Here is a 288358-nt window from a genome sequence, read left to right as displayed (position 1 = left end):
GCGGGAAGTTCCACACGCGATTGGCCTGGGTACGTGTATTCTGAGGTGTGCGGGAAGATTCACACGCGATTTCAGCAGGGTACGTGTATTTCGGTGGTGCCGGGGAATGCTACACGTGATTTGGCCATGTGGGTCCTCCCAGGTGTTACCTCTACACCCTCCACGGCCCCTGCAGGCAGCCCACACCATAGGGGACTACCCTGCACTCCTGCTCATGTCCCACAGGAAACCCATCCACCATGGCCATGCCCACCAGCCAACCCACATGTCACCTTGCACTACTGATCACCAACACATGTCTCCCATTACCCCAACCCCCCAGCCACCAGGGGCACCCTCCACCAGGCCCCCACTCATGTCTCCCACCACCCCCACCTCCCAGCCACGAGGGGCAGCCTCCACCAGGCCCCCACTCATGTCTCCCACCACCCCCACCCCCCAGCCACCAGGGGCAGCCTCCACCAGGCCCCCACTCATGTTTCCCATTACCCAGCCACCAGGGGCAGCCTCCACAAGGCCCCCACTCATGTCTCCCAACACCCCCACCCCCCAGCCACCAGGGGCAGCCTCCACCAGGCCCCCACTCATGTCTCCCACCACCCCCACCCCCCAGCCACCAGGGGCAGCCTCTGCCAGGCCCCCACACATGTCTCCCATCACCCCCACCCCCCAGAAGTGCAGGGGCAGCCTCCACCAGGCCCCCACCCATGTCTCCCTGCACCCCCACCCCCCAGCAGTGCAGGGGCAGCCTCCACCAGGCCCCCACTCATGTCTCCCACCCCCCACCCCCCAGCCACCAGGGGCAGCCTCCACCAGGCCCCCACCCATGTCTCCCTGCACCCCCACCCCCCAGGGGCAGCCTCCACCAGGCCCCCACCCATGTCTCCCATCGCCCCCACTCCCCAGCCACCAGGAACAGCCTCCACCAGGCCCCCACTCATGTCTCCCTGCACCTCCACCCCCCAGCCACCAGGGGGAGCCTCCACCAGGCCCCCACTCATGTCTGCCACCACCCGCACCCCCCAGCCACCAGGGGCAGCCTCCACCAGGCCCCCACTCATGTCTCCCTGCACCCCCACCCCCCAGCAGTGCAGGGGCAGCCTCCACCAGGCCCCCACCCATGTCTCCCACCACCCCCACCCCCCAGCCACCAGGGCCAGCCTCCACCAGGCCCCCACCCATGTCTCCCATCACCCCCACCCCCCAGCCACCAGGGGCAGCCTCTACCAGGCCCCCACACATGTCTCCCATCACCCCCACCCCCCAGCAGTGCAGGGGCACCCTCCACCAGGCCCCCACTCATCTCCCCCTGCACCCCCACCCCCCAGCCACCAGGGGCAGCCTCCACCAGGTGCCAACACCTGTCTCCCATCACCCCCACCCCCCAGCAGTGCAGGGGAAGCCTCCACCAGGCCCCCACCCATGTCTCCCTGCACCCCCACCCCCAGCCACCAGGGGCAGCCTCCACCAGGCCCCCACCCATGTCTCCCACCACCCCCACCCCCCAGCCACCATGGGCAGCCTCCACCAGGCCCCCACCCATGTCTCCCACCACCCCCACCCCCCATCCCCAAAGGGGCCGCCTCCACCAGGCCCCCACCGATGTCTCCCATCACCCCCACCCCCCAGCCACCAGAGGCAGCCTCCACCAGGCCCCCACTCATGTCTCCCTGCACCCCCACCCCCCAGGGGCAGCCTCCACCAGGCCCCCACTCCTGTCTCCCACCACCCCCGCCCCCCAGCCACCAGGGGCAGCCTCCACCAGGCCCCCACTCATGTCTCCCTGCACCCCCACCCCCCAGCCACCAGGGGCAGCCTCCACCAGGCCCCCACTCTTGTCTCCCACCACCCCCACCCCCCAGCAGTGCAGGGGCAGCCTCCACCAGGCCCCCACACATGTCTACCACCACCCCCACCCCCCACCCCCCAGGGGGCACCCTCCACCAGGCCCCCACACATGTCTCCCATCACCCCCCAGCAGTGCAGGGGCAGCCTCCACCAGGCCCCCACTCATGTCTCCCATCACCCCCACCCTCCAGCCGTGCGATTTGCCTGGGTATGTGTACTTTGGGGTGCGCGGGAAGTTCCACACGCGATTAGCCTGGGTACGTGTACTTCGGGGAGCGCGGGAAGTTCCAAACGCGATTGGCCTGGGTACATGTACTACGGAGTGCGTGGGAAGTTCAACACGCGATTGGTGGAAATCCACGTGTGCTCTGTCATCACGTGTAATGAGGGAAACACCCGCGCGCGTCACGTCACGTCACAGACGCGTTAAGGGCCTTTGGTCCAATGAAATCGCGTATGCGTGCAGACGTGCTTACGCGTTAAGGGCCTTTCCTCGAATTACACGCAGACGTGCAGGACTTTTCACGTGCCAAATCACTCCGTATCAAGCTGGCCACGCGTAAGCACACGGAAGACCACGCTCCTACCCAGAAAGCCGGTTTACTGCCCCCCAGAGCCCCGAGCACGGTCCCACCTGCCATCTGCTGCTGCCTGACTGCCTGCTGCCCCCGTGCCCTGCCATTTGCTGCCTGCACATCAGCCAGGGGTGCTGTTGCTGTGACCACCCCTGCTGGAACCGAGGACTCCCAACTGGGATTCCATCGCTCCACAGCCCAGCCCCAGGACCCAGTTGCCCACCCACCACTCCTGCCTCTGGGGTTGTCATGTCGGGCACTGCAACATCTGGCACCACTGACAACCCCCGGCCAGAGAGGCAGAGGGGCACCAGCTTCAGTGCCAGGGAAGTTGGTGTCCTGGTGGAGCAAGTCCTGGGGCAGTATGATGCCCTCTACGGAAGGTTGCGCGCCGACAAGGAAGGACGGACTCCGATCTGGATGGACATTGTGTATGCCATCAACGCGGACGGGGTGGCAGTTCGCGACTTCCAACATGTCAAGAAGCGCTGGGAGGACTTCGGGTCCAGGACCCTGAACAAGGCCCAGCACCTATTGAAGGCAGCGGATGCTAAGGGGTGCCGGGGCTACTTGTCGGAAGATCAGATGAGGGTCCTGGAACGCATATCCCCAGCGCTCCACGTCCAGGTCCTTGAGAGGCAGACCCGTCTGGAGTCGAGCGGTAAGTGTACATGCATCATGATTGTAAGCTGTGCGTGTGGTGATGTGCCAGTAGTGCGCTGGTTGCACATCTGTTTGTATGGGGCCGAGTATGGGTGGGGGTATACAGGACTGTCAGGCTAACACATGTGAGTGCCGTCATGTGTGAGACATGGATGGTGCTTGTGTGTGTAGGCTTTCATGCCAAATGCAGTTGTGTGGGCACACATGTTTGGATGAATGTGTATGTAAGTAGGCATGTTCATGATGTCACGCATGTATGTTGTTTTCAGCTGCATGTATCAGCACTGTGTACATGTGCATGTGTGTGTATTTGACAAGGGTGCAATAGTGATGCAACATGGATGCATGTGACAGCGGGATGTGGAAGCCTGATTGGCAGATGTGACATGGATGCCCATCGGAACACTGCGACAGTTGGCTGAGGTGCACACATGCATTCAAGTGTGGTGGTGTGCGTGCATGTGTAGTGCACTCCCTGTGTTGCATGTGATGTCTGGCTCACCTTTGCCCGCTCACGCTGTTGTATGTGTATGGATGGTGCTGGCAGTTGCGATGTGGCTGTGGTATGGCTCATGTGTGCATGTAGAAATGGCATGTGTGTTGCCAATTGTGGTGCCATGTCTGAGGTTTGCCAATGCCACTCATGTGCAACTGTCATGTGTGTATGTGTCCATTGTGCAGTGCCCTGATGCCTGTGTTTTATTTCTCCCTGTCTGCAGCGTATACTGATGAAGAGGGCGGAGAAGGTGCTGTGGAGCACAGCGGCAGGGATGGCACCGCCAGCCGGAGACGCAAGGCCCGGCTCCCCTCCCAGGTTGTGATCTCGTCGGGGGGTGAGGAGTCCGGTGCCGCATCCCAGGCCGCAGCTGCCGGGGGGAGGTCCAAGAGGCGGAGGTCAGAGTTGGACTCCTCGGCAGCAGAAGGGGCAGCTGGGACCCCACAGGGCCCAACGGGGGAAGATGGCACGGAGTCATCCAGGTTGGTGGAGGGTTTGGTGGAGGAGGAGGCCATGCAAGCAACAGAGACGGGGTCTGGAGGTGGGGATTCCACTGGTGCTAGTGGTGCAGTGCAGGACCAGGGACAGGAGGCAGCACAGGTCGCCGCGGAGGTGCCTGTGTGCAATCCTGTCCCTGATCCTGCAGTGGGGGCCTGGTGGAGGCACCAGCAGGGATGCCTACGTCCAGACCCGTTTTCAGGCAGGGGATGAGCTCAGGACAACTGGCCTTCCTCTGCCTGCGGACGTGGCTATCCGGGTCCGGGTTGAGCCAGTCCTGACTGGTGTGGCGTTGCGTCAACGGGCCATGCGAGGTGACCTGCAGTCTTTTCATGAGGAGACTGCACGTCATCTCAAATGGCTCGTTGACCGCGTCAGCCTACTGGGACAGGTCACCCAGGCCGGATTCCTCCGTTTGATGGGGCTTGCTATGACCCCCTCCTCAACTGAACCCCCTATGCGCCAGTCGTCCTCCGTGCCATCTTCCCACCCATCAGTCACCTGGGTGCCCTGTGGAGCTGCCTCTGACGGTGCAGCCAGGCTGGTGGAGGAGGCATCCCTGCCACAGTCGGGAGTCGGACGTCCAGCAGGGGTGGCCACATCAACGACTGCACCCCAGCCGGCGGAGGATGTGCAGGCAGCAGGAGGCAGTGCACGGGCAGAGGAGCAGCAGCAGCAGCATGGTGGGAGCCATGATGGCTCGGGGCCTTCGACATCGGAGGGGCAGTCATCGGCCGGAGGGCAGGAGGACCCAGAACGGGAAGTGTCTTCCGTGTGGCAGCGGTTGGGCCACGCCATAGATGCGGAGCGGCAGCGGGCGGAAGAGGCATGGCTCACGATGGTCAGGGTGGAGAACTCCATGCGGAGGGCCCTGAGGCGGGCCGAGTGCCTCGAGGCAATCCGCAGGGAGTTTGGGGGGAACGTGTGGACGGCCCTGCGGACCCTCGGGGCGATGGAGGAGGACCGCCTCCGGGACATTGAGCAGGAGTTCGATGATGCCCTGGCCTGGAACATCCCGAAGTGAGCCGTCGGACTAGCACGCTGCCCTTGTAAATAGTTATGTAGTTAGTGATCGGTTTCCTTTGGTTTTGCATTTTTTTTGGACCTTTTGGACAATGGGCCACATTTTTGTACATAGTTATTTTTAGAGGTAGTGTTATTAGATAGGTTTCATTTCTTCGGTTGGGATCATGGACCGTGGATTGTTTATCTGTATATAGTTGACTTTTGGATTTTAATTTTTTTTTATGATTTCACCATGGAGCAATGGTTTTCGAATTTAATTTTCCATTGGATTTACTTTTGTGGACTGTGACTTTGGACACCTTTCGTTTGCATTATGATTTGTGGTTTTGCATTATTTCACGTACCTGCTTTTTCTTTTTTTTAGAAATTTCCATTATTGTTTGTTTATTTTTGATTCAATTTATGTTGCGTTTAATACATATGTTTTCTTCAAACTTCAATGTGTAGTATCATCTCATTGGTTTCATGCATATCATGATATAGTTTTTGACATTCTCTGACAACCATTGGGTGTATGTGAGGGACATGTGTTCATTTCCAAACTTGCAATTGGGGTTATATCATGTTTTTACCATTTCTAAGTGGGTGGATGCAATACTCAGGTGGGTGTTTGCAATTTGGAGGCTGACCATAAGGGCCAGGGATCTAGATTGTGGTGACATGTTGGCTGGGGGACATGAGTGGGGGCCTGGTGGAGGCTGGCCCTGCACTGCTGGGGGGTGGGGTGATGGGAGACATGGGTGGGGGCCTGGTGGAGGCTGCCCCTGGGGGGTGGGGGGTAGGGGTGGTGGGAGACATGAGTGGGGGCCTGGTGGAGGCTGCCCCTGCACTGCTGGGGGGTGGGGGTGCAGGGAGACATGGGTGGGGGCCTGGTGGAGGCTGCCCCTGCACTGCTGGGGGGTGGGGGTGATGGGAGACATGGGTAGGGGCCTGGTGGAGGCTGCCCCTGGGGGGTGGGGAGTGGGGGTGGTGGGAGACATGAGTGGGGGCCTGGTGGAGGCTACCCCTGCACTGCTGGGGGGTGGGGGTGCAGGGAGACATGGGTGGGGGCCTGGTGGAGGCTGCCCCTGCACTGCTGGGTGGTGGGGGTGATGGGAGACATGTGTGGGGGCCTGGTGGAGGCTGCCCCTGGTGGCTGGGGGTGGGGGTGGTGGGAGACATGAGTGGGGGCCTGGTGGAGGCTGCCCCTGGTGGCTGGGGGGTGGGGGTGGTGGGAGACATGAGTGGGGGCCTGGTGGAGGCTGCCCCTGGTGGCTGGAGGGTGGGGTTGCAGGGGGACATAAGTAGGGGCCTGGTGGAGGGTGCCCCTGCACTGCTGGGGGGTGGGGGTGATGGGAGACATGTGTGGGGGCCTGCTGGAGGCTGCCCCTGGTGGCTGGGGGGTGGGGGTGATGGGAGACATGGGTGGGGGCCTGGTGGAGGCTGGCCCTGGTGGCTGGGGGATGGGGTAGTGGGAGACATGGGTGGGGGCCTGGTGGAGGCTGGCCCTGCACTGCTGGGGGGTGGGGGTGATGGGAGACATGGGTGGGGGCCTGGTGGAGGCTGCCCCTGGGGGGTGGGGGGTGAGGGTGGTGGGAGACATGGGTGGGGGCCTGGTGGAGGCTGTCCCTGCCTTGCTGGGGGGTGGGGGTGATGGGAGACATGGGTGGCGGCCTGGTGGAGGCTTCCCCTGGGGGGTGGGGGGTGGGGGTGGTGGGAGACATGGGTGGGGTCCTGGTGGAGGCTGCCCCTGGGGGGTGGGGGGTGAGGGTGGTGGGAGACATGGGTGGGGGCCTGGTGGAGGCTGCCCATGGTGGCTGGGGGGTGGGGGTGCAGGGAGACATGGGTGGGGGCCTGGTGGAGGCTGTCCCTGGGGGTGGGGGGTGGGGTGGTGGGAGACATGGGTGGGGGCCTGGTGGAGGCTGGCCCTGCCTTGCTGGGGGGTGGGGGTGATGGGAGACATGGGTGGCGGCCTGGTGGAGGCTTCCCCTCGGGGGTGGGGGGTGGGGGTGGTGGGAGACATGGGTGGGGTCCTGGTGGAGGCTGCCCATGGTGGCTGGGGGTGGGGGTGCAGGGAGACATTGGTGGGGGCCTGGTGGAGGATGCCCCTGGGGGGTGGGGGGTGGGGGTGGTTGGAGACATGGGTGGGGGCCTGGTGGAGGCTGGCCATGCACTGCTGGGGGGTGGGGGTGATGGGAGACATGGGTGGGGGCCTGGTGGAAGCGGCCGCTGCACTGCTGGGGGGTGGGGGTGCAGGGAGACATGGGTGGGGGCCTGGTGGAGGCTGCCCCTGCACTGCTGGGGGGTGGGGGTGGTGGGAGACATGGGTGGGGGCCTGGTGGAGGCTGCCCATGTTGGCTGGGGGTGGGGGTGCAGGGAGACATGGGTGGGGCCTGGTGGAGGCTGCCCCTGGGGGGTGGGGGTGGGGGTGGTGGGAGACATGGGTGGGGGCCTGGTGGAGGCTGGCCCTGCACTGCTGGGGGGTGGGGGTGATGGGAGACATGGGTGGGGGCCTGGTGGAGGCTGCCCCTGGGGGTGGGGGGTGGGGGTGGTGGGAGACTTGGGTGGGGGCCTGGTGGAGGCTGCCCCTGGTGGCTGGGGGGTGGGGGTGCAGGGAGACATGGATGGGGGCCTGGTGGAGGCTGCCCCTGCACTGCTGGGGGGTGGGGGTGCAGGGAGACATGAGTGGGGGCCTGTTGGAGGCTGCCCCTCCATTGCTGGGGGGTGGGGGTGCAGGGAGACATGGGTTGGGCCTGGTGGAGGCTGCCCCTGGTGGCTGGGGGTGCAGAGGGACATGCGTTGGTGGGCAGTAGTGCAAGGTGACATGTGGGTTGGCTGGGGGGCATGGCCATGGTGGATGGGGTGCCTGCAGGACATGTGCAGGGTAGGCCCCTGTGGTGTGGGCCACCTGCAGGGGCCATGGAGGGTGTAGAGGGAACACCTGGGAGGACCCACACGTGCAATTCACATGTGGTGCTCCACGCGCACCCCTGTAATACACGTACCCTGATGGAATCGCGTGTGATACTTCCTGCGCACCCCTGAAATACACGTACCCTGCTGCTTTTGCGTGTGATACTTCCCGCGCACCTCTGGAATACACGTACCCTGATGGAATCGCCTGTGATACTTCTCGTGCACCCCTGTAATACACGTACCCTGCTGATTTTGCGTGTGATACTTCCCGCGCACACCTGAAATACATGTACCCTGCTGCTCTGGCGTGTGATACTTCCCGTACACCCCTGGAATACACATACCCTGCTGCTTTTGCGTGTGATACTTCCAGCGCACCCCGGAAATACACGTACCCTGCTGCTTTTGCGTGTGTTACTTCCCACGCACCCCTGATGCACACATACACAGGACAATTGCGTGTGGAACTTCTCGCGAACCACTGAAATACACGTTCCACGCTTGGCGTTTGCTGTTTGCCAGCCCTGTGAACTGGTCCAGGGTAAGCGCAGCCCTTTGCAATGATTTGGGGACTTTGAAGGCTTTTCCTTGCGCGAGGGCGTTCTTGGGGGCGTAACTGGCGCTACTTCAGGGTCGCTGTGCCACTCTGCGCCACGGCTGCTTTCGGAGCCTAGAATCCATGAATACGCTGTGCGATGAAAAGGATTTTTCCGCACGCGGCTGGCGCAGTGTATCGCACGGGGACACTGTGCGCCAGCCACGTGCGCCATTTTTGTGCGAATTTCTATGAATTACCCTGAAAGTGTCAAATGGCAACTAGATGCAGAGAGCCTAGTGCAATGTGCATACATGTGTGCAAAGGAAAAACAGTCCTATAGAATTGAAATTCTAACGTTCACAAAGCGTTATAGGAGCAATGTGCAACTATGCAGTATAAAAGAACCATATACAGAAATGCCCTGCCAACAAATTGCAAAACGAAACACAATTTGCAAACGCCCACACCGGGAGCAATCGACTAAAGCTGAGTTTCTAATGAGGGTCTAATATTCATAAAGTGCTGAAGATACAATGTGCAAAAATGCCATGTTGAAAAATTATCTGACTACTAGTTTTCAAATAAATTAATGTCAATTAATTTGGACACACCAGGTCCAATAATCAAGCTTTTAGAAGGTAGCTAGACAGGTACATCCTTGGCTTAACACCAACTGCCTTCCCTAGTTCGAATGCTGCAACATTTAAACCCAGCATGCTCTTAAACCCTTTTAATACATGGAATTCTGGAGGGTGATGTAAAATAGAGAGACTCTATAACAGCAAAGGACCATTAAAAGGGGAATAGCCAGGTCCACCTGAGAGCAACAGGAAGTAACGGAGAAAAGCGGGAGCAGAACGCTCCCGAGTCCTGCTCCTCTTATGAGGAGCACGGGCTCTTCCGTGTATTTGTAGGTCATGCAGTGCCCAGCGTCCTCCCTACATGCTGCTAAGAGTCTTGCTGTCTCCTGGTGTTCAACTGGTATTTGCATGCTGCAAACAGTGGGATCAGTTCACACCCAAACGTTTGGAGGAACAAGGGCCAGTGCACAATATGTTTCATACTATGACAGTCTGCCCCACTGAATATCCTCCGTATGCTTGATGGTATTGATGGTTCAAGTATAATGGTTGATTATAATAATAATTCTATTATGTTTATAGCTCAATGAGCTTCAGCATGATATAAAAATACAAATGTATAATCAGTTAATCAATTCACCGCCATATACAACATTCCGTACATTACTTACATATTCTTGCATTGTGTTGCTAATTTAAACTAATAAACCCTGGCATGACACACACCAAACACCTATAAACAGATACAAATTAAACATATACCATAAATGGTTGATTATAGAGCTAGAAAAACACCGGTGGCATAGAGTACACTAATCTAAATGCATGCACCATGCTCCCCATCCCAAAAGGACAGCTATACACTAAAGAAAAGCTATGCACCTACAGTACTTTTGATTCCACAGTACACACTGTCCCTCGGTGTTGCAAAATGAAGGCATTGTTAATTAGAATTAGTTCAGTGTGCAAGGAAATGCATGCTTGTGTTCTATCATTAAAATGACCAATGAGTATCTCATAAGTAGAAGCACTAATAATATGAGTCTGTACTTGCTATCGGCTGGGATTTACATTTTTCAACTTAGACTAACAATGCTTATCCATGGTAAAAAAACAAGATACAACTTGCATTCCTGTTGTGTACAGTACGACCGTTCCTTATATCGACCCATAATGCATTAAATCAAAAACGTCATCACAGGATGGCTAAAATAAAGGATTTACGATGTTTCCCCACAGGCTGAATGCATTGAATTCCGGTTGTCTGGGCCCAAATTTTGCACTGCGGGAAAACATCTTTCTGTTTCTGCTGCCCCCTCCCTGTACTTTCTCGATGGTGGAGACACCCCAACAAACCCCTGTTCTCTCCCTGCCCTCCGCCCCATCCAGCCCAATTCCAGGCATACATTCTGTGAGGGACACCCACTCCACCCCTACCCCGACATGCTCTCGATTAAAAAAAAAACACACACACACACTGGTGCAAGCTGGCGCAAGCAGGGTCAAGCGTGAAAAAGGAAGCGCACGCTTACGATTCATGGAAGTCTCTGCGCGTGTTTTTTCTCGGGATGTGCACCAAACCCGTGTGTGACGCACACGGGCGCACACGTCATTGCAACATCCGAACGCTGTGCGCGACGTGCACAGGGAAAACGCACAATGTCCACGCATATACCAAAAAGGGGGCAGGACACACGGCGTAACGCACGGAATGGGGAACAACGTGTGAAAAAGAAGGTGTAACTGGGGAAGTACTGCAGGGAAATACACAGAACGCCCACACGCACACGAACAACTCGTATTCATGGATTTGAATACAGGAAACAAGCGCTCGCTAGAAGACGCGCACAGGCGTCAACACATCCACCACAGGGAGGCAGGCGGAAGCGTCCCAGCGCACAGTATAAAAGCGCGCACAAACAACAAACATGTACATACCACTACATTGAATGCCCCATTTGTCGAAGCACTGATCGTGGGACACCGCAAGAGGAGGAGAATAGCCAGGGCCTGCATTCCCCCCCCCCCGGACAAGCCTTTTTGGGATGCCTGACGACCAGGTCTACGGCAGGTATAGGTTTCCACCTCGTATCATCCTAGACCTGGTCAGGGAGTGGGAAGATGACCTTACATCACCCACCCTCTGCTCCCAAGCATTGAGCCCCTTGGAGAAGGTGCTCAATGTCCTACATTTTCTGGCCACTGGGTCATTTCAGCAGACTACTGCCATAGTGGGGGGGGTCTCACAGGCAAAGCAGTCACGCTGCCTACACCAGGTGTTTGCAATCATCACTGCGTGCCTCTCAGTCCGCAGGCACATATATATGCCCAGAACACCCACAGAAAGGCAGGCCGTTGTCCAGGACTTTTACAGGGTGGCACACTTCCCCAAAGTGCTTGGTGCCATAGATTGCACCCATGTGGCCCTACGTCCACCTAGGGCCACTTAGCACATCTACCGAAACCGCAAGCACTGGCATTCCATCAATGTGCAAGTGGTATGCGATGCCAAGGGAATCATCATCTCTATCTATGCAAACTACCCTGGCTCCACCCATGACAGTTTCATATACAGAATGTCTGCCCTGAGCCGGGCCCTGGAAGCTGGGCAGCATGGCGACACATGGCTCCTAGGTGAGTACAAATGCCCGTGCACATGCATCCATGTCACACACAGACAAATACACAAACCCCAATAATCACAACCATTATCACCTCTCCAGTGGACAGTGCCTACCCTCTGAGCAACTACATGATGCCGCCAATCCGGAACCCCACCACACCACCCCAGGTAAGATACAACACTGCCCATATTGCAACCAGGGCCATAGTGGAGCGCACATTCGGAGTGCTCAAGTCACGCTTCCGCTCCCTTGACCGCTCTGGCGGGCAGCTACTCTATGCACCCCTAGTAGTGTGCAGGATCATTGTGGCAGCATGTGTCCTGCACAATGTTGCAACACATCAGGGCATACCGGTGGACATGGTGGTGCCCCCACATCCCCAACCACAGGCACAGGCGCTGCCAGGGGAGTAGACAGGGCAAGTGGCGAGGCAGCCCGGACCCAGCTTGTGGCCACATTTTTCACCTAAACTCCCACCCCTGTGGAGTGCACACAGGCCTGGCACATACCAGGTGACAATCGATGATGACAAAGAGACATTCAACTGTCACAACCTTACCACCCTGAGAATGTTGCCATGGAAGTGCCACATTGTGTGCATCCCTAGCTACTTAAACCTAACCAATCCTGTGTGACCAAAAGGTACACATGCAAGGTGTGTATCACACAGACTTGCAAAACAGGCCATGACAATCACTGGTATGTCACACAAAGCCACCAAAACCACAACATGACATGGCAAGCAATAGCAAAACACCAACTCCATAACAATAATGTACACATTGACATGTGAAAAATACAAAGTGGCGTCAGACAATGATGCCTGACATGGAATCAGATGAAATGACTGACCAACAACCTTCCACACAAAGCAAGTCATACCCAAATGCATAACAACATTTGTAGCTTGAACATAACAATGAATGGCTGTTCACATGCACATTGTGCACGGCAAAATAAACACTGCATAACACGTGTGCTGTGTCCATCTCCTGCAACACACTGCTCAGCACAAAGCATAGTGACCAGTCATTGTGTGTGATGCACACCCTGAGGATCACATGAAAATGACAAACTAAATAAAAAAACAAATCACGCATGTACCTGATCCACAAATGGTCATAGATCATGTGCTGCAGGGACACAGTGTCCTCAGAAGGCTAACTGTGTGCACATGTGGACATGGAAGGGTGGTTGTACATGTTGTGGATCATAGTGCGAGTGTGTGTGTCAGTAGGGACATGCACTCAATACATGCATGTGCAATCAAGTGACCACCAGTGTCCTCATCACATGTGAACATTGCCCATGTGACCACCCCAGCATGTCAAACCACAACTATACCCTCACACCTGAAAGGTAAACACAACACATGAACAGCCATTGATCAGCAGAATACATCATGTACATAGGATACCACAATTACAATGTCAGGGTGCCCATCACACTGTGGGACAAGGCAACTGTCCAACAACAAAACACCCCCCTCCCTCACATATCACCATGACCCACTGAACAACTGCGCATGGGGTATGTAGCCTTCATCCTTGAAGTTCACCTGGCCACAGGATCACCCTTCCCCTTTGTCTCCATCTTCCACCTTGCGTGTAAAAAGTGTCCAGCACCCTCAGAGGCCACCTTGACTTGCAAAAACAACAAATCAAAGAGATCTCAAAGCAGGCCAACACATAAGCCAAGCAAAAAGCCTGCAGGCAGCAAAACAAACCAGAAGATCCTCCAGTAGATGACTTGAAGTAGCAGTACATCACAAAGCCCAAGTACTAGCACAATGATGGAACAACCAAGGTAGCACATTAAAACAATGTCACAACATGATGTGTACCATGTGTGGTACATAATATCGAATGATGCACCACAAACTCATGTGTACTGTCACAGCTCCCGTGTACAGGTGCAGGAGTGGCACGAACAAACCACCCCCACCGTGGTCTGGGTGCCTGCAAGGTCAAACTCACACAGGCCTCTGAGACCCTGTTGGGGAAGGAGGGTCAGGGATATGCAGTCGGGACAGGCATTGGTATACTGGATAACCGGACTGAGGGGCAGGAGAGGGGAGTAGGATTGACAAGGGAAAGTAGGGAATGTACAAAAACATAATAATCACATTAACACATACACAATCAGCCCAAACGTGTACATCATGCACATAGTCCCAAATTACTCAAATTGAAGATCAAAGAGAAACTTATCTCTGGGGTGAGTACTGGCCTCCTGCTTGCGCACTCTCAGGTCCGGTAACATGACCAGTTCAATGCTGCAAAGAGAGCCAGAGTCACTAATCTGTGCGTGCCCATAACACACACACACACCACCATGCATGCCCCAAAATAACAAGATACTCTACAAACTATCTGGTGTGGTGCTTCGTACCCATACGTAAGATTCCCCCGTGATGGTACATACACAGTCAATGCAGTAAGTAAAGAACTTATGGGTGCGTGGCAAATGTAAGACCAATGTGTCAAGATTCACACAACATCCAATGTACCCTGGGTAAGCATCCAGACGCATTTAGCAAGGTACGACTTCAGTACAAGTCGTGTTCCAGCATAACCTAAATAAAGTAGGTAGTGCATGTGGCAATTGAAACCTGTAAATGAAATGCACTGAACACAAGCCTGTCCCTCGCTGTCTGTCCCTGTGAGCTGCTTCTTTCCCTGTCTTGGAATGCTATGGCTAATACAACTGCCTCAATGGACCATGTTGGACGGGAGGATATGTGCCATTGCCCCTCCATGTGCCCCTGACAACTTTCCCATCAACTACCCTTTACTCCACCAACGCATCTTAGCTGTACTGTGCGCTTCAACACGAATATCTGTCCAAGCTCACCGTCAGTGGTGCTACTTAGCATGCATGTGCAACTGTCCTGGTGGACAGTTGGCTGCGGTGTGGCCCCCTTGTGCTGCTCACCTTTCCTGGAGTTCCTTGAAACACATCAGCTTCTGTATGATGCATGAGTGCAATCCCTGTGGCTCTGCCTGCGCACACATGTGCATGTCTGCACCACCAAAGGTGGCCAGCTTCCAGACATCCAATGGGCCATGTCTGCTGGGAAAGGTGGTCTAGAGGCTCATCCCCCTGCAGAAAGGGCAGAAAACACATGATTAATGCATGAAATTTCCCTGTGTGTGTCTCCTCAGGCATGTCATGAGTGGACATGTCAGAGACGCACATCTGAAATCACTCCATCAGTGCAACTTTCCCAGCCAAAGTGTGTCAGCCACTGTCTACAGCATGAATTGCATGAAGCACATGTACAGCAAAGATAAGAAACACACTACACAATGTATAGCAATTAATGCACACATGAATCATGAAACCACCCATCTAGCATAGGAAGAACTGTGGTCAAAATCACCCCTATCATCCCCACTAGGGGTGTCAACACAAGTAGTACAGCAGCAGACATGCCACAGATATGACAGTCCAAAGCCCTTGTGTAATAGGCTGCTACACCGAAGCATCCTTGCGAGCCCATGGATAAGGGAAGCAGGAGTGGCATATGTGAGTCAGGACCCCAAGCTGCAAACACATACACAAGCCAAGCTTGAAGGGCCCAGCTGGAACAGACAGTGGATACTTTCAAAACCCACAAAGCACCACACCGTCACATGAAAGCACAACAGACATGCAATTTTAAACTATATTAACTAATTACACTATCAAAAACCTACATTACCTAATTAAACTAACTATCAAATAGAAACTTAACTAACTAAACTAAAAGAAAAATCAAAAATGGCCACATACGACCCGGAGGGGCACCCAGGAGGGAGGAGGTACAGGGTGCTGCTCAACACCCACATGCAATAATGTTGAGGGAAAAAAAAACTCCATGGGCTCAAAGCCTGCACAGCCCGACCTATGTGGGAGATACCTCGTCGTCCGAGTCTGGCTCTTCCTGGAAAGGAGGACGTGTCACAGGAGCCTGACCACAGCTTGCTCCTCGTCAGCAGCAAGTCTGCCGGACGGGTGAGCCTGGTTCTGTGTGGTGATGACACATAGGTCTGCATGCAGAACCTCACGTGATACCCTTGCTTCCTCTTGCAAGGTAACACGTGTAACACGGAGTTCCTCCTGCAAGGCCTGGCTGGACAACTGATGCACCTCCTGGTAAGCATGTAGCTCAGCCGAGATGGTACGCTCAAGCTGCGCAAACCTCTCCTCTGACCGCTCCCTCTGGGACATCAGAAGGACACCCAGATTGGATCTGAGGGAAGCATACACCTCCCTCAGGGCCTCCATGTGTGCCTCTGCATGAGCAGCAATTGCTTCTCGCAGAGACAACATTTCAGCCTGGCGTGCCCTGTCTGAGGTTGCCATGCCAAGTCTGAACGAGCAGGCCGTGGACCGTGCTGCCTGCTGCTGGAGAAGCACCTGCCTAGCAGGGAGGAGCACGGATTGGGCCACCCGCTCCATGCTCACAGCGATGTTCTCCATTGCTTCCCCCTGGTGTTTAGAATTGGCAGTCATGTCTTGCTCCCACACAGTATACAGCGGTTGCGCACGGCGACCGCGTTGCTGGGCTTGACACCTGCGGGACCCAAGGACCGGGTGTCCTCGTTGTGTTGGCACCGCCCGCGGCTGCACAACTACATAACTACATGCCCCCGTCAACGTGATGGCCCAGGTACATCAGTGACTCGTGTGGAGGGTGACCCTGCGTCCCGTTCCACCACAGGCACAGGTTCCAAGACTGTCTGACCCCTCAGTGCAGGTGTCATGGACAGAGGAGTGCCTACATCAGAATCACTCACCCCTGACATATGGACCTTATGCACATCCAACTCGACATGGACGTCAGAGTGGTCATCAGGGCTGGACTCATTGCCAGCCAAAGACAAGATGGACTGTAGCACATGTGGGTTTTCGTGGCCTACCACCCCACTACCCCCACTTGTGCCGGGTTGCTGTAGTGATAACAACCCTGTGCCTGGCATGACAACACCATCCTCTGGCTCCGAAAAGTATAGAGTTAAAAGGTCACTACACATGTTAGAAGCACACAAAACACACACACATAGACATCACACAGACACCAAACACATGAAGCAGACATGTCACACACAAAAGAGAACCTGCCATGCATGCAGGGTCAACTTGACATTGCTTCTGTGATTAGGCATATAGAAGGGTGTTATATCGCTCTGAAATGGGTCTATGCAGTGCAGCACATTTGTACGTTACTCACTATCCACATGTACAAGTACTTCATGATGTGTATCAGAAAATGTGAAGGCAGTGCAAGGTCAACTTCAGCCATCACGTGAAATGTGCATGCAATGGGTAGCATGGCTACAAGCAAACCACCCCTCCCCCCAAGTGCAAATACAGGGATGCCTTGCATGGCATCAAAAGGATTACCATAGACCTATGTATTGACAGACAGTGTTGACTGGCATCAATTGCATCATTTGAGTTAAGTGACAACACAGCAGATGATGATGGGACAGTAAGCAGGACACATGATGAAACCTCAGGAGAACACCCCCAGTGTGAAGAAGACACTACACCAGTTGGACAGAGTCATTGGCCATGAAACAGGCTGAGGCCTGTGACCCACACAGACTATCACACCTTAAAAATGTGTGCGACGCAGGACTGAGCCACAGTGGCCATGGGAAGGCTGATGAAATGCCATGCAATGTAGGTCAGCCTGGACACATACTACAATGATCATCCAGTCAAGGACACATAGGGGCATGCATGGAATCCACATGGAGCATGAACGGGCACTCATGTCCCTACGGGGCCTCTGACCTGTGCACAGTCCAAGTGAGACACCCTGCATCAAGTACAAAGGATGTACCCCACAGCATATGTCTGGCAGATTGGCTGGTGGAAGTTAGCATGTACACAGGACGCATGAACAGGCAAGTACTCAATGGCAAAATTGAAGGAGACCAGTGCAAAGTTGAAATTGGGGGTGCAGAGGGGGGTTGGAGGGGCAAGGGAGCATGCCTACGTGGAGTACCCGCATGCAGGCAGAGGACACATGCACATCAGTCATGCTATGACATAGTCCCAGGGCTGAGAGGAAGGTCACCCCAGGCTATATGCAGAAGGGCCAGTGAGCTGGAACATGGACCGGAGGGGCATCCTGGTGACCAGCATGTGAGTAGGGTGCAATAGTGGTGATGCGGACAGCCCCCGTCCACTCCACATGTCCACCATCCTGCAGAGCAGCCATGCTTCAGTGAAGCATTGCATTACTTGCACATCAGAACCATGTACACATGACATGTAGTGGCAGTCATGCACAATACATCACACAAGTAAAACACACATGTCCTCAACAAACATGCAGAAACACTCACTGGACTGGGTATCAAAGTCTGGCATCTCTCCCACTCCTTTGACCGATTCTGGTGGTATGAACTCCGTAACAAGTGAATAGTGCGGAGTGAGGTCTTCCACCTCAGGTGCAGGCCCACTGCCAGTCACCAGAGTCAAGTTGTAATTTGAGGCACGCTTAGCCTTAGCGCTGCGTTTGAGGTCATTCCAACGCTTTTTGCACTCTTGTGCCGTGCGCACCTCATGGCCGAATGCACTCACATGTTCCGCAACTTGCTTCCAGTGGGTATCACGGTGGGTAGCCGTAGTCTGACAATTAGCCCCACTAGCATGTTACGGCTGTGGTACCGCAGGTAGTCCAGGAGGAAGTCCAGTTCCTGGTTGCAGAAAGGCTTCTTCCTCGACATGCAAGAGGTCGAGGCTGTGTGTGGGGTCCCAGCCTGTGCTGCAGGTGCAACCTTCCTCCTCTTGGATTGTGGCGCAGTCCCTGGCTGGCAAATACCGCCCTGATCAATATGGCCAGTGGCACCGGTAGATTGAGCCAAGGGAGTGGCAGGTGGAGGGATGTCCAAAGGCCTGACTTGCGTCAGTGGCAGCTGTGTGCCCTCTAATGGACCCTGCGCAGCAACATCCGCTGTGGTAGGGTCATTGACCGCGACTGTCCTGGTTGGCAGACTCACAACTGAGGTGTTATTGGCTGCATCTGCCCCTGCTCTTGCCAACACCTGGCTGGTCGGGGCAGCAGATGACATTACTGCCCCAGGAACACGTGTCTCGGTCAGGGCAGCCCTGCGTGCACCTACGGTTTCCCTCCTGCCCTGTTGGAAATCTTCCAAGACTTCCAAGAACTCCTCAAGTGCCAACGCAGCCTGCGCTGGCAGACCCTGAGTCTGGGTGGTGGTGTCCACAGCTGAACCTGCAGCTACCACTACCCTTGGTCCCATGGCAGTCGATGAAACGGACTGCCGGGTCACACATGCGCCAGTGCCAGATGCAGAAGCTGCATCTCCTGGAACCACAGAGGGTGGTGGCATGACTGCACCGACACATGGCACAACATTGTGCACAAGTGGTGCACCCCTGCCTCTTCCCCCTCTGTGGCCACCCTGGACACCCTGGAGTCCCCCTACTCCCTGGTCACCCCGGCCATGTCCCTGACCATGCCCGCCACTAGGAGGACGCCCAGCTGAGGCAGTCCTCACCTTTGGTGGCCTCCCAACCATGGCACAGATGGAGTAGTGCCGGCACAGATGGAGGAGTGCCAATGGGAGTTGTACACCACAATTGTCCTGGGCAATTGGGGTGAAGGGGGTGGGATGCAAGATGTTAACAGCACCCCTGCACCTGCAAGGCTGTATGTGACCCCGGTGATGTAGTGACGGGTCACGCAACGCTCAGGCACCCCAAAACTGCAGTAAAACCGTGCACGCAACCCCTGCAGCCTATGTGCGTGGAATTAACCTCCCGCAGTACGCAGTGGCACCCAGTAACATGAAAAACGCGTACACGCGGGACACGCAGGCTACTATGACCTTGTAAATGGGTACGCGGTACACAGGGGCACCTGCAGTGGGAAAAATAGCGTGTGCGACTCACCGTCAGATTAGCGTGATGATGAAAAACACGCGTAGCCAAAACCCCCACCAAAAGAAGAGATACGTCCTTGATCCACTGTGAAGTTGTGATGGCGCGCAAAACAACACGAAGTACCAACACACACGTCGGTCTCCATGAAAGGCATGTACAGCGAACCTCTGGCCCCGCTCACCTTTAACCCGTGCTGAGGGAAACGTCCGCGTGCGTCACATCACTTACACGCGTAGGCCCTTTCCTCGGATTACACGCATTCACACACGGACATGCAGTTTTTTCACGCACTGAACCGCTATGCACACGTCACGAGGGAAACGCCCACGCGCGTAACGTCACAGATGCACTTACACGCTAAGGGACTTTCCTCGGATTTCACGCTAACGTGCACTTTTTTCACGTGCCAAATCACTCCGTATCAAGCTGGCCACTCAAAAACACACGGAAGACCAAGCTCCTGCCCAGAAGGCTATATTCCTGCCCCCAGAACCCCGAGCACACTCCCACCTGCCATCTGCATTTGGTGCCATCACGTCAGCCAGGGGTGCAGTTGCTGTGACCACCCCTGCTGGAACTGAAGACTCCCGACTGGGATACCATCGCTCCTCAGCCCAGCCCCAGGACCCAGTTGCCCATCCACACCTGCCTCTGGGGTTGCCATGTCAGACACTACACCATCTGGCACCACTGGAAACCCCCAGGCAGAGAGGCAGAGGGCCACCAGCTTGAGTGCCAGTGAAGTTGATGTCCTGGAGGAGCAAGTCCTGGGGCAGTATGATGCCCTCTTTGGAAGTTCGCGCACCGACAATGAAGGACGGAAGAGGATCTGGATGGACATCATGACTGCCATCAACGAGGAGGGGGTGGCAGTCCGCGAGATCAAATATGTCCGGAAGCGCTGGGAGGACTTCAGGTCCAGGACCCTCAACAAGTCCCGGCACCTCTTGAAGGCAGCGGATGCCAAGGGGTGCCGGGTCCACCTGACCGACAACCAGATGAGGGTCCTTGAACGCATACGCCCAGTGCTCCACGTCCAGGTCCTTGAGGAGCAGACCCGTCTGGAGTTGAGCGGTAAGTGTACATGCATACTGATCGGACGCTATGCGTGTTGTGGTGTGCCAGGAGTGTGCAGGTTGCACATATGTCTTTGTAGGGACATGTATGGCTGCGTATGTACAGGGATGTGAACCTGCCACATGTGATTCCTATCAAGTGTGAGACACATCAATGGTCTATGTGTTGGTAAGCATGCTGTGCAAATGTATGTGTGGGTGCACACATGTAATGAATTATGAGTATGTACTGGCATGGTTGTGGTGTCACACATGGATGCTGGTTTCTGCTGCATGTATCTGCACTATGCACATGTGCATGTGGGTGTATTTGACAAGTGTGCAACTGTGATGCAACATGGATGCATGTGATACTGACCTGTAGAAGGCTGAATGCGAGATGTGACACGGATGGTGATCTCATCACTGCGACAGTTGTTGGAGATGTACACATGCATGTAAGTCTGGTGGCGTGTGTGCATGTGACGTCAGGCTCACCTTCGGCTGCTCGTGCGGTTGTTTGTGTATGGACGGTGCTGCCTGGTGCAAGATTCCTGTTGATTTGCTCATGTGTGTGAGTTGAAATGACATGTGTGTTGGGGAGTGTGATGCCATGTCCGTAGTTTTACACTGCCACTCATGTGCAACTGTTATGTGTGTATCAGTCCATTTTACAGTGCCTTGATGCCTGTGTTCTATCTCTGCCTATCTGCAGCGTCAACTGATGAAGAGGGCGGAGAGGGTGCTGTGGAGCAAAGCAGCAGGGATTGCACCACCAGCCGGAGACGCAAGGCCCGGCTCCCCTCCCTGTTGTCATCTCGTCGGGGAGTGAGGAGTCTGGTGCCGTGTCCCAGGCCACAGCTGCTGAGGGTATGTCCAAGAGGTGGAGGTCATAGGTGGACTCCTCGGCAGCAGAAGGGGCAGCTGAGATCCCACAGGGTCAGAGGAAGATGGCATGGAGTCATCCAGGTTGGTGGGGGGTTTGGTGGAGGAGGAGGCCGTGGAAGGGACACACACGGGGTCTGGAGGTGGGGATTCCACTGGTGCTAGTGGTGCAGTGCAGGGGCAGGGACAGGAGGCAGCACAGGCCGCCGCAGAGGTGCCTGTGTGTAATCCTGTCCCCGATCCTGTGAATGCATCATCCTACACCAGCAGCGATGCCTACGTCCAGACCCGTTTTTCAGGGAGACGATGAGCGCATAACAACTGGCCTTCCTCTCCCTGCGGACGTGGCAATCCGGGACCAGGTTGAGCCTGTCCTGGCTGGGATGGCATTGCGTCAACCGGGAATGCCAGGTGACCTGCAGTGTTTTCATGAAGACACTGCACTTCATCTCGGAAGCCTCGTTGACCGCGTTGACCTACTGGGACGGGTCACCAGGGCTGGATTCCTCCATATGCTGGACCTTATTCCGACCCCCTCCTAACCTGAACCCCCTATGCACCAGTCGTCCTCCATGCCATCTTCCCACACATGTATCACCTGGGTACCCTGTGGAGCTGCCTCTGACCCAGCGGCCAGGTTGGTGGAGGACACATCCCTGCCACAGTCGGGAGTCGGACGTCCAGCAGGGGTGGCCACAATGACAACTGTACCCCAGCCAGAGGAGGACGTGCAGGCAGCAAGAGCCAGGGCACAGGCACAGCAGCAGCAGCAGCAACAAGGTGGGAGTGATGATGGCTCGGGGCCATCAACATCGGAGGGGCAGGCATTGGCCACAGGGCAGGAGGACCCAGGATTGGAACTGTCTTCCGTGTGGCAGCGGTTGGGTCAGGCCATAGATGCGGAGCGGCGGCGGGCGGAATAGGCACGGCTCACAATGGTCAGGGTGGAGAACTCCATGCGGAGTGCACTGAGGCGGGCCGAGTGCCTCGAGGCAATTCGCAGGGAGTTGGAGGTCAACATGGCATCGTCCCTGCGAACTTTCGGGGCCATGGAAGAGGACCGCCTCCAGGACATTGAGCAGGAGTTCGATGATGCCTTGGCCCGGGAAATCGGAAAGTGAGCCGTCGGACTAGCCCACCGCCATTCTACATAGTTTTTAGTGTTAGGTTTCATTTTCGTTTTCCTTTGATTTGGGGTGTTTGGACTATGCCCCACACATTTGTAGATAGTTCTTTTCTTAGGTAGTTTTTTGGATAGGTTTAATTTCTTTCGTTGGGCTCAAGGACCCTGGATGAACTCTGTGTACATAGTTGAACATTGGATCATGTGAGGATTTTATTTTATTTTATCACCATGGATCAATGGATTTTTCAATTTACGTTTCCTTTGGATTTCATTTGGTGGACCGTGAGATTGGACACATGTTTATTTTTTATCACTTTGGATTGGTTCTTCATATGTTTTTTTCTTCTGTTCGGACATACATTTCATTTCATTGTGTGAAATATGTTTTATGCTTTCATTTCATTTCATTCATTTTGTTCACAATACATTTTTGTTTCTTACTTCCATGTGTGGTATTCGCTCGTTGGGTTACTGCATGTGAAAAAGTAGATTTAGACAATCACTTGCACCCAGTCTGTGCATGTGAGGGACATGTTTTGATGTACATAGTTGACTTTTGGTTTGTGTCATGGAATAGCCATTTCAGTGTGGGGTGGATTGGGGACTTGATTGCCTCTCAAGACTGGGGTGGGGTGCTGTGGGATTTTGGTGCACATGAGGCCCATGATTGTGCATCTTTATGACGTGTTGGGGGGGGACATGAGTCAGGGCCTGCTGGCAGGTGCCCCTCAATGCTGGGTGGGTGGGGGTGCTGAGGGACATGAGTCGGGGCCTGCTGGCAGGTGCCCCTCAATGCTGTGTGGGTGGGGGTGCTGAGGGACATGAATCGGTGATCACTAGTGCAAGGTGACATGTGGGCTGGCTGGGGGGCATGCCCATGGTGGATGGGCTGCCTGCGGGACATGACCAGGGGTGCAGGGTAGTCCCCTGTGGTGTGGGCTGCCTGCACGGGCTGGGGAGGGGGTCGAGGGCACACCTGGGAGGATCCATACTGGCAATTCACGTGTGTAACACCCCGCGCACCCCACTGGATACACGTACCCCGCTCTGCAAGCGAATTCACGTGTGAAAGTTCCCGCGCACCCCTCAGAATACAAGTACCCCGCTCAGACAGCAAAACCCCATGTGAAAGTTCCCGCGCACCCCAGGAATACACATACCCCGCTCACCCAAGGCCTATCGCGTGTGAAACTCCCTGCGCACCCCTCAGAATACACGTACCCCACTCTCCCAAGGCCAATCGTGTGTAGAACTTCCCTTGCACCCCTCAGAATACACATACCCTGCTCAGACAGTGAAATCACGTGTGAAAGTTCCTGCACACCCCAGGAATACACGTATCCCGCTCGCCCAAGGCCTATCGCGTGTGAAACTCCCCGCACACCCCTCAGAATACACGTACCCCACTTGCCCAAGGCCAATTGCATGTAGAACTTCCCGAGTACCCCCGAAATACACGTACCCTGCTCGCACAGGGCCAATCGCGTTTAGAACTTCCCGCGCACCCCAGTAATACACGTACCCCGCTCGCACAGGGCCAATCGCGTGTAAAACTTCCTGGGCACCCCAGAAATACACGTACCCCGCTCGCACAGGCCCAATTGCATGTAAAACTTCCCGCGCACCCCAGAAATACACGCACCCCAGAAATACACGTACCCCACTCGCAAACTTCCCGCGCACCCCAAAATACACGTAACCCGCTCGCACAGGGCCAATCGCGTGTAAAACTTCCCGTGCACCCCAGAAATACACATACCCCGATCGCAAACTTCCCGCACAGACCCAAAATACACGTAGCCCGCTCGCACAGGGCCAATCTCGTGTAAAACGTCCCACGCACCCCAGAAATACATGTACCCCGCTCGCAAACTTCATGCGCACCAGAGAAATACACGTACCCCGCTCGCAAACTCCCTGCACACCCCCAAAATACACGTACCCCGCTCACACAGGGCCAATCGCGTGTAACACTTCCCACGTAGCGTGGGACGTGTATTTCAGAGGGGTGCGCAGGGATTTTTACGGACGTTTTCGTGGTTGGGGGGCTGTATGCTGTTCCACTGGCCTGTGCACCATGTACGGGATTAGTGCAATGTTTATGGTGCACGGGCAGGGGTTGGGGGCGTAACTGGCGCAGCTACAGGTTAGCTGCGCCACGGCTATTTATGGATGTTAACATCCATGAATACGATGTGCGCAGACATGGATTTTGGCGCACGCAGCTCACGCAGGCCGCCGCACGCGCACACTGTGCGCCAGCTGCGTGCGCCAATTGTGCGCTGAATTCTATGAATTACCCCCATTGATTTTGCGTCACACATTTTTGCAAAATGTAGTCTCAAAAAGTATAAACAAAAAACCAGTATAAACAGAGAGTTTCTTCACCCATGATTCGCTAAGGAAGTACAGATGAAACAAAACCATGGAGGTTTAGTATACAGCAAATGATGGTCCAGGTAAAGCTATCCTACGAGTTTCTGGACTAAGGTCCTATCTTCAGTGGTACAACCTCAATAGCATTCTGAAAAGGTATACATAAAATACAGTTAGAATATAACATGCTGAGTAACAGGTATGCACCATTAAGCGTATTACACCGAGAAGCAATCACTCAAGCCCCAGCCTGTATTGATCTTCTAAACAAACCCAATTACCAGGAAACGCCACGAAAACAACAAATCACCAACCTAAAGTAACATTTCAGAAACCAGTCATCTGAAAGACATAAGGAAAAGAAAGACACGTGAAAACCCCACAGACATCCATGGTTAACACACATGTCATTATGTAACTTACTGAGATTGAAAAAAAAGAGAAACTTCAAGTCAATGTGCGGGTCGTCTGAACGCTTTAATTGTAAACAGAAAAGTCATAAGGACAGGCCAAAGGCATATATCACAGAGCACAACACCACAGGTAGTGAGAGACAATCTTACTGAAGGGACAGAGCGAGCCTGTGTCTGAGCCAGATGCGAGCAATCAAGCGGGCGCCCGGCCCTACAAGTAGAGGCGGGCGTCCAGCTATGAAGCAAGCATCAAGCACATAAAGCAGGAAATGGTAAATCAAGGTATAAAGAAGCGCCATATTGGAATGACTATGCATGTGTGTACGTGGCTTGAGAAGAATTGTGTCACATAAGCTTCATAACCAGAGAATTTAGGATGCACAAAATGCAAGAATTAGGATTTCACACAGGTGAAAATAGCCAAGCTTAATTTCCTTTTTGACGAAACAACAAAATTTAAGTTGAAATTCATGAATTTCACTTCACTGAGTTGATTTCATCCACCCCTTTTGGGGATTACGAGGCACTACAAAGTCTGCATTTTGTTTGCTTCCTTCGGCAGAGGGTTGGATACAGAAATTAAATCTTGGATCATCTATAACAGGGACACATTTGTTTTTCCTCCCAGTAGACAGCAATTACCCATAGGAAACTTTTAAATTCACGACTTAAAAGAAGCAAGTAGAAAGAGGCCACACAATCTCATAGAATTGGCATGCTTTTTGCAGGAGGGTGAAATAAATATTCGATATGTGCTTGGTGCCTGAGACAATAGAGTGCTTGAATTACATCAACAAAAAGCAACCTATCCCTAAAATTACACATAACGCTGACCAATCACACAAGACATGGGGCCCATACTTATGAAAACTACACAAGGTTGATATTTGGTGGAGAGGCTTGAACGCAGCTCAAAGCTGCTCCCTGGCAGCACTTTCCCATATTAAGTCCCTTATTAATTTCCATTCGATTTTACTCGGCCAATTTACAAGAAAATAGGGCAGATTTCAATTGAACAGTGTGTTTTAATTGCAGCTCTTTTTAGTTTGTTTTCAAAGGCACTGGCGATTCCTCTATACTAACACTCTGGTTATTAAGCTTGCATGACCGCATGTAAGATTAAAAGCAGTAGTGAACATCCCGAAGCATAGAGCTCCATCTTGCCAATGTCATCCACTGCCAACACTACAGGACAGTACTGTAGATAATGGAACATGATGGGTATCAGGGCCATTTTAAGCACTTTTGGGGTCTGGGGCAAAGATACCTTTGGGGGGCCCCTCCACCGAACCAAAGGAATGAATGAATACAGAATATCTGGTCGTGCCATGCTAATCGCAATCATAACACATCTTGATAGGCTGTTTTGCAGTGATCAAAATAGGCATGGGGACTCCCTTTAAGTACCCTTACCCTCTTCATTATTGCTGTAATCAGAATGTTGAACAAGTAGCATTTTAAGGCCAACAGTAACAGTCCATGAGTTGTGTTCTAGCATCAGTAGGAGCCACGAGGAAGGTATACTGCCATAGCATGAAGTATGCAGGAAAACAGGGCACATAATCCAGAATAGACATTACTAATTGGCTGTCTCGCTAAATGCAAAAATGCTCAATCAAGGATACAGGAGACCAATTGAAAGCAAGGCGAAATAAAACTTCCCATACCACAGCATAGATAGTGGATGACGAATAGAAGCTACCAGGAAGGTGTCCATGTCCTGACAGATTGAGATTACAAGAGGGACATTGTTTTCACATAGTGTTGCTATTAGAGAGCAAAGAAACAAGTTGCTGTAGTGTGCTATAGATCAATGCTCACTATTATTATAGAGAAAGCAAAACTATAGCCAGTGAACCCATGAGTGAGGCGTTTTTGAAGATCATACATTGATAAAGAAATTACTCTGAAGCGTGACAATTTTGTAAGGTTTAGTGACTGGCAATTATGCCAGGTTAGGCAATACCAGATTACATAATATGCCCAGGATCTCACCGGTTGAGCAGTGAAGCTGAGATGTGTGCCCTCTCAGCAATTTATGCACGTTACCACTTTCCTTTCCAGTTCTTACCATGAATTTAAATAATCCCATTTTATAGAATTGATTTTGAAAGTACACAAATCACATAACCCAATATTGTTATAGTTATTTGACATTTATATGGCGCTCTATATATCATTGTTATGACCTCAAAGTGCTTGTGGGCTGAACACCCTTGGGGACTGTAGTCCAGGTTAGTCGAGAGAGTAGGGAAGTATAGGGTGCTTGGGTACACTCAGTATGAGTTCAGCTAGTGTGAATTGCCTGATGGTAGCTGCATCCTAACATTAGGTGCAGTGGTAGTGAGAGATCAGTTGAATGTGTGCAGTCAGGTGGTTGGTTTCCGAGACTGCATTCTGGCGGTATTAGGCTTGTGTGGGACAAATTGTCAATTTTAAATACAAACCATTATAAGCATATCATGCAAAATGGGAAGGATTCTAGTTTTAATGTCTCCATCATCAAGGGGAGTAATTACCACCATATTTATTGATGTGAGCTTGAAAGATTTCATTTGTGTTTTAATTTTGTGTTTTGAAGCTTTACATACACCCACAAGACTTAGGTAATTGTTATTTATACATTTGTAGACAAACCTTTGAATTCTACAAAAGGAAAAACGTTTTTTTGCGTCAATGGAGCAGACCTTATAATATGCTTGTCAGAGGCCTGTGATATCTGGTGTGCTCTTTTCTGAGTAGAACCATTTCCACTCAAATGGCCTACATAAAAAGAAAGATCAGGTAATGGGCTGGAACAATACCGCCAGCATGCGAGAAGGCAAATCTTTCCACAGAATACAGAACAGTAATGTGAGTGATATCAAATTTGCCAGGATCACTGTGTCGTCTGCTGGCAAAACCAGGATACAAGTATGAACGCTGTAGTTCCACAGTCTTAAGTTTGGCTACCCAATAACCTCTCAGACTAATACTTATGCTCCTCATTAGAGGTGGTGCCTAATGTTTACACCTGCCTATCTGAACAAACCAATTTCTAGACCTTCACTACACTGATGCTATGTTTTATAGCAGCCACTATCTGATACATGCACATTGCTGATAATAGCACCTGCTGTGCTACAAAACAAAGTACATACACATGCAGGTTTATTAACTTCAGACATAGGAAAGGTTGGGTCGACCTTGCTGTAATTTGGTATTTATAATTTGCTTATAAACACTGCTTTCTGAAATGAGTTCTTAACACTGAGCTATCTTCTGATCCATCGCAGTACTTACACTTATTAATATACATTTCAACTTTGGTTATTGCACATGATCAATATAATCCCCACAAAAAGGTAAGAAGGCTACAATAGTTGTGCCGTAGTGAACGCAGAACCTATGTATACTAAAGTGAACACAGAAAGCATTACAGGATGAATTGATCAGGGCAAAATGTACTTGTCAACAACAAAGAGGCAATAGTTTGTATTTAGAGCCTCAACAGCATGCCATAAACAGCATACCATAAAATATCCTGATGTATGCTATTAACTTTAGTAAACAATGTGAATTTGACTTAAGAGCAGACAGCATTGTGGGGTCCCCTCCAAGGTGGGGGCCCGGGGCAAGTTCCCCTTTTGCCTTCCCATAAAGACGTTTCTGATGGGTATAGCTAAGCTTCTTGCCTATTTTGGATGAAATACAATTGCAAAGTTGGGTTTGCGTCAAGCGCCACTATGGAGAGAGTAGAGATGTACAGTTAGTTTTCTTTTAGGCACATCAAAAAGTAGGAAAAATGTGTAAGATGTTGCCCGCTGAGATCCAAACAACATGTACATCGCATGCAGGCTGATATTGCAAATGTTTATAACACATACTGTGTGGGTGTTGAACATGACACCGTGGATTAGCACCTTGTTTACTTGGAATGCAAGACGGTCACTAAGTACCCGCCGACTCTTGACCTACTTCCTAACTCAACTAGTCCAGACAACCTTATACATGCCTATAATGATGTCATGACAAAAGCCCAGGATACAATTGCACCACTTAAGTTACGGAAAAGCAAACCTAAAGCCCATTTGAACTCTTGGTTTACGCCCCATCTAAAAACTTTGAGAAAGGAAAAAAGGAAGCTTGAAGCCCTATGGAATGTCAGCCCCACTGATGAAAATAAAACCAACTTGAAAATCTAAAATCCCTTTACAAAAAAAGAAATTATACACGCCAAACAAGAATCCTACAATGAGAGGGTCAATAAAGCCAGCTCAAACACTAGGGAATGATTTACCATCCTTAGAGAATTGGAGGCTCCCATCCCACAGCTAGATGACTGTCTCAAGGACACGCTACCCTTTGTGCACAAGTGTACAGAATGTCCCACAAAATAAAATATCCTTACTCCAAAGCAAAATTGCTGATAAAAAAGCTATTCTTCCTAGTATAGACAAACCTAGCATTGCTACATTAGCCACCAATAAACCTCCTAACCAGTTTACATTTTCCTGAGGTTGAAAAAGTCATTCTTTCGATCAAACCACCTAATTGTCAAGGAGAGAGCTGTCCTGCACAGATCATCAAAGACGCAGCTAGAGACCTCTCCCCTTTCATAACTAAACTTATCAACTCCTCATTTACTTCTGGCACCATCTCCTGCAGCTTAAAAGAATCTTGGGTGCTACCCCTCCTGAAAAAACAGACCTTAGACCCCTCTATTCCGACAAATTACAGGCCCATCACCACTGTGCCTTTTCTACTCAAGATCCTTGATAAAGTGGCCTATATTCAAATTCCAGATTACTTAGAGTCAAATCACCCCCTCGGAGTCCAACAATCGGGCTTCAGACCCCAGCACGACACCAAAATAGCATTAATAGACCTAATTAATTAGATTAATGTCACATCCAAATAAATCAGAATTTTGAGTTCATATGGTATGACTATATTGATTGCTTTCAGAATAAGGGATGGCCCAAATTAATTTTTGAATAATCATAAACAATTTTAAGCTAAGTCTATAGCAGTGTGGACCCCAATGTTACTTCTTCAGTTTAATGTCCCAATCCACTGCTGCTTCTGGGACTCTCCTCACTCTTTTGTGCATGACTCAATACCTATAACCTGCGCGGTTCCACAAGGCTTGTGTGTTTCCCCCACACTGTATAATATATTCACAAAGCCACTGTTCGATGACCTTGATAATCTGGGTGTCACCTACACTAACTATGCAGATGACGCGCAGATCCTTATACCCCTATCGGGCGAGTATGAAAGGGACCTGGATTTGGTGAACAAAATATACCTCATCATTCAGGCATGGATGGCCACACACGGACTAAGCCTGAATGATGACAAGACCAAGTTGCTAGTACTTGGCTCCATGTCCAATCTCAATAAACTAGGCCAGAACTACACCACCTTCAACATTGATATCAACTACATTAATGTGGCAAAAGTAGTAAAAACCTTAGGCTTTTACCTATACTCGGGTCTCACACTCAATAAACAAGTCAGCTCACTGGCATCTGCCACAGCCTACACATGTAAGCTGATCAGAGCATGTAGACCATTCTTATCAAAGGGAAGTTGCACTACCTCAGCGATAGCACTTGTTTTACCCAAGCTGGATTATTCTAATGCTCTCTATTTGGGGGCCAACAAATACCTCATCAATAAAATCCAAACCCTGAAAAACAATGCCTTAAGAGCCGCTCTTGGTATACCCAAGAAAGAACACATTTCACATCTGAGGAGACAGACCAAATGGCTCAACACCACAGATAAAATCATACTCAAAACCTTATCCCTCACGCATAAATGCCTCAACCATGCAGCCGCTACAAACCTCTCTAAGAGAATTAACAAACACTCCACGACCTGCCCTACTAGGACCATTAATTCAGCACGTCTAGTGGTACCTAGAATGGGCAGGGGGAACTAGCTTCCCGGTCATGGCAGCCCAGGCCTGGAAGGCCTTACCCTCTCCTCTGAGAGCAGACCAACCCCTTCTATATATTCAAGCACAACCTAATAAACTGACTCATCTCTAACAACACCTGTGGCCAGCCCTAGTCATGTATAGAACATATAGGAATCTAGAATGCTCTACTCTGATCCCTAGGCTACCTATGAAGCTTCTCCTTCATTTTGTATATCTGTATTTATATTCTGGCATAAGTGTTTATTGTATTTCATCTGTACTTTTCACTTTTTTGGCACTACTATTATCACTCCCATTCTATGTAATGCTGTAATTTAAGTTGGCATTATTATGTACTCTTTGCTCTGCTACTATCACTTCATTTTTTGTAATGTTGTAACCAAACTGAAAGTATTCCTATAACTTACCATGTAAAGGCACCCAGATACCTCTGGGTCGGGTGCGCCATATAAATAAGTGCCTCTGGTGTGAGGGATTGAAGGGTGGTAGGTAACAATGAGCGCAACACTTACTAAAGATGATGTTAAGCTGTCATTCTGCAAGACGCCTGTCATCTTACTTGGCTGTGGCAGAAATCAGCACCTTGGCAGATCCGTTTTTTTAAATTCATAATATATGTTCAACAAATCTTGGCTGCTTTTCACAAAAGAAACTGTACAATTGAAAATAATCAATATGATATAATTTAACAGCCTATGTTACAACCATGTGTATACGCCAAGAACAACTCTTTACAATTTATTTGTATGGTGCTTCTATCTAGAAAGAAGGAGCAGAAGTCATTTTGGTTATAATGTGTCATTTTTACTGGAACAAGTCATACTTGAATGCATAGATTAACACATTTCAGGGCACCCATTCCTACCTATATTGGATGAAATCCAATTACAAATTACCTATCTTCTATGGGGCAAGGTTGGGGGAGCAGTTACTGCTAGAGAGCACTGGAGTGGAAGGTGGCAGAGATAACAATAGAAATAAAACCAAGGGACTGGTGAAGTTAATGTACAGGAGCCAGTAGAAATGACATTCCATCATTTAGGGAAAAATAAATGCAACCATGTCCCCTTCTATTCCGGAAATGCTTGTACAGCAACAAATACAGTAGTATTCATGAATTCCCCATTATATTCACAGTACTACAAGTCCCAGCCAGCATGCAATTAAACACATGGCTACCATCTAAACAAAGTGATTTGGACGCAGAGAATAAAGCAAACAGATATTTTGATTGCACTAAGAATTGTAATAATGTATAATTAATAATACGAATTGTGGTGACGGTTGTACCCACAAGTACTGTGGATGCTGTCTTCCCACACCATTGTTCTAAATACGGGTCCACCAATGTTCTCTGCCTGAGCACACATTAACCTACTTTCAGCCCAAAATAGCTTATTTATTTATTTATTTATTTACTTATTTATTTATTTATTGATTAGTTTTGACATTTATAAAGCACACCAAACCCAGGGCATTTGTGCGCTGGTTACATAATGGCAATGGCTGCACTTGGGTACACCAGGGTTACAGACATCGGTAGTACATTAGTTACCAGTAATGGTTATAAGTAAGTAGTTACAGGTAATGGTTACAATGTTATAAGGCAATGGTTACAGGTAATTAGTTGACAGTAATGGTTACACTGTTATACGCATATGTGGTACATACAATTTTATGAACAGGGCAGAGGTGGCGGTGCCACGAGTTGACGGGTTGGGCGGGTTCAGTTAAATTTGGGGGTCTTATGAAAAGAGCCAGGTTTTGAGTGGTTTGCAGAAGGATCATAAGGAGTCATCAGATCTTAAGGCTAGAGGGAGGGCATTCCAGAGTTTTGCCGCGATCACCAGGAAGTGGCTTCCCCTTGCTTTCTGGTGCCTGAATCTAGGAATGTCAAGTAAATGCGAGTAGGCAGGACAGGTAGGTCTGGACGATTGGGCCAAGGACGTCTTTCTGGGTGGTTGAGATACATTTGTGCGTCAATGCTAGCATTTTGAACATGATGCGTTCTTGGACCGGTAGCCAGTCGATGTTTAATCGGATCTACGTTATCTGAACGTGGCTGATTTTCCCACGGCCGGAAAGATCACATGTGAAATGTACGAACCACAAAAGATTTGTACATTTCCCATGCGAACACAGATTCAAAACCTCCACATTGCCACACCCCCACCCACAACACACCCATGACACACCCACACCCAAACCCTCAACACACCACCACACACACCCCCAACATAAACAAACACTACTTACCTTCTCTTCATGTTGTGTCCCTGCAGCGCCAGTTCCCTTTCACTTCCATGATAGGGAACCGGCGCTGCAGGGTCCTTTTCATTTTTTTTATTTTGGGGAACTGCAGGGGTTTCACCCACAACCCCCGCTCACCATACTGTGTGGTATAGTGATCAGGGTGTCACGGGGACACCCCCACAACCCCTGCAGTCTTTTTTATTTTAATACTTACCCAAAATGCTACCACCAAAGGTTCAAACTTTTGGTGCTCGAACCTTTGGTTGTAGCATTTTTCTGACTTTTTGTACAGTCAGTTCTTTTTTCTTTCGGTCCGATTGTACAATTCAGTTTAATCTGGCTGTGGAAATGTGGTCTTTTTTAGAGATGTTTAGGGCTGTTCTTACAGCATTATTCTAAATTACCTGAAATTTCTTTTATATTGCAGGCATTGGTGCCTGCAAAGAGGGAGTTACAATAGTGGATCCAGGATAGTAAGAGGGCTCTAGCAAATGTAATGCAGCTGGCAATGGATAGGAAGGGCCTGCAGGCATTGATCAATTTTGCAATGTATGCTGCCGCTGATGCAATAGCATATACCTGTCTAGTGAGCGATAAGGTGGAGTCAAGGTATACTCCCAAGGTCTTTAACTCTTTGGCAACAGTTATGATGTTTCCGTGGATGGAAAAGGATTTGTAAGAGTCATTGAGAGTTTTAAGGTGAGATTGTGTGCCAATAAGGAGTAGCTTGGTTTTTTCATTGTTTAGGCATAATCCGTGTTGTGCCATCCAGGCTTGAATGGTTTGGTATCATTTGCTAAGTGCACTGGAGTCAGTGTCATAGTTGCCTGAGATGGGTAGGAGGATTTGGGTATCGTCAACATAGTTTGTGTAGGGGACACCCAGGGACATTAAGGAGGTCAAAGAGGGGTTTGGTGAAGATATTATACAGGGTTGGTGAGACACATGCACCTTGAGGCACTCCAGAGGTGACTGGGGCAGGGGAGGCTGCTGCTGAGGTGGATAATACTCTCATTGTGCGGTTAGATAGGAGGACTTTATCCAGACCATGGCTTTGGCCGAGAAGTGGGCAGCTGAGGAGAGGTGTTGGCAAAGGAGTTTATGATTGACTAAGTCAAAGGCTGCAGAAAGGTCAAGTATGAGGAGGATGTCCATGTTTCCATTGTCTTAGGTATTGTTCATTTGGATTTTTAAGTCTAGGAGGGTGGATTCCGTTCCGTGACCAGGGAGGAATCCTAATTGCCGGAGATTGTAGGTTTCCAGACAGTTTTGGATTTGCGCGTAGGCTGCTCTGGTGAGTATTTTGTGGAGAAAGGGTACGTCATGATGGGGCAGTAGTTTGTGGGAATGTTGGCATCAAGTGTGGGCTTCTTGATGAGGGGGAGAACCCAGACTTCTTTTTAGATTCTCTGGGACATTTCCAGTTGAGAAGGAGTTATTGATTAACGCTGTGATGAAAGGGGCAGGCTCTTCAGCACACTCCTTTATGAAGATAGCCAGACAAATGTCTCCTCTGCATTTTGATGGTTTCAGAGATTTAATGATCTTGATAGTTTCAGAGGTTGTGATTGGGGTGAATTCATACCAGGGAAAGGGCGGAGGGGTGGGAGAACGCTGGTCTGGGGGCTGGTCAGTTGTTGGGAGTTTTTTCCATTGATTTTAGTTTGGAGTAGAGAAGTATTGTCTAGGAGAGCGTTTTGGATATTCTTGCAGCAGCTGATATCTTTGGCAGCATTATCAGGAGGGGGCCTGGTGTTTCAAGCTCATGTAAGATAGCAAAGAGCTCTCGTGTGCCCGAGCTTATATCTTCATACATTATGGACAGATCAGGCATGTGCATGCACAGTCAATCCTCTCGAATGAACGCTGTTGAATGTCAAGGGGGCACCTATTTGTGAAATGATAGACATTTGGACACAAATAAAGGACAATATATCCAAAGGTCATTCTGAAATCCAGTGCAATGTATTCATGCTTTATAGAAGCTAAAGGGTAATATAAGTGTGTGTGATCGATTAAGAAATGTGATGATTGTAGTCAACTGTTCTCCTTTCAGACAGCAAAGCATGATGAGGCTTGTAATCAATGTGCAGATGAAAGATTTGTCTGGTAAAATCTTGGGAGAGGTAGCAGTGTAGTGTGCCCATTTCCATTGACTTTTTGAATGAAGATGAGATAAACAGCAATTATTTGGAAATGGAAATGTGACTAACTGAGGTGTGATTGCCAACTACCTGCTGTATGATAGTCAGCTTGGTGATGCTTAATCTTTATTTTGCTGTGACCTCCCGTGTTATTATTGCATAATCTATTAAGAAAAATTCTATTGAAAAGGAGGTTGATTCCTGACACACTCCGCAAATGCTTAGTTGATTGACCTCCCCACATCCCTGAGGAATGAGCCAATTCACATGAGGTTTAGGAAACTCCCTCCTTAACACTTGACTCTCTGAACAAATCTTTTATACTTAATATGAGGTGTTAGAACTATGGTAGCTGTTGCCACAATCGTGCGCTCACTACCTCTCAAATTCCCTCATGATAGACACCTGACCATCTGAAGCACTTCGTGGTTCTCACATCTCTGGAAGTGGCTGTCCTCATTATTGTGCCTCACAACACTTAATGGATGTCGCCTCTCATTCTTTTACAGTGCCAGCTACAGTACCACCACCTCTCTGCTCCTGCAGGTCTGGCTGGTCCCGGCCACACTTCCACATTTTACTTTGGTTGCCTAGGTGAAGAAGGTCTCTGATATTTCTCCATGACCTAAGAAAGATGGCTCTCTTACATTCTCTATACACTTTATGGTTGAGGGATCTTCAAACAATGCCTCCGTTTTTGTTCAAGAGCCCTCTGCCTTGTACTCTACCCATTGCCACATCTGAATCACCAGGGACTGTGAACAATGCACTTCTGTCCTCACCCTGTTTACTTGGAGCATGTCAAAGTGAGCATGTTTTCAGTGGAGTCCTTACAAATGAGCAATAGTAAATAAGCAATCAATAGACAATTCCAAGAATGATGAATTATTTAGATTATGTAGACGTTTTGCAAGACGATCTGATTGTTTGGAAGCATAGAAGGTTGTTTTTCTAGAAAAGAAGACAGGATGCCAGAGTTCTGTGTTTTTATTGCACCATTTATTTCTTTATCTCGAACAGTAATATGTTTTCCAATGAATTATAAGTTAGACTGGGGTGTTTTTTTTTAATTCCACACCTTGCTTGTGAGGAATACCAGTGTTGAAATACATCAGCTTGGTTGAGGGAGAATTTACCTCTGTTTGTTTGGCACTCATATCCCTTAACGCCTCGGTCCCCTTAACATCTATTCCCCTTCTTATTACCCTCTTGAATGGTTGATAAATGGAAAGGCCATGAATGGAATGTTTGTTGCTGAAAGATTTCAATGGCAAAAAGACGAGTCACGCTAACTTGTTTGTCATGGTCTTAATGTGGCAACAAGCAGCTGCGCAACTGCACCCAATTGCACACAGACATGCATGTCTGTCATGATGTAAACGCTTTAATAGTGGGAATGTTTTTATCTTTGCCAACTTCTGTGCCAGACTATTATGCAAGTCTATGTAAAAAGGACGAGCATACTCGTCCTTGTCAATGAATCTTCCACCTACCTTCATGCATGTGACTAGTGCATAATTCACCCAGGAGTTATCGAAGTCCCTCGGAAGTCACTACGAAGGAGAAGACATGGTTCTTCTTGTTCTCTATGTAGGGAGATGTGTTACTGTATTAAAATCGTGAACTGTCCATTTCAAATTCTGAAGTATAATTCCATAATTCCATAAAAACTTCAAAGCTGTAACATTCTCATATGACTGGCTGGGTATTTGTGGGTGGCAGTTTTTAACCTAATAATGTGTAATGGCCCACCGACTGGTTTATTTGACCAACAAGAAGACTATATTTTGAGTATCCTGCAGCCCTGCCTGTTTGACTCATATACGTTTTCCAGTGGCCTTATGTTCTATGCATGGCTAATTGAATGGGGACTGCCTTCTATCAATGGTTGATTTCCAAAGGACATTCCTGGGAAGTTTACCTTAAGATGGCATAACAGGAAATAGTCCATTAATTACTTGTGTTCAACTGCTGCTAAATGGCCTTTTAAGAAGATATTTTTATGTAGGATCTTTGTATTGATCATCATGCTATTGCCTAAATGACAGATAGATTTGCTCATTTGGCAGGTGTGGGATCAACACAATTGCGTAAAAGAATAAAATGGTCAAATATGAACCCATTTTGAACTTATCAAACAATTCTTGCATCCATCAAAACAAAGTTTAAAACTTTATTCGATTTAGACACCAGGTTTATTGTTGTTCATGAGATTTTTGTTCCTATTGATGAATGAAATTTCAACTGTCTTTCATAAGATTTTCTCCCCTCTCGGGCCAAAGCATTATAGGTTTGCCCCAGAGAGGAACCCTGGCTTTAAACAATTCTCTAACTGAAAGCAAGGGAATTTAGAGTTACACGGGCTGCTTAAAAGAATGCCATTTGCTTGCATAATTCCAAATTGGATAGTATATCCTGGTGTGATCTAGTTGAGGCATATTCTGGCAATAATATGGACATTTGGAAATTGGTAATGAATGGTCCCAATTTACAGCCGAGATGTTAAAATATTAGAAACTCATGTTGAGGGCCATGTGTTATTGAACATTTTTTATTGTTAAATAAGGCCTCTGTGAGGGAAGCTAATCTGAATGTGTTTTTACTTCACACACAGTGTCAACCTCCAGGTTATGTAGGAAAATCATGTATGATTCAAACTGTATATTTGATGAAAGATGTTTTAAATACACTAGAAAGCCAGGCTCTTAATCATTACCCCTGCTCTCCAATAGGATATGTCTAGAGATATGGCAGATCTTCAAGCACCTGTATTGACAATTTGATTTAAAGCTTTGATGAAAACTTGTAAAGTACCCACTTCATTGAACAGGCGGCCATTTTACTAATCTTTGAGAAGTTAAGCATGATAATCCAGTTGACTGTAGACCTATTTCCCTTTTGGCCTCTCACTTCAAGATATATGGCAGGGCTCTTCTCCCAGAATTGGAAGAATGGTTGCTCAGTGATGATAATGTGGCTAAAATATAGCAGGGATTTTGAGTGGTGCTGGGAACAAACAAACAGGCATCTGTCTTTGGCCAATTCTCAGTACACAAAAAAGGAGCTTGTTTTGTTGGACTTTTTAGACCTAAGTTTGGAAAATTACAAAATAAACAAATATAAAGGTTGGCAAATATTACAAATTGTCTGTGAGAGATACAGTGAATTTTTGAATCCAAGATCAGTGTAATACTAAGGCCTGTCTTAGGAGTGGTAGTAAAGGAAGTTGTACAAAATATTTTCAGTGGTTTCTGACATTCACCAGGGTTGCGTTCTAGACCCATTCATATTTTCCATACATATTAATGGTCTTTATGAAATGTTTTAATTGCCAGATCTACTGATGCCCTTGAGAAGTTTGACTGATGTTTACATAGTGTTTTTGAATACTAAAACTGGTAGATGTTACAAGCTTAGTGAGGTTTTTTCCATAAACTATATTGATAAATGTGAACATTTGTTGGTTGGTGACAGGGTTTGTGGTAATTAGTTGTTCATTATACAATTCCACACCTTTTCACCAATCTGCACCAAATTATGCATGGTTACTTGTTAGGACCCTCCAGACATTACTGGCTACATGCCATTTGGACACACCACCACTTTCCATGGATTTCAGCTCAAGTCTAAATGTGTTGGTGGGTTTGTGGCATAGCAAATTGTTGTTCCTTATATAATTCCACAGCGTTTCAAGAATCTGCACCACACATTTCATAGTTATCTATTAGGACCCTCCTGACATTAATGGCTACATGACATTTGGATACCCCACCCCTTTTCCCAGATTTCAGCACCTTCACACATGAAACGTTTGGCTGGCATCGGCGAAACATCAATGTAGTCGTAGAATCACCGGTTCTGACACGAAGAACAAAATTCATGGTCCCATACCAAATGTCAAGACCTTAGAATGTATGGTTTCTGAGATATTTGCACCATCTGCAAAATCCTGTGTTTTCTTATGTTATTTGGGAAAAACCATACTAAGCTTTTAAAATTTCAGAGCAATAATGAGGTAATTCATAGGCCGAATGCGTGGGGCTATTTCGGCATCCAAATTTCATCTTCTTTGACAGGGGATTGCCACATTTAAAAGAAACAAGTGACAAGGCTGAAACAAACCTGAGTGTACATTATTATTCTACAAAAAGGTTTAAAGCTCAGTCCATGGACATTATTTGAGAAATCAACAATATGAAATCAAAAGCTTTGTCAAATATTGGGCTACTCTCTGGGGCTTTTTAGACTCTTGAAAATTATTTTCAGAAGAATGTATTGGTGCTTCCTAGATCTGCCTCCAATTATGCAGTGCACCTCTTTTGGCCCTATTTCTACTATGTTTCCCTTGGCCAAGAATCTTGGTTTGATCTTTGACAAATCTACATCTTTTTCCCTCAAATCCTCAAGCTCTCTAAGAAGTCTCATTTACAACTTCATCTCCTCAAGCATATTCGGCCTTTTTTTAAATTTCCCTAAGAAAATAGCGAGAGTTGGCCATCTCAAGGCTCGAAAACTGCAATAGACTTTACTTGGGCTTCCTCAATTACTTTCGCTATCTCATCCAACTCATCCAAAAAAAGGCTGCTTGTTCACAGTGCACCTAAAACCTCATGAACATGTCACTCCAGCTCTGATATTTCTTCACTGACTCCCAGTTTAGGCCCAAGCCTCCTTCAGGGCCCTTTGTGTCATCCTTGGAGCTTTTTGGTATGAGGTCCTAGATGCAGCAAATGGATGGTGACTACATACTGCCCATCCACTGTGCTGACAATTTCCTCTTCCAGATCTTATGTGGTCTTGCACTAGCACTCACTCCTAGCCCATCTCAGAGACTAAGAAGCCAACATCCCTCTTCAGAAAGAGACAAACACGTTTTCAAGGAACTACATATACAAACATGGCAGCAGACATTGCTAGGGGTCTGTATGTCCTCCGCCTACTTTTTTCTGGTGTAGCAAAGCAGAAAGAATTCATAGAGACCAAGCCTCTCTTCTTACTTTCAAATCTGTCATTGGTTGAAATTATGCTTGTGTCCCTGCCCCGGGCAAATAAATTGCCATCGTTGGTTTCCGTCTCTGTGCTCCATTGTATCTGGGGAAACAACTCAAAATGCTTAATGCAGAGAAACTCATTGAAAGTTTGTCCATGCATGTTTCTCCACCTCTACACCATCTTCAGTCTCTTGAAAAAGGACAGCTTAGTTGTTAATTAGGTCATTTTACACTTGACCCAAGTTAAACACACGGTACCCTGAAGAACGATATTACTGCACAAAATGCATTTGCAAAGATTCCGACACTTCACATAGTTGCCACATTTTTAAAGAAGAACTTGCTAGTCCTAAATTGTACTAAGGTTATTGAAACTGTTTTATCAGCTTGTAGTGCTTAACTTTTTTGGAATAACAATCACCTCCCCTCCATTTAATTAAATGGTGTTCTGGTTGCTAGATTGTAAATCCCAGCAAATTTAAACATGAATGTCCAACACAAAGCTCTACTACTCCTAAAGTTTGATGCACAAGTTTCAAGGAGAGGGTTTTAATTTGGGATCATTTAATATGTTTGTTTATTAAGCACTTAGGCCTAAATACTGTACAATAGCATAACAGCAGTACAACAACAATTGAACAGTGACTGTAAGACACATGTTTACATTAGGCTGGAGAGGAAATGAGACAAGATGTTAGATGGGAGTGACAAAGGGGAAGAGAGGATGGGGATTAATTAGAGAGAGAGGGAGGGAGGTTCACTGTTTGGGAGCCAGGAGTGCAAAGGAGTGGAACTGAGATTGAGCACATAGCGGACACAGAAAGGAGAAAGCAAGATTGACATTAAGGAGACCAAGTGGTGGAGTAGAAGGACATTGGTGGAGACAAATAAGATGGGGCAAGACCATGCATACCTTTGAAGCTTAGGCAGAGAAAGTGAAATAGATGCTGGGATTCGAAGGAAAGCCAGGAAAGAGAGTGCAGAGCAGAAGAGATTGAATATCGAGAGGGAAGAGAGATAGAATGACACAGGTATAGTGGTTGTAAATATTACGGGAAAGGGGCCAGATGGTATGCTTAAAGGTCAATCAAAAGGAAGAGCAATAAACAATAAAAGAAAACACAAGAACAGAGACAAGTATTTTTGCAGCAAATAAAGAAAGAACAGGTCTGATTTTGCAAAATGTAAGACATTGATTGCAGCAGCTCTGAGAAATATTGGAGCTATGAGCAGAAAAGGTAGAGAGGAGTCAAAGTTCATGCAGAGGTTGCATGCAGTATCAGAAAAATAAAGATGAATGGGAGGAAAGGAAAGAGGAGAGATAGAGGGGAGGGTGAAATAAAAGAAGATGGAAAGAATTGACCTTCAGTTTTAGAGGATTTAGGCGAAAGTAACGTGAGTGCATCCACTGTGGAATATATTTTATGAAGCTAGAAAGGGAAGAACATATATTATCATATATTATCAGAGAAGGTGGAGAATGATGAAAGATTTGTGAGTCATCTGCATATAAATGACCTGAGAGACCACATTTGGTGATGATGGTGTGATAAGGGGGGAAGTACAAAGGGAAAAGAGAAGAGGTCCGAGGACTTATTCTCGTGGGACACCAACTTGCAGAGAAACCGGAGTTAAGCTTGTGCCAGGCCAAGAAACAGAGAACACGCAGTCAAATAGTTAAGAGGAAAACCAGAACAGAGCAGTGCCAGAGAAACCCAAGGAAGAGAGTGTGGTAAAGAGAGAGGGGTTAGCTAGAGTCAAAAGCCACATAAAGGTCAACAAGAACAAGGATAGAAGAATGTTTGAGATGGCATGCAAAGAGCAAGGAGTTAGATACGTAAAGCTTGCAGCAAATAATGAACTTCTTTTTTGATATTTTTTTTCCAACTATTTTGCACAGTCTGTTTTAACCTTTCTTTTCTCATTATACTCATTTAAAATTATGTTTTACAAATATGATAAGCATCATGGGGAGAGTCACTGCAAAATGCTACTAGCTGGAGCGCCGACCACCTGAACTGGAATGTGGATTGCTGGTGCATCTCCCTAGTCTGACATTTTTCATTCTGGCCCCCTCTGCTTCCGAACCTTAGTTCTATGCCCTTCGTTTTGACATTCCCACTAGCCCTCTGACTCCCCACAACCCCATGTCACCCCACTTACCTATGGCGCTGCCACATTCCCATACCACGCGGTCTGTGCTCACAACAGGGCCACCACAGACATAGAAAAGAGGCCTACTTCCTTTACTACATCACGTGGCAGCCATCTTGATTTGTGTTTTTTTAAGGCAATTGGGCAAGCGCTGTAAGCATGGAAACAATTTCCTCTAACATTAATAAGAATATGAGCACCAGAGAGGAAGATTTTCTAATGGGCAAAATGATTTTCATCATGTTCTTGTGGAATGACAAGCAGAATGTTTTTCTATTGTGTCAGCCATACCTGTTATGGCAACAGGCTATCTATGTATACATTATGTCATTGCCTGGTGATCTTCATGGGGGTGTGGTATGTGCTTTGTTGTTATGAGTGAACAAGATACTGAAGTGCCTACTTATTAGTCAAATTTGATATTCAGTAGTACTCAGTACTCTGTCATTGCAGAAGATGCAATGGGTGATAATTGCTCTGGTGAAGGTTTTATTATGCTGTTTTTTGTCATGCACCTTTCTGGTACTCTCCACATCAGATGATGAATACATTCATCTACTGCCTATTCATGCAGAGTGTCATTGCACACATATGCATATGTGTGTGGAAAAACACCCAAGATTCCTTGACCTTTTCAGGATCCAGTAAGGCTGGTAGAGTTATGATGGTAGATATTTGTTAATTCTTTTAGTTCGTTCCTTTACAAGAGGTCGTGCCGTAGTGTGTGGTTCTGTCTTCTATGTTGCTGTACTCTGTTTCACCCGCTCAACGTTCTGTGACCCAGAACCTATGAATGGTACTGACAAATGCTTTAGGAAACTGGCATGTAGAATTTCATGAGACAGCATACAATTTTCAAATTACCAGCATTGGTGGAGTAAAAACAATTAACTATGGAACATTCTTTGTTTGCAATTTTGTTGTAGCCCAAAGTAACCACACACAGACTGTGGTTGGGAATTATGGCTTTAGTAATGCAAACATAGCACAACATCACAGTTGATTTACTGTGCAAGAACCCAACCCATAATGTTCATCTGGTGAAAGCTTTTTACACCAGTGTCTGAGGAGGTATTCCAGATTGTGATGGTGCTAACCATAGTGGCGCCAGAATATGTGGTGTGTCCAGTTGCAGGACGGTACTCTCACTGCCTCTCTCTCACTATGGCTGTGTTACTGGCATTGCTCCCGCCTCTTGCATAGCTCCTACTCTTATGAGAGGTTGGGCTGCTGACGCTCGCAAGTCTAGATCTCTACATATCTCCTTTTGTTGAGTAACATGGTGCTATTCCAAAACAAAATGTGCAAAAGATACAGGTCTTTTCCTTGTTCTTTGGGGCCGGATCCCTCTGGACTCCCCAACATGCTGCAGGTCCCCAGTCGACTCAATCTGCAGCTCATGTCCTGTCTGACTGGTATCTCCTTGTACATTGGGGTCAACTGCCATCACACTTCCAGGGCATTGCTGCGCCTCACTGATCGACCTGTCATCTTCTGTCTCTTTCTCCTTGCACATTGGCTCACAACTCACTGGGTCCTGTGATTTATTGGCCCGTCTTTTGAATAGTGCTACTCATTCCAAGTTCCATCTTCTCCCATCCTCAGTACGCACATGGTTGGTGCCTCTCTGACACACTCTGAGGAGTCTGCTGAACTTGGACCATGTCACTGGGTCCTTATGGGATCATTTTAATTTAACCAGATCACCTTCTTGTACTCCATTGTTCTGGGGGCTCTCCTTTTGTTGTTTCAAAGTTTCATGTGTGCCTTGCCTTTCCTCAACCTCCATACTAACTCGTCCATGTCTAAGGTGCCATCCTCCCTTACCCTTGACAACTAGGGCGGCACTAGGTTGGATACTGCTCTATACCCTCTTAGCAGGTAAAATGTGAAAATATGTGTGGTCCGGTTGTGGCTCAGGCAATGGCCCGCAACTGCCTCCTTGACCATGCTGTACGAGTCCATGCTGGATGCACAAGCCAGATGCATTACCCCTTTGATTAATCTGTGTCCGTTCCACCAGCCCGTTGGCCTGGGGATGATACAGCACTGCCTTTATCTGATGTATATTATTGTCCTTCAGGAACTTTTCCATCTCTCTGGAAACAAGTTGGATTCCATTGTCTGTGACAAGTTCTTTGGGGAATACTTCTCTTTGAAAGATTTCTTTTAGAATCCCAGTAATGGTGGACATTGTTATGTTAGGGTCAAACTCTACTTCTACCCACTTAGATAGGTAGTCAACTACCACAATGCCATGCCTGTGTTCTAGCCTCATTAACTCCAACCGGCCTATGAAGTCCAGCCCCAGTTTCTACCACACCCCTTCCGGTATTTCTGTGGGGTGCAATTGAGATTGTCTGACCTTCAGCCTTTTATCGCTGCTGAGGTACTTGTGACACCTTTCTGTCATTATTATTATATCTTGGTCCATGCCACGCCACCAATATTACTCTCTCACTCGCCTCCTCATCATGTTTCTCTCCAAATGTCCTGCATGGGCCGTGCACATGATGGTCTTCCTCATTGCAACTGGTGGGATGGCTTGATCGCCTCTCATCAACATGCTCTTGCATTCAAAGATTTCTTCTTACACGTTCCAGTAAGGGCACAGACCTTCAGCGATTGCCCTCTTGTCCGACCCGCCATTCCTGACCCATTCAGTGAGAATTTTCGTTGTCACATCTTTCACTGACTCTTCTTTCCAATGGTTTTCACTCATCTCAAGGAAGTCCTTGCTTCTGAGATCTCCCAATGATGCTGCCACGCACTTGTCCTTGAGGAATCTGCACTGTATCTCTTTGTTCCGGGAGCTTAGACATGCAGTCTGCCTGGGCATTTTGCAAACCTGCAATATGTACTATCTCATAGGTATACTCCTGTAATTTAGGTGCAATGTGGGCAAGGTGAGGCATGGATGTTCTTATGCCACCAGGACTCAGCATTTACACAATGGCATATGGTCTGTCACTAAATGAAATTTTGTGCCCCAGCCACATGTTCAGAAATAGTCTGCCGCCCATGCACATGCCAGCATTTCTTTCTCCGCAGTAGAGTAATTCCTTTCTGCCTGGGAAAGTGCTTAGGACGCAAAGGCTATGGTGTCCTCAACGTTGCCCTTCCTCTGGGGTAGCGTTGCCCCTAATCCATACGAGATGGCATCAGTGGTAATCACCTTTATCCACTGCGGATTGAACAGCTGCAAGCAGGGAGTGTTCGTAATACACCCTTTGATTTTCTCAACCCCCATTGGTACTCAGCACCTTTTTTTAGTAGCTCCCTCATCGGGGCGGTGGCCACTGAGAAGTTTGGTATGCATTTTGCATAATATTCAGCCAGTCCCAGGAACAACCTCTTTGCTGGTCGGAGCTGATGCCTTCAAAATGGCCTGTAGCAGGTTCCTATTCAGGCTGATCTCTGCTCTGAAAATCTTGTAGCCCATGTATTCTACCTTCATCAGCTTTTATCACACACTTGTTGAAGTGCGACCTGATGCATGCTTCCTGTAGCTTTGCTAACACTTTCTGAAGCACCCTGTCATGAGTCTCCATGTCCTCAGCGTATATATCAAGATATCATCCTGAAAGTATGATACATTGCCTATATTTTGCAAAAGGAGGTCCATCATGCGCTGAGAAGCTGACATGGCCAAAGGCAGGTCGAAAGGCATGCAAGGGTACTAATAGGTGCCAAAAGGGGTTATGAATGCCGTCAAGGATCTTGAATCTCTGTGCAAGCTGATGATCTACGTCTCTCATGTCGAGCTTCTAGAACATTTGTGCCTCTTTCAATAACAAGATTGATTAACTTGTTCATGCTGGTTAGTGGGTAGCTGTGTGCCACTACTTCGAGATTCAGGCTGCGCAAGTCGATGAAGATTCGCATATCCTCTGAGTGTTGCTTTTTTTTATTAGGACTGCTGGGCTCAGCTGATTCGGATGGCTCAACTCTTTCTATTGTCTATCCTTAAGCATTTTCTCAAGTTCCTCTTTCAACTCATCCCTTGTTGTCACCGCCACGGGTCTAACTTTGTCTTTGACTGGGACTGCCCCTTGCTGAAGTTTAATTTTGTGCACATAGTTCTTGATTGTTCCTGGTGTGTCAGAGAATAAGTATGGACATTCAACTCTGGACACTGATGCTCCTCCTGCGGTGATGGATAGCACTTGCCCATCTACACTGGGATACAATCTGATCTGTAGCTTAGCTTGGTCATCCCAAGCTAACACAGCTGGGCCCTTTTCAGAAAGGTAGACATTGGTCTTTGCAATTCGTCCCTTGAATTCGACTGTGCTCAGGATGTAGCCAAAGGGTTCACTGTGGCACCTCTCAAATCTTTGGGTTTGTGTTTGATCATGCGTATCTCCACCTGATCCTTTCTGACCATTTCGTTGTACATGCAGAGGGGTAAAATGGTGAGGTCTGAGCCTGGATCCACCATCACTCGTGTTTCATTCCCATCAATCTTGAAGATACAGTGGGGCTTTTCTCTTCTAGCCGTGACACTGTTAAACATGATGACTGTAGAACACCCTTCTTCTGACGAGGTCTTATTCCGAACTTCATCACTCTGATCTGAAGTCGCCTCTTTCTTCCCACTCCACGTGCATGCAATGGCAATATGTCTGAACCTCCTTCACTTTCCGAACCTCTTGTTCCTTGCTGGACATTCCCTACTGTTGACTGGTGATGGTGCACCTGTGACATTTAAGTGATTCTCGTCTCCCTGTTCTTTCATCTTTGGCATCATGCTGCCACTTGTCTTGCCTCCCCCTGAACTGCACATCCTGCAATTCTGGCTCTGGGAGAGTTCCCGCCAACTCCTTGTGCCAGCACAAGGTTTCTTCTACTGCCCTAGCTATTTGGATATCTTTGTCCAGTTGCAGCTCCTTTTCAAGAATGAACTTGTCTTGTATTTTCTGACTGTTGGTGTGCACGATCAACATGTCGCATATCCTGTCTTCCGATATCTCTCCAAACGCACACAGTTCTGCCATTTCCCTCAACTTGAAGACAGAGTCGTCCACTGGTTCGGCTGGCTTCTGCTTTCTGCTGTAAAACCTGATCCTATGTAGGGTGAAATTTTTCTTGGATGAAACTATTTACGATCCTCCTCATAGGCTTCTTTGTACACATCATCTTCTTCCTCTTCCACCACCTCAGGCTTCAATCCTGTGAAGCTATGTGACTACACAGGGTGACTTACCAGAATCATTGGATTCTAAGCCTAAACAAATCTTTAAAGTTTAGTCTGTGTACCCTTATGATTCAAGTGAAATAGTGTACTATCATCAAGATGATTCGAATTAAATGAATATAAAAGAGAAAAACAGCATATTGAAATGGAGGTCAATATTCCAAAATAGAGTATTGCGAACCTCCAAAGAGACACTGCCACATGATTAGAGAAGAGTGCAGAGGTTCCTCCTTTGGAGTACTTCCCAGATTTTTGTAAAATGGTAGAGGAGCAAATTCAAGCTGCAGATGTTTGCCCAAGTGAGGAAGAAAAAGACCAATTGGGAAAAATATGTATGGAGTTTAAACAGGTTTTTTCCAAAGATGCCTATGACTGTGGGATGACAGATTTGCATGCTTCCACACTACCAGAAGGAGAATGTAGGGAGCCAGTATGTTAGTGACAATATAGGTTACCCCTTTTATGTTTGGAATCACTACCTAAAATAATCAAAAATCGAGAATATAGAGGAATCATTAGGCCTATTCATAGTATGGCAAATACTCCTATATTAGGTGTGGTAAAACCCAATCACGCGTGTATGCAGATCAACGGGAATTAAACAAAAAGGTACCTGTTTCAAGGTGGCCCCTTCCATTTATTGATCAGGGTCTTGCTCTGGTTTGTGGTTCAAAGGTGTTTACCAAATTCGACCTTACAGCTGGATACTGGCATGTGTCACTAGCTGAAGAAGTTCAAGATTTTTGTGCATTTTATTTTACAAATCACAGTATGCGTGGTCCCGGACACTTTTTGGGTATGTCAATAGTGGGAGTGAATTTGGGATATTCCTGAGCAAGACACTCCCAGATGCAGCTGAAAGCAGGATAATAGTCTATCTGAATGATGTGCTAATCAAAAATGAAGACCTGAAAAGCCACTTCAATGAGATTAGACATGTACTCAGTTAGCCACAGAAGGCTGGGTCAAAAGTATCTTTATAGAAAGCAGAGTTGTGCAGAAAAAAGGTAAACTTCCTAGGTCATGGAGTGACAGAACATGGATTAAACCCACAAAAGAAATAAAATGGAGGTGATTCATAAACTAAAACATTCCACTAATTTGAAAAGTTTAAAGAGTTTGTTAGAAATAGGATTTACAGATCAATGCATGATGCAAATAACAAAATCATTGCATGTGCTAGCAAAGCATTGTCACAGGTAGAGACCAAATTTAGTGAATGTGAAAAAGTGCTTTTGACCACTGTCTGTGCGTTACAACATTTCCACTCTGGGTATTTGGCCCAGTCAAGAATGTCTTCCTGAACAATAGCACTTCAGGGATTTTCTGTAGAAGTGGAATATGGACAAAATAAAAAGAACCCAGTTGCAAAAGGACTAGCCGAGTTGCATGATTGTGAAGCTGTCTATTCGCCTGATGACACAGAGCTAGAGACAAGTTTAAATTAGTTTGAGCAATCCCCACACAAGCTATTAAATGAAGAAGCATGTAAGGATTTACCAATTGTTTATGTAAATGGATGTGCATACCATATATAACATGATACTCATAGCAGGAATAGGAAACATATGGTTTAAATGTGACAACATTCCAAGAGTACGCATGAGGATAGGCCCCAAAAGCAGTCAAGTGGCAGAACTGGCCAATATTTATAAGGCAATATCTACAGCAGCAGAAAATGGACTCAAGGAAATAGTTCTAGTAAGTGATTCTAATCATGCGCAAAATTGTATTGTGGAGTATTTACCTGGCTTGAAAGTGAAAGGTATGCTCACCTATAACAAGAAGCCGCTTAAAGATGGCAAGATGATTCAAGCTATAGACAAGCTTGCATCAAAAAATGACTGGATAATCCATTGTAGGAAAATACGTGGTCATTTAAACACACCAGGTGAGGATAAGGAGGGAAATGATAAGGCAGATCAATAAGCCAAAACTGGAGCTATAATGGCAGAGTTAAGTCCTATTTAACACCCACTTGGTGAAACACAAGTAGATGCGATAACACGTTCCAAAACTCCAAAAGCGGTAGAACAGCCTGTAGAAGAATGGAGTTTTGATACTCCAGATCAGGACTTGATCAAAACGCAAAAGGAAGATCTCATTCTAAGTCTATTTTATAACGATTTGCTAGATGCAGAACATAATCCTCTGACTGAAGAGGACTGCAAAGGGAAAGAAGAATTGAGAGTGCTTTTAAAAAACAAAAAGAGAATTAGGGTACAGGATGCACTGATGATTAGAGAATCTGTGACAGGCCAAATCCAGTGGGTAGTGCCTTTGTCATTTTGGGGGGCTGATGTCACATCATACCCACAATGCCATAAATGCAGAACACAGAAGGCCACAGAAAACTGTGGACATTTTAAAAGATCACGCCTATTGGCCACACACGGCCCAAGATGTTGAGCAATACACCAAAGGGTGTTTAGTGTGTGCAATGTTTCAACCTGCATCACTGGTTTATAGAGGACCATTAATGAAAATGGGCTTGACACTCCCATTGTCTGATTTACAAGTCAACTATGTTTGGGCTGTGAGGAGATCACCGAGGGGATACAGGCGAATGTTGACAGTAACTTGTCTAATGTCCAAATGGGTGGAGTGCATTCCAGCTCCAGACTGCAGTGCACAAACAGTGGCCCCTTTGCTTGTAAATCATAGTTTTCAAGATTTGGTTTACCTTGAAGAATAGAGTAAGACCGTGAAATTAATTTCACTAGTATTGTATTGTTTATTTATATGGCGCCTATACACAGGCAAGTGTTCCAAAGCGCTCAAGGAGGGTGGGAACACAGGGAAAAAACAACAGTCGCTCAGAGCCCTTGAAACTCTGAGACTATAATAGTCTGCACAGGCAGAGTAAGGGCATAAAATATGTTTAACAGTGTGGAATACATCAAATAGACCTGACGGCAATTCTGCAAGTTTTTAACAGTACAATTGGGTGGAGACAGACAAGAATCTCTTCAGGTGTGGTGCAAATGGAATGAGAAGTGCACAGAGGGTAACAGGGAGGGGAGGGTCAAGTACACCCGGTCAGTTGATATAGGGGTAAGTGCAGAGAGAGCCACTCTCTTGGGTACATTTCTCAGATTGTTGAGTGAGGGTGGGGTGTAGAGCCCTGAGACAAGTGCGAGAGAGGACCGGCAGGGGTGCTGGGTACCAGTCAGACTCTGAGGTACACAAGGCAGCCAATCAGCATTCTGTAAGGAAAAGGAGTGAGAGACGGAAAGGAGAGAGAGCTAGGGTAGCAGGAAAGAGGGATAGAGAAGGAAGAGAAGAATAAAGTCTTGAGGAGTTTCCGGAATTTCAGGAGATGTGGCTCAAGATGTAGGGCGGCAGGGAGGCTATTCCAGAGGGAGGCACCTGCTGAGGATAAGGATCTCCTGCCACATCCCTTTTTGGAGAACTGGCTCACTCACCGAAGGTTGGAGGTAGATGAGCAGAGGGCTTGTGAGGGACAGTATTTAGGCAGGCAGCGTTATAGTAGGTAGGTCCCAGGCCCCAGAAAGCCTTTTGGACAATGCAAAGGGTCTTGAATTTTATCCTTGCATCCCCAGGGAACCAGTGGAGGGATTTCAGTGCCAGAGAGATGTGGTCCCTGGGCTTGAGGCCAAGAATAAGTCTCAGGGTTCTGTTCTTGATGAGTTGCAAAGGGTGCAGGGCAGAGGAAGAGAGATTGAAGAAGAGGCTATTGCAATAGTCCAGCCTAGAGTGAACCAGGGAGACAGTAAGCCTCTGGGGGAAAATGAGAAAGGGTAGAATACCTCTGAGAAGGTGTAGTTGATATTTAGATTTTTTAGAGTTGTCTGAAATGTGATAAGCGAAGGAGAGAGGGGAATCAAAGATGACCCCAAGGTTTCTTGCTTCGCAGGTGGGTGCAGGTGCAGGGCCAAGGGAGAACGGCTAGAGTGAAAGTGGGAAAGCGGGAGCACTACTCAATCTTAGTGGCGTTGAGGGAGAGGTTGTTTGCAGCACACCATGACTGAATGGCGGACAGACAGTCAGATATGAGTGAGGAGGTGGAGGCGGCTGAAGGTAGCCAGTGCATTTTTGACAGAAAAATACCAAATTTTCGGTGTGAAGAGGAAGCACACATTTGATTGATACTTATGGCTGTCAGGTCGATGCCCTCTAAAACAACAAATCTCAATCCTAATGATATATTGACATGAACAAAAATGGTTCTGCTTCAACACTTACTTTACAGGACAAATGAACAGGTGCTTATGAATGCATCCACAATTCATGAATATGTGGAAGAATTGAGAAAGCACGTGCAATATGCATTTGCATTTGCGCAGTGGAATTTGGAAAAGGCTGCTGATGGTGCAAAGACATATTATGATAGGAAGGCCACTATATGAGAATATGAAATAGGAGACCAGGTATGCAAGTTTAATTTCTGCAAGAAGAAATATAAAAACTCAACAGGATTGTAGATAAGGTTTCACCTGTGGTCTATAGAATTGCTAAAAAGGTGGGAGAATTAACAGTGGAACAGTGTGTCCATGTTAATCAAATCAAGCCCTTTCACCCAAAACATGAAGTGAAAAGACTAGAGCAAGTTGAGACTAGCAGGCAATGAAAAAGTGTAGTGTTTATCTATTAAATGGGATTGCCATAGCAGGTGGATAGGTGCAAATAGTACGAAGAAGTCAAAAGGAGATTTAAATAGGTTAAAAGATATATATATATATCAAATAAGTGAACACAAATACAAGTAAACAAATAAGAGAAAGAGTGTTGTGTTTGAGACTGTTATCTGAAAAATACCATGTGATATTTTAGTGTGCTTAATTCATGTTGTTTTCACTTAATAATTGGCTGAATGGCAGGTTATTTGGTATAATCTGCATTAGTGTGCATAACTGAATTTGATGTCGGATATCCCAGCGAGAAAGTAAAAGTAAAAGGTTTGATGTGCTAAATACTTTAGTTGTCTTTTCTTTTTACTTTAGACAATGTATTGTTTTCCCCATCAGCGCTGGATCCTTGGAGCGGTGGATCCCTGGAGGAGACCAGCAGAATGAAGTCCCCTGGAAACCACCTTGGACCGAAGAAGGGGGTGAAGATGATGACCCAAAGGATGTGTAGATGATGACCCTGAAAGAAGTCCCATGAAGCCCTGGAATGGAGGAGTTCCACCAAGAACAGTTTCCTGTGTGATTTTATTTAAATTTATTAATAAAGACTATTTTTATCACAGACTATTTTTATCACAAACTATTTGTGTCCCAAACTATCTGTACTATTATCATGAACTGATTTTACCTGGTGTTTATATCTGACCGAGGACTGAGGCCATTGGGACTGTTTTATGACTTATGTTTTCTGGAAATGATAATGCTTTTCTTTAATGTTTTTTTTTTAAGTTCCCGAAAAAGAGCCACATTCTAAAATAAAATACTGATTTTCTTTTTGTTTAATTAAAGATGTTGTCTCTTTACATTGCTCAAGACTCATTATTCTTTTGCTCAAGACTGGAGATCTATACATAATGTTTCTCGGGTATGAATATTACCATTTGCATGTTATTTATGTTCAACTATTAAGATGTGGTTTATTGGGATTTGAGCATATATGTGTTTGTTTTTCCTGCAGTGATTTAGGGTTATATCTCAGCAAAAAAAAGGAGGGAGTGTAGATGTATGGGCTCTTACACTTTAGCTAGGGCTAGGGCTCTAGTGTTAGCTAGGGCCAAGGGTAAAAAACGCATTGCTGGACCCAAGAGTGTGAGATGCAGGCAGAATTAAATAGATGCCAATGCACAGAGCACATGCTAGAAATTGGAGTTTGCTTCAGGATGCCATTTCAATGAGCGCAACTGCACTCCATTTAATGCTAACCTAAATCTAACATACTAATTAACCCAACCCCATTTAACATGTAATAGATTCCCATAATAACATTTAGGCAAATTAGCTCATGAAATAAACTGGATGCAGGTTGAGCCAATGGATAATGCTCTGGAAACGGGTAAAGAAAATGGGCTTTAAGTGTGCATGATGAATCTGTGCTGTGTGGTAGCTGAAAAATGTGAAGATCCTTTTCTGCTAAAAAACATGGCTTTGTTTCGGAGCAGGAAGCGCAAGATAACCTTTTGATTTGAATGCCGTCAGCACCATAAGGAAAGCACAGAGAGAAATTGCATGATCGGGATAGGTCTGGACAAGGGGAGGTGCTTGTGATTAACAGTGGGTGTCATAAAAAGGGGTTTTGAGGCAGAGTAATGAGGCACTGATGGACGAAGGCTGGCAGAAGTGCTGGTTGCTGGTTGCTGAGCAGACTGAGTCTGGTGCTTGCAAGCTGACGGTCTGCTGGGCTAAGGCTGACTCAAGCTGAAGCTGTCTCTCCTTGGTTGACAATCCTTAGAGAAACTGTTGTGGAAGTCAAGAAAAAGACCAAATGTTGAAGACTGGTTGCTAGATGTGCACACTCTGCCCAATTATGAAAAAAAATACTTTTAAGAAGCAGAAACGGGAGGAACATTATCTTGAGGTTTGGGGAATGTTTAATGAGAGGTACAGCTAATGTAAACTTGCGAGGTGTATGGTAGGCGAACCATAATAGAGACAGCTACTGGAATTGTCAGTCATGTGTTGCATGTTTATGTTTGTCAGTGATGTATTGTTTGATGTTGATAGTTGTTTTCAAGCGTAACTGAAAATAGAGGTTTGTTATTGTAAGATAGATGTAGATTTTGATTATTACTTCCACTGTACCTAAAAGCTTGGAGACAGTATATATTGTATTGGTCAAATGTGTGCCTATGATATTATGAATATGTTTATTTTCCTTTTTCAAATTTCAAATAAAGAGATAAAAAAGAAAAACTGCAGTTTCGAGAATCCTTATCTGGGTTGTCCCTGTGCAGGCAGGCGGAGAGGCTGGGGATGATTTCACCACCAAGCTGAGTCTGGAATATCAGTAACAACTTTAGTTAAATATGAGGTTAATTGAGGTGCTGGTGATGTGAATGATACTATGTAGCACAGGTTAAATAGTTCTGTTAATTTTAGGTGTAGCATTAGATATTCGAATTTAAATGTACATGTCATTCTGTGCTCATATTCCTTGCCAAGCTTTACGAGGCCAAGGTCAATTGGCAGAGTTTTGCCCAGATAGAGCGCTGAAAGCCATTGTAAAAAAAAAAAAAATTACTTGCACAGTGAAGTACAATGTTGGCATAAGTCTCACTCTGTGTAAATCGCATAATTCTATTTTACGATAAAGAACACATTCAAAATAGTAATTTAGTCTCATTATGTTTATTCTGCATTCAGTCCCTTTGATTTGACACGCATGGAGAGATACAGACGTGCAGTAAGAAATATCTCAAAGCAAAGTAGCTGAACAAATGTGCTATATTTCAATTGCATGCTTTACATTTGTTGAAACTCAACCAAAAGGGCATATTGTGGTATTGTACGTAAGATACCACAGGAGGACATGAGCCATCTATTCATAGTGTATTAAGTCCAGTATTTGTTTGTTGTTAGTGACCCTAGTAAAAATAATGATTACGCAGTATTCTGAAATCAGTCTTACCACTATAAAAAATACCCCAATAAGTTTACCACAATATATTGCCATGGATTAGAAAATACCACCAAATACCACAACAAAGAAAATATCACAAAGTAATAGATGCAACCCCAAAATATATCTAACACTCCTGCTTTCTGCTGTAAAAGCTCATCCTATGTACGACAACATTTTCCTATGATGAAACATCTTTACAATCCTCCTCATATGCTTCTTTGTAAACATCATCTTCTTCCTCTTCCACCACCTCGGGCTTCAATCCCGTGAAAGTTCTTTGCCCTTCTATGCCCAGTGCGTTCAGCAGCATGGCCCTTTTCCTTGTTGCCACGTAGCCTGCTAGAACTGCAGTCACCAAGTAAGTCTTGGACAGCGGTTCCCACTGAGGCCATGGTATGTTTGGCCTGCCTGGGGACTGTAGAAATGACGGTGGTGGTGTTACCCCTTGCATCATTGTGGTGGTGGGCTGCTTTCCAAATCCTCATCGCCAAATATGTTGTGGCCCACAATAACCGTGCACAATGTGGGGTTGGGAATTATGGCTTTATTAATGCCTGCCAACATAACACAACAACACAGTTGATTTACTTTGCAAGAACCCAACACATATCGTTCATCTGTTAAGGACTGTTTACACCAGTGTCTGCGGAGGTGTTCAGGACTGTGATGGTGGCAACCTGAGGCACGCAGAGGCTTTGGTTTGTTCAGCTGCAGGTCCTGCACTCTCACTGCCTCTCTCGCACCATGACCGTGTTTCCAGTGTTGCTCCTGCCTCTCGCGTAGCTCCTAGTCTCATGAGAGGTCGGGCTGCCGACTCTTGCGAGTCTGGATCTCTACAAAACTCTTCAAAAAATTCACCTGACGGCACGCTGTTGATGTCTGTGCCACCACTACCTGCAATGCTATCCTCATTATTTAAGGGGAGTGCATGCTCTTAGAGTGGCGTTAAAGGATAACTCAGAGGTGATCCGTACTTCCTAACACCTTGTCACAGACACTTTTTCAAAGGTTATGCCACTGCTTGTTTTCAAATCATCTATATCCCCTTTGATGGCAGCAGCAGCATTAACCTCCTATGTTTCCCTTTGCATGGCTTTTTTACCTGTAGTGATGTACGATTTGCCTTAGCACCAAGATATTGTCTCTTATGATTTACCACTTCCCTGGCAAGAATGCCCAGCTACCTTTCTGTACGTGTGGATTTCTGATTTTCACACTCCAGTGCAAGTTTCGGTCCAGACCTACCAGTTCTCATTAAGTTCACGTTCAGACCTAGAAATCAAGGTACACTCAGTCCAATAAATTCAAGCAGAAGTCTAAATCAGGGATACCACTACAGGTAACGTTACTGTGCAAACAAGCACGTGGTAGCACTCTCTTAAATGTTAAATTGTATTTGAAACCTAGTGTAGGGCCAGGGCAGTGCCACACACATGATGCAGGGTCGATGTGTGATGGAGAAAGTGCACACCAGCATGGCAAACAGCACATCACGCATTTATGCATTTCGCTCAGGCCATCACAGTCACAGAAATGTATTTTGTGTTGGCACTGCACGCTGGTGTTCTATATTCTGCATATTGCACCTCTTTCTGTGAGCCACACATGCATCAAATACATCAAATACAGCTCACGATATCATCAGAATAGGCACTTCACACATCACTGCCAAAACAATGTGCTGCTTCATGTTCATGATGAGCACCTGAGAAGCAACGTCCCCTCCCTGACTGTTGTCCTCTATAAGGCAAAGTGGCCCTTGCAGTGGCGTTGTCTAAAATAAACTAAGCAAATACGCTTAGACCTGGGACTCTCCTTTTCCACCTCATGAAAGGGCTGCATGCAGGGATGTGTATGCTCTTGCATGCACCTCAAACATACAGACCACCTCACCACCGCCCTTCATCCCCTTGACTGACATGCAACCAGTTCCTCGCAGAGGCAAATTCACGTGTCTGTGCATGACAGATCATGCCTTTTATTATAAACGCCCTATCTTCACACAAAAAAGCAACAACACTCTATTCCACTCCACTTCATTTTTGAGGAGATATATTGCGGGTTGAAAAGTTGCAAAGATGCTGGTTTGTGCTCTACCAAAATGCCTGAATAGAACATGGGTTATAATGCTGTGAAATGCGAGGGTAGAATGCGAGGGACACTGTGACCCTGATACCTGCTGTCATGTTTATTTGTGAGTGTGGTATAATCGCATAGCAAGTCTTGTAAATGAAAGGATTGCCCTATCTCCTGCTACTTTCTCTATGGGCGTTGTTTGTCACCTTAGAATGAGAAACTGAGTCAGTATGAAGGTGACGTGTCTTACTCCCCTTCTTTTGAGTTGTATACAGTACTTGTCTTCGGTTTTGATGTACAGGGTACTAATGCGATGTTTGAATTGATCATACACATATTTCATTGGCTTTGAGCTCTTCCCTTTGTTCACTTTTATTATATCTGTACATGCATCTCAGCGTTTTTCAGAGTAAAGGGCAGTTTAGGTGCTTCCTTTCTTGCACTTTTGTGGCCATGCCTTTCAAAAATTGACAGCGAGATGAAAGTCGTGCCGGCCCAGAGATAGATGGATCAGGTAATTTGTTGCTCATTCAGGAGCTCCTGAAGTCCTGCTCCAAAGGCTCAACAATGAATCTGATCTGTATCTAGCTTAAGAGCACAGAAACCATTGCTCCACAGGCCTGAACCAAAGCCTCGCATCTTTTACCGGGGCTCTTTTTCCCCCAACTGAATAAAATTAACACTTTCAGCAAGTTTGATTTTTCCGTTGCAGTATGTACTTTGATTTACACTATAGAAAACGCTGTTGTAGTAGTTACAATGGTGTAATAATTTTTCATGAAGTGCAAGCGCTAATGCAGTCATTTGAATGACGAAAAAATAAATATTATGGGCCTCATTAGAAGGTTGGAGGTAACCATGCCGCTGAAACCGCAATCCGGGCCCGGGTTCCTCGAATGAGGAATTACCGGGCAATCGCAACCTTGGTGGACCCGGTAATTCCCCGTCCGAGGAACCTGGAACCGGTCATCCCCATTACCATTCGAGCCCCCAATAGGGCTCAATGGGAATGGAGCTAACAACAGGCCCGTTAATGACGGGCCCGTTGTTAGCTCCCTGGTCCTCTCGCGGGACCCGGTAAGGATGTCTGGTTTTTCCAGGTGCCCATTGCGGGTCCCGCGAGGAGACCTCGTAATAGGTCGGAACGGGTTTACCGGCACCGGCACCTTTACCGGTGCCGGTAAACCCATTCCGCCAACCTTATAGTGAGGGCCAATGTCTGTCCCTTTGTCTTGCGACAAAAAACTGTAAACATTCTAATAGCGGTCGACCAGAAAGGTCACAAGTCTGGGAAGGGATCACAGTGCATTGGCTTTTTAAGAATCACTAAGGGTCTGCTAAAAATGTGTCTTTAGCTCTTGCTCGCACAAAGGTGTACACTGATAATGACATCAGAACAAGTGGGTGGCAGCAAGTGTGCAAAACTGAGGGCCTCCCAAAGCAAAAAACATGAGGTCCATGTTGACATCTTAAGCTTGTTCATTTAAACATTCTACAAAAGGCTGCTGCCGATCAAAACCAGCATTTGCAAAGTCAACCGTTTTGACATTTGAGAAAGGATGAACCTACACAGATACACCAACTCGAACCCCAAAACAGAAACACCAGTTGGTCGACACTTCACACAGGATGAGCACTTATTGCAGGATCTAACAGTGATGGTTTTTAAAGGTGGTCTCCCGAATACCACACACAGAGAAGGACGTGGGAGCTCAAGTACCTGAAGAAGCTTAATCTAAAAGACAGCTGTTTGAACATAGATATATGCTTTATGATACACTATGCCAATTTTGAGCCCAGATCCAGCAATGCCTTCACATCAATAAAGTGAGACGACAACCCTCCATTAACATTTCTCACCATCAGCTGTTGGACACTACTGCTCAGGACGGCTAAGGAGCGAGTAGCACAGGACAACGTTAACAGGAATCTTGGTAGTCTGAGCTAAAATGGGTGGCACCCATTACAGATCATGAGACAAAATGAGAAAACAGCAGACACTGCACCATTCAAAGCTGGGTAATGTATTTCACATCTGCCACACTGTATGCAAGCAAGGATACCATTCTCAGGCTTGAGGCACACTGAGGCAACATTGTAAACTGCACTAGTTAAACCTCAACGGCATATTTCGCAGGGTCACATTGTATGCTAGCCATAGAACATTAGCAACTGTATTGGAATCACTACAATCTCCTGAAACTACATAGAGGCTGCAGAACACATTTTTAGACACTGCGTGAGGAAAATTAAATGACTGCCCTGTTTCTTAATTGTGTGCTTTTAAACCTCACATTTCAATAAGCCTTTTAAAAAAAAAATGTCAATAATTATAGGAAACTACTGGTGCCCACTTTAAATCTGCCTGGGTCTAAGTTAACAGTTACACCTGGAAAGGATGTGATGTTCCTTTTGTTTAAATCTAGTGCCTTCCTGGTTGCCGCTCTTTTTCCCTACTTAAGGAGCCCTTCAGTCTCTTTTCAATTGCACTTGGGGATCTGGTGTAAGTGGATTTTGGTCACCTGGCCTAAGCCCCGGCCACCTGGTGCCTTCCTGGTTGCTGTTCTTTTTCCCTACTTATGGAGCCCTCCAGCCTCTTTCCTTTGCAGATGGGGAGCAGGTGCAAGTGGATCTTGGTCACCTGGCCTAAGCCCCGCCCACCTCATGCTTTTCTGGTTGCCGCTCTTTTTCCCCCTAAGCAAGCCCCACCCACCTGGTGCCTTCCTGGTCACCACTCTTTTTTCCTACTTAAGGAGCTCTCCAGCCTCTTTTCCTTTGCAGATGGGGAGCAGGTGCAAGTGGATCTTGGTCTCCTAGGCCTAAGCACCACCCACCTTCTGAGCCCTGCCTCTTGTTTCCTGCTCTTAACTCTTAGATAAAGGTAGTCTCTCACCTGGGTGTCTGAAACTAAGGCAGACAAAGAAAAGGGCAATTCCTGTTTGGACCTATTCAGAACAGGAGGATTCAGGGCCGAACCCCTGCTCAGACAGCAGGTAAGCATGAACCAACATGTGTTTACTCCCTCTGTCCCCACAGGCCATCCCCACCCCTCAAGTCCCCACGTGATGTTCCCCTGTGCCCCCCTTCTTGCACACAAGTGTTGTCTGTTTTGCTTGATTCTTCTACCCTGCTCCCCTCTCACCATCCTCCACCCTACTTCTGCAGGAGTCTGTCCTGATACATTCTGATTTCACCATCACTGTCTTGTGGCCAATACTGGATTTGACTTTTATGGAGTTCATTGATTCACGGTGCGTCACTCTTTCTCATGGTGGCCTTGAATCATGCTGTTCCCATCTTCATCTTGTATCCAGACTTCCAACATTATGTGTTACTACTGACTTCTGCAATTAAATTCACTCTCCCCTCTTGTTTCTCCACTCTTTTTGGCTGCTTACTCTCTGTGCTCTCCTCCTCTCGTTTTCTCCCTTTTCCTATCCCTTCCCTGCCTCCCCTTACTTTCTTCTATGCACTTACTCTATCAGAATTGTCCCTGGACCTAGTATGATAGCAACCTCGCCTTTTTCCTCCCGCTCCCCTTACTTGTCCCCCCCACTCCAGCACTATCTGAAATGTTGTCAGGCCTAGTATGATAGTCGTTTGTTTTGTTCCTCCCCTCCCTTTCTGCACCCCTTTCCCTCTCTATTTGTTTTCTCTGGCTCTACCAGAAATGTCATCAGGCCTAGTGTGGTAGTCACCTGTCTGTTTCCATTTCCTTCCCACTCTCCCCCTTCCTTCCTTATCTATGGGCCTCATTACGAGTTTGGAGGCAGCATGGTGCTGCTAGCGCCATGCTGCCTCCAAAGTCGTGTCCGGGTAGTCGGAATGAGGACTTACTGAGACATTCCAACCTTGGAGTACCCAGTAAGTCCCCATTCTGAAAACCGTTCCGCATTCCCATTCGAGCCCCCATAAGGCTCAATGGGAATGGGGAAGGAGCTAATAACGGGCCCGCAAATATCGGGCCCATTATTAGCTCCCCTGTCCCTTAGCGGCTCCCGCTAAAGGTGGCTGGGAAAACCAGCCAGCCGCAGTGGGACCCACTAAGGGACCTCAGAATGCGGCGGTAAGGGGTTAACGGCACTGCCATCCTTACCGGTGCCATTAACCCTTTACCGCCAGACTCATAATGAGGCCCGATGTCTTAACTCTTGCACTATCTGAAATGTCGTCAGACCGAGTACGATAGTAGTTTAGCCTATGCGCTGCACTTAGATAGAATTGTTTAGAGTAGCGTATGCATCACACTTAGAATTGTGAAACTAGCCTGGGCATTGCACCTAGATAGAATTGTGTAGATTAGCCTATGCGTCACAACTAGACAGAATTGTGTAGATTAGTGCATGCGGCACACCTAGAAAGAATTGTGGAGTGTGAAACTGGAGTATGCGTTGCACTTAGATAGAATTGTGGAAACTATCCTATGCACAGCACTTAGATATAATTGTGTAGATTTGCCTATATGTCACACTTAGAAATAATTGTCTAGATTAGTGTATGCGTCACACCTAGAAAGACATGTGGAGATTTGTGTATGTGTAACACTTAGATAGAATTGTGGAACTAGCGTATGGGTTACACTTAGAAAGAATTGTGTGGATTAGTGAATGCATCACACCTTGAAAGAATTGTGTAGTTTAGCTTATGTTTTATACATTTGTATTGATTGCAAAGGCTGGCCACTGTATTGCTCTTAGAAGATTTGTGAAGCTTAACCTACTTTTTGCACTTAGAAGAAACTGTTATGGTTAGCCTATGTACTGCACCTAGAAGCATTGTGAAGGTTTACCTATGGATTACACTTTAGGGTATTGTACAGGCTAGCCGATGTATTGCTCCTAGAAGATTTGTGAAGGTTAGACAATGTATCTCACTGAGGAGAACTACCAAGGTTAGCCTATGTACAGCAATTAGAATATGGTGAAGGTTATCCAACGAACTGCTCCTAGAATAATCTTGAAGGTTAGCCCACATATTGCACTCAGAAGAATTGAGGAGCTTAGCCAATGTTTTGCACATTGAAGAGTTGTGAAAATTAGTCTATTAATGTTCTTAGAAGAATTGGGAAGGTTAGCCAAAGTATTGTACTTAGAGAAATTGCAGGGGTAGCCATCCATTGCACTTAGATGATTCTTCAAGTGTAGCCAGTGTATCACACCTGTATCATAGTATTGATTGAATGTAGGCTATTGTAGAATGTAGCCCCACACGGTAATCGAAGTGAAGGCAGAATGTAGCCTGGTTTTGGAATATAGTTGGATGTAAAATGTAGCCATTGTATAGAATCTAGGTGGGCGTTAATTGTCACCTTTGCATTAATCTAGGTAATCGTTAGAATGTTGCGAATGTATTGAACCTTCAACACTCGAGCAGCCTGAATGAAAAGAGCAGGAATTGGATGAGAGATAAATAAGAAGCTCACTGCCAAAAACTGATGAAGAAATACAAAATTGCAAGGAGAGCAGACAGATGCAGATCTGGGGAACAGTACTCTCTCCAGATGGCTGGGAAGAAGGCATAGTCGTATGCAAAACTGTGGCAGTAACAGGACATAACACATCAGTTATAGATTGTGTGGAAAAAGAATGCAAACCTCTATGGGCAAAGCTTGCAAAGTTGCTGACATGGGTCGAAGACAAAGGAGGCCTGTTGCAGATAGTGCCCCTGGCTAGTGCAGAGCTATGCTTCAGACACAATGGCACAAGAAAAGTTGGAGAGAATCAGCAGTGCGGTCAAATCTTTGAAGTACCAGGAATGAAGGATGGAACAGTAGTGATAATGGACCACTACTGGGCCTGTGGATCCAGAGCATATATGAAGCTGCCCAGAGATTGGGGAGGAGTAGGTTCAATAGTGATTGTTCATGTTCCAGCATTAGTGATACCGAAGAGTGACCTGCATATTGAAGAATTTCTAAAAGCAGATGCTCACCTGAGAAAGAGTTCAGTTGGATGTCTAAATCGGATAGAGAGAGAGAACTACTTCTCAGCTAAATCAATAGAAGCTTTCAATGATATTTTGAATGAACACAGGTTGTTCAGCCAGACTTCAGCGATATTCACAGCAATCTTCATGCCAGGGATCCAGGTGATGGTGAATGCCAGATGGTTACAGATAACCAGATGGGAGCTCCTGAAGACGATCAACACTACAATAAAGGGATTCAATTCTATCAAAGAAGGGCTGAGAGACATAAGACTGATTACTCTTTGGAACAGATGTGTCTTGGAATCATATGATTACAGCTATGGATGGTGGTGTTTGTGCCAAAATCAGAGAATCATGTTGCACATTCCTGCCATCTTACGATGAAGAGAATGGAACCTTGACAGAGGCCATAACGATGCTGATGAACTTATATGCCAAGATGGAAGATGAAGTAGAATACATTGCTGATGACAGCTGCTTTGCATCAATCTTCTCATGGGTTCCACAATGGATGGCAAACATCTTCAAGTTTCTTGGAGCCTTGTTGGTGATGATCATGTGTGGATTCTGCGTGATCAGAATAATAATCACACAGTACAAGAAGACAGCAAAGAAAGCAACAGGAATGAGGATCATGATTGATGTTGAGTCTGGGTTTGGACTCAAAGAGCGGAGAGATGAAGAAATCAGAGACTATGTAAAGGCCAGTATACATGCACCTGAGGGAATGAAATTCCTGTATCCAAGAGACCACCATAGGTATGTGGGAAGATGGATCTACTGCAACCCGAATAGGCAATGTAGTCTCATGACCTGGAGTGATGATGAACTTGTGAAATCAGCAGGATTTCTGAAGGGAGTAATACAGATATTGGGCCTCATTACGACCCTGGCGTTAACCATGGCGCTATTAGCGCCATGGTTGACGCCAGTATTTTACCAACTCTGCCATGGTGAATAGTGGAATTACCGCCCCATAGGGCTCAATGGGAATGAGGAAGGTGGTAATTACGGTACTGCAAATTGCGGTACCGTAATTACCTCAAAAGTCCCTTTGCGGGTTCCTTCTTAACGGCTGGTAAAACCAGCCGTTAAGGTCGGGACCCGCAAAGGGACCTCGTAATTAGGCGGTAAGGGTTTAACGGCGCCGACACCTTCTATGGCGCTGTTAACCCCTTACCGCCTCGGTCGTAATGAGGCCCATAGACTCCAAAGAAGCACTTCTTCAGAGAGGATGTCTAGATGTAAAGACTGATGGGAGAGTGGTTGATTAATCAACCAGAGGGGGGAGTGTAGAGAAGGAGCCAAGTGCCTATAACAGAAGTCCCGCCGCAATTATGCCTACATTTTGAGAGCCGGAAATTGTGACATGCGCAAAGCCAATAATGGTACCTATACCACGAAGAGTCCTTGAAACAAGGTATCCATTGAGAAAACCTGATTTGTATCCATGAAGAAATGACGGTCTCCTGAAGGAAGTTCTGGAAGAAGTGTGAAAATGAATGAAAGAGAAGACTGGTGACATCAAATGGAGCAAAAATGACACTCCCAGAAGAGGTACCAATGAAGAAGGTATATAGACCTTACAGAAGCTGATTGCGAACTAGCGAATTAAGCAACATTTCGGGAGCAAAATGAAGATTGCACATGCAGAGAAGCACTGAAGAAAATGCAAAGCCATTTTACAAATGTACAGATGCAGTAACGCAAGTAGACAAAGTAATAAGCTTGCTATGTAATGAATAGACAGCAGGCGGTGAAGCCAATATATATATATATTCCTATATAGGAATGAATAGAATCCGCAATGCATTTTTTAGCAAACTTGGACCCCGTGAATGAAAGGCCTAGAAGTGTGGCACAGCAGAATATAGCAGGCTGAAGGTGAAGGAAGATTTCAAGAAAGTTTGCCTGCCTCAGTGTCAAGAGTCGGTGCCGCCAAGAGCCTGGTTATCTACTCGAGAAGATACAATGAACATGAGAAGCAAGCTGAGCTCCGGTTTGAGGTGTAATGTAAAACACTAAGACTGCCAGGTTTTCTTAATTTAATAATATTAAATGCAATGAAGGAGCTCCAAACGTGATCTTCAGTCACATGGTCAGATGAAAATAGACTTTGGGTCGAGCTACACAGAGACCAGAAGATAAGGCCATTACTTCACTCCCATTTATTCTCAGGCAGAGTGAGCCTTTGCAAGGCCAAGTTGAAATGCATTAATTGAATGGCAGACCACAGGAGTGATGATGGATATTGGGCTAATTTGATGGGGAGGCATGACCAGGCCAACTCCCCAGCACTTGGGGTACCAGCCTGCGAGCCACAAGCAAGAGGAATATTCCAGAAGGATACAAGTGTGGCAACCAGTTGTAGAGGGCCATGAAGCAATGAGCCCTATAGTTTGAGACGCCAATAGAACATTGTGTATTAGTCTAACACGGAAGATAACTTGCACTTGGTGTGGGCTTAGTTGTCCACCTAACCTTAGAGACCGTATCACGATCCCCACCCTTATAGAAAGTATACTTAGATGTTCCCTTTAAGCCTATTACATCCCCTAATAGGTTTTTTCATTTTGCCATATATTATAATGTCATTTATGACAAGTTTTTGTTATAAAAGTATAATTTTTTATGAAATGTATTGGGAGACTTGAGCGAATGTCCATTGATGTCCATTGTACTCCGTGTTTTAGATCATTGTTAATAAAACTAAAAATAAATGCCAAACTTCCTGAGTCGGTCTGATTATTGTGGTATGAGTAAGATCTGCATCCCCATCCATCTCAGATACTGTTATCTCGTCTGAAAGTGCCTATGGGTTCAATAGAGTGACCATGCCCACTGTCTTTGGCTAAAGGCCTTGGCTAGTGATGTGGTAGTGTTCTAAAATAGACAGTGGGCAGGGTCAAAGGCCATGGCTAGTGGTCTGGTAGTGATTTAAAATATTCAATATTCAGTGGGCACGGCAATAGGGCATGGCCAGTGGCCATGTGCCAAAATAAATAGATGTAATTACAAAAACCTTGAAATTCAAGGAAAAAACATTAGTTGCAGGGATGTTAAGGTGAGAACCTAACGCAATGAAACCCCTGAAATTCAGCAAAAGCCACCTGAACTTCAGACCACTTGTTGCACCGCCTATGACCACATTGAGGACACCACAGATGGCACAACTGATGACATCACTGGTGACATCAATAGGAACATAATTTATGACATCACTGATGGCATCACTGGTGACATTGATAATAATATAATATATTAAATCAATGATTATTTAACTAATGACATCAGACATAAGATTACTATAGGTATTTTCCCATAGACCACCCTTACATTTCTACATATGTGGTATTAGCATTTTAGCATAGTTCATACCAATGAGTAAATTGTTTAAAACAGTAAACAGCTACACATGCATCATATCACTGTTGTGAAGCTTTCCTTTGTAGTACTTTGGTAAAAGATGATATCTAAATTCTAAATAGTACATTGCTTAGAATGCACCTGTTTGTGACAAAGATATCTAACACATGTTCACAATAATATAATCTATATATACATTTAAAAAATAAATTAGTAGAAATAAATAGAAAGAGACACATCTTGAACCCTCTTTATTTACTGTTTTAAAAAGAAACATATGAAAATAATCAATTGTTTTGTTGTAAGAAAAATGCATACACATATCATTTTCTAAATGAAATGAGAAGTGCTTTAAAACAATGAACAACTATGTATTACAATATATTTTAAGATTTCCATACGTGGATATTGAACAAAAAGTGATCATTACTTTAAATGTATGTTTGTTTAGAAAAGAAATTACATTTTAAAATTCAACATTTGCATGAAAACATGTACATAGACATATATGTCTTTCTCTGTGTCTTTTGTAAGTGATTAACATGTTAAAATTGAAATAAAACACATGCTGTACAAAGTGTATGCAATTTCGTAATACATTGGGCCTCATTACAAGTTTGGAGGTAGCCATGACTGCAATACAGGCATGGCTACCTCCAAACTTGCGAAAAAAATCTGGCACCCGCGAATGGGCAATTACCAGGTCATGAGTATTGCGGACCCAGTAATTGCCCATTCGCGGGTGCCGGTAATAAGGGACTCCCCATCCACATTCGGCCCCATAGGGCTCAATGGGAATGGGGAGGGTGGTATCACCGGTGCCGTTAATAGCGGTACCTGTGCTTCCATCATTTTCTGCTCACTGGTGCTGGTACGGCCACCAGGTGCAAGGACACCCACGAGCAGAACTCATAGTATGGCGGTACGGTAGCAATGGTGCCGGTAGCGATACCGACACAGTTGTTGCCTTACCGCCATACTTGCAATGAGGCCCATTGACTTTTATGTATGTCATAGATGATGGCAATAGTGATGTCATCTGTGATGTCGTCATTGTGGTCATAGGCTGCGCAACAGAGGGCACAAAGTTATGGTGGCTTTAACTGAATTTCAGGGCTTTTGTTGCATTATGTTCTTACCTTAACATCCCTTACAACTAAAGTTTTTTCCTTGAATATGTATATTACACGGCCTGCGGTAGCAGCCATGTAGTTATGGTTACGTTGCTCATCTCATAGGAAGAGCACTTTCTCAGCGGCTTATAATTTTGCTACCTCTGGATGAATCCTTGCCAAACTTTGCAAAAAAGGAATATGGCCGCCAATGAAATTTTCTAGTAAATTTGGTGAGGTTTCATCAAGGGGGGGCAAATTCATAGGGGGGTTCCAAAAATGTTTTTTTTTTCCAGAGACGCAATGGGAAAAAAATTTGCTCACGCCTACAGCCCAAACCGCTGGATGGATTTTCAATAAATTTGTGGCAGGAGTGGTGGCTTGGTCACGAAAGTGTGCTTTTGTAAATTTGGTGTAAACCCGTCCAGTAGTTTTTTTTAAAACAGGCAAAATGTAGTTGCCAAAAAAATAGTGATGTCTGGGTTCACTCTGTGGACCCATCTCCTTGTTCGCTCTGTGAACAGGACACTGATTGGCCCGGAGGGCCATTTGATGTACGCGGACAACCAATGCACCAGCTGATTGGCTGGAGAGAAGTGTGATGTGCATCACATTTTCCCGAAACGCCCACCATGTTGTATCTGCAGATATCCACAGCGCAATGGCGAACAGGGCTGGAAAACGTGTTTTGCAGCTTTTGGTGTTGGGAAGGGAGGCTGGAAAGGGTGGGGGAGTGAAAGATGGTTCAAATGATGTATTTGTTTAGGTGACAGAAGACCCGTGTTGTGTCCGCGGCAGTTCATGAACACCGTGGCAGTTCGCTGATAGGTCCTCAGGTGAGCAGCTCATCTGGTGACTGCAGGCAGGCTTCATTAGGGTAGGGGAGTGGAATATAGATGATATGAGGATGTTTGTATTGGCTGTATTATCCTGTAGTGGTTGTGGCAAGCCCCAAGACTCCATGCACCCAAAAGTCTGTCCACTGGTTGCAAAGTACTGTAATAGTATGTGTACAGAAGTGGACCGGGCCTCAGGCGGCTGGCTTATATGTGTGGGTTGTGGCCACTGGGCAGATTCTTGGGTGCATGTCTGTATTATGTTGCAGTGGTTGTGGCCAGCCACTAGATTTGTGTACCCAAGAGTCGGACCACTGGCTGTAAGTACTGTAATAGTATCGGTAGAGACGTGCAGAGGGCCTTCAGTGGTTGGTTTATGTGTGTGGGTTGTAGCCACTGGCCAAAGTCGTGGCTGCATGACTGTATTATGCTGTGGTGGTTATGGCCAGCCTCTAGACACTTGGGTGCATGGTCATGCACCCAAGAGCCTGCCCACTGGTTGTAAGTACTGCAATAGTATGTGTACAGAAGTGGACAGGGCATGTGGCAGCTGCCCCGAGATTATTGGGTGTATGAGAATCTGCCCACTGGGTGCAAGAATTGTAATAGTATGTGTACAGAAGTGGACAGGCCCTCGGGCGCCTGCCTTATGTTTGTGGGTTGTGGGCACTGGCCAGATTCTTGGGTGCATGGGTACATTATGCTGCGATGGTTGTGGCCTGCTCCTAGAGTCTTGGGTTCATGGCTGTATAATTCAGTGATGCTTTTGGGCTCTTCCTAGACTTTAGGGTGCATGACAGTGTGCCCTATGGTTGCAAGAAGAGTAATTGCATGTGTACAGAAGTAGATAGGAACTCGGGCGTCTGGATTATGTGTGTGGGTTGTGGCCTCTGGCCAGATTCTTGGGTGCATGGCCATATTATGCTGTGGTGGTTGTGGCCAGGCCCTACACTCTTGGGGGCATGGCCGGGATGTGCTTTTAAACTTTGCTATTTATTTTTTGTACATGTGTAATAGAAGGTTGGCATTTGCAAGGTTGTTGCTACTCTTTTCTAAAGTTACCTGATTTTGTAAGTGTTATTCACTTCCAAAATATTTGCTTTGGATATGGTCTATTTCTTCCAGGAGCCCTTTGACTGTGCCATGTAGGAGAATGTGATTGCACTGTCTGTGAGAGCTTCCAGCATCAGTATTCTGCAGTAAGTTTTAAGGGTTGAGCGTGATTTGATTTCTCCCTGTTTTTATACAGTTCTGAAGGACTCTATGGTGGAACATGTTTTGTCAAATGTATCTTTTGGAATTTTTAGTTATGGCTACATTAACATTGGTGGATGCAGTGTTAGCACTACTGGTAGTTTCATTCTTCTTAATACATTTATTTTTAGTTTTACATTTTGGAAGAGGGCTCACACTTTTTTCCTGTTACCTGGTTCTGTTTTGCTCAGTGACTGTATTAGCTGTTTTGTTTGAACTTTTCGTACAAACTCTGCTAGAGGCGGGTAGCCATTTTGCATGTTTTGAGTTTTATCTGCTCTCTTTCTGCGTTGTTTTCTACAGAGTTGCTTTTTGGTAAGCATACTCTTATGTCTGTTGAAAAAAGGAAAGTGTTGGTTTGGAAGCTGTACGATGTATTTGTGGGCATTTAGCATGCGTGTCTCAATATGAGGGTAGGCATACATAGAGGGGTTGTGTGATTGTGGAAAGGGTTGTTACCTTTGTTTGGGAAGGTTGTACTGGTATGTGTCGTGTGTTCATGTGTGAATGGTTTGCTTCAGTGTGTATGACAGTGTACTGTGCCTGAAGAAGTAAGGAAATGATGTTTTCACAAAACTAGTGGGTGTTACCATACTGGTGTTCAGATGACAATACAAACAGTGGACCTGCTAAGGTGCAATGAGTAAGAGTGAAGCAAGTGCTGTTGGGTTGGATAGAATTTTCTGGGCTACAATACAACAACACTGCACTGTCTAAGTAACAGGCAGAACGCTACTACAGTATTGCACTTACTTTGTTGGATGTGAAGAGTAGGTTTCTTCTGGTTTTTATCTTACAGTAGAGACGTCACTGGCTTTTAGGAGGCTGTTCTTCACTGCAATTATGAAAGAAGGAAGTTAGTCAGTATGTGTGTAAATGGCACAGTAATAGCACTAGGAGAACACATTATTACAGAATGTAGGAGGATTTGATGGCAGGAAGAGTTAGTGTGTGTGTTTCCAATTGTACAGCACTGCATAGGAGTGGGGACTTGGGAGCATCAGCATCATTGCTATGGGGGCCAGTTCTGTAGTGATATCTGTGCCCTATTGCACTGCACTTTTGCAAGTGTGTGAGATGATTTTGCACTACTTGCTTTGGGAATGGAATAGTGCAAGTCCTAGAAGGGTGAGAAAAAGGGCAGAAAGATGTACAGATTGGAAAGGAGAATGGTACTGTGTGTGGAATTTTTTACGTGTCCGACACATAGATGCTTGCTACATGACTGCAGAAATCCTTTCCTGTACTTGCATTTAATTATTCAAATTAACAGATAGCACTTTTGTTTCAGTGATTTCAATCCGGCACACACCCAAGTCAAAGCCCAGCATGTAGTGCACAACTGAAACCCTTATTTATTTTTGTCTGTAAGTTCAATATTCTGAACGATATACCACTCATATCACACTCTTCTCCTGAGACCCCCGGTCACACCGAACCAGTAATCAGACTAGCTTTAAAAGGTAAATATTTATTTATGTAATGAACATTTAATCGCAACATTTTTTAATAAACAACAATCACCAATTGGGTGACAGAACACAGAATAATATCTTTAATACACTAGGAATAAGTTAGGAGCACCAAAAACATATGTAGCACAGCAAAAAATACTTTTGTGTTGGTTTCGATCAGATAGCACTATGGTTAGAGGTTCCCCCTGCAACACCCCTGAACCTCCAATAGGCAATGTAAAGAGATAGGGGGAGAGAGCAGGTAATCAGGAATAGCACAAATCAAACGGAATATAAGTCCCACCTTCCCCCCCTAAAACACAAGAGAAAAACGGAATTGACTTTTCAGCTGTCAGACGGGCTTTTACAATTGTCTTTAAAACTTACTGTGCAAAAACACCAAATGTGGTCAAAAATGCTTAAATTGTTCTAAATTCTTATGGGAGCTGCTTTGAACAGTTGCACACAATCACAAGCAATGATTTAGTCCAAAGAAAACATTTGAAATCTTAAGATCCAAGTCGGAAGAAGTTTAAAGCTCTTTTACATTTCTCAGACTGGAAAATCGCTGCAAACCTTTCCGTGCGAGATATTCGCAATAACGTGAGAATCACACTGTTCTGTGGTGTTGAGTTAGCTATGGATGTTAGGTTCAGGTAGGAGTTGAAATTATGTTTCTATCTCAAAAACTGAGGGAGGTTTTAGTAAAGGTTGTTTTTGCGAGATAGGCACGAGAATGGAAAACAGAAATGCACTTTTGAAAATGACAAATGGGTTTGCTTACACTAGAGGATGACTATGAAAAAGCAAATACCACACAGGGATCTTACAGTCACTTGATCACAGTGACCCGCCTGCTAAGGAAATTCGACTTCTTCAGATGAGAAAAGGGTCAGCGCAAAGATGGTTCCAACAATAATGGTTCTGAAGGAAAGATAGGATGGGTTTGAGAAAGGGATAAGACAATGCAAAGATACTCCTAACAATACTGGTTCTGAATGAAAGATAGGACAGGTTTGAAATAGGGATAAGACAATGCGAATATACTATGTGCCACAGTTGTTCCTATTACTACTCACAGGATAAGTTTTTTAAATGGACCGTCAGCTCTGGTCATAGGATTGGTCTGGTCTAGGAAAGACAGCACCTCAGGCACGGTATTGGATCAGCTATGCCGGTCACCGGATTTGCACAGGATCTGCCCTCCTAGTCTATGGGTGTTTGAATCAGCTGGATGGCGAGTTCCTCAGGCAAGCCTAGTGGTGGCAAGCCAGAGAATTTCAGGATACTGGTTCAAAAGGCCTTCTCACACCACCCAGCGCTTTACTGGGTAGAGAGAATACATTTGAGGATTTGGGCCTTGCTGCAAATCAATAGTCTATATTGCTGGCAAGAGATTTGGCATCTGGAAGAATATTAAAGCTGGATGTAGAATGCTGGATCAGAGTGCTTAGCTGGAATCAGGAAAGTGGCTGGATCTGTGAGTCCCTATGTGTTGTCAGCTGTCTCTATTTATGCTATAAAATGACATCAAAAAGGGGGTGTATGGGCCGGCTTAGCTAAGCCTGTCCCTGAAATCTGGGATAGGACCCCATTTCATCTCTGCCTTGCAATTTGAGTGATTGCATCAAGGCCGGATGATGTCACATTTTATGATTTGCTTTACAACCCTCAGAGACCTTCCTTTAGCCACTGGTTTCAAAATTAGATTTGATACTAAATGTACATTTCTACACTGGTCACCTTTATACAAATCACACATAAAGATGCCATATTTTACGTAGCAGCTATTCCTCAAAACCCTGTAGCGGTGGGATCTTGTCTCAACTTTCTACAGCATTTTGCCCTCTTCGCTATGAACACAATTTCCAAATGTTATGCAAATTTCCACAAATGTGCATGTTTAACTTAGGCATATGCGTTTACATTTTCACCATTCTAATAGTAATACATTTTGCATAAAACCACATATATTTCCATTCCTGTCCAGAACATGTCACACAGTTCTACCACCTCTTCACACGTACAGCCAGAAATGAAATTAACAACTCTGTCCTTTTTATATTTTTCACCATTTTGAATACCAAGGTATGAGTCCTTTTAAAAATTGGTTCTTTGTTCATGTTTAGCAACAGATGGTCTGCCCCTTTTTATCTCCCTACAGTCTTTTCAGTTCTTTTCAGCGCCATCACAATAGGGGAAATCTCCTACCCTGGGTTAAATTTCTCTCCGCACCCCCTTGATTTGTTCCGATTAATCTGCAGACACTGCGGTAGTTCGCGGATCGTACTTGCCAGATCCACGACTTTTAAGGATGGCAGGCATGGAAATGGGGATTGTGGAGGCCAGGAGATTGGACAATAAGGTTTACTGGGTGTGGTGCGGAAGGAGAGAGTGTGGCAGAAGCTCTGTTTGCTGAGAGGAGTGCATATGGCTATGGTTATGGCTGTGTGTTTTAGGAAGCAGAGTGTCTGGATTTTGGGGGACTCTTGGATACATTGGTTGTATGTGTTTTCAGAGCACTGTGGTGTGGCTGCACATCTTGGATTCCCTCATGTGGATGTGCACTGGTATGGAGTGCGTGGCATGAAGTGGCTGGATTTGCTTTCCCTTTGCGCCACTTTGGTGGCGCAGCATCATCCAGCCATTATTACTGTTCATTGTGGAGGGAACAGTTTAGGCCACAGGACTGGAATATCTCTGCAATTTGTGATGAAGGCGGTACTTGGGAAAGTCATGGATATGTTTCCAAACTCCCAAGTAATTTTTTCAAGCGTTGCCCTGAGACAGATGTGGCTGCACTCTTCTTCATTTGGTCTGGAAATGGAGAAAGCCAGGCACAATGTCAACAAGGCTGTTTGCAAGATGTTGGTATGTCTTCCTTTCACACCGAAAACATTACATTTTGTGAAATCAACATTTTCCGCAGAGATGGCGTCCATCTTACTGATGCCCACAATCACCTTTTATCAGCTCTTTGCAAGTATAGCAAGCATTTGTGCAATAGGTTTTGGGCACTTCAAATCTTCCAAAAAAAGGCTATTTTCAGAGCCACCACTTTCTCCCAGAAAAGAATGCAATGGTTTACATGCCACCTGCACCTGCATGCTTTGGAAGTCTGCGGACTACTGCACTGTCCGATGACTTTGCGGCCTGCATAGGGGCCTGCACCATTTCATTAGCACTTCTATTTATAAACTGTGAAAGGTGGCTCTGAAAAGAGTTGTTATTTTGTGTGTTTTCTTGTTTTATAATTTTTTGTTATTTTTTAACATGACACACAAGGTAGGGAAGGGAAGGTAGGGAATGGGGCACCAACCACAGGGACAAAGGGGCAGCTGAAGAGAGGAAGATGTTGGACGGGCCTCACTTAGGTAGGGGGCAGTCTTTGTCATGCTCCCGGAATGTAGCCTCGAAAGCACTACGAAATTGGTCCCCCCTGCAGAGTACTGCATCGCAGTACATGTACAATGCAGTGACCTTTGGAAGGTAAGGGTCAGCTGTGGTGCATATGGCCTGCAAAGCTAGCTCAGGGATCCGTTGCCCCACAGGAGTATCCCTTGTGGTGACAGGAGCAGATGCTGTGGATGCTACAGAGGAATTCAACCTACTACCCTGTTCGAAGGGGACGACCATCCAAACTGCTAACTTGTGGCTTGACCTCACGTGTCCCTGCATGGAAGTGGTGCCATAGCTGCACAGCCCAGTTTGCCACAACTGAGTACATTGCACTGAACCTTGGCCACACGAGCCTTGGCTACCCCCCAAGACTCACGTTGGCAGCTGGTAGCGGGGACTTCCACTACCTCATCCTCTTCCTCGTTCCCCCTCTGCATCACCATGCCTGTTCCCCTCCCCTTGCCCTCCAGAAGATGCTGGTGGTAGTGGGGTGATCATGAGGAGCCAGCAGCAGCACAAGCAGCAATGGATGCCATTCTTCAAGAAAATGTGCCTTGCAGCAAACCAGGAAGCAGCAATCTGGCTCAGTGCTCTGTCCTGGGTAACCAAAAACAGAATGAGGAGCAGCACTGGGGTGTGGCCTTTTATAAGGGTGATGGGGAGCGCTCCGCGAACAGTCGCTCACTCCGTGAACACTTGGAACCCCAAACTGGGCTCAAAAAGTTGTAAAAAGTCTCTAGATCACCAGGGGCATGGTGTAGAACGTTGCAAGGGTGAAGCATCACCGCAAACCACCTTGGATTGCTTACAAAACACCTTTTAGGTGTCAGGGGGGCCCGGACAATGTTCACGAATAAGGAACAATGCTCAGCACGGGTGTGGTCACATGGTGACATTGCAAACGGGACAGCTGTCCAGAGGACACCTATTGCGCGGGATGTGATGTGCATATACAACTATGTGTCTGCAGGACAGGGCCGGGATCCCCAAACTAATTAAAAGTACACCACAACTTTACGGACCTTGCGGACAAGCGTGGTGTTTGGAGAGCACAGGGGATCAGATGTGCATGCGCCCAGGTGTCCGTAGGACAACGGTGGAACCCCCAAATGAAATAAAATTGTGACGCAACTTTACTGACTTTGCAGACAGGCGCGGTGTTGGGAGGGCACTGGGTATGGGATGGGCATGCGCCCTTGTGTCCCCAGGACAAGGCCTGGGCCCCAGAATCACATAAATGTGCATCATGATTTTTCAGACATGTCTGGACAGGCACGCTGTCCATAGGACACTTCCATTTTGATTGCGGACAGCTCGGACAGGTGCAGTGTCCGTAGGACACCTCCATTTTGATTACTGACAGCCCGGAGAGTTGCACGCTCCGCGGACTCCTAACATGGCTTTTTAAAAAACAAAACACACACACAGCAACAGTAAACACATACAATGTATTAAGCCACATTAAAAACATTCTGTTAACAAAGGGAAGGGGGAGCAGAATGGGAAACACACATAGGGGAAGTTGTTTTCCAGAGGCTGGTTATCAGGGGAGGAAGGGTAGGAGATCTCATCATAGCGTTTCTGAGTGCAGGACATTTGTGGGGATGCTTGGCTGGGGCAGGAGGAAGGGGTACAGATGCAAGCGGGGCAGTGGTACTTTACATTTCCCACTATATGTCTCTCTACAAACAATTTCAAGTCAGCAAAACTGTTGTTTAATTGGTCATTTTTTTCCACCAGTATCACTATTTCATTTCTCACAGTGGCAGTTTGGGTTTGTATGTGCCCATTCACTGGTGGAGCAGCTGGTGAATCTGGGCCATTCTCTTCATGTGTAGTGTCTACTGTGTAAAAGAAAAGAAAATGTGTATGTTTATGTTGAAGCGATGTGCAATAATGTTCCTGCTTTTTAAATTGCACTGTGTACCATTACAGTTACTATCTTCACTCATTTCATCAAGAGGGATAGTCTCCTCAAGCCACTCCAGAGTTCTTGACATGTCTGTGTAAAACATAAATATATGTATTTCACAAGGCATGTACACAGAACAACCTGCACAGTTACAGGAAGAAATGTAGCGTACTTACCACTTTCTCGTATGCTTCTGATGTTGCTATGTTGTACTTCTCCTGTTGCCAGTTGATTCTCAGTGTATATGCAAAGCAGTACTGAGGTAATACTGTTGGATGCACAGGTTATTTTCCTGCTTGGTGCATTCCATTATGTTGCACATCCTATGTAATTGCACTGCTGCTTCTATGAGTACAGCATTTGTAGACCTACGTCATTTTTCCTTATAACACACATATGTTTTCCTCTTTACACATGTTAAGTTTCTTTGAAGCATGTGACAACAATGTAAGACAACCCCTGAGCGGTAGTGTGCCGAAGTCCAGGGACATTATGGTTAAGTTGTGCTAATAAAAAGCTATCAAATTCAGCGAAAAAACTTTGTTAAAGGGATGTCATGGTTAAGTTGCACTAATAAAAACCTATCAAATTCAGTCAGAAAACTTTGTTAAAGAGACGTTATGGTTACATTGCACTAATAAAAACCTACTGAAAACAGTGGAAAAAGTGTGTTAAAAGGATATTATGGTTACAAGTAAAATAAAAAAACAGAAATTCGCCAGTTATAGTAAGTTAAGCAACCATAACTCGCGCCACCACAGTGCACTGCTAAGACTAACACCCAGGGCATCAAAGATGACATCACAAATGTCATTGATGACATAACCGATGACATCACATGTGCATTTACTTTTCATGAAAAGTCCCTACACAGGGTTGCGATTATCATGTTTCATGTTGGCAAAAAATTGTCAGGGGTGATTGGTAGACGTATCATGAACTACATACTTCAATAAGGAATGCACTGCTATAAAGAACAGTAGAGCAACCTACTGATACAGAAACATAGGCATTGGCTGCTGCATGCACCATAGAGGTGCAACATTTATAATGTTGCAATGTTCCATAGTAAAATGGTGAATGCTTCTGTATCAGACTTTTGCATACTGTGCAACATGTAAGAAGTAGCTAATAATGCATCACTCATTTCATACTTGTACTTCTACAAACAAAACATAAAGAGACGACACTGCATATAAATTTGGGGCATATAGAAGGAACATAAAGTAACCCAAACAGAAGCAGTATCATCAGAAACTGTTCATAACCTAAATGGTTATCTTGATTTACTGAAATGATAGCTGTGTTTCAGGCCTGTGTCTTCCCCTATGTATATGCATCACAAGATGCGACTGAACCCTAAGGAAAGTACTGTAAGAACATATGTGAAGGGTAAGGTCTGCAAATACAGTACCTTTTGAATTTTAAGTTTTTGACTGTCAGTAAACAAAACCACCTGGCCTAGATATGGCAGTGCACAAAAAACAAAGGGCGAGACATGTGATGTCATCAGTGATGTCATCTTTGATCTCCTGGGTGTTAGTCTTAGCACTGCATGGTGGTGCACTTTATGGTTACATTTATATTCTGTATTCACAATACTATTTTTAAATGGTGTAACTCAGTCACATCTGGTTTATATGCACATTGATTTTTCTAGGCTTTAAGCGTGTTCAAATTAATGCAGTAACCTTAAATTGCATTGCTTCTATGCTTTTCGCTCTCATTGAGTGTCTGTCTATGTCTAAATAGATGTAATTTACCATGTCTGACAAGTATTCTTTAAGCAGTGTGCATTTTATGATATATTGAGTATATTTACACATATTGAAACATGCATGAAACATGTATTCCAAAATTGCCGAAACAAAATAGACAGAGCATACGGAGTCATCTTCAGCAAAGTAGGACTATTGCATTCACTGCACCATACAGTTGTCATTGTGCATTTATGGGTCATTATCACATGGTTCCCTTGTACGTAAACAAGCAGTTGGATTATTGCAAAATGTGCTGTACAGCATTTTTAATCTGTCCACCCGACATGAAATAAAGCAATTTTTGCATAGCATTATATGTGGTTGAGTGATTCTTGCAGACAGGCTATTCCTGCCTTGATCTGCTGCTCCGGGAGTGCAATCCCATGTGTGCTCCAGCAGGCCCATTCGAACATTCATACATGCCGAGGTGAAAGGTGTTTGATTTTGCACCCATTGTCCATGTGAGCCGCTCAGTGACTTTTTTTCTTCATCATCGGATTCCCTGATCAGCGCTCTGGGTGACTTGAATTGACTGCAGGTTGAGGGTGTAACTGGTGTGCAGACGAGTCGCGAGGACCGAGAAAGAAGGCATCCCCTGACTTTGGAGGGTGGACGGGTGGAGTGTGGATTTCATAGCTCAATTGTGAACTATCTTTCTCCACGGTCACCCGTAATAGCATAACTCACCTCATTTACTGGTGAAGTCTTTTTTCGGACACATTTTCAACATAATGTTGCAAGTTGTCCAAGAAAATGCAATAAGAGAACAAGCATTTACTCTTTTTTGTGAAACACAGCCGGTGAGCAAATCCACCAGTCAGAATGCAGCTCACCCAGAAGGCATACCCAACAATGAAGTTGTAATGCTTAGAAAATTGGAGAAACTTCAGAAGAGGGAAATAAGAAAATGGTGGGAGGAACATGATTTGGGCAGGATCCCGAGGAGGTTGTGCATTTTCACCACACCATCTTTTGAAGATCAAGACCCCGCCATGTTACAGGAGTGGTGGAATTCAACAAATACATGTTCAGTGACATTTCTCAATATTCGGATCAAATATGCCCGCACAGATAGGCATAACATTTTGCTAACAATTCAGGGAATTGAAGATCAACTGCTCTAATTCCAGTGAAGAAGGCAAACAAATGTATGCCAGCATGGAGAGAGGGCTAACATCTTTTGAAGATGGCATCAAACTCAGAAAACAAAGGAAATTCATCAGGGATAAAGAAGATTACGAAAAAGAACATGTGTATACTTTTGCATGACGATTTAGTTCTGTTAGGGAGAATTCTCTGTTTAGGCTGAATTTCCTTACCTAGTGAGTCCCCCAGCAGCTTTGCTGGATTTCGGGAGTTTGTTTTTTCCATCCTGCCAAGAGTGAGACTCTTTTTCTCCCACTCTTGGACATGTATGTGTGTAATTCCTTTGAATGTCAATGTGTTCTATAGGCTATGGGGTCTTTTACTCCATAGGGTCTCATATGTTTTTCTATGTGTGTTACACCGCACCCTACGTGCCGTAACACTGGGGCATCCTAGCGGACCTCCACCATAGACTCCATACCCGGAGACTGACTACTGTCTCCCCGGGCATGTAAAGTCACCATTGGCTTTACTAGACCTAAATTTACTAACAGAACTAGTACAAACCATCTTATTGTGGACGTCCTAGTAGGGGTAATTCGATTACTCCTGGATCTGTTATTCGAGGGGGCACTGTCCCGTCCCCCCTCGTCGAGTTTTGGCTGGTGGCAGTGGAAACTACTTGTTATGTTCGACCCGGAACATAACCCTATGGGATTCGTCCCATTGTTGGAGATTGATACTTTTTCTCGTTAATCTCTAACATAACACCAGTCTACTTATCTTAAATAAGTTTATCGGATGGTATTTTCTGCCAGAACTCGGTTTGTAAAATGGCGTCTGTGTTCGTCTCTGTGACTCCTAAACCAAAGGTCGAGCCCTTTGTTCCACTTTTGGCGGGCTCTGTACAGAGACCCTCCAAAGTGGTGCCATTCTGTCTGGGTTACCACAGGGGTGTGGGAGGGGGTTTAGGCACCCTGGACCGAGTTGCCTTGCCAACTACGGTCGCACTCTGGAGTGATTGGCCCAAGTGGTGAGCCTTCCCGCTCACCATTTAGCATATGTTGATTGACAGCAAGGCTGAATCAATGGGGGTTTTCTGCATAAAAGCAGGGCTTTTGGGACTGGATCTTCAGAAGTCGCCACAGGACCTAAGAATCCGACGAGGGTAACGCTGAGCTGACCTGCACGACGACACCTCCGGTGGAGCCCTGCGGAACCGACTCACCCCTTCCCGACGACAGAGGAGATCTCCCTGCCGGAGAGTCTCTTCCCCTGACTGGTGGGAACAACCAGTCCCATTTGCTTTTTATTCGCCTCAGGAAGCAGTGGTCGAATTCCCCGTGCAGAGCACCCCGGCAACCGGATAGCCACTACCCCTGTAATGCGACCAAAAGGTGGTGCCTTGTGACGGAGCACTCCGCGGCTGGTCTCTTCCCTGGTGGTGCACCGGACTTCACTTTTCTTCGACGAGAACATCTCTACTCTTGGCAAAGACCCGACGTGCATCCACCACCAGGAACAACTGCCCCCACCGGAGCTGCCCTCCACAACAAGGTACCGTGTCTGCCTGGCTTCCCTTTCGATCGGTTCGAGTGAGGTGTCTTAATCCTCTCCTTTCCGTTGGGTCGCCTCCAAGCTTTCTCACGTATTGTTCTGAATTGGTTCAATCTGCCGATAACAATTTGCTACAAAGACTCAAAAGCATTTCTACTAGAGACTTTTGGGACATATGGCCTTGCCTCTCTCCGAGTGGGCCTGGCCTCTGAACTTTATGATCTATTGTGGTTCTTGCCTTCTTGCCTTGCATTTTTCCCGCGAAGTATTGAACTGTGTTGATTTCGTAAACTGCCTATTTTTCTCTCCCGTCCTAATTAATATTAGAGTGCCATCTAGGTTGAGGCATACACCTCTGTCTGTAAATAAGTGGTGCCGGTAAAACCTAGATTGTCGAAATATTGCTAGGGGGATTGATCGTTTCTGCTTCGTAGAGTAATTGTGATTGATTTGTTTGCCGTGATAGTGCCATAGTGTTTTTGATAGATGTTTTGTTATAAATAAATACCTTAATATCTTTACACTGAGCCTCGTTGCGTGTTTGCTTGTCTTACTGTGAAGAATTGCCCTATCTTGTATACTCCACATACTGCTTAACTCTTCTTGAGGGAAGTCTTACTGCTCAGCCATAGCTACCAACAATGAATCTGTGTGGTACAGACTGCTACCAAGTGGGTTTACTGCCAAACGCCTGTAGTCCTAAATCTTTTGCAGTGGTCCCAGAGGGAACTGCACAGGTTTCTGCCTAACAGGTTCCTTGAGGGAAAAATGTCCATGTAATTCTAATCCCAATGCTGGTGGCAATGTAGCTCTAATTACAGCAGTATCTTCTTCGGAATTGGAAACAACAAGCAGAGAAAAGGAGCAACCATCACGTAAACAGAATTCTTTAGAGGCAATTAGACTTTTAGGCATTAATGGGATATGATATGATATTTTATTTGTATTGCGCTTGAATGCAAGTGTTTCAGAGCGTGACAAGGCAAGGGAGGGGAACAGGGGAGAACAAACAACGATCCTACTAGGCCCAGTGACATTGAGAACGTGCAAGTGCATGGTAAAGGGGAAAAGTGGATGGAAGGGGGGAGTGGAAAGTGCGGAGCAGAGTAGAACAAATACATAATAATAAATAGATAATAGAGGCAATAAACAGTGGTAGTGCAGCCATCAAGTTGGGAGAACAAAACCAGAGGAAGAGCCTGTGGAAAAACCACAGGGCGAAGAGGCAAAAGAAAATCAGACAGGCACAATGATTAAAACACCTCCGACATCGACAAGTCATAGAGGTCGAAACACTCTGGAAAAAAGACACGATGCAATAATGAACAAAATCTTCACTCCAGCACAAATTAAAGTCTTGAAATTTGGCCTCAACTTCTGTCCAACGGCACAATACAACTCTGCACAGACCAGAATAGATTTCGACAAATATATGCAGAAAATTCAACTCAACTTTATATGTGCCTTCAATTTGCATAAATTACAATAAGAGGCACTTCACATAGGGCACACTGAAGTGGCCATTGAAGATATGCACACCTTGTCAGACCTCTTGCATCTGGAGTCCGGTTTTATGACTAGGGAAGAGATTCCTGAAACTGAGTGGGAAAAATTGAACATCCATACAGATTGGGCCAAAAAGCATAAACTTAAATCCAAGTTCAATCCTACTTTCCAACCTGGAGGACATATTGAAGCATTTCAGGACCATGTCATACATGATTATAAAAATAATATGCAAGAGAGGAGGCTGGTTCAATTGCAATCTTTCTACATGAGAAAGAATACTACTGACTTCAAACCCTGGTCTCTTTTGTAACTTCGCTACCCTCATATCTAAGAGACATTAAGGCTTTCCTTAAAATCAATGTGATCCCATCAGAATCATCTATTAGCCACCTTAGATGTCGTCTCTCTGTATACTTCTATCAAACACAAGGATTGCATCAAAGCATTAATTCTTTCTCAACACCAGATCAGTGAATTTCCTTCTGCATGGCAGAATGATCATCAAGATGATTCATCTTTGTCTTACTAACAACATTTTCCTATTCAATGACAAATGTTACATTCAATTCCAAGGGATGGAAATGGGCACCACCTTCGCCCTTGCATAGGCAAACCTTACCATGGGCTGGTGGGAAATGTTTGTGGTCTGGAATGGAGATTACAATCAATACACAGATAAGATTGTGTTTGTCTGCGCTATATTGATGACTTGTTCATCATATGATAAGGGAGTACAGAGGAATGGCTGGCTTTTGTTAACATTCTCACAGGCTAAATCTCAGATTTACAGAAAACCACAGTTGGAAGTTGTAATTTGATTGTGTTTCTGGATGCGTTGATCGAAGAAGACCAAGGGGAATTGGTCACTGAATTGTTTAGGAAACTTACCAGTTCTAATACATCACTCCACACCACCAGCAACCATCCACCTTCACCCAAATGGAGAATACCATACAGAGAGTTCATATGGATGCGCTGGAACTGCTCCTAGATTGAAACATTTGACGAGTGTGCCATCGTACCACAATGCTTTTAAAATTGTAGATACCCTAAGAAGGTGTTTGAACGGGTGTACATCAAGACCCGTAATCTAGATCAAGACTCTTTGTTACTTTTAAACCAGTTCATGCCACTGCTTATGATGATAAAGCGATTTGTTTGATTCTCACATATGGAGAAGGTTCAGTGAAAATGTGAAAAATTATACATCGACAGTGGCATGTTCTTAAACGTGATGAACATCTTAGCAGTGCCATTGGGGATAGAGTCAACATCACACTTTGGAAATCCCCTTCTGTTAGGCAGAATCATATGCAGTACCCTTTGGGAACACCACACACAATTAAGACTGCAAGTGACAGTACAAATTCACCTTTGGTACAAGCCTATACTACACAGTAAAGTGGTAGCGATGGCTGAGCAGCCAGACTTATCTCAAGAGTAAAGTGAGCAATATCAATAGTTATACAAATTACAGCAATTACTATGGTTCAACCAAACACTGACTCAGGGTTTCTGAGTAAAAGAATATACATTCATTTACACATCAGTTGAAAAACATTTCACTATTATCAAGCAGTTGAAAAATCACAATCTGAATACACTACACCACACCCAATAGATTCTGGACAAGTTAAGCTCAAAATGAAGCGTGAGGAAAATGGCACTCCAGTAATTTAAAAGGGAGGGAAAGCTAAAGTTAGAAAAAAGTTGAGCAGCACCAACAAGTAAGTAAGCAGTGCAATCTAGAAAAAGTAGCATCAGTGAGGAAATCAAATCAAGAGGCCTGGGCCAAAGTCAATGGACCAAAGTCTTTGCAGAGGATCACACAGTTCAGAGTAGTTTGCGTTTAAGTCTTTGCCAAAAGTTCAGAACAAAGTTGGTCGGATGAAAAGTTACTTAAAAGAATAGGGAAGGACAAGCCCTCAGATTTGCAAAAGATTTGGAGCACTTTTACCACAGTTGGATGGAACGAACGACTAGATTTTAACAGTACCTTAACTGGAGAAGGAGGCTGTAGCTGAGGTGGACGTTCCTGGCAGGTCCTGCAGGCTCACGGTTCCTGAAGTGACTGTCGGACTGACATGAAGTAGGAAGACTGGAGAGTCCTGGACATTTGAACAATCTATTGGTGTATGGTGCTTTACCAGGTTTAAGGCATCTTTATTCTGAATGGATGTCATCAATGACATTTGTGATGTCATCTTTGATGTCCTGGGTGTTAGTATTAGCAGTGCACGGTGTTGGCACAAGTTATGGGTAGTTAGCTGACCATAATTAGCAAATTTCTGAGGTTCTTTGGTTTTACTTGTAATCATAACATCCCTTTAAGAAAGTTTTTTCAATGAATTTCATAGGTTTTTATTAGTGCAACTTAACCATAACGTACCTTTAACAAAGTATTTTCACTGAATTTTATGGGTTTTTACCAGTGCATGCTATTTTCCTACAACTTACTAATATCATACTTACTCCAATATAGAACAAACTTCTGTCCAATTTACAATGTTTCACCTTAAAGCTGTGCTGTTTCCCGCCTTCTAGCATTATTTGTAACACTCCTATATACTTTCTGCAACTTATTACACTGTTTTTTTCATCCATCGACGTCCGTGAACATCTGATGTCATCACAGACCTTCTGGACAGTGCCATGTGAACATGCGCTCGCACGCAGCATGATGATGTGTCCACAAAGGTGTCGGCATTTCGCAATCGGGTCCATTCTTCGAGGACTGTTTGGAATTGCATTTTTCAACTGATCTAGGAACCTTCAAGCTCAAAATGTACCCTTGCACAGCTCCTACACATATACTTACTCATTATCCATTAACAATCTAGTACAAAGCACATACTTGGTAGAATATTAGCAAAACTACTATTTATCTTAAAAATGGCATCAGCTATTGCCATGCCTCCTCCCCAAGTGCCACCACCACCACCAGCTGGAGAACCTACACAACACGAATAAAGCACAGTACTTCCAAAGACAAGGGCCTCATTCCGAGATTGGAGGCAGCCATGGCACTAATAGTGCCATGGCTGCCTCCAATAACAGTACTGAGTCCGCCCTCATTCAATGGGGACTTACCGGTCTAGTGGGACCTTTGCGGGACCAGTAAGTCCCCATTGAAAATACCATTCCCCATTCCCATTTGAGCCCTTATAGGGCTCAATGGGAATGGGGAAGGTGCAAATAATGGTACCGCAATTTGGGGTACGGTTATTTGCTCCCTGGACCCTTTGCGGCTGCCGCTAAGGCCGCCTGGTAAAACCAGGCAGCCTTAGCGGGACCCGCAAAGGGACCTCGGAATAGGGCGCAAAGGGATTACCGGCACCAGTGTTCCTACTACTGCCCGGTATCCCTTTGCGCCCAACTCGTAATGAGGCCCAATGAAGAGGACGAAGAAGATGAGGTAGAGGAAGTGCCTACCTCTAGCACCCTGAGAAAATCATGGCTGTGGCAGTTATTTACCACTGTTGGGTGTGTATCAAAGGCTACAGCTATCAAAGTGAAATGTACTGAGCGCGACTTTGTACTCAGTCACAGACTACCTGGACAGTACTCCTACGGGACCACCTCCATGCACCGCCACACCAAATCCAACCACTGCAATTTTCTCAGAAAGGTTGTTCCTTTCTTAGCAAGTAGTAGGCTGTCTTCCTCCACCTCGTCTTCCTCAGCCAATACTGTAACCACACAGAATCCCACCAGCCACCTTGCAAGCAATAAAAGAGGCTGTTGATACATATCTTTCGAAGACAACAGTCCTCTGTATATACTGCAACACACCAGTCTGCAGGGGGAAGCAATTTATAAGTGCGTTTAAAGCTGTAATCAAGGAGCATGAGAAATACTGCCCGCTACCATAGAAGTAACACACGCGCAACATCTTCCCCTGTCCACCTGCCCCTCCATATTAGTGTTTGGTGCCTCTTCACACCTTTCCCTCCCCACCTTACGTTCTAACCTCTCCTGCAGAAAAAAAACAACACAAGAAAGGTTCCTTTAGGAACAACCATTCACATTTAAAAAATAGAACTACTTTACATTACTCAGTAAAGTACATAGACTCAAAAAGAATTTCAAAAATTTCCATTAGCATTTTGTGTTATACTAATGAGAATAATGTGGCGTTCATCCCCTGTTGCAATTGAAGAGAGGGTGGACAATGAGGGCTCCGGAACTTTATTCCCCTGTTCCAGCCCTTGCAATGGGGGATGAAGGCCATTAGCACCCCAGGTTCCCAAAGCGGGAACTTGGGGTGCTAAAAAAAAAATCCTTTTCCAAGATGGCCACCATTGAAAGGGAAGGCGGGGCTCCGTACAGAACCCCTCTTCCCTTTCAATGACAGCCTGCAGAAGGTGAAGTGAGAACCCTATGTTCATATTACCATGCACAATTGTTTTTTTCCATTTCAGACCTATCCCACTTTTGAATAACTTTACCACATAGCAGGTCCCAGGTGGCCATGGCCACTTTAACCCCATTTGTCGCCCCTCGTGCTCATGGCCAGTAGCCAGATTGTCCGGTCATGACCTTATACCATGACCCGGACAATCTGGCCACTGCCCATGGCCGCAGGCTATACCTCAGTCACCAAAGGTCTATCACTATTTTTTAGCCCTACAGTATGAGACTTGTCAAAAAATAATGCACAGGCCCATTTGAAAAACCATGCTTTAAGGTCCTTGCTAATGCTCCTTACATGAGTTTGTGGAAATCCGCCCATGTTTTATTTTTCAAAAGTGTCAAAATGTACATACAATAGTCATATAACAGCCCCCACTTGACAAAATCCATTCAGACTTTATACAAACATTCAAGGTTGGGTCTATAATCTTTTCTGAAAACTTTTGTTCACATTCGGCAAATGGCAACAAAGTTATAAACCATCTAAAAATGTTGAGACCCCCTCTAATGTGGCCCCCTCTTGACAAAATCCCACCACACTTTAGAAAAACATGTATATCTCGATCTAAAACCTTTTTGCAAACTTTTGTGTAGATTCTCCAAATGGCACCACATTTATAAGCCTTTACATTATTTTGGGACCCAGGCAGGCACTCCTGCTGCAAATTTGGTAAAAATCCTTCCAGCGGTTTGGGCTGTAGGTGTTTGCAAAGTGTTTTTTTCCATTATGTCTTTGGAAAAAAAAATGTGGGACCCCCTATAACTTTGCCCCCCCCTTGACAAAACCACACCAAACTTGCCAAATAAATTCAGAGCGGTCCTTATACCTTTTTTGCAAAGTTTGTTAAGGATTCATCCAGGGAGAGCTATATCAATGTTTTATTTTTTTATTTTTTTTCGGTGAAAAAGCTTTGTTAAAGGGACGTTATGGTTAATTATCAGTGAACGAAAACAAGTGGTATAGATATGTGATGTCATCAGTGATGACATCAATGACATTTGTGATATCATCTTGCATGTCCTTGGTTTTAGTGTTAACAGTGCACAGTGGTGGCTTGAGTTATGGTTGCTTAATTTACAATAACTGGTGATTTATTTTTTTTTCTTCAGTTTTACTTATAACCATAGCGTTCCTTTAACAAAGTATTTTCACTTAATTTCATAGGTTTTTATTAGTGCAACTTAACCATACCGTCCTTTAACAACACTTGTTCATTGAATTTCATGGGTTTTTACCAGTGCATGCTAATTTATTAAAATCTCCTAATATCATACTTATCCCCAATATATCAGCATTTTCAGCCAATCTAGAAAGTTGCAACTTAATACTGTGCCATTCCCCACCTCCTAGCAACATTTGTAACCAGGGGCATTGCTGGGAGGGGGGGCTAAGGGGGCTATAGCCCCTGATCTTTTGGTTGTAGCCCCGGATAGAATCTCAGGAGCTACAGCCAAAAGACGAGCTAGCCCCCAGTCCCAACAGTTCCGACATCAGCATAGCCCCGGGTACTTTCCAGACCTAGCAACTCCCCTGTTTTTAACACTTCTATGACATTTTTACTGTGTTTTCTGTTCACCGATGTTCGTGAACGGTTGATGTCATCCCAAAGAGTGTCATATGACCACATTGCATCATGGCGTGTTTGCGAACAGGTCTGCACTTCGCGAACAGGTTTGTGCTTTGCGAACAGTTCAAAACTGCATTTTCAGCTGATGAAGGAAGTTTCAAGCTGAAAATTTACTGTAGCACAGCTCCTAGACCTATCCTTACAGATTTTCCATCTGCAATTCCTGAAAGAGCACATGCTTGGATGAATATTAGCACAACTGCTATTTAACCGCAAAAATGGAATCACCCAGGGCATTTCCTCCTCCCCAGGAGCCACCACCACCACCACCTGGAGGGCCTGGACAACAGAAAAAAAGCAATGGTGCAGAACAGAATCAACAGGACCAGGAAGATGAGATAGAGGAAATGTCATTTCCAGCACCCAGAGAAATCATGATTGGGACAGTTCTTTATCACTGTTGGGGGTGCACCAAAGGCTAAGGCTACTAAAGTAAAATGCACTGAGTTCAACATTGTACTCAGTTGCGGAAAACCTGGGCAGTACTCCTACGGGACCACCTCCATGTGCTCCCACACCAAATCCAACCACTGAGGTGCTCTGAGAAGGGTGTTCCTTTCTCAGGAAGTAGTAGGGCGTCTTCCTCTACCTCACCTTCCTCAAACAATACTGCCACTGGACAGACTAGCTACTCCTGTGGGGCACACAATCCCACCAGATACTTTGCAAGCTATAACAAGGGTGCTGATTCATATATTTCCAAGACAACAGTACTCTCTATATACTGAAACACACTACCCTGCAGGGGGAGCAGTTTTTAAGTGTTTTTGAGGCTGTAATCGAGGAACATGAGAAACACTTCCCCTACCTTAAATTGAACACATGACCAATGTATTCCATTGTCCACCTTCCCCTCCATATCTGTGGTTGGTGCCCCGTCCCTCATTTGCTTCCCAACCTTACTTTCTAGCCTCTCCTACAAAATAAACACCACAAAAGAAAGGTTCCTTTAGGAGTCACCTTTCACAGTTAAAAAACAACATTAAAAAACTAAGCTTAGAGACTCCATCTACTTTACATTTTTCAGTAAAGTAGTTAGACTCAATAAGATTGTCCAACATTCCCATTAGCGTGTTCTACTGTGCTAATAAACATAATGGACAATTTTATACTAGAGAAAAAAAAGCACAGCCATTTTTTTATGTCCCAAATACTTTTCTCTAGCATAATATAATGACCATACTTCATGCACCTTTATGACTATCCAAGGTCTCCGCAGCCCCTCTCCAGGCCATGCATCATTAAAAAACCCTGGTCGCATGTGTACACCATCACAAAAGACAGCCTTTCTACCCTTTTTACTATTATGTTTGTAACACTCCCTCATTACCTGCTTTCAAACAGTCACACATCTAATCAACAATCAGTTAGTAAACTCTACACATAACCCTATCAACATATTAAACTTCCACACACCAACTGCCACTTAAGAATTTTCTAGAAATCTTTTTCGTCTGCATTTCTCTTGCTTATCCAAAGAAATTGTACACACTAATAATATAAATGCACATATGCATTGTGCAGTAAGAGAAGTGCATGAATGGGAGCAGGGATTGCCAAGTGCTTATAAGAGCCCAGAAGGAAAGTACCAAGAGATGCCAAGGTCGGAAGGCACTGGCTAACTGATGGGCCAGAGGAGTCCAAAGGGTGGGGTACACAGCTGACAGGCGGTAGCCCTACAAGGGCAGTGCTGAAGGGGGGCACTGGTGTTACTAGATATAGGGCCTGGAACCTGTGAGGTTCATGAGGAACCAGTCCACCAGTCTCAGTGGCAGTGGTATGAGTTAGTAGGGAAGGGATTAAGTAAAAAAAGGAAGAGGAAAGCATAGCTTTCAGAAGTTTCCAGAACTTCAGCAAGTCCAACTGAAGTATAAGAGGAGCAGGAAGGCTTTTCCAAAGGGAGGCACTGGCTGAAGAGAGAGACATGCCCCCCGCTCTCTGTTTTAAAAAGAGTTTGACAAGCAGAGAATTGGAGTTAGGAGGGCTATAGTATTTAGGGAGACATAGATGGATATGTTGTAATCCCAGGGCCAAGAAAGCCTTGTCAATGATACAGGGGATCTTGAATTGCATCCTTGCAACCACAAGGAGCCAATGTAAACATGTTACGGCTGCAGCGCTACTATCCTTGGGCTTGAGGCCAAGGATTAGTTTTGCAGCTCTATTCTAAATTAGCCGAAGGAGGCGTACACAACAAAGGGGGAAGTTAAGAAAGAGGCTGTTGCAGTAGACCAGTCTACAGAGGACCAAGGCTCTAGAGACGTTGAACTTCTGGGGGAAGGTGAGGAACGGTAGAATGTCTGAAATGAGGTGAAACTGAAAGTGGGCTTTCCTTACAACCTCCAAAATGTAAGGAGGAAAGGAGAGAGAGGACTTAAAGATGACCTCAAGGTTTTTGGCCTCATAGGATGGTGAGGGTAGAGAGCCCAAAGAGGGCAGCCAGAGGCTAGGAGAAACACAGGGTGCAGAACACTAAGAAAGATTTCCCTCTTACTGGCATTGAGACAGAGATTTTTAGCCACACACAATGCCTCGATGGAGGTAAAACAATATGGGATAAAAAAAAGGAGAAGAAATTAGTTCAGAGAGGTTTAAGGAAAGCTGTGTTTCATTAACATAACACTGGAAATGGGAAAAGAAGAAGGACATCAGGTGAGCCAAAATGACGAAATAGTGATTGAAGAGCCACAATATGATAGGATAGACCCCTGGGGTACTCTGCTGGTAGACAGTGAGATGGTGGAGTAGAAATGGCCCAGTTGCAGCTGGTAAGGCTAGTTAGTGAGAAAAACAGGTCAACCAGTCCAGTGCCCGGTCCATGATGCTAACGTATCTTGTAACCATTTAATGAGGATAGAATGGTTGACTGTGTAAAGGCAGAGGAGACCTCAAGGAGCACTATCCTCAATTCTCCTACTATCATAAATACCATACCATTTCAATGATATCATTCCACCATATTAAAAATACTCTATATTCCCCCTACAGTACCTACAATTACTATACTCATATTACTATGTGGTGGAGTCAGCTGCAGAGTCAAGCTGCAGTTGTTGGCGGTTTGTGGTCAGAAGTGATTGAGTGGCGAGTCGAATCCCAGTAAGACTCCATAAGTCTCTGCATGGGGATCTTTGCGGCATGGAACTGCACAAAATTCTAAGCGGACTCACTCTGCGCCCCTACGCCCTACTGCAGGGAGTGTTCTGTCACTTGAGATGCTGGCGACCGAGTCCTGAGTCATTGTAGTTAAAATCAAATAATCACAAATACACCCTGTGATTTTTCCTAGGATGGAACAAGTGGAGCAGATGGGCACCCGCACTTGGCAGCAACTGAAACTGCAAGCACTACATCTACACCGCTGACATCTGAAGAGGACTCTGACTCTGAAGTCAGACTGTCCACCCTTTCCCTGCACTTACATGTTAAACGCATACTGTTTAAAAAGCCAAAGCAGGGCCATCTACCTGTCCTTGATGTGACCGATGGAGAAATGCTAGAGGTGGGAGATGAGGCGTCCCAGTTGTCCTCTGAGATTCTTGGTCCGGGGGTACTCTTGGAGTTTTGAAAAACTTGAAGGGGGCCAGTCATCAGGATAGTCTGGGGAGAGTGGGTGAGCCCATTGGTGAAGAGGATTGAGATTGTATGGCCCGCCCCTTCATTAGTACTGTTGTCAGGGAGGAAGGGATGGACAATACCACACTGATTACAACACAGGGAAACGTCCCTGATGCTGCATTCTTGGAAAAAGATGATCCAGCAGGGCAGATTTGGGGCACCAATATGCTGTCTGAAAACTCATACCAGAAGAAAGTTGATGCTAGCCTGAAGTCAACTTCTATATTGGTGTGGAGAGTTTTGCGTGATATTGCAGACATCCAAGCTACCCCAGATCAAAAAGCCTTGCTTTGGATTATTTCAGTCTTCTGCTCTCTACTCAACTTTGTCCTCAATGTCAACTACTTCCAGTTTAAATGAGTCTGTTTTTTTCCAAATTCGTCCCTCTAAAACACTCAGAGTCCAACCACTTCTCCAGCTCAAATTCAAAGCTTGATAATGTCAGCTCTTACTAGCTGGCTGGCCCATTTCATCAAGTTACAGGCATCAATTAATGAGACTTATAAAGACCACGTCACTCTCTTGGCAATGGCCCACTCTAAGTTGATTTACCTTGAGTCATTCACAGCGACGGTTCAGATCAGACTAGATAGGGAAGCTGAGCAATCTAGTCAATGGCAAAACCTATTGTGTGACATAGCAAGTAAAGAACTAACTGATAAAAGTGCTATGATGGAGGCTATTCTAGAATCGCAGAAATGATTGCGAGTGATTTATAACTCGGACAAAGAAGCTATGAAATCCAACAGTAAGATCAGTGACCTTGCGTTGGCAGAACCTGAAACTGTGTCGAAAGATTGCACATGGATCTCCAATGAGGCCGTCGCTTGACCACAAGGTAAACCAAAAAAGAATGCAGTCCCTGGGAAAACAAAGCTAAATAAAATGCAAAAGAGAGGCATTGCCAAAGCTCCCTGAATGGATAAGGTGGCTAGTGTAGGCAATTCTATAGAGAACATTGAGGCAAGAGATATAGACCAGTTAGATACAGAAAATGATCTTGTCTTGGATCCTTCTGTGGGTCAAGTCACAATGTGTGGTAACATCTATCCATCTGATCATAAGGGAAAAACACCTTTGCCACTCCCAAACTGTTCAGCAGAGATCCAAGGGAAAGTTACTCAGGGTACCTGAAATGAAAGTAATACCCCTAAATCGAAGTGCAGAAAATGACGTTGAGCAAGAGGAGCAGAAACCAATCCTTCAAATTGAAGAAAACACAATGGTATCCCTCTTGGACCTTTCAGCGTATTCTATTGAATCTAATAATGAAACGTTAGAAAGAAATCAGGGGACCCCAAGTGGGAACTCACAGTTGAGCATAGAACACACCATGCCCACAACAACAATGAGTAAGGCCTCCAGCTCCTGGAGAGTTTGAGAAGGGGCTTTTCAAACCTTGGCCCAAAGTTGAGAGTTGGCAGAGATAAAATTCCGACGAATTGAGGACTTGGATAAGCATTCACTGGCTCTGCAAACATCTCCTTGGAAAAATCAGCAAGACAAGCGAAAGTCATATAAAAAGGAGTTAATAACATTAACCTTGGATAGGCTCTTTCATTCCAATGATGGCCTCATTCTGAATTGTAGGAATGTAATCACTTTATTACACCACATTTCTAATCTACGTCTAATGAACTCGGACGATATTTTATTGGTCAAGTTTGTGAGGGAATCCAGAATGAATTGCGTGATTCTACATCTGAAAACAAACCTAATAAAAAAGACCTTGTTGGAAGCTGCCTCCTTGTTCTTGCCTTTAGGCTATGAACTAAAATAGGAGATAGGAACTCCAACTTCTCCTTCAGAGAACCATGTGACCTAAACCAACGTTAAATGTGATCATAAGAAGCTACCAAGGAAACCTCATCAGCAAAGTATATTGAGCTCTGACCCACACACTGATACACAGGCATGATCTTTGTAGACAAAGGGTTGTTATCACTCTCCCCCAAAATGCAGACCCTTGAAATGAACCTTCTCTCACACAAAAGTGGATGAAAAGAGGGTAGAAGGAACGCATCCCCATGCTGCTTATGACTACAAATTGGAAGAATGGGAATGGCTTCCAAAGGCACTCTTAAACTCTCAAGACCAATAGCTTGACATAAATGACCCCCCGGAGACTATGCATATATGCTGTTGGAATACAATTGGGTTTCTCCACCTTTTTAATAATGAGGAACAGGACTTGAAAACCTTTGACATTCTATGCTTCCTGGAATCCTGGTTGAGGCAAGCGCCTTCATTTGAGGGATATACAACTTTCCTAAATCCAGCAAAAAAAAGCCCGACTGGTAGACCATTCTCTGGTGTCTTAACCTTATATAAAATGGGCCAAGGAATCACTACGCTAAAACACTATACTCCCAACCCATGGACACAAGTGCTTATGCTAGAATTGGATCAAAATTAAATGCTCCTAAACTAATTTTGTATTTTCTGAATTTATATTGGAATTGGGCCAAAGTAAAGGCAGGAGATTCGGTGATAGACCGGACAGACCAGGCGTGCATATATTTTGTGAATCCCCATGTCATACTTTGTGGAGACTTGAACTTCAGGTTTATTGATAATAGCAGGCCACCGTAAAAGCAACTGAAGCCATATCAGCGTCTTTGAGAACCAGAGTTCAAAGATGGTTGCAAGAGATGATCTTGAGAACACCAAATGCTTAATGGCCAAACAAGGGAGACTATCCCGGCTCACACCAGCTGGCTGTGTGCCCAACTTAAGACTGCATTGGATTAATTTTTTGTTTCAAGATACGTTCTTCGAGGGATCACGTCCTTGGAGATACTACAAAGGGAACATAGTGATCATGTCTCCTGAAGCTGATATTGAAAGGAATAACCTTGAAGAAGACAAATCTTAAACCCCAAATAACGTTGAAATCCATGAAACCCCATAACATGTTGGAGGTTGTAACGAAATTCAGAGACTGTATTGATGAGGACAATTCAACCCTGTACTATGTCCCTTTACTTTCAAAGTCCTGTCTACAGAGGGAAAATCAGAGTTTCTTCGGAAACATAGATATAGTTCCAAATTGGTAGAGGAGAGGATGAGATTAGATCTGAAATGAGAGCGCTAAATAATGCTCCCAGGTTCATACAAGGCTTGAATAAGAAAACGCAAAGGCAACAATATGAAAACTGTCTTTTGTAATTCAAAGCTGAAAGATCCCAGTGTGCAGCAGAAAACATGTTAAAAGTGCTATGCAAGAAAAATTCCATCCTAACATGGGAATGAATAAACGAAGTGGGCAACCCCCAAGAAGCGCTACAGGTGTCAGCAGTTTTGGAACAACAGTGGGTCAATCACTTTGGATCCCTCTTTGCCCCCACTCGACTATGTGAGCAAAACCAGTAGACCCTGACCCTACACTGTGGTCATGGCAATTGGACAAAGAGGATGTCCTGAAGTTGATTATGAAACTAAGTACTTCAAGAGCCTCTGGCCCCAATGGCATGACACATTACATCTTAAAGCAAGCTCCAGTTCTGCAGCCGGTATTTGCGTTCCTATTATTCCTTCAGATAATGAAAAAGAAAAGGGTTCCTTTTCATGGAAAAAGGCTGTTATAATACCCATTTTTAGGAATGGGGGCATATCTAACCCTAAACACTATTGACAAATGGATTGCTCTGTTGGACATTTTGGAAAGGTTTTTGTGTCCCTTATATTACAACATCTGATGAAGTGGGCCAATGCATTGTGTCGTCTAGACCTTCGCCAGACAGGGTTTGTTAAGGGGATAGGAACTTCCCTGAACTTTCTTCTGTTAAATTTGCTTAAACTCCAGGTGACCAGAGAGAAAACAAAACTCTATATTGGATTTATAGACCTGGATCAGGCATTTGACAGTGTTAACAGGGAAAGAATGTGGGGCAAATTAAATAACTGGTACTGCCCTCTACATCTGACCCAGGCTATGAGAGATTTGTGCTCAGGAACATCAATTCAGGTCATAATGAAAGGCAGGGCCTGCTATCTAAGAACATTGAGACATATTGGGGATTGAAGCAGGGCTGTGCATTGGCGCCAGCCCTGTTTTATCTTTATTTATCAGATCTGGCTACGAACCAAAGCAAAGTTAATGATTTTCCACCTAAGATCAATTGAACCCTTATTCCTTGGATCCTGTATGCAGATGATCTGACTTTATTAGATAAAACCCCCATTGGTCTCCAGCGTAGATTAAATTCCCTTCAGGAATATCTGATCGCTAATGAACTGAGAATTAATGTAAATAAATTTTAAAAACATGGTATTTGGTGCTAACAAAGGCAGTCGAAAGTTACAATTAAAATGGTTTGTTGGCACAGAGTTCTTGGAGTACCTTGGGGTGGATATTAATCAAAGTCTGGTTCAAATCCTGTGGGCATTAAGACTAAGAGCAAAAGTAAAAAATTTGGCCTTGCAAGGTGTGATTATCCATCAGAGGTTTGGCAAGTTTTCACTGATCCCTCTTCTTACTTTCTATAGTGAGAAAGTAAGTCCAATTCTTTCTTATGGAGCAGAGCTGGGACTGAACCTCCCTTGGCAAATTTGTGAGATCCTTGAAGGAGCGTTCTGGTAGAGGGTGCTTAGCCTCCTGAGAAGCCTTACCATTGCCTGCATTAGATTTGAATTGGGGCTGTAATCTCCATTTTCAATATCTTTATGGAAGTCGATAGCCCTGTTCCGGAAATCTCTTATAGCCCCATCACCTCATCCACTGAAAATTCTTGATAAGAGATTGACTAAGAGGGTGGAATGGCCTTTAGATTATGGAAGGTGAAATGCACGGCTCAACCTGTGAGCTGTTAGTGACCATTCCAATGGCGGTTAAACTGAAACTACAATGCCATGATGGGATATTGACCCACGAGAAAAGAAATTAATACTCTTTGATGAAGGACTATTCTGGGGAGTCTAAAGCTTTGAAAGTGATCCATAAATACCTGATGAAATTCCCTTGCCCAACATATAGTGGGCAATTTATGAGAGTTTGATTTAATCTATTCTCAATTAAAGAGCTCTTAGGTGCCTGTAAAAAAATTGGAAATCAGACCCTGACCTGTAGGTTCTGCAAACAACAGGGCGTGGTTGAAACGTTGACACATCTAATAGTCTCACATGTGGGACTAACTTCCCTAAGAACCTACTAGTTGGGAACCTTTATTGACAGAGTCTACACACTATCTCCGGACGAATGGTGGAAGATGCTGCTATTAGCGGAGGACCCGATTGTGATAATTTCTGTGGTGAAATTCTTAAATGAGCGTTTTAAGAACACTGGGGCCTGGAGTGCTATGGGAAAGGCTTGAATATGATGATGTGATTGTGGGGATTCTCTGCTTTTATGGTTTAGAATGTTTAAATCCTTTGGATTGCTTTTTATTTCTTGATATGCCTATTCCTTTTCATTATGCTTTAGTGATGAGATCCACTTATGGAATAGCTTTCTTTTTAACTAAGAGATGTCTCTTTTTATTTTATGAATAAACAATGTTTTATGACTTGGAAATGTTAAAGGTTTGAAATAAATCAATTAAAAAAACAAAAACAAATATTACTATATATTGCCAGTGGCCACAACCACCACAATATAACTAAACCATATAACAGGTACGTACAATACACCTTCAAAAATCAAGACTCACCCAGACTCCCCCTATCATCCAATTGATGTCTGCGGACACTAAAACTGACTGCAGACTTGGCGGCATTTGCACATCTTTCCCCCTCCCCCTAAAACAGCTCCACGTCAACTATATTCCACCGCCCCACCCTTTCCAGGACCTCTTTTTCGACCACCAAATAACCCCAAATGTGTTTTCCAGACTTTTTTCCCACTGTACTGTCCGCGGTCAGAGGAGATGTCTGCAGATTCGGCGGTACCTGCAAACCACCTATACAAACAGCTCCATATCACCTTTATTCCACACAACCCTTTCCAGGCCCTTTTTTCCGGCCACCAAATAACCCCAAATGTTTTTTGCAAACTTTTTTTTTTCTCACAGCACTATCCGTGGACAATGGTGGCTTTCCTCGGAACCAACATGGTGACCATTTGAAAAATATGACACATCCTACGTTTTTCACCATCCAATCAATGGGTGCATATGATGTCTGCGAATGGCTTGTCAACACCTGATTGGTCCAGACATGTCCGCGGACACTGAATCAGGAAGTCAGTCTGCGAACTGGACTCAGAAATCACACTTTTTGAAACTTTCTGTTTGGCAATTTTATTTTTTAAACGACTGGACGGATTTAAACCAAATTTACAAAAGCATGCTTCCGGACAAAGCCGATGCTCGTAGCGCAAATTTTGTGAAAATCCATCCAGCGGTTTCGGTCTGTTGGCATGAGTAACATTTAATGATTTAATGTTAAAGAAAAAACGTTGTTAAAGGGACGTTATGTTTAAGTTGCACTATTAAACCGCCATGCACTGCTAAGACTAACACCCAGGACATAAAATATGACATCACAAATGCTGTACAAATGATGACAATTTGGCTGGGTGGTCCTTGCTACGCCTGAGTGCAAACGTACCAGGTCCCCTCCATCAAATTACAAAAAGGAGCAACATGGGCTACTTAGTATATCTAAAGCATCATTTGAGCAGCTGTGTAAAGGGTATGTTATCAAGACGTTATAAACATTGCAAAGACTCAGTAGTCTATGGGTCGGTTAGCCCAGTAGGTTTCCATAATACCCTAAACACCAGTGAAAAGCAGAGTTTCCATCCATAGTGCAGGAACAGTCTCCGACGCTGGGTGACAGGCTTTCCTTGCCTATTGCTTAGTTGTATGATATGCATAGGAAGAGCCCTCGTGCTAATCACTGGTTCTCTTGCTATTATGTTGTTAAGACATGGGCAGTGCAGTGGTTTCCTATTTCGCTGGCCCAGAGTGCATGTCCCTGTTCGTTTCTATTGCTGTGCATCAGTCTGAGTATTTTCTTATGACTGCCGACCATTGGTGAATGCTTCAGCGCCTGCACGCTATCTGGTCATGCTCTTCAGTAGTGACAGCTAGATAAAATGCGTCCGGGAGCACGGACAGATGGATGAGCCGGGCTGTTCATTTTTTAATGGGTCGTGTTCCAGCTTCACTGATTCATCCAGTAACGGGAATCTTACTGCGCTTAAGGGCACACAGAAGAATGCTTACTGTGGCGACTGAACACAATCATTGCTCTCCTTAACGGTTGTTCAACAAGAATGGATGCGTTACTTGGAGAAATTTGTCTCAGTCCTCATAAAGGATTTTCTCCGCAATGGTAACTCGCACACACAGTTCAGCAAAACCTCTCATTGTAGGTTACGCTGGAAGAAGTCCCATCCTCTTCCTGTTTCTTTTTTTTTGTTTAACTACGACGAAATAATTCAATAACAAACAAACATTATGAATGATAATGTTGTCACATACCCAAGGATAGCTGTCACATTCATTTCAAAGAAAAAAGGAATAACTTGTTGGCACCCAGGAGAATAAGGAAATCATGCCCAATTCTCATAGATGCCAGTTCATAGTTTATTTTTTCCTATAGCTTACTGCCCCCCTCTTTCTCTACAGTAGTAATACTCTAGGTTGGTTCAAATAATTGCATTTGGAAAATTAAGGCAATACACCAGAACATGACTGAATGGAAAGCCTTTTTCCTCATCTCTGAAACTTTGTAAACCAGCATAAGAATGATACAAGTATGGCATTGCCATCGAGCAAGGATTTAGAAGCCCTGGCCTTTTTGATTTTTATTTGGTAATGAAAAAAGATGAGAGTAATTTCATCTCTGAAGGGGAAATCTTCTGATCAGATTTCCCTTTTATAAGCTTCATGCCAAAAGTATAGTTTACACCTGTGCTCCACTGCATCAGTAGCCTTATAGGCAGCACCTGCTCACCAGTAGACGTCACAGGTGCCCATCAGGCAGCTGCAGTGATAGCAAAGTCTCTGTAGCACAGGGGTGGCATTTGGAACATGCACCCCTGTACCAAAACCTTACATTTATTAGCCTACTGTCCTGGTGGCAGATGCCGCTTTAAATATAAGCCATACCTGAGGTATGATACGGTGGAAGGTATTTTTCATAATTATTACAACAGCAGCAGTTTGATATCATACATGTGCCATCCCTGTGAGCCCAGTTAGTTGTTCAAGTATTATGTCTGTTCTCCCCAGACAAGGCTGTCTCTACCACTGCTGGAAAGACTGTAGCCTTTGAGATTGTCTCACGTTGTTCCTTGTGTAAGGACAGGTACGATCCTGCCGGTCAAGTGGCACAGCGAGTAGAGCGCTCGCTTTGACATCCAGTGCAGAGCCGGCAGGGCCAAACTCAGCCTTTCATCCTTCCGAGGTCAATAAATGAGCACCACACACTGTGGGTAATAATAAGCAGCGCTCAGATACCTGAGGGTTCGTAGCGCTATATAAATGCTAAATTATTATTATTAATTAATTATTTATCATCCCAAGAGAGACAGTCACTAAACAGGAAGCTGTTCTGAGAATAGAAATCAAAGGAGTACACCATTCACACAGCAATAGCCTCACACCATGGTGGTGCATACCTAAAGGCCTTGTATTTTATTCAGAAGGGAAGGGGGAGAGATTAGTGTAGAACAACGAGGTACATTACTGCCGGAGGAAATTTCCACCATCTTCTTTCTCACTACCGTTCCTTCCTGACCCCTCTGCAAAGCACATTGAGTATGATGTCAGAAGGCAAAGTCCACTTGTTCCAAGAACAGGGATTGGAACCCTGAAGCAGGCTAGTTTTAGTCCACTCCCTTGGGGGTGTTTTTGTTGTTAAACACAAGGGTCTCCGACTCCTTCTGAGATTCACTTTGGAACAAACAACAAAGTAGAATTTAACTGGACTTCTCTTGGAAGAGTTGACTTTCCAGAGCCCTCTACCAGTGAGGTAAAGACTTAGAGCCCTCTACAGTGAGGTGAAGACTGAGAGCCAGGCCAGAGGTGAGCTCTGTTCCCTACCCATGCCCAGGGGATATTGGGGGTGAACCTGCTGCTGGAACATGACCTGTATCTATGCTAGTCACAGTGCTGCCAGGGACCTGATTGTGGGGAAAGACCACTGACCTTGTGCATCTGCCCCCCTTGTTGGAGGCAAGAACAAGGAATGAACTTGTCTCTGAGGCCCCAGAGTACCCAGAGTGCTACCGTGATGGTCAAGAGCCATGTGTTTCCTCCCATCAAACTGGTCGAACTGACACGAAACCGAGTTCACTGCATCATGAACCAGAAGGGACCTGCGTAGCTTCCTTTGGCACTGGCTAAGCTCCAAGAACTTGAACTACACGTTCAATCCTGTTTGCTGCCGCACTGCGCTCATTGAGTGCATAGTTGCCTTGGCTCGGACTACAAGCTCTTTGTTGTATCTGCCGCCTTCTAACAACTGCTCACCTCGCCAGCATCTTCACTGACGATGGTCATCACCAGTTGAACTGGTACATTTCACCTGGGAGTGGTGTACCAAGAGTGATTGGATCTATGTATCCACAAATAGGTCTTTACATAGTGTTCTTTATACACCCTTTGGTGGTTTACTACAGTTTATTCTTTCTTTATGATTCGTTGTTACACTTGATTATGATTACCTCCACAGGGGTATTTTCCCAGTCCTCTCCTCCCTCAGAAGCTCACTGCCTCTAGAGCCGTGGTTCTCTCTAGGCTTGACTATTGTAATAGCCACTTTTTATATCTGCCTGCCTTTACTCGCCGCCATCTGCAACTCATCCAGAACAGGACTGCAAGACTTGTCCTTGGCCTCAAGCCCAGAGATCATATCTCTTCAGCACTGAAATCTCTGTATTGGCTCCCAGTGGCTGCAAGATTCAAATTCAAGACCCTCTGCATTTTCCACAAGGCCTTCTGGGGCCTTGGACCAAAATATCTCCAGCTTTCTCTCCTGAACTATCTTCCTACTCAAGACCTTTGCTCTTCCACCTCCAACTCCTTGAGGGTCAGGCATTATTCTAAGAAACACGCTCTTTTCTGTGGGTGCCTCCCTCTGGAACAGCCTCTCTGCCTCTCTAAAACTTGAGCAGAATCATCTCCAGTTCTGGAAGCAGCTCAAGACTTTCCTCTCTGCTTCTGCCCTCTCTCTTCCTCTTCCCTGCTGAACTCCTCTCTGTTACTGCACTGGTTACCTGGCTACCCTCTGAACCACGGGTCAGGTCCCTGTCCTCCCAGCTGCACACCTACACTGCCTCCTGGCAACCCTGCACTTGGGGCTATATCTGTAACCCTACTGTCCCCCTGCCTGCACTATTCATCACTTGTTGTTCTACACTTAACCTGGCACTGCCACCTGTTGGCTGCACTTCTTGTTTCTTGTTATGATCCTATGTCATGCACTTCTCCTCCTCCCCTTCCCTCTGCACTTTTCTTCCTTCCTCTCCTCTGCACTTGCACAATCTCACTGTCACTGGGCCTTGTAATATCACTGTCTTGTCCACTTTTGTTCCTCCCCTGCCTCGTCGCGCTTTGGAACACTTGTTTATGGGCACGCTATGAATAAAATATCATGTCATATCATGTTCACGTGATGGCGTCATCCACCTATGTCTTTGTTATTTAAATCTCCTCATGTCTCGGGGGGTTCTCTCATACGATTGGTATGTCCTGGTAAACATTTCTGATTAAGGCTGGTGAGTGCTTCCCCTGTGGGAGACTTTTTCTCAGAGCTATAGTCAGCGTTTTTCTGAATGGCCTCATGAGCATTTGGTTTCGTTATTTTTCAGTTTCTGACAATTACTCGAGTTCCTTCATTTTTTGTAAGAAACTCGTTGTTACAGGTAGTTTCTATCTGGGACTGGTGTACCAAGAGTGATATATATATATATATATATATATATATATATATATATATATATATATATATATATATATATATATATATATATATATATTCACAATTATCTCTTTATATGGTAATTTGGAAACATTTATGTTCATGTTTCAGTCCTGGAAGATCTATCCATATATGCTGCATCATTAACCGGGAAACTGGGTTCATCCTTAAAGCTATATTCATGTGGTGGATGTTATGGTGGTTTCATGCTTGGTAATTATTTTACTTTGGATTGGTTGGTTTTCTTTCTTATTATTTGCATTGTATAGCCTCACCTAGAGTTTCCTTTTTATAGTTTTCTTGATTTTATTATACATAATCTAACTCCTAGATCCAGCATCATTATCTTGACTCCACTCTGTTCAGTGGTGTTACAATGAATTATCTACATACACTGTTTGCACCTACTTTTATGTACAGGTAATATTCTGGATTGTGCTAATTGTATCTGAGACAATAAGTTGTTTGTGCTGAGATTTCTATTTATCTAGTGTTATATTATATTGACAGACTTTGGTACCTGTTCCTGATGAAGGGATTGCTATCCTGAAACACCTACTTCCTACTTCTGAATATAAAAGAAGCTTTGACTAATCATCAAGTCGTCTTCTAAATTTTTCTCCATATGTATATAAAACTGTTATTTTAATGTATTAACAGGAGATTCATAAATGTACTTTACTGGTGTTTCTCACCAATACAAAGGTGTGCAGGGGACAGGGTTGGCCAAAATTGTTGGATAACATTTGATTGCTTTGAAGAACTCATGTCGTAGCCTTACTCCAGTTAACATTTTTCAGAGACAGCGCCCAGCTAGATATTGAATGCCAAATATGTTACACATGGTTTTATAAACAAACATGTGCTGACCGTGCTGGAGCACACAATAGGCTCCATATTTGGTGACAGAATCCTCAATTGGGGATGTTTTGGAAGAATGCCCTGAAAGCTGTCACACAAATGAGGGATTCCTGATTCTGTTTGATCAAGTTGTCCTACTACTTCGATGCTGATAATGTAACTCCCTTCTGTAAACCACAATGATTAGTGGATGATTGCCCTGTTAACTACTGCTTTCAAATTGACCACAGTTCTGTCATGGAAACAGCAGAGTTTCTGATATCGAAGCAATGGTTCCTGTGGTGAGTTGCCTTAACTCCACATCATAAAGTGTTGGGGAAGAAGCTACCAGGGGCTGAACTGTTCTGGCTGCTACCCAGGGTGCCTCCTAATGGATGTTTGATTTGGGGATCATGCCAGCTCAGTGATCCTGACAAGGCATGATAAGCATTTTCCGAAGAGAGCATTGCGGATTCCTGCTTCCTGGGACTCTATACATCAGAATCAAGATGGATCCAGAAATGGAATGCTAGCCTTTGTTGGCACAGTGATTAAATATGTGAATGACTCCACAATGTTTAAAGACCCTGTGGGAGAAAGAGTCAATGCTTACTAAAATCCAACAGATGAGATGTTCCCTGAACAAGGAGAGACACTGTCTTAAAATTAGGTTGTCATATTGCAGCAGGTCCAGGTCGGCGGAAAGTTACTTCAAGTTCATTAGGGAGCAAAGTGAGCCTGATATCCTTTAGGAGCTGGTGACAATATCAATCAAGTTAAATAGACTTTCCTAGATTGTAACCTGGACACCCTTAATACAGTCTTCAAGATGTTTCATTGCAGTGTGAACAAACAACCCCAAATCCTGATGTATCTCTTATTGGTGTCTCTAATTCTAAAGTTGTATTGTTCATTTGGTATCATACATGTGTTTGCGTGTATAGACTAGGCACTTAATGTGTTAAATTCTCTTCCTATGGCTAATTCATTTGGTGACACATCTCCGGAGCATCTCGCCAATCATTACATCCACACAACAACATCACTTTGTAGAACTTGTTTCTCTTTGCAAATGCTACGGTCTGCCCCTTGCTGGACAGGCATATGCCTTCCACCTTCACAATTTGTTGATGGCAGGCTTTCATGACATCCTCTATCAAGGGTCTCACAGTGATACTAGATTTGAAGAATTTATTTCCACCCCCCATTTGCTTTTCTTTGCTAAGATGCAGTGTGCTAGCAATATGCATGTAAAAAACAGAAAAGAAGTTCTCCTTTTCAGTTTTTTTAATCCAGTCTGTTGGATGACATCCTTTATTATCCGCTCTTACAACTTTCACTTTTGTTCTCGCCTTTTGCCAGTATCGTTATATGCCCTTATACTTTGTTCCTCATAGCTAACACTGTCACGTTTAGCATATCAAATTTTTCTATGGCTTTCACACTTTTATTCATAAGCATTGTCTTCCTGGTGTCTCTTTGACTATCCCATCTGTGTATGTTTTCATAAAAATAATAGGTAGTTTCCGTTTTGTGTTTTGACTCTCTTTGATGTCGAGTTAAGTTCATTTCATGAGTTTAAAATGTTTCTGCTCATCAATTGTGAAATCTGTACCCTGTCCCTTTAAATTGGTGGGTCTTTCAAGAGACACCTAAACCGGTTTTAAAAGCCCTAATCCATAGCTCCTAAGTACCACAACTGTTGGAGATGTTGCCCAGCTAAACAGCCTTTATCCCTTGTTGGTTAGTCCTAGAACACTCCCCTAATTTCCCTAATGTTGGACATCTGTTTTTAGGACTGCTAATCGATGGGGGTTCGTGTCCAGGTGACTGCATAGGTTAATCTGACCACAAAAGAATTCTCTTCCTGGAAGCACTTTGACTTTGTGTGAGTGGTAAAAATCATACTTTGGCATCTAATGCCCTTCACATGCTCAATATTTCTATGTATGTATGTATTTAATGTGTACATATAAACTAGCTGGGAAGCAACGGAACACTGTAGTTTGATTACAGGGAGTGTTGTGGAGCTGGTATGTACAGTGCTAGCAGTAGAGGGGTAGTCTCTAGGGGGGGAGATTTAGGGTAGAGTTGAGTGATCAGCAATTAGCAAGGGGTTCTTTGAATAGTAGTGGCTTCCGGTCTTTTTCAAACCATAGGATGCAAGGGGTATAGTATACTTTGGTGGAATGCTTAAGGGGACTGAATAGGATCTGATGTGCTAGAGGCTGGGACTTTCACCTGCATATGTTCCCCACTTATTTGCAGTCAAGCCGCAACATTTTGTAGCCATAAATGATTGCAGCAACGTAGGCTCACTTCCACATTTATCATTGATGATCATATACTGCTTCTTGAAATCCCTTGCCCACTTATAGGATGGTTACAAAAGAACCTGCATATATAATATTATTTGAAAAGAAAGTGTTGCATTACTTTAATGGTACATTCAAGGCTTCATGGGGCTGTACACAATCGGAAATCTCTGCTGCTAATGGGCCGCTCATGAATGGTTTTCAAAAGAAAAAATGTGAGGTGATTGATACAGATGGAGCAGCGTGCCATTAAGGAATGTGGCTGGTTTACCATTCAGACAGGAGAGCCTTTCTAGTGCTCATGTGTCAAGGGGCACCCCACCACAGACCCCATTGTAGTACTATTATAACTGGTTGATCATGCCACATCTCTCGATTTGTCGCACAGCTCCTTGTGGCCTGCGGGTTACTGCACCGATCGCTGGTGCAACTCAGAACTTGGTGCTCCCCAACTATTGGCCGGCTTCCTTCAAAGTTTCTCTTCCTATGCTCTCTCTCCACACCCCCCCCCCCAGCCACTCACTGACATCATCGATCCAGGACATTCTCTTACTTGCAGGGCCTCCATATTCCGCACCAGGTAAATACATTAATTTAGGTCATTTAACTACCTGTGTCACTTCATTCCCTCATTTCGAGTTGGGAAGTGCGGGTTAAGTGCAGCAATATTACCATATACTGCCGTATTACCGCACTGCCCAATCATGAGGGGGGTGCAAAGTTGGAAGATTCACCTCCAGCTATGAGCTGGAGGTAAATCTGCCGACTTTCTGCCCATTTTCATTGGAACTACCATGACGGAATAACCGCTGCAGTAATTTCACCATAAATGCCCGAATGGAGTCACATGGACTGAAAACAATGGGGACCACCGCTGCCACTTGTAATCTGGTGGTAATACTGGCGGACTGTTAGGATATCAATGTTACATGTAAGCAATACATTTCGTCAGTGTTTTGGTTTGTATGTGCTTGGAATGTGGATCCTCGTACCCAGAGGTTCCAGGTTCCAAGCACGAGAAGAAAGGAGAAAGGGAAAGCTGTGGACGGTGGTTGAAGCTCTCCCGGGGGTCATTGTCTATTTGACTTATTTAATAAAGAACATATTATTTATACAAGCCGGTGTTCCTGGTGTCAGTGAAACATAACAACTGGCGACGAGGATGGGATTTTTCAAATAGACAATGACCCCCGGGAGGAAGGAGGTGTTAGGATATCAATGTTACATGTAAGCAATACATTTCGTCAGTGTTTTGGTTTGTATGTGCTTGGAATGTGGATCCTCGTACCCAGAGGTTCCAGGTTCCAAGCACGAGAAGAAAGGAGAAAGGGAAAGCTGTGGACGGTGGTTGAAGCTCTCCCGGGGGTCATTGTCTATTTGACTTATTTAATAAAGAACATATTATTTATACAAGCCGGTGTTCCTGGTGTCAGTGAAACATAACACGGACCAAGTGCCAGTATCCGTAATACAGTTTGGTGGTATCTGGGCAGAGTCACCACCCAGATACCACTAAACTCGTAAAGAGGTAGATCATAGTCTGCCCCTTTTTTTGGCGCAGTATTCCCATTAGGTAAGATTTTCATGGCAGTTATAAATCTTCCTGACCTGTGTCAACCTCAGAACTTTTTACTTTTTACTTTTATACCGCTGTGAGCGGGAACCTTTTCCCACACTCACAGAATCCTTTACTCTTTTCATGGGTGTCATTTTTAAGACTCTCCATAGTGTCTTAAATGATTCAAATGTGTGATTTGTATCTTCGGCGGGAGTCCTATGGACTCCCCGCCCATGCTCCAGAGTGTCTGTGAAGCCAGGAAGCGAGTGAGGAGTCCAAAACTCTGCTGTCCTTTGTCTTCCATCCTGAGTGCGAGATTCCAGTTCAAACTGGGAGGCTGGCTGTCCTGAAAGGATTGCAAAAATCCCAGGTTTGAATGTTGCAAGGCTGTTTGATTGGCTGGGTTCCTGCATAATAGTCTGATTCTGGAAGCTGAAGAGGTAATCGACCACTGGAACCAGAATGGAAGAGGAAGATGAAAAATTCACAGTTGAACACATTTCCAGCTACCAGAGAGCCTGCTGTGTTACCAGAGCCTGCTGTAGCCCTTCCTTCCAATAGACCTGCAGACTTCGAAAATGATGGCCCCAACCCAGAACCTGGTGAGACCCACTAGACTTGAGAAGACCTGCATTCGGAGCAATCCCATGCCATACTGCATCCTTGCGGGCTGCAATACACCAATACCCTGGGACTTCAAGCCATTGTGTGGTGCATGATCTTCCGAATTCTGAACTTTGGGGGCATCCTGGTGGACCTCCAGAGGCACAGTTCCAGTCCAAAAAGTTCCCTCAGCAGACCTTGCAAATGATGAGATTCCGACCAATGATTTTCTATCTTCTTCTGTGCTCCTGAAAAAGGTGCCAAATCCACAGAGCTGCATACCTAAAGCCTTCCCAATGATCTTTGCTGCAAAAGTGCTTCCAGTATCCTGTTTCTGTCTTCTTAATGAAGGAATTCAACAACCAGGTTTTTGGCTGCAGATCCTGAAGTCCTCCTGCTGAAAAATCTTCTTCTGTGCTGAGGTACTGTGCTGTCTTGAGTATTTACTTACCTGAAGTCTCTTGTGATTGTTTTTATAGTTGTGGTGTCAATCTGGAAAAGTGAATACCCTTCATTTGGATGATAGATGTATCTTGATGGCCGAAGGCCAACCGTTTTATGCACAGAATTATAGAAATACAGACTCCTATGCTTGACCAACAAGCGGCCATTTTAAACGTAGCAAGAATCGCCATTTTGCTTGTTAACCATTGCTCATTGCTTTCTGTCTAAACTGCTTTGCAGCTTGCAATTCTTGTGAATTCTGCTTACTCTGCTCAACTGTTAACATTGTTGTCTGAATATGAAAGGGCAAGGCCGCGGGACTGAGGAGTTTGTTGAAACTCCTCATGAGCAGCCCAGAAAGGAATGCCCACGCCCCCTCCTTGTAGCATTGAGGGAGAACTGCAGGGCATGTAATCATTTCACAGCTGCCAGCCAGTCTCGTACTGTGGTAGAATATGTTAGAATAAAAGCAGCTAAAGGCTTGAATTATGCTATTCTTACGGTCCCCCTTCACAAAACCCTTTAGAGTGTGTCGGCTCCCAGGACACGAATAGCACCTCATAGATAGCAAAGCTTGGAATGTGACTCTTCCCCCGTATGCAGCTTGCTTCCAAGAACAGAAGCACCGTGTTCTATTCAACAACTAGAAGATGCCTCCGCACTTTCTAAATTGCACATTGTTACTAGAATAGACATCGAAAGTGTCATAATTGTCATACTCGTCGGAAATGTCTATCATCATCCTGAGTTCAAAGAAACTCAATAAAAGGGGGGTGTTAAACATGACATGGCTGATTGTATGATATGCATTTTGTATATATGTAACTGATGTACGTAATTCGCTCTCTTGCGTCCCTCGAGGTCTAGAGAATACACGTAGCGGGGCGTGAGACCACAGTTGGCCAATTGGGACTATTTTGCTTGCAATAAACCCTAGCATTGGGAATTTAACCTCGAGTCTGACGCATCCTTTCGTGTATGGTTATTGCCTTGTTTCCATATCGCGAGGGACCCCTAAGGGCCCCTTTCAAGATGGCACCCCGAATAGGGACCCTCCCCCACTTGCCCCTTCGTAGACGTTGTAACGGAGTAGAGGCGGAAGAACGGCGAGGATGGGGCGATTGAGCCGGGATCAAGAGGTGTATGGGGCGCCCTGTAGAAGTGAGGAGAGATTCCTTCCACAGATCTGCACACATCTGATCCCTGATCGACGTACCGGGCCAGAGGGCAACGGAGGCGAGGGTCCCGAAACGAGGCAGAAGCCAGAGAAGTTCAGACACAATGTTGGGAGAGGTTGCGTTAGGACACAGGCGACTTGTTTTATCAGGTGAGTCATTCCCCGATTCAAACGAAACCCTGATTATTGGTAGAGTGTTGATTTTGCAAATTCAAACATCCAGAGTAAGGTTGGTTAACCAAGCGGAAGGTTAAAAACATGCCTGGAGTTCTGTCCACTTTAGCGGGGCTTTTCCGCTGCAGTAGACAGTCCTTGGAAAATGGCCAAAGTGCACCGCCTGGGGGAACGCCGGCTTATGAAATGTATGCAAAATATGGTGTGGGTGCGATAATATTTTGTGAAATTTGGCATAGGCAAACTAGAAAGCAATAGGACCATCAGTGGCCGATTAATGGTAGCTTTGAGATTGCGAGGATAGATAACTTATAAAGGGTGTTGATAAGGGAAAAAGCGCGACCCGCAGCTTTTGAGACTATCAAAGATTGGAGGAGGGAAGCAATGCTCCGACTTAGGAGTAGAGAGAAGCATGCGCGTAGGCACAAATCGAAGCTTGAGGTAGCAGAAGAAAAGGAGAAGGAGGAGTGGACGGCAAGTCTAAGACGGGAAGGGAGATGTGAGCAAATGAACATAGAAGGAATATACCCGCAGCGGGAACTACACATAGCAGACGAATTAATGGAACATTTGTTAACCCACACGGGTCAAGGCCCAAAACCAGGATCGGAACTAAACATGCCAGTAGTGACTGCGCAGGCCCAACCAGTAGCTCTCATACCCCCTCCCGCAGCCCAAGCACTTTCCCTCACACAAGCATTAACCCACGCCCCACCCACAGCTCGAGCCCTCCCACAAGCGCAGACCGCAGACGCGCAATTTCCAAGCACCCAGCAAGGCCCTTCACAGATGCCACCTGTGTCACTTGTCCCATCCGCACCTCCCGCTCCAGAGACAGATTCAGCACCATCCGCCCCTCCTGAAGTCGAAATTGAGACCGGGGAGGTGAGAGGCGGGTCTGAAGGAACAGGATTTGGACGGGTAACTCGCAGCGCGATCAGCAAAGAAAGAAAGATTGAATTACAGCAAGAGGCAGAAATGTACATAGAAGGAAATGATGGGACGGCAGCATTGGCCTCATTATATGGGTACCGAAGAAGCAACAAGAGATAGGTAGTGTTGGAATCCATGGGGGAATTTTTGGTGGGAGAATGGAAAAAGATACTTGGGAATTTACCGCCACAGTGATTGTTAGATTTGAATAAGTTAGCACGCAGTGAGCAAAGAAATGAGGATGTAAGAAAACATGTGTACAAACTCATTGAACTGAAAAATGAAATGGAAGATAGATATGCTGAAATGTTTGCTACACCTGAATATAGTCAGGAATGTATTAAGAAAGGTAGGAAGGAGGCGTCGAGGTTGTATATGCAAAAATCGTGGCCGACAGTTTTTCCAGGTGGTGCAAAGCATTTGCCGGCACCGGGACAAATAGGTGATAAACAAAGATTGAAGGCATGGGTGGGGGAAACAATGCAATGGATGTCGAACAAAAATCAGTGAAGGAAGTAAGTGAGATATGTAATGGGTACCCATTGGAGATGAGAAAAGAAGCGATGCGAACGATAGTAGGAGTGTTACTGCAGCAGGTAATTGGATACAGTAGAGGTAGAGGAAATGCACAAGGCAGGGTAAATTTGAAGAATATGCACGGGGTGTCATTGGGATTAAATCAATGTGCATACTGTAAAGAGGAAGGACACTGGCGAGCGCAATGCCCGCACCTACAGAATAGAGGTGGGTTTGGCCAGAGAAGGCCTCATAGAGGACATCACGGGTCAAATGGCCCAAGCAGAAATAGCATGCAGCAGCAGCAGGGATATACCAATGGAGGTAATCAAAACCAATTCTATGGTCAAAACCAAGCTCAACAGAACCAGGCATTGAACCAAAGTGTTCAGAACCAAAATCAGGGCGGGCAGGGCCAACAGAGAAATGATCAGAGTGAAGGACACCGAGGGGGAAATGGGAATATTTTTGATACACAGCCAGACACATATTATAGCAGCAGCGGTGACTACACATCGGACGATGTGTTATTTTCGCAATAGGACAGCACACGGCAGGGGTCGGAACCAATGTCTATTCCCGTGAATCAGAGAGGACCCTACGTAGAAATGAGAGTCGGGAATAAGGAGCACCGTTTCCTTGTAGATACAGGGGCACAAAAGAGTTTGATAGACCACCACTTGGTTCCGGAGATCCCACTGTCGGGGCAAAAGAGTGTTTCTGTAGGGTTCGAATGTACACCAGTAATTAACCCCGTGTCTGAAGCTGTCCCAATTACAATAGGACCATTTACGGAACAGTGTCCATTTCTTCTGACAGAAAAATGTGGGGAGAACTTGCTAGGATTAAACTTGTTGAGAAAATTGGGGGCAGTTATACATTGTACGGCAGATGGGGTGTTCCTCACGATTTGGCCTCACGATGCACCGGTGACGGAATTTATGTCAAAAGCGTTACCAGAAGAGCTAAGTAGAGAACAAACCATTCTGTGGGCAATGCATGATAACGATGTAGGTTGCTTGAAAATAGAGCCAGCAAAAATAACTTTGAAAGAAGGTGTTACATTAGCACGAATTCCCCAGTTTAAAATTTCTGTTGAAGGTGAGAAGGGATTAAAGAGTATTGTTACTGACCTGGTGAGATTGGGGGTGGTTGAAGAAATTGCAGGTAGCACGTGCAACAGCCCGATTCTTCCAGTTTACAAGAAAGGAGGCAATGAGGTACCATATTGTTTCATAATTGATCTGCGCGCATTGAACAAAGTGGTAGACCCACAATTCCCTTTGGTCCCAGATGTCACAACAATACTGACAATGATACCGGCCACTGCAGAATACTTTACTGTAGTTGATTGAAGAACGCGTTCTTTAGCATTCCAGTGGATAAAAGCAGTAGATATCTGTTCGCTTTCACTCTAGGAGGCCGATCATTCACATTCACGCGTATCCCACAAGGGTACACTGAAAGCCCGAGTATTTACAGCAGAGCGCTAAAAGTGCAGCTAGACATGCTAGAATTAGCCGAAGGTTGCGTACTCTTGCAGTACACAGGTGACTTGTTACTAGCTGCTGACACAAAAGAGATCTGCAAAGAAAGTACTATGTTACTATTGACACAACTAGCGACCCATGGTCACAAGGCAAGTTTGAAGAAATTCCAGTATAATCAAAAGGAGGTGTCTTATTTGGGTTACCTATTTTCGAAAGAAGGGAGAAGATTAACACCAGAACGCATAGAAAGTATTTCTAGTATGCCTATTCCAAAAACTCAAAAAGGAGTGAGAGCTGTAATAGGCATGGCCTCTTATTGTCGGCAGTGGATCAGTAATTTTGCGTTGATTGTGAAGCTGATGATAAAATTAACTAAAAAGGATGCAGTGATGCCTTTACAGTGGGATGAGGAATGTCAGAAAGCGTTTGAACAATTGAAATTTGCATTATGTTCCGTGCCAGTTTTAGGCACACCTAACTATAAAAAGATCTTTAGACTATTTGTGAGCGAGAGTGAAGGATGTGCATTGGCGGTTTTGACACAGGAACAAGGTGGAAGAAATAGGCTGTGCGGCTATTATTCTTCCGCGCTGGACCCTGTAGCGCGTGCACTACTACGATGTTTGCGATCTGTAGCAGCGGCTGCTGTGTCAGTGAAACAAACAGAAGGAATGGTATTGGGACATACTTTAATTCTGATGGTGCCACATGCCATAGACGTTCTATTAAACAGAACACAGACGCAACACCTCACCTCTGCTGGACTAACAAGATATGAGCTCATCTTGTTTGCACCCCACATCCAAATTATGAGGTGTAGCGCATTGAATCCTGCAGAATTAATGCCACTGCCCATAGCAGAAATTGGTGACAACGAATCACCACCCCATGATTGTTTAATGGTCACTGAAAAAGAGACAAAGGGAAGAGTTTGATTTGAGCGACAGAGCCAGATGGGGAGTTGTTTTGTGACGGCTCTTGTTTCAAATTACCTGATGGCACATCAACTGCCGCATATGCAATTACTACCCTAAAGAGTGTTGTGGAAAGCAGAGGAATCCCCTACAATTCGGCACAAGCCGCAGAAATAATAGCACTGACCCGAGCCTGTGAACTCTCTGAAAATTTGAATGTAAACGTATATACTGACAGTCAGTATGCATTCGGGGGGTTGACAACTTTGGTCGACTCTGGGCTGAGAGGGGTTTCTTGACATCACATGGGGCCAGGATTCAGCATGGGCCTTTGATTGTACGATTGTTGTCTGCACTCACGTTTCCAAAGAGCCTAGCTATAGTAAAATGCGAGGCGCATAAAAAAGTAACATGTAAAGTGGGAGAGGGAAACGCATTTGCAGACAGGATTGCGAAACAAACAGCCACTAATTTGGGAAATAAAATGATGACAGTACAGACTGAGGAAGTACCTTGTATGATAGAGAATGGAGTTGCCACAGTCAAAGAAATGCAGGCTGAGGCCACGACCGAAGAGATCCAGGGGTGGGGCTGAGGGCTCTGCTGAGTTAGATTTGGAAGGATGTTGGGTGGACAGAGACCAAGAACTGGATGTTGCCAAATTGTTACGTAACTGCAATGGTTACAATGGCGCATAGCCCTACCCACATTTGCGCGAAGAAGATGGTACAGCATTTATCCACAGTATGGAAAAATGAGCACATAAAAAAGAATGCAGAAATGCTAGTGCAGAATTGTATTATTTGCCTGCAACACAATGTAGGAAAGGGAACCGTGACTCCAGTAGGTAGTTTTGGCCCACTCTCTATGCCATTCGAGGTGATCCATTTTGATTTCATAGAAATGGAAAGGTGCCAGAACTACAAATATGTGTTAGTGGTGATTTGTGCATTTAGCAAGTGAGTGGAGGCATATCCTTTAAAAGACTGTACTGCCATGTCAACGGCAAAAGTAATGTTGAAGGAGTATTTCTCCCGGTTCGGGCTGCCCCGTGTCCTGTGGTCAGATAACGGCCCACACTTTGTGGGCGCAGTAGTACTACAGATCTGTGCAGGTCTGCAGATTGACAAGCGATTCCACAGCTCCAGGCATCCCAGTTCTGCCGGACTTGTTGAGAGACATAACGGTATCTTAAAGTCAAAGATAGCTAAAATCTGTGCCGGGGGCAAGTTCAGTTGGGTGGATGCATTACCCCTAGCGCTATTGTGCATGCGCACGTCTGTGCAGGCTAAAAGTGGGCTCTCCCCCTATGAAATTATAATGGGGAGACCAGCAAATATATGGTGCGCACCGCAGCCCAAAAGATTATGTGAGGTCGAGCATCCTGTGTTAAGCACGTACTGTGGCTTTTTAATGCAGAAGTTGCGTTTGATTCATCAGCAGGTGCAGGAGGCGTTACCAGTGTGATACACCAGACCGGGGCACACGCTGGAGCCTGGAAGCTGGGTCCTGATTAAAAACTTTGAGCAGAAGACAGCATTATCACCCAGGTTTCGCAGCCCCTACCAATGTAACGCTCACCTGATTCCCGTAGAGGCGCCGGTCTTGACTGGGCGTATACCGTATCTTCAAAGGTGATGTGTAACACACGGCTGGCTCTTTGGGCTGGACCTCTGTGCACTGTATGTCTGACTAAAAGGGTAAGATGTCTGCAGATAGAAAATATGGGATTAAGGAACTGGGTTATTGAATGTCTCTCTCTTCTTCCCTTTCTCTTCTCCTGTAGAACCCCAAAGGTTAACGCTCTCACCTTAGGTAAGTGAACGCCGTGCTCTCCATCTGCCTCGGGGCAGGGTGCTGTAACCAGTTTCTTCACTGGATAAGGGGAGCAGGCCTCTTGACTTCAGAGGACTGCTGTCCGTCGTTTACTGCACGAACGGTAAGTTTCGAGTAATTCTAATGTCTTTAAAGTCTTTAGTAATGATGTTTCTTGTTTTGCAGGGTTCCGGCGATGGCGGATGACGGGCTGAAGTGAGTTGAAGATGGAGCCCGTGTGATGAATAGAAGCGCCTGGAAGCACGTAAGTAAGCGCTTGTTGCCCGCTTCACAATGCGCTCTAACTGTCTTTTTATTTTGCAGGTACAAGTTCGGAGCGGCTGCAGGATGCCGGAATACCCACTGGGTTAGATGTGGAAAGGAGTAATGGCACGTGAGTATTAAAGTTCCCCAATGTCTTTAAACGCACCTTGTTTTGTCTTTCAGATGCGGGATGCAGCGCCGAAGGCCTCCGGAGTGTGCGAAGAGTTGGTAAGCTTTTGTCTTTCAGATGCCGGAATGCAGTGTGAAGACCTCCGGAGCGCACGAAGAGTAGGTAAGCCTTTGTCTTTCAGATGCCGGAATGCAGCGCGAGGCGTTGGTGACAGCCGATGGACCAGGTAAGTGAATAGCTGTCACTGAAGACCGTAATGCTAACCTGTTCTTTCTTGTCTTTATAGGTGTTGCTGAAGACTGGATTTTCTTGTCTTTATAGGTGTTGCTGAAGACTGGATTCAGGATGGTAAGCCTTTTTCCTTAGGCCCAGGATCAGATGCAGAAGACACGATGAGCGTTCTGCTGCAGAGGATGCAGAATAACGCAAAGCAAGATTCATCCATCGGGTGTGGTTTAAATAGCCTCCTGTAGTGCTTAGGTGTCTCCTTCCACAGCCACGCCTAAGTAAGAAAAGAGTTCCTGCTTTCCAGAAGAGTTCCAGTGTTCTGAATCTGGGGAGTGGCTCCTGCCCCACCCAACAGGAAAAGTAGTTCCAAACAGAAGAGGGTCAGAGGCTCAACTGGCAGGCAAGTAAGCAGCATGGTCTGCTGCAGGTAAGTCCACCCAAGCATTATGAGCCCGGCGCTTCCAGCGCTGGGACTGGGCATATTTATGAGCCTGGTGCCACTGGCGCCAGGACTGGGTCCAAAAGGTCCCAATTGGGACTGGTTGGCACTCGGAACCTGGGTTATGGATCTGCTTCCAAGGGAGTTGGGAAAACCCTGACCTTTTGGAAGCAGAGATCATGACAACCAAGTACTTTTGGCGAGACAGACGGCCAGTGGAGTGGACGGTCGCAAGGCATGGATCCATGCGACACATGCCAAAAGATTCCCAGGACTGCTGACAATTTCCGACGACCAGAGAGAAGAAACGGTCTCGGAAACGAAAGAAACTGTTGCCAGTCCACTACCACAGCATCAGCCTGAGCGAGAAGTGAAAGTTGAAACAAAGCCTGAGCGAGAAGTGAAAGTTGAAACAAAGCCTAAGTGAGAAGTGAAACTCGAAACAGAGCCTGAGGGGGCTGCCAGGAAGGGGAAAGGGCGAAAAGTGCCCCAACGTTGCTCAGCAGAAACAACATCACTGCCGAGCGACACAAACTCTGCATTGCAAACACGAGCAGAAACAACACGTGTACCCCTTTGGCGCCCACCAGCTTCTGCAAACGCACCAAAGCCAAAGAAAAAAAGTACATCATTGCCACGGTGCTCATCGCTACCCATCATTGTGCCGCAGGCTGACACTGAGCCTGATACTGGAAGTGCAACGGCACTATTCATGGATCATACAATACGAGGAGTGAAACGTTATAATTTGCGGCCTCGACAGGCAAAGTGATCCACAGATCTTTGGTGCTTTTCTTTTGCCTTTGGTTCCACTCATGGACGGAGTAGGAACCAGGGGCGTAGAGGAGAGAAGTGTGAGAGTTGTGCAAGTTGGACAATTCAAGACTCACGGCTCCTCGGTGCGCTTATAATAAAGTACATGTGTCAGGAGCCAGAGCAGGACAAGCTGGACGCACATAAGTACTAAGGCTGATAGAGTACATGTGTCCTAAGCCAGAGCGGAACAAGCTGGATGCACATAGTACTCTGTCAATAAAGAACTGTTCAGAAATCGTCTGAGCAGTGGGAGAAAGAACAACTAATCTTGCTCAGAGGGGATAAGTGATCCATGCTGTGAAAGGGCTGGCAGAATTGAACTGTGACATTTTCATTGAACTTTTGGCATCAAGAACGAGAGACATTTGCGACGAACTTTGTCAGCAAGAAGAAGGACGATGAAGAACAAATCAAGACCGGTTTCAGCCTCCTCCTGCACCCCTGCTGAAAAGATGATAGTTTTAGAGACTGTAAATTTAGGAAAAAAGCATGGTAAATGGAATAAGGTACTGATTTGGACATTGGTCCTGTGTTCTCTAAGTATGGTAGTACCAACAATAATAGCTATTACACTATGGTTCCTGGAGTCCGCGCACACATTAGAAACACTTTTGCCAAAAGCAGCTACTGAAAGCCCGGTTCATGTAATCAATGGTACTTTGTCCCCAATGGAAGAAAGACATAGAGAAGGATATGGCAACAATACATTGTTGCTCATCATGAACATGACCCATGCGGTTTTAAAGAAAAAAGATTGCTGGGTCTGTGCCCATTTACCACAGCACGGTGGGAAGGGGATAGGCTGGTATGTACAACCGTTATCATTGGTTTATTCATGTGAAGTATCGTTGAGTGCAATGTTCTTTGGGAAATGGAACAAGAGTAATACGGGCCAGCTAGATGAGACCAATATGAGTGAATTTGAGGAAGTGATCATGAAACCTGTGGGTTGTTCCATATTCCACAAAGCTTGCGTGTTTTCACAAGACCCCATGAGGAAAAATACACGAAAGACAACAAGACTAGATAGATTACATAGGCAGAATAGATCAACCCCACCAGCAGAAGAAACATCAGTAATGACATTTCGAATAAGGGATGAATGGAATAAAGATGATGTGCCCCCTTCCTATACAGTGGATTACAGCCCCAAAACTGCTCCCCTATGTTTAAAGAAAAAAGGTTCCTATAAAGTAGGAACGTTTAGCAGCTGCCTGAACGCAGTGGTTTTAAAGCACGAAATAGAACCCGTGTACGTAGGGGACCCTGTTTACTTTATATGTGGGGAGAAAGCATATCCATGGTTACCTAGAAACTGGGGAGGTACGTGTTACTTGGGTCTACTATTTCCTCTTAGAAACTGCAGAAGTAGTGAGGCGATTAAAAGGTAGAACCCGAAGGAGTAGTGAAGATGGAATGATAGCAATGGATGTAGCCAAATTGTTTATACCATTCTTTGCCCAAATTGAAAACTCCTATAACATAAGGAAACTGTCCAGAATACTAAAAAATACAATAGATACAACAACGGATATCTTATACAACATGACGTTGGAAGAAAAAGGAATTAGGCTAATGGCACTACAAAACAGAATGGCTCTTGATATAATATTAGTTGATCGTGGGGGAGTTTGCAAACTCGTAAAAACTGCATGCTGTGTGTTTATAGATGATTACTCCCCTACGATATTTAAAGCAATCCGGAAATTACATGCCCTAAATTCCACACTCTCTACTGAAGAAGGTGGTTGGGGGATAGGATCCTGGTTTTGGGGACTATTGCGGTCCTGGGGATGGAAGCTAATTTCGATACTAGTGGTGGTACTTGGTATATTCATAACATGTTGCTGTTGCATACAATGCCTACCAATAGTTTGAACTAAGATAACTGAGGGATGTACTAAGGGATGTATGCACATGGTGTCGAGAGGAAAACAAACGCATGGCCGAAATAACAGAGACACTGATGAAACAAAAACAATAAAACAATTCATGGCTACAGACATTAATGATGAAGATGATGCTTATGATAGCATGAAAGGTTCAGACATAGATACCCCAGACTTATCCTCATCAGAGGAGGATACAATGAATGAATAAGACGTTTGGCATATGGCCAAAAGGAGGGTTTGTCAATCTGGAAAAGTGAATACCCTTCATATGGATGATAGACGTATCTTGATGGCCGAAGGCCAACCGTCTTATGCACAGAATTATAGAAATACAGACTGCTATACTTGACCAACAAGCAGCCATTTTAAACGTAGCAAGAATCGCCATTTTGCTTGTTAACCATTGCTCATTGCTTTCTGTCTAAACTGCTTTGCAGCTTGCAATTCTTGCAAATTCTGCTTACTCTGCTCAACTGTTAACATTGTTGTCTGAATATGAAAGGGCAAGGCCGCGGGGCTAAGGAGTTTGTTGAAACTCCTCATGAGCAGCCCAGAAAGGAATGCCCACTCTCCCTCTCTGTAGCCTTGAGGGAGAGCTGCAGGGCATTTAATCATTTCACAGCTGCCAGACAGTCTCGTACTGTGGTAGAATATGTTAGAATAAAAGCAGCTAAAGGCTTCAATTATGCTCTTCTTACGGCCCCCCTTCACAAAACCCTTTAGAGCGTGTCGGCTCCCAGGACATGAATAGCACCTCATAGATAGCGAAGCTTGGAATGTGACTCTTCCCCCGTGTGCAGCTTGCTTCCAAGAACAGAAGCACCGTGTTCTATTCAACAACAAGAAGATGCCTCCGCACTTTCTAAATTGCACATTGTTACTAGAATAGACATCGAAAGTGTCATAATTGTCATACTCATCGGAAATGTCCATCATCATCCCGAGTTCAAAGAAACTCAATAAAAGGGGGGTGTTAAACATGACATGGCTGATTGTATGATATGCATTTTGTATACATGTAACTGATGTACGTAATTCACTCTCTTGTGCCCCTCGATGCCTAGAGAATACACGTCGCGGGGCGTGAGACCACAGTTGGCCAATTGGGACTATTTTGCTTGCAATAAACCCTAGCATTGGGAATTTAACCTCGTGTCTGGCGCATCCTTTCGTGTATGGTTATTGCCTTGTTTCCATATCGCGAGGGACCCCTAAGGGCCCCTTCAGTGGGGTGTGTTCTGTGATTGCGAGGCCTCTCGTCCAGTGGACCCAGGTCGCTGCTGGAATCCTCCTAGGGTGTCTTCTGTGAAGCACCTGGACCCTCAACTAACTCTAGAAGTACTTACTTGTTCTAACAGCCTCGCATAGGAACTCTGACTTTTGCTACTTAAGAACATATCCTGACCTGCCTGTTGGACACTAGACTCTAGTGACCACCCATTTGCCACTGAGACCACTCATGCTCTAAGAATAAGGGAAAGACTTCTAAGGATTGGTCTTTTCCCTAGAAAAGAGAATACGTGTTTAAAGGTTACTTAATTGCAAAAGAAGTTGGTTGGTAACTGTAAATCTGAGAGTGAACAGTTACAAAAGTTATTACTTACCATAGAAATGTTCTGTCATTCTGAAAAGTAGATATACAGTTGCTTCACTTACCTTAAAAATGTTTTGCCATTTCGAAAAGTATATCTAACATCTTTCTTTCCTTAGAAACTGTTTTGCCATTCTTACATGAAGTACATGTAAGTTTATATTACTCACCTGTGATTTGGTTGTTCCTCTTCCCAAAAGTAACTTCACTATTCCTGTTAGGACACATATATGAGTGTCCCCAACTGGGTCTTGCTTCCCCAGACTTGCTGTTAGCATGTCCAGAATAAGTCAGCATTAGGTTTTACTTACCTAGAACGACTTTGAATCATTCATAAATTGTAACACGTGGTTTTGATTTCCCTGGTCTGTTGTAGACAGACACAAAAACAGTCTTAGGTTTACACCTGGCTTTAAGTGGCTGATAACTCCTGTAAAAAGTGTATAGGTCACAGAATAACTGTTAGGGTCTACTACCCTGGTATAACTAAAAGTACCCTGGTATAACTAAAAGTAATCTAATTATTGGTTTTGACTTTCCTGAACTCCTGTTAGGTGTTCCATATAAGGTTATATGCGTTGGTCTGTGTACCTTCAATCATAGTGTTGTGTTTTTCTATAATGTGTTTATATGATCTGTGATAGTAATTATTTCCCCCAAGATTTATCTAGGCCTACTTGTATTTAAATAAGCCATTTCTTTTTACAATGCATAGTGTTTCAGTGCTTCTTTAGACATTTTGCATTAAAATTTCATTTGTACTGATTCTACAGCCCGCTCTCCCTCCTAAGATAAGCCTGGCTGCTCTGTCTACGCTACCCTGAACTCAGATGGTATAGCGTTATACTAAGAGTGGAGCCGTGTACTGCCTCACTTGAATGGTTTTACTAAACCTTTAATTGGACTTCAGAAAAACTGTCCTAATAGTTCCTCAGCCTGCCTCCCAGAGTTCCTTTCAGCACACTTCCTGCAATGGCAGCCCATCCACAGGGACAGGGTTGCCAGCATCTGATCCATCACCAGGAGTAATTTATAAAAGGATGTCAGAACAAGCAGCGCTGGCCAGGTTGGCACCTTCCAAAATAACACGTTAAGAATGCCCTTTATTTATTTATTTATTATTTAAGATCAGTTGGTTCGGTCATGAAAAATTCATGGCCTTTCAACAGTTTACCGAAATGAAAAACAATTTGCATCGTACTTATTTCCAACAATTAAAACAAAAGAAAAAAACCATATTTCACTATAGATGAAAAGGACACTCACATGAAATAAACATATCTAATCAGGTTTCCTTAATTAAACAATTAATTCTTTGCTTTACTCTCTGATTACTTCATGTGGGAATACTCATCAAGTGGTAAAATGTGTGTCTATTTCCAATTCATTTGTAACTTCGTCGGCGCCTGCAACTAGCCGAGATTGAAAACCATTGAAATCGATTTTTGCTAGATTTGACAGATCATTCGTAATATTTTACTCTTTTTTATTGGAGCAGAAAATGCCTGATTTATGGTTATTAACTTTTTGTTTCAGGCCCAGTTGATATAACAAATTGAATGTAGCATATCTTACACCTTTTTTTCCAGTTTAAAATGGCAGACTTTTCATGTTTTATATATTTTGTGGCTGCTTAGGTAGGTTTAGGTTTGAGAATATGTTTTTATAGGAATACATAGGTCTTAATAAGGACTGCTGGACTCCAGAACACTGCAGACGTGAACTGAATCGGGTCTGCACCCACTGTTTGCTTTTTATATCCCTACCATCAAAAAACAAACAAAAAACTCGTGCACTGAAAGGAGGCTTTCCCGATCTCCATTTGGGTAACGTTGGCCAATAGCTACCATAAACATCCCTAGTACAAAACGCAGTGCACCAGAGGCAAAGCAGTACCTGTGTTTACTTTATGGTTACCTGTATATGTATGTTCTTCTCATATTGTGTTTATTTGCATTTAGGCGAGTTGGGAACCCGTTTCGGTGCCTTACTCTACCATCCCAATTCCCCGGCTTCTTGAACTTGACCTCCATCCATCCCTTGACTTCATTTCTGGTTCCCAGTCTATCCTTGCCCATGATACGCCCTTAGTCTTCTGGCCTGTCTCTGTTTGGCATGCACACTATCTGATCACTTCTACCATAGGGCCATTGCAGCGGCAGAGGCACGCTCCAGAAGCAGATTCCTTGCTGTCTCCCTCAAATAGCAAACCTTTCCTGCATCCAAATGTGAATGCGGCACAGCGCTTCTCACCTGCCCTTTACAAAGATGTAGGAAGACTCCGGGTTTATGTAGATGTGTGTGTTCATTCCTCAATTCAGAAGGTCCAGCGAAATAAACGAGGGTACACACTAGAAATGCTTTGACGAATGAGCTCCTATTTACATCGTCAGACTACAATAATGGGCAACTAAGCAATAAAGCCATCGCCAAATTAAATAATGGGGAATTGAAACGGAACGCACGTACATAATCAATAGTTTTGTGGACATTAGATGTAATCTCAACATTTATATAAAATGTGTAACATGTTTCATATTAATTAGATTCATTGATTGCACGATGCAGTCTATTAAGATGACTATTGATTTTAGCAAACTAAAAAGTATCCTGAGTTCATGATGAACTTACATGATGACGAAGATACAAGTGCAGAGCAGAGCTTGCAGCGTTCACTTCAGTTTCTGCAAATGCAAGCCTGAAGTTACTGGAGTCAATCAGATATCAGACACACAGAATACCTGCCTGATGGGCATGATCCTAACACAAACATGTCAAAAATGTTCAATGAAAACTCCTTTTCAGCGAACAGAAGATGCCCACATGAGCAGACTAGCAGCGGCCATGATTTCCAATAACTCTTTCAATTAAAAAAAAAAGAACATGTACAAAGCGCATCTGAAAGGATTTGCCCGGACATCGGCCCCCCTGCGTGTGTGCCCTACGGAATACATCTGTGCAATATTTCATATTATCGCTGAGGGCATACAGGGAAAACCATGCCTGTCTTTGCTTTTGTTATCATGCAGGCTGGACTTGGCATATGGCTCTTCGCTTCTGAAATGATGAACTGTACTTCTCACAAAGCCCGAGGTCCTCATTGTCTGCTGTGCTTGTTTTGGAGATATGTGAGGCTTGGCATCCTCTGAACAATGTCTCCTGTGCTTCTGTGGCTGTACATGCAGACCCACAGTGCGCTTTCTAAGCTGCTCCACAGCCACATGACATGCTGAGCAAGACATTGCTGCACATTCAGCGTTCATTCACTTGCGGTACTATCTGCCTGGTCATCTGTGGTTAGCTGGCTGGGTACATGAGAGCAACTGTTTACCGTCTTCACAGGCTGCAAGAATGTCTCCATCATCTCCTACAGTGGTGTGCTGCTCCTGCAGGGGTCAAGTCCTACAAATTAAAGTCGGGGGCTCATTAACAAACGCAGTGGGATGTGACGTCACCAGAAATGAGCATATCAAGGTGAAATATGCACATTTCATTAAATTGGCTTTGCATAACCACCCAAATTGCACAGGGCGAATGGGGTTTGCCTTTCATAAAATCAACACACACACAAAACCAAGAGAGGATGTTTTCTTCTAATAGTGTTTTTGAAAACGTTAAAAGGTGTGCATGTTATAAACTCCAAGAACCAATGCAAATGTTTTCCCTGGGACTTGCAGTACCAGAATGAGACATTTCACCTTTAGTTGTTTGTTATTTTTCACCAGGTGATATAGTGCAGTGGTGAAGTGTCCGGCCTGCAAACCTGACCACTTTCTTTCGATCCCAGAGGTCGGCTTTAATTAATAAATTAAAATAGGACATTCAATGTTTCTCGTTTTAGCTGGGGTGGCGGGTGGGGAGGGGGGTATGAGTCCACCCTCTAAAAAAAGTAGGTGGACTCCGTCCCCCGCGTGTGCCCTCCACTTGATCCCTGCTCCTGATTCCTCTGGGCAAGTCTCTTTAACCTTTCAGCCTAAATGTCGACGGCCGCACAACCCCATCAGGAGTATAAAGTAAAGCAAATGTGAACCATCTATACAACATGTGAGCACTCTTTTAAATGAAAGACAGACTTCAATATACTTATCCGAGGCAGCCACCTCCTGTTTAAAAGACTACATGGAAAAACATGTTAGGAGACACACATTACATTTTGTTCATAAAACATTTTACAAAATGTGATCAAGAAATCAGCAAAAGTGAAATATGCATTTCTGAGAACATCAGCTCTCAGAGGTGTGTATCAAACTGTGTGCACGCACAGCCACTCTTAGCAAGACATCCCAACTCAACTTCAGCAGGGCAGGTGATGCTGTTGTCCACTCTATGAATAAACTAAAACAATAACCATCTTAAAGTGGATATTGTTCATGCCACCACGAACTGCACTCCGGGGGATTTTCATAGCTGGCTCTTTAATCCCCCACACCCATAGCCAAACTTGCTTCGGATCTCCTTCCCCCACTCGAGACTATCGCTTTCCACCTTCATCCCCTCCTCCCCCGCCACACTCCTCAGCATGCACCAGGTTTGCTCCCAAGCTGACTACTGTGTCCCCACAGGATGTCTCACCCCCATACACCCAGCAGCATTCTGCAGATTACTCCTTCCACCCGACTCGCCCCTTTCAGTATCAGAGCATGGGAGATTAACATCGGTAGTGCCATCATCTACAGCGCTTAGAACCTGGAGGAATCCAGCATGAAGCGCAATATAAATCACCACATTATTTAATACAGGGCCTTGAGTTGGTGGGGCTTTGAACTGGACCTGGGGAGAGGTTACTAGACAGAGCCAGGGAACCATCAAGGAAAAGGCACAATTTATAGTGCTAACAGCTGGATAAATCCTGCATGAAGTGCTATATAAAACACAAAATGATAATTTGCATTATTATTTTTATTAATGCAGAGCCTAGGGTTGTGGAGTGGCACACAAGCAAAGCCAAAGCGTGGCCTAGAGGGGCATACAAGACAAGGCCAAGACAGGGCGAGGTGGCACATTTTAGGTAGTGGTGGAAAATGAGGGACACGGGGAGCTGAAGGATTGCGGGCCCTTTTAGTACACCGTCTGACCCAAATGACCCAGGCATCAACTGAGCTGTACGTGGGAAGCGGGGACTCAGAAAGTAAGAAAGACCCCACTTCCATGTAATCTACCAATTTCCATAATTATCCTGGCTATACCGCAGATTCAAGAAATGTAGGTATTCAACATGTCCATTGCTGGGCCAAGGACCCTATGATTCTGTGCAGCTGAAGCACGTGCTTCCTCTGCACAGTGAAGGGATTAACATGCTTGCCTCGGGAACAGGACGAAGGTCTGTGCCATGGGTTCAATACTCCCAGTTCGGTCGCCTCAGCACTTCATCCCTACCCAACCCACTGAAGTTGATAAATTGAGATCCAAGTTTGGGTAATAGTGAGACCAATTATTAACAAGATTACATGCTGGAGTAGCTCTATATAAATGAGAAAATTATATAGGACCGAGTCAGGGGACACGCAAGACAGGGTCATGGGGCTTGGAGGTCGTGGTCAGTTATCTGAGGGCACACTAGACATGGTGAACGGGGCTGTGGGCACATTAGACATGGAATTCAAAGGCCAGTGGAGCCCTAGACGGGTCTAGTGGGCTTGGTGGCACACTAAGCAGGACCAGGAGGACTCGGGGCACACTAGGCAGCTCCAGGGGATTTGGGACACACTAGACTAGTGCAAGGGCGGTGGGGTGCACTAGACAGAGCTGCGGCTTTACAAGCATGGAAAGGGGCACTGAGAGCACCCTAGTTGGAGAAAGTGCAGTTGGGGGCACATTACTCATGGCATGAGGGCATGGGCCACAATAGACAGGAAACCAGTGCTGTGCTGGGGCAGGTGCTGGGCTGGGAGCACACAAGACTTGAGCTAAGTGGGGGCAAGGCATAGACTGAGCAGGAGTGCATTAACCATTGGGGGCAGACAGAGACTACGGCACAAGGCCGGGCATCCAGAGTCAGGATTCAAGAGATTTGATGGAGTGTTTCCTCACAATCTGCTCCAGTTCGAAGATCATTGTCTCGACTGATTATCAACAGCGCGCCTAAAACCTCCACCCACTGCCATGGCAACAGTTATCATCCACGTTCCAGCATTCCCAGCACCGGCAGGTACACAGGAAGGAGTGCTCAGGGTGTCCTGGTAAATTCCCATAAGGGAGAAGACGAAAAGGGGAAACAGAGTTATGCATACAATTGCAGCATGGGCAGTGAGAAAAACAATTTAGGGGGGTTGAAAAAGAACTCATCTCAGTCAAACAGGAGCAACTCAGGGCATTTCTGGGGTGTGAAGGGAGGGTTCTAGGGTTGGAAGAGAGAAATGTTGAGACATAAACAAGCATGGCATATATTTTATTTGTTTACGTCACAGAAAGCTCAGCACAAGGTAGAGACTGCCTGGGTGCATTCAGCCAATTAGCAATTTTATTGGAACCTCGAGCCCAGCCAACTAACCTGCACAATCACACGCCACTCCCATACTGCGCTAGCATGTAACACAGACACAGAAGAACAAAAAACACAAAGAAAGTGAACATTTTTTTTTAAAGCTACTAACAAACTTGGGCTAAGTTCAGGGTACTTTTAAATTCGTGGTTAGCTGCAAACCGTGTGGACGTTGTTGTTGCCCCACACCTATTTGATAAAATAGTAATATCTATCATCCTCTATGGAGCAGAACTATGGGCCATGCAAAACTTTGCAATGGTCAGCAAACTTGAGCTCATTCTACTAAAAAGGCTATTAAGACTACCACAGTGCACCTCCATTGACATGATCTTGCTTGAGTTCAATGTGTTGCCGATTGCCTCAAGAATTCAACTTTGTAGCCTGGCCACTGCTTGGAAATTGACAAATGCACCAGCCCAGTCACTTATGAGTCTTATACATATGGTCACGCTCTCAATAACAGCATCAATGCCCCAGAGCAATCTGGCTAAAATCAACACACTCATGAATCACTGGTCACAGTAAGGTGACTTAACATCAGACATGACATTGTGCACTTTCAAGAAGCAGCTCCAGGCAATGTTGAGTGAGAGCAGCCACAACCAATGTATGGTAAATCTCACTACCAAAAACCACGCCTTGGAATTCTATCAGTATGTGCAGCATCGGAACACTTTACCACCATACATACTTCAATTCACAGGCAACTCTCCTGACTGGGACTATATTAAACTGAAATTCAACATAGTCAGGACCAGGGAGATTGAGGGAGCATGGCATGGTCTTCCATGGGGAAATAGGGAATGTGTGGGGCAGGAATTCTGGAAACAGTGAAACGTCTTCTGTTCGGATGTGAGGCTCTGGGACCACTGAGACAAACCACACAGTTGGCCATGAACACGATGGACGCCGAAAGAACGAATGGACGATGGGAACTGTTTCTGAGTGGAAAGAGAGAAGGTGAATTATTTATTTTACACTCTTGTGGAGGAAGATCTCCACTATTCTGGAAATGTGTAGTTGAAATGATTGCCATCATTGCACAAATACCCAGCTCATAGCTTTACTTTTATATATTACATACATTAAGATTACATTGCATACATGTATGGCTTGTATTTTAGATTTGCACAGGAATTGTTCTTTTTCTTGGTTGTGTGAACAGTTTGTTTCAAAAAACATCACAAAAAAGTAAATAAATAATTAACTAAAATAGTAAAACAGTAACTGTCAACAAAATTGATTGCACTTAACCATACATGATATATCCTGCATTTGTATTTCCATATTTAGTCGATTGCAACTCTTGCCATACCATAAGACGTATGCACGTCGGTTTCGGTGCAATTACACCCCAAGCAGGGTCGTTTTTGAAAGATTGCAATTACTGGCATTGGGAGCCTATGGTGTGATTTTTGTTAGTTGTATTTAACTTCAGCTTTTGGAACCAAATGAATATGCTAACTACAGAATACCAGGATAAGTGATCAAACTTAATGAGTTCAGAGGAATTAAATGGGATGACATGCTTGACAAAAAGAAGTATGCGAAACTCTAGGAAGTTAGTCTTGAGAAATACCAAGGGGTTGAAACACATGTTGACTACAATCTTCAAGGGCATGTTTTCTAGGGGAACCTACATCTTTAACAATTGTGATCATATCCTGTAAAGCACCTAACACATGGCTGACGTTATGGAAAGAGTTGGAATCGACTAAATATGGAACTAGAAATCCAGGATATATAATTTATGGTTAATCACAATCCAATTTGTTGGCAGTTACTGTGATAATGTTTTTTAAAACACCCTTGACATTTTAGCACATTTTGAGGGCATGGTGGCAATTGGACTATTGTGCAATCGTATTGCGATACGCTATATGATCTAATAAGTGCTAAAGAAAATGTGGCACAAACTTAACTGGTACTAAGCAACTGTGTATACACAAACTCTATTTGTGCAAGTGCAAAATGTGTGAGCTTCTGCACATGTACAGTAATGTTATGTATGTATGGGATTTATAAAGAACAAACCTAGCTCCCAGCTAGTTTACATGTTCAGGTGTATTGATAGCTGTGGAGCTGCGATGGATAGAGGTAGCAGGAGAGGGTGAGGTATCCAGTGGGTGAGAAATAGTCAACAGTGGATCTTATTGTGTGTAATGGCGACTCTGCAAGCACGTCTACATTTCCATTTCCATGGAAACATCATCACACATCTGTGGTATCGCGGACAAATACAGTGTTTGTGTTTTGATTTGCCTGTACACAATGGGTCACATATTCTAGGGATCTATTTTAGGACCCTCGTACAATCCACCACACCTTTGCACATTGTTGTATTACCTTCCTCAAATACACTCTCAACCAAAGCAGGTGTGTCTGTGCAACGGTGTGGATGCATAGCCAGCCCAAGAGAACATAACCAGTACTATGCCCATCACCTATTTCTTCTTTGTAGGTCCTATACAGTAGCGAAAGCGGCAATTTGATTTGATTTAAGGAATATCTGTATCTGTGCTAACAACCCCTGTGGAATCTGAGCGCTATGGAAACATAACCACAAACCACAAAATATAGTTCTGGAAAAATCTATAAGAGAAGAGTTTTTAACCTTTTCCTATATATGTTCAGTGATTTTGTAGCTCACAATACAAGGTCGAGATAGGGTTGGATTGGCCCTATCGATCGATTGGCCACTGGCCGATGGACCTTGAGGACTTGGGGCCAGTTTTCTGGGCTGGTGGGCCGGTTTCAATCTTTGACTTTTTTCAGTAAAGCAGGCCACACGCAGTAAGCACACTGTTCTGAATGATCCACGCACTGTGGCATTGTGCATCATTCATGTGTTTATTTTGTGTTTGAGTTTCACTTCCCACACTGTCACGCTCTCTCTGTTACGGTGAGCTGAGCTCAGGCTTGAGGCCACGTGGCACTGCCCGGCCCCCACAGGAAATGAACCTCTGGACTGGTGAGGCTATGGCCCCGCCCCCAGCCCATAAAACAGAGTGCCTTGCAATTTGCAAAGTTGGAAGTTGCTTCCTTAGTTTCTGCGGATGCCAAGCCTTCTGCCATGCCAGTAGCCAGATGGCATCGGCGGGCAGATGAATGATCAAAAATGCCAGGGCCCCGGGGCAGCATATCATCAAAGCAAGGTAACACTCATTGTTACCTCATCCTTGCTTTGATTTGCATGCATGCATGATATGTGCATCATAAATTGTGATGCATGCATCAAGCATCCATGCAATTATGCCAACAACAAAGTAGAGGGGCAGGGGACCGGGGGTGACGGACTCAAATTGCAATTGCAAAGAAAGACATGTCGGTGTGAGAACTCACACTTGGCCTGGGGCAGCAGCTGGCTGCTGGAGGAGCATGGAGCCAGGCTGCCTGCAGGGATGGGCTGGGCAAGCGGCGTGCACATTAAAGTTGCTTTCAACTTTGCAGGAAGCAAACAACAAATTTGTTGCACGCTACTTTGCAAAGTTGAAAGCAACTATTAATGTCAATGAAAATGAGTTAGAGACGCCGTGCCACCACCAGCCCTCACTGCCCACCCCTACTGGCTATATGTTGTTTGGTCCCGGCCCACCCGGCAGCCTCTCTCTGACCCTGCTGAGTGACTGCCTGGGCTGAGCTGAAGCCTGCCTGACACACAGACAGCAGCAGGTCTCGCTCTCGAAGATGAGAGGACTGCAACTTGCCCTCAACCACCCACGGCACGCACAGACAGGAGGACCAGTCCACCACGTCCGGATCACCACGGCCAGGGCTCAGGAGTCGAGGACCCGTCATCATCACCGGCTCGTGCTTGCTGCTATCTGGAGGAGGCCAGGCTGGAGGCAACTGTCCACAGAGACATGAGTCTGTCACAGCCGTCCACCATCGGGACTGGGCCGACAGCACAGCAGACAAAGCAGCAGTGCAGCTGAAGCCAGTGGGCCGCCGTCCCCAGCCAGCCCAGGACAGAGGAGAGTGCGGCACTCAGCTCAGGCAGCCCACCAGCCACCCAGGCCAGCCGGCCGGCACAAAGGCAAGGGAACCACTGGCGCCAACCCCACAGTCCAGCAGCCAACCCGCCACCTCCCAACAGGCACGTGCCACAGGCTGCCTGCCCACTGCTGCTCTCAGCAGAGATAGACGACGCAGACGCCCTGCTGAGAGGAGGTAAGATCATGATACTACTAGTACAACACATTATAGACAATTCTTGCTTGTGTGATGACTTTTCTGCCAGAGGGTGCTGCTCCCCATCCCCCCCCCCGTTCCCAGTGACTAAGTTTGCGGATGTGTGCTGCTCTTGATTTACACATGAGTTGCCATCTTGCCATGCATGCATATTTAACAGCTAAGAAACAAGTGTACTCCAAATGTTATGTAAGCATTTATGATATTGATACCAGTCCATGGAATGCAGCCAGCGCTATTTTCAGCAGTGGCATAGTGGTTTAGATAAAGATTTTGCCGCACTTCGAAAGCACCTGTGTGTGAACTCATTTCCAGAAAATAGTTTGGTTCATTGGCTGTCAGGCTGTCCCATAAAAGGCCGAAGCTGACAGGACCACTGTGGTCACATACATTAATGTTTGTTGTCCGACGGGGTGGGTGTGCACCGCGCAGGCACAAAGGCAGCCTGTTGCTGTTGGGTGGAGGGAGGGGGCCACTTACGCTCCAGTCTGAGTGTAACATTAGGAGACACTCCTGGATTTTCCTTACTGGGGGTTGTTGTGTTCGAAGCCTAAGGTGCCCTTCATTGTTATTTTTTTCAACACGCTGGCAGCTCTGCCTTCTTCGGTGTTTGTTCGCTCGCCCGGGTGGTCGGTAAATCAGTGGGTTAGTGTGTGTCACCCATAAAAAGCGTGATTTATTACAAAGGCTCCTGAGTCCTCACCCTTTCTCCTCCATGTTGCTTACAAAGACGAGCTCCAGTTTTCTGGTCTTTGAATCCACTTAACACTAACACGAGCCGCAGAATGTATCATTGAGGGCACACATGTGTTCAACAGATGAGATCTTCATGTATGTGGTTTGTGAACTATAAATAGTAAACACGCTCCAGTATAAATGGGCCCACGCAAGAAACATACCTTGGACAAACGGCTCACATTTTTGCAAAAAACATGCATTTTACATAATATTTTAAATTAGCGAATGTAATGATAACTGATGACATACAGTATACACCGTATGGACTACATGAGGGCCTGCTGCAGGCTTACAGATTGCTGCCCAACTGCCACTGCTAAAATGTGCCGATTTTTCATAAATCATGCCATGTGTAGCTATTAGCTAACCAAAAACGTTCCATCCCAGTCAGTGTGCGGGATCGGAATGGAAGTAGCACATCGTACTATTTAGAATAATGCACAGTCAGATTTGTAATGAAGTATTACCGCAAACCATATTTCCCGGAATAGTGTATGAGGGGAATACCTGACTCTCAGTAATCAAGCAGTCAGTAAACGAAAGCACTGCCTCTTTAGCTGTAGTCCCGTGAAGCCAGGATGCATGAGTTCATACAGAAGCTTACATGTGAGTTTGATTGAACCTGTGCAAAACACTTTGCTTCCATTGCCCCATTAAAGAAAGAATAAAAAAAAGGTGCAACGGATGCACCTTCTTCGAATGCTGCCTGGCTCTTGGAAAGGTGGAAATCTTTGTGCCTAAAGGCTTGTGTTCAGTGTAGAAATATTTGACCACAGCACATAAAGTGGCCATTGACTTCATTGTGCCACATTTTATGCTTTATTGTAATGTGTCTATCTTTTCCACCTCCATGGCATGCCGTTCAGGATGTGTGTTTGCATGTATGAGGTAACAAGTGCTCAGAGTATGGGATGTCTTGTGAGTGTGCTGCTTTCCCTATTTTGCCAACCTCTGATCTGAAGCCTGAAAAGTAGATTCACGCAGTCTTGAAATGTGACCAAATTTGCACAGACCTGCAGATGAACTTAACTGGTCCTCTGTTAAATCTCAGTTACCAGTTTAATGGTATCCACTACATAATAATTTCTCATTTTACTGTTGCTGACATAATAGCTCAGTGGGTTGAGCGCTTGCTGCTGCAATGTGTGTGTGATTTGCAGGTTCGAATCCCAACAAGGCCATCTCAGCCTTTCATCCTTCTGAGGTCGATAAATGAGTACCAACACAGGTTGGGTGATATTGTATGCATATTTGTTCTATAAAAAAGAGCTTAAGAGTGAGTGGTATACAATAACATATCATTTGGCCTTGGACGTCTGCTTGCATTGACGATGGTTTTAGGGCCACTTTTATTGAGGCGAGGGGTGGGCCACTTTTTGAGGTGACAGTGAAGGCTGGACCACTTTTATTTGGGGCAAGCGTGGGCCACTTTGTTTTGGGTGTCCGGGCCTATTTCTTGTCCAGTCCGACCCTGGGTGGAGAGAGTTCCAGAGTGAAGCTGCTAAGACTTGAAACAAGCGTCCTAAGGCTTTAAAGAATGCCACTGAAACCAGAAAGAGATTTTTAAATCTTAGGTTTTTGAAGGGGGGATGCCATTGGATCAAATATGCCATATATTCACAAGCTTTCCCAAACAGAGTTTTATGAACCAGGGTCATGGCTTTAAACTTTACCTTAGCTCCAACAGGGAGGCAGTCCAATCCCTTAAGCTCTGGGGACATGTGAGTCCTCCGGGGCATGTTAGTCATGTTATGGACATTTATAGCTCGCACGTTCACCCGAGGGCATCTTGGCGCAAGGAATACAGGGTTTACGACCAACAGCTAGAACAAAAGAGCTAAAAACAGAAAGGTTTTCAGGGCCCGACTAAAGAGGAGATGGTTTACATCCCCCTCAACCCCGCAGGTAGGCTATTCCACAGTTTGGCAGCTGCGAAAGAAAAGGCCCAGCCTCCCACACAGAGCCATCACATTTTTGGAATGACAAGGAGATTGGCCTCACTAGAGGGGAGTGATTGGGCCGGGATGTAGCAGTGACATTTTTCTCTCAGATATTCAGCCCCTTGTCCAGACAAGGCACAGTGAACCAGGCAGAGAAATTTACATTTTATTATCTGGGCAGTTGGAATGCAACGTAGAGTCCATTGCACAGGAATAATATGGGCTCCATAGGGAGCTTTTGTAGCTATGTGAGCTGCCAAATTTTGTAGATACTTAAGCCAATGGATACAGCCCAAAGTTTGGGCCAGGTACAGCACATTATAATAGTCTATTCGAGCAGCGATTAGTGAGGCTACTACCTATGTCCTCAAATCGTGTGGAAGGAAAGGAAGCACCTTCCTTAGAACTCTCAGCATGAAATGACCAGTCATGATATGGGCTGCCGAGTTGAGGAGAATATGCAGCTGGTGTGTAGATTTCTTGTTAGCCCCTAAGAGTAGGGCGTTACCATAGTCAAGTTTGGCCCCAATAATGGCCCCGGCAATGCTAGTAAGATTTTCGATGAAGAGAAATCGGCAAATTAAATGATAAGAAGTGTCATTTACAACCCCATTGGTTTGTGCAAGCATGGACATTTTGGCATCAAATATGATGCTATGGGAATGTTGCTTTGGTAGCCATTATATTTATTTGTTTATTTATTTAACAAGTGGGGAGGGAGGCAGAATGAGTGCAGTGATCATCGTGTGCCCATTTGGGCTAGTCTGTAAAAGGGAGTCCAAGGTCAAGCGCATTGAAGGATGCTGGGGGGACTGGTAGGGGGTGGTCTGGCCCCTGAATGACTCTGAAGGGACCAGGCCCCAGTCACAGTGGCAGATTGGGAGTTAGCACGGGAGGGGTAGAGAAAAGGAAGAGAAGAAACGGAAAGTCTTGGGAAGTTTACAGAATTTAAGAAGATTTGGCTCAAGTCTGAAGGAAGTAGGCCATTCCAGAGGGAAAAACCAGCTGAGGAAAGGGATCTACCTCCCACTCTCTGCCTGGAGAAACGTTGACCTGCAGAGAGTTGGAGCCAGAAGACCAAAGGACTCTAGCTGGAAGATATTTAGGGAGGAAAAGCTGGATGTAATCAGGTCCTAGGCCCCAGACAGCCTTGTGGATGATGCAAAGTGTCTTGAATTTGACCCTTGCGGTCACAGGGAGCCAGTGGAGAGATTTTGGTGCGGGAGAGATGCAGTCCCTGAGGCCAAGGATAAGTCTAGCAGTCCTATTCTGGATTATTTGAAGGGGCGAAATGTATTAGTTGAAGGGGGGGGGATATATTTATTAACCATTATAAATGTTAAACACACGTGTGCATAGTCTGCTTGCATTTTAGCTCTAAACTGTTATGTGCAGAACAGCACACATTCTGTTTTTGATAGATTCAGACAAAGTCAGTTTGCATTCATTCAGGATTTAAAAATTGTCTAGATGCACGTACAGATATTTTCAGAGTTTTCTAAAATTGTATTTCTGTGTATCTTTTGCATAATTATGACATGTGACCCCAGATTTACCTAATAGATCAAGCGAAAAGAAGTGGCGACTGACAAGAACCCTATTGAAGACAAGGCCTCAAGATTATGTGTCTGGGGAGTTACTGGTCTTAAAGCTAACTGCTGTAGTTCACTCAAAGGTTTCAGTACTCGATTTCTTGTAGTAGCTGGGCCAAGACTTAACCATGGTACATTAATGCTTTGTCCATACAGTGGCAAACTAGTTAGCCAATCTGCAGCTTCGTAGCTTCCACACTCTCTATGAGAGAGCCTATTGAGACTAAATCTTAGAAGTTTCTGACTAAGACTTTTGTCCACTGATAAGTGTGGCCATACTTCAGCTGCAGTGCTCTTTTCAGCTTTTGTCATATATGCTGTAAAATAGTGAGCAACAACTGTTGTATCATTTGCAATGTATTGTACATCAGTATTTTCATTTCAAAGTTGAGCAATGATAGGATTGTAATCATTAATGAATTGCCATTCCTTATCTCGTTTTAAATAGTATGCATTGCTTGTGGATTTACCAGTAACATGCTTTCAAACACATGACATAAGACTCTTTGCTCGATAAACTGGCATAGGAAAGCCGAATCTACACTGTGTTGTACTTGTCATTAATTTTTATTTTCTCTGAAGGTACTTTCCACACAAGTGCTTTTGTAACCTTTCCACCTTGTTTCATAAATCAGCATTAAGGCATTTTTGTATAAACTCCAACATTTTCTTTACCAAACTGAGGAGAATCTTTAATCCACAACAGCATATGCATATGTTGAGCCCCACAAGTCTGATACTCTTTTCTCCAAAATAAATGTTCCACAGAACCTAGTGGACCATTTTCTTTATTACATATACAGTGGAACATGGATAAACATTGGGGATGGAAGAATCGTGATACACTTTCAGGGTCCATGGAACAAAGTTCTCATGCTGTCATGTGTTCTATATATTCTTTCTGTGGATTACTTTCACCAATCCACTCTGCAACATAATCCCAACCATACTCACCACAACATCAAGTCACAAACCAAGTTGAAGGGCTCACATTTCTGATTATGCATCTAACCTCTGAGTGTCTTCTTTACCAATAGTGCTTAGTTCCTCTAGGATATTGGTAATTTTTCCTTCAAACATTTCATTTTGTTCTTTTCCCTGTTGCAGCATCTTACATGCAGATACATTCATCTAGTTCTTGTCTGAAGTCTATGAGCAACAGCGTAACATAATGTCGAAAATTCACTTTCATTCAGTAAGTGAAAAATATATTCAACATTGGTGCGGACTCAGGAATCTTCAGAATACATTTGTGTACAGCGATATCCTGAAAAATAAATGAGAGCCTTCCGATCATACAATCTGTCTCCTTCTCCAGTGGGAAAAAGCATACGGAAACAACAAGCTTCTAATTTATTTCCCCAGACACTGATTTGAGCACCTTTTGTTGCTTTCATCTGGTATCATTCTAAACTGTCGCCCATTACTTCATGTGAGTGTAAAGGATGAATAGTGTAATGTTCATACAAACTATTCCCTTCGGCAACAGTTAGACTTTGGAACTGACCTTCACTGCTCTTGCTTGTTGATTCAGCATCAAGCATAGACAAATCCGGTACAGTCAGGCAGCCTTTATACAAATCATTATGCTTCAGTAGAAACTCTAAAGCTTCTCTCACCTTTCTGATGTCTATAAGCTGTTGCCAAACAGACTTATCTTTTGTGGCAAAACCATTTAATAAAAACAAACAAAGAATTTCTAGTGTCATGTTTCACTCCTAGAGTGTTGACATGTTCTTGCACATTGAAAGGCAAATACACAGCTTTGCCTCTCACACCTTGCACTAATGATTTATTAGGCAGTTTTTGTTATCTTTGTTTGCAGTCTAACAATAACTTGGAAAGGATGAGCAGTTTGCAATGCAATAAAATGTTCAATTTCTGCAGCACAAGGGGGATATCATGCACTACCATGTAATTCAAGACACTTCTAGAAGGAATGGACTATCTTTTGGAAAACCCAATACAGTGTCTACAATTATATAATGCCTCACTTGTGTCAAATCACTGTTCTACAAACAAATACAGATAGAGGTATTTCCAAACATCGTGTACAGTATATGTGATGTTTTCCTCAATGTACACTAGTTGTACTTGTGCTTTTTAGAAAGTTTGTCGACAAGACACACACACAATGTCAGCTCTTTCACTTGAAGATAACACAAACATTGCGATACCCCTTTTGAAAGTATTAAAATGTGCTCCTTTGAAAGCATAGGATCATCATTTCCACTTCCTTTAAGTGTTTCATCCATTCACATACACATAATGTATCATGATTTGATACGATACAATATTTTATTTATATCGCGCTCATACACAGGTGTTTCCGAGCGCGACCAAGCAAAGGGAGGGGAACAAGGGAGAACAAAACAAAAAAATCACAGCTATCTTACCAGGCCCAGTGACATTTAGAACGCGCAAGTGCATGGAAAAGGGAAAAAGGGGGAAAGTGCGTGGAAGGGGGAGAAGTGGAAAGTGGGGAACGGAGGAGAGAACAGATAAATTATAAGTGCAATAAATAAATAAATAAAGGCAGTGAAAAGTGGAAGTGCAGCGAGCAAGTGGCAATTGCATGATTAGTCAGATAGGGTATATCTGATAAGTGCAGAAGAAGAGTGGGGGACTGTATGGGTACATATACAGATTACAGTGCAAGGGGTGGCTCGGAGGCAGTGCAGGAGGGAAGCAGGTAGAACAGGTACCTGGGCCCGAAGGACAGAGGGTGGCCAGTTGCATTGTGCAGAGAGAGAAAAACAGATCAGCAGGGGAAAAGGGGGGCAAAGGCAAAAGCGAAGAGGAATGTCTTGAGGTGCTTTCGGAACCGGAGATGGTTCTCCTCAAGTTTCTGGGTGGCGGGAAGCTGTTCCAAAAGGAGGCCCCAGCCAAAGACAGATATCATCCCCTAGCTTGTTTTTTTGAGAAAGGACTGACCCTGAGGAAGTTAGAAGTAGAGGAGCAAAGGGCTCGAGAGCAGAGGTATTTGCGGAGGGATAGATAAAGGTATTTTGGACCCAGACCTCGGAAAGCCTTGTGGACAATGCAGAGGGTTTTAAGTAATCCTTGCATCCGCTGGGAGCCAATTGAGGGATTTCAGAGCTGGAGAGATATGATCCCAGGGCTCGAGGACAAGGACAAGTCTTGCAATCCTGTTCTGGATTAGTTGTAAAGGGCTGAGAGTGGAGGCAGGTAGATTTAGAAAGAGGGTGTTACAGTGGTCCAACCTAGAGAGAACCAGAGCTCGGGAGACAGTGAGCTTCTGAGGAAAGAAGAGGAAAGGCAGAGTACCTCTAAGGAGGTGCAATAAGAGGTTTGACTTTTTAGAGACGTCAGAGATGTGTGCTGAGAAGGAAAGTTTGGAGTCAAAGATGGCCACGAGATTCTTAGTGTCCCAGGTAGGGGAAGGAGGAGGGCTAAGGGAGGCCGGCCAGAGAGTGAGGGGAAAGGATGGTGAAGGTGTACCAATGAGGAGGATCGCATTATTGTTGGCATTTAAACAGAGATAGTTGGCGGCACACCAATTTTGAATGGTGATTAGGCAATCAGAGATGATTGAAGGAGAGGAGGTGTATGAGGAAAGCTTGAAGTTGAGTTGGGTGTCATCAGCATAGCACTGGACGTTTGAGCAGAAAATGGAAATGCAGTAGGCAAGGGTTGCCAGGTATTGGTTGAAAAGCCTGGGCGAGAGGTAAGACCCCTGGGGAACACCAGAGGTAGAGAAGGAGGTAGAGGATAGGAAGGACCCAAGTTGTCCATGGGAGGGTCAATCAGAAAGGAAAGAGGTCATATTATCATGTTAATCATTTGAAGTGTAGAAAGTAAACTTTCAAGAGTTCCAGTCATTAGTCTTTTATTTAAAAGTGCAATGGACATACATAGAGTTTTACACTCATACAATTTGACAAGACAATATCAAATGTTGGTATGATGTGTAGCCAGCATCTGTATATGATGAAACTGACTTTTACATCTGATTTTATCAAGACAAGCTAGAGAGTGACCCAGAAGTCCTGTTTTCTCACAAACTTCACAGTCATCTATTTTCTGCAACATCTTGATTTGTATATGAACATTATCATTTTTGTGCAACATTTGCAAAAATCTCTTTAAGAGTTTACAAGAAAACATGTCAATATTGCACAAGAATTGCACGTCCGCACCAGAGTTTCTATTCTTGGTTTTATCAGACTGTCCTAAACGTTCTGCTTCACTAGTGTCTGTCTTTCGGATTTCTTCTTTTTCAGAAATCAAACCATGTTTCCTCTCTCCGCCAAACACTTCACAAAACCTGCCATGTGTGAGTACATCAACTGTTTGTATCTGTGTGTTCAATGGTGTGGTGACCCTCATTAATTTCTTAGGTTTGTCCAACATAAAAATTAACAATGTTATGTTCACATGAAAATCTTTTCTAATTATTCCTTCTACTTTTTTCTTTTCCAAAAAAGGCTCCTCCACATTCCTAGATGTTGCTCACTTCTCCAGAGATTTGTAAAGACTTGAGAGTGGAACATTGTTCTATATTATTCAGTATTCCTCTAGCTAGAACCTAAAGGAGGTTTTGTTGGTCTTCTCTTAAAAGCCCTTTGTTTCTTACTAACTACTAACAGTATTAATACATTTTTCATTTCATCACTCTGACTTGAACTGTGCTTGGTTCCATTTAATTGATTAGTTGACATATCTCCTATCTGTATTTGGACATTTTCAAAAACATTATCACAAACAGGCATGGTATATTGTCATTAAAATTAGTTTGTACACTACCTACTGTTCTACAATTAAATGATTTACTTCCCATCAACTGATCCTTCTCCCTGGCATAACCTTCACATCTCTTGTTAGGCATTAATTAGCAATGCTGTAAACCAACAAATATAATTAATAGATACATGCCACCTCTAGTCTACTCAAATGGAAACATTCCATAAATGGAAGATCCACTCAAAATTAATAGGCAACAGTAGACAAAGTGAAAATAGCATGAGTGTGTAGAAACAAATACGACAGATGTGCCGTGTGACCACAGCTGTACAGAATGAAGGGGTCCAGCGGGTCGGCATAAAAGAATGGGATATCGTGGGTGGGTGAGAATAAAGATGGTGGTGATAGGATGTATGCGTGGAAGTAGAAAAGGTGGTGACAGTGTGGGTGGAATTAAAAAGTGTGAGAGTAGGCTGCTGAAATGAAAGTGAATGCAGATGGGATGCTTGGCTGCGAATAACAACAGTGGAGGTAAAAACAGAAAAGTGAAATAGGGTCAATGGATGAAGCGACAGAGTGTGGACTAGGTTCGGTAGATAGGGGCACAGAGTTTGCAGGTAGGGTAACTGGGAATGACAAGAGAAAACAGAGGTAGAGAGGGTAGATAGAACAACGGAATGAGGTAGGGTGGCTAATTGGATGGAATCAGAGACGATTTAGCTATAGTGGGTGGAAAAATAGAGCATAGAGATAGAAAAGATGGAGGTAGGAAAAATGTAAGTAAATACAGTGGAGGTAGAGTTAGTGGGACTACAGAGGGTGTAGGTGGGGTGGGCGTATGAGGGTCCAGAAAATGGAAGTAAAATACGTGGGGATACAGAAGGTACATGTACAGACAATGACTGTAAGGCAAGTGGATAACAAAAAAAATGATTTTAGAATGAATGGGTGACGATAGTGTGGACATAGGTAGGGTAGGTGGGGTAGTGAAGGACGGAGTAGGATGTAAGTACAGAAGATGATAGCAGAGTGGATTGGTTTAGGTATAAAAGGTGTGAATTTACAGGAGGTATATAAATATGGTGGCAGTAGACAATGTGGAAGTAGAATTACAGTGCATACTAATAGTGTACATAGGGCCTCATTACGACCCAGGCGGTAAGGGGCTTACGGCAGCGTAAACAGCGCCGACCCTTACCGCCTGAGTACGAGGTCCCTTAGCGCCATGGCGGATTTAACACCTGCTTTTAGCAGGTGTTAAAATCCATGGCGCTAAGGGACCATGGAGTTAATTACGCCACCGTAATTTACGGTGGCGTAATTAACGCCTTCCCCACTCCCATTATGCCCTATGGGGCAAAAATGGGAATGGGGAAGGGTAAATGGGGATTGGGGACTTACCGCCCCGCCAAGGTCGGAATGGGGCGGTAAATCCACCAACCACCATGGCGTAAACGTAGTTTACGCCATGGTGGTAAAGTCACGGCCCAGGCGGTAACTTACCGCCTGGGTCGTAATGAGGCCCATACACATAGTACACATAGGGTGACTGGATACATAGAGGTACAGAGTAACGAGGTAGGATTAATAGGACTACAGTGTGTAGAGTACAGTGGGTGCACTTAGGATGCATGGGTGGGAATAAAGACAGTGTGGCTGCAGTGGGTACATGGGAATAGAGAGTATGGGTGAACAGTGGATGGAGCAACAGCATATGGGATAGAATGGACAGCTGGGGGTAAATATTGTAGTGGTAAGGTGAATGGGTATCAGTAAATACAGTAGGGGTAGGATGAGTGGACGTAGACAAGATGTGGAGAGTGATGGCAGATGTACGGTGGATAGGACCATAAAGGATGGGGTAGGTTGGGAGGAGGTAGAAAGGATGAGGGACGGATGGGTGCATGGGAGTACAGAGGATGGAAGTAGCATGGGTGCACATATACAGAATGCAGGTAGAAAAAGTGAATTTTAGCCAAATGGATGGAGGGAACAAAACATGGGTGTAGGATGTGTGGATGGGAATATAGAGTGAGGGGATAGATTGGGTGGGTGGGGATACAAAAGACAGTGGTAAGCCGGCACACGTAGCGTACATAGAAATAAGATGGATGTGTGAAAATAAAGACAATAGGAATAAGTTGAGTGGATGGAGATACAGACAAAAACAGATAGGATGAGTGGAAGGATTTACAGATGGTGGGGATAATGTGGATGTAAGTGGGTACTGTAGGGGAGGAATTGTATCACAAGTACGACACTGACACAATAGATACAAATTGTAAAACCTTTATTGAAAATGTTGGGGCTGGAGACACTTCTACTCGTCCCTACTGCTAGGCCGTAGAGATCCCAGCATATGGAAACTGAGGCACAATCACGATATACTAGTGATACGACAGACACGAGGTTCGATTTTCTAAATAATATGGTTTATGTCAAAGTATGCTCAGTCGGCCGACTGGGGTCTAACGTCTCGCAACATGTGTCACCCAGACCTCGTGAGACACAAGAGAGCGAGCATTGCTCAAGCGGCAACATATATACAAACATGTAATCATGTAATCTTTGAAGGCAAATCAATCCGCCCATAATGTATCTTCTAGGGCTAGGGTTCGGTGATTGACAATCATGACAATTATGACACATTATGACAAGTTTCTTCTTCAATCTAATTATACTTATTCTAGCAACAGTTGCAGAGACAGTTCTTTGTTATGGAGAACATAAAGCACTTGTTCAGCAAGGATATCATGTTCGTAAGAGAGACACATTCCTTAGTATGTTATCTACCAGTTTCTATTTGTGAACTAGGGGTCGGCCTGTTCTGAGGCAGATCTGCGAAGGAGGACCGCTAGAAGAATATAATTCATGCTTTAACTGCCTATTGCTACAGCTTTGGTGAGACAGGCCGGCACCTGGCCTGCTGATTAAATGCCGTTTCTGCTTGCCTCCAAGGACTTTGTGAGGGAGGAAAACAATGTATTTCTGTACTGTTTGGCATTCCTGTCTGGGTTGATCTTTCAACATGCAGGCTGTGGCCTCGCACCATGTATGAGCTTTCAGAATAAAATACATTTTGCAAAGCATTAGACAGAAACAAAAAAGCAAATGGCAGATATAATACAAAATGGACGCCCTTTTGTTATACTGACGATTCTGTGTTTGCGATGTTTGTCACAAGATGCAATTGGTTTCTGGCCAACATAACATACATACTATTCATGATTAGGGTCGTTTCTGGACTAACAAACCCTCCTTTTGGCCGTAAACCAAGAGCATCATCCATACATCTCATCTTCATCTGACCATGTATCTAATTCTGAACTGTGCATGCTACTATAATCATCATCTTCAATATAAATTGACATGAATTCCTTGATTGTTTAAATTTTGTGATTTGCACCTTCATTTAATATGTGAGGGGGACTCGCCTTTATTGCGTGTACACATTCATTTGTAATTTCAGAACAAAAGATTGGCAGGCAGTGTATGCAACAACAGCAGAACATGAGAATCCCAAGTATCTTGACTAAAATTGCAATTAGTTTCCATCCCCATGAATGCAGGAGTTCCCAGAACCATGTGCTTATGTTCAGATTTCAACCACCTGTGGGGACATGAATGTCAGAACTCAGGACGTGCAATTTCTTGATCGCTTCAAAAATCATAGGGGAGGAGTCACTTACGAATACACAGCACACTGACCAGACAATTTTGCACACATCCACACGATAAGCCAAAATTATATGAAGAGCCATCTATTCTGAAGTGTCATTAATCTAACTGCTCTCTCTTCTAATTTCATGTTATAGAGTATATCGGTAGTTCCATTTATCGTCCTTTCTAACACCCTCAACAGTTTCCTTATATTCCATGAATTTATTGCTTGTCCCCAAAATGATATAAATGACTTTGCTATGTCGCCTGCAATCAGGCCTGTATCATCCCGCTGTGGCCTAGATCTGGATACTTTGGATATGTCTGAAGTTTTGGAAATGAATACACCAGGGAAAAGTATTCCTAAGTAACATGTCCCTCCCCAATTGCTAGTTAATCAGGGATAGGCCTTCTCTCCACATATAAAATAAACAGGATCGCCTACATATTTTGGTTCCTCTTCTTTTTCAAACACTGCAGTATTCATACATCTGGTAAATATCCCCACCAAGCAGGACCCTTTTTCTGTAAGAAAAATGGGACAGTACGTGGACTGTAATTAATGGTATAGGAGGGAGGCACAACATCCTTATTCCCTACGGGAGCCATGTTGAGAGTGATTACAGAGGATTTGTAAGGCACAAAGAGCCTATCTACGTGGTTTGCCATTGGTTTTATTATTCTTGCCCTGTTAAATATGGAACAACCCACTGGTTCCATTACCACTCTTTCAAACTCATCCATGTTTGTTCCATCCAATTGACTAGTATCACTATTATTCCACTTTCCGTAAAATAATTAACTCAATGGTGCATAACATACCGTACTAAGCGGTAATGGCTGCACATACCAACCCATTCCTTTTCAGCCATGCTGGGGTAAATGGGAGCAGACCGAGCAGTTGGACCTATTCAGTATAGCATGCGTCATATTCATAAACAAAAGCAATGTGTTATTATCATACCGTCTTCTGTGTCTCACCTCTTACGAGGGGAGAGTATAAGAGAGCACATGTACTGGGATGCTTGTGGCAGGAGCATTGGTTGCAGGCAAAAGAAAGCTCAACGGATGCACAGTTTCCAGATACCAAAATATTGTGACCAACGTAATCAAGATGCAAAGTAGTATCATAATTATTAGCATATTTCTTCTGAAAGAAATTCTTCTGGGGACTCATTTAGTCTCTATTTCTACAGTATCATCAGCATTGGTGCAGGAGGAGGAGGAGGCAGGGGCGAGTGTAGGATTGTTTTCTGTAATGTTCATTTTAGGAACAGTTCTCAATGTTCGTCAGGGAAGTGCTCTCTTTAGCAACACATGTGAAACAGCAAAGCGTTCAAGTACCAGCAAAGCGTCCAGGCCAGTTCAGGTTAGCCTGCTTAATAAATGATAGCAAGCTTATGTGTTTTTACACAGTGCTCCAAAAAGGGCAGGAGCAAGCATCAATTGTGTCAGTACCATATGTCCCCCGCTTTTCCCCACAGGGTTGCAATAGTCTTTCACTGTTCAATGGTAGCACCGGGAAACCGTGTTTCAGAGCGTCCAATTTGATGCAGATTGATACAGCTTATACGCTCCATTTCCCTACGCCTCCGTTTCCCATTTCATCCGTGTTGGGAACAGAGGCAAAACAAACACGTAGATCACTTCTGACTTTGAGAACGTAGGTTGTACCTTATGGCTCCAGGTACCATATGATCAATGAACAATGCACTCTCATTTCCAGATGCAGGATCATTGCCTGCCTGTGATGTAATGAGTGATGATGCGGCAGCAGTTGGACAAAGCTGAGGCACCTTTGGCCTTTCAATCCTTGTTGCAATCTCCCCAGGCCCTTTAGCAGGCTTAGGAAGCACTCTTGGCAGAGAACTGGCGATGGTATCTTTGTGATCAAGTGCAGCTGTTTCTCTTTCGGCGTTCGGACCAGGCAGCTCTTTCAAAGGAAGCAGAATTATTTTCGTATGCGGGGCATGTATCCATGATTTGCCGCCATCCACTCGGACTGCAATCTTTGTTGCCAGGAGGACCTGATAAGGCCCCTTCCACCGCAGTGCAAGTGAAGACTTTCATTCAAAGTTCTTGACGAGGATCCAGTCTCCAGGCTGCAGACAATGCCCTGGGCCGGTATATCTGACAGGAAGAGCCTCCTGCACCTGCTGATGAATTAAACGCAAGTTCTGAGTTAACAGTTTACAGTATGTAATGATCAAAGGGTATTCAATGTCTTTCAGTCTCTTATTGCTATGGGGCACTCCAAACATTTGCTGGTCTCCCCATGACAATTTCATATGTGGAGAGTCCAGTCTTTGCCTGCACAGAGGTTTGCATGCATAACAGAGCTAGTGGCAATGTGTCAGGCCACCTCAACTTACTCCCTGTGCATATTTTACTGAGCGTATTCTTTCAAAAACCATTTTGGCGTTCCACAAGACCGGCAAGACCGGCACTCATCGGGCACTCATGGAATCTTTTATCAATCTGGAGGCCTGCACAAATCTGTAGTATCATGGCTGCAATCAAATGTGGGCCGTTATCTGACCATATCACACGTGGCAAGCTGAAACGGGAAAAATGCTCTTTTAGCATCACTTTCGCTGTGCTCATTGCTGTACAGTCTTTTAGGGGATAAGCCTCCACCCATTTGCTAAACGCACAGACCACTACAAGGACATATTTGTAATTTTGACACATTTCCATTTTTATAAAATCAAAATGGATTACTTCAAATGGTATAGAGGGGGAGGCCAAAACTTCCTACTGGAGTCACTGTTCCTTTTCCAATGTTATGTTGCAAACAAGTCATGCAGTTTTGAACTAGTCCAACAGCAGCTTTTCTAATGTGTGGATTCTGCCATACTGTGTCTAGGTGTTTGATCATTTTCTTAGCACATATGTGTGTTGGTCTATGGGCCATAGTGACCATCGCTGTTACATAGGCATTTGGCAACATCCATTTTTTATTCTTCTGGCCACCCAGCAACCATCTATGTCTAATTCTGCTGGACCCTCAGACCATGCTTTTATTTCATCTGCAGTTGCTTCTACTTGCATCACTTTAACTGTGGCAATTCCATTTTCTACCATGCAGGGTACCTCTTTCAACTTCTCAATGTACATTTTTGCGTGTAAATCAGTGGCAGTTTGTTTCGCAATTTTGTCTGCAAATGCGTTTCCCTTTCCAACGTTACATGTTACCTTTTTATGCGCTTCGCATTTCAATATTGTTAATCATTTGGGAAACGCAAGTGCAGACAACAATCTTATTATCAAAGTGCCATGTTGGATCTTAGTTCCATGTGATGTTAGGAAACCCCTATCAGCCCATAGTCGACCAAAATTGTGTACCACCCCAAATGCGTACTGACTGTCAGTATATATGTTTACCTTGACGTTTTCAGAAATTTCACATGCTCTGGTTAATGCTATTATCTCTGCAGCTTTTGCTGAATTGTATGGAATTCTTTTGCTTTCTACAATACTCTTCAGTGTTGTGATGGCATATGCAGCCGTTGATGTGCCATCGGGCAATTTAAAACAAGAACCGTCACAAAACAATTCTCCATCTGGCTCTTTTTGTGGGGTATCTGTTAAATCAATTCTTCCTTTCGTTTCTTGTTCAGTGACCATTAAACAATCATGGGTGAATTCTTTTTCACCTGTTTTTTCATTGGGAGGATGCATTAACTCAGCCGGATTCAAAGCGCAACACCTCATAATTTGAATATTCGGTGCAAATAGAACTATTTCAGACCTCGTCAGCCTTGCTGATGTAAGATGTCGTGTCTGTGTTCTATTTAAAAGAACGTCTACTGCATGGGGCACCATGACGGTTAAAGTGTGACCTAAAACCATACCCTCGGTTTGTTTTACTGAGGCGGCAGCCGCAGCAACAGCTCGCAAACAGTGCGGCAATGCGCATGCAACAGGAACCAGCGAGGAAGAAAAATAACTGCATGGTCTATATCTCCCTCCTTGTTCCTGGGTCAAGACAGCCAAAGCACAACCATTGTTTTCATGCACAAATAACTTGAAACTCTTGTCATAATTTGGTGTGCCCAAAACTGGAGTTGAACACAATGCAGCTTTGAGCAGGTCAAATGCTTCCTGACATTCCATGCTCCATGGCAAAGGCAGGGCAATATCCTTCCTTGTCAGTGCCACTATTGGTTTAACAATCAAGGCGAAGTTCGCAATCCACTGCCTACAATATGAAGCCATGCCAATTAAAGCCCTGACTTCTTTCTGTGTATTTGGAATAGGCATACCAGAGATGCTTTCTATCCTTTCTGGTATCAATCTTCTTCCCTCCTTCGAAAGGAGGTAGCCGAAATAGGCAACTTCCTTTCGACAATATTGGAATTTTTTTTAACAAAGCTTTGTGTCCATGTGCTACTATATGTGTCAATAGTAAGACAGTGCACTCTTTACAAATGTCTTATGTGTCTGCTGCAATCAGTAAATCGTCTATGTACTGTAATAATACACAACCTGTTGGTAGCTCTAGCATGTCTAGTTGTTCTTTGAATACTCTACTAGAAATACTCCGACTTTCAGTCTAACCCTGCGGAATTCGTGTGAATGTAAATGAACGTCCTCCTAGAGTAAAAGCAAATAAATATCTTTTGTCTGGATGTACTGGAATGCTGAAAAACGCATTCTCCAGATCTATAACACTAAAATATGATGCAGACGCTGGGACCATAGTCAAAATTGTAGTCGCATCCGGGTCTAATGGAAATTGTGGGTCAACAACTTTATTCAATCCGCGCAAATCAATTATGAAACGGTACGGTATATAATTACCTCCTTTCTTATAAACCGGAAGAATTGGACTATTGCAAGTGCTACCTGAAATCTCTTCAATCACATTTCTTTCAATTAAATCTGACACGATGCATTTCAATGCTTTCTCCCCTTCTGCCAAGATTTTATATTGTGGAACACTTCGCAATGTAATTCCTCTTTCAAGACAATTTTTACTGGCTCTACTTTCAAACAACCAACTTCATTATCATTCACTGCTCACATACAAGTTGGAACTTTACTCAATTCTGTCGGTAGTGGTTTAGATCAAAATTGTGATACAGGAGTTTTTTGTGGTGATATTGTCAAATACAATCCATCAGGAAAACAATAAATAACTGCATTCAATTTCTTCAACAGATTTAAACCCAACAAATTTTCACCACAATTTTTTGTCAAAAGAAATGGGCAAGACTCAGTGAGTGGACCTAGTGTTATAGGCACTGACTGTGGCACTGGACTAATTACTGGTGTGCCTGAGAACCATACTGAGACATGATTTTGCCCTGACAGTGGTATATCTGGAACCTGGTGATGGTCAATTGAACATTTCTGTGCACCTGTGTCCACTAGAAAAATGTGTTCCCTATTCCCAACCTTCATTCTACGTAGGGCCCTTTCTGGTCTACGGGAATAGATACTGTTTCCAACCCCTGTCTTGGGCTGTCCTAGTAAAACAATACATCATCAGATGTAAAGTCGCCAGAGTAATATGCGTTGGACTGATTATCAAAAACATTTCCATCTCCTGTGCTATTCCGATGTTGTTGGTTCTGGTTCTGGTTTTGATCCCCCTGGTTGTTCTGGAATTGTGGCGCTCTTGTGTTCCTATTCTGTCCTTGTGTTCCCGGGCGACCTCTATTCTGCCTTCTCGGAAAAGTCCCATTACGGTTCTGTATCTGCAGGCACTGTGCTCGCCAATGGCCTTCTTGTTTACAATAAGCACATTAATTAATCCCTATTGGACCACCTTGCATGTTGGGGAAATGAGCTCTGGTTTGTGCGTTCCCGACCCCTCTATTATTGTTTGCTACTTGCTGCATTAATACCATTATTTTTAAATTTCCTTTATCCCTTATTTCTTTCTCCTTTTCTGCATCTCCTCTGTTCTCATAATATTGGGCCATGTGTAAAACTTCACTTTGTAATTTTGCTTGCCATGCACTTTCAGATGTCATTATTAAATTTTGAATGTTTGGTAAAAACCCTTGCACGAACTTATCAACAAACAACCTCTTCCTGGGTTCAGTACTCAAATCTTAGCCACTGAAATCTGCAAATACTTCTTTAAATCGATTAAAATAATCTCTCGCAGATTCATCTTTGCCCTGTAAGTAAGCAGTTAATTTATCCCAAACTATTCTTTTCTCAGGTACCAAAATTTTCAATTTCTGTACTATTCGCGCTGGTAAGGCTAACATGACCGGCGGCAATTTTTCTCCAGCTTTTCTCTCTGCATCAATTCGAGTCAAATTCTCCCATGTATCACCCAATATATTTGCGTCATTTATATTCCTAACCTGTTTCCATATGTCTACAGGAAGAATCACAGGAAACAATAGATCAATATCACTCATTGTAAAAACAGAGGAATTCAAAACAGACTCAATTTCCTTATAGAATCCCGACAGATTTTTCCTAAGGTCAGGGGTCGTCTGCCTGATGTTATTTACTTCCAGTCTAGAAAAAGCGACATGCACAAACCGCGCAGTATAATGGGCTTCTATCGTGCTTGCTTCAATCGTTTCAGTGGCAGCAATCTCTATTTTTGGGACAAATGTTGGGGGCACTTCTCTCCTAGGCAATTGCAAACTAGGCGTTGCTACATCCGTTTATTTGCTAAGCAATAAAGCTAAATCAAGAGGAAAAGCAGTCATTCCAGTTTCTGGTGAAAATGCTCTTTTGTATATCGTCATCAAATCAGCGGGACAACATACCTTGTTCTTCAAACACTCATCTTGCAAATACCCAACCATAACCTGCAATACCTTTCTCTGCATCTCTAGTGTATACTGACTAAACGTATCATGCACTTCTGTTGGGGAAATGGTGACATCCGTAATCCATATAAGCGCCTCCCGCATACAAATTCTCATCTCTTTACTAGCATGTTTTAACGGCGGCAAGAATCGTTGCTGAACATATGACACATTCTGTTTACCTCTTTTCATTATTTCTTCATTCAATTGATCAAGCTCATTTTTAAACACAAATAGCCGGCCTACATGTTCTTGTACTTCTGACACATTATCCCGCAAACGAGAAAAAACATTTAGATCACTCAACTCTTGCGGTGCCAATGTACCAGTCAACTTACTCCATTTTCCCATGCATTCTAACAACACTTGCTGTTCGCCAAGCCTTTTATAGTCACACATGGAACTCTGCACGGCTCCCTCATCGTCACCTTCAATATACGTTTCTGCCCAGGCTCTCAGCTCCTCTTTCCTGTCTTTACTAACCATACTATGAGTTACTCTAGTGCTTCCTTGTGACGCAGGCCCCTTCTCTGTGGAACTTCCTGCTAAAGCGGTTGCTAATTCACCCTCTGACAGCAGTGGAGGAAGTGAGGAGGGAGGGAATGATGTCACGGGCACAGGTGGAGATCGTGCAGATGGAACAACAGGAGTGGGCAGGGGCAAATGAGGTGGAGAAGCAATAGGGTTCATACTACTTTGAGGACGTTCATCATTTCTTCGTTCATTCAGGATTTTGTTTATTAACTCGTCTGATGTATGCAAATCTTGTTGTGGGTATATTTTTTGTACGCCTAATTGGAAAGCCCTGTCCATTCTTCTAAGATCCTCTGTCTGTTGATTCTCATCAATTTCTAGTGCTTGCTCCGCATTTGATTCATGTCTACGTGCATGCTTCTCTTTTCTTCTCAGATGGAGATTAGCTTCCTTCCTCCAATCTCTTACGACTTCGAATGCAGCTGGGCATGCTTTCTTGCGTAGCAATACTGATTCTAAGTGTTCTGTATGTGTCAATTCAAAACTCCCATCATTAGGCCACTGCAAGTCGGATACATGTCTGGTCTGCCTATGCCAAGTCGTATTAAACATTATTGCCCCTACTCCATATTTCACATACATTTCAAACGCCAGCGACCCTAAGGGTGGTGCAACCTGGCTTGTTTCCAAAAATTGTCTACCGCAGTGGAAAAATCCCACTAGGCAGGAAGACAATTTCCCAGGCATAATTAATCCTTACCCTTTTCTTACCCTGGGTGTTTGATTTTGCAAGTGCAACTCTCAATCAATATCAGGGCGGTTAAGAATCAGGGCACGACTCACCTGATCAATCAATTCATCACTCAAGACGCAATTTGTCCGTATACAGACGCAACCAAGAATCGTTGTGACTGCGTATCTGGCTCAATCTGACTCGTGTCAGGACCCTCGCCTCAATGCTCTCTGGATGCTGCTCGTCGATCAGGAATCCGGCTGTGTACAGATCTGCAAAGGAGTCTCTCATCACTTCTACACGGGCGCCCAGAACACCTTCATCCTCGATTCATTTTTACCTTCTTCAAACTTAACGTATACGATGGAGCAAAAGGGTGAGGGTCCCTATTGGGGTGCCATATTTGCTAGGCCGTAAAGACCCCACGCATATGGAAACTAAGGCAAAATCACCATATACTAGTGATACGACAGAAACGATATTCCAAATAATATGGTTTATTTCAAAGTATGCTCAGTCGGCCGACTGGGGTCTAACGTCTCGCAACGTGTGTCACCCAGACCTCGTGAGATGCAAGAGAGCGAGCATCGCTCAAGCAGCAACATATATACAAACATGTAATCATGTAATCTTTGAAGACAAATCAAAGGGAAGAACACTAGACTGGATTGCCAGTCATAACTGCTACCCTTCTATAACAGCCATCACCCCCCAAATATGGTCTGACCATTACCTTATCTCTTTTACCCTCAACACCAAAAGACCCATAGTCTTAACACCCACGCCAGCCACACCCACCTTAACGAGAAACAAGAAAAATATTACAGCCGACAATATTCTGCCCCACATCCTACCCAAACTAAATTCCCTACCTGACCACTCTGACCCAGGCATCCTAGTGGATGCATTCAACGCAGCCATGTGCTCTGCTCTTGACAGTATTGCTCCATTTAAACTTCGGATTAGTAAACCTAAAAAGCATTTGAACTCATGGTTTACACCCCACCTAAAAAACTTAAGACTACAGAAGAGAAAATGCGAAACAGCTTGGAACCGGCATCCGACCGCTGAAAATAAAAGTAACCTAATTAACATCTCCTCGCAATACAAAAAAGATATCATCCTGGCCAAACAAGAAACCTATAATAATAGGATCACCCAATCCAACTCCAGCATGAAGGAGCTATTCTCCATCCTAAAGGAATTGGAAACTCCTATCACAGTACAGGATGACTCCATTAAAGACAAAACTTGGTGCACAGACATACAACTGGCACTAACCAACAAAGTATCCAACCTCCAAACAAAAATTGCCCTAAAGAAAGCCTCACTGCCAACTCAACCTCTGCTAGTCAAAATTCCCACATCCAAACCTAAAGAATCCACCCAATTCCGTTTCTCCAAGGTCTCAGTAATTGAGGTGGAGAAGACCATTTTGACTCTCAAACCTTCTAATTGCAAAGGCGACCAATGCCCCGCACAACTGATCAAGGATGCGGCTAGGGATTTAGCCCCCTTTATTACAAAACTTATCAATGCCTCCTTTACTACGGGCACCATCCCCCGCAATCTAAAGGAATCTTGGGTACTCCCCCTCCTAAAAAAGCAAACATTGGACCCCAACATTCCCACTAACTACAGGCCCATCACCACGGTTCCCTTCCTACTAAAAATATTAGACAAGGTAGCATACACCCAAATCCAGAACTTCCTTGAGATGAACCATCTCCTTGGCACCCGCCAATCCGGTTTCCGTCCGCAACACGGCACAGAGACTGCCCTTATCGACCTAAAAGCCCAAATAGACTCACTCAGAGACGAGGGAAAACTAGCTCTCCTCCTCCTTCTAGACCTCTCAGCCGCCTTTGATCTGGTGGACCACAAAGTCCTATGTAATCACTTGGACTCGGCTGCCCACTTCTCAGAGGAGGCTATAGTCTGGATTCAATCATTTCTTAGTGACAGGACTATGAGGGTGTTCTCCCCCGCAGCGGCAGCAGACCCTATCCCAATCACTTGCGGAGTGCCCCAGGGATCCTGCGTCTCGCCGACACTCTATAACATCTTCACCAAGCCACTCTTTGACGATCTTGATAATCTGGGTATCACCTACACTAACTATGCAGATGATACTCAGATTCTCTTACCACTTACTGGGGATTACATCAAAGATCTGGCTCTGGTGAATAGAGTCTATAGCATCGTTCAAGCATGGATGGCCAACCATGGCCTATGCTTGAACGATGACAAAACAGAGCTCATCATCCTGGGCACGGCAGCCCGCATCTCCAAACTTAACCAAAACTACTCCGCCTTCATCATCGATGGTAACACTATCAAGGTCGCCAGAGAAGTAAAAACCCTAGGTTTTTACCTTGATGCGACACTATCTTTCACCAAACAGGTGAACTCACTGTCATCATCCACTGCCTATACATGCAAGTTAATACGAGCTGGGAAACCATTCCTTTCAGAGGACAGCTGTCTTATTCTAGCTAGAGCCCTCATTCTATCGAAATTAGATTATTGTAACGCCCTCTACATAGGGACTACCAAACAAATCATCTACAGAATCCAAGTGCTCCAAAACAATGCACTTAGAGCGGCCCTAAGTATCCCCAGAAGTGCACACATTTCAGAAATAAGACGAAAACACAAATGGCTTTCCACCCAAGAAAAAATCAACCTCAAATCTGCTTCCCTTATCCACAAATGCCTAAACAACAAAGCTCCCCGATACCTCTCAGAACGCTTCAACAGGAAAAATCCAACGAGACTCACAAGGACAGCCAGCCCCAACTGCCTCCTAGTGCCCAGATTCAAACTAGCCACCATTGGAGGTTCCAGCTTCCCAGTTAAGGCAGCACAGTTATGGAACTCCCTACCTCTTGCACTCAGATCTGACCAAACCTTCAATAACTTCAGAAAGAACACCATAAAATGGCTTATTGAGAATGCGACATAGCGTATGTCACTCTATACGTAACTTCTTTTATAATGCTTGTGCTGACCTGCTTTTACTGTTCGATCGCCATAGATTTGACTGTTTAGCTACGCCTTATCTGCACTTGCACTTGCCCTACCCTGCAGATTCGAAATGTCCACTATGCCTGTAACCTGTAACTTGTAACGTTAACTGATCTGTAACCTGTAAACGTTAACTAAGCTGTAAACCTCCTTGTTCTCTTGCGCCCTGCTACCCCAGGGTCTGGTGCGCACAATAAATAAATAAACAAACAAACATAAACAAACCGCCCATAATGTATCTTCTAGGGCTAGGGTTCGGTGATTGACAATCATGACAATTATGGCACATTATGACAAGTTTCTTTTTCAATCTAATTATACTTATTCCAGCAACAGTTGCAGAGACAGTTATTTGTTGTGGAGAACATAAAGCACTTGTTCAGCAAGGATATCATGTTCATAAGAGAGACACATTCCTTAGTTTGTTAACTACCAGTTTATATTCATGAACTAGGGATCAGCCTGTTCTGAGGCAGACCTGCGAAGGAGGACCAGTAGAAGAATATAATCCATGCTTTAACTGCCTATTGCTACTGCTTTGGTGAGACAGGCCGGCACCTAGGCTGCTGATTAAATGCTGTTTCTGCTTGCCTCCAAGGACTTTGTGAGGGAGGAAAACAATGCATTTCTGTACTGTCCGGCATTCCTGTCTGGGTTGATATTTCAACATGCAGGCTGTGGCCTTGCACCATGTATGAACTTTCAGAATAAAATACATTAAGCAAAGCATTAGACAGAAACAAAAAAGCAAATGGCAGATATTACACAAAATGGACGCCCTCTGGTTATACTGGCGATTCTGTGTTTGCGATGTTTGTCACATGATGCGATTGGCTTCTGGCCAACATAATATTCATAATATTCATGATTAGGGTCATTTCTGGACTAACACTACAACTAAGATGAGAGTAGCTTCGACCATCAACTGATAAACAAAACAGTCCTAGTGGAGTCCGTCAAATCAAAATGGCCTATGCTAAAAAATAACTAATGCCTGCCCTATCTCTTGTACAAACAAATGTAAAAAGGAGAAATGTTTGCAAAGGAAAAATCAGTGTTCGAAAGAATAAATGTCATGAACAAGCTCTCCTGCCACGTAAGACCTCACAGAGTAAGTCTATCCATGTAGGCAGGATAACACACTTTGGCTCAGTTTACAACACTATAAACAGTTACAAACTGTGGTTTGAGGCTCGCCTGGCCTTCCACGTTAAAGTCTCTTTTCTTAACTTTCAAAATTGTACTTCAACACAAAGTTCACCAAGGACCCTCTCTGTCGGGCCCAGACCTTTCACCACACAGTTCAAATATGTCCCCCTCTGTCAGGCTCAGGCCACTCACGTCAAAGTTCAACACAAACTTGCAAGGGGGCTCCCTTGCCCAAGCTTATTAGATTTCAGGTCTCTCTCAATCGTACTCGGACCATTTTTGGATGTCAAATACTTTTGAATATGCATGGCACTCTTTACAACCCACCTCAGGACCACTTCGACTCAAAGTTCTCGTTTACTCTTGCTTACATCACTTTTGCTGTTTATTCAATTTATTACTTCAATGTTCCTTTCACAGAGACTTTTGAGTGAGCTACTTGCGTTCGCCGGACCACACCATTACTTAGTATTGCGGATCTCACAGAAGTCTTTACTTCACAGTTCATTCACAGGTCTGCCCTCTTCGCATCTCATCCACAGGCGTGCAGCCTTCACTTGCAATATAATGTTGTTACTTCTTTCGTTTAACACACACCGATCATTTGCCAACTCACCGGATGTGTGCGTCTCTTTCTTGTTTTTGCTAATTTCAATTCACGAGTCAAGGTTAGTACCCCAGGCTTGGCCTCACCTCTCCAACTCTGCCGTTCACCTGGGAGGGTTGTTGGCATCACTTGTGGGATCTGGCCTTCTCTGCATGTCTTTTGTGGTCTGTCGGAGGCAACAACCTCCAGTAGGGAATCCTTGATGTTTTCAGCCTGCTTTTCTTGTCCCTGGTCCGTTGCTGTGCTCAATAGGTGTGCCTTTGTGCCAGAGGTTCTGCTCAAACTCGTGTTCCGCCTTGCTCAGAGTGTGTCTTCCTGTGTTGCCTTTTATTTGTGTAAGGAGGGTTAATTGGTATTAGGTGTGTTCACTTAGTGTAAAGTGCCTGACTTTGCCTGACCCGGTTAACGATGCGAAAGAGTTTGTCTGGTTACTCTCAGTCACCCTCTTCCTCAGCCCAGTGTTTGTGTAAAAAGGGGGTGGGGGTTGGAACTTCAGAAAATCCTAAAGAAAAAATTAGTTAGATGAACAGAAAAGGGGGGAATACTGCGTCTCACCATCGGCTGTCTCACCCCCACTCTCCTAAGACTCCTCACCCAGATGATCCTCCCACACTGGTCCACCCCCAGGGTCTGGATCCAAAAGTGATGACCATGGACTGGCCACCTGAGAGAGAGATCCCCAGGTACTAGAGGGTGAGACACTGTCTGGTTTCTAACAGTACAGACATTGGGGGAAGAATGCTTGCACAAGGATGCAAAGAGTAAAAGTACACATGTAGAAAGCCTACATTTGTCATGAATTATTTTCCCTCCCAAAATAAATCCAGGTTTTAAAAGCCTTAATGTACATAAGCAACCAAGTGTCAAAATGAAGTCACAGTATCAATAAAAAATCATGAACATGTGTATATGTATAAACATCACTATTACATGTACATTGAAGTAAGGGAAAAAAGAAGGTACAAAAGCCACATTAACATCATATAACCAATTAAGTAGTTTAGTCAGTGCTTAATATGTGCTGGTGTCCATCCTCTGGAACGAAATGTATAGGTATGGCTGAGCACCAGCACTCCTAGCACTTCTTAATTTTGCTTTGTGTAGGTCTGCAGAACGTGCTTTGTTATCTGCCACTAAAAAGAGTTTGCTCCTGTATCCTGCTTACTCAAACCCATGCCAAATGTTTGTCCCTTTTCTGTTTAAGTATCTGGGAAAGTATTTATGAGGCCTTCCTGCGCACACTGACAAAAAAATATGTCTGCACTTCTGTTTTGGGCTAATAAGAAGCTGCTCTGGCAGCCTCTGACTTCCGTTCTTTTAAACGTGTGAGGTGCTCATCATGGGCCTTCCTGTGTGCTCATCTCAAACAATGATTGCAAAGTCAAGGAATGTGTAATGATACCATCAGTTGCCCAATGCACATTTTCACAAGGATGTGCCACATTTATAGGTATAAATACATGTCAAGAGTAATTTTTGTTTTTTGCTCAGCATTGTGCATTGAAATGTTAACAGAAATGAATTTGCCCTGGCTTACATATGTAGCTATATGTAGCACAATTCTATAGTCAGAATTGTGCGTTCATTAAGAATATCAGAGCTTGCACAGACACTGCTTGCAGCAGTATGTATGATCTCTGTGAGTGAAGCATGCACTGCAAGGGCCCCTACTACGTCTAAATGATGAGACTGGAGCAGGCACTGTCAATGCCCATACTGTCCCTGTTAGATGTGGGCTGAGATTGCACTGCTGAGGCGCATAGTGTGCCTGTTTTTCTTGGGGCACTTTGCACTTAGAAAACCATTCTGTGTCTCTTTTACATAAGTGAAGTTTACACTACTGAGGCTATTCCTATTTTCTTTATGAGTGCAGGTTTAACTGCTAGGGCCAATGTTATATACATTGCATGTGAGGGAAGTGTGCACTGCTGAGACGCATGCTGCCACCCATTCTATTTGATGGAAGCTTACACTGCTGATTCATTCATTCTTCCGCTTCCATGGCCCATGCTCTGATTATCAAGTTCATTAACGTTGTAGTATTGCTACCCACAATGTCCCTGTTCTGTGTATGATAATGAATCTTGCTCTGCTACCCCACCAAACTCAAAATATTCCAACCTAATAACTATTTGACCCCTTCTTCACCTCTTACAGTAAGGGCACTTTTAACACTTCTGGGTGTCATGCTGCAACCATTTATTTGATGGGAGCTTACGCTGGTGATTAGATCTATTCTATATGCTGAATGCTTGCATTTCCATCATGGCTCATGCTTACAGAGTCTGTGTTGAGGGAAGGTTACCCTACACCAGTGTGCCCCACAAGGCTCTTTTCTATTAGAGACAATGTCTAAAAGCCCTGTGCCTGTTCTACATTAGGAGAGCATGCACAACCAAACCCATACTGCAACTGTTATATGTGGGCTGAGATTCTACTGCTGAGGCTCATAGTGTGCCTGTTTTTCTTGGTGGCAATTTTCACTTGGAAAACCATGATGTGTCTCTTTTACATAAGGGGATAGAATTCACTTTCTGTTCCTTTGTCCTATGTATAACGATATTCGAAACATGTCATTAAGGCATCTTTTTCTTCAACTAAATGTCTCAACAGTGACAGGGGCCCTTGTTCTTTGCCTAAGTGCTAAGGTTATGATGGCCACATCAATGGTGGGTTGGTTCTTGACTCTGACCTGGTTTAGAGGAACAAAGATGAGCAATCTTCTCCCGTAAAATCAATATTTCTACTAAATGGTGTGCCTAAACTATTCATGTTTACTGACGAGCTGAAGAATCATGCCCCGGCCTGGTGATACAATTATTTCCTATTTTGGATGTTCTATCAATTGAGGAATATGTAAAATAAAACCACATTGGATTTAGTTGTTTTTAAATAGGTACTGTCAGCTAGTTCTTAACCTATTGTTGATGTTGCGTGTGCAAATTATGCTATATGTAACATGTATAGCATTGCATATTGTTTGCATTTGTTTTTGTAATGTACATGTTGACTTTTATGGTAAATTATTTTTATCGAAATAAAGTGAATGATGATAAGGGGCGTTTGCACTAATGAGGCCATTCCATGTTCATTATGAGTGCAGGTTTAACTGCTAGGGCCAATGTTATTACATTGTATGTTATGGAAGAGTTCACTGCGAAGGTACATGCTGCAGCCATTCTATTTGATGGAAGCTTACACTGCTGATGCAATCTATTCTATATGATGAATGCTTCCACTTCCGTAGCTCATGCTTACAGAGTCTGTGTTCAGGTAAGGATACCTTACACTAGTGCAGCCCACATGGCTGTTTTCTAGTTGAGGGCATGTCTTAAAGCACTGCTAGCTGCCAACGAAAAATGTTGAGCCCCGGCACAAACTTTGTAACAAATTAAGCACTGGGTTTAGCAAAACAACAACAAAGTACAAAGGAATGCAATCTATTTTCTCTCATAGATAACAAAACAGTACCATACACTGTAGCATAAATTAATCTCTTTTTAAAACACTGACATTTTCAGATTACCACTCAAAACATCTGTGAGCATTTATTTATTTTCACTAAAGCAAGTATACTCTGTATTTCTTTACCATCCACCTCAGTGTACAGCCTAGTTCTTCAATCTGAAATCGGTTTTCTTTCTAATCAACTGTTAGCAATTCTTGCCACATATGTTTAAATATGCAGCAGTGCCCATGTATGTTCAACAATTACAGTAAGATACAAAAAATAACTTCCCAAAGCATCATTAACAACCTTCAGCAAAACAATGAGAAACTGCTTATAAATGCAAACCATTTTATGTCACAGATAAACATAGTGAACTGCTGCTTATCTCCCTAAAACACACAAGTAACCCAGAAAACCATGCATTCAAAATCAAAGTTATAACTTTCACTAACTGAAAAACATAACCTTATTTAATATACCTTATATAAACTACAATGCAAATAAAGCACCAAATATATATACAAATGTACTATCACTCACCTTCAACTAATCAAAAAGGTGCACAGAACCCCACAACAGCCATAGACTCAGCATTTGCACAGCATGGGTTTTGCAATCTAGTCCACAAAATGGTTCCTATGATTATTTTCCAAAATCAATGGCACCAAAACAGGACTGTATAAAGCAAGCTACTGAAATGTTGGACACACATTCACTGCAATGTATCACCGGCAAGTGCACAATTCCAATATTAACATCTACCAATTTAAAAACATCAAACACACACAACATGCATGCACCACTCTTACTATTAGTAAAAATTCAAAATAAGAATAATTTTCCTAGAAACTGAGAAGGAGAACAAATATTATGACTGTTTGTAAAACTGTGGGGCTGATTGGAGATAGTTGGCTCCTTTGATTAGAGACTTTTTGTGATAAACTAAATAATAACATGGACTTGAGTTTGACTGATTTTTGAATTACAAATGTTGATAGATAGTTTAAGCTTTCATGATCAAACACAATTGTGGATATCAAACAACAACATCCAGTTCTATATGTCTCACCTGTCTAGATAGTTCCTTGATAACATTAGAACAATACGCCAAATGTGATAAAATACTACACTCAGTGTACCCCAAAACAGTTCATTTAAGGACTTCATATTACAAAAATATGTAGACATATAATAACATACAGAACTTTAAAAAAAATCATTGATTCATAGGCACGGCTATGCTACCCACGGCTATGAACAATCCCTTATAGCTGTGGCTACACACAAGTGGTTATACACTCAAAACACATATTGCAAAGCGTTCAAATTACACATGGATAGTGCTGAGGACATGGAATCGGAAAGACATGTAAAATTGCGTGGTGTAACATCCACTAGATAAAATGATTAATGCACAGAAACGTGTGTACTACTAGCCATGGCTACAAACGGGAATTCATACCCGCAGCTATACTAGCTGCCAAAATACACAATATTCCATTGGCTTGCTGAGTAGTCGTGGGTACGAATGATTGATTGATTGATATTTTATTTGTATATCGCCTATACACAATGTGTTTCAAAGCGCTTCAAGACAAGGAAGGGAGCAAGGGAAAATACAATGACATTCTAACAAGGCCTTGAGACATTAAGAATGTGAAAATTACTATTGTACTAGGACTGGCAACATTTCAGATAGTGCAAGAGCTAAGACAAAGATAAGGAGTGGAGGGGGGGTATGAGATGAGGCAGACAAGCAACTATCGTACTAGGCCTGATGACATTTCTGGTAGAGCTGGAGAATTAACAAGAGGTGCAGGGCAGGGGGAAGAGGGAGGGGGACAGGAACATGCTGCAACCGTTATATTTGATGGAAGCTTACACTGCTTCCATCAAAACCTGCTTCAATGAAAGCATGATTGTAAACATGGGTACATGTAACTCTTTTACATCATCAAAAAAACATATTTCCAAGGTTTTAAAGTTCAATTGACACACGGGTACACTTGAGGGCATGGAATCAGAAAGACATGTAAAATGTTGTGCTGGAACAACAGCCATGAAATAATATGGTTATGGCATAAAAATGTGTATTACAATAGGCGTGCCTCTGATGGCAGTTATACACACGGATACACTGACCCGGTAAAACACAATATCCCATTGGATTGTTGATACCCGTGGCTATTAAAGCCTCTGAGAGGGTGCAACATTTCATTGGCTGGTCTTTAGCAGCAAGCCCACTGTAGCCGCGGGTACACATCAATTTTAATACAACAATATAACAGAAAACACATATGTGCAGAGTTTTCAAACTTTAAATAACATAAGGCTAGAGGTGATGAACCATAGAAATTATGATATGTGAAATTTTGACTTCCAACTTTCAAAAACTAAGAAGTTCATTTGGTTACAATTTCATGGTACCTGCGGCTTTAGGCATGGGTATACCCGCTGCTATAGAAAAATAGGTAACAGGGAACATTTGAGTAATGTTTCATACATTCTATGGGCGACCGTTAAATTATCCTTTGTGTTTTTATGCCAATATATAACCCAAACATATTTCTTCATTCAGACACATATTCCTGTACTCCATTACATTTAATAAAATCTTGCAAAATGTCTCTGTGCTCTTTCCTCAGATGACTAAAATGTTTTCCCAAATAGAAAAAACCTGTGCTTCCTGACAAACATATTTCTCCACAATTTGCGAACAAACTTCTTATTTTAAATACTCCATCTAAAGTTATATTATGGAACCAAAAAAACATACTAAGCCAATGCTTTTGATAAACATCACCTATGACCTCAACATCACTTTTAGTCCCATTCTCAAAATTCTCTATTCCTCCATAAGTTTGTGAGCAATGAGATTCATCATTCGGCACTCCACATAATGTGTTGACACAATCTCCCTCTGAAATCGCCTCAGTTTCCGAAATATCCAGCAATACAATATCTATAGCTTCTTTAACTCCACAATGTTCTAAAACACACCTCTCTCTCAGGAAATACCACCTTACTATATAAAAAAAACACTTAAGGTTATGAGGTAATGGAACCTCCAGTTTAGTTGTTACTTAAAAACATCAATCAAAAAATTATGTTGCCTTATTGCTTGAACAGCTGAACAGCAGCTGAGGTACTTGACGTCCTATTGGCAGCTGTCCACCATAGAAAAAATAAAGAACCAATCAGAGAGTAAATACAGAGAATCCCACCTTCTCACATCAGTTAATGCTCTTCCATTATTCATTCTAACAAGTGAGGTGAAATACAGTGCTTTTACTCTCACCCTACAACAGACAATTAAATGGACTGACTAGAAGAAAATTATCCCACAGGAGAGTAAATACTGAAAAAAGATGATGAAAAGAAGCAGCCGCTAGAAATTACAGAACATTCTGGATTATGTGAGTTTGTTGTTTATGTTTATCTAGAATGTGAATAAGAATAATATTTGTAATAACAAATAGCATTCAGCATATAGGTATACCTTAGCTTACTGTTTTTTTTTTTTTTATTATTTTATTTCTTGTTTTTAATCAGAAATGATTTTAACAAGAATAATACAAAAATATGATTTAGAATACTTTTTTGCTTTTTTACAAACATGTGAATTGATTGCAAAGTACATGATTTTAAAATTCATAGAAACCATTTTATATTTCATTACTTTAAAAATGCAATCGAAATTCAAGCATCACATGTAGGGCGCAAGCTCAGACAGTTCAAAAACTCTATAGATGCAATAAATATGCTCATGTTAGCAGCATTTAACAAATAGGCCCATCTCAAGCTCGGCTGTATGTTGGCCACCACAGACATATGTTTTCTGTAAGCATTAAACCTTGTTGCACACAAAGCAGGGCATTCTACTATAATGTGCTCTAAGGTTTCTTTTTGATCTAGTTTTTGACAGAACCTGCAAAAGTTATCTATCATTTTTATTTGTTTCTGCTGTGCCAAGAATTCTCGAGTCAGCCACAGATTGAAACGCATTCTCATAATCGCTGTGCGTACTTGTGGAGATGGAGATTTTAGTAAATAGTTTTCAACCGTGCCCATTTTTTTATCCGGAAATAGTTGACTCTTAAAATTTCTGTATTGCAAACAGACAGTACGATTCACCAACCAATCATGCAAAAAGATTTTTTTCTTAGCTCGAACTGGATTCTGTATTAGAGTTTCTAAATCTACTTCGGCTGCAACCATTATTTGATAGACGTAGGTAGTCCATACAACTCCAAATTGGTGATTTGATTTGAGTATATATGTCGCTAATACAGCCAAAATTGATTCAGCTTCAATGTTCATCAAACATTTCCTAAGAAAAGCACACAGCTGCCAGTGATATCTTGCTTTCAGTGAGGTAAGACCAAGTTCGTATCTAATACATGCTACAGGAGTGGCTTGTGGTAGCTGCAGGATGTTTCTCCAAAATTTGGCTTCCATTCGATCTAGCTCTTTTATATTAGTTATATCTCGGGCTTCCATTCCGTAAAGGAATATTGGTGTTGCTTTTTGTTGCCAATAGAATATGGCAGAACTGATGGGGAATTTGCCATATTTATGTAGAATCAACTTGGACTGTGAAATTGCTGTATTCAATTTACTTTGTAGCATGTGATTATAGGCAATAGTTGCAGTGTTGGCTTCAAATTGCGTGCCTAAGTACTTGTAATTTGCAACAATATCTAAAGTGATATCATTCACTCTCCATGTGAACTTGGTTCTTTTTGATCTCTTTGGAACATCGACGATGATCTGCGATTTTTTTATGTTCATTGAGAGTTCATTGTTCTTAAAGTAAGTTGAAAGTGCAGTTATAAGTTTTTGAAGGCCTGTTGGAGTCTTAGAAATTAGCACCAGATCATCCGCATACCATAATGCTTGTATTATATGACCATTCATTTTTGGAGAGTCCGTATAGAGATTACAAAATACTTCTTTGACATCATGAATAAAAAGATTAAAGAGTGATGAAGCCAAAATACACCCTTGTTTCAAGCCTCTTGATGTGCTGATTCTTGATGAAAGCAGTCCGGTAGTAGATAACCGGATTTGAATGGACGTACCTGAGTGGAGCGCAGCTATTATATCAATTAGAATCTGCGGACACTGTGCTATAGATAGTTTTTGTAATAGTCTTACACGCGAGACGGAATCAAACGCCGCATTTAAGTCAATAAATGCGAAATAAAGTGATGTTTTAGTTTGTTGTGCTTGAGCCTTTAATGTCTTAAGGATCATTAGATTTACTGACGTCCCTAATCCGCAAACAAAACCTGTTTGATTACGGTCTCTGCTTTTGTTTTCAAGTGTCCAGCTGTTAAAGACCTTTAAGACTAATCTATTAAATATTTTGCCTGGAGCATCCAAAAGTGCTATTGGACGATAGTTGGCTGGTATGCTACGGTCCCCTTTTTTAAAAATCGGGACAATGACAGATGTACGCCATGAATCAGGTATTTTCCTTGTTTTCAATATTGTCTGGAAAATGGAATTCAGGATCTTTGCCCAAAGTTGTGGATGTTGTTTTAGCATATAATTAGTTATGCCATCAGGGCCTGCAGCTCGTGATGATGAAGATTTTGATATGAGTGTCATGATTATTTCTTCTGAACACTCTAAATTCCAGGCTACCATTGAGGGAGTCTCGGGAGCATACTGGAAAGCTTTATCTATATAGAGTGATGAAAAATGCGCTACCCATTGGTCTTCAGTTGCTCCATTCAATTGAGTTTGCTGAATGTTTGAGTTTATTTTAGAATTGAGTGATTGCCATATTTGTGCACAATTTTTACTAACTGTGGCTGTCAAGAAGGCCTCTCCATCTTGTTGAAATAGACGTCCTTTATAAGCACGTATCCAGGTTCTATAGCTGGTTTTTAACATTTTACATACTTCTTGGTTTTCAGGCCAAGGATGCCGCCTGGCTAGTCTCATTTCCTTACGATGTTTTTTTTTCTTTATGGATACGGGCTGATTATATGTATGCAAATGAGAACGTCCTGATGGAAGAAAAAAGGTTTTATAGCTGTTGAGCGTTTCCACATATGTTTGACTATTTAATGAACTCTTCTGTGACGTCAAATTTGCATGTAGGCTTTTCAGTTTAGATGGTGTCCACTTAAACCGTGTTTTGGCATTATTAATTGTCAACTTTTGTGGCATCTGTTGAAATTTGACACTTTTTTTATTTGTGTCTCTTGGCCACATTAAAGATAGCATATGATGGTCACTGCTTTCTTGCTTTATTATCTTAAATTCGGTAGATAACATGAAAAGCCTTGATGAAAGATATATGTAATCTAAAGTGCTTGTTGATTTTCCCCTTTGCCACGTTACTTGGTGCGAATGTCTCCCGGTAATGACCCGTTAGCCATTCTCATATCATATTGCTTCATTAAACAGCTCCACTTCTTATAATCTTGTGTATTTTTTCTCAACTGAAGCTTGAAGGCGTCAATATTAAGATCTCCCACTAAAATAACATCAGTTATTTCTTTAGTTTGTGCAATAATATTGAACATTCTGGACAGTTCCTGATGAAAGCAAACATCCGTAATTGCCGCTGGGTTTCTATACATATTGATTAATGCAATCCTTTGGGACTCCATCGTTATTTTAACCATCTGTATAAACTTGTTGGGGTTTTCCCATGCTTGTAATTGTATTTTGCTTCCCAGTTTGATGGCTACCAAAAGTCCTGCCATAGGTCGACCTTTCTGAGCTATTATTGCCAGATTAATTGTAATAGTGTGGTTATCCCATATTGGAGCAACACTTAGCCATGTTTCTTGGAGGACTATGATATCTGCGTCATTCAAAAAGGAATTGGGATTAGCAAGAAGATGGGAATATCCCCTTGTGTTCCAGCTTACAAGTGTGGCATTGACTGTTTTTTGCCCATCAGGTTCTTGATTCGATGGTGGTTATAACTGAGAAAAACGTTCATCCAATGCGGCGAAACTTGAAGAGTTGCATTTATGGCATTGACACACGTTTGTTGGTGAAATAGTTATTGTTTGTTTCTCTATATTTTTTTCACTGTTTTTTCTTTCCGGATCTTGAGCAAGCAGGAAACCCATTGCAAAGATTTTCATTCTCGCCTGCCATATAGTATTCATAACTATGCCAGATTTCATCCATAGACGCACAATCCCCAAGTTAGTATCGCAGATGAATTCCACTTGGTTAATGTCAAATGAAGTGAGGTCTCCTAGTTCTGGTATGTCACTAAAGATGTTATGTACACTAGTACGTGATAGATCATATTGAGGATAAGGATCCGCTCGACATTTTAGAATTAGAGTAGGATGGCTCGCAAATTCTTTTTGTCTCTTTAGATCCTGTTTTTGTAATTTTGTTACAAGTGGTTGCTTTTTGGCAATTTGATTGATACTAGAATTATTGATCACATGATTTGCCTTTATACAGTGGTCAAGTTTACTTCCAGATCCCTGTTCATCAAAAAACGTGACCTTAGGTTCTTTTGAACATCTAGGTGTGTGCGATGGCTTCAAGTGAGTATCTAAATAAGCTTCTACGACTGATTTAATTTCATCATTTTGATTGTGCCATATCTCACCACCTCGATATCCATTTATTGTTTGTGAATCGCAGCCAGTGTTGGATTTAATTTGTTTTTCATTATCTCTTTCTGTTACACATTGTCTTTCAGTGAAAGATGTGTTGTGGTGTGCAAGATTTCCAGCACATCTCGCCACATTTATCTGCAAATTTTTTTTTGTTACAAGGTCTTTTATCTCATTTGTGCGCTGAATAATATATGCATCTATCACTGCTTTAAGTTGTTCAACTTGTGGCTTCTCCGTTGTTGTCAACAATGCTTGTGTTATTTTTTCGTTTACCTTAGTAAATTGAGTCTTTGGGTAAGTCTCCTTAGTCAATGGATTTGTTAGAGTTACATGTTCCATTGGTATTGCTGTATCCAAAGCCAATACCAATTGACTAAGGGGTGATTCGTTTATTTGTAGAATAGATTGATTTGACAAAGAACTTCCCACCGGAGCTTTTTGAACTGGTGTAACACCACTAATTGTGTGATCAACATGGGACTTTGTAGGAACTGTCAACTCCACTGTTTGTGTACGGATTTGACGATTGGATGATTTATTTCGTTTCGTTGATTGATAAAGTCTAGTGCTCAGATGTGTAGCACAACCTTTATTTCGTGTTTGTTTATTGAAAAGACCATATTGAGTTTTATTTATTGGTTGTTTCACTGTTTTAGAAGAATTTTCAATACTTATCCATGAGGTATTTTGAAGCGACTTTGTTTGTGCCTAAGCTTCATTGGGCAAATGACATGATCGAATGTATGGAGACTCACAGAGTGCGAGATGGGTACAGTCACAATTTCTATGCTCTTAGACAGATTGTCTGGCAATTCTTCCGTTTGTCCAGTTTTTTCCATTTCTGCCGAGTGCATTTGAATCCATGACGTTAAATGGTCAATTTTGGTTGATTGTATGTTAATCTTAGTCTCAAGAGTTTCAAATAACTTGAACAAACTCTTAATTGTGGTGTTAACTGCCATAAGAGTCACTTCTAGAAGTCCTGTATTTACGAGTATCTTTTCTTTTTCACATGAAGATTCGCGATGCCTTGGCGTTGGAAGAATATACGACACGGACTCTGAGATGTTGGAGTCCATTGAGCCTCGTTTATAATAGTCCGTATGTGACCTATTAAGAGATGCAATTGTGCTTACAGGTGTCGTTTGTTTTGCTTCTTCCAAAAATACTTCTTCATTAGAGTCGCTCTGTCCGTTCTCCAGTGTTTCATATATTTTTTCCAAATGTGTACTTGGAACCTTCTTTCGTTCAATTTGATTAGTAGATAGAAGCATGGTATTATCCGAAATTGGAATATTGTCCAGTGCCTCAGATTCGACATTATCAGTCATAACCATCTGCGTTGCTGGGTGCACTTGATTTAAATCTGATGTTCCATCTAGTATGTTTCGGTTAGATTCCATTTGTACTTCAATGCACTTCATAGAGAGGCTTGTGATGTTCTCTATTGATATTTCATTTGGAGGTCCCGAATTGCCTTCCGCAATGGGAGCTTCTTGTTGATAGGAAGTCAGTGTGCTAGGTTGTGTAGTAGTTTTCACAACCGGGCAAAATTGTCTAATATCTTTGTTTATGATTTGCGTTTTTAAGCGTGTTTTAGCACGCGGAGTCAAAGTTATCATTTTGGTAGAAGAGATTTTATTTAAAGTACTTTTAGATCTAGTAGCTACAGTCTCCATTGGTGTGTCAAAGTTCACCACTGGATGACTCGTGCAAGATTGACTCCTTTGCGGTGTTAAAGACATTTAAGTTTATAACAGAACCGTATCTACAATCAGATTTGACTCACCAATGCACAGTATTTACCTTATTTCTTCTTGTCGGGATCAAAGAGGTCACACCTCCGCAGTCTCCCGTATATAGTTTCCGCCGCCAAACAGCCGCACAACAGCACTGCTAGCGGCCTTGTCCCCGCCGGGCTTAACGCCGCAAGGGCAGTAGCTTCCGTGTTATGTGCGCTTCTGTAGTCACGTGATGAGTCACGTGGGCAATGTAGCCCCGCCTCCTCCAGGAAGCGTGGGGAGATCTGGCAGGAGCAGAGAAGCCGCTCGCAGTGTCGGACTGCAAGTAAGTTTTCCCAAAAAAAAGACGATCAGCGTTTGTCCTCAGGGCAAGGTAAAGCACACACGAAGCAGGCAGCAGCTTCCGTGTTATGTGCGCTTCTGTAGTCACGTGATGAGTCACGTGGGCAATGTAGCCCCGCCTCCTCCAGGAAGCGTGGGGAGATCCGGCAAGAGCAGAGAAGCCGCTCGCAGTGTCGGACTGCAAGTAAGTTTTCCCAAAAAAAAGACGATCAGCGTTTGTCCTCAGGGCAAGGTAAAGCACACACGAAGCAGGCAGCAGCTTCCGTGTTATGTGCGCTTCTGTAGTCACGTGGGCAATGTAGCCCTGCCTCCTCCAGGAAGCGTGGGGAGATCCGGCAAGAGCAGAGAAGCCGCTCGCAGTGTCGGACTGCAAGTAAGTTTTCCCAAAAAAAAGACGATCAGCGTTTGTCCTCAGGGCAAGGTAAAGCACACACGAAGCAGGCAGCAGCTTCCGTGTTATGTGCGCTTCTGTAGTCACGTGATGAGTCACGTGGGCAATGTAGCCCCGCCTCCTCCAGGAAGCGTGGGGAGATCCGGCAAGAGCAGAGAAGCCGCTCGCAGTGTCGGACTGCAAGTAAGTTTTCCCAAAAAAAAGACGATCAGCGTTTGTCCTCAGGGCAAGGTAAAGCACACCACTTACTGTTTTTAAATGCCTGTGCCACAAGCAAAAGTACTTTAAAGTCAACTATGTCTTCAATTGGTTAAACATATTTAAAGTAGTTTGAAACAGATGAAGAAGTGATTCAAGTATATAGAAGGATTAAGCAACAGCCACATCAGGAATTCCCTCCAAACACAATCATGGACACTTTAAAAGAAATGAAAGAAATGTTAATCAATCTTCAAAATGATAAGTAGGAAATCGGTGAAAAAGGACATAAAATACCTGAAATGAAAAATAGAAAAATGCAGCAGTTGGGCTGATGAAGATCTATCATGTGTAAATACTAATAGAAAAAGAAATCCCGCAATCACTTTACCCCAAATAATGTTTTTTTTAAATGGTCTGCATACTTATTTAACTTTTATAAGTGTGCACAGTTATATTTATGATTGAGAAAGTCATCGCATTATTACAGTAACTTTGCACAAAGACTGCACTCAATATATGTCAAAATAGAACTTTTCAGGACTAACTACAACACATATATCTACATATGTAAATATGTGTTTTAAAAAATATTTTTTCATGACCATGGCCAAGAGAGACTCTAACAAATAGGCTCCCAGAGACCATATTGTCATTACTGTCATTCTACCTGTGGCAACTATGAAGGAGGCAATTGGTTAAACTGCAGGCGGGGTTAATTGCAGCAACGACTGGCGGTCGTATCGGCGGCTACGAAGTGCCAATCATTCCGCGGCACACCTAGTTGCGACTACATTCTCACTAGCATTACTGTCATTTTACCTGCAGCAACCTTGAAGGATAGCCACGGCTATAATAAAAAAAGAAACAAATGTGTTTTTTTCACACACACTACATTAAAGGACCAATTAAAGATTAGTGATACATTTACCCAGTCTTTACTTTTTATTGGCAACATTTAAAACTGAGAACTTGGCACTGAAAAGGGCCATTTTGAGGAGAGAGAATTAGAAGGGTGGAACTGGGAATGGAAGAACATTAGGGTTTAATACATATAACGCTGGGTAAAAAAATGCTTTTGCTTTTTTACTTCATTTTATTTCACAAAAAGCTGGACCAAAAAATTGCCATATAAAAAAAAAACATGCCTACTGGTGGCAGTGAACCTGGTGTTTAGAAATTATTCTTACTCATCTAGGTACGGTGCAGCTGTGACATATGCAGCACATAACGTTTTACTGTGTCAGGTTGTGGGCTGGCAGCAGTGGAGAAGGTTCAGTAGTAGTCCTTGATGATGTGGTACCAGCTGAAGATGCATGTGTTCCTGGTGGTGATGTAGCCAGAAGGGCAGAGGATGTTTTTAGGGACAGAGGTGGAGATGTTTATGAGCCACCACTGTACCAAATGGGGGTCAATGGGCCTTTAGTTTATGTTTATGAGCTCATCAGTATGGCTAATTGAAGTCATCAGAGTGAACTCTCACCATGTGCTGAATTAGAGACAAATTCCCCAGACTTTGAGATGGTGCAACTGCTGGACCCTTCGGCAGAGTTTTTTGCCACAAAGGGCAGATGACGCGATTGTGATTGAAGTTGCGATTGAATTTAACATCAAAGTAGGAAAGCATAGACTAAGACAAGAAGTGGCTGTCACCTCGATTGAGGAGACACCATTCCTATTAAGTATGAATTGTCTGAAGCAACTGTCACTGCTAATTGATGTGGTAAATGGTGTTCTGTGGTCTTTGGCCAGAAAGCCCCTGAAGCCTCAAAAGGTGGTGAGCCAGGTTAGCAGTGCAAAGGAATGCCATACCATTGCCAAGTTAGAGAGCGCGGTAGAGGTATATCTTCAAAATCGCTGTGCACCTAGTGTCACTGTCATTCACATATGCCAGGATGAAATGCAGGGAGAAACATGAAAAGCAGGCAGTTGAGATTCATCTAGTTCCTGAGAAAAACTGGCAAACCCAAGTGGATGAAGTCTCTTTACACGTCTATCTAAGTGATGAAGATTTTAAACAATATGGGCCTCATTACAACCCTGGCGGAACGGGTTAAACGGCGCCGTAAAAGGCTGCGGCGCCGTTCAACCCGTTCCGCCACATTACGAGGTCCCCTCGCGGGACATGTTAAGCACGCCTGGGAAAACCAGGCGTGCATACCGGGTCCCGCGAGGGGAAGAGGGAGCAAACAACGGGCCATTTCGTAATGGCCCGTTGTTTACTCCCTCTCCCATTCCCATTCAGCCCTATGGGGGCTGAAATGGGAATGGGGATGAACCGTGTCCGTGTCTTCGAGTGAGGAATTACCGGGCCATCCGAACTCGGAATGGTCCGGTAAGTCCTCATTCCGAGGACACGGATGCGGTTTTTTCGGCAGCCAATGCCGCAAATTGCGGCATGGCTACCGGCATAACTTGTAATGAGGGCCTATGACTCTTTGGTGTCAGATCAGGACAAATATATTCCAACCATGGTCAGGCATGAATACCAGTGCACATGAATAGGCATCCAGAATTGATTAAGACAGTATTGGCCCTAGAACAGGAGAGGAGTTTCATTAATTAGAAAGTGTTCAAACAAATGCTTGACAGAAAAGAAATACCAAAGTTTACCATACATAATCAACACATATTTGGATTAGATAGCATTGATTTGGGACATAGAATTGTGGGAGATACCTGTTGAAAATAAAAATAGGATCCAAAAGTATCCATCAAAATATATGGATTGTAAGTGGAACTAATGCCAAATTATGTCTAGGAAATGATATCATACACAGAATGAGTATGGTTTTAGATTTTTTGAAACAGCAAGTCCAGTTCAGACTGGGTGGTACACCGCAGGAATGTGATAATAAGAGGCACACATATTATTGTGCACAAATAATGCCCTATACAGGTAAACACCAAGTGAAAAAGGATGTTATTATTCTTGCATTCACAAGGCAGTTTACAGTATCATTAAAATACTGAAAGTGACAGAAAATGATGGAGCCCAATGCATTTGTGTGTCTCAATGAATTCCTGAGACAGCAGGGGCAAGGATGTCTATACACACTATTGATAGAAGTTGTGGATGGTCCCATCTGGATAGTAGTGGATAACAAAGGTTGTCAGGAGATTTAGTTGGAGGAAGGTACAGCATTAGGTACGGCAATGCATAAATCATATCAAACTCCAGATTTGAACAACCCAGTTATTGTAAATATTCCTGAAGGCTAGGTCACATCACAAGGTGAATTGCCTGAGTCCTTAGACTCGAAACCAAAAGCTATCTTCAGAATTTAGTCAGTGTATTATTATGAACAAAAAGATGTGATATGTCATCACCAGGATGATTGCATTTTACTCCAGGCAGACGAATGTGAGACAGAAGAAAAACAGCAAATGAGGTGCAGGCCAAAATGCCAAGATACTTGAGAGTGACCTCTAACCAAAGAGATACTGCCACACAATTAGAAATAAGCCCAGATATCCCTCCGCTGGAGAATTTTCCAGAGTTTTTGTAAATGATAGTATAAGCTGTGGATGCCTCCATAAATGAGTTGGAGGAAGACCAGCTGAGGAAAATATTCTTAGAATTTAAGGATGTATTTGCTGTAGAGGCATATGATTCTGAGGAAACTAACCTGCATTTTGCTACACTGCCAGAAGGTTATGGTAGGGAACATACCTGTGTGTTACAATATAGGCTACCTGTGGCCTGTTTAGAGTCTTTGGCAGAAATAATTAAACACTTAGAGTACAGAGGAATCATTAGGCCTATTAAATGAAGCCCAATGGTCAGTGGTGGTAATATGCAGACTCGAGAGAACTTAGTAAAAAAAAAAAGGTGGCCCCTTCCATTAATTTCCTTTAAACATGCAACTATTATTCCTATCTTAAAAAAACCTACAGCTAATACTTTGATTGTTTCCAATTTCCATCCTATCTCTCTTCTACCCTGTCTTGCTAAGCTAATAGAGCATCTTGTGTATTCTCAGATTTAATCTTTTGTCACTGATCTCTCTCTTATTTCAATCTGGCTTTTGTCCTCTCCACTATACTGAAACTGCCCTGATTTCTGTCCTCAACTCCCTTCTTTCAGCTCGATACTCCAAACATTCTTCCTTTCTCATTCTTCTTGATTTATTTGCTGCATTTGACACCGTGGATTACTCTTTGCTCCTGGCCCCACTCTCTTCTTTTGGTCTTAAGGGTTCTCTTCTATCTTGCTTTAGCTCTTATCTGTCCAATCAAACTTTCTCTGTGTCATGAAAAACCTCTACATCTTTTCCTCTTGATCATGGGTTACTCCAAAGGTCAGTTCTAGGCCCCTTCCTTTTTTCATGGTTCACTTCACAACTTGAGGCTATTATCTCCTCCTTTTGTCTCTCACATCACTTCTATGCTGATGATATTCACCTTTTTCTATCCTTTTCTTCCTTTACTTCTGAAATCCACCACACCCTTGAACTGTATGGACCCAAGCCATCCCATTTGACTCCAAACAGCCCTTTAAGATGAGTAGCAGCACCCTTGAGATAGATGGGGATGCAGATTCGTACTCTTGCATCAAATAACTATGACAACTCAATAGTTTGGCAAACGGAGTCCGTTTAATGACAAGTACAAAAAACGGGGAGTACAATGAACATCAGAAACTGCTCGATCTTCCTTCTCGATTCAACTCCACTTAATTTCAGAAAAAACACAGTATTTATATCAAAAACTCATCATCACTGATGCAAAATCTTAAAAAACTAACAGGCAACGTGATTGGTTATAGGAAGGGAACTTTAACATATGTACTATAACTGTATGTGGTAATGGGGAGACGGGATTGGATAATCAATGTCAGGTGGGGCAACTAAGCCCTTCCTTCAAAATGGCCACTATAAACGTCACTAAAAGTACAACATCCCATTGGTTCAACTCAATATAGGACCCTAGATTACACAGTTCCACTATGATTGGGTTGGCATCAACCCCACTCATACTTTTCCACTTATATCTAGCAGCATGCAGAACAATCAGCCAGGTGCAGGGAGATTGTCTGCACCACAGCTTCCCTCCAATTATGTTACATTCAATCATCACCTCAGTGGTCATGTGTCAATAACTTCTTTGTAGTTTGGCGTCGAGTCTGCTTCTTGGTCTGAGAAACTTTAAGGAGTATGGTTATGGCAGGGAACCATGCGTTGGTGTGAAAGTCTCATCCCTCCCTGCCTGCCTTGTCACGTGATTCAGACACCATGAAATCAACCTCTCTCTGTGTAACTTCATGTATTCGATTTAATTCTGCCAGTCCTCTACCATCTGTGGCTTATCTTGACCTTTCTGAACAGGATACTCTGTTCTTTTTCTCTTTAATTGTATCCACTGTTGGCCTATTCCAGCCGATACGACCTTGGCTTCTTGGCATGGTTACCTTCAGCTGGGTTTCTCTCCATCTTAATTCTCAATTTGTTTGCTGCAGCATTCTCCTCTTAAGACCTTTAGTAACCTTTGTTCAATTCTGCTTATGTGCGTAGTGGATTTACACTCATCTGTAAAGTGCTTTTGAGGTATATATATGTATAAATTGGTGCTTAATGATTTTTTTGCTTCTTGCAGTTTCTTGCATCTGTTCACGTATAAACTAACTGAATATCTTCATCGTGCATATAGCATACGTTTCTGTGTCTTGACATCCACTGCTTCACCTTAGGTTCAAGATGTCACTTATCCATGGTAGTTTGTCTCTTTGTCAGTATTCTTAATTCATTATATCTTCTATATGTGTGTCAGTCCGATTTCTTATGACATCACCATTCGTCTTCCTTCATTATCTGCTTGGCTTCTTGGTGTATTCCATTCTGACAACCGTCATTCTGTCTTGACTGTAAATATGGTTTTCTCAATGGGCACCTTACTGTCCATGTTTTCTTGGGTGTCGGTACTTCAATAGGTTCTGTTACTCTAATAGGCATTGGGCAGAGCCCGACTGCAGCTCCCTGCTGGTTTATCTGTTCTTCATACGTCACATATTTTGGCGTGAAAGTACCTGGCACTACAAAGGGGGTAACTGGAGTGTGGATGACCATTGGCATTTCCTCTTCACTCCCCCCTCTGGTCGATTCATCGGCCACTCTCACTTCTTTCTTTGTATTCACTTTTATTTCTTCTTCTGGACCTAGACATCTAGGTCTGAAGAAATGTTTCTTTGGGGTCCATATCTTCATGAGTCCCTTTAAGCATCCTGCTATTCTTATGTGCTCATCTTTGTTCCATGTCATTAGTTGACATTCTCCACTTGGATTGCAATATATCCATTTTCCACATATTTTCTATGTTTCTTCGGCTACTGAAACTTTGTTCCTTATGGTGCATAAATGCTGGCCTTCACAAAGTCTCTTATTTCTTCGTCAGTCAGGTCCTTAGGCTTACATCCTGACTCAATATCAATAATGATTTTCATTCCTATGGACTTTTTTGCAGTTTTCTGGAATTGAGAGATTATTAGCTTGATTATACAGAATCCAAGCAATATCATCACGAACAGGGCTCCTAAGAACTTGAATGCATCTCCCATTCATTGTGGAACCCATGAAAAAAGTGTTCCAAACCAACTGTCATCATCAACTTTGTCAACTTCATCTATCATCTGATTCTGTAGTTGTGTCAGCATACCTATAGCTTCTCTTAAGGTTCAGTTTTTGTCATTGTGTGACAGTATAAATGTCCAATATGATTATGTGTCGAAAGACTCCGGATACTGTATTCCCTTTAAATTGATGTATCCTCAATCAAAATTTGGCATATCTTTTCTTATCAAGGCTTCAGTGCACGGCAGTCCAAAGTTCATAGTCAACAAGCTATTTCGTGGCTTATATGTGCAATTTTTCTCCTTCACCCTTGTAAAGACTGGGGGGGGGTGTCTGTACTTCTGCTCTCTATTTGGTAGAGGAGAGGCACAGAGGACCCCAGCCAAGATTCTCTATTTGGTAACTATAGTCAAGCAATCAAGGCCTAGCTTCTCAGGAGGTGATGCAGGCTGGTTCTTAAGTACAGTGTAGTCCCTAACCCCCCACAAAGGAATGTCCACACACTGTATTGGTTAAAACACAGTCTTTCTGTAATAAATATTCAAGGTTATGTACACTCTCACAATAACTCACTTTGTGCTCAGAAAATCAACAATGGTAAATATATACAGTTCTACAAATATTATCAGATCTCATTAAAGTGCATCAACTATACTGTAAAAAATGTGACACAGATGCACAAAGAGGAAACCAGCAGTAGAGAGAGGAAGGAGAGCAAGATTGTTGAAACGGTAGGCAGAATACTGGCCTCTACCTTTAAGCACAGTTCTGTGTGGAGATCCCCCCACCTGGACAACCTGTAAAGCAAAAATGTATCACAAGCCCAGTCCATATATTGTTCTATGAGTCTTATTTCCCTCTACAATAGTTTTACAGCCCCAATGTACCTGGAATTGTAGCATTCGTCATCAGGGAATCAACAGCCCTTCTTGAGTACCCTCCCTTTAAGGCAGGAGTCACGGGTCGTCGAACGTCGACCAAGAACAGGGTGAACTACGGCAGTGAAGTGGCAGCTTCGTTCCTAGCGGTGCTCGTCGACGATGGAGCATTGGCGTCCAACAAGGAAGAAGCGTACGGGGCACCTCGGTGGCGATAGTTCTGGGCCGCAAAGTGATGATGAAGAACGGCCCAGCAAGGGCGTCGAGTCGTCGGCGTCTTTGTGCTCGTTAGGTGGCAGGAAACCCACTGGCGGATGCTCCTCGGCGCATCGACGGTCAGGCCTTCTCCAGTGGGATAAAGCGGGCGGCAATGCAGACAAGAGCGTCCTTGGATCAAATTAAGTTCTTAGGCAAAATGGGAGCACGGTGGCTCCAGTCGGCGACAGCGGTCGTCGACAGTGGCGGACAACAGTCCGGGCGCTTCTCTTTGGGATTCCGCGGCAGTCCCCGTCTCCGGTCGGCAGCCTGTCATAGGTCTGTCTACCAGGGAGTTTTGGCAAAGATCAGCTGTTGCAGGATGGTCCCTCGTAGCTTGGGAAGAGGGCACCTTACCAGGTCCTCTCTGGGTCAGTCCTTGGAGACACAGCTGCTTTCAGATTGATGAAGGAGAGCAACAGCAATTCTTATCTTCCAGCAGGGCTTCAAAGTTAAGCTTCAGTTTCACTACAGTTACTCTTCAGCTTCTGAACACAAATTCTAGCAGTCAGAGGCCCTCAGATATACTAGTTGATCTTCCATTCAGTCTGCTGGGTCACACTCAGGCAACCAATCGGTCAGAAGGGCATTCATCCAGGCAGGCAGCCAATCAGGTGCATAGTGCATTCAGGCCATTCACTCCTCTCCAGACACTCACAACAAGTTTTGTGTATTGGGACAAGTACCCAGCCATTCAACACTCCACACTGCATTCATACCAGTTTCGGGCAGGGCTGTCTCAATCATTGTGTCAAACACCAGATACTAGACACCCACCACACAGAATGCATATTTGTCACACACTCCATTCACCCAGGTCCCATCCACAGGGTGTACCCACAACATACAGTCACTGGGAAGGTTCCAGCCAGTCTGGCCTGGAGTTCACAACAACACCATATATGGAACTTCCACCCAACAGCCGGTCAGGGGGAAGGGACAGTGTCAGGGCTTCCCAGGACTTTGGGAAAACAAGGTAATAGGCAATAGAAAGCAAAAGGCCACAGGGGCCATCTTGTTTCCTATCAGGAATCAACTGATTCCAATGGCAGGACCTGGGTATCCCAAAATGGAGGATACTCAGGGCACCTGTCATATTCAGCATGGAGCTGCCACCAGCCCATACCCTGCTCTGTGGGCCACACACAGGTGCCCAAAAACATACACTAGGGGCACAGGGTTGAATCCCCACCCATGGGTGCCATAAGGGTATCCAATGGGTCTGTATACCAAACCAGAAGAGAGAGCTGCACCGCCAGGAGTCCCACATGAACTCCTGTGCAGAAAACACGACAGAACACACGATAAAAAGCAGTAAAGGAAAAGGATACAGAGGCCCTGTCCCTCCGATGCATTTTCAGCATCACAACCCTGCAACTAGGATGCACCGAGTGTCTGTGTTTTTATGTCCTTCTTCCCTTATTTTGCTCAGAGAAAATGTCCAGAAATAAGCCACAACTTTGCACAAAAGTTCTTTGCCTTTTGCTAGGCTGGTCATGCATCCTTCTTCCTCATCATGGACCTTGTCTGCACGTGCTGTGGTTCTTCCCCGTTGTCTGTTGTCTCTTTGTGGTGGGGTGCAGGCAAAGGGTTTTTTCTGATGTGTGGCTTGATGTCGCCCAAGAAGATCCAAGCTCTTCTTCCCTGTAACTTGACCAGAGAGGGTGTGACATCGTCCACTCTAAAGGGGCAGTTGAACCTTAGGCCGTCCCACTTTTCCCTCGTGTGATTCCTCACCAGGACTGTGTTCCTAGGGAATATTGGAGGAACATGTAATTCTGGAACTTTGTCTGTTGCAGCATCTCCTTCTGCGTTCTGTACTGCCCTACATCCTTCTTGTCGTCGCTGCAGCTGTCCTGAAATTACAGTAAGACAAGATGTTATGCAATTCAAGTTGTTTTGCATTTCCAATCCTAACACTTCTCCTGTTGGCTGAGCATCACATCTATCTCATCTATCTGAACCACCAGGGGGCGCATGAGCATGGCTGCCTGAGCCTGCGTCTCCTCTCTCAGGCTGAATCTTTCTAAAATGAAAGCAGTTTAAACTGCAATTCTGCAGTTCTCTTTTCCCCGTTCCTGAAACTCACTTTCTGGGGCTCATCTGGCCGCATTTCTACCGAAAATCGGACCCGCCTTGGCCAACGTCAGCTCGAGCCTCGGGACGACCTCCTCCCGCTCCTTCATCCTTCATCCTTCTTCGGGCTGGCACTGCAAGCTCCTTCCCGCCTTGCAGACTTCTGGAGCGGCGGTTGTCCCCTCCAGCCACTGATCACCCAACGCCAGCAGAAAAACCTTGGTCCATCACCCGCCCTGTACTGCGTGGACACCCTCTCCTTTCTCGGGGTCTGAGTGCCACGGAGGCTGTCCGCAGAACCATCACTGGACCGGCCTCATAGTCCTCCTGCTGCCAGACCACACTGCCCGCTGAACCCGCCTGCATTGCGCCTGTTTCCCGGTGCCATTCTTCATAACGCCGGATTCTTCATTTCGCCGGTGTCCCGTTGGGCACTGTGGGTAGGTCAGACCGGTTCGGAGTTGGTCGGCCCTCGGAGCGGCTTCCTCCTGCTCTGCCTCCGGGCCGACCTGGCGGGATCCCGCCCTGCAGCCATCTTGGATGCCGGTCTTCCCCCCCTGCTGACACTGCACTTCGCCGACAGCAATCCCTGAACCCCCTGCTTGCCCTGTGCACCCCCCGAACTCCCTCTCCTGGATCCAGGACTGAGCGCGGCTGCTGCGGTCCACGGGGCCATTGTTGGACCATTGCCTGATTCCGTGGTCCGACCTGATCGGAGTCGCTTCGGGACTCGGAGCGGCCTCCTCCCGCTCTGCCTCTGGGCCGTCCCTGCGGGATCCTTCCCGCCTTACAACCATCTTGGTCGCCGATCTTCCCCCTGCTGACTCTGTACACCTTGCTGGCGGCAATCCCTGGACTCTCTGCACGCCCTGTGCAGCCCTGAACTCCCTCTCCTAGACGCGGGTTTAAACGCTGCTGTAGCGTTCCACGGGCCAACGTTACTCCGGCCTTGAGGTCTCTCCTGCTGCCGGACACAACGTGGCCCTTGGTGCCCAAACTCAACGCACCTGAGCTGGACCTCCTATTCTGCACACGGGGTCCCGGTGGGCCCTGAGGACTGGGCTTGTATTGTTTGATGTTGATTTGGCCTCTGTGTGGCCCCCTCCTGCCCTAGAGCCGGGTCTGCACTGAGGGATCCCCCCTCACCCACACTGGTCCCGGTGGTCCTGCTCTTCTGTTTTTGCCCCTCTCTTCTACACAGGGCCCTCACAGGACTCCGCACATCTCCCAACCCATCTCTACTCTGTGGAGCTCTATGTCCAGATCAGATTTCGGATCCTACCCTTGTTTGCCTCTATCTACTCCTGATACCAGCGTTAATTCCTCTTGGGTGTCTACCTTCCCATCTATTGTCCTTTGTCTCCTGCGTTGTGGTAGCACTCTTTACTCTACTCTAACTCTTCCACCTACTGCGGTCCGCTGGTCATCCCAGCCACCACTGTGTGTACCCACTCCTTATGACTTTCTGAGCCCCTCCTTGTCATCCCCCTGAACTAGTTCTGTAACCCTGGTATCCTGTCACTCAGTTGTAATGGTCTGTTTCCGCTATTCACTTTCTTGCCTTAGGCGCCATTTCTCTTTCATCCACGACCTAGAGTCCCTACTCCCTCTGACCTTATTGCCTCCTGCCGGTCATCCTCAGTACTGAGCCCCTGACCTCCTTCCTACAATTCGGGTCTACCTCATCACTTCCCTGCCTCAAGCACCTGGACTTCTCCTACTGCAGTCTGAATCTCTTGGATCCTCACAGTTGTCTCCTACCACTGTCTCGAGTCCACCTTGGACGCCATCTCCAATTAGTCTCCTCTTATCGAATCCCCATTTCCTGCTTCCACTGTCCCTATGCGATCCAACGTATCTTTCTTCCAACTCACCATCCCTTCCCCGTCCTCCTCCCCCTTCTACTCTCCTCCTTCCTCCTTATGCCTTGGCCCCATCACTATCCCCTCCCACATTCCCCCTGACATCCCCCCTCTCACCGTCCTCACCTTCTCTACCCCCCCACTGCTAAACATGCTGCCCTCATGAACATAGCTCTTTGGAACGCCAGATCCATCTGTAACAAAGCTGCTGCTACTCTAGATCTATTCTTCCGTCTTAACCTCCATTTCCTCTGCCTCACTGAAACCTGGATTCCTCCTCATAACACTTCTGTCCCCGCTTCCCTCACAACCTCCTCTTCCTCTTTCCTCCATATCCCCCGTCCCACTGGCCGTGGTGGTGGCATCGGTCTCCTGTACCACTCCAAATTCATCTTCTCCTCTTCATCTCCAACTCTCTCCTCTTTCCCTTCCTTTAAATTCCTCTACAAGTCTTTCTCCTCTCCCCTTCCTATTTCCTTCCTGGTCATCTATCGTCCCCCTGGACATCTCTCCTCCTTCTTTGAAGACCTTGATCAACTCCTCTCACTTATTTCTCCCTCCCCCTCTCCTCTTACTGTACTTGGCGACTTTAACATTCATCTTCCTTCCCCCCCAATCTTCCCCCCTCCTCTCTATCCTTGATTCCTACCTCCTCTCCCCCCTTCCTTCATCCCCTACGCACTCCTCTGGTTCAACTCTTGACCTCATCTTTAACTCCTTCTACCCCTCCTCCCCTGTCTCTTCTCTTCCTGTTTCTCTCTCTGATCATACCTTACTCTCGTTCTCCCTTTCTCCTCTCTCACCCTACACTAATACTAATCCCTCCTCACCAATCTTCTCACGTCGTGACTTGCGTAATTTCAATCCTACCCTCTTCTCCCACACTTTCTCTTCTTCTCTCCCATCTCACCAAGACTTTGCAATACTCTCTCCCGATGATGCTCTCTCCTCCCTTTCATCTTCTATCACTACTACTCTTGACCAACTCTACCCCCTTTCTCTCTTCCGCCCTACTCAAAAACCTTCTCAACCTTGCTTACTTCCCATCTCCGCTCTATGCCATGTCTTCTCAGGCGACTTGAGAGACTTTGGCTCAAAACTCCCTCGCTCTCTAATCAAACCTCTTACTTCTCCTATCATGCACTTTACAATTCTTGTCTTGCGACTGCCAAATCCTCCTATTACTCTAACCTTCTTCAGTCTCAAGCCTCCCATCCTCGTCGGATCTTTCAAACTTTTTCCTGTCTTCTCTCTCCTCCCACTCCTGATCCCTCATCCAATTCCTCACTTTCTCCCTCTGACTTTGCCAATTACTTTTCCTCTAAAATCATTTCTCTCAGGCAAAGAATTATCTCACTATCCTTCTGATATCTCCTCCCTTTTATCTAAAGCCCACCCCACGTCCGCCCCCTCTGACCCTCTCCCCTCTATTCTCATCCCTAAGATCTACCCTCTTATTCTCCCTTACCTCACCACTTTCTTCAACTCCTGCCTATCCTCATCTACCTTTGCCTCTGTTTTCAAACATGCAACGATTATTCCTATTCTTAAGAAACCCTCTGCAGATCTGCTGCTCACTGCTAACTACAGACCTATTTCTCTTCTGCCTTTCCTCTCTAAAATCCTTGACCGCCTTGTCTACTCTCAACTCTCCTCCTTCGTCTCTACTTCCTCTCTCCTTCCTCCTTTTCAATCTGGCTTCCGTCCTAAACATTCCACTGAAACTGCTCTCACCTCCATTCTCAACTCGCTCCTGTCTGCTCGTCATGCTAAGCAATCCTCTATTCTTATCCTCCTTGATCTCTCTGCCGCTTTTGACACTGTCGATCACCCACTCCTGCTCCATACTCTCTCCTCCTTCGGGTTCAAAGGCCCTGTTCTAAAATGGCTATCCTCCTACCTTTCCGCCCGTTCCTTTACTGTCTCATGGAGAGGCTGCTCCTCTCCTTCCTTCCCTCTAATTTACAGTGTTCCTCAAGGCTCTGTACTTGGCCCTTTCCTCTTATCTCTCTACACCTTAGAAATTGCCCCTGTTATCTCCTCCTTTGGCATTTCCCATCATTTTTATGCGGATGATACTCAACTCTTTCTCTCTTTCTCCTCCTTCACACCTGACATCCATCTTAAGCTCTCCTCTTGTCTCACAGCCATCAAGAACTGGATGTCCTCCCGCTTTCTCTCTCTCAACACAGATAAAACCGAAGTCCTTTTCTTCCCCTCTAATACTCTTCCCCCTCCCTCTCCTCCCCCTTTTATCCATTTTCCTCCTTCTGATCTCCCTATCTCCACCCATGCTCGCAATCTAGGCGTTCTTTTTGACTCCTCTCTTAACTTCTCGCAACACATCTCACTCACCTCCCGCTCCTGCCGATACCACCTTTACAACATTCGCAAAATCTGTCCCTCCCTAACTTTCCACGCTACTAAACTCCTAGTCTCCTCACTCATCTTTTCCCGTCTCTTCTACTGCTCCACTCTTCTCTTCGGACTTCCCTCTTCTCATCTTGCCCCTCTCAAATCCATTTACCACTCTGCTATTCATACCCTTTGTCTCCTTACCACCCGTGATTCTATCTCCTCTTTGCTCTCTCACCTTGGCTGGCTTCCTTTCCACCTACAAATAAAATTCCACTTTCTCTGCCTTTTTTTCAAATCCCTCCATGGTCTTGCTCCTCCTTAACTCTCCTCCCTTCTCTCCTTCAACACCCCCCCCCTCGCTCCCTTCGTTCAGCTGACCACTTCTTTCTCACTGTACCCCCTTCCCCCTGTGCTTCTTCCCGGTTCTGCTCTTTCCATCTTCTTGCCCCTCTGCACTGGAACTCTCTCCCCCTCATAATCTGATCTTCCACCACCCTCACCTCATTTCGCACCTCCCTTAAATCCCATCTTCTCCATCCCCCTCCATGAAGCCCCCTCCTGCCCTCTTGTATCCTCCCCCCTGACTTCCCCTCTTCAATTCCTCTACCCCCCTCTCCCTTTACTCTCTCTCATACTTCCTTCTACACGTTTTCAATCCTTCTCCTGGTCCCCTCAACTCTCCACTCCCACTCCACTTCTCCCCCCTCAAGTAATTGCTCTTTACACTGTTTTATGGAATGATTCAAGTTGTAATTTTTTCTGCTCACACTATTAATTTGTTGTTATTTCTGTGTATTTGTTGTTCCAATGTACAGCGCTTTGGTGCAAAGCGCTCTATAAATCAATCAATCAATCAATCAATCAATCTCTATGTTGAGGTGTTAATGGCATGCGCATCCTTCTGCCCGTTACAATTTCGTGTGGCGTGAGATGGTGATCATCACCAGGCTGGTTTCTGAGTGCATACAGTGCCAGTGGAAGACAGTGCAACCATCCCTTCTTCAGAGTAAGCTTCAACTTGGCTATCCTTTCCTTTAACAGCCATTGAGCTTCTCGCATATCCCATTCCCTTGAGGATGATACACCGAACAAAACTTGTGCTTTATACCCAGCAACAAGCTAATCTGTTCAGATACTGCATTGACAAAATGAGGACCATTGTCTGACCTCATCACTTCATAGACTCCCCATCTGGGAAACACCTCCCTCACCAAGAATGTGCCCACACAGATAGAGTCTGGTTGTGTACATGGACCTGCTTCTTTCCATCTAGAGAATGTACCCACCACAACAATTAGATACCTGGACCCGTTACATACTTGAATCATATCGACATAATCGATATGCAAGTGCTGAAAAGTCCCATTAGACCTTGGGATGACTCCTCTAATCACACGTAGTGTATGTCCAGCCGTGAACTATTGACAGATTATACAGTTTACCATAGAAAATGCAACGTGTTCTGCCAAGTTCGGTATGAACCAGTCTTCAGCAAGTGTTGCTGCTAGATTCTCCTTTGTCATGTGCGCTGGATAGTGTAATTGTTCCAGTGCTATTTTCAATAAGGCTATAGGGATCACTGGTTTACCAGTACTCTCTTGTCACCACAAGCTCTCTGAGGGGTTTAAAGAACACACTTGTTGCTTCCATAGGTACTTCCTGTGGAGCTTCTCCTTGGAGCTCCATTAACTGAGTTTTTGCCATATTGCTGTAGCCTTCCAGATCCCGTCGTGCAACAATCATTCTCTCATTCACATCAAATATTTCCACATTATTATTATTTTGTCTTTGGTTGCCACACGCTTGGCTTCAGTGTTTGCTGCTTGATTTCCATGTGAGATCAAATCTGTCCCTTTTGTGTGGGCTGCGCATTTTACGACCGCTGTGCCCACTGGGAGTTGTAGTGACTTAATGAGTCTGTCCAATAAGGCTGCGTGCTGCACTGGCGTGCTGTCCACTCAGAGGTAGCCCCTCCTTTTCCAGTGCACTATGCCTGCGTGCACTGTCGACGTCACATAGATGGAGTCACTGTACGCCTTTACTTCCTGGTCTACGTGATTCTCAAGTGCGAGTATCAACACCTATAATTCTGCAGCTTGTGCTGAATAATGGGAGGGTAATTGTGCACAAATAAGTACTCGAAATTCCCCATTGGCCATGTGCTTCACCACAGCTGCACCGGAATATCTCTGTCCATTGTTTTGATCAATCCTCGAAGAACCATCAACGAAGATGTTTCTCCTTCAGCCAATGCATTTTCTTTCACTCTGGGAATCTCATCATAAAATTCTTCATAGTTCACACAATTATGTATTGGATCTCCTTCAGTGACTGGCTCTGCTATAAACATAGCTGGGTTCACTATTTTGCATAAAACTATTTTAATCATTGGCTTTGATATGACTACTTCATAAGCAGAAGCTCTCTGAGATGTCAATGTGCCTTTTGGTTTCTCTAAAATGGCAAAAAATGCATGCTCGACGAATAACATCATTGGGCATCCCATCACAATGGTTGCAGCCTTCTCTATGGTGAACGCTGTGGCAGCCAAAGTTTATACACACGAAGTGACTCCTCATCACTGGGTCTAAATTCCCACTGTAGTATGCAAGGGGCTTGTATCCCAGCGTGTTTTTCTGTGTCAGTACTGCTTTCATAATACTGCCATTTGTGTGTGAAAATAGGTAAAATTCCTCTGCATAATTGGGGATCCCTAAGACTGCTGCCGTGCAAATGGCCTTTTTTAGTTAATCAAACCCTTCTTCCATGGTCTCGGTCTACACAATTTTTTCATTCGTTGCCTGTGCTTTCTTGAAGGCTTGTAACAAGTGCCTGGTATAGGAGCTGTAGTCAAAGACCCATGCCCTGACATAATTACACAATCCTAGAAAACTCTGCATTTGTTTTATCGTGTGTGGCTTAGCTGTTTTTGAAATGGCTTCAGCTCTTTCAGGGGTAACATTGTTTCCCTCATCTGAGATCAGCTGGCCTATGTAAGGCACTTCTTGTTTACAATATTGTAGCTTTTCCTTGTCAACTTTATGTCCTTTCTCAGCCAGTATAGTTAATAGCTGAAAAGAATTGTGTCTGCACTTTTCCTCTGTTGTGCTTAGGTCCATTTTGCAGGACTCTATTGAAAATCGAAGGAGACTCACAATATCCTCGAGGTAACCTTGTGCTTTTTAGGCGAACTTGTCTGAACGTAAATAATGTCAAATCTTGTGAGTCTTTATGCAATGGGATTGAGAAAAATGCATTTTTCAAGTCAATCTCCATGAAATACCTCGCTTCAACAGATATATTGCATAGGATCGTGGATGGGTTCAGGACAAGAGGGAACCCGGCCTCTACTTTCAGGTTTAACAGCCTTAAATATTGTATTAAACGGCAAGACCCTACCTTTTATTTTTTAATTGGATAAACCGAAGTATTGCATGACGACTCTGATGTCACTAAGATGCCCTGCTCCATCATAGCAGAAATTGTCTTAAAAATCCCTTCATCTGCCTCCTAGACATGGGATACTGTCGTGCTTTTGGTAATATTGCTCCTTGTTCAATTCAATCTTCACATTTCCGACTCCTTTCAGTAAGCCTACGTCATAAGGGCCTGTATTTCATATTGAGACAGGCACCTTTGCCATGTCGTCATCAAAATATTCAGGACGTTTTTGTGCCAGCATCATTCTCTGAGGCACCTCTCTTTTGATCATTTTCACCAATAAATGAAATTATCCTCAACTGTCATCTCATTTTGACCTATTTGCTCTTCAAATAGATTGTCATCAGTGACGTCAGTCAATCTGTAACCTTCCCCAATGGCAATTACTGCACACCATTGTCTGCCTTCATCATCACAACCATCAAGCAATCCCATCTCTCCTTGCACTATGGCTGCATGTATTGTTAAGGGAAACACTCGTCCCTTTTCCTCCTGCATAGTTATTCTTGGTCTGAACAGAAACTCATCTGGGGTTCTCATTGTTTTGTCTGCAAGGTCTGGTAGCCATGACATTAATATACGCACTCCATATGTGAATATTTCGGGGTTCTAATGGAATAGCTCTCATAGCCATTTGTCCTGCGTATGCTCTAATCATTTTGCACACGTTCAAATAATGCATTCCTGGTGTTGAACATACTATGCCCTTCTCCGTGAACGAGATTGTCATGTTTAACTTTGTCATGAGGTCTCATCCCAATATATTCACTGGGGTCTGCCTTGAATATAGCAGTGGCACTTTCATGTCACATTCTTCTATGGAAATTGAAAGTTCTTTTGTAAAAGGAACACAAGTTGTTGCTCCTGTGAAACCCTGAGTGTTGCACCCGTGTCAACTAAGAAAGACTATTTCTTATCCCCTATAAAGCCATCTACCCTTGTTTCCTCATGAGGGTTCAGTGTCACTGATAGGATAGAACACATCAGGTCTCCCAGTGAGCTGTGCTATACCATATTTAATCTTGTCCCACTCTGAGTGAATGGATTTCCACCGTCACTTGTGGCATCTCCTATTCCGAAATTCAGTACCTGCCCTGTGCCTGTTGGTTGTAACAGTTGCTTTGGCAACTGTTGAGACTGTCCCTGTGGAAAATGTGTCACCTTCTGCTGTGTTGCCAGCTTTGCTGTACTCTTGGTGTTTGCTGTTGCATCGTGTGATTCTGTACAAATCCAGTTTGGTTCGTAGTGATAGCCTCGGCATCCAAAGCATTGAATGCAAAAGCCACGAAAAAATGCATTTTTGTTTATTTTTTTATGGGGGTTTCCCCCAACCCTAATTTTTTACCCCATAAACCCATTTTAATAACAAAAAAACTTTACCGACAAAGAAATGCATTTTTTCGAGGCTTTTGCATTCAATGCTTTGTATTCGAGGGAATCACCGGATACCTCCATTTCCGCCCTGCTGCGAGAACGCAGATGGATTCACCATCCCTCCTCTTGAGAATTGGTCTTTTTGCACCATTCCTTGACTTCCGCATGTGCGTGCTAGATGCCCTGTCATCCCACACGTCCAAAATTTTGGCGGTGGTCTGATTATTTGCCCATTTTGCATATCCTGGTTTCCGCCTTGCATATTGTGAAAACCTCATTCATTGTTTTGAAAACCTCCCTGATTACTCTGCTATCCTCTTCCTCGAAAGCCTCTTCCTCATGGGTAAAAACTGTTATTACTTTGATCAAACTGTCTTTGGCTATTTGCCTGCTGCATGTTTGATACATCTGTATTAGTTATCATTGGCCACTCAATGGCATACTTTAATCATTTTTTCTGCACTAATTTAGCCTCTTCACCTTCTTGTGCACCATCCTTTTTGCAATTCTTCTCTTGCAGCAATCTGCAATACTGCACAAAGGTCAGCTGCATTTCAGACCATGACTTAGCCTCAATCCCTACCAATATCTTGAGCTGCTTCTGTACCTGATCTGGCAGCCCTTGGCATAATATATGGTAAAACACGGGTATAGATTTCCCCCAAGATTCTCGTGTTTCCAGTACCCACACGTTTTTTTCAAATTCTGACTGTAAAGCAACGGATCATCTCCCTCCTTCATCTTGCGTGTCATTATAGCTCCCATATCAGAAGTGTCTGGGTATAGCACTCGAAGTGCTTTCCATACCGCAGTTCTGCAATTGTTAAACAGCGCTCCATCATGCACAGTATTTACTGTAGTTAACCCAGGGTAACTGTTAGGGAGAATGCACAATATGTGCTCATTTCTCTTACCTTTTGAGACCCCCAGCAACTTTGCTGGATTTCTAGGATTTTATTTTTTTTTACCTGGAAAGAGTGTGAGTCTTTTTTCCCCACTCTTTCATGTATTTTGATGTGTGTTTTACTTTTGTGTTCTTTGGTTATGGTGTTTTAAACAAACTCCATGGCATCATCTTTTCCTGTGTGTCACACAGCAGCTTCGGTGCAGTGGCACAGGGGTGTCTTCCAGACTCCCAAAGGTTTAAATACCTTCTCTGGGACTGACTTCTGTCTCCCAGAGCATGTAAAGTTAAATTGACTTTACTAGTCTCTTTAAATTTACTGACCCAGCACACACTATCTTCCTATAGAGTGCTGGAGGGGTTTCTTAGCTTCCCCTGAGACAAAAGACTCATATGACAGTAAAATGTTAACCTTTCCTACTTTAAATGGCTGGTGGCAGTGGTTTAGATCAAACTACCATTATTTTTCCTGACAGCTAACAACGGTAGCTAAAAATTGGGTCAGCCATGTTTTTCAATATGGCGCCCAGGACCTATCCGGAAAAAAGAAACTCTGGTCATCTTTTTTCACCATTTCTTTTAGGAAAGGTCATTCTTGTGTTTGTCTCTGTGTGCCAAACCAGGTTTGGTCCCTTTGTTTGTTGGCCTTTGGCGGTCTTCAGTGCTGAAGCCCTCCTCTGGTGCCAGGGTGTCTGGGGTGGACAGGATGTGAGGGAGGTGCCCGAAAGTCTCTGTGCTTAGTCTCCTAGGAGACCTGAATGCACTCTGGCTTGATTGGACGGCTGGCTGTCCGGCAAGGACAGCCACCCTGCTGTGTGAGTGACAGCCAGGCCGGAATGAATAAGGGAAAACTGTTTAAAGCAGGTCTCTGGGACCTGTAAAGCAGAGTCGACCACTGGAACGAAAGAACCAAAGAGGAGAGGAAGGAAGAGGACTGCTGCAACTCTTGGACGACCGGTGAAGCCATGCTGCAGGTCCGAATTGCCTGAAACTCCAACGACAGAGAAGCCCTTCAAGGTTAACTTCTTCCCTTGAGTTGGGTGGGAACAACCAAATCGCAAGCCATCTGGACACCATCCCCATCTGGTCGAATTTTCATCAGAGTGCTGTTGAAAGCTGAATAGCCAGAGGGAAGGAAACCAGCTTGTGAACTTCAAGGCACTCACACCTTAAACCAACGTCTAGCTACAGCTTTTGGCCTCTTCCCTGGGCAGTGCAGGAACCTCCCGACATCCTCCTTCTTGTCCCCATGACTGAAGCTCAGGAACAGCGAGATCTGCTCGAACTGCCAGAAACAACTGCCTCAGCACAGCTTTCTTCATTGACAAGGTACTGTGCAAACGTGGTCCTGAAATCTTTTTCGGCCATCGAGAAAGTGCGTGAAACCTTCCTCAACTACAAAGGCTTGTCCTTCCCTTAAAATTTGTCAAACGTTTCGCCTAGCCAAATCCTTTAAAAATCTGTTGCGAAGACTTACCCATTACTTACCAGAACTGTTCTATCCTATACTAAAGACTCTGAACCATTGACTTTGGCCCAGGCCTATTGAGAAGAATTGCTTGTTGTATTTAACTCAAACCCTTTGCCCTGCCTATGAATGTATTTGGGCTGTCTATTCTTATAACCTTGGGCCTCATTATGACTTTGGAGGCAGTCATGGCACTATTAGCGCCATGGCTGCCTCCAAAATCGTGTCCGGGTCTGGTCTGGTGGAGTGGGGACTTACCGGGACATTCCGCCCTAGATGGACCTGGTAAGTCCACATTCCAAATGCCATTCCCCATTCCCATTTGAGCCCCCATAGGGATCAATGGGAATGGGGAAGGTGCTAATCCTGGGCCTGCTAATAGAAGGCCCGTAATTAGCGCGCTGGTCCCCTAACGGTCCGACCACACTTCCCTTGCAGTTCCCACTAGGGGACCTCGGAATTGGGCGGTAAGAGATTACCAGCACTGATCTCCTTACCGGTGCCCGGTATCCCTTACCGCCCAACTTGTAATGACTCCCCCTTGTCTTTTCCCTCCTTTATTAAGTATCTGAAGTGCCAATTTGCTCCCACTTCATTTTGGAGCTAAACTTGTTCATTTACTTACCAGTTGGATTTTTATGGTTTATTAGTGTGTGATATTGATCTGCTTGTGCTACTGTAATGTTTTCTAACTGAATGAGTAAATAAATGTATATTCTTTTACCAAGAAACCTTGAGTAAGTGTCTATTTGAATCACTGTATTAGTTGGTCCTTTGTGTAACTTGTTCTACTGCTCACTCAACTCTTGAGATAAGTCTGGCTTCTCAGCCACTGCTACCTCATAACTGTGTAGTATAGGCTTGTACCAAAGGTGAAATTGTACTGACACTTGTAGTCTTAATTGCCTGTAGTGTTCCCCAAGGATACTACACGTGATTCTGCCTAACAGTAACCTGCACTTGCCCACACATCATCAGCTCTATCACCAAGTTTGGCAATTAAAAGACCCCTAATATCCCCTATAGCTAACGTTTTCCCTCCCGTCATTTTTTCTAACTCATGTATCCATTTTCCGGCTCCAGATGTCAACATTGGGAGCTTATTTTTCAGGTTTTCTCTATCCATGTGTTGTCTAGATATATATTGTGGCCTCATTCCTCCTTTTCTCGTAAAGGGAACTGTGACACATGACACTCATTTTCCTCTCTCATCATTTTTCTGTCTACCGCAGGGGTAATATCCCTGCTTCACCGTCTACCTGGCAATGTCCTTAAGCTGCTCACATAGGGTGGTGGAGAAACCCCCCTCTGACCGTATGATACTCCATCATGTCGATCTGATTGGATGCCTTAGGTGCAGACCCACTAGAATCTGACCATCTTATTCCCATTCCCCTAGAGAAGCATCTTTCGCGACTTCTCTCGTCTTCTCTTTCTTCACATTCTTCTCTTTATGCATCCGATATTGTCTGTGTGCAATTCATGCAACTTCTCTCATCCTCCTCATTTTTATTTAGAGTCAGCCTATCTAATGACAGCTCTCTATTTCTGCTACTTAGGAAGGCGACCTCATTATCGTACAGCTGAGTGCTGTCAAGACACTCATCCTCTCCTTTCCCTTGGGGTACCTTTTCTAGCCCCAACTCATCTCTCCGATGCTCCTGGTGTCGTAGACATCTTCTATATTTGCCCTAGACATGCCTGGTACTCAATCATACTCAGGAAATAATTCTTCTATATCTTCCCAGTCTACTACTGGATTGGGTTTTTTAACCTCTCTTTCCAGATATTCGAGATCCCATGCTCTCTGTCTTCACATGCGTTCTATGTCGTCAGCAAACTCTCTACACTTCCTCGCTTCCTCTCTGACCCTATCTACTTCTTGCTTCCTCGAATCTCTTCGTTTATTTGCCCTTCGCATTTCCTCATCTCTTCATCTTTTTATTCTCTTCTCCCGTATCTTTTGTTGTTCTTCTTCTTCTATTCTCCTTTGTTATATTCTATCCTTATCATCAGTTGTTCTCTGCTTATGGTCACATTTTCATTGTTCCTCCGCCTTTTCCTGTTTCCTATCTGCTCATCACGATATAACTGCTCTCATTTCTTCCTATCTTTTTTCTTAGCCCCTTCGTCTCTCAATTGTTTTTCCTTTTTCTTCTCTTTCCTTTCTAATTCATCTTGTTCTCCCCTTTGTCTTATATCCTCAATGCCTTTACCATCGAGTTTCAATAAAATCTGACCTCTCATCCATTCGTTCTGTGTGAATGCCATCTCATCAGTCCTATCCTCATCTCCTTTCCATCTCTTTACCTCTCTTCCAGTATCTAGAGATGTACTTGCTTATGCTTGGTCTCCTTTTTCCTTTTCGCGTCTCTCCTTGTCCTTTGGGACTTTGGAGGCAATATCTCTTTCTCTGTCCTTTTCTGGGCTTTCGTCACTAGTTGGCGTAGGGGACTCATATGACGGGTTGCTATATCCCGTGGCTTTAACTTCCATCAGTGGGTATAATCCTTTTTCTTTACTAGCTTTGCTTTTTGTTTCAGGCGTGGCAGGTGTCACAGAAGGCTCTTTAACACTCTCTGTGCATATAGTCAGTATCCAATCTAATGGTGGCTCCACCTCCTTTTCCTCTTGGTACATTTTCCAAAGTTCTAAACTAGCTAGGCGTTTGTCTAAACTGTTTGCCAGTAAACGTGGCATGCAAATATGTCGCCATGTGCTGCAGGACCGTTTTAGATAGTGATCAGCATTGTGGCCATGGAATACACATTTTGTTTGTGGCCCCTTTAACCCATTCTGCAATGTTCTGTTTAAGGTTGGGTGCATGCTTCGGCAACTGCTTGCACATGTGTATTATGGGGTAATGTCTTCCATACTTAACTTGTTTATCCTCTCCTTATGTAACACTTTCTTATGCTTTACGTTTCACAAACAAGATCAACAATATGAGCGAGCACCAATCCTTGCAAGCTCCAATCCCGTTTTTTTTCCAACAATAATTTCACTTTTATTTTTGTTAACTACAACCATCAATCCATGCCATGCAACATTTTATCGTTACAATCGTGCAATTTTTATGCTATTTTAAAAATGTTTTTTTTCCTTATGACATCATAGATCTACTAAAACACATAAAACAGACAGACAGACTCTGGCCACCACACAAATGTCATGCCATCTGCTTCCTCAGATGCATCCTGCTCCTAATTTGTATTCCGAAATAGGATTTAAGCCCATTTGTTTCGGATCGTCTTTAATCGATATGGTCTTCTCCGTCATCCTAACAATTCAGGACCTTAAATGAAGGCTTCTTCTATCGCTCTTTAAATCCTAGGTTACTGGGCGCATACTCTTGTCTCGGGCACTCCCGGTATCTCTCTATATTGCTCGGCCACCCTTTAAAGCATGCAACTTTTTGCCAAAGCATTCAGTCTTTTTCACTCCCCTATCGCATGTTTTTCCTCTCTGGACACTCGGGATCACTGCCTTCGTTACCGCCTTTCCATGCCGCTCGTTTGATCAGTTGCTCGTAGAAGTGGGAAGGGGTTCTTGGGGGAAAGCAAAGGTCCCTTCACATCTAACCTGCAGGGTGTTCAATTAAACTAACCACTATCAACGGGGAGCTTCTCGTTCTTTCAGCCGGAAGGTCTCGTGATATTGCAGAGGACCCAAAGTTACTTATGTCGACGGCCAATGGGTATCTTATCTAATCACACCATCTAATCTCTGCTACCAAGTGAACTGGATGGACCCCAGCCAGCCCATTTGACTGGGGGGCTCCAAGCAGCCCTTTAAGATGAGCAGCAGCACCCTTGAGATAGATGGGGATGCAGATTCGTACTCTTGCATCAAATAACTATGACAACTCAATAGTTTGGCAAAGGGAGTCCGTTTAATGACAAGTACAAAAAACAGGGAGTACAATGAACATCAGCAACCGCTCGATCTTCCTTCTTACTTCAACTCCACTTAAGTTCAGAAAAAACACAGTATTTATATCAAAAACACGTCATCACTGACGCGCAATCTTAAAATCCTAACATGCAACGTGATTGGTTATTGGAAAGTAACTTTAACATAGGTACTATAACTGTATGTGGTACCGGGGGTAGGGGATTGGATAATCAATGTCTGGTGGGGCAACTAAGCCCTTCCTTCAAAATGGCCACTATAAACATCACTAAAAGTACAACGTCCCATTGGTTCTACGCAGTAGGACCCTAGATCCACTTTTGGCCTATCCCAGCAGATGCGATCTTGGCTTCTTGGCATGGTTACCTTCAGCTGGGTTTCTCTCGTCTTAATTCTCAATTTGTTTGCTACAACACTCTCCTCTTAAGACCTTTAGTAACCTTTGTTCAATGCTGCTTGTGTGCGTAGTGGATTTACACTCATCTAAAAACTGCTTTTGAGGTATTACATGGCCACGGTAGTGGCCATGTAGTTATGGTTAAGTTGGTGTTTCCATAGGAAGAGCACTTTTTGGGCGGCTTATAACTTTGGCCCACTCTGATTTATTTTACAAAGTTTGGTGAGGATTCGTCCAGGGGGGGCAAAGTTATAGGGGGGTCCCAAAACTTTTTTTTTCCCATAGACTGAATGGGGAAAAAACTTTGCTTGTGCCTACAGCCCAAACCGCTTGACGGATTTTCACCAAATTTGGACCAGGAGTAGCGGCTTGGTCCCAAAAGTGTGCTTTTGCAGACTTGGTTAAAATCCGTCCAGTAGTTTTTTAAAAAAATGACCAAAAAGTAGGTCATAAAAAATTAGTGATATCTTTGTTCGGTCCGCGGACACACTTTACTGTTCGCTCTGCGGACAGTGTCCTGATTGGCCAATCAGTTTGCGTGGTGTCTGCCGACAGGCGACGTGTTCGCTGATTGGACGATGTGGAGCGTGAAGCTCGGCAGATTTGCGGTAGCGCCGGGCATCTTGGATTCGCGGACATCTGCGGACAGCGCGGTGAAACTTGGTTCAAAATTTGTATTTAGTAGAGTGTGTTGGTGTGGAGGAGTGTTTGGGGAGGCTGGGAGAGTATGAGATAGGTTGAAAGTTGTGTTTTTTTATGTGGTAGCCGTTCTTGTTGTGTTCAATTTGTCTGCGGACATCACGGGTGTTCTGAAATGTTCTAAATAAACTGAATGGGGGGTGTTCTGAGGACTCAATATGAGTTTGTTTTGTTCGCAAGCAAGCTGAAACTGTTCTAAGAACACTCACGGTGTCCAGAAATGTTCGTAAATAAACAAAATGGGGGTTTCCTGAGGACGCTGTCCGTATTGTTCGTTGTGAAGTTGGAAGCGTTCTAAGAACTCTCGCGTTTTCCTGAAATGTTCGTAGGGGGTGGTGTCCTGAAATGTTTGCAAATAAACAAAATGGGGGTGTTCTGAGCATGCTGTCCGTATTGTTCGATGGCAAATTGAAAGTGTTTGAAGAACTCTCGCGTTGTCCTGAAATGTTCGTAAATAAACAAAATGGGTGTCTCCTGAGGACGCTGTCCGTATTGTTCTCTGGCAAGTTGAATGTGTTCTAAGAACACTTGCGGTGTCCTGAAATGTTCGCAAATAAACAAAATGGGGTTGTTCGGAGGACACTGTCTGTATTGTTTGTTGTCAAGTTGAAATCATTCTAAGAACTCTCGCGTTGTCCTGAAATGTTCGTAAATAAAAGAAAATGGGGGTGTTCTGAGGACGCTGTCCGTATTGTTCGTTGTCAAGTTGAAAGTGTTCTAAGAACTCTCGCGTTGTCCTGAAATGTTCATAGGGGGTGTCCTGAAGACGCTGTCCATATTGTTCGCTGGCAAGTTGAATGTGTTCCAAGAACACTTGCGGTGTCCTGAAATGTTCACAAATAAACAAAATGGGGGGGTTCTGAGGACGCTGTCCGTATTGTTCGTTGTCAAGTTGAAAGTGTTCTTAGAACTCTTGCGTTGTCCTGAAATGTTCGTAGGGGGTGTCCTGAAGATGGTGTCTGTATTGTTCGCTGGCAAGTTGAAATTGTCTAAGAACACTCATAATGTCCGTGGATATTAAAAGTTTCCATAGGCCATAGTTGAAATTTTTGACTCTATGGGTGTGATATGCTGTGGTGGTTGTGGCCAGGGCATAGAGTGTTGGGTGCATGGCCAAATGGCCATGCACCCAACACTCTATGCCCTGACCACAACCACCACAGCATATCACACTTATCGTTGCTTATAACTTTGGGTCAAAAACAAATTTATAAGAAACAAAGTTATAAGATACTATGGGTGTGATATGCTGTGATGGTTGTGGCCAGGGCATAGAGTGTATAATATACTTACTGTTTGGTTTAGTAACTGGAGTACATGTATTTCATGTTCATTTCTGTGATAAAAGAAAATAGCATGTTAGTATTAGTATTTTGTAATGACTTATTACATTGGCCCTCATTACGACCCTGGCGGAAAAGTGACTGACCGGAGCGCCACAGCGTAAATAGCGTTTCCGCCATTGCACGAAGGAGCAAAGTGCGGCCCATTCCGACCCATCGGGCACGAGCACCACGCCACGGCGGAAGTGCAAAGTCCGCGATGGCGGAAATGACCCCAAAATGGCCCACACCGCCGCCGTACGGCGCCCTAGGTGCAATACCGCCACCCCTCTTAGCGGTCACCGCAGTGTGCGCCTACCGGAAAGTACGGTGACCGGAAATATACGGAAACGGAAGTAAAAACATGGGCCCGGAACGGGAAACATCCCGGCGTACACCTATAAAACCACTAAAACCACACAACCACTAAAATCACTACCCTGAAACACACCCCAACCCGTCACCCACCCTAGCGAAACCAAGACAAATGGGAAAAGTAGCGAAGAAAGCGTGCGACCGCAAGCGGCAGGTCCACTTCTCCCGTGAGGAACTCACCGTGCTAACAGAGACCCTCCAGGAGAATGCTGCCGTCGTCTTCTCCACGCAAATGACCAGAACGGCACTTGCAAACAAGAAGACCATATGGGCTCTGGTGGCACAGCGGGTAAGTGCGGTGGGGACCGCACCCCGCACCCCACAGCAATGCCGCAAGCGATGGGACGACCTGCGGATACGCGTCCGCAGCATACTCTCTGCCAACCGCAACATTGCCACAGCCACCGGGGGAGGTCCTGAATCACCCATCAAGTTGACCCCCTGGGAAGAAATCTGTGCCTCCACCATCGGAATGGAGAGCATAGAGGGAGTCGAAGGGATGGAGAAAGGAGTGCAGACATCCGAAGATTCAGGTAGGTGTGCCAGATAAAACAATGCCAAATCCACACAGTCCATCCATGTGAAGTACCATGCGTCCACATAGTGCAACAGAAACACATGTCCAGGAGAACGTCCACACACATCGGCCTGATAGCGCACGTTAAAACCCACAATAAATACATAAATAATTAAAAACCCCTAATACACGCACTACACGTGCAGCAGGCACACCCTAACTGCAGGCTGCCAAACAACTGCACCCTCACTCCACACACAAATCAAAGCACCTCCAAGGACCCGACCCAAATCACCCTCAGGTACCACCCCAAAGCATGTGATACAATGCCATTCCAATTCCCACAGACCCATCATTAACCCTCGCCCTCCTTTACTCCACCACAGGGTCCGATCCAAACGACGAGCTACAGGACACCCCTACCAGCACACCTGCAAAGAGGGCCAAGACCAACGGCCAGAGACCCTCCACCTCAGCTGCACGCATCAAGACACGGCAGCAGCACAAATCAGGTGGCAGCACAGAGGAGGGAACATCAACAGGCACCCCAGCAGCCAGCATGCCCACAACACCACCACCACAGGTCCCCCCAATGGATGCCACAGAAGGTACTGCCTCTGGTGGCAGCAGCACCATAGGTGACACCCCATTGATGGCAGCATGCTCGGACACAGAAAACGGGGATGTCGAAGTCAGATCCATCCATGACCTGTCCCAATCCCCCTGTCTGTCCCATCCCGTACAACATGAGGATACCACGCAGGGGCACCCACAAGACGACGACTGGCCATCCCCCACAAGCCCTGTGGCAAGGCAACATGAGGACAACAGCCCCTCTGTGACACCCCCGCAAATGGCCATGGCCCAGCAGAGGCAACAGTCCCTCGACCAGTTAATCGTACAACAGCAGCAACTGGCCACACTCCTCAAGGACCATGCCGATGAATGTGGGTGCACTAAGGCAGACATAGAAACATCAACTGAGACACTTAGGGCAGAAATGGAGAGAGGTACAGAGACGCTAAGGGCACAAATGGAGAGTAGCACCGAGAGCCTGAGAGTCCAAATGGAGAGAAGCACCGAGAGCCTGAGGGGGGAACTGCATGCGACGTCCAAAGACGTATGTGCCGAACTTGCCGCAGTGCGCCGTGTGCTCACTGAGCTCTCGCAAACCCTTAGGGACATGCATGGACGTGAGCAGGCAGACACATCATCCGTTGCAAGTTCCGTCCAGGGCAGCCCCCAACGTAGATCTGGAAGGAACCTGCGCTCCACAGGCAGGGGTGCCCCTGATACCCGCAGAGGGGGCTTGCAATAGCGACAGCCCACTGACAATGAGCATCTTTGGACACTGGTGTTCGGGGGGGAGGTAGGAGGGTGGAGGGGGTGTGTTGGGCTCACTTGGGTGGCGGGTCGATAGGGTGTTCAACATGACATCACATATGCCATAAAAAGTGCACGATCAACCAATGAGATGTGTGGACATTGATCTTTGTGTACTAGGCCATCATAGGCGTACAGTCCATATTGTGCATGTCCCAGACACACGCAGTGCCACGAGTCCCGTGTCCATGTATCAGCCACCAGGCGTGAGTGCTAGAAGCATACATCAATGAGATGCTGACGAATGTCACGGGCCTCCGGTGCCTCGCAGACTCCATGAGGTGCTGCCACATCCCCACCCTCATCATGACCATCATCAGGTGCTTGCAGTTCTGCGTCAGGGGGCATGGGCACATTTCTACGTACGCACATGTTGTGGAGCATGACACATGCCATGACCATCTTTGCAACCTTCTCATGGCGGTACAGGAGTGCCCCGCCAGACCTGCTGAGGCAGCGGAAACGAGTCTTCAGTAGGCCGAATGCCTGTTCAATGACTACACGGGTACGTGAGTGGGCATGGTTGTAGTCCTCCTCATGCTGGTCCCGTGGGTTCCGGACTGGTGTGAGGAGCCATCTCTTCAGTGGATATCCAGCATCACCTGTATGTGGACGAGAAACGTATGATGTGGAATGCCATTGCTACGTACGCACACCCCCCCCCTTCCTGCCAGGTCATTGCCAAATCACATACCCCACATAATCATGCATGTAATGAGACTCACCGAGTAGCCAGGATCTGTTCCCTGCGTGTCGCTCCATGTAGCGTGGTATTGTAGAGTTCCTCAAGACCATAGAATCATGGGTTGATCCAGGGAATCGGGCACAACAATGTGTAATGATCCTGTTGGAGTCACACACCATTTGTACATTCAGGGAATGAAATTGTTTTCGGTTGCGGTACTGGGCCTCCATGGCATGTGGGACGACCAATTCCACATGGGTGCAGTCGATGGCACCAATGCAACCCGGTATGCCGGCAAGTGCATGGAATCCCACTTTTGTGTTGGTAATTTCCTGCTCCGAGCGTGGTAGAGAGATGTAGTCGTCTGCGTGCTGCAGGAGGGCATCGAGCACTTGAAATAGTGTCCGTGAGAACAGTGGCTGAGAAATGCCATGCAACTGTCCGACTGTGTGCTGGTAGGTGCCTGTGGCCAGGAAGTGGAGTACAGACACCACCTTCAGTAGGGGTGGGATGGCGGTTGGGCTATCTATCATGCTGACAAGGTCAGCCTGTGTCATGTCCACAATGGCGGCTATGGTGTCCAGGTCCAGACGGTAGAGGGTGTGGATCTGCTCATCAGTGAGGTTGAACGGATGTGCTCGGAGGCGTGGGATTGCGGGCTGCCTGCGTGGTGGTAGTGGCTGTGCTGGCGGCCCTTGCTGGCCCTGCCTTGGCCTCCTCCTCCTCCTGCGTCTCCTTCGTGCGGCCGGTTGCAGTTGGTGTTCGTCTTCTTCTTGGAGTTGGAGTAGTTGCAGTGCTATCAGGTCCCCCAGGGCCAACATCGCGAGTCCTGCCGGTAGCATTTCGGTGTGGTTGTGGGAGGAGACTGGCTGTGCAATTTATGTGTTTTCAGGCTGTATGGCCTCCACCTGTGGTGATTAATTCCACCTGTGCAAACTGCTCTCCCCTTTGGCCGAGCACGTCCCGCGCACAACGCTGCAAATCGGGGAATGGCATCTTGCTATTGCAATCATGTATTTGTACCCGATGGCCGTGTAACATTGGTTGACATGTTCATTCTGCTGTGGTCCCATTGTTGCACATACTATCTGTGCAGTCGGGAACAGACTTGTGAAGGGTCAGTGGAACGTAGTACTCGAGTAACGGTGGGCCCTCATGCATCACTGTACCGAGTTGCAACGACGGGCGGGGCGTCCCATTTGTGGGTGAAGGCAGTTGCCATTTTCACACACAGCCGCACTCGATGGAATAATTAGTGATTTCAAACGGCCACAGATGCCTTTTCGGCGTGATGTTGCAAATGTGGAATTCGAAGGGCGGCGCTTTCGGTTTCCAGCTAGCGGCGAGGAGATGCCCACAGGTCTGACTGCAAATATAACGTTCTATTGTTCAATGTCCTTGAGACAGGGCCCATGGCGAGGAAGCAATGATTGATATGAATAGTTTGGGATGCGCAATTGCTACGTGGGCGATGAGGCCGGCCGTTCCCAAATACATGTTACTTCACAACACTGGAATTACGGGCTGGGGCACTGTGGATTTTGCAGGCTGCATAACGCACAGACTCAATGGATGTTTCTAATGTTATGTGAGTAATTATTCAGGCGTTTTGATTCCGGGATGAGGGAATGATGAATGGATGCATGGGCAGGTGATTTGATACAGAGTTTGCCATGTACAGGGCTTCTTGGGATCTATCCGCCTCCCCTACGCTATGTGATGCAGGGCTGCCATGGTGGGACCATCGTCTATCTGGCCTTGTTGAGCCCTCCCTGTCTCGACGCGCCCTCAGACACTTGTGTCCATGCACGTTAACATTCCCATCTGATGGATTCTGTTTTGACAGACGCATGCACAGGTACACTCGTTTGTGATGGTGTTTGCACCTCGATATAGATGGTTAGGAGTCGCAAGTGGTTTTTGGGGTGGTGATGATCCTTTGGAGTGGGCTAGCATGCATATGGCTGTGGATTTCGTGTGATCATTGAAGTGAGTTGTTGGAATGTAGTTCTGAAGGCCATTCTGTTCTTTTTCTTTTCTTTTGGTTGACAGGTATCTCCTCCCCTTTTGCCACTGCCATCTGTATGCCACTCCTGCAGATGGGTTTTACTCCCGACACCTGCTGCTTCGTGTTAATCAGTGGAGCAGCATTACGATCTTATGGGACGATCGCCAATGGCCCACATGCCCTTACGCAGTACTGGTGGCTCGGAGCAACATTTCGGCCTTTCAGCTGGACTAGTGCCTCCCCATTGGGACGGCCCTGCGGTTCTGTGCGCTTCCATGTTGCCTTTTCGTACGTGAATGTGGCTCTGTGTACCATGAGGGAACAGGGCGACACACAAGTAGTGGCTGGTCATTTCTTGCGGATGCAGCCCACAATGGTGATTAGTGTTTAGGAGTTCATGGCCTGATGGCTGTATGGGCTTGGTGACTTTGATGTGCATTAAATTTCTATTCTGATTTGGCCCGTGTAGCGTTTTTCTTTGCAAGTGATGTGGCATATGCCTATTTGGGGGGCGATGTATTGTGAGGAGATCTGCATTGGGTTCCAGCTTCGGAGTTTAGTTGCGTGGTACTGTACTGGGCGCGTTTGGTCAGGGATGGGGGCTGCCAATATGACAGTTTGAATGTTGTCATGCTCAGGGGCGGGGGATTGGGTTTTGTGTAACAGATGCCGGTCAGCCAGGTGGACTAGTGGAATGATGTGATTCTCGGAATATTGCTGGTCACAGGTGCCTGTGTTTGCGTGCGTTTCTTGGTGGGGGACTGTGGTCATGTCCATTGGGATGGCTTCTGTATTCGTGCCATCTGTGCCCTGCAGCTCCCATTGGCCCCTCTTGTGTTTCTTTTGTTCGTTGCCATGCATGGGTGACTTGTACATTTCAATGGTTGCATTGTGACTTCATTGCACCTACGGGGAGTTGTACTTTGTGGGCAGGGAGTGGTGTACAGGCACTCAGTGGGGCCGTTTACGGTTGATTCGCGATGCCGTACTTCTCACCATGGCGGAATGGTACATTACGCCATGCCTGATGGCGTTAGGTACATGTCCGCTAGGGTCGGAATTGGCGTACCGTTGCGCAATGGTGGTGTTTGCGGTTTCGCATGGCGCGCGCGCGCGTGCTTGGTGCAGTTAGCGTTGGCGTTCACTACGGTGTCGCTAATGGCTTCGTACTTTGCGGTGACGGGTCATAGTCGCACCGAGCGCTATTCGATGGCGGTATTGCATTTCCGCCATCGTTTTCCGATTTCCGCAAGGGTCGTAATGAGGGCCATTGTATATTGGGTCTGTGGGAGAAAAAAAAATCCATGTTGGATTAAAAAAAAAACTTTTTCTGTTATGCTACAGTTTATTTGTTTGTTTGTTTTCAGTGTTCACTTGTTGTTTCTAGCTAATGCTTTATACATTGGCTTGTTGCATTTTTTTGGAGCAGTAACATATTATTTATTTGTTTGGATATTGTAAAATTTTGGAGCAGTTAGATACCAGTAGGCGTATTCTAACTGTCTATTTTTTTATATATATTTTAGTGGTATTGATTTATCTGTTTGGATATTGTTAAATTTTGGGACAGTTATATACCAATTGGCGTATTCTAACTGTCTATTTTTTTATATGTTCTAACTGTCTATTTTTTATATATATTTTAGTGGTATTGATTTATCTGTTTGGATATTGTTAAATTTTGGGACAGTTAGATACCAATTGGCATATTCTAACTGTCTATTTTGTGCTCTAATTTAGTGGTATTCATTTATCTGATTAGTTGTTGTCAAATCTTTGGGCAGTTAGATAGCTTTTGGAATATTCTAACAGTTTATATTTTTTTTACTACAAGTTTACTTAAGGTTTAAGTACAGTTTAGTTATCAAATTTTGGTTTAATAAGCGTTTGTAAGATTTGCTGGTAATTTCTGCTTTAGAGTATTGGTACTATCATTACATTCAAACCATCCACATTTCTTTTTTATATATGCAGTGTAGTGCCCTGAATTGGTTGTGGCTCCTGCGTGGTAGATTATACCTATTGTTGTGTAGGTTTTTTTACCAAGTGATATTTGACCATGTGTGAATCCAATCAGCTTGCAGTTGTTTTTGGTACCATATGCATTTTAACGTAGAAGCATTAGTATTACGTATTTACTATGTGTTTGTATTACTAACGTGGATCGATTATCTGAATTGCAGGTAGAACATAATCTACCATGGTTTGCATTTTGTACAAGTTTCTGAAATGGAATGGATTCACAATTAGGTATTGATATATATATGAAGCGTTCATTGGGGATTTCTTCTTGTGTCACATTGTTGCAGAGAGTGCATGTATGTTTCCACATGTATGAAATCTGGAAGAATTCATTTATAGGTATGTTTTTGTTTTCCAGTACTTGTAGTAAGTACATTAGAAATTCTTCTGGATCTTCCTGTGAGTTTATAGTGAATTTCACCATTCCAGCACAGTAGTCTAATTGTTGTCTTATTCCATAAACACTATATGTGTTGTCAGGATTGTTTGTTGCGTTTCTATGAAGTACTAACATTTGCAAACACAATGGGTCTGTACTGTGTAAGTAAATGTTGTCAACAATTGGTGGTAATTGAAATAGAATATTCATTGCTACATTTGCGTAGCAATTTACACCAACTATATTTGAGAGTTTAAATGGACCAGGTAGTTCTGTATCTGACTGCTTTTTTTGGAGTTTGTCTTCCTTCTTTGAAGAAGTACCTGGTTTACTTTCCCTAATCGATTCTTTTTTTGCTTTTGGTACTTAATGTATTATTAGTTTCATTTACTCTCTTTGGAGGATTTGCAGTGAAATCCTGTTGCATTTCTGTTTGATTTATTTTTCTTTTATAACGTTTTACTTTTTGTGGAACAGAATATGTGTTTAGATGGGGGGTGTATAGTGAGCGAAGTCTATTGTATTCTAAAATGCAAAGAATTTCAGCGTTTACTTTACTTGCATCAAAGTTGATTAGAAATAGACCGTCAAGTGTACGTAAGCGTGATAGTGCTACGTAGCTCATGGCTTCTTTAAAGACTGTGTTGCCAATATCTATCATTGCTTTGTCAAGGGTAAGACCTTGTGATTTATGAATCGTGACTGCGTATGCAAGAGTTAGAGAAAATTGTTCTCTGCGTACATACATGTCTTTGAAGAGAAGGAATCGAGCTGTTGAGCGTCGTATCCTTTTTACTTCTGAAAGTTTGTCAAAGAGAATATTGACAAACTGAATTTTGTTGTCACGTGGGTATGTTTGAAAGCCAACAACTGTACCCAGTGCTCCATTAACTAGTCCTTGGTCCATGTCAAGGTTACATTTAAGCATTATTCTGCAATTTAAGGATAATTTTAATATCTTTTCTAAGCCTGCTGTGTTTGAGATTGATTTTTCTAAACTTTTTAGTCTTGTTGTGGCTTGGTCACACATGGGTAGTGTCATACCATGTACATCTGTGGCGCTAACATCCATTATTGGTTGCATTTCTTTACTTAACATTATTTCATTGAATTTGAAACAGCTTGCAGGAGTTGGCATTAAGGCCATACAATTGACATTTTTGTGGGCTAATTGTTCCATAACATTTGTAGCACATGCATTATCGCCATAAAGTGCATGAATGTGCCGGGTTTTCAATATTGCTTCTGCTTCTTTAGAAAGTATACCAACTCTGATACTTTTTAAGATGTTGGCATAAGTGAGATCTGCAGATTGCCGCATGTTTTCTGTTAATTCTCTGTTCTGGAAATGTTGCCAACAGTTTTACGGCAGAGCTTATGTCCTAATGTTTCAAAGATAGGCTCACCTTTTACTGGTGTCAATTAAAGAAGATCTCTGAAAACAATAATGTGTTTTCCTGCAAAGAGCTCTTCATAGTTTGTTTTGAGTACTTCTTGTAATCTGAGGTGAATCAAAGCCAACATTCGGTTGGAGACCATGCTCACTTCATCCATTAGTAGCATTTTCATTTGTTTCAATACTCTGCGTAGTTCCATTGCAGCTTCTGCAGACCGTTTGTAATAGTCTAATTTGTGTTGGTGTTCTACTGGCAATAGTAGTAAGCGGTGTAATATGACATCACCTATGTTGTAGGCAGCTAAACCAGTGGGGGCAGTGACAACAGCTGACAGTTTGTTGTTTGTCAATTGTTGAAGGAACTTAATGATGATTTTGACTAGGAATGTTTTGCCAGAACCAGCTTCACCACTGACGTACAGTAGTATAGGTTTATAATTATGGCAGGAACATTCTTTATTTTCATGTTGTACACCATGTGCAATTTGTTTTGTTACTTCTTGAAAAATGCTAAGTTGCTCATTGTTTAGTTTTAATTGTAGAATAGTTAAGTCTTCTTTATATTCATACTGACACATGGGGGCCGATTCATGGAACAAACGTGCGCCGAAAATCTAGGCGCAAGCATGCGCAAGCATGCGCAAGCGGAAAAAAACAGGCGCACACGCACGCGTGCGATTCATGGAAGTCCCTGCGCGTGTTCACCGCGGGATGTGCGCCAAACCCGTGCATGGCGCACAAGTCACTGCAACATCGCGAAAGGCGTGCGCGACGGTGCGCGACGCGCACAGTGAAAGCGCACAACCTCAGCGCACACAGCAGAAAGTGGGCGGGACATGGGGCGTAACGCGCGGAATGGGGAACAACACGCGAAAATAAGGGCGTAACTGGGGATGTACTGCACGGAAGCAGAGGGAACGCCCACACACACTCGAACCACACGTATTCATGGAATGGAATAGGGCAAACCCACGCACAGCCAAAGCCACGCACAAGCTGAAACACGGCCGCCACACGAAGGCAGGCGGTAGAGTCCCAGCGCATCAAAAAAGTGGCGCCGCGGGAAGTAAAATAGGCGATTGAGCGGGGTACGTGTATTCCGGGGGTGCGCGGGAAGTGACACACGCGATAGAGCGGGGTACGTGCATTTCGGGGGTGCGCGGGAAGTCAAATATGCGATTGAGCGAGGTACGTGTATTCCGGGGGTGCGCGGGAAGTTACACACGCGAATGAGCGGGGTACGTGTATTTCGGGGGTGCGCGGGAAGTTCCACACGCGATTTGGCCGGGTACGTGGATTTCAGGGGTGCGCGGGAAGTTCCACACGCGATTTGGCCGGGTACGTGGATTTCACGGGTGCGCGGGAAGTTCCACACGCGATTGAGCGGGGTACGTGTATTCCGGGGGTGCGCGGGAAGTCAAATATGCGATTGAGCGAGGTACGTGTATTCCGGGGGTGCGCGGGAAGTTACACACGCGAATGAGCGGGGTACGTGTATTTCGGGGGTGCGCGGGAAGTTCCACACGCGATTTGGCCGGGTACGTGGATTTCAGGGGTGCGCGGGAAGTTCCACACGCGATTTGGCCGGGTACGTGGATTTCAGGGGTGCGCGGGAAGTTCCACACGCGATTGAGCGGGGTACGTGTATTCCGGGGGTGCGCGGGAAGTTCCACACGTGATTGAGCGGGGTATGTGTATTACAGGGGTGCGCGGGGAGCAGCACACGTGAATTGCACGTGTGAGTCCTCCCAGGTGTACCCTCTACACCCTCTACACCCTCCACGGCCCCTGCAGGTGGCTCACACCACAGGGGCCTACCCAGCACATGTCCTGCAGGCACCCCATCCACCATGGCCATGCCCACCAGCCAACCCACATATCAACTAGCACTACTGCCCACCAACGCATGTCCCCCTGCACCCCCAGCCACCAGGGGCAGCCTCCACCAGGCCCCCACCCATGTCTCCCACCACCCCCACCCCCCAGCCACCAGGGGCAGCCTCCACCAGGCCCCCACCCATGTCTCCCACCCCCCCACCCCCCAGTCACCAGGGGCAGCCTCCACCAGGCCCCCACCCATGTCTCCCACCACCCCCACCCCCCAGCAGTGCAGGGGCACCCTCCACCAGGCCCCCACCCATGTCTCCCACCACCCCCACACCCCAGCAGTGCAGGGGCAGCCTCCACCAGGCCCCCACCCATGTCTCCCACCCCCCCCCCACCCCCCAGTCAACAGGGGCAGCCTCCACCAGGCCCCCACCCATGTCTCCCACCACCCCCACCCCCCAGCAGTGCAGGGGCAGCCTCCACCAGGCCCCCACCCATGTCTCCCACCACCCCCACACCCCAGCAGTGCAGGGGCAGCCTCCACCAGGCCCCCACCCATGTCTCCCAGCACCCCCACCCCCCAGCCACCAGGGGCACCCTCCACCAGGCCCCCACCCAAGTCTCCCAACACCCCCACCCCCCAGCAGTGCAGGGGCAGCCTCCACCAGGCCCCCACCCATGTCTCCCACCACCCCCACCTCCCAGCCACCAGGGGCACCCTCCACCAGGCCCCCACCCATGTCTCCCACCACCCCCACCCCCCAGTCACCAGGGGCAGCCTCCACCAGGCCCCCACCCATGTCTCCCAGCACCCCCACCCCCCAGCAGTGCAGGGGCAGCCCCCACCAGGCCCCATGTGCGCCTCAGTGGCGGACTCCTCCTCCTCTGTGGAAACCACCAACCTGGATGGCACCTTGCCGTCTACCGCCGTAGCAGGCCCCTGTGGGGGCTCACCCACCCCTTCCGCTGCAGCCATGGGGGCATCCCTGCCGCCTTGCTCCACAGCGCCGTCTACACCCTCTCCTTCACTAGCCGCTGTGTAGAGGGAGACATAGAACACAAGCATCAGGGTACTGTACAATGGTACCCTAGACAGGAAGCAATAGCAGATGAGTGCCACTGTCAAAGTACACTTCCATCATGTCACACCACAACACATGTGTCAGTCCAGGCAAAACACACACAGTGACAGTCATGCTGCGTGCCATGGACATTTCTATGCATGTCCAATGGACTCACGAATCATACAATGTAATGGGACTCACATGCATCATGGGTCATGCCTATCACATGCACACACTTCACCTCAGTCACATCCATCTGGCCCCGTACACCCCAGCTTGAGCGCACCATCTCGGCTGAGCTACAGGCTTGCCGGGAGGTGCAGCGGTTGTCCAGCCAGGCCTTGCAGGAGGAACTCCGTGTTACACGTGCTACCTTGCAAGAGGAAGCACGTGTATCACGTGAGGTTCTGCATGCAGACCTATGTAACATCGCCACACAGAACCAGGCTCACCTGTCCGGCAGACTTGCTGCCGACGAGGGGCAAGCTGCGGCTAGGCGTGGCAAGGCTACTGTGCCACGTCCTCCTTTCCAGGATGAGCCAGACTCGGACGACCATCTATCTCCCACATAGGTCGTGCTGTGAAGGCGTTGAGCCCATGGAGGTATTTTTTTTTGGCTCAGCATCATCGCATGTGGATGTTGAGCAGCACCCTGTACCTCCCCCCTCCTGGGTGCCTCCCCGTCCCCCCGGGTCGTATGTGGCCATTTTTGATTTTTCTTTTAGTTTAGTTAGTTAAGTTTCAGTTTGATAGTTAGTTTAAATAGGTAATGTAGGTTTTCCATAGTTAGTGTAATTAGTTAATAGTTGAGTTAGTTTAAAATTTGTAGTCTATTGTGCTTACATGTGACAGTGCGGTGCCTTGTGGTTTTTGAAGGCATCCACTGTCTGTTCCAGCTGGGCCCTTCATGGTTGTCTTGTGTATGTGTTTGCTGCTTGGGTTCCTTGACTCACATATGCCACTCCTGCCTCCCTTATACATGGGCTCGCAAGGATGGTTCGGTGTTACAGAATTTTACACAAGGGCTTTGGACTGTCATATCTGTGGCATGTCTGGTGCTTTGTGACTTGTGTTGACACCCCTAGTGGGGATGATTTAGGTGTAATTGTCCACTGTTCAGCTTTTGCTAGATGGGGCGTGTCATGATTAATGTGGACATTGATTGCTATGCATTGTGTATTATGTTGTATATCTTTCCTGTACACGTGCTTGTTGCAAATCATGCTGTAGATAGTGTTCCACACTTTGGAGGTGAAAGACGGACTGATGGTGTGATTTGTGATGTGACTCTCTGACATGGTCAAGTAATGAGATGCCTGAGGAGACACACACAGATCACTTTGATGCATTAATCATGTGTTTCATGCACTTTCTGCAGGGGGATGAGGCACCAGAGCACCTTTGCCAGCAGACATGGCCCATTGGACGACGTAATTCCTGACCCGTTTGTTGGTGCCCACATGCACATGTGTGCACAAGCAGAGCCACAGTGATTGCAGACCCACATCCAAGAACTGCTGACATGTTCCAAGGAACTCCAGGCAAGGTGAGCATCACAGGGGGGCCACGAGACAGCAAAGCTTGCACCAGGCGAGTTGCACATGCAGGCTTAGTCACAGCACTGAGGGTGAGCTTAGACAAATATTGGTGTTGAAGCACACAATGCAGCTCAGATGTGTTTGTGGACTGATGGCTGTTGAAAGTAGGGTTGTCTGGGACACATGCGGGGGCAGTGGCACATACCCTGCGGTACACCAAGGTTCATTGAGGCACTTGTATCAACCATGTAGCCTTCCAAGACATGGAAAGGGGCAGCTCACAGGGACATACAGCAAGGGACATACTCGGGTGCAGTGCATGTCTATTCCACGTACTTCATGATAAATGCACTGGCAACTTTGTTTTGGTCATGGTGGTACGCAACTTGCTCTGTAGTCATGGCTTGCCATATGGGTCTGTCTGCTTACCCAGGGAACATTGCATGTTGTGTGAATTGTGACACATTGGTGTTCCATTTGCCACGCACCCACCAGCGGCTGACTTACTGTATTGACTGTGAATGACCCGTCACAGGGGTGATGTTATATATGGGTACGAAGCATGGAGCACAGATTGTCTGTTTGTAGAGTAGTTTGTTGTTATGGGGCATGTTTTGTGTTGTGTTTTTGTGTAATTGGCACGTACAGGTTGTTGACTGTGTCTCTCTTTGCAGCATTGCAGTGCTCCTGTAACCGGACCTGAGAGTGCGCAGGCAGGAGGCCAGCACTCAAAACCAGAGATAAGTGTCTTGTTGTTTTTCTTACAAACTGCCCTGCATAGGCTTGCTGGGGAGTGTACTGATGCATGGATGTATGTGTGGTCCTATTTGGTATGTTTTTTACCCTAATCACCCGTGATCCTATGCAATTTTGAAACCTGTACCCTCTACCCGGTGTTCCTGCTTCCCATGCCTATCCAAGCAACGTTCCCTGACCCTCTTTCCCCACTGGGGTTGCGGATGCCTGTGTAAGCCCCGAACTTGCAGGCGCCAAAACCCTAGAGGGGGTGGTTGGTTCGTACCACTCCTGAGCCTGGACTTCAGAAGGCCATGACAATGATGTCCAAGTTTGTTTGGATTGTGCATGTGTTCATGCAGGTTGTACATTTTCGTGCATTCCCTAGTTTCATGTTTCATTCCTACTCCCCTCACCTGCCACGCATTCCAGTCATCCAGTGTGTCTACACCTGTCCCGACTGCATATCCCTGAACCTCATTCCCCACCAGGATCTCAGGAGCCTGTGTGAGTTTGACCTTGCAGGCCCCCGGGACATGGTGTGGGTGGTTGTTTCATGAGACTCCGGCGCCTGTACAGGGGACCTGTGACAGTACACATCCATTCATGGTGCATCATCCTATGTCATGTACCACACATGTCTCACATCCTGTCGTGACATTGTTTTGCTGTGCTACCTTGGTTGTTGCATCATTGTGGTAGTACTTGGCCTTTGAGACGTACTGCTACGTCAAGTCATCTACTGGAGGGTGTTTGGGTTCCTTTTCATGACTTGGATTATGTGATTATGGAAATGAGTGTGGATTCTGAGGGTTCAGGCATCTCTTTACACACAAGGTGGGAGATGGACACGAAGGGTAAAGGTGATCCTGTGGCCAGGTGGGAATGAGGGTTGGAGGCTCCATGACCCAGGTGCAGTTGTTCAGTGGGCATGGTCATTTGCGAGGGGGGGGGTTGTTGTTGATAGTTGCGTTGCCCTGCAGTGTGATGGGAACTCTGACATTGTAATGTTGTTGTCCTATGTACATGTTGTGTTCTGCTGATCAATGCCTGTTCATGTGTTGTGTTTTCCTTTCAGGTGCGAGGGGATAGTAGTGGTTTGACATGCTGGGGTGTACACATGGTGGATGTTCACATGTGATGTGTAGGGAACACTGATGGTCACTTGAGTGCACATGCATATGTGGAGTGCATGTCCTTGCAGAACCACACACTTGCACTCGGATGCACTCCATGTACTCCCCCCCTTGCATATCCACGTGTACACTGTTTGCCTTCTGGTGCCCACTGTGTCCCGGCAGCACATGTTCTGTGACCGATTATGGTTCCAGTACATGCCTAATTTGATGTTTGATGTAGTCTGTCACTTAGATGTGATGCTCAGGGTGTGCATCACACGCAATGGCTGTTCACTGTGCTGTGCGCTGAGCAGTGTGATGCAGGAGTAGGACACTGCACACATGAGCTGCAGTGTTGATTTTGCAATGCATAATGTGCATATAGACAGGCATTCATTGTGATGTTACGTCTACGACTGTTGTAATGCATTTGGAATCGACGTATTTTGGGTGGGACTTTTTGTTGGTCTGTCATTTCATCGGATTCCGGGTCAGGCATCATTGTCCGATGCCACTGTACATTTAGGACATGGCAATGTGTACCTTATCGTTACTGGGTCGGTGTATGGGTATTGCCTGCCATGTCATGTTGATGTTTGGGAGGGTTTGACTGACATGACAGTGATGGCCATGGCCTGTTTTGCAGGTGTGTGTGATGCACACCTTGCATGTCCAGGTCATCCGCTTCTCAGAGCAACTAGCTGGGGGTAGGTTTCTCTCCGCAGCAGGGCCCTCCCCCTCGAACAGACTTCCTGCCTGACTTGAACTTGAGGGGAACCATCTCCAGTTCTGGAAGCACCTCAAGACCTTCCTCTTTGCTTCTGCTTACTCTCTGCCTCTCCCTTGCAGAATTCTTCACTGGAACTGCACAGGAGCTGCAACTGGGACACTCTCACCAACCTCGGTCCCTGGGCCAGCCACTGTCCACTTGCACTGCCACCCTGGCAACCCCTGCACTGCAGGACTGTCTCTCTATCCCTACAGCCCTCCCTTCACAGCACTTGTCTGCACTTACCTTTGCAGTTGCCACCAGGCGACCTATGTATTATTTTTTTGGCCTACTTCCCCTGTACTGGACTCCCCCCCACCCTTCCCCTTGCACTTTTCCCTTCCCCCTACCCCTGCACTTGCACAATCTCAATGACACCTGGCCTAGTAGTACCGTTCTCTGTGTTCCCTTGTTCCCCCCCACTGCCTCATTGTGCCTTGGAATACTTGTGTATGGCTCATGTCATGTCACATGTCATATGTGTGCATTTTGGTTGCACAGGATAGCTTGTGTTTAAGTAGCTAGGGATGCAGACGATGTGGCACTTCCATGGCAACTATCTCAGGGTGGTAGGGTTGTGACAGTTGACTGTCACTTTGTCATCATCGATTGTCACATGGTATGTGCCAGGCCTGTGTGCACTCCGCAGGGGTGGGAGTTTAGGTGAAAAATGTGGCCACAAGCTGGGTCCGGGCTACCTCGCCACGTGCCCTGTCCCCTCCCATGGGCAGCGCCTGTGCCTGTGGTTGGGGATGTGGGGGCACCACCATGTCCACCGGGACGCCCTGCCGTGTTGCAACATTGTGCAGGACACATGCTGCCACAATGATTCTGCACACAACTGCTGGTGCATAGAGTAGTTGCCCACCAGATCGGTCAAGGGAGCGGAAACGTGACTTGAGCACTCCGAATGTGCACTCCACTATGCCCCTGGTTGCAATATGGGCAGCGTTGTATCTTACCTGGGGTGGTGTGGTGGGGTTCCGGATTGGCGTCATCATGTGGTTGCTCAGAGGGTAGGCACTGTCCCCTGGGGAGGTGATAATTGTTGAGATTATTTGGGTTGGTATATTTGTCTGTGTGTGACTTGCATGCATGTGCAAGGGCATTTGTACTCACCTAGGAGCCATGTGTCGCCATGCTGCCCAGCTTCCAGGGCCCGGCTCAGGGCGGACATTCTGTATATGAAACTGTCATGGGTGGAGCCAGGGTAGTTTGCATAGACAGAGGTGATGATTCCCTTTGCATCGCATACCACCTGTACATTGATGGAATGCCAGTGCTTGCGGTTTCGGTAGATGTGCTCAGTGGCCCTAGGTGGACGTAGGGCCACATGGGTGCAATCTATGGCACCGAGCACTTTGGGGAAGTGTGCCACCCTGAAAAAATCCAGGACAACGGCCTGCCTTTCTGCGGGTGTTCTGGGCATGTATATGTGCCTGCGGACTGAGGGGCGCGCTGTCATGATTGCCAGTACCTGGTGTAGGCAGCGTGACTGCGTGGCCTGTGAGATCCCCCCCACTATGGCAGTGGTCCGCTGAAACGACCCAGTGGCCAAAAAATGCAAGACATTGAGCAGCTTCTCCAAGGGGCTCAATGCTTGGGAGCAAAGGGTGGGGGATGTGAGGTCATCTTCCCACTCCCTGACCAGGTCTAGGATGATATGGGGTGGAAACCTATACCTGCCGTAGACCTGGTCGTCAGGCATCCCAAAAAGGCTTGTCCGTGGTGCAAAAATGCGTGCCCTGGCTATTCTCCTCCTCCTGCGGTGTCCCACAATCAGTGCAGCAACAAATGGGGCATTCATCGTCGCTGTATATACGCGTTTGTTGTTTGCGCGCACTTTTATGCTGTGCGCGGGCGCGGGACGCCTCCGTGTGGGCGGACTCGTTGGTTTCCCGTATTCGGGTGTCATCGCGTCTGATCGGAGGGGAGCGAGCGTACACGCGATTGGCCTGGGTACATGTGTTTCGGGGTGCGCGGGTAGTTCCACACGCGATTGGCCTGGGTACGTGTGTTTTGGGGTGCGCGGGTAGTTCCACACGCCATTGGCCTGGGTACGTGTGTTCCGGGGTCCCGTGAACTTTCACACGCGATTGGTTGGAATCCACGTGTGTACTGTCATCACGTGCAATGAGGGATACTCCCTCGCACGTCACGTCACAGACGCGCTCACGCGCTGAGGGCCTTTGGTCCAATGAAAATGCGTATGCGTGCAGACGCACTTACGCGCTAAGGGCCTTTCCTCGAATTACACGCTGACGTGCAGAATTTTCACGTGCCAAATCACTCCGTATCAAGCTGGCCACGCGTAAGCACACGGAAGACCACGCTCCTGCCCAGAAGGCCGAACTACTGCCCCCCAGAGCCCCGAGCACGCTCCCACCTGCCATCTGCTGCTGCCTGACTGCCTGCTGCCCACGTGCCCTGCCATTTGCTGCCTGCACATCAGCCAAGGGTGCTGTTGGTGTGACCACCCCTGCTGGAACCAAAGACTCCCGACTGGGATTCCATCGCTCCACAGCCCAGCCCCAGGACCCAGTTGCCCACCCACTCCTGCCTCTGGGGTTGTCATGTCGGGGCAAACTCCATCTGTGACCACTGACAACCCCCGGCCAGAGAGGCAGAGGGGCACCAGCTTCAGTGGCACCGAAGTTGGTGTCCTGGTGGAGCAAGTCCTGGGGCAGTATGATGCCCTCTTCGGAAGTTCCCGCGCCGACAAGGAAGGACGGACTCGGATCTGGACTGACATCGTGACTGCCATCAACGCGGAGGGGGTGGCAGTCCGCGACTTCCAACATGTCAAGAAGCGCTGGGAGGACTTCAGGTCCAGGACCCTGAAGAAGGCCCGGCGCCTCTTGAAGGCAGCGGATGCCAAGGGGGGCCGGGGCCACTTGTCGGAAGAACAGATGAGGGTCCTGGAACGCATATCCCCAGCACTCCACGTCCAGGTCCTTGAGAGGCAGACCCGTCTGGAGTCGAGCGGTGAGTGTACATGCATCCTGATTGTGAGCAGTGCGTGTGGTGATTGTTCAGTAGTGTGCAGGTTGCACATCTGTTTGTATGGGGTCGAGTATGGGTGCGGGTGTACAGGGCCGTGGGGCTGACACATGCGAGGGCTGTAATGTGTGAGACATGGATGGTGCCTGTGTGTGTGGGCTTGCATGCCAAATGCAGTTGTGTGGGCACACAAGTTTGTATGAATGTGTATGTGAGTAGACATGTCCGTGATGTCACGCATGTATGTTGTTTTCAGCTGCATGTATCAGCGCTGTGTACATGTGCATGTGTGTGTATTTGACAAGGGTGCAACAGTGATGCAACATGGATGCATGTGACAGCTTTAAGTGGAAGTCTGATGGGCAGATGTGACATGGATGCCCGTCTGAACACTGCGACACTTGGCAGAGGTGTACACATGCATGCAAGTGTGGTGGTGTGTGTACATGTGTGGTGCACTTCCTGTGTTGCATGTGATGTCTGGCTCACCTTTGGCTGCTGATGCTGTTGTATGTGTATGGATGGTGTTGGCAGTTGCAATATGGCTGTGGTTTGGCTCGTGTGTGCAAGTTGTAATGACATGTGTGTTGGGGATTGTGATGACATGTCTGAGGTTTGCCAATGCCACTCATGTACAACTGTCATGTGTCTATGTGTCCATTGTACAGTGCCCTGATGCGTGTGTTTTGTTTCTCCCTGTCTGCAGCGTCAACTGATGAAGAGGGCGGAGAAGGTGCTGTGGAGCACAGCGGCGGGGATCCCACCGCCAGCCGGAGACGCAAGGCCCGGCTCCCCTCCCATGTTGTCATCTCGTCGGGGAGTGAGGAGTCCGGTACCGCGTCCCAGGCCGCAGCTGCCGGGGGGAGGTCCAAGAGGCGGAGGTTGCAGTTGGACTCCTCGGCAGCAGAAGGGGCAGCTGGGACCCCACAGGGCCCAACGGGGGAAGATGGCACAGAGTCATCCAGGTTGGTGGGGGGTTTGGTGGAGGAGGAGGCCGTGCAAGCACCGGAGACGGGGTCTGGGGGTGGGGATCCCACTGGTGCTAGTGGTGCAGTGCAGGACCAGGGACAGGAGGCAGCACAGGCCGCCGCAGAGGTGCCTGTGTGCAATCCTGTCCCTGATCCTGTCCCTGCATCATCTTGCACCAGCAGGGATGCCCATGTCCAGACCAGTTTTCAGGCAGGGGATGAGCTGACGTCAACTGGCCTTCCTCTGCCTGCGGACTTGGCTATCCAGGCCCGGGTTGAGCCTGTCCTGGCTGGTGTGGCGTTGCGTCAACGGGCCATGCGAGGTGACCTGCAGTCTTTTCATGAAGAGACTGCACGTCATCTCGAATGGCTCGTTGACCACGTCAGCCTGCTGGGACAGGTCACCCAGGCCGGATTCCTCCGTCTGATGGGGCTTGCCACGACCCCCTCCTCAGCTGGACCCCCTACGCGCCAGTCGTACTCTGTGCCATCTTCCCACCCATCAGTCACCTGGGTGCCCTGTGGAGCTGCCTCTGACGGTGCGGCCAGGCTGGTGGAGGAGGCATCCCTGCCACAGTCGGGAGTCGGACGTCCAGCGGGGGTGGCCACGTCAACGACTGCACCCCAGCCGGTGGAGGATGTGCAGGCAGCAGGAGGCAGTGCAGGGGCAGAGGCACAGCAGCAGCAGCACCATGGTGGGAGCCATGAAGGCTCGGGGCCTTCGACATCGGAGGGGCAGGCATCGGCCGGAGGGCAGGAGGACCCAGGACAAAAAGTGTCTTCCGTGTGGCAGCGGTTGGGCCACGCCATAGATGCGGAGCAGCAGCGGGCGGAAGAGGCACGGCTCTCAATGGTCAGGGCGGAGAACTCCATGCAGAGGGCCCTGAGGCGGGTCGAGTGCCTCGAGGCAATCCGCAGGGCTTTGGAGGTGGACACGTCGACGGCCTTGCGGACCCTCGGGGCCATGGAGGAGGACCGCCTCCGGGACATTGAGGAGGAGTTCGATGATGCCCTGGCCCGGCACATCCAGAAGTGAGCCGTGGAACTAGCCCGCTGCCCTTGTACATAGTTATGTAGGTAGTGTTAGGTTTCATTTTTGTTTTTATTTCATTTGGACCTTTTGGACATTGGCCACATTTTTGTATATAGTTTTTTTAATTAGTTAGTGTAGTTAGATAGGTTTCCTTTATTTTGTTGGGATAATGGACCTTGGCTTCTTGCATTGTACATAGTTGTGGACTTGTACATACTTTCTTTTTTAACATTCTCCATGGATCAATGGCTTATTATTTTTATTTCCCATTGGATTTTGTTTGGTGGACATTGACTTTGTACTACATTACTTTGGATTTCTATATTCTTTATTTTTTTAAGTTTTGAACGGACATGCTTCTTTTCATTTTTTTCCATTCACATTTCTGTTTCTTCATTTTTGTTTCTATTCATCTTTCCTTTAATACATTATTTTTTTGTTGAACTTCAATGTGTGGTATCTCATTGTTTTCATGCATTTCATGTTATGTGTTTTGAGAATCACTGACACCCATTGGGTGTATGTGAGGGACATGTGTGTGTTTTGGAACTTGCAATTGGTGTTCTGTGATGTAATTGCAAAATATGAGTGGGTGGATGCAATACTCGGGTGGGTGTTTTGCATTTGGAGGCTGACCATAGAGACCAGGGATCTGGACTGTGATGACATGTTGGGTGGGGAACATGAGTTGGACATGGGTGGGGGCCTGCTGGCAGGTGCCCCACAGTGCTGGGGGGTGGGGGGGTGGGGAACATGAGTTGGACATGGGTGGGGGCCTGCTGGCAGGTGCCCCACAGTGCTGGGGGGTGGGAGACATGAGTTGGACATGGGTGGGGGCCTGCTGGCAGGTGCCCCACAGTGCTGGGGGGTGGGAGACATGAGTTGGACATGGGTGGGGGCCTGCTGGCAGGTGCCCCACAGTGCTGGGGGGTGGGGGTGGTGGGGAACATGAGTTGGACATGGGTGGGGGCCTGCTGGCAGGTGCCCCACAGTGCTGGGGGGTGGGAGACATGAGTTGGACATGGGTGGGGGCCTGCTGGCAGGTGTCCCACAGTGCTGGGGGGTGGGGGTGCTGGGAGACATGGGTGGGGGCCTGGTGGAGGCTGCCCCTGGTGGCTGGGGGGTGGGGGTGCTGGGTGACATGGGTGGGGGCCTGGTGGAGGCTGCCCCTGCACTGCTGGGGGGTGGGGGGGTGGGAGACATGGGTGGGGGCCTGGTGGAGGGTGCCCCTGGTGGCTGGGGGGTGGGGGTGCTGGGAGACAGGGGCGGGGGCCTGGTGGAGGGTGCCCCTGGTGGCTGGGGGGTGGGGGTGCTGGGAGACATGGGTGGGGGCCTGGTGGAGGCTGCCCCTGCACTGCTGGGGGGTGGGGGTGGTGGGAGACATGGGTGGGGGCCTGGTGGAGGCTGCCCCTGGTGGCTGGGGGGTGGGGGTGCTGGGAGACATGGGTGGGGGCCTGGTGGAGGCTGCCCCTGCACTGCTGGGGGGTGGGGGTGGTGGGAGACATGGGTGGGGGCCTGGTGGAGGGTGCCCCTGGTGGCTGGGGGGTGGGGGTGCTGGTAGACATGGGTGGGGGCCTGGTGGAGGGTGCCCCTGGTGGCTGGGGGGTGGGGGTGCTGGGAGACATGGGTGGGGGCCTGCTGGAGGCTGCCCCTGGTGGCTGGGGGTGGGGGTGCTGGGTGACATGGGTGGGGGCCTTGTGGAGGCTGCCCCTGGTGACTGGGGGGTGGGGGTGCTGGGAGACATGGGTGGGGGCCTGGTGGAGGGTGCCCCTGGTGACTGGGGGCGTGGGGGTGGTGGGAGACATGGGTGGGGGCCTGGTGGAGGCTGCCCCTGCACTGCTGGGGGGTGGGGGGGGTGGGAGACATGGGTGGGGGCCTGGTGGAGGGTGCCCCTGGTGGCTGGGGGGTGGGGGTGCTGGGAGACATGAGTGGGGGCCTGCTGGAGGCTGCCCCTGGTGGCTGGGGGGTGGGGGTGCTGGGTGACATGGGTGGGGGCCTTGTGGAGGCTGCCCCTGGTGACTGGGGGGTGGGGGTGCTGGGAGACATGGGTGGGGGCCTGGTGGAGGGTGCCCCTGGTGGCTGGGGGGTGGGGGTGGTGGGAGACATGGGTGGGGGCCTGGTGGAGGCTGCCCCTGGTGGCTGGGGGGTGGGGGTGGTGGGAGACATGGGTGGGGGCCTGGTGGAGGCTGCCCCTGCACTGCTGGGGGGTGGGGGTGGTGGGAGACATGGGTGGGGGCCTGGTGGAGGCTGCCCCTGGTGGCTGGGGGGTGGGGGTGCTGGTAGACATGGGTGGGGGCCTAGTGGAGGCTGCCCCTGGTGGCTGGGGGGTGGGGGTGCTGGGTGACATGGGTGGGGGCCTGGTGGAGGCTGCCCCTGGTGGCTGGGGGGTGGGGGTGGTGGGAGACATGGGCGGGGGCCTGGTGGAGGCTGCCCCTGGTGGCTGGGGGGTGGGGGTGCTGGGTGACATGGGTGGGGGCCTGGTGGAGGCTGCCCCTGCACTGCTGGGGGGTGGGGGTGGTGGGAGACATGGGTGGGGGCCTGGTGGAGGCTGCCCCTGCACTGCTGGGGGGTGGGGGTGCTGGGAGACATGGGTGGGGGCCTGCTGGGGGCTGCCCCTGGTGGCTGGGGGGTGGGGGTGCTGGGAGACATGGGTGGGGGCCTGGTGGAGGGTGCCCCACAGTGCTGGGGGGTGGGGGTGGTGGGGAACAGGAGTTGGACATGGGTGGGGGCCTGCTGGCAGGTGCCCCACAGTGATGGGGGGTGGGGGTGCAAGGGGACATGTGGCTTGGCTGGGGGGCATGGCCATGGTGGATGGGCTGCCTGCGGGACATGACATGGGGTGCAGGGTAGTCCCCTGTGGTGTGGGATGCCTGCAGAGGTCGTGGAGGGGGTAGAGGGGAGACCTGGGAGGACCCACACTGCCAATTCACGTCTTGAACTTCCCGCACACCCACGTAATACACTACCCCACTCGCACAGGCCCTTTCGCGTGTGGAACCACCCGCGAGCCCCTGAAATCCACGTACCCAGGCCAATCGCATGTAGACTTTCTCGCGCACCCCTGAAATCCACGTACCCAGGCCAATCGTGTGTACACTTTCTCGCGCACCCCTGAAATCCACGTACCCAGGCCAATCGCGTGTAGACTTTCTCGCGCACCCCTACAATCCACGTACCCAGGCCAATCGCGTGTAGACTTTCTCGCGCACCCCTACAATCCACGTACCCAGGCCAATCGCATGTAGACTTTCTCGCGCACCCCTGAAATCCACGTACCCAGGCCAATCGCGTGTAGACTTTCTCGCGCACCCCTGCAATCCACGTACCCAGGCCAATCACGTGTAGACTTTCTCGCGCACCCCTGAAATCCACGTACCCAGGCCAATCGCGTGTAGACTTTCTCGCGCACCCCTAATATCCACGTACCCAGGCCAATCGCGTGTAGACTTTCTCGCGCACCCCTGAAATCCATGTACCCAGGCCAATCGCGTGTAGACTTTCTCGCGCACCCCTGAAATCCACGTACCCAGGCCAATCGCGTGTTGACTTTCTCGCGCACCCCTGAAATACACGTACCCAGCCCAGTCGCGTATGGAAACACCCGCACACCCCTGGAATACACGCTCCCAGCTCTGCGTTTGCTGCTGCCCTTTGCGCTGGGTTGGGGATTTTGATGGCTTTTCCCTGCGCGAGAGGCGTTCTTGGAGGCGTAACTGGCGCTGCTGCAGGGTCGCTGCGCCACTGTGCGCCACGGCTGGTTTTGGTGGCTGGAATCCATGAATACGCTGTGCGCGGAAATGGATTTTAGCGCACGCGGCTGGCGCAGGGATTCGCACGCGCACACTGTGTGCCAGCCGCGTGCGCCACTTGTGCGCTGAATTCTATGAATCGGCCCCATGGGGTTTTCTACTTCTATCATAGCTAATTCTGCCTCATTTATTATTGTGGTTCTCCCAGTGGTTCTTGGCTTCCTGTTACAGAAGGTTGACTACTGTCAGGAGTTTCTTTATCTAGTTGGGCCTGGAGTTCTTCTTCGTGTTGCTGTTCATTGTGCATCATTGTTTTGTACTGTGTTAAAGTTTACATCAGTTATAGTGCTTTCATTTGCTTTGAAAGCATCTTCATATGAGTCATAGTTATCTAGTATTTCTTCTACTTTTCTCCATGGTTTAAAGAGTTGTAGCAGGAACATGTAATATACTTATTTATGTTGAGGAGTCTTTAATGACAATTTGATATGATTAATTAAATTTGGTTAGGTGAGTTTAACTAAGCTACCTTCACAGTTTGTCACTCTGTATTTACCTTTTTTTCATCAGGTTTTATATTATTTTTGTATGTGTAGTTTTGGGCTATGTGGTATAGACACACGGTTTCCAAATTATTACTTCTATTTGGGTAGTATGTGTCCAATAAATTGTTTTTTAAAATGTCTCGGCTGTTGAGATCACGTTTGACTATTGTTTCTATATCTTCGTATGATTTTAGAACTCTTTTTCTAGATTTAGCTGGACCAAGACTTAGCCATACTATATTTTCAGATTTACCATACAATGCAGTACCAGTTAAACGATCAGCTGCTTCATATGATCCACATTCCCTATGGGAGAGCATTTTTATGCCCACGCTGTATAATTTCTGAGACACTGTTTTATCTGATGGCAGGTCATTCCAGAGGTCTTGGAGCTCTGTCTTTTCTGCTTTGGTTAAGTATGCTGTGACATATCGTGCAACTGCAGTAGAATTGTCTGCAATGTACTGCACATCTATGTTTGCATTCCATAAGTGGGCAATGATTGCATTATAATCATTGATATATTTTTCTTCTGTTCTTTTCTTTTCATGTAATATGTATTTTTAGGTGACTTACCTTTAACACTATGTCTAACTGAAGATATGAGGTTGTTCACTTGACCTGTATTTGTAACTGGTCTAGGGTAACCAAATCGGCATTTGGTGTAGTATTTCCCTTTGTTTTTGTATTTGGGATGACAATATTTGCCACATTTGTGTATTTGAAATTGTAAAGTTTGTGCATGAAGATCACTATTTGTTGCTTCCAATGGAATTTCACAAGTGACATATTTTTCAATAAACTGTAAAACAGTGGCATCACTGTCTTGACCAAATTTAGGAGCATCTTTAATCCATAAAAGCATGTGGATATGTGGTGTTCCTCTGGCTTGGTATTCTTTTCTCCAAAAGAAGTGTTGCACTTCTCCAAGGGGAGGAACAGTTTTATTACAAATAAAATGTAGCATAGCAATGAAGCGATGGTGAAAATATCTTGAAACATTAACAGGATCCAAAGAACAAAGTTCTCCAGGTGTTAGTATATCTATGTTTGTTTTGTTTTTGTTTGATATGCGTAGGAAATCATGTAAATCTTCCCACGCATATTCTGCACAACTTAATGTAACAAACCAAGTGGGTGGGCCAAGGTTTCTGATCATACAACGCACATCTCCATGACGTTGAAACCAGTACTCTTCAGTACCACGCATATTTGCTAATAGATTTGTAATATTTGATTGTAACACCTCATCCTTTTGTTGCACTTTTTGTAATAATTGTGTAGCTGTCATATTTTGAAAGTGTGATGCTGATTTTAATATGTGTGCAACTCTGTAACATAAAGTTGCTAGTTCACTTTCAAAGAGTAGGTGGAATATGTATTCTACATTTTGTCAAAATCTGGGATCTTCAGAATACATCCGTAATGAGCGGTATTCTGATGCTGATATTTGAATAGGTCTATCATCGTACCTTCTTCCTTTGCCAGTAGGAAAGTGCTTCTATACTTTTTTCCCATATGCTGATTGGTGATCCTTTTGTTTGACGCATTTGGTATGTTTCCAGTGCATCTTTTATGGTGTCATTAGAGTGCAAAGGATGAATTGTATAATGGTCTAAAGTATTTGATATTGTAGCAGGATCTAGGAGCTCAAATTGACCAGCTTCTTGTGTTTCTTGAATTATTTTAGTTGTATCCTTCAAGTTTTCTTCAACATTAATTTCTTTGTAATATTCATTATTCTCTTTAACATATTGCAAGGCTTGTCTAACTTTATGTAAATCTACCAGCTGTTGCCATATTCTTTTGTCTTTTCTAGGTACTCCATTTACTAATATAATTAAAGATTGCTGCATTGGACTTTGCACTCCAAGAGCATGCACATTTTCTTTTAGATGTAATGGTAAATAAACTACTTTTCCACGAATGCCTTTTACCAATTCAGAGGGAGGTAATTTGGCTGTTTTTGGTTGAAGGTTTATTATTGCTTGAAATGGGTGCACTGTTTGAATTATAATGCTCTCATATAAATTAAGTTGTTGTAGGGGTTTTGGTAGTGGGTATAATTCCAAATTATTTGTGATAGCACGTGAAGGAGCTTGGTTGTTGTCAAGTTTTGTAGTACAGTAACTGCAAAGTATTAAGGGGTCAGTTATTTCGTATTTGTTTTCTGCTACAAGGTAGAGAGCTAATTCAAACCATTTAGAATCTTCATTGTCTTCTATTTTGAATGATAGGTCCACAGTTTTTGTGTTACTTTTATAAAAAGTTCTGCGGCAACATACACACACATGGTTTGGTACTTCAGCTGATGTACCTTTAAGTGTTAGTATTTCTTTTCCGTATGTGTTTAGTAAAAGGTTGCCATGTTTAGAATTGTTGCTAATTTGGTTTAAAGCTATTTCATTCTATAAGTGGCTTTCACTTCCAAAATATTTTTTCTGGATATAGTCAATTTCTTAAAGTAGGTCTTTTGCTGTACCATGTAGAAGAATGTTATTTAAATTTGCTAGGGCTAAAGCAGGACTTTTAGCATAGTACAGTGTATAGACTATATTTCTTATAGTTGAATGATGTGTTGATATCCTTTTGATATCATGGAAGGTGGTTTTACAAGTAGGTCCTGTAATGCAGGCCAATGAATGTCCTTGTAGTCCTGTGTACTTGCGCACTGGACAGGTATCCATATTTTGCAGTAGTTTAATTTTGATTTTGTCTTTGCCTTTTACATATTGATTGAGGAATTGGCGTAAAGACTTGAAAAATTGTTTGGGAATGTTACACATTGACGTGCATGGCCATTTGTACACTAGATGTTCTGATTCAGTTGAATGGAGGGGTAATTCTAAGATTTCAGGGCATATTTTTGTAAGGAGTACTTCTTGTTCCATTATGGTATTATTCACTTTTTCATAACCTCGACCCCTGCTATGTATGGCAATTGTATTTGTTTGCTTTTGTTTGTACGCTTCTTCATTAAAGTATGGTTCTGTGCTCGTAGTGTGATTCCATTCACCTCTGCAGATACTTAAGAAGTTCTTTCTGTTGACATTTTGTTTATTGAGAAGTCTTTTTTGTAATTTAGTTATTAGTTTTGTTAGTGGTTTCATTTTGTTTAACACTAAAATAAATAACTTTCTTTTGAGAAGAATTGCACTGTCTATCAACACTTCTAAGATTAATTTCCTACGATAGGTTTTAAGCATTGAACCTGATTTCTCTCCTGGTTTTATAATATTTTGAAGGACTTTGTGACGGTACATTTTGGCTGAAATACTTTTCTTGGTATGCTTACTTTGCACTATATCAAAATTTAAAGAAGCAGTTTTAGCTGTAGTGATAGCTGATTTTCTTTTAATTGTTTTTTGGTTTGTTTTACATTTTGATAGAGGAGGCAAAGTTTTGTACTTGAAACTTCTTGTGTTTCACTAAATGACTGTATTAGCTGGTTTCTTTCAACTTTTTTTACAAATTCTGCTAGAGATGGATGCTTATGTTGGACACTTTTATTTTAATTTCCTCTACTACTGCGTTGCTTTCTACGGACTTGACTTTTGGTAGGCATTCTTTAGGGTCTGTTGAAAAAAATAAAGAAGGTATGGGTTGGGGTGTTCTGCAATGTATGTGTGCTGTGTGCATAAGTGTTTTTTCACTGAATTTCATAGTTTTTTTTTAGCGCAACTTAACCATAACATCCTTTTAACAAAGTATTTTTACTGAATATATATCTGTATAAGTTGACGCTTGCCACAATCTATCTGCTATTAAGCATAAGCAAGATTAGCAATTTCTTTGCTTCTTGCGGTTTATTGCATCTGTACATGTTTAAACTAACTGAATATCTTCATCATGATATGGCATAGGTTTCTGCGTCTTGACATCAACTGCTTCAACTTAGGCTCAAGGTGTCACTTATCCATGGTAGTTTGTCTCTTTGTCAGTATTCTTAGGTCATTATATCTTCTATATGTGTGTCAGTCTGATTTCTTATGACATCACCATTCATCTTCCTTCTTTATCTTCTTGGCTTCTTCGGGTATTCCATTCTGACAACCGTCATTCTGTCTTGACTATAGATATAGTTTTCTCAAGGGGCACCTTACTGTCCATGTTTTCTTAGGTGTTGGTACTTCAATAGGTTCTGTTACTCTGATAGGCACTGGGCAGAGCCCGACTGCGGTTTATCTGTTCTTCATACGTCATACATTTTGACGTGAATGTACCTGGTACTATAAAGGGGGTGGCTGGAATGTGGATGACACTTGGCACTTCCTCTTCACCCTAACACCCTGCCTTAATGCTATTAAATCTTGGATGTCTTCTCAATTTCTCACTCTTAATGCCAGGAAGATGGAGGTTCTGTTCCTCCCTGGTAACACTCTTCCTCCCCATCTTCCACCACCACTCATATCCTCCCTGCCTTCTAATCTGCCCAATCTCTGCTACTGCTCGTAACTTTGGTCTCCACTTTGTTTCTAACCTTTCCTTTTCTCATCATATTTCTCTCACCTCTCATTCCCTCGTTCATGTCATTTCCACCTTCACAATATTTGTAAAGCTCACCCCTTCCTCACCTTGCAAGCATCTAAACTCGTAATTTCCTCACTGATATTCTCCCAACTCTTTTACAGTACTACTACTTGTTTTGGTCTTCCAAGCTCTCGTCTTGCTGTGCTAAAGTCAGTCTTTAACTCTTCAATTTGTTTACTTTGTCTTCTTCCCTATCAAGACTCTATTTCCTCCTCTCTCGCTACACTTGGTTGGCTTCTCTTCTACTCTCAAATCAAATTTCACTTTATTTGCCTTGCCTTCAAATCCCTCTATGGATTTGCTCCTAACTACCTTGCTGTGCCCTTATCTCTCTATAGTCTGTCTCGTTCTTTCTGGTCTTCTTCTCTCTTTAGATTTGTGGTTCCTCATACTCTGTGTGCCCAGTCTCCTTTCCAACCCTTTCAGCTTCTTGCTCCCCTCAACTGGAATGTTCTTCCACTTTCACTTTGATATATCACTATTTACTCTCTATTTTGCGCTTCCTTGAAAACCCACCTTCTTCAACACCCCTGAATGATAGCTACCTGGATTTGATTGTTCAAATGTTTAACCATTTGATATTGTACCGTACCCTGTTTTAAAATGTTCAGCACTTTGGATTAAGGTGCTTTATAAAAACACAAATAGAATTAAAGAAAATGACCGGGGCCTTTCACAAATTCAAGGGTCAAAGATTTTTACCACTTAGATCTGACAACTGGGTAATGGTGTGTGCCTTTAGCAGAGGACATACAAAATCTAATTGTGTTTACGTTACAAGGAAAACAATATGCAAGGAAAGAACCCCATTTAGCATTATCAATAGTGAGAGATAGTTTGGAATCTTTCTGAATAAAGCACTTCCGGGTGCAGCCGAGAGAGGATCTCTCTGTTAGGTGGATGATGTCCTGATTAAGAATGAGGACATAAAAACTAATTTCAGTCAAATCAGACATGTACTCAGCCAATTGCAAAAGGGTGGGGCAAAGGTATTATTGCAGTATGTGCAGTGGTGTAGAAAAAGGTTAATTTATTTGTCCATGAAGGGCAGATGTAGAGAAGGAGCCAAGTACCCCCACCTCAACCAACTCACCCATATTGCCTATATGTTGGGAGTCCAAATGAGAATCCGAATTCCCAGTGGGAAAACCAATACATAGGAGTTCCTCGAGGCAAAGTTTTCATTGAGAAAACTGCACCTGCATACAACAAAATATGATGGCCATTTGAATGAAATCCAGGAAGAAGCAGAGCAAATGAATGGCAAAGATGAATGGTGATGTCAAACAGAGCTGGGCTGACGTGCATGGAGAAGATGCAGAGACTACAGATTGCAGATATTCTATAAGGCATCAAGAAAGTATCAAGGATAAGTGAAATCTTGGGAGCAAGGTGACAAAGCTCATGCCACAAAATGGATGAAGGTATCAAGTCAGTTTACAAGTTTATAGATGCAAAAAAAACGCAAGCAAAGTAATCTTGAATCTAGCTTAATAGTGAATAAATTGCAGCAAGCGCCAACGTATATATATGTATATGAAGAAGTGAAGGATGGATGTTTCCACTACGTATTGTAGCAGTGCTGCACTCTAGAAAGAATGCCTCATTTCTAGTATGTCACAGATGACAAAAATTTAAATAACAAAGTGAATCTCGAAAAGGCGAGGTTGGATGATCCATGAAGCCCAGTCAAGAAGCCATGGTCTTATCAGGGTGAAGTTCACTAACATTGGATACAAATCATGGGAAAGAACAAAACTCCTGTTCAAAAGGGATGAACAAATGCGGAAGACATCAGAGGTCTATTATAAAATAGTATTTTAAAGACAGTGAAAGCTCGAAATCATGGTCTTCAGTCATGTGAAAGGATGAAGTTGGACCAGCAAGAAGCTCACACCTACGCATGAGGGTAGAGCTTGCCTTCACTCCCCTGAATTCTCTACAGTACAGAACAAACTCAATACTGAGCTTCAAAGCCTAATCTACTAAACAGACCACTGAGGTGATGATGCATTGATATGCTAATTGGTGGGAAGCTATGGTTAAGACGAGCTCACCAGCACCTGAAAGGCCAGCCTGCGTGCTGCTAGGCATGGGTGGAAAAGTACTGACGAAGGTTAGAGTGCCAACCAATTGTAGGGGACCGCGTAATTAAGGGTCCTATAGTTTGTGTAGCCAATGGAACGTCAAATATTTAATGACATTCATAAGTGGTCATTATAGAGGGGGGACTTAGTTGTCTCACCTGATGATAAGTAACCAATCACATATTGATACTTTTTAGGGTAGAATAGATCGTATAGTATTGTTAGAAAAGATTTCATGTTGTTTGTAGGTAATTTTCCTTCCATGTAGCAACCCCCAAACTTTTTGCTGTTGTTTTACACCCTGATCTAGACTTTGCCAGAGAAGCGCAGCCTTCCGCCGCACTCCTCTGGGCTTTCGCTCCATTCTTACGGGGAAACTGACATGCCCTTAAGACAGTCAGTACCGGGAAACGTTGTTTTCCGTAGTTCTTTTCTCATGTTGCAGCTTTCGCGCAACATGGCACAAGAGTGCACCGTAACTTACATTACCGCGCTCTTAGGTCTCTAGTCATTCTACAGGCCCTAGAAACTCTCAATGGATTTATAACGAACTGTGCAAGTAGGTCACGGACGGGACTGGTGGCAGCAATTGTTTCTTTGTGTTTTGAACTCCCTTTTGCCCTGTTAACAGCACTTCTCGTGTTTGGACAAAGTGGGTGGCCTGGCTTCCAAAATGGCCATGCCACGAGGTTCTTTGTCCTGTCCGCTGACCGTCTTGCCCCTTCACCTTCCCCAGGTCGAGCCAACCCGGGCCATCCTTATTTGGGCATGTACTTTCCTGCGAAACACAGATGCTTTCACGGGTTTCTACAGGCCTGTTGTGCGCCTCCAGGATGTGGGCTGGAATGTCTGGTCCCAATACACATCCTGGGTGCCAGAGAGTCTAGTGTGTCTTGAATGCCTGGGACCACCGTAGTCCGTGATAGGTCCTTGTATGGTGTGAGTGTTTTGTGAGCAGATCTCCTATTGGGTCCTCTCCATCAGTTAGGGGCACCCTCCACCAGGCCCCCACTCATGTCCAACTCATGTCTCCCTGCACTTCCCCCCCCCCCCACATCCAGGGGCACCCTCCACCAGGCCCCCACTCATGTCTCCTTGCACCCCCACCCCCACCAGTCAGGGGCACCCTCCACCAGGCCCCCACTCATGTCCAACTCATGTCTCCGTGCACCCCAACCCCCAGCATCCAGGGGCACCCTCCACCAGGCCCCCACTCATGTCTCCCTGCACCCCCACCCCCCAGCATCCAGGGGCACCCTCCACCAGGCCCCCACGCATGTCTCCCTGCACCCCCACCCCCCAGCACTGTGGGGCACCCTCCAACAGGCCCCCACTCATGTCCCCCTGCACCCCCACCCCCTGCATCGAGGGGCACCCACCACCAGGCCCCCACTCATGTCTCCCAGCACCCCCACCCCCCTGCATCCAGGGGCACCCTCCACCAGGCCCCCACTCATGTCTCCCTGCACCCACACCCCCCAGCACTGTGGGGCACCCTACCAGGCCCCCTCTCATGTCCCCCTGCACCCCAACCCCCTGCATCCAGGGCACCCTCCACCAGGCCCCCACTCATGTCTCCCAGCACCCCCACCCCCCTGCATCCAGGGGCACCCTCCACCAGGCCCCCACTCATGTCTCCCAGCACCCCCACCCGCCAGCATCCAGAGGCACCCTCCACCATGCCCCCACTCATGTCTCCCTGCACCCCCACCCCCCTGCATCCAGGGGCACCCTCCACCAGGCCCCCCACTCATGTCTCCCAGCACCCCCACCCCCTGCATACAGGGGCACCCTCCACCAGGCCCCCACTCATGTCTCCCTGCACCCCCAGCACTGTGGGGCACCCTCCACCAGGCCCCCACTCATGTCTCCCAGCACCCCCACCCCCCATCATCCAGGGGCACCCTCCACCAGGCCCCCACTCATGTCTCCCAGCACCCCCAACCCCCAGCATCCAGGGGCACCCTCCACCAGGCCCCCACTTATGTCTCCCTGCACCCCCACCCCCCACCAGTCAGGGGCACCCTCACCAGGCCCCCACTCATGTCTCCCAGCACCCCCACCCCCCTGCATCCAGGGGCACCCTCCACCAGGCCCCCACTCATGTCTCCCTGCACCCCCACCCCTCAGCACTGTGGGGCACCCTCCACCAGGCCCACACTCATGTCTCCCAGCACCCCCAGCATCCAGGGGCACCCTCCACCAGGCCCCCACTCATGTCTCCCTGCACCCCCACCCCACTGCATCCAGGGGCACCCTCCACCAAGCCCCCACTCATGTCTCCCTGCACCCCCACCACCAGCACTGTGGGGCACCCTCCACCAGGCCCCCACTCATGTCCCCCTGCACCCCCACCCCCCAGCACTGTGGGGCACTCTCCACCAGGCCCCCACTCATGTCTCCCAGCACCCCCACCCACCTGCATCCAGGGGCACCCTCCACCAGGCCCCCACTCATGTCTCCCAGCACCCCACCCCCCAGCACTGTGGTGCACCCTCCACCAGGCCCCCACTCATGTCTGCCTACACCCCCACCCCCCACCAGTCAGGGCCACTCTCCACCAGGCCCCCACTATGTCCAACTCATGTCTCCCTGCACCCCCACCCCCCAGCATCCAGGGGCACCCTCCACCAGGCCCCCACTCATGTCTCCCTGCACCCCCTACCCCCCTGCATCCAGGGGCACCCTCCACCAGGCCCCCACTCATGTCTCCCAGTACCCCCACCCCTCTGCATCCAGGGGCACCCTCCACCAGGCCCCCACTCATGTCTTCCTGCACCCCCACCCCCCAGCACTGTGGGGCACCCTCCACCAGGCCCCCACTCCTTCCTACCACCCCGCCCCAGCAGTGCGATTCGCCTATGTACCTGTATATCAGGGTTGCGCGTGTAGTCTGACACGCGATATCAGCAGGGTACATGTATTACGGGGTTCACGGGAAGTTCCACACGCGATTGCCCTGGTTACGTGTATTTCGGGGTGCGCGGGAAGTTCCACATGCGATTTCAGCAGGGTACGTGTATTCCAAGGTGCGCGGGAAGTTCCACACGCGATTACAGCAGGGTACGTGTATTCCAAGGTGCGCGGGAAGTTCCACAAGCGATTTCAGCAGGGTACGTGTATTCCAAGATGCAAGTGAAATTCCACACGCGAATCCAGCAGCCTACGTGGATTCCGGGGATGCCGGGCAGTCCTAGACGTGAATCCGCTGCGTGGGTCCTCCCAGCTGTTCAACTGACACCCTCCACGATCCCTGCAGGCGGCCCACACCACAGGGGACTACCCTGCACATGTCCCGCAGGCAGCCCATCCACCATGCCCATGCCCCCCAGCCAACCCACATGTCATCTTGCACTAATGCCCACCAACGCATGTCTCCCAGCAGCCCCACCCCCCAGCATTCAGGGGCACCCTCCACCATGCCCCCACTCATGTGTCCCTGCGCCCCCACCCCTCTGAATCCAGGGGCACCGTCCACCAGGCCCCCCACTCATGTCTCCCACTACCCCCACCCCCCTGCATCCAGGGGCACCTTCCACCAGGTTCCCACTCATGTCTCCCTGTACCCCCTCCCCCCAGCACTGTGGGGCACCCTCCACCAGGCCCCCACTCATGTCTCCCAGCACCCCCACCCCCCAGCATCCAGGGGCACCCTCCACCAGGCCCCCACTCATGTCTCCCAGCACCCCCACCCCCCAGCATCCAGGGGCACCCTCCACCAGGCCCCCACTCATGTCTCCCTGCACCCCCACCCCCCATCAGTCAGGGGCACCCTCCACCAGGCCCCCACTCATGTCTCCCAGCACCCCCAACCCCCTGCATCCAGGGGAACCCTCCACCAGACCCCCACTCATGCCTCCCTGCACCCCCACCCCCCAGCAAAGGGGGGAACCCTCCACCAGGCCCACACTCATGTCTCCCAGGACCCCCAGCCTACAGGGGCACCCTCCACCAGGCCCCACTCATGTCTCCCTGCACCCCCATCCCCCAGCACTGTGGGGCACCCTCCACCAGGCCCCCACTCATGTCTCCCAGCACCCCACCCCCCAGTACTGTGGGGCACCCTCCACCAGGCCCCCACTCATGTCTCCCAGCACCCCCACCCCCCAGCACTGTGGTGCACCCTCCACCAGGCCCCCACTCATGTCTCCCTGCACCCCCACCCCCCACCAGTCAGGGCCACCCTCCACCAGGCTCCCACTATGTCCAACTCATGTCTCCCTGCACCCCCACCCCCCAGCATCCAGGGGCACCCTCCACCAGGCCCCACTCATGTCTCCCTGCATACCCACCCCCCACCAGTCAGGGGCACCCTCCAACAGGCCCCCACTCATGTATCCCAGCACCCCCACCCCCCTGCATCCAGGGGCACCCTCCCCAGGCCCCCACTCATGTCTCCCAGCACCCCCACCCCCTGCATCCAGGGGCACCCTCCACCAGGCCCCCACTCATGTCTCCCAGCACCCCCACCCCCCAGCACTGTGGGGCACCTTCCACCAGGCCCCCACTCATGTCTCCCAGTACCCCCACCCCTCTGCATCCAGGGGCACCCTCCACCAGGCCCCCACTCATGTCTTCCTGCACCCCCACCCCCCAGCACTGTGGGGCACCCTCCACCAGGCCCCCACTCCTTCCTACCACCCCGCCCCAGCAGTGCGATTCGCCTATGTACCTGTATATCAGGGTTGCGCGTGTAGTCTGACACGCGATATCAGCAGGGTACATGTATTACGGGGTTCACGGGAAGTTCCACACGCGATTGCCCTGGTTACGTGTATTTCGGGGTGCGCGGGAAGTTCCACATGCAATTTCAGCAGGGTACGTGTATTCCAAGGTGCGCGGGAAGTTCCACACGCGATTACAGCAGGGTACGTGTATTCCAAGGTGCGCGGGAAGTTCCACAAGCGATTTCAGCAGGGTACGTGTATTCCAAGGTGCAAGTGAAATTCCACACGCGAATCCAGCAGCCTACGTGGATTCCGGGGGTGCCGGGCAGTCCTAGACGTGAATCCGCTGCGTGGGTCCTCCCAGCTGTTCAACTGACACCCTCCACGATCCCTGCAGGCGGCCCACACCACAGGGGACTACCCTGCACATGTCCCGCAGGCAGCCCATCCACCATGCCCATGCCCCCCAGCCAACCCACATGTCATCTTGCACTAATGCCCACCAACGCATGTCTCCCAGCAGCCCCACCCCACAGCATTCAGGGGCACCCTCCACCATGCCCCCACTCATGTGTCCCTGCGCCCCCACCCCTCTGAATCCAGGGGCACCGTCCACCAGGCCCCCCACTCATGTCTCCCACTACCCCCACCCCCCTGCATCCAGGGGCACCCTCCACCAGGTTCCCACTCATGTCTCCCTGTACCCCCTCCCCCCAGCACTGTGGGGCACCCTCCACCAGGCCCCCACTCATGTCTCCCAGCACCCCCACCCCCCAGCATCCAGGGGCACCTTCCACCAGGCCCCCACTCATGTCTCCCAGCACCCCCACCCCCCAGCATCCAGGGGCACCCTCCACCAGGCCCCCACTCATGTCTCCCTGCACCCCCACCCCCCATCAGTCAGGGGCACCCTCCACCAGGCCCCCACTCATGTCTCCCAGCACCCCCAACCCCCTGCATCCAGGGGAACCCTCCACCAGACCCCCACTCATGCCTCCCTGCACCCCCACCCCCCAGCAAAGGGGGGAACCCTCCACCAGGCCCACACTCATGTCTCCCAGCACCCCCAGCCTACAGGGGCACCCTCCACCATGCCCCACTCATGTCTCCCTGCACCCCCATCCCCCAGCACTGTGGGGCACCCTCCACCAGGCCCCCACTCATGTCTCCCAGCACACCCACCCCCCTGCATCCAGGGTCACCCTCCACCAGGCCCCCACTCATGTCTTCCTGCACCCCCAACCCCCAGCACTGTGGGGCACCCTCCACCAGGCCCACACTCATGTCTCCCAGCACCCCCACCCCCCAGTATCCAGGGGCACCCTCCACCAGGCCCCCACTCATGTCTCCCTGCACCCCCACCCCCCAGCACTGTGGGGCACCCTCCACCAGGCCCCCACTCATGTCCCCCTGAACCCCCACCCCCCAGCACTGTGGGGCACCCTCCACCAGGCCCCCACTCATGTCTCCCAGTACCCCCACCCCCCTGCATCCAGGGGCACCCTATACCAGGCCCCCACTCATGTCTCCCAGCTCCCCCACCCCCCAGTACTGTGGGGCACCCTCCACCAGGCCCCCACTCATGTCTCCCAGCACCCCCACCCCCCAGCACTGTGGTGCACCCTCCACCAGGCCCCCACTCATGTCTCCCTGCACCCCCACCCCCCACCAGTCAGGGCCACCCTCCACCAGGCTCCCACTATGTCCAACTCATGTCTCCCTGCACCCCCACCCCCCAGCATCCAGGGGCACCCTCCACCAGGCCCCACTCATGTCTCCCTGCATACCCACCCCCCACCAGTCAGGGGCACCCTCCAACAGGCCCCCACTCATGTATCCCAGCACCCCCACCCCCCTGCATCCAGGGGCACCCTCCCCAGGCCCCCACTCATGTCTCCCAGCACCCCCACCCCCTGCATCCAGGGGCACCCTCCACCAGGCCCCCACTCATGTCTCCCAGCACCCCCACCCCCCAGCACTGTGGGGCACCTTCCACCAGGCCCCCACTCATGTCTCCCTGCACCCCCACCTCCCAGCACTGTGGTGCACCCTCCACCACGCCCCCACTCATGTCTCCCTGCACCCCCACGCACCCACCAGTCAGGGCCACCCTCCACCAGGCCCCCACTCATGTCCAACTCATGTCTCCCTGCACCCCTACCCCCCAGCATCCAGGGGCACCCTCCACCAGGCCCCCACTCATGTCTCCCTGCACCCCCACCCCCCACCAGTCAGGGGCACCCTCCACAAGGCCCCCACTCGTGTCCAACTCATGTCTCCCTGCACTCCCACCCCACCAGCATCCAGGGGCACCCTCCACCAGGCCCCCACTCATGTCTCCCTGCACCCCCACCCCCCACCAGTCAGGGGCACCCTCCACCAGGCCCCTACGCATGTCCAACTCATGTCTCCCTGCACCCAACCCCCCAGCATCCAGGGGCACCCTCCACCAGGCCCCCACTCATGTCTCCGAGCACCCCCACCCCCCTGCATCCAGGGGCACCCTCCACCAGGCCCCCACTCATGTCTCCCTGCACCCCCACCCCCAGCACTGTGGGGCACCCTCTACCAGGCCCCCACTCATGTCTCCCTGCACTCCCACCCCACCAGCATCCAGGGGCACCCTCCACCAGGCCCCCACTCATGTCTCCCTGCACCCTCACCCCCCACCAGTCAGGGCCACCCTCCACCAGGCCCCCACTCATGTCTCCCTGCACCCCCACCCCCCACCAGTCAGGGCCACCCTCCACCATGCCCCCACTAATGTCCAACTCATGTCTCCCTGCACCCCCACCCCCAGCACTGTGGGGCACCCTCTACCAGGCCCCCACTCATGTCTCCCTGCACTCCCACCCCACCAGCATCCAGGGGCACCCTCCACCAGGCCCCCACTCATGTCTCCCTGCACCCTCACCCCCCACCAGTCAGGGCCACCCTCCACCAGGCCCCCACTCATGTCTCCCTGCACCCCCACCCCCCACCAGTCAGGGCCACCCTCCACCAGGCCCCCACTAATGTCCAACTCATGTCTCCCTGCACCCCCAACCCCCAGCATCCAGGGGCACCCTCCACCAGGCCCCCACTCATGTCTCCCTGCACCCCCACCCCCCACCAGTCAGGGGCACCCTCCACAAGGCCCCCACTCGTGTCCAACTCATGTCTCCCTGCACTCCCACCCCACCAGCATCCAGGGGCACCCTCCACCAGGCCCCCACTCATGTCTCCCTGCACCCCCACCCCCCACCAGTCAGGGGCACCCTCCACCAGGCCCCTACGCATGTCCAACTCATGTCTCCCTGCACCCAACCCCCCAGCATCCAGGGGCACCCTCCACCAGGCCCCCACTCATGTCTCCGAGCACCCCCACCCCCCTGCATCCAGGGGCACCCTCCACCAGGCCCCCACTCATGTCTCCCTGCACCCCCACCCCCGGCACTGTGGGGCACCCTCTACCAGGCCCCCACTCATGTCTCCCTGCACTCCCACCCCACCAGCATCCAGGGGCACCCTCCACCAGGCCCCCACTCATGTCTCCCTGCACCCTCACCCCCCACCAGTCAGGGCCACCCTCCACCAGGCCCCCACTCATGTCTCCCTGCACCCCCACCCCCCACCAGTCAGGGCCACCCTCCACCAGGCCCCCACTAATGTCCAACTCATGTCTCCCTGCACCCCCAACCCCCAGCATCCAGGGGCACCCTCCACCAGGCCCCCACTCATGTCTCCGAGCACCCCCACCCCCCTGCATCCAGGGGCACCCTCCACCAGGCCCCCACTCATGTCTCCCTGCACCCCCACCCCCCAGCACTGTGGGGCACCCTCTACCAGGCCCCCACTCATATCCCCCTGCACCCTCACCCCCTGCATCCAGGGCACCCTCCACCAGGCCCCCACTCATGTCTCCCTGCACCCCCACCCGCCAGCATCCAGGGGCACCCTCCACCATGCCCCCACTCATGTCTCCCTGCACCCCCACCCCCCTGCATCCAGGGGCACCCTCCACCAGGCCCCCCACTCATGTATCCCAGCACCCCCACCCCCATGCATACAGGGGCACCCTCCACCAGGCCCCCACTCATGTCTCCCTGCACCCCCACCACCCAGCACTGTGGGGCACCCTCCACCAGGCCCCCACTCATGTCTCCCAGCACACCCACCCCCCAGCATCCAGGGGCACCCTCCACCAGTCCCCCACTCATGTCTCCCAGCACCCCCACCCCCCAGCATCCAGGGGCACCCTCCACCAGGCCCCCACTCATGTCTCCCTGCACCCCCACCCCCCACCAGTCAGGGGCACCCTCGACCAGGCCCCCACTCATGTCTCCCAGCACCCCCACCCCCCTGCATCCAGGGGCACCCTCCACCAGGCCCCCACTCATGTCTCCCTGCACCCCCACCCCCCAACACTGTGGGCCACCCTCCACCAGGCCCACACTCCTGTCTCCCAGCACCCCCAGCATCTAGGGGCACCTTTCACCAGGCCCCCACACATGTCTCCCTGCACCCCCACCCCCCTGCATCCAGGGGCACCCTCCACCAGGCCCCCACTCATGTCTTCCTGCACCCCCAACCCCCAGCAATGTGGGGCACCCTCCACCAGGTCCACACTCATGTTTCCCAGCACCCCCACCCCCCAGCATCCAGGGGCACCCTCCACCAAGCCCCCACTCATGTCTCCCTGCACCCCGACCCCCCAGCACTGTGGAGCACCCTCCACCAGGCCCCCACTCATGTCCCCCTGCACCCCCACCCCCAGCACTGTGGGGCACCCTCCACCAGGCCCCCACTCATGTCTCCCAGCACCCCCACCCCCCTGCATCCATGGGCACCCCTCCACCAGGCCCCCACTCATGTCTCCCAGCACCCCCACCCCCCAGCACTGTGGGGCACCCTCCACCAGGCCCCCACTCATGTCTCCCTGCACCCCCACCCCCCACCAGTCAGGGCCACCCTCCACCAGGCCCACACTCATGTCTCCCAGCACCCCACCCCCAGCATCCAGGGGCACCCTCAACCAGGCCCCCACTCATGTCTCCCTGCACCCCCACCCCCCAGCACTGTGGGGCACCCTCTACCAGGCCCCCACTCATGTCCCCCTGCACCTCCACCCCCTGCATCCAGGGCACCCTCCACCAGGCCCCCACTCATGTGTCACTGCACCCACACCCGCCAGCATCCAGGGGCACCCTCCACCATGTCCCCGCTCATGTCTTCCTGCACCCCAACCCCCCTGCATCCAGGGGCACCCTCCACCAGGCCCCCCACTCATGTCTCCCAGCACCCCCAACCCCATGCATACAGGGGCACCCTCCACCAGGCCCCCACTCATGTCTCCCTGCACCCCCACCACCCAGCACTGTGTGGCTCCCTCCACCAGGCCCCCACTCATGTCTCCGAGCACACCCACCCCCCAGCATCCAGGGACACCCTCCTCCAGGCCCCCACTCATGTCTCCCAGCACCCCCACCCCCCAGCATCCAGGGGCACCCTCCACCAGGCCCCCACTCATGTCTCCCTGCACCCCCACCCCCCACCAGTCAGGGGCACCCTCGACCAGGCCCCCACTCATGTCTCCCAGCACCCCCACCCCCCAGCATACAGGGGCACCCTCCACCAGGCCCCCACTCATGTCTCCCTGCACCCCCACCCCCCAACACTGTGGGCCATCCTCCACCAGGCCCCCACTCATGTCTCCCTGCACCCCCACCCCCCACCAGTCAGGGCCACCCTCCACCAGGCCCCCACTCATGTCCAACTCATGTCTCCCTGCACCCCCACCCCTCTGCATCCAGGGGCATCCTCCACCAGGCCCCCACTCATGTCTTCCTGCACCCCCACCCCTCAGCACTGTGGGGCACCCTCCACCAGGCCCCCACTCCTTCCTACCACCCCCCCAGCAGTGCGATTCACCTATGTACGTGTATATCAGGGTTGCGCGTGTAGTCTGACACGCGATATCAGCAGAGTACATGTATTACGGGGTTCACGGGAAGTTCCACACGCGATTGCCCTGGGTACGTGTATTTCGGGGTGCGCGGGAAGTTCCACATGCGATTTCAGCAGGGTACGTGTATTCCAAGGTGCGCGGGAAGTTCCACACGCGATTACAGCAGGGTACGTTTATTCAAGGTGCACGGGAAGTTCCACAAGCGATTTCAGCCAGGTACGTGTATTCCAAGGTGCAAGTGAAATTCCACACGCGAATCCAGCAGCCTACGTGAATTCCGGGGGTGCTGGGCAGTCCTACACGTGAATCCGCCGTGTGGGTCCTCCCAGCTGTTCAACTGACACCCTCCACGGCCCCTGCAGGCGGCCCACACCACAGGGGACTACCCTGCACATGTCCCGCAGGCAGCCCATCCACCATGCCCATGCCCCCCAGCCAACCCACATGTCACCTTGCACTACTGCCCACCAACGCATGTCTCCCAACACCCCCACCCCCCAGCATCCAGGGGCACCCTCCACCATGCCCCCACTCATGTGTCCCTGCACCCCCACCCCCCTGAATTCAGGGGCACCCTCCACCAGGCCCCCCACTCATGTGTCTCCCACTACCCCCACCCCCCTGCAGCCAGGGGCACCCTCCACCAGGTCCCCACTCATGTCTCCCTGCACCCCCACCCCCCAGCACTGTGGGGCACCCTCCACCAGGCCCCCACTCATGTCTCCCTGCACCCCCACCCCCCACCAGTCAGGGCCACCCTCCACCAGGCCCCCACTCATGTCCAACTCATGTCTCCCTGCACCCCCACCCCCCAGCATCCAGGGGCACCCTCCACCAGGCCCCCACTCATGTCCCCCTGCACCCCCACCCCCCAGCACTGTGGGGCATCCTCCACCAGGCACCCACTCATGTCTCCAAGCACCCCCACCCCCCAGCATCCAGGGGCACCCTCTTCCTGGCCCCCACTCATGTCTCCCAGCACCCCCACCCCCCTGCATCCAGGGGCACCCTCCACCAGGCCCCCACTCATGTCTTCTGGCACCCCCAACCCCCAGCACTGTGGGGCACCCTCCACCAGGCCCACACTCATGTCTCCCAGCACCCCCACCCCCCAGCATCCAGGGGCACCCTCCACCAAGCCCCCACTCATGTCTCCCTGCACCCCCACCCCCAGCACTGTGGGGCACCCTCCACCAGGCCCCCACTCATGTCCCCCTGCACCCCCACCCCCCAGCACTGTGCGGCACCCTCCACCAGGCCCCCACTCATGTCTCCCAGCACCCCCACCCCCTGCATCCAGGGGCACCCTCCACCAGGCCCCCACTTATGTCTCCCAGCACCCCCACCCCACAGCACTGTGGTGCACCCTCCACCAGGCCCCCACTCATGTCTCCCTGCACCCCCACCCCCCACCAGTCAGGGCCACCCTCCACCAGGCCCCCACTCATGTCCAACTCATGTCTCCCTGCACCCCCACCCCCCTGCATCCAGGGGCACCCTCCACCAGGCCCCCACTCATGTCTCCCTGCACCCCCACCCCCCTGCATCCAGGGGCACCCTCCACCAGGCCCCCACTCATGTCTCCCAGTACCCCCACCCCTCTGCATCCAGGGGCACCCTCCACCAGGCCCCCACTCATGTCTTCCTGCACCCCCACCCCCCAGCACTGTGGGGCACACCCACCAGGCCCCCACTCCTTCCTACCACCCCCCCCAGCAGTGCGATTCGCCTATGTACGTGTATATCAGGGTTGCGCGTGTAGTCTGACACGCGATATCAGCAGGGTACATGTATTACGGGGTTCACGGGAAGTTCCACACGCGATTGCCCTGGGTACGTGTATTTCGGGGTGCGCAGGAAGTTCCACATGCGATTTCAGCAGGGTAAATGTATTCCAAGGTGCGCGGGAAGTTCCACATGCGATTACAGCAGGGTACGTTTATTCCAAGGTGCACGGGAAGTTCCACACACGATTTCAGCCAGGTACGTGTATTCCAAGGTGCAAGTGAAATTCCACACGCAAATCCAGCAGCCTACGTGGATTCCGGGGGTGCCGGGCAGTCCTACACGCGAATCCGCCGTGTGGGTCCTCCCAGCTGTTCAACTGAAACCCTCGACGGCCCCTGCAGGCGGCCCACACCAAAGGGGACTACCCTGCACATGTCCCACAGGCAGCCCATCCACCATGCCCATGACCCCCAGCCAACCCACATGTCACCTTGCACTACTGCCCACCAACGCATGTCTCCCAGCACCCCCACTCCCCAGCATCCAGGGGCACCCTCCACCATGCCCCCACTCATGTGTCCCTGCACCCCCACCCCACTGAATCCAGGGGCACCCTCCACCAGGCCCCCCACTCATGTCTCCCACTACCCCCACCCCCCTGCAGCCAGGGGCACCCTCCACCAGGTCCCCACTCATGTCTCCCTGCACCCCCACCCCCCAGCACTGTGGGGCACCCTCCACCAGGCCACCACTCATGTCTCCCAGCACCCCCACCCACCAGCATCCAGGGACACCCTCCACCAGGACCCCACTCATGTCTCCCTGCACCCCCACCCCCCACCAGTCAGGGGCACCCTCCACCAGGCCCCCACTCATGTCTCCCAGCACCCCCAACCCCCTGCATCCAGGGGCACCCTCCACCAGGCCCCCATCCATGTCTCCCTGCACCCCCACCCCCCAGCAATGTGGGGAACCCTCCACCAGGCTCACACTCATGTCCCCCTGCACCCCCACCCCCCACCAGTCAGGGGCACCCTCCACCAGGCCCCCACTCATGTCTCCCAGCACCCCCAACCCCCTGCATCCAGGGGCACCCTCCACCAGGCCCCCATCCATGTCTCCCCGCACCCCCACCCCCCAGCAATGTGGGGCACCCTCCACCAGGCCCACACTCATGTCTCCCAGAATCCCCAGCATCCAGGGGCACCCTCCACCAGGCCCCCACGCATGTCTCCCTGCACCCCCACCCCCCAGCACTGTGGGGCACCCTCTTCCAGGCCCCCACTCATGTCTCCCAGCACCCCCACCCCCATGCATCCAGGGGCACCCTCCACCATACCCCCATTCATGTCTTCCTGCACCCCCAACCCCCAGCACTGTGGGGCACCCTCCACCAGGCCCACACTCATGTCTCCCAGCACCCCCACCCCCCAGCATCCAGGGGCACCCTCCACCAGGCCCCCACACATGTCTCCCTGTACCCCCACCCCCCAGCACTGTGGGGCACCCTCCACCAGGCCCCCACTCATGTCCCCCTGCACCCACACCCCCCAGCACTGTGGGGCACCCTCCACCAGGCCCCCCTCATGTCTCCCAGTACTCCCACCCCCCTGCATCCAGGGGCACCAAATACCAGGCCCCCACTCATTTCTACCAGCACCCCCACCCCCCACCAGTCAGGGGCACCCTCCACCGGGCCCCCACTCATGTCTCCCAGCACCCCCACCCCCCTGCATCCAGGGGCACCCTCCACCAGGCCCCCATTCATGTCTCCCTGCACCCCCACCCGCCAGCACTGTGGGGCACCCTCCACCAGGCCCACACTCATGTCTCCCAGCACCCCCAGCATCCAGGGCCACCCTCCACCAGGCCCCCACTCATGTCTCCCTGCACCCCCAGCACTGTGTGGCACCCTCCACCAGGCCCCCACTCATGTCTCCCAGCACGCCCACCCCCCTGCATCCAGGGGCACCCTCCACCAGGCCCCCACTCATGTCTTCCTGCACCCCCAACCCCAGCACTGTGGGGCACCCTCCAACAGGCCCACACTCATGTCTCCCAGCACCCCCATCCCCCAGCATCCAGGGGCACCCTCCACCAGGCCCCCACTCATGTCTCCCTGCACCCCCACCCCCAGCACTGTGGGGCACCCTCCACCAGGCCCCCACTCATGTCCCCCTGAACCCCCACCCCCCAGCACTGTGGGGCACCCTCCACCAGGCCCCCACTCATGTCTCCCAGCACCCCCACCCACTGCATCCAGGGGCACCCTCCACCAGGCCCCCACTCATGTCTCCCAGCACCCCCACCCCCCTGCATCCAGGGGCACCCTCACCAGGCCCCCACTCATGTCTTCCTGCACCCCCATCCCCCAGCACTGTGGGGCACCCTCCACCAGGCCCCCACTCCTTCCTACCACCCCCCCAGCAGTGCGATGCACCTATGTACGTGTATATCAGGGTTGCGCGTGTAGTCTGACGCGCGATATCAGCAGGGTACATGTATTAAGGGGTTCACGGGAAGTTCCACATGCAATTGCCCTGGGTACGTGTATTTTGGGGTGCGCGGGAAGTTCCACATGCGATTTCAGCAGGGTACGTGTATTCCAAGGTGCGCGGGAAGTTCCACACGCGATTACAGCAGGGTACGTGTATTCTAAGGTGCGCGGGAAGTTCCACACGCGATTTCAGCAGGGTACGTGTATTCCAAGGTGCAAGTGAAATTCCACATGCGAATCCAGCAGCCTACGTGGATTCCGGGGGTGCCGGGCAGTCCTACACGTGAATCCGCCGTGTGGGTCCTCCCAGCTGTTCAACTGACACCCTCCACGGCCCCTGCAGGCGGCCCTCACCACAGGGGACTACCCTGCACATGTCCCGCAGGCAGCCCATCCACCATGCTCATGCCCCCAGCCAACCCACATGTCACCTTGCACTACTGCCCACCAACGCATGTCTCCCAGCACCCCCACCCCCCAGCATCCAGGGGCACCCTCCACCATGCCCCCACTCATGTCTCCCTGCACCCCCACCCCCCTGCATCCAGGGGCACCCTCCACCAGGCCCCCCACTCATGTCTCTCACCACCCCCACCCCCCTGCGTCCATAGGCACCCTCCACAAGGTCCCCACTCATGTCTCCCTGCACTCCCACCCCCCAGCACTGTGGGGCACCCTCCACCAGGCCCCCACTCATGTCTCCCAGCACCCCCACCCCCCAGCATCCAGGGGCACCCTCCACCAGGCCCCCACTCATGTCTCCCAGCACCCCCACCCCCCAGCATCCAGGGGCACCCTCCACCAGGCCCCCACTCATGTCTCCCAGCACCCCCACCCCCCAGCATCCAGGGGCACCCTCCACCAGGCCCCCACTCATGTCTCCCTGCACCCCCACCCCCCTGCATCCAGGGGCACCCTCCACTAGGCCCCCCACTCATGTCTCCCAGCACCCCCACCCCCCTGCATCCAGGGGCACCCTCCACCAGGCCCCCATTCATGTCTCCCTGCACCCCCACCCCCCAGCACTGTGGGGCACCCTCCACCAGGCCCACACTCATGTCTCCCAGCACCCCCAGCATCCAGGGGCACCCTCCACCAGGCCCCCACTCATGTCTCCCTGCACCCCCACCCCCCAGCACTGTGGGGCACACTCCACCAGGCCCCCACTCATGTCTCATAGCACCCCCACCCCCCTGCATCCAGGGGCACCCTCCACCCGGCCCCCACTCATGTCTTCCTGCACCCCCAACCCCAGCACTGTGGGGCACCCTCCAGCAGGCCCACACTCATGTCTCCCAGCACCCCCACCCCCAAGCATCCAGGGGCACCCTCCACCAGGCCCCCACTCATGTCTCCCTGCACCCCCACCCCCCAGCACTGTGGGGCACCCTCCACCAGGCCCCCACTCATGTCCCCCTGCACACCCACCCCCCTGCATCCAGGGGAACCCTCCACCAGGCCCCCAATCATGTCTCCCAGCACCCCCACCCCCCTGCATCCAGGGGCACCATCTACCAGGCCCCCACTCATGTCTCCCAGCACCCCCACCCCTCTAAATCCAGGGGCACCCTCCACCAGGCCCCCACTCATGTCTTCCTGCACCCCCACCCCACAGCACTGTGGGGCACCCTCCACCAGGCCCCCACTCCTTCCTACCACCCCCCCAGCAGTGCGATGCACCTATGTACGTGTATATCAGGGTTGCGCGTGTAGTCTGACACGCGATATCAGCAGGGTACATGTATTACGGGGTTCACGGGAAGTTCCACACGCAATTGCCCTGGGTACGTGTATTTTGGGGTGCGCGGGAAGTTCCACATGCGATTTCAGCAGGGTACGTGTATTCCAAGGTGCGCGGGAAGCTCCACACGCGATTACAGCAGGGTACGTGTATTCTAAGGTGCGCGGGAAGTTCCACACGCGATTTCAGCAGGGTACGTGTATTCCAAGGTGCAAGTGAAATTCCACACGCGAATCCAGCAGCCTACGTGGATTTTGGGGGTGCCGGGCAGTTCTACACGTGAATCCGCCGTGTGGGTCCTCCCAGCTGTTCAACTGACACCCTCCACGGCCCCTGCAGGCGGCCCACACCACAGGGGACTACCCTGCACATGTCCCGCAGGCAGCCCATCCACCATGCTCATGCCCCCAGCCAACCCACATGTCACCTTGCACTACTGCCCACCAACGCATGTCTCCCAGCACCCCCACCCCCCCAGCATCCAGGGGCACCCTCCACCATGCCCCCACTCATGTCTCCCTGCACCCCCACCCCCCAGCACTGTGGGGCACCCTCCAACAGGCCCCCCACTCATGTCTCCCACCACCCCCACCCCCCTGCGTCCATGGGCACCCTCCACAAGGTCCCCACTCATGTCTCCCTGCACTCCCACCCCCCAGCACTGTGGGGCACCCTCCACCAGGCCCCCACTCATGTCTCCCAGCACCCCCACCCCCCAGCATCCAGGGGCACCCTCCACCAGGCCCCCACTCATGTCTCCCAGCACCCCCACCCCCCAGCATCCAGGGGCACCCTCCACCAGGCCCCCACTCATGTCTCCCTGCACCCCCACCCCCTGCATCCAGGGGCATCCTCCACTAGGCCCCCCACTCATGTCTCCCACCACCCCCACCCCCCTGCATCCATGGGCACCCTCCACGAGGTCCCCACTCATGTCTCCCTGCACCCCCACCCCTCAGCACTGTGGGGCACCCTCCACCAGACCCCCACTCATGTCTACCTGCACCCCCACCCCACACCAGTCAGGGCCACCCTCCACCAGGCCCCCACTCATGTCCAACTCATGTTTCCCTGCACACCCACCCCCCACCAGTCAGGGCCACCCTCCACCAGGCACCAACTCATGTCTCCCTGCACCCCCACCCCCCACCAGTCAGGGGCACCTTCCACCAGGCCCCCACTCATGTCTCCCAGCACCACCACCCCCTGCATCCAGGGGCACCCTCCACCAGTCCCCCACTCATGTCTCCCTGCACCCCCACCCCTCACCAGTCAGGGCCACCCTCCACCAGGCCCCCACTCATGTCCAACTCATGTCTCCCTGCACCCCCACCCCCCAGCATCCAGGGGCAACCTCCACCAGGCCCGCACTCATGACTCCCTGCACCCCCACCCCCCAGCACTGTGGGGCACCCTCCACCAGGCCCAAACTCATGTCTCCCAGCACCCCCACCCCCCAGCATCCAGGGGCACCCTCCACCAGGCCCCACTCATGTCTCCCGCACCCCCACCCCCCTGCATCCAGGGGCACCCTCCACCAGGCCCCCACTCATGTCTCCCTGCACACCCACCCCCCACCAGTCAGGGCCACCCTCCACCAGGCCCCCACTCCTGTCTCCCAGCACCCCCACCCCCCTGCATCCAGGGGCACCCTCCACCAGGCCCCCACTCATGTCTCCCTGCACCCCCAGCCCCCACCAGTCAGGGCCACCCTCCACCAGGCTCCCACTCATGTCCAACTCATGTCTCCCTGCACCCCCACCCCCCAGCATCCAGCGGCACCCTCCACCAGACCCCACTCATGTCCCCCTGCACCCTCACCCCCCAGCACTGTGGGGCATCCTCCACCAGGCACCCACCCATGTCTCCCAGCACCCCCACCCCCCAGCATCCAGGGGCACCCTCTTCCAGGCCCCAATCATGTCTCCCAGCACCCCCACCCCCCTGCATCCAGGGGCACCCTCCACCAGGCCCACACTCATGTCTCCCAGCACCCCCACCCCCCAGCATCCAGGGGCACCCTCCACCAGGCCCCCACTCATGTCTCCCTGCACCCCCACCCCCAGCACTGTGGGGCACCCTCCACCAGGCCCCCACTCATGTCCCCCTGCACCCCCACCCCCCAGCACTGTGGGGCAACCTCCACCAGGCCCAAACTCATGACTCCCTGCACCCCCACCCCCCAGCACTGTGGGGCACCCTCCACCAGGCCCAAACTCATGTCTCCCAGCACCCCCACCCCCCAGCATCCAGGGGCACCCTCCACCAGGCCCCCACTCATGGCTCCCGCACCCCCACCCCCTGCATCCAGGGGCACCCTCCAACAGGCCCCCACTCATGTCTCCCTGCACACCCACCCCCCACCAGTCAGGGCCACCCTCCACCAGGCCCCCACTCCTGTATCCCAGCACCCCCACCCCCCTGCATCCAGGGGCACCCTCCACCAGGCCCCCACTCATGTCTCCCTGCACCCCCAGCCCCCACCAGTCAGGGCCACCCTCCACCAGGCTCCCACTCATGTCCAACTCATGTCTCCCTGCACCCCCACCCCCCAGCATCCAGCGGCACCCTCCACCAGACCCCACTCATGTCCCCCTGCACCCTCACCCCCCAGCACTGTGGGGCATCCTCCACCAGGCACCCACCCATGTCTCCCAGCACCCCCACCCCCCAGCATCCAGGGGCACCCTCTTCCAGGCCCCAATCATGTCTCCCAGCACCCCCACCCCCCTGCATCCAGGGGCACCCTCCACCAGGCCCACACTCATGTCTCCCAGCACCCCCACCCCCCAGCATCCAGGGGCACCCTCCACCAGGCCCCCACTCATGTCTCCCTGCACCCCTACCCCCAGCACTGTGGGGCACCCTCCACCAGGCCCCCACTCATGTCCCCCTGCACCCCCACCCCCAGCACTGTGGGGCACCCTCCACCAGGCCCCCACTCATGTCTCCCAGTACCCCCACCCCCCTGCATCCAGGGGCACCCTATACCAGGTCCCCACTCATGTCTCCTAGCACCCCCACACCCCAGCACTGTGGGGCACCCTCCACCAGGCCCCCACTCATGTCTCCCAGCACCCCCACCCACCAGCATCCAGGGGCACCCTCCACCAGGCCCCCACTCATGTCTCCCTGCACCCCCACCCCCCACCAGTCAGGGGCACCCTCCACCGGGCCCCCACTCATGTCTCCCAGCACCCACACCCCCTGCATCCAGGGGCACCCTCCACCAGGCCCCCATTCATGTCTCCCTGCACCCCCACCCCCCAGCACTGTGGGGCACCCTCCACCAGGCCCAAACTCATGTCTCCCAGCACCCCCAGCATCTAGGGGCACCCTCCACCAGGCCCCCACTCATGTCTCCCTGCACCCCCACCCCCCCAGCACTGTGGGGCACCCTCCACCAGGCCCCCACTCATGTCTCCCAGCACCCCCACCCCCCTGCATCCAGGGGCACCCTCCACCAGGCCCCCACTCATGTCTTCCTGCACCCCCAACCCCAGCACTGTTGGGCACCCTCCACCAGGCCCACACTCATGTCTCCCAGCACCCCCACCGACCAGCATCCAGGGGCACCCTCCACCAGGCCCCCACTCATGTCTCCCTGCACCCCCACCCCCCAGCACTGTGGGGCACCCTCCACCAGGCCCCCACTCATGTCCCCCTGCACCCCCACCCCCCAGCACTATGGGGCACCCTCCACCAGGCCCCCACTCATGTCTCCCAGCACCCCCACCCCCCTGCATCCAGGGGCACCCTCCACCAGGCCCCCAATCATGTCTCCCAGCACCCCCACCCCCCTGCATCCAGGGGCACCCTCCACCAGGCCCCCACTCATGTCTCCCAGCACCCCCACCCCTCTGCATCCATGGGCACCCTCCACCAGGCCCCCACTCATGTCTTCCTGCACCCCCACCCCCCCAGCACTGTGGGGCACCCTCCACCAGGCCCCCACTCCTTCCTACCACCCCCCCAGCAGTGCGATTCACCAATGTACGTGTATATCAGGGTTGCGCGTGTAGTCTGACACGCGATATCAGCAGGGTACATGTATTACGGGGTTCACGGGAAGTTCCACACGCAATTGCCCTGGGTACGTGTATTTCGGGGTGCGCGGGAAGTTCCGCATGCGATTTCAGCAGGATACGTGTATTCCAAGGTGCGCGGGAAGTTCCACACGCGATTACAGCAGGGTACGTGTATTCCAAGGTGCGCGTGAAGTTCCACACGCAATTTCAGCAGAGTATGTGTATTCCAAGGTGCAAGTGAAATTCCACACGCGAATCCAGCAGCCTACGTGGATTCCGGGGGAGCCAGGCAGTCCTACACGTGAATCCGCCGTGTGGGTCCTCCCAGCTGATCAACTGACACCCTCCACGGCCCCTGCAGGTGGCCCACACCACAGGGGACTACCCTGCACATGTCCCGCAGGCAGCCCATCCACCATGCTCATGCCCCCAGCCAACCCACATGTCACCTTGCACTACTGCCCACCAACGCATGTCTCCCAGCACCCCCACCCCCCAGCATCCAGGGGCAACCTCCACCATGCCCCCACTCATGTCTCCCTGCACCCCCACCCCCCTGCATCCAGGGGCACCCTCCACCAGGCCCCCACTCATGTCTCCCACCACCCCCACCCCCCTGCATCCATGGGCACCCTCCACGAGGTCCCCACTCATGTCTCCCTGCACCCCCACCCCCCAGCACTGTGGAGCACCCTCCACCAGGCCCCCACTCATGTCTCCCAGCACACCCACCCCTCAGCATCCAGGGGCACCCTCCACCAGGCACCCACTCATGTCTCCCTGCACCCCCACCCCCCACCAGTCAGGGGCATCTTCCACCAGGCCCCCACTCATGTCTCCCAGCACCACCACCCCCTGCATCCAGGGGCACCCTCCACCAGGCCCCCACTCATGTCTCCCTGCACCCCCACCCCCCAGCACTGTGGGGCACTCTCCACCAGGCCCCCACTCATGTCTCCCTGCACCCCCACCCCACACCAGTCAGGGCCACCCTCCACCAGGCCCCCACTCATGTCCAACTCATGTTTCCCTGCACACCCACCCCCCACCAGTCAGGGGCACCCTCCACCAGGCCCCCACTCATGTCTCCCTGCACCCCCACCCCCCACCAGTCAGGGGCACCTTCCACCAGGCCCCCACTCATGTCTCCCAGCACCACCACCCCCTGCATCCAGGGGCACCCTTCACCAGGCCCCCACTCATGTCTCCCTGCACCCCCACCCCCCCCGCATCCAGGGGCACCCTCCACCAGGCCCCCACTCATATCTCCCTGCACCCCCACCCCCCACCAGTCAGGGGCACCCTCCAACAGGCCCCCACTCATGTCCAACTCATGTCTCCCTGCACCCCCACCCCCCAACATCCAGGGGCACCCTCCACAAGGCCCCCACTCATGTCTCCCAGCACCCCCACCCCCCTGCATCCAGGGGCACCCTCCACCAGGCCCCCACTCATGTCTCCCTGCACCCCAGCCCCAGCACTGTGGGGCACCCTCCCCCAGGCCCCCACTCATGTCCCCGTGCACCCCCACACCCCTGCATCCAGGGGCACCCTCCACCAGGCCCCCACTCATGTCTCCCTGCACCGCCACCCCCAGCACTGTGGTGCACCCTCCACCAGGCCCCCAAAAATGTTCCCCAGCCAACATGTCATCACAATCTAGATCTCTGGCCCTTATGGTCAGCCTCCAAATGCCAAATACCCACCTGAGTATTGCATCCACCCACTTAGAAATGGCAATTACATGGTATAACCCCAATTGCAAGTTTGTAAATGAACACATGTCCCTCACATACACACAATGGGTGTCAGTGAATGTCAAAACCCATATCATGATATGCATGAAACCAATGAGATGATACTACACATTGAAGTTTGAAGAAAAAATATGTATTAAAAGCAACATAAATTGAATCAAAAATAAACAAAAATGGGAATTAAAAAAAAAAGCAGCATGTCCGCGAAATAATGTAAAACCACAGATCATAATCCAAAGGAAAGGTGTCCAAAGTCACAGTCCACAAAAGTAAATCCAATGGAAAATTAAAATCGAAAACCATTGCTCCATGGGTAAATCATAAAAAAAAAAAATGAAAATCCAACAGTCAACTATATACAGATAAACAATCCAGGGTCCATGATCCCAACAGAAGAAATGAAACCTATCTAATAACACTACCTAATAAAAAAAACTGTATACAAAAATGTGGCACATTGTCCAAAAGGTCCAAAAAAAAATGCAAAACCAAAGGAAACCTAACACTAACTACAGAACTATTTACAAGGGCAGCGGGCTAGTCTGACGGCTCACTTCGGGATTTTCCGGGCCAGAGCATCATCAAACTCCTGCTCAATGTCCCGGAGGCGGTCCTCCTCCATGGCCCCGAGGGTCCGCAGGGCCGTCGACATGTTCACCTCCAACTCCCTACGGATTGCCTCGAGGCACTCGGCCCGCCTCAGGGCCCTCTACATGGAGTTCTCGGCCCTGACCATCGTGAGCCGTGCCTCTTCCGCCCGCTGCCGCTCCGCATCTATGGCGTGGCCCAACCGCTGCCACACGGAAGACACTTCCCATCCTGGGTCCTCCAGCCCTCTGGCCGATGCCTGCCCCTCCGATGTCGAAGGCCCCGAGCCATCATGGCTCCCACCTCGTTGCTGCTGCTGCTGTGCCTCTGCCCGTGCCCTGCCTCCTGCTGCCTGCACATCCTCCATTGGCTGGGTTGCAGTCGTTGATGTGGCCACCCCTGCTGGACGTCCGACTCCCGACTGTGGCAGGGGTGCCTCCTCCACCAGCCTGGCCGCACCGTCAGAGGCAGCTCCACAGGGCACCCAGGTGACTAATGGGTGGGAAGATAGCACGGAGGACCACTGGCGCATAGGGGGTTCAGTTGAGGAGGGGGTCTGAGCAAGCCCCATCAAACGGAAGAAGACTGTAGGTCACCTCGCATGGCCCGTTGACGCAATGCCACACCAGTCAGGACAGGCTCAACCCGGACCCGGATAGCCACGTCTGCAAGCAGAGGAAGGCCAGTTGTTGTGAGCTCATCCCCTGCCTGAAAACGGGTCTGGTCTGGACGTAGGCATCCCTGCTGGTGCAAGATGATGCAGTGACAGGATCAGGGACAGGATTGCACACAGGCACCTCCGCGGCGGCCTGTGCTGCCTCCTGTCCCTGGTCCTGTACTGCACCACTAGCACCAGTGGAATCCCCACCTCCAGACCCCGTCTCTGTTGCTTGCATGGCCTCCTCCTCCACCAAACCCTCCACCAACCTGGATGACTCCGTGCCATCTTCCCCTGTTGGGCCCTGTGGGGTCCCAGCTGCCCTTTCTGCTGCCGAGGAGTCCAACTCCTTGCGTCTCCGGCTGGCGGTGCGATCCCCGCCGCTGTGCTCCACAGCACCTTCTCCGCCCTCTTCATCAGTTGACGGTGCAGACAGGGAGAAATAAAACACAGGCAACAGGGCACTGTACAATGGACACATACACACATGACAGTTGTACATGAGTGTCATTGGCAAACCTCAGACATGGCATCACAATCGCCAACACACATGTCATTTCAACTTGCACACATGAGCCATACCACAGCCATATCGCAACTGCCAGCACCATCCATACACATACAACAGCATGAGCAGGCAAAGGTGAGCCAGACATCACATGCAACACAGGGAGTGCACTACACTTGCACACACACCACCACACTTGCATGCATGTGTACACCTCTGCCAACTGTCGCAGTGTTCAGATGGGCATCCATGTCACATCTGCCAATCAGGCTTCCACATCTCGCTGTCCATGTTGCATCACTGTTGCACCCTTGTCAAATACACACACATGCACATGTACACAGTGCTGATACATGCAGCTGAAAACAACATCCATGTGTGACATCACGAACATGCCTACTTACATACACATTCATCCAAACATGTGTGCCCACACAACTGCATTTGGCATGCAAGCCTACACACACAAGCACCATCCATGTCTCACACATGACAGCCCTCGCATGTGTTAGCCTCACGGCCCTGTACTCCCCCACCCATACTCGGCCCCATACAAACAGATGTACAACCTGCACACTACTGGCACATCACCACACGCACAGCTTACAATCATGATGCATGTACACTTATCGCTCGACTCCAGACGGGTCTGCCTCTCAAGGACCTAGACGTGGAGCGCTGGGGATATGCATTCCACGACCCTCATATGATCGTCCGACAAGTGGCCCCCGGCTCCCCTTAGCATCCGCTGCCTTCAAGAGGCGCCGGGACTTTTTGAGGGTCCTGGACCTGAAGTCCTCCCAGCGCTTCTTGACATGTTGGAAGTCGCGGACTGCCACCCCCTCCGCGTTGATGGCAGTCACGATGTCCATCCAGATCGGAGTCCGTCCTTCCTTGTCGGCGCGCAAACTTCCGAAGAGGGCATCATACTGCCCCAGGACTTGCTCCACCAGAACACCAACTTCGGTGGCAGTGAAGCTGGTGCCCCTCTGCCTCTCTGGCCGGGGGTTGTCAGTGGTGCCAGATGTTGCAGTGCCCGACATGACAACCCCAGAGGCAGGAATGGGTGGGCAACTGGGTCCTGGGGCTGGGCTGTGGAGCGATGGAATCCCAGAAGGGAGTCTTCGGTTCCAGCAAGGGTGGTCACAGCAACAGCTGATGTGCAGGCAGCAAATGGCAGGGCACATGAGCAGCAGGCAATCAGGCAGCAGCGGATGGCAGGTGGGAGCGTGCTCGGGGCTCTGGGGGGGCATTAATTCAGCATTCTGGGCAGTAGCGTGGTCTTCAGTGTGCTTACGCGTGGCCAGCTTGATACGGAGTGATTTCGCACGTGAAAATCCAGCACGTCTGCGTGTAATTCGAGGAAAGGGCCTTAGCGCGTAAGCGCGTCAGCACACATACGCGAATTCATTGGCCCAAAAGCCAACAGCACGTATGCGTGTCTGTGACGTGCGTGCGCGGGAGTTTCCCTGTACACGGGTGCATGTTACACATCCAATGACTGCACGTCAGAGTGTCAGCGCGTGTAATTGGATGATGGGGCCTTAGTGCGTACACGCGGAAGTGACGCTGGACGTGTAGGCATGTTTAAAAGGTACGTGTAGAACGCCATTTCCTTGTACGTGCTTTTCGTGGAGAGCGAGCGGGTGAAATCTGTACTTCTTGTTGGTTCACACGCGATTTACTTCACAGCATTCTAAGTTCGTACTCCCTGTTACCTCTGACAGCTTTTTCTCTTCTTGTCTTTTTCCTGGGCCGGTTTCCTCAAACAGCGTTCACTTCTCCTGTTGTCCTGTCTCCTCAGACAGCGTACAATTCTTCTTTTGGCGGTGGTGTTGCCAACACGCAAACGCGCGTATTTTAAACACGATTTTTCCTGGCAGACGGTGAGTTGCGCACGTATTTGAAATCTGTGCTTGCCCCGTGTGTTGCCTACCCCTTCAGAGGTCAGTCTAGGCTGCGTGTGACACGCATACCTTCATTTTTGTGTTTCTGGGTGCCACAGAGTAGTGCAGGTTTTTTTTTCCATGCACGTGGTCTAGGAGGGGTTGCGTGCACATGATCTCCCTTTTTCGGGGTGCCTGTGCGTTGCGTGACCCGTCATCTTCCCCCAGGGGTCACATACAGCCTTGCTAGAGCACTAGGGTACAAATTCCATCTAGTACCCTACCCCTTTGACCCCCAATTGCCCAGGACAATAGTTTACTGCAACTCTCAACTACATCAGTGCCATGGTTGGGAGGCAAGCACGGGGTAAGGGTGGCAAAGGTGGGCGAGCCACAAGAGGTGGCATGGTGGATATGGTAGGGGACATGGCCAGGACTTGCAGGGTGCCACTAGCCCCCCATGTATGGGTCACCAGTCAGGGACACCCATGCTCCCCCCCTGGTTGAGGGTAACGTGGCTGACACCATCCCTGCTCAGCCCTTGTTGGACCAGCCCATTGTGGCACCAGACCTGGCACTGGGTGACTCCATGGCTGACTTCCAGGTCAGCAGGTCTAGGCCACGTGTGGCGATGCACGTTGGTGTCACCAGCCCACGTGGATCAGGGGCAGCTATGTCATCTGCTGCCCTGAGTAGGCTGGGTGGGGAGGCTGCAGGGGCAGCTGCGGCTCCATCCACCCCAGCTCTGAGTGTCCCAGCCAGGACAGTGTCGGTCCTAGTCCATCCTGCTGACGTTCCCCCTGACTACATCACACTTCAGCTAATGCCTGCACCAAGTCCCATGGTGAGTGTTCATTCCCACACTCCTAGTCCACAGTCCACCGGGGCTCCTGCCCCTAGTGTCCAGAGCGGCGTAGGACACTCAGTATCACCACCACCTTCCAAGCGGAAGAGGAAGAGTGCTCGTCCAGTACAGGCTGATGCCCCAGACACGGCTACACAGTCCGGCCCACCAAGGAAGCCCTGCTTCAATCGGGTCGAACTTGATGCACTTGTGGAGTATGTGTCCGCACATGACAGCGAAATGGTGATTACTGCAGGATGCAAGACCACACCTGCACAACGTCAGGGACACTGGCAGACCATTGCAGAACTCATAAGTGCCCTAGTATTCGTGAGGCGCACAGCTAATGATTGCTACAAGCGCTGGAATGACCTTAAGCACAGGGCAAAGAAAAAGCTGGCCTCAAGTCATGCCGCAACTCTAGTGACTGGAGGTGGGTCTCCGGCAGAGGACATAGAACTCACTCAACATGAGTATGTTGCTGGGACCTACGTCACAGAGGAACAGATCCAAGGCATGGGAGACCTGCCAGATTACGAGGCATTGTCCGGTGAGTGCACATGCATGTGTGTGTCATCCATGTGCATGGCGTGTGTGTGAGTGCTTCTGACTGAGTGCCAGGTGAGGGGGTGTGTGCCTGAGTGCTTTGGGTCACCCATCTGCTTCATCCAATACATTCTGCGCACCAGGATTTGGGTGTTGCAGTATCCCTTCTGGCAACAGTAGACATTCAGCCCAACCTCACGCCAGTTGCCCTTGAATTGTCATCTTGCCACAACATAGTTGCATGTTATTCTGTGTTCATTCAGGCTGATTGTCTGCATTCCACCACTTTCACTAGGCATTTCTCAGTCCTATTGTCACATGTGTGACATGGCTAGGGCACATACCATCTGTGTGATGGCACGTGTCATGTATGTGTATTGAGCATGCCAATCACAGGCCAATGTGTGATGGCACTGCTAGGCAGCATGCAGCAAATTTGTTGGTCTTCCATCTTGGTGTCATCAATGTGTGCCATTTGCCTCCCCTTCATACGCAGTGATAGTGTATGCATGGGAGGGTTATAGTCATGTGGTACATGTGTCAATGAAGTACTGTTTCTGTTGCTTCTCAGCCCTAATTGTGTTCCATGTTGCTAATGCCTGTTCCCATTTCTTTTCTTTCATGTCTTTGCAGGGGATGATGCACTTGATACTGCTGGGGTTGTGGAGATGGTGCAGACCCAGGAGGGGTCTCAGGCCCGACCGGGCACCGGTGAGGGACGTGGTGTGGTGGTGGGTGAGAACCCACACTTGCTGCAGGCCGTCATCTCAAGGGGTGTCTCTGGGTGCACCTCCGCGAGCTCTATTCAGGTGTCGATTCTGATGATGAGACCTATGTTGTGTCGCAGGTAAGTGTCTCTGGGAGGGATTCTGTACTGTCCAACCCACCTGCACCAGGGGTAGAACCCTCAATGGGGATGTCAGTGTTGGTAGGTCAGCCTTTGGTGGTTACAGATGCAGGGTCACACTCCGCTACATCTGATCCTGTTCCTGGGCCAGCAGATCACAGGGGGAATGCAGTCCTGCAGCCTCAGGCAGTGCCGGCACAGCAAAGCGCAGTTCGCCTTGCCCCAGACAGGTGTGGTGCCCGCCTACGCGTTGGCCGTACGCCACCTGGCAATACCGCATGAGAGCAATCCATATACGGTATGGCAAACCAACAGGCAGCATCAACTGAGATGGTGGCTCGGGCCATGGATAGGGTGGCCACTTCCATTGTCCCCCGAGAAAGGCTAATTGAACAACTACAGCAGGCAACAGACTCCATTAGCCAGTCACACAGGGAGGACATGTTGGCGTCCAACAGGGACAGGCGGGCGGCACTGGAGACTCTGCGGGAAGCCATTTCCATTGAGTCCCAGGGCCACAGGGAAGCCTTGATGGTGGAACTCCGTCAGCTCAGGGCAACTCTGGTTGAGCTTGAGGCTTCAGCTAACACGAGGACAGAACAGCAGCTGGAGCGGCTCACACATACGCTCTCAGCTGAGATGCAGGCAACTAGGGCGGAGGTCCGGGCATCCCGTGAGTTGTTGCATGGGGACCTCCGCACAATTATCCTCCAGAACCAGACCTTCCACACCCGCATGCTTGCTGCCATGGAGGACCAGACTAGGGCTTTGCGTGGGCTGCCTCCCATAGTGCCACCACCTCCTGATGCAGCTGCAGAGGGTGAGGAGAGCGACAGCAGCGATTCTCCCACAAAAGGGTAGCCGTGCAGGCCATGAGCCCATGGAGGTGTTTATTTTTCGCAAGATCCACACAGGTGGGTTTTGGTGTGCACCCTGTCCTCAGACCTCCTGGGTGGCCTTCCCCACCCCCCCGGGCCCATTAATGGCCATTTTTGATTTTTGTTTGTAAACATTTTTTGTGGATTTTTGATTTTTTGGACAGTGTGGTGCCTTGTGTGGCTCCCGTGGGCATACGCTGTATTGTGGCTGGGCACATGCAGGCTTGTCCTGAATTTGGGTCAGATGCTTGGGTTTGTGTGACACACACCCCTCCTGCTTCCCGTTTCCATGGGCTTGCAAAGGGTGTGCCCAAGTGACATTGACTTACACAATGACGTTGGACTCCCATTTGATGTGTGGGCAGTCTAGTCAATACTGTATATACATTCCTAGTGCATATTGTTGTTGTATTGCACACTGCATGGTGTATTGATATGTGCCTCTGCATCCATCTCATCCTCCTAATTTGCAGGTCCATTTCTCATGTCTTCACAAGGCGGTCTACTTTGGGACTGGAGTCCATGTTGTAAGCAGTGCACCTACACTCTTGCATGGCGCTAACACTGTATACTTGGAAGTGTTCGAAGTACTGCCATTATCACGTAGTGAGGCTACCAATTTTTTAAGTCCGTACTGTTATGTTTATGGTAGGTTGGAGGTTGTGTAGGTGATTGGTATTCTTGGTAAGTATTTGGTAATGTGTGTTGTTGGTCCTGCATTACTGTGAGCATTTCATGTGTGGCCACTTTCCATTAGGGGCACTGTAGTTGGTGACACTTGGGGCATGTTGTGGGGATTAATTTGTTTGCTCTCACATAGCATGACATGCCATGGTGTGTCGTGTGGCCGTGCCGGGGAGGGATTGGGTGACATGCCACTGTTCTCATGCTGTATTTTGCAAGTGGGTATTCATTTTTGCTGCATGGAAGTGTGTCTTTTGATGACACTGCATTGGTGGTGTTTGTGTAGGTAGGGATGCACACATTGTGACATTTCCAGATGAACAATCTCAGGCTGCTATGGTTCTGACAGTTGACTGTCCCTTTGTTCATCATAATTGTCAGATTGAGTCATCATTGATTGTCAGATGGTATGTGCCAGGGCTGTGTGCACTCCACAGGGGTGTGCTTTCTATGTGAAGTAATAAGCCACCAGCTGCGTACGGGCTGCCTCACCCCGTGCCCTTTCCCCTCCCATGCGCAGCGGGCGTGCATGTGGTTGGGGATGTGGGGGTACCACCATGTCCACAGCCAGGCCCCGGCGTGTTGCAACATTGTGCAGGACACATGCTGCCACTATGATCCTGCACACTACTGGGGGAGCGCATAACAGCCGCCCGCCAGAACGGGCAAGGGAGCGAAAGCGTGACTTGAGCACTCCGAATGTGCGCTCCACTATGCCCCGTGTTTCAATATGGGCTCTGTTGTATCTTACCTCGGGAGGCGTGATGGGGTTCCGAATTGGCGTCATCATGTGTGTGCTGAGAGGGTAGGCACTGTCCCCTGGGGAGGTGGTGATGGGGATCATTAGTGGGGTATTGGCATTACTCTGTATCTGTCATGCATGCGTGTGCTGTGGCATTTCTACTCACCAAGCAGCCATGCATCGCCATGCCGCCCAGCTTGAATGTCCCAGTTTAGGGTTGACATCCTGTAAATGAAGCTGTCGTGGGTGGACCCTGGATAGTTGGCATATACTGAGGTGATGATTCCCTTGGCATCACATACTACCCGGACGTTGATGGAATGCCAGTGCTTGCGGTTTCTATAGATGTGCTCAGATGCCCTGGGGGACGTAGAGCCACATGGGTGCAATCAATGGCACCTAGGACTTTGGGGAATTGTGCCACCCTGTAGAAATCCTGGCTGACAGCCTGCCTTTCTGCAAGTGTTCTGGGCAGGTATATGTGCCTGCGGACTGTTGGGCGTGCAGTGATGATGGCCAAAACCTGGTGTAGGCACCGTGACTGCGTGGCCTGTGACACCCCCCCCACTATGGCACTTGTCCGCTGAAATTATCCGGTAGCCAAGAAGTGCAGTACATTGAGGACCTTCTCCAGGGGGCTGAGTGCTTGGGAGCACAGGGTGGGTGATGTGAGGTCATCCTCCCACTCACTGACCAGGTCGAGTATTATGTGTGGTGGAAACCTATACCTCCCATACACCTGGTCATCTGGCATACCAAATAGGCTGGTTCTGGGTGTGAAGATTCTGGCCCTGACTATCCTTCTCCTCCTCCTGCGGTATCCCACGGCCACTGCTGCTAGGAACGGTATATTCATCCTGGCGTCTGAGCTTGTTTGTTGTTTGCGCACTCTTTTATGCTGCGCGGGACGTGCGCCTGCTTCATGCTGGCGTACGTGTTTCAGGATTGGTCCTTTTATTTTTTGGCGCTTTGTAGGCGAGCGTGTAAATCTTCCCGACCACCCCAGGAATACACGTAACATGCTCTCCCAGGCCCAGTCGCGAGTAAATAATCCCGCCTACCCCTGGAATACACGTACCCCACTCTCACAGGCACAGTCGCGTGTGTAACTTCACGCGCACACACCGAAATACACGTACCCTGCAAATTCGTGTGTGAAACTTCCCGTGCACCCCGAAATACACGTACTCTGCTGAAATCGCGTGTGGAACTTCCCGCGCACCTTGGAATACACGTACCCTGCTGAAATCGCATGTGGAACTTCCCGCGCACCCCGAAATACACGTGCCCAGGGCAATCGCGTGTGGAACTTCCCACGAACCCCGTAATACACGTACCCTGCTGATATCGCGTGTCAGACTACACGTGCAACCCTGATATACACGTACACAGGCGAATCGCACTGCTGGGGGGTGGGGGGTGGTAGGAAGGAGTGGGGGCCTGGTGGAGGGTGCCCCACAGTGCTGGGGGGTGGGGGTGCAGGGAGACATGAGTGGGGGCCTGGTGGAGGGTGCCTCTAGATGCACGGGGGTGGGGGTGCGGGGAGACATGAGTGGGGGCCTGGTGGAGGGTGCCCCTGACTGGTGGGGGGTGGGGATGCTGGGAGACAAAAGTGGGGGCCTGGTGGAGGGTGCCCCACAGTGCTGGGGGGTGGGGGTGCAGGGAGACATGAGTGGGGGCCTGGTGGAGGGTGCCCCACAGTGCTGGGGGGTGGGGGTGCAGGGAGACATGAGTGGGGGCCTGGTGGAGGGTGCCCCTGACTGGTGGGGGGTGGGGGTGCTGGGAGACATGAGTGTGGGCCTGGTGGAGGGCGTCCCACAGTGCTGGGGGGTGGGGGTGCAGGGAGACATGAGTGGGGGCCTGGTGGAGGGTGCCCCTGGATGCAGGTGGGTGGGGGTGTAGGGAGACATGAGTGGGGGCCTGGTGGAGGGTGCCCCTGGATGCTGGCGGGTGGGGGTGCAGGGAGACATGAGTGGGGGCCTGGTGGAGGGTGCCTCTAGATGCAGGGGGGTGGGGGTGCGGGGAGACATGAGTGGGGGCCTGGTGGAGGGTGCCCCTGACTGGTGGGGGGTGGGGATGCTGGGAGCCAAAAGTGGGGGCCTGGTGGAGGGTGCCCCACAGTGCTGGGGGGTGGGGGTGCAGGGAGACATGAGTGGGGGCCTGGTGGAGGGTGCCCCACAGTGCTGGGGGGTGGGGGTGCAGGGAGACATGAGTGGGGGCCTGGTGGAGGGTGCCCCTGACTGGTGGGGGGTGGGGGTGCTGGGAGACATGAGTGTGGGCCTGGTGGAGGGCGTCCCACAGTGCTGGGGGGTGGGGGTGCAGGGAGACATGAGTGGGGGCCTGGTGGAGGGTGCCCCTGGATGCAGGTGGGTGGGGGTGTAGGGAGACATGAGTGGGGGCCTGGTGGAGGATGCCCCTGGATGCTGGGGGGTGGGGTGCTGTGAGACATGAGTGGGGGCCTGGTGGAGGGTGCCCCTGGATGCTGTGGGGTGGGGGGGCTGAGAGACATGATTGGGGGGCTGGTGGAGGGTGCCCCTGGATGCAGTGGGGTGGCGGTGCAGGGGGACATGAGTGGGGGCCTGGTGGAGGGTGCCCCTTGACGCTGGGGGGTGGGGGTGCAGGGAGACATGAGTTGGACATGAGTGGGGGCCTGGTGGAAGGTGCCCCACAGTGCTGGGGGTGGGTGTGCAGGGAGACATGAGTTGGACATGAGTGGGGGACTGGTGGATGGTGGCCCTGACTGGTGGGGGGTGGGGGTGCAGGGAGACATGAGTGGGGGCCTGGTGGAGGGTGCCCCTTGATGCTGGGGGGTGGGGTTGCAGGGAGACATGAGTTGGACATGAGTGGGGGCCTGGTGGAGGGTGCGCCACAGTGCTGGGGGGAGGGGGTGCAGGGAGACATGAGTGGGGGCCTGGTGGAGGGTGCCCCTGGATGCTGGGGGATGGGGGTGCTGGGAGACATGAGTGGGGGCCTGGTGGAGGGTGCCCCTGGATGCAGGAGGGTTGGGGTGCAGGGGGACATGAGTGGGGGCCTGGTGGAGGGTGCCCCACAGTGCTGGGGGGTGAGGGTGGTGGGAGACATGAGTGGGGGCCTGGTGGAGGGTGCCCCACAGTGCTGGGGGATGGGGGTGGTGAGAGACATGAGTGGGGGCCTGGTGGAGGGTGCCCCTGACTGGTGGGGGGTGGGGATGCAGGGAGACATGAGTGGGGGCCTGGTGGAGGGTGCCCCTGGATGCAGGGGGGCGGGGGTGCTGGGAGACATGAGTGGGGGCCTGGTGGAGGGTGCCCCTGGATGCTGGGCGTGGGGGTGCTGGGAGACATGAGTGGGGGCCTGGTGGAGGGTGCCCCACAGTGCTTGGGGGTGGGGGTGCAGGGGGACATGAGTGGGGGCCTGGTGGAGGGTGCCCCACAGTGCTGGGGGGTGGGGGTGCAGGGAGACATGAGTGGGGGCCTGTTGGAGGGTGCCCCACAGTGCTGGGGGGTGGGGGTGCTGGGAGACATGAGTGGGGGCCTGGTGGAGGGTGCCCCTGACTGGTGGGGGGTGGGGTGCTGGGAGACATGCGTTGGTGGGCAGTAGTGAAAGGTGACATGTGGGTTGGCTGGGGGGCATGGCCATGATGGATGGGCTGCCTGCGGGACATGTGCAGGGGTGCAGGGTAGTCCCCTGTGGTGTGGGCCGCCTGCAGGGGCCGTGGAGGGTGTAGAGGGAACAGCTTGGAGGACCCACACGGCCAATTCACGTGTGGGACTCCCCGGCACCCCCGAAATACACGTAGGCTGCTGGATTCGCATGTGGAATTTGCCGTGCACCCGGAGTACACGTACCCTGCTGAAATTGTGTGTGGAACTTCACACGCACACCGAAATACACATACCCTGCTAATTCGCGTGTGAAACTTCCCCCACACACCTAAATATACGTACCCTGCTAATTCGCGTGTGAAACTTCCCGTGCACCCCGAAATACACGGACCCAGGGCAATCGCGTGTGGAACTTCCCGCGTACCCCGTAATACACGTACCATGCTAATTTGCGTGGGAAACTTCACGCGCACCCCGCAATACACGTGCCCAGGCCAATCGCGTGTGGAACTTCCCGCGAACCCCGTAATCCACGCCCACGCTATTTTTCACACAGCGGGTGTCCGTGTTTGTCGGTACCCCTTTGCACCTCATTTGTCCTAGAGGGCCACTGTATGGACCATTCATCATAGCTGTATATGGGTTCTTTTTGTTAGCGCACATTTTGGCGCACATTTATTTCAGGCGCAGGGACGCTACCGCCTGCTTTCTCATGGCGTATTTGTTTGGCCCTGTGCGCGTCTTTCACCGTGCGCTGGTTTGCCCTATTCAATTCCATGAATACGGGTTGTAGCGTGTGGGCGTTCCGCGCACTTGCCTCCTGTACTTCCCCTGTGACGTCCATATTTTCATGCATTGTTCCCCATTCCGAGTGTTACGCCCCGTGTTACGCCTACTTTTGTGATGTGCGCCGCGCTATGTGCGATTTCGCAGTGATCGTGGCGCACGCCGTTGGATGACCTCTGCGCCGGCGTGCGCCGCGCACTTTTTCAGCGCCCATCCAATGTTTTTCTCGCGCACAGACTTCCATGAATCAATGTGCGCTGGTTTCCCTGCGATTTTCGCACTTTTCCTGCGAATCGCACGTTTTGGCACCTCTGCGCGGGAATTTTACGGCGCACATTAATTCCATGAATCGACCAGTCTGAGTGTAGTGTAGTACATGGGTTACTGACATTTAATTGTGGACAACAAGGGAGTTTGTGATATTAGTTACTAACGCTTAGTATAGAAGTGCAATGAGTGGGTTAGATTTGTTAGACCACAGGTTATAAGAGTACTAATATTGCAGTAGGCACATGAACTCTATCACTCATCATTGCATGTTTCAGAAAGTAATGCAAAATTGAAAGCTGAACAGCAGGCACGCATCAGAGAGTGTGATGTAACAGTGTAATCCTCCTTGAAGAGAGCCTGTGTATTGTTCATACAAAGGTGTATGCAGGAAGGAAGAAAGATGTTGCATATTTCTCCAGGCACAGGATGGCGAGGTGAGCAAAAGGCTGTTCAAAGGTTGTCAAAAAACCTCAGAGGGGTTTAATGTTTTTGGTATGTGATGCGGTTAGAGGTGACATTGTGAAAGGGGCTGAAAAACTGTAAGTGGTGGTGACAGGTGACATCACAGAATAGGAGGGAAAATGTTAAAGAATACATACAGAGCAATATGAAGGAGCAGTGTTGGGAGAAGGTTTTAAAAGATGCAGCGAGAAGACAGGATGGAATTCATTTATGGACTTTGATTTGGGCTACATTGGATAGGCTCTTTGCCTGAGAGATCTGAACAACTTTGGCCTTTGGGCAGACTGACTCTGCTGTCTTCAATCGAATCAAGTGAGAAATCTTGGGACTGGCTCGTTCATTTTGCTACTCTTGGATATAAAGGTTTTTGTTCATGGGATTCTGGTCTGAAACTGGGAAAGTGCGAAAGGCTGTGACCTTGTGCTGCTTGATGCTGCGATATTCCGCTGTCTTTTGGAAGCTAGCAGAGAGAACGGTGCAGGGAATTCTTGAAGGATGTGTCCTGATAGAGCTGGGTTGTGTGGTTCCTAGCTGCAGAAAAGGTGCTGTCGAGCCAAGGGTGAGATTACCTTTTCGAGAGCCATACCGAGAGTCAGAGTGCCTAGGGCCCAAATAAGAGGGGGTGAGTAAAATTGGTCAACAATCAATGAGGACCCCCATCTGCAGGGTATTTTCTTTGGCAAGGTGTCAAAGTGCACATGGAAGGCAAATGACGAATGGAGTATCTGGAATGCAAAGTATTAAATGGGGGTTTGTTCTCCTATGCAGAAGGGCTCATAATCTCATAATCATACTATCAATCTAACATTAGGCAAGGTAAAGGGTATCACCAAGGGATGAAACCGTAATCATAATGTATTGCCTTCATCACTAATGCATTCCAGTTAGGGCTTCCCAGGTTAGAGCAAAGACTTATATATGTGCCATTGAAAAAAGCGTATTGAGGTAGAGTGTGTTTTCTTGCATTCTCATATGTGCTCAGTGTAAAATGCTTATTGATGCAGAGTGTGTTGTTCTTACTGATGAAAATGAATACCTTTATAAAAGTACCTAACTGTGGAAGTGTGCAGTGGTCATTTTTGTGTCTAGTTACTTTTGGTTTGCAGCTAGAGGTAAATGTGCATCTAGAATGAAATGCATGGTGCAAAGTCTGTAGATGCCTAGCTTAGATCCTGTGGTATAAAACTGTGGCAGAAAGAGAAGTGTCAGGATTTCTCCTACAGGCCCCATTACTGACAACAATAGGTCCTTCAGACAAAATATCAACAAATGAAACTGCCTTCTATCAACTAGCACTCCTGTGGAAGGTTAAACCCTTCTTCCAACTTGAGGATTTCAGAACATGAGTCTATTTCATGCCCTGTTAATCTCGTCCCTCGATGGAAGTAATTCCCCCCTCCCTGTCATCCTGGCTGCATGCCTGCTTCCTTAAGGGCTATTCAATGCACTGCTTTGACCACATCTCTCCCATCTCAAGGGAATTACATTAAGCTAGTGCTCTGAAAAACTGCCTGCATTGTATATAGGATAAAGACTGCCTGACCAAGAGCCTACCTAGCCACAAATCTCACAGGCCCCAGTTAGGCATGCTCATCTAGGAGTAAAACAATTGTGAGGCTTGAAACTAAGCAGGGACACAAATAGAAAAAACAGCAAATGGGCCTTCTCTTGTTACACCCCAAACTACTGTAACACTATCCTGGCAACAGTCAGAACCGCTCAAACATTCGTGAAGTTCCAGAAGGCACTCCCACCTCTTCAGGAAACACATATGGGCCACATCAGACTTTTTACTGCTAGATGTATTACAATAAGCCAAAGGAAGGTATACATGTAAGTGCCAATTAAAATTCACTCATTGATTAATTAGGGTGATCTTCAATAAATAAGTGACCTAGTATCCAAACATTTTTTCATAATTTCTAATCGAGATTATTACAAAAAAATCATTATATTCACACATCATAAAAAAGCATTAAGCACTAAAAAACATTCTTAACATCTGAATACTCAAAAGTGTGCGCAATTCTAAAATAATACAAACAACCACAATGAGCATAATTTTAGTACAGTATCATAATGAGCTGGTTAACACTTGCGTGGGTTTGCTAGGCTACAAACACAGCGTGTGAATGTGGTGTAGAAAACCATGCAAGTGTTAACCAGTTCATGATAATGAAAAACATAGACATTATTTAAACATGTAGCTGTTGCTGCTTAGGCACATCACTATTGGTTCTATTTGAATTTCCAATGTTTGTAGAGTCAGTAATGTGAAGCGATCAAAAGGAACTGTTGTAAAATTGAATAGACACCCATAGTGAAACAAACTGTGACATCTTTCACAGATAAATACCGTGATGTTACAAAAATCTGGATACTGCAGTACATGAACCTGAACATGAATTCTATTATGCACGCAAATGCATTGGTGTTTATTTCATTTTAAATTATCTGTACGGTGCAATTATTCTTGTGTTACCAAATGGGGACACATTTTAAGCAGCCTGCATTATTTGTTCTGTCCCAGTTCCTTCTGCATGGCATGCCTTAAGACAGAACATTCTGACTGAGTCTGCAGCTCCAGTGGTAGTCAATAGACCTAACCTGGCCAATGGCGGAGCCCTGGGTTATGGCCTTTTTGTCAAATGCTGCGGCCACTGGCATATCCTGAGTATTACATCTGATTTGAACATGGATGGTACCATTTGTATGGGCCTTCCACAGTGACCAATCAAAATCTACAAATCCCAGTCAAAACGAGATTATCACAGGCAGGAAGATGGTACTGCCCCAACATTTGTTTGAGCAAGTCTAATGGCCTCATTACACGGTAGGCGGTGAGCCATGGCGCTATTAGCGCAATGGCTCATGCCGGTAAAATACCAGCCCCGCCTTGGCGGAAAGGGGATTTACCGCCCCATTCCAAGGTTGGAGGGGCGGTAAATCCCCCTTCCGCCATTGCCCTTCCCCATTCCCATTTCTGCCCCATAGGGCTCTATGGGAATGGGGAAGGCGCTAATTACGGCACCGCAATTTTGCTGTGCCGTAATTAGCTCTGAGGTCCCTTAGCGGGTTGGATTTTAACGCCTGCAAAAAGCAGGCGTTAAATCCCTCAACCCGCAAAGGGACCTCGTAGTAAGGTGGTAGGGATTTACCTGTACCGGTATTTTACCGGTACCGGTAAATCCCTAACGCCATCCGTGTAATGAGGCCCTAAGTAAATGCATCCACCATTCATGAGTGTGTGGAAGAGTTGAGAAAACATTTACAACACACATTTGCATTCCTGCAACGAAACCTAGAAAGAACAGCTGAGGGTGTCAAATCATACTTTGGGCCTCATTACAACTCAGGCGTTAAGGGTTAACGCCACCGTTAACCCTTAACGCCTGATTCTGATTTTAACGCCTGCTTTTAGCAGGCGTTAAAATCCATGGCGCTAACCTGCCATGGTGCTAATTACGCCGCCGTAATTTACGGCGGCGTAATTAGCGCCTTCCCCACTCCCATTATGCCCTATGGGGCAAAAATGGGAATGGGGAAGGGAAAATGGGAAATGGGGATTTACCGCCCCACTCACCTTGGAATGGGGCGGTAAATCCGCCATCCACCATGGTGTAAACGGAGTTTACACCATGGTGGTAAAGTTGGTGCACTTAGCACCAAGGTTGTAATGAGGCCCTATGACAGGAAGTCATCTGATAGAGAGTATGAGGTAGGTGACCAGGTATATAAGTTCAATTTTACAAAAGAGAAAATGAAGAATTCTAGGATCACAGTGTCCTGGCGTGGTCCATTAAAAAATGTAGACAAGTTTTGACCTGTTGTGTATAGAATACTGATAAAGGAAGGGGATCTGGCTGTGGAAAAGTTTGTCCAAGTGAATCAAATAAAACCATTTCACCTGAAACATGAGGTGCAAAGAATGGAACAAACTGGAGAAACCAATGAGGACTCAAAGGTGTAATGATCAACTTGTAAGTGATTTCAACCCAGCACTTCACCTAAGTCAATGCTTAGCGTAGGATACACAAATGAAACCCTTAGTTATTTATTTATGTCTATACATTCTTTTATTTCTGAATGATGTACCCTTATATCACGCCCCTCTCTTTGAATCCCCCCTGGTCTCACTGAACCAGGAAGAAGGCTGTTTTGCAAAGTTAAAAGATTTATATTATGGATTTGCACAATATATATCACACTATTTAATATTTATACAATGATCACCAATGGGGTGATGTTACAATCAACAATCTCTTTAATCAGAAGGAGTATGGATACAAAAAATAATGCAGCATAGAATGATACTTTGTGTGGGTTCAGTCAAATGCAATGACACTCTTTCCCCCTGCACACTATTCAATACCCCCAATATGCAGTATAAAGAGATGGAAGGAGAGAAAACAGGTTTCAGAAATACACACTCAACAAATACAGTTTCAATCCCATTTTCCCCCAGCAAACTCAGAGAGAAACGGGAATGATTGCAAACAGGTCAAATTCTTTTGAAGGTGGCTTTAAATGAATGGTTAAAAACACAGAAAAATTGATTTAATTCACTAAATTGGATTCAATACTAGTGGGGGACACTTTGCATACTTTCAGATAAACACTAGCAATGATTATTGAGTCACTAGCAGATTGAACACTTAATTCTGAGGTTGGATGCAAAGAACAGCTGTTTTACACGTGATGAAATTGAGCCAAACGAAAAATGTGTGGCAAACCTTTCCACGCACGGGAAGCGTGATTGCGGAAAAACTATAAGGAGTCGGAATGTAGTTTTAGATTCGTTGGAAAGCCGAGGATGTTAGCTTCAATTTGACACTTAAATAGAGTGGGTTTGGATAGGATTACTTATTGATAAGATATTTGCTAGCAACAATCCTATGCTAAGGATACTCACTACCACTATTTGGAATGGACCCGTCAGAGATCTGGTCAGGGATATTTTCTGGACTGGAATTCTGCTAGCACCCCGGACTGGACTCAAAGCGATCTGGTTCTGCAATCAGCACGGCACTCTGGACACTGCACGGCACTCTGGACTGGATCTGACGGGTTGGTTCAGGTTCACAGCTATCTTGTTACAGCTCTGCTCTACTGGTTTAGATCTCTGAATTCTAGCAAGAATTATTGGCAAGAAAGCAGAAACAGCACAGCCAGGCTGTTCTTTTTTGTTCCCCTTGGAGGTCTGGGGTAAAATCTGGTTTCAGGATCATTAAAAGGCCAAGCTGAGATGGGTTCAGCTTTGGAAATGGGCCTTTCTGCTTTCAAATTTCTGGAGTCTTGGATATGGATTTCTCTTGCAAAGTGCTCTGCCAGCAATCAGTTGATGGGTGAATGTGTGTGTCTAGGTCCTAAGATGTTTCTATTTATGTATTTCCCAAAGGGGTGGGTAGGCTGAATTATACTAGGCACACCCTCTAGGAATCCTATTGGTTAGGGTCTGTCCTCTCCCCTGATTTGAGAAGAAAATCTGGTGTCATGATGATGCTGCTTTTTACAATCCAGGGAGAACCTTCCCTTTGTTTCTGCACAGTAAATATATTTTTCATATAAAGCATATTTACAATGTTACCAACTTTCTAGCAATAACATCTTTACATCACAGATTTAGTAGAGCAAGTATTCATCCGAGTCCCATCTCGGTGAGAGCTTTAGTTCAGATTTGACAGTTTTTTGCACTTTTGGTTGGGTACCCAATGTCAGATTTGTCCACATTTTTATACATATATGCGCATTGTCATGATCTCTGCTTCCAAAAGGTCAGGGTTTTCCCAACTCCCTTGGAAGCAGATCCATAACCCAGGTTCCGAGTGCCAACCAGTCCCAATGGGGACCTTTTGGACCCAGTCCTGGCGCCAGTGGCACCAGGCTCATAAATATGCCCAGTCCCAGCGCTGGAAGCGCCGGGCTCATAATGCTTGGGTGGACATACCTGCAGCAGACCATGCTGCTTACTTGCCTGCCAGTTGAGCCTCTGATCCTCTTCTGTTTGGAACTACTTTTCCTGTTGGGTGGGGCTGGAGCCACTCCCTAGATGCAGAACACTGGAACTCTTCTGGAAGGCAGGAACTCTTTTCTTACCAGGAACTCTTTTCTTACTTAGGCGTGGCTGTGGAAGGAGACACCTAAGCACTACAGGAGGCTATTTAAACCACACCCGGTGGATGAATCTTGCTTTGCGTTATTCTGCATCCTCTGCAGCAGAACCCTCATCGTGTCTTCTGCATCTGATCCTGGGCCTAAGGAAAAAGGCTTACCACCCTGAATCCAGTCTTCAGCAACACCTATAAAGACAAGAAAGAACAGGTTAGCATTCCGGCATCTGAAAGGCAAAGGCTTACCTACTCTTCGTGCGCTCCGGAGGTCTTCACACTGTATTCCGGCATCTGAAAGACAAAAGCTTACCAACTCTTCGCACGCTCCGGAGGCCGTCGGCGCTGCATCCCGCATCTGAAAGACAAACAAGGTGCGTTTAAAGACATTGGGGAACTTTAATACTCACGTGCCATTACTCCTTTCCACATCTAACCCAGTGGGTATCCCGGCACCCTGCAACCGCTCCGAACTTGTACCTGCAAAATAAAAAGACAGTTAGAGCGCATTGTGAAGCTGGCAACAAGCTCTTACTTACGTGCTTCCAGGAGCTTCTATTCATCACACGGGCTCCATCTTCAAGGCACTTCAGCCCGTCATCCGCCATCGCCGGAACCCTGCAAAACAAGAGACATCATTATTAAAGACTTTAAAGACATTTGAGTTACTCGAAAGTTACCGTTCGTGCAGTAAACGATGGACAGCAGTCCTCTGAAGTCAAGAGGCCTGCGCTACCTATCCGGTGAAGAAACTGGTTACAGCACCCTGCCCCGAGGCAGATGGAGAGCTCGGCATTCACTTACCTAAGGTGAGAGCGTTAACCTGTGGGGGTCTACAGGAGAGGAGAAGAGGAAAGAGATAGGGACACCCCAATAACCCCAGTTCATTAACCCCTTATTTTCTATCTGCAGACATCTTACTCTGCACGTCAGGCATACAGGGCACAGAGGTCCAGCCCAAAGAGCCAACCGGGTGCTGCACATCACCTTTGAAGATACGGTAGTCGCCCAGTCAAGACCGGCGCCTCTGCGAGAATCAGGTGAGCGTTACACGCATGACATTTGGGCATAATCCTGTGAACTTTCATAATTCTAGCATCATCACAATTGCTAAAAAACCACAATTTCTATAGTCAAGTCCCTGAACATAGCACAGAGTTCTGAGTAGTTTCAAAATGTGACCAGGATTTTCATGTTAACAACACTATATTTTACAGATTTTTACAATTTTGCACAGTTCTCTGTCAGTCTTTTTAAAAAGATACTTTCTTGTGGTTTAAGGATACACATATCTGTCTGTCCCGCCCAGAAAGTTTTGCTGGGCCAAGAGCAATCCAGGCCTCTCTTCCTGCTGGCAGGAGTTCTTGTTGACACTTGAATTTGCATACCCTTTCAATCCAGGAAGCCTTTTGTCTCTCCCCAGAACAGCAGAGCAAAATCTCCTCCCCCCTCCATTAACACCCGACTGAGAGTCCTGCCCTTTTGGTGGGAAGGAAAAGGTGGTGTGTTTCCCAGTGGGGAAAGCATCTTTGAAGTTTTGCTGAATCAGGTTACTTTAAGGTAAATTGTTACATTGTTCTTTGTTGAAATTAAAGTTACAATTTTAAAAACAGTCTTTTTCAACATAGAAATTAAATAGTGGCAACCTATATTGCTTTTGATGGCAAGTCACCCTCTTTTCAACAATTTGATTTTCATGCACAAGTTTAAACTGCCATTGTAATTAAATGACAGCTTTGACACAGGCGGCCAGCGGTACTGTGCCCATATCTGACAGATTTTCCCAGGCAAGCACCTTTTTTAATGTGGATATTCTTGTGAGGAAATCTGCTTCTCCCGACATTGTGTGCTTATGGGATTCCTTAAATAAGGTGATAGTTAACACCCAGCAAGGATGTTGGCTCTTTTCTGATGTTTGGGAACCATTATTTTGCAATTTCAACAGCCAGGGAAAAACAGATTTTAGAGCACTTCTGGTTTTCCTGGCAATGAAGCACTGCCTTTTCAGGTAGTTCCATTTCCCTCTGTGGGCAGCCCAATGACAGGTTTTGGCAGAGGGGTCTCCTGTTCTACCACTGACACAGGCAAAGTAGATTGGCAATCAATTTTTTCCAGTTTCATCGCCCACTTCTTCAGGGGTTTTAGCATGCACAGGTCTTTTTGCGGCCATTCTGTTGGTTCTGGTGAAAGCAGCGCACAGTGATGTCGCAGGGCAGAGCCTAGTGGGTCAATACATCCCACAAGCCCCCCCTTGTGATTTGGCATTTACCATCCTTCAAGGGAAGTCACGAGACTGGGATGATCAGTTTCTATTCTTTCTGGTTCAAATGTTAAAATCATCAGCTTCTCCCATCAGTGGTTGATCAACCAGTTCTTCTCACCAAGTTCTTATGTGAGTATGGAGCAATACCCCGGGCCCCTTGGATCTTTGCTTCCAGTCCCTGGGTCCTCCTTGGTTTTAGTCTCCATGGTTTCCAACTCTAGGATGACAAAGCAAAAACACATTTGTAGACATTTCCCCACCACTATTTATATAGTGGGGCAGATACATATATTTTGACAAATCAGGACCATTTTTTCTATTTGCAATTTATTGACTATATAGATGGAATCATTTTATAGTGGGAATTCTAGGGAGCTGGAGTGACCCCCTCTGGGGACCCCAAAGAATCCTCTAGTTGCTGCAGAGTGCGCCTAAAATGGCAACACTTTAGTTGGTTGATATGGAGCTACTTATCTTCCCCCTCTGCCAAACTGCCTTTGGGGATGCAGATTCTGTAGGCGACTGGTGAGATTGTGTCTACAATTTCAAAAGGACCCCTCCAGCTAGGTAAAAATGTGCACTGTTTGGCCTGGTTCCTTTGGAAATTGTATAAGTAGACCCGGTCTCCTACATTATATTCTTTTCTAGTAGTCTTTAAGTCATAGTGGGTCTTCATGCTTTCTGCAGATCTTTCTAGATTTCACTGAGCATAGGCAAAAGCATGTTGGAGGTGTTTTCTCAGATTTTCAACATACTCATGAGTTGTGGAGGCATTGATCAATGTCTGCTCTTGGGTCCTGTACAGCAGATGCTGGGGAAGCACCATCCTCCGTCCAGTCATCAGCCCAAACGGTGACATTTTAGTTGCAGATGAAGGGGTAGATCTGATGGCCATCAGGACAAGGGGTAATCGAATATCCCAACTTGGCCCAGAATCTGCCACAAATGTTTTTAATATGCTCACAATTGTCTTGTTGTATCTCGCTACTACACCACTATAGGCTATCCGGTAGGTAATGTGTAATTTCCTTTTGACCCCAAGTATCTCCCACATCTTTGTCATTACTTCGCTGGTGAAGTGGCTACTGGGTCTGACTTGATCCTTTGGGGTATTCCAAAACGCGAGAAGATGTGGTTGATCATCAGGGCAGCTGCTGTTTCTGCCTTGCAATTTGGGGCCGGGAGACATTCCACCCATTTAGTAAACAAGCATGTCACAGTCAACATGTACTTGTTCCCCCTAGAGGAGCGAATCACGGGCCCGATATAATCGACTTGTAAATCTGAGCAAGGCAGTGTCATCCCCCTCTTTTGGAGAGGCGCACGGTGTGTGAGGGATGTTGGCTGAAATTGTGCACACACAAGACACCCCTTCAAGTATTGGTCGAGGTCCTGCCCCATTTGTGGCCAGTATGCAACCTCTCATAAGATTTCAAGTGTTGTATGAAACCCCCCTATGACCGGCTGTGGCCGCATCATGGGCGTGACTTAACATCAGGCTTCGGAATGAGGTAGGGACCAACCACTGATCATAGCCAGCTAGGGATCTCCTCACCAACAAACTGTCTTGGATTCGGAACATTTTTGGACATTTCATCAACACTCTGATGTCCTCTTTCCCAATGTAATCGTTATCCGTCAGGGGAAAGTTCTCAGGGTCTTCAATGTGTTGATAAAACTTACCAATTAGTGGATCCTCTTTTTGAGCCGTAATCAAATCAGCATCTGGGGTCTCCTTACTCCATTGTGCAGTTGAGAGTTCATTGTGAGCATTTGTCTGGGACCTAGAGGATTTCCCCCAACAGGGACTCAATCTCAAGTAGATCCCTTTGGCTGGCTCCGGTTTTGGCCAGCTGATCAGCTAGGTCATTTCCAGTTTTGTCTGGTCCCTTTACTTTAGAATGACCCTTGATCTTTTTCCAGTAGATGGTCATCCCATTAGAGGTGACGAGATCATCAATATTTTGAATTTATTTCCAATGTTTCAATGGTTTATTATTAGCACATAACATGCCTCTGGTTTTCCAGTTAACCAGGTGCTCCACGAATCCATTCCGTACATGATCCGCATCTGTGATTATAACCAGTTCGTGGAGTTGGTGTTGGACAGCAGTGAGGATGGCTTGATGCACAGCCATCAACTCTGCCACTTGACTACTTCGGGGACCAATCTTGTACCCAGCGGAAGGTTCTGGGGCATCATTCACCTAGGCATTCCCTACCCCAGCCACAAGTTCTTTTTCCCTGTTGTTGTCAACATGGTAAGAGCATCCATCCACATAGACAGTGGGTATTCCCTCTCACTTGCCTTCTTCAAAGACTTTGTGTGGGGAATTAAGGTATGCCTCCATGTTGTCCTTGATTTTTAGACTCTCGTCCTCGAGACAGTTTTCTCTGGCACAATCATGCAAGTCAGCCAGAACTTTGACCATATCAGACCTCCACAGGAAAGCCTTGCATTGACAGAATCCAGGATGTAATTTGGGAATTACTTACATTTTCGGCCTGGACTCTGTCACTTTTGGAGATATTGCAGAGGATGGTGTTGAGTCTCCACTATGATGTGTTCCCCCTGGATAAACGGGCGGTAATTCTTCAATGCCCACACCGTTGCCAGGAGTGCCTTCTCACAATCGTTGAATTTTTCCTTCCCAGAGGATAAAGTTTTGCTCGCATAGGATATTACTTTATTGACCTTGTCATGGTTTTGATATAATACTGCAGTCAAGCATACATTTGAGAACCCTGTCTGCAAGAAGAACTCCTTGATTTTGATAGGGTAAGCTAAGCAAGGTGCTTGTGAGAGGCTTCTTTTGAGTTGTCTTACTGCCTCAGCTTGTTCTGGACTTGTCTTGTGATCTCTGCGTAGTCCTAAATTAACTTTCTGCTATAATTAGTCAGTCCAAGGAGGCTCCTTAGTTCCCGCAGAGTTGTTGGATCTCTCAATTTCTGAAGTGTTTCCGCTTTCTTTTCCTGGGGACAGAGACCATGAGGAGTAATCTCATGCCCCAAGAAATTGACACGGGTTCTGCACCACTGTGCCCTTTGAAAGGAAAGTTTTGCTCCGGCAGCCCTCAACTGTGTCAGAACATAATTGATCTCCGCTATGTGTTCCTCCACAGTTGATTTTGATTAAAATATCATCTACATAAGCCAGGTTATCCCTCTGACCCAGGTCGGGCATGGCCTTATGTAGAAAAATGTTGAATTGATTGCTGGAGTTACTGTATCCGAAGGGAGTCCGGGTTATTGTGTACTGCTGCCCCCCGAAAGTAAAGGCCAGCTTGTATTGGTCCTCCCTACTGACTGGTACAGTCCAGTACCCATTGGTCAGGTCTATTGCAGTGAATACCTGTGACCCATGGATCTGGGCCAGCTCTTGGTCAATGTATGGAAGAGGCCATTGGGAAGTATGGACCCGTTTGGTGAGCTCCCTACGGTCGGCGCAAAGTCTCCACTGCCCGTTTGGCTTCAAAATCCCCAGCAACAGAATATTGAAGGTGCTGTGGACTGGACGAATTATCCCACGGGACTCAAGGTTCTTAATTATTTCAGTAAGGGACTCCATTGATGCAAGAGGCAAGCGATATTGCTTCACAAATACTCGAGTCATGCCAGGGTCCGTGGGAATTGTTGTTGTGTGGTTGTCGGTGTGACCACAGTCATATGAGTCCACCGCAAAGAGATCTTGAAAATCCAAGAAAACTTGTTTCAATTTTTGCTTCTGCTCCCGAGTCTCAGAGGTATCAGCTAGGTTGACTCTCTCTTCAACCATCTGCCTGAAGCCTGGAAAGACGTCCGGTATTGCTATCTCAGCGGCCGCCTCCAGCTGGGTGAAGTCCCTGGTCAAATCGCTGATTTGGAGTGGTGGCTGCAGGTGGGGAAGGCAGTCCTCGGGGACTTGGAAAATCACCTCATCCTTTCTGAAGTCACAGGTCACATCCTCCTTACCATAAGGGCAGGAAGTTTACACCAGAAAGTTCCCCCCATGCCAGGTAAAGATCCTGTCTGGTGTTGTGTTGTCATCATTATCACTGTCAAAACAGTCCTTTGGGATTGGACCTAACAGTTCATTGCCTAAATCAACCGTCATTCCAATAATGGTGCCTGCAGCTAGATTGATACTCTTTAAGTCGCTGTTATCCACCTCTATTGGAATGGTGTCATGTTCTATGTTGACTATTGGTGTTGGGTTTAGCCCCAACCCTTCCTGTTGGCGAGAAGCATTTAGAAGAATAAAGGCGTCAGGGTTTTTCAATTTCTGTCCTCTTTTAACTTTCACTTCCAGTGAGAATTGTCTGGTACTTTCTGGGATGGTGACTTCCTCTCCAATCTGAATTTCAACTGCATAAGGCAGCAGTTTGCTGGCCTAAATGCTTTCTCTGGGTCATCAAGTCCCATGGGATTATCCGCTAATCAGGTCCAAGCTTTGAAGTTTATTAGGTCCAAACTAATGGCAAAGCGATTGAAAATGTCACTGCCTAAGTAAAAGGTGGCAGTGACGTCTCACACGACCCAACAATTATGGACTATGCTCTTGTGGCCTATGGAGATTTTGAGCACACACCTGCTTGACAGGAGATGTTTGGAATTGGGTGTTTCCAGATCTATTTCCCATGTGTCTATCAGTTTAAATGTGGGAATGGCTGGATATTTTGGGAGTTTGCGGAACATGGCTTCGCTGATGAAGCTCTTACCATTGTCCACACACACTCGGGCAAGAACAGAGTCCTTCCCTCCATTTAACTGAATAGGGATGAACAACTGCTCTCCAATTTGCTGAATATCACCCAGTCTTTGAGCTGATTTTTCTTCTTTCTGGACTATAGGAGTGGGAATTTCCGATTGTGAATTTGTAAAGAATTTCAGAGTGTTTCCTTCCAGTGTGCAATGCCACCTTAAACTGGAAGGAAGGTTGATTTTCAGAAATAGCGAGGACCCACCATCACCAGTTTGTTGTCCTACTGCTATTACTGTTACGTTTGGGATTTGGTCGTTCTGGAAGTTAAATTCTACTTGGTCAGATTTTTGTTCAACCATGTGGCAGGTGCCGTTTAAACTAACATGGTTGACACTCTGTTTTAATTTTATTGGTCGGCTAGTCTGGGTCCAGAGGTCCTTGTTTACACAATCTATTAGGGGTGACAGCCTCCGCAGGAGGTCATTCCCTAGTAAACAAGGGGTGCCCTCTGGAGTTACAACTATGACCTGGTGCTTCACCTTGTGTCGCCCAATTTTAATATCCAAATCCGCAGTCCCCTCGATGGGAATTTCCTTCCCGTTGAAGTTCTGAAGTTGTCCAGGAAGATGGGTGAGAGGAATTTGTTCATTCTCCCCCTTCCCGCATTCAGTTCATCAAAGGCCCTTTTCAACAGAAGGGTAGCTTGGGATCCAGTGTCCACCAGTGCCAAAATTGTACACTGACCCTGCGTCTGGACCGAGCCATAGAATCTTCCCTCCTTCTCCTCAAGGGGGCACAGATAATGTACATTTTTGGACGACTGGTGGGTTAATTTTCTAGTTTTGGACACTGATAGAGAAGAGATTTGGGCAGAATTCTGTGGGGAGTCTTTGGAATCTGAAATGAAAAGGTGGCAGCTAGATATGGGAGAAGTTTTGGGTTCCCGTGGTTCCGGTTCTGGGTCGCCCCCCCTTTTTGGAGGCAGTCGCCAGGCTGGGTTTGAACCAGAGGATTTTCCTGCTGATGATTCTGGGGTTGGATGATGGGCGGCGCTAGCTCAGTCCCCACATCTACCCAGTCTGGATCCTTCAGAACCCATTTTTCTTTGGGAGGAGTTCCCCCATCTCTGAAGGAGAAGATCAATTTCCCAGAATCCTCTGAGGATCCCTCTCTTTCAAATTGGAAGATTCCTACCTCCTCCTCAAAATGAGTCTGTTTGGGTTCTTTGTTTCTCCTACTCCCCCTCTGCTCCTTGGGTGGCAGACTTTCAGGGGCAGGAGATTTTAGTTCCAGTTCCTGGGTTTCCAGGGGCTTTTGACAAGGGAAGGAAGCTTCCTCCAAGGCTTTACCCCCCGCCCCTTGTGCCTCCTCCCGGGGAACCGGTCAGTTGTCCGGGTTTCTTCCTCAGTCATTGCTCAGGAACACCAGGTCCTGAGTTTGAGGCATTCTGCCCTGGCATGATCATCTGAGGGTTCTGTTGAGCCCTCAGCATGAAACCCAGATCCTGTGTCATGGTTTGGACCTGGCGCTCTAGCTATGACACCCGCTCAGCCTGATACAGGCTTCTGTTGTCTCCCCTGGGCTGATCCCGGGAAGGGCAGCTATCCCTTCTCTGAAAATACCCCAGGCATGGAAAATTTGGGTACCCCTCCACCCTTGGCCTCCCCTCATAAGGTTGCCTGGGCTCAGGAAATTGGGGAAAGAAGGATGGATGGTTTTGGGGTTGAAAGTTTTGCGGGTACCTGGGGAAGAAGTTCTGTCCAGGATTTGAGGAATTCGTGCCCTCCTGGGGGAAGTGAGGAGGGAAGTTCCCTGGGTTAGCTGCTGTTTGGTTGCACCCCGCCCCCTTGGACTGGAGGAGTCCACACATAACCCAGGATAGGTCTGTTCCCCTTGTAGTGGGGGCTGATGTAGTCAGTGGACTGAGGGGTCCCATTTGTGGGACTACCTCCTTGGCTCCCTGTTTGTGACTGGCCAGACGGTCTTCTGTGCTTGGGATTATTCTGATTCTGTGCAGGCAGGTTTTTAGGCCCCCCATCTCCAAATCTAAAATGGGGGCAACCCTCACCTCTGCCACCTTAGCAGCAGCAGGGGTGTTGGTTGCTTTGGGGCTTTTTGAATTATTTTTGTTTTCTATGGGCTTTGGCACCTCGTAAATTTGCGTGGCCTGTTCAATGACATAGTCTAATGATCTTTTCTCGTGAAAATCTCTCACTATCTGGGTCATGATGTACTTGGGGAGAGCGTGGAAAAAAGTATTCACAAACTCTTTGCTGTCAGTGCGCACCCTTCTGGTGGTCTGCGCAAAGGCACGCTTTAATTTGTGAACAAATTCTTGTGGGGCCTGATCTTCCCCACATTGCAAGTTGTAGGCTGCCTCATGAGCCTCCTGAGGATTTCCGTGCACAGAAAAATGTTTCAAGATGGCCACTCTATAGATGGACCCTCTAGAATGATTTTGGTCCTCCAGCCCCGCAAAGAAGCTGGAGTATTCTGGAGAGAAGGTCCATTTCACATATTGAATACAGCTTTGACAGTCCTTCAAATGGAAAGTTTCCATCATCTATTCAAAGAGCTCTAAGTGCTCCCAAACAGAATGTTTCGCGTTCTTATGATAGGGCGTGATGACGCTCCTTATCTCTTTGATTTGCTTTAGGGGATCCTTGAGCAAGGCCCTTTTTTACCTTATTGGCCTTTTCGGTTCGGGTAAAACTGGTCCACTCCTCCTCTGACTCAGAGGCACTGCTCCCAGAGGTTCCCGTCTGGTCTTCTAGGCTCTCTCGGATTCTGCAAGCCTGGGAATGGCTGGCAGAATGTGGGGACCTAGTCTCCTGTGTCCTGGGGCGCTCAGAGGAGTCTTCTGATTCCTCCTTGCTCCCAGGATTTGATGAGTACCCCCTGTTAAGACGGATTTCTGAACTCTGTCCTGGAGGGGCAGAGGTTCAGAAGGCCAGCCTAGTTTCTTGGAACAGGGTAACCTCTGGACAAGCCAGACAATCAGGGTAGCGATCGCGGCGGTCAAGACTAGGTCTCAAGAGGGGTGAAGGTGACTGAAAGCCCGCAATGAGCACACAAAGCAAGGACACTTACAAATTACTCCAAGCAGGTGTTATATTAAAAATATATATACATTTATTACAAGGCCTTTGTAACATTGACCGTAGCGAGAAATCACAATAAAACTCAAGTAAACTAACACATACCAAACCAATACAATATATATACAAATACAAATGAGTCTAACGAGTTAGACGCACGAAATGTGTAGACCACCTAGATGGGGAGGAAAGCAGGCAGTGCAAATAATAATTAGACCCAGTCCGCCTTCAGAGGCACCTAACTAAAAGGAAGTCCAAGCCCTACGAAGAGTGGAGCCTTGTGCTCAAAAGTACCTGCACACGCTGGTGCTAACGGGCAAAAAGGGGAGTCTCTTCGAGGGAATCAGGCAGTTTTGTTCGGTGAACAAATGAAGATGAACAGATCTCCACGACTCAAGCGCAGCCTCCACTGTGGGCAGAAGCAGAGCGCGAGTACAGAAAGGCGTGCTGTTAGACACAGCGGGGAAAAGCTATGTGCTCCTGCAGGAGGGCGACCAGTTCCTAGCGATGCAACTCACCTGTCCCCGATGCAGGCAGACCCAGGCTTCTCCGCGTTTGTTTCGGTGCTGGAAGGTTCAGATACGAGCAGGGGATGTCTCGGCGTCGTGTAGATTCCGCAGCAGCAGAAGTTGAGTTGAGGACGTCCCAAATGCAGTGAACCCGCACAGTTTGTTACCACAGCAGGGCAACGGAGTGGCCGTTTGTATTTCAGCCAAATGTACACTACTCACTTCAGACCTGGGAATGCCAAGTGTACGAATCGTGTGAGAGTGACAAGGACTTGTAATACAACACAACCTGACAGCGGTTACAGAGCAAGACTCCTGGGTAGGCTGGTCAGTCTGCTGGATGGCCCAGAGACACTTCCGAAGGCTTATGTGTAGGAGATGGTGAAGATACCGAGAATAGTTGTTCCCACTATTCCAAGGGTCAAAGTACCAGTACAGGCCTTCTTGTTCGATCAGAGGTAGAAAGGGTTTCACCAAGCGACAGCAGTGCAGAGGAGCAGTCCGTCAGCAGGTCACCAGCGATTCCTCGGTTCAGCCTCGTGGTTGCAGGATACTTGGCTCCTGTATTCCTTTGTTCGTGAGAACTCAGGAGATCGACATGGTAGTGGTGTTTCCAGCCCCCTCTTATCCACGGTTCCCTTCGCGCCAAAACAGAGGGGACCCAATGGGAGATCTGCTCACAAAACACTCACACCATACGTGGACCTATCACGGACCACGGAGGTCCCAGGCATTCACACCACCCTAGACTCTCTGGCACGCAGGATGTGTATTGGAACCAGACATCCCAGCCCACATCCTGGAGGCATACACAAGGTCTCTAGAAGCCTGCAAAAGCATCTGTGTTTCACGGGAAAGTACATGCCCAAATAAGGAAGGTCCCGGGTCGGCTCGACCTGGGGAAGGTGAAGGGGGCAAGACGGTCAGCAGACAGGAAAATGAGCCTCGTGGTCTGGCCATTTTGGGAGCCAGGCCACCATTTTGGGCTAAGCGCGAGAAACGTGCTTAAACGCCAAAAGGAGCTCAAAAACACAAAGAAAGGTTCGCTGCCACCAGTCCTGTCCGTGATTCACTTGCACCGTTCGTTAACAATTCCAAGAGAGTATCTACGGCCTGTAGCAGACTAGAGACCCAAAGAGAGCAGTAACTTAGCTTACAGTGCCCTCTTGTGCCATGTTGTGCGAAAGTTGCAACATGATAAAGAAACTACGGAAAACAACGTTTCCCGGTACTGACTGTCTTAAGGGCATGTCAGTTTCCCCATAAGAATGGAGCGAAAGCCCAGAGGAGTGCGGCAGAAGGCTGCACTTCTCTGGAAAAGTCTAGATCCTGGTGAAAACAACAGCAAAATGTTTAGGGGTTGCCACATGGAATGAAAATTACCCACAATTAAGAAATCTTTCCTAACACCCCCCCCCCCACTGTCCTAGCTGGGCAGAGGCTTTCAGGATGCCCTTAGTGGGCCTACTCTCATGGGGTTCCCAACAACATTTTACAGTAATTGGGAACCCATACCCAGATGCCTGCCCATCCATTCCTGGGAGGTGCTGGTCTATGCACCCCATATTCCTTATTGGATTGAAGTCTGCCATCCCCGTGGCCCTTGGCTCATGTGCGCCAGTGGACATGGGGGTGGCAGAGTCCAGGGATTGGAAGAGATGAAGGCCTCTGGTACTAGGGTTCCGGAGGTTATGCTCAGGTGTTTCCCCTTTCCAGCGAACCTCATCCCTCTCAGCCCCTGCTCCCTGTTGCCATGTAAGAATCTGAGCTTTCTGTTCCTCTATCTAAGGCCTTGCTGGTTTCTATCAATTTCTCTTGCTTGGCTACCTGTCTGTGGAGCCTGTCATTGTTCTGACAGGGAGCCTCATTTTCTCTCTGTGCTTCCTGTGTTGTTTTAGAGTACTGGGCCAGTCTTTGCTGCAGAAGGGTTATCTCCTGAGTCCTGTCCATACTGGCCTGCTCCTTCCTTGCTAGGGCATCTTCCACCCTCCTGGTGTGCTCTAACAATTTTTTATGGTCTTTTTGGAGGTCACCCAGTCCCTGAAGGGCCAAGTGATTTTCTTCTATCTTCTCTTTTAAATAACAGACTTCCTTGCCTAAGGTGTCCCTTTCCTGAGCAAGAGCCTGCCTCTGTGCAGCCTGGTCATCCCTCTGTTTTTGGAGCGCACCAGCTTTCTGGCGCTCTTCATCAAATTCTGCCTGGGTATCCAGGTCTTTCAGGATTCATTTATTACTCTCTTCTTTCTCTCTGTCTAGGTGGCTTTACAGGGGGACTACCTGCTCGGTGCATGCCCTGTTGAAGTGTATTTGTTGTTCCAGCTTTTTCTGGCTCTGCAGTAGAGAGTCCAAACATTCTTGGTACTCCTTCTGCAAGGCCAGCATTCTGGTATCCTGTTCTACCTTTTCCTGCTGCAGGATACCCATGTCTTCTTTTGTTTTGGTTAGGTACTGCCTACTTTCATTTTCTGATTCCTGGCTCCTCTGTTGCCTCTGCTCAGCAGAGGCCAGATCAGTTTGGGACTTTTCTAATGCCTGCAGTTGCTTGTTTGCCAGATCTTGGCCCTCAGCATATTTGTCCTGTATTGCTCCAATATGTAGGTACAGATATGCCGCTATTTTGGTAATCTTGCTTTTCTCTTCCTTTTGCCTTAGGGGCCATATATAATTCACTCAGGGCCACATGTAATGGAACCTGGTCTTGCCATATGTCTAACCCTGTTGCAGTGGTCTGTTCTGTGATTGCCTGCAACCACACATTCCGATCCTGCTCTGTCCACTCACCCCTTACAAATAATTTATGGAATAGGTGTTCTTACCAAAGTCGCCATTCTGTAAATATTGATTTCCTTCCTGACTTACAGAAGTTTATTTTATTTTTGCAAAACAGACCAATTCCTTAGAGTGTTCCTATTGAGGGGTGCTTTTCACAGTGTAACACAGAGTGGTAGCCCAACAGGGATTATCAACCCCGTCAGTTAGCACACTGTAGTAGACTGTCACAAGTGGTATATCTAATTCAGAAATCCCGGACACGAGCCCTCAATCTTGTAAGTGATTTCAACCCAGCACTTCACCTAAGTCAATGCCCAGCGTGGGATGCACGATTGAAATCCTTAGTTATTTATTTATGTCTATAAGTTATTTTATTTCTGAATGATGTACCCTTATATCACGCCCCACTCTTTGAATCCCCCCCGGTCTCACTGAACAAGGAAGCAGGCTGTTTTGCAAAGTTAAAAGATTTATTTTATGGATTTGCACAATATACATCACACTATTTAATATTTATACAATGATCACCAATGGAGTGATGTTACAATCAACAATCTCTTTAATCAGAAGGAGTATGGATAGAAAAAAATAATGCAGCATAGAATAATACTTTGTGTGGGTTCAGTCAAAAGCAATGTCACTCTTTCCCCCTGCACACTAATCAATCCCCCCAATATGCAGTATAAAGAGATGGAAGGGGAGAAAACAGGTTTCAGGAATACACACTCAACAAATACAGTTTCAATCCCAATTTCCCCTAGCAAACTCAGAGAGAAACAGAAATGATTGCAAACGGGTCAAATGCTTTTGAAAGTGGCTTTAAATGAATGGTTAAAAACACACAAAAAATGATTTAATTCACTAAATTGGATTCAATACTAGTGGGAGCTGCTTTGTATAGTTTCAGATAAACACTAGCAATGATTATTGAGTCACTAGCAGATTGAACACTTGATTCTGAGGTTGGATGCAAAGAACAGCTGTTTTATACATGATGAAATTAAGCCAAATGAAAAATTAGCAGCAAACTTTTCCGCGTGCGGGAAGCGCGATTGCGGAAAAACTAGCATACACGGTACAGAAATTAGAGAGGTTTTAGTAGAGGTCGGTTTTTCTCAGAAAGAGTCAAAATTTGTAAAAAAAGATGCGCTTTTGAATATTACAAACAATATTTCCTTACACTAGGGAGTCTATGAAGCCACAAGCTACACGAAAGCACAGCCACCAACCCAGCGACGCCTCTGGATGGTTTCTAACTGCCGAGACGCTTGTCTTTCTTCAGTAAATATATTAGCGCAAACATGATTATAACACTACTATTATCAAAGGACTATAGGGATGAGAGAAAGATTCAGGTAAGACAAAAGATTTTCTACAATGCAGTCCTGGATATAAGAGAGTGGGTTTGGATAGGATTACTTATTGATAAGATATTTGCTAGCGACAATCCTATGCTAAGGATACTCACTACCACTGTTTGGAATGGACCCGTCAGAGATCTGGTAAGGGATATTTTCTGGACTGGAATTCTGCTAGCACCCAGACTGGACTCAAAGCGCTCTGGTTCTGCAACCAGCACGGCACTCTGGACACTGCACGGCACCCTGGACTGGATCTGACGGGTTGGTTCTGGTTCACAGCTATCTGGTTACAGCTCTGGTCTACTGGTTTGGATCTCTGGATTCTAGCAAGAATTCTTGGCAAGAAAGCAGAAACAGCACAGCCAGGTTGTTCCTTTTGGTTCCCCTTGGAGGTCTGGGGTAAAATCTGGTTTCAGGATTATTAAAAGGCCAAGCTGAGAAGGGTTCAGCTTTGGAAATGGGCCTTTCTGCTTTCAAAGTTCTGTAGTCTTGGATATGGATGTCTCTTGCAAAGTGCTCCTCCAGCAATCATTTGATGGGTGAATGTGTGTGTTTAGGTCCTAAGCTGTCTCTATGTATTTCCCAAAGGGGTGGGTAGGCTGAATTATACTAGGCACACCCTCTAGGAATCCTATCGGTTAGTGTCTGTCCTCGCCCCTGATTTGAGAAGAAAATCTGGTGTCATGATGATGCTGTATTTTACAATCCAGGGAGAACCTCCCCTGTGTTTCTCCACAGTAAATCTATTTTTCATATAAAGCATGTTTACAATTTTACCAACTTGCTAGCAATGAAATCTTTACATCACAGATTTAGTAGAGCAAGTATTCATCCGAGTCCCATCTCGGTGAGAGCTTTAGTTCAGATTTGGCAGTTTTTCGCGCTTTTGGTTGGGTAACCAATGTCATTTTTATACATATATGCGCATGACATCTGGGCATAATCCTGTGAAGTTTCATATTTCTAGCATCATCACAATTGCTACAAAACCACAATTTCTGTAGTCATGTCCCTGAACATAGCACCGAGTTCTGAATAGTTTCAAAATGTGACCAGGATTTTCATGTTAACAACACTATATTTTACAGATTTTTACAATTTTGCACAGTTCTCTGTCAGTCTTTTTCAAAAAGATACTTTCTTGTGGTTTAAGGATACACATATCTGTCTGTCCCGCCCCCAAAGTTTTGCTGGGCCAAGAACAATCCAGGCCTCTCTTCCTGCTGGCAGGAAT

Source organism: Ambystoma mexicanum, chromosome 5q (assembly GCF_040938575.1).
Source record: "Ambystoma mexicanum isolate Mex_15411 chromosome 5q, UKY_AmexF1_1, whole genome shotgun sequence".
Lineage (NCBI taxonomy): Eukaryota > Metazoa > Chordata > Amphibia > Caudata > Ambystomatidae > Ambystoma > Ambystoma mexicanum.
This window is presented reverse-complemented; position numbering follows the sequence as displayed.